The 276,200-nt window shown below is 42.0% G+C and overlaps 2 protein-coding genes across 9 annotated transcripts; both read left to right on the top strand.

Moving 5' to 3' along the window:
* The first annotated feature begins 11,879 nt into the window (after positions 1 to 11,879).
* Positions 11,880 to 62,775, top strand: XIAP (X-linked inhibitor of apoptosis). 5 transcript variants are annotated; one of them, XM_042851080.2, is made up of 8 exons: positions 11,920 to 12,012; positions 17,335 to 17,410; positions 40,643 to 41,556; positions 43,660 to 43,759; positions 47,364 to 47,442; positions 54,388 to 54,421; positions 55,917 to 56,120; positions 58,772 to 62,775. In XM_042851080.2, the coding sequence occupies exons 3-8, from the start codon at positions 40,674 to 40,676 to the stop codon at positions 58,963 to 58,965; spliced, it is 1,494 nt and encodes a 497-aa protein (XP_042707014.1). In that variant the 5' UTR covers positions 11,920 to 12,012; positions 17,335 to 17,410; positions 40,643 to 40,673; the 3' UTR covers positions 58,966 to 62,775. The 5 variants fall into 5 exon arrangements, with proteins under 5 accessions (XP_005307477.1, XP_042707014.1, XP_065412715.1 ...); XM_005307420.3 differs by lacking the exon at positions 17,335 to 17,410 and having other exon boundaries at positions 11,880 to 12,012; XM_065556643.1 differs by lacking the exons at positions 11,920 to 12,012; positions 17,335 to 17,410 and adding an exon at positions 12,787 to 12,807.
* A 34,695-nt stretch (positions 62,776 to 97,470) lies between these two features.
* On the top strand, positions 97,471 to 265,099 carry STAG2 (STAG2 cohesin complex component). 4 transcript variants are annotated; one of them, XM_065556625.1, is made up of 35 exons: positions 118,938 to 126,671; positions 127,874 to 127,949; positions 158,527 to 158,668; positions 168,211 to 168,289; positions 169,353 to 169,514; positions 170,588 to 170,684; positions 178,850 to 178,926; positions 189,398 to 189,602; positions 193,539 to 193,690; positions 195,389 to 195,462; positions 195,563 to 195,686; positions 199,855 to 199,953; positions 200,058 to 200,137; positions 201,178 to 201,285; positions 207,852 to 207,963; positions 209,948 to 210,065; positions 221,002 to 221,105; positions 221,326 to 221,418; positions 221,615 to 221,704; positions 222,740 to 222,943; positions 228,333 to 228,403; positions 228,749 to 228,836; positions 228,932 to 229,012; positions 231,556 to 231,648; positions 233,998 to 234,172; positions 236,161 to 236,300; positions 238,755 to 238,856; positions 241,369 to 241,517; positions 242,238 to 242,366; positions 245,450 to 245,655; positions 246,116 to 246,305; positions 246,392 to 246,505; positions 254,731 to 254,857; positions 259,783 to 259,860; positions 263,216 to 265,099. In XM_065556625.1, the coding sequence occupies exons 3-35, from the start codon at positions 158,625 to 158,627 to the stop codon at positions 263,237 to 263,239; spliced, it is 3,789 nt and encodes a 1,262-aa protein (XP_065412697.1). In that variant the 5' UTR covers positions 118,938 to 126,671; positions 127,874 to 127,949; positions 158,527 to 158,624; the 3' UTR covers positions 263,240 to 265,099. The 4 variants fall into 4 exon arrangements, with proteins under 4 accessions (XP_065412696.1, XP_065412699.1, XP_065412697.1 ...); XM_065556624.1 differs by lacking the exons at positions 118,938 to 126,671; positions 127,874 to 127,949 and adding an exon at positions 97,471 to 97,730; XM_065556627.1 differs by lacking the exons at positions 118,938 to 126,671; positions 127,874 to 127,949 and adding an exon at positions 98,464 to 98,599.
* The last annotated feature ends 11,101 nt before the right edge of the window (positions 265,100 to 276,200 follow it).

Below are 276,200 nucleotides of genomic sequence, written 5' to 3'. Positions count from 1 at the left end.
AGCTGCATCAGTACCGCTGTGCCACTGTGTGCTCTCTAGTGTAGATATAGCCAAAGTATCACGTCCTAGATGGTGTTTGGAATTCAGCCAGAGCTGGTGGAGGTGCCAATGTTATCTGGGTCCCTGTCTCTGGCCTGGGCTGGTCAGGACCAGGGCCAAATTAACTTTTTGTGGGCCCAGCACCAAACATATTTGTGGGCTCCCCTGGGGAATGAAGGGGCCAGGAGCAAGAGCACAGCGGGCAGGGTGGATTTGATTTAAATCATGATTTAAATCACTAGTCAGGAAGACTTAATGTAATCATGGTTTTCTACATAAAAGTGCGTTCTTGTTGGTTGTTATAACCTTAATACATATTCTTCACAACTCAGAGATATAGGTAGGTTTCATTTTTAGAAGGTACACACTATACATTTTTAAACAGTGATTTATTTTGAAAACTTTTCAGATGAGTTTTACAGCTATATCAGAAAATGAATGATTGTTTGGTTATTTAATTTACCAAAGATAATTGAAGCAGATATTTATGAAGTCATTGGGAGGTGAACTATCTCCAATTCAACAGGTTAATCATTAACATTTGGAGGATTTTCTTGCCAGGCTGTATAAGGAGGAGAACATCACCAGACAGACATTTAAATTGTTTTATTTAACTAAAACAGGGGTCGGCAACGTTTGGCACGCGGCTCGCCAGGGTAAGCACCCTAGCGGGCCGGGCCAGTTTATTTACCTGCTGATGCAGCAGGTTCGGCCGATCGCGGCTGCCACTGGCTGCGGTTCGCCGTCCCGGGCCAATGGGGGCGGCGGGAAGCCGCGGCCAGCACATCCCTCGCCCGCGCCACTTCCCGCCGCCTCCATTGGCCCGGGACGGCGAACTGCAGCCAGTGGCGGCCGCGATCGGCCGAACCTGCCGCATCAGCAGGTAAATAAACTGGCTTAGCCCGCTAGGGTGCTTACCCTGGCGAGCCGCGTGCCAAACATTGCCGACCCCTGAACTAAAACAACAACATTAAGTATTCTTGATTTTTTTCTTCAACAGAAAACATAATATTTTAACAAAAAAGCACATGTACCACGCTTCTGACATTTATCTCCAGACTTCTTCTCCTTGTCCAGATCTATTCCGCACCCAACAATCTTCTATTCATTGAACTTTTTGAAACTTTTCACTTTTAAAGAGAGGTAAGGGATTGACTCTGTGCACACAAATTTGCAGAGGGACAATAGAGTCGAGGTCTGTTATTTCTCACCTCTAAATATATATTTATTTAAAAATATTTTTGCTGTTAACAAGCATGTTACCTCTGGAGACACAAATCCACAGTTTGAAAACTGCCAAATGAAGCATCTCTTATGGTATCTTCTAGACTGAGTCCCATTGGGTAGATAGAAAGATTAACCTAAATAATCTATACAGAAGCCGGTGGAACCCCCTAAGATTGGGTCCCTACTCTGTGAACTATTAGAACTCATGCTTGAGACAAAGGATTTTGTTTTGTGTTTCTAATTCACTGAGATGTTTACAGCCTCAGTCGTAATCATTTGCAATGTTAACCCATTTAAGGCCAACTTCTGAGAGATGCTGATGTCAAAGGGAGTTGAGTGTTCAGCAGCTCTCAGAATCTGACTCTTGGACTTGCACCATTTATCCTTCCTTAGTGAAAGGATGTGAAACAAATGGCCTGAAAGGTGTATTTATGTGATCCACAGACTGTGTAGAATAGCAGCTTTCATTTAAAAAAATAATAATTTTAATTAGTTCTAGCCCTCATGGCTGCAGAGATGAGCCTTCCAAATGTGAATTGAGCATAATGATGCAAATGCTTTAGAGTTGATGTTTATAAGCTCTTTTTGCCTTTTGATCTGATATGGCTAATTTCTTCATATCTGGCCACTTTGGAGATAAAATTACTGTTAGGATTCTTTTCCAAAGTCAGATCTTCCCATCAGGAGTTGTGCTGTTGATCTGTAGCTGAGAAGACCAAGAAATGGATGTGCCAGATCTGGTGACCATGTTTGTGACAAATTGGATGGGGAAAAAGGATGGAGAATCCCAGCTATTGTAAAGAAAAATAATTAATTGCCCAGATCATATGTGACTGAGACCAACAGTGGAGTGTTCAACAGAAACTGTCAACATCTATAAGATGTTCATTAGAAAGAACAATCAATAGAGCAAACACTACAGGTGGTAGATGCAGACCAAGAAGAAGACTCAGATTCCAAATCAATCACAGCCAGTCATTGCAACTAATGGACAGCCAGATGACAAAGTTGTTATGCGTGCAGGTCATGTATTTAGAAAACCAGTGTGATTCAGAGTTGCTTAACAGACTGATCTGTATCGAACTTTAAAAATAATTTGATAGTGTAAATTTGGTAAATGGTAGGAATGTAAAACTTAAAGAGGAAGATGCAATGGAATGTTAAACTGTATTATAATGTTTAGCCACTAGCTAGCGCCATGTGTAACATACCTTTATCTGAGCTGAGAACAGCCATAGCTGGCAGCGTATTGAAGATATCTAAAGGCAACACATTGTCATGTATCTTCTGGGTGGAAGCTCTGTAACCAGTCCATATCTGGTACATGACACAAGGTTTTTTATTTTTGTTCGGAAGTCCCTTGAAATTAAATTTAAAAAAATGTGTATTTACATTTTTAAATTCCTATAATTAACTTGGTGAATGATGTGAGGAAATTTATTATTTCTATTATAGTAGCACCTGGAGGCTCCAACCAAGATTGGTACCCCATTATGCTAGGTGCTGTACAAACCCATAGGCTATGTCTACATTTGAGCTGGGAGGTGTGATTCCCAGCTTGTGTAGACATACCTGCACTAGCTCTAATGAGAGACAGTTCCCATGTTAAAGAGCTTTCAATGTAAGGCCCTGAGCCTGAAATACTTAGACATCTGTATAATTTTACATGTGAGTAGTCCTATAGACTTCCCCCAGATCCTGGTCCCAATCTCCCTGCACATCCAGAATCTTTGAGGAATTTAGCTTCAAAGCTCCAGCAAGTCTCTATTGAGCATGTGCAAACAGACTTTTCAGAGGCTTATAACTTGACCAAATTTGGGTGAATTTTCACCTGGATAGCAAAAGCAACATCCCCACAAAAAGCCAATTCCCCTGCCAAATTTCAAGTCTCTATTTCCAAGCATGAGAGCCCTCAAGCTTCCCAAACAAAAGTTGGTTACATTATTTTGCCATGTTAAAAAATTCTATTTTCCATAGCCTCATTCTCAGGAAATTCCTAAACTGTTTTGCCTGAAACTTTCCAGAATAATTCAGTTGAGACATACATCAAGCAGTAAAAATGTCAGCCCTAATGGTTAAAACTTGGCAAAGTTATAAGCAACTGAAAACAGCATAGGTGCTGGAACTAGGTATACTGCTGTACCCCCTGGCTTGAAGCAGTTTCCTATATACAGCATTTACAGTTTGGTTCAATGGCTCTCAGCTCCCCCATTATAAAAATTGTTCCACCACCACTGGAAAAGAGGATCTCATAATAGGAAATGTCAGGCAAACTTAATAATAGAGGGTGCTACCATCTGTGCCTATAATAATAACAGAATCCTGTATTAGAGATAAGGAAATTTGGTGTTAATACAGTCAAAACTACACTAAGAACCACCTCCAATAGACAACCTCATGTTTTCAGTGATCACTTAAGAGGTGTTTCCAGAATAATTTTATCTGAATTTTTATTAAAGACCATCTTCTACTAGCTCACTGACTTTTGCAGAACCCTTATGTGGCAATTTAAGACAGGTATATGAATTTCATAATAAATACATAACAACACTTTGCACTATTTTAACACCTTTCATTTGAGAATCTCAAGACATCAGTATATCAAAAAATGGTAACTAAGCATGTGTGCGTGTTGGTGGGCAGACAGCTGCTGTATTATCAACAGTTTTGATGTTATCGCTTAAATTGCGTAAGTGGGAACATTGGCTGTTCTGCCCTGGGGCCCAGAATTGCTGTGGTCCGGCCGGCCTGCCCCTCACAGCCAGAGCTGGATTAACTTTTTGTGGGCCTGGTGCCAAACATAGTTGTGGGCCCCCATTGGGGAAATAGGGCATGTGATAGGGGGCGGTCCGCAGAGCGAGGGGTCAGTTGGGGGCAATGAGGCGCAGTGCAGCGGGAGTGGCCCCACTCAGCCCAGCACAAGGGCACTGTTTACAAACCCACAACTGCTAGACGCACACTGGCTCGCCCAGCCCTGCATTGCCAGCGTGCCCCTTCCACACTGCCCCTCTGCCCAGTGACCTACCCTTATGCCCAGCACCCCCTCACCCAGAGACTTCCCCCACAGATCCCTATACCCAGTGCCCCATTTCCCAGAGACCTCCCCCACAGATTCCTATGCCCAATGCCCCCAGACCCGCTATACGCAGCACCCCCTGCGCAGAGACCCCTCCCGCTGACCTCCCACCACAATTGCACAGCACCATGCACACCATACACCCTGCCCAGCTCCCCCACCCACAGATCCCCTACTGTCCAGCACCCCCTTCACAGTCCCACCATCACTGCTGTACAGCACCCCATATTCCTGAGGGAATTCTGCATCAAATTCTGTGCATAATATTTTAAAATGCTGCATTTTTTTTTTTTTTTACAATAAATAAATGTGGAAGCTCCACCATGGCAGTGGGGAGCACAAGACACTGACACTGGGACAGGGACTTGGCAGTGAGGCCGAACCTGACCCTGACACAGCACAAGGGCCATGCCTGCCACAGAAACACCCTGGGACCCTGCCCCTTTTGCGCCAGGCACACCAGATGTGGGCAGGGAGGCTCAGTCTGGCAGCAGGATCCAAGTGCAGAGGGACTTAGTGTGGGGGGATCCAGATGGGGGTAAGAAAGTTCTGTGTGGGGCAGTCTGGGTGCAGGCAGCTCAGTGGGGGATCTGGATGCACAGGGAGGTTCCAGGTGCAGGGGCAATGGAAGTCTGCAGGGGGGATCAAGTGAAAGTGGTTGGCGCTTGGGTGCGGAGTGTAGGTGGTTGGGGCTCAGTGGGGAGGGTGTCTGGGGCGGCTCATCAGAGTGGTACAGATGCAGGGGAGGTGGGGCTTGTCAGGGTGAGGGTTTGATGGGCCTGCTTAACAGGGGAGCCCCAGCTGTTGATAAGGGGATCCACATGCTGGGCCCCCACTTCCCCTATCCCCTTCTCTTCCCCATCCCATCATAGGTGCTGACTTTTGGTTTTGCCAGTGGGTGCCCCATTCCGGTGTTGCTCCCTCGGGCCCTCTGTGCCGGCAACAGTTTTGGTGTCCCTGGGTGGGCTCGAGGCTGAAATTTAGCCTTGCCCGGACCCCTCTCGGAGGTCGATGGATTGCAGCGACGACCGACGCCCAGCACGCACCGGTGACTTCATTGGGGTTCTCGGCGAAGACGCGGTTTGGTCGACCCCAGAGGGCACAACGGTGCAACGCGCTTGTACAGTGGAAAAGCAGCTGCAGGCAACGGTGGGGAACCGGTCCCGTGGATAGGGCGACGGTGCGAAACCAGACCCTTGGATAAGGTAGGAACAGTCCAGTGGTGTGGACTTTTACCTGTTTTGACCTGGGAACGCCCAGTGTCTCCCTAGAGTATGGGACAGGAACAAAGTACTCCAGGCAGGGCAAGGTGTACGCCCTTAAAATGCATTCTGGTGAACTGAAAAGTGTTTGAATCGAATCCATTGACTAAAAGTAAACTGAAAAGGTTCTGTACTATAGATTGGCCTCAGTACCAACTAGAGGACCAGGAAAGGTGGCCACCGGAAGAATCACTTAATTATAACATGATCCTTCAATTACTCCTGTTTTGTCAGCGAACGGGTAAATGAAACGAACATATGTATGTACTGTTGTTTATGTTGTTAAAAATAGAACAAATATTTTGCAAAAGTGTAATTTGACTCACAGGTTCGGTAGTAGCTACTGTTAGTCCTCAGAAACCTCCTTCCCACTCCCCCACAGCTGTAATGGCAGGTCCGGTGTCCCCTTCGGCTATCACACCCCCACCATATAAAGAAAGGGTGTCTCGGGTTCCAGAAATCGCCCCCTCGGTGGGATCTTATCCGTTGATCAACAAGACCGTGGTGTCCAGACATGGCTCGGAAAGGAATCAGGCCACTACTATGCAAGTTTATACCCATGTGCCTTTTAACCCAGTCGACCTAGCAGCCTTTAAGGCACAGGCAGGGGAATTCTCCACGAAGCCAAGCAAGTTTATCTCAGTTTTTGAAGGGTGTCTGGCCAGCCACAAGCCTGACTGGGATGACTGTAATATCCTCATGAGAATCCTGCTGTTGAGGAGGAGGAAAAGAAGAAAAAGCCAAAAACTAAAAAGGTTAAAAAACTGTCTGGGATTGGGAGCTTATAAACGATATCAAGCCAATTTGGCAGAGACCATCTAAGAAGGTCAAAGAAAATGAAGTAACCCTTACCTTACCCCCCGAGAATGCCTGGATAATGACCCTTGCAATTGAGCCCTCAGCCATGCAAGCCCCAGAGTGGAGCCAGTGAAAGGACGAAAGGAGGGTTAAAAAGCAGCTTTGCTGGACAGTGTTGGCCCAGGAATTTAAAAATTCCCCCACCCTTTTTGGCCAGGCCCTGGCCAGAGATTTGGAGGAGTGGGACAATGAGGACAAGGTCCTCCTCCTGCAATATGTAAATGACTTGTTAATTGCCGCTGTAGGTCTAACCCCTTGCCTTAAAGCCACTGTGAGCCTCCTGAACTTTGTTGGACTCCAAGGATATCAAGTAGCACGGAGTAAGGCTCAAATTGCCCTCCCAGAAGTACAATACTTAAGGTTTCACATAAGGCAGGGGGAGCGTCAGCTTTCAAACAAAAGAAAGGAAGCTATCTGCCAAGTTCCTATCCCAAGCAATCGTAAACGGCTTAGGGTGTTTCTGGGTATGGCAGGCTTCTGCCGAATATGGATCCCAGAATTTGGACTGTGGGCTAAACCCTTGTACGAATGCGTTAAGGGAGCGGATCACAACCCCTTTCGCTGGTCCTCAGAAGCCGACAAGGCATTTAAGGTTTTAAAAAGAAAAGCTATTGGACACCAGAGGTTGAACCAAGTGAAATCCTCAAAAGTGGGTGTGCTCGTCCTGGTTTGTTGCTCCAAAGCTCTGTATAAAAGTTATTTTACTGGAAGGGTGTATAATGGCAATGTGTATGTGTTCATTGTTGGGAAAAGGTGTATGAGTAAAGAATAAAAGTTTCCTTTTTAGGTTAAAAGAAGCCAAAAAAAACAAAAAACAGAACAAGTTAACTGGAAAATATAGCTAGCAAGCTCAGTCCAAAGATAAGATGCTGGCCCCATCCAAGGACATTGTTTCACAGCTAAAACTTGGCTGACAACCAAGAAAAGGGGGGCCTGAATGTGCCCAAGCAACCATAAGATCTGCAAAACACTGCCAGGCATTAATAAAATGTGTTAGGTTTCTTTTCTCACAGATAAAAGAAGTGCTAACCAAAGACCCTAGCAGCCCTGCCATTCATTAAAACAAGAAGACTGAGTCTACGTCAAGTCCATCAACAAAAGACTGCTTTGGCTCCACACTGGAAAGGCCCTTTCCAAGTCCTGTTAACCACCAACACGGCTGTAAAGTGCCAAGAACTGCTTACCTGGACCCATGCGTCTCACTGTAAAAAGACCCTTCCACCTCAGGAGGACTCTCCGACTAATAATAAGCCTATTTCTCCTTCTAGCTCTGCTGTGCCTTCTGGACAGCAAAAAAAAAAAAAAAAAAAGACAAGGTAAAGTGCTAGTAACCTCTCCCTTGTCCGCTGACAGACTTACTGTACCTTTGGATTTTTCTAAGGCCTTGGCTACACTTACCCGCTAGTTCGGCGGCTGGCAATCGAACTTCTGGGTTCGACTTATCGCGTCTAGTCTGGACGCGATAAGTCGAACCCGGAAGTGCTCGCCGTCGACTGCGGTACTCCAGCTCGGCGAGAGGAGTACCGCGGAGTCGAAGGGGGAGCCTGCCTGCCGAGTGTGGACCAAGGTAAGTTCGAACTAAGGTACTTCGACTTCAGCTACGTTATTCACGTAGCTGAAGTTGCGTACCTTAGTTCGAATTAGGGGGGTAGTGTAGACCAAGCCTAAAAAAAGCAAAACCATTACAAAGTGATGTGCTAGTAACCTCTCCCCTGTATAATGCTAAACCACACTGTTTCAGGAAAAGAGAAGAAGGAACACTTACTTCATTAAAACCACAAAGTCCAGGAATTCCTAACTACAAAAAACATTAAAAACTAACCCTGGTAAAAAAACAAAGAATTATACGCTGGCAGGGAGGCTCTTACCCAGCTTATAAGGAAATATTTTCTAACCTCTGGACTTAGACTCATAGCATCCCAGGTACAGGCTGAATGTCTGCTCTGCCAAAAAAATAACCCTCGACCAGGACTGTCAGTGCCACCAGCCACTCTGGAACCTACCCCAGGCCCGGGATTGGTTTGGCAAATAAATTTTACTAAGTTCCCCTGGACCCAAAGGTTCAGATACCTCCTCGTCTTGGTGGATCGATTCAGCGAATGGCCTGAAGCCTTCCCATGCCGTAACAACACTGCCAAAACGGTGGCCCTCAAATTTGTCAAGGAAATCATTCCCCGCTTCGGGCTTTCCCACTGGATGGAATCTGACAACGGAACACACTTCACGTCACAAGTCGTTCAAAAAATATCGGATGCCCTACAGATCCCCTGGAAGCTCCACACGCCATGGCGACCGCAGGCCAGTGGGATAGTGGAGCGTACAAATCAGACTCTTAAGCGACACCTCTCAAAGGTCTGTCAGGAGGCTTCTCTTCGATGGCCTGATGCTTTGCCCCTCGTTTTGCTCCGCGTCCGCGCTCTCCCTAAGGGCAGATTAGGGCTCAGTCCCTTCAAGATTATGTTTGGAAGGGTATGGCCTCTGAACCGTACACCAGTTCTGGCAGGGGAGTAGGAAATGGGGTACGGTTTCTTATCTCAGTACATGTGCTCTGTGTCTGCTGTTCTTTCTTCTCTCCACAGGTACACCAAAAATTCACAGCCTCTTCCGCTGGATGCCCCGATCCACTCCTTGCAGCCAGGCGATTCCGTACTCGTTCGGACCTGGAAGGACAAGCCTCTCCAAGAGCGGTGGAAGGGACCCCACACCGTCCGGTTGGTTTCCCATACAGCAGCAAAGGTCGAAGGACACAAAAACTGGATTCATCACTCCCGTCTGAAGGCAGTGCCCGCTCCTGAACAGTGGACTGTCCAGCCTGCTGAAAAAACTTTCAGCGACGATCTGGGACTTAAACTGTTATTTAAGCGACAATAAGGTTTGCTGGAAATGCCTTGTGCTCCCTTTGAACAGTCGCAGCGCACTCTCCGCGAGAACTCTGAGCATTGGTTGTGTTTATTTTCACAGGGCTGGCCTAACCTATTGGCCTGGTCCCTTTTGTTTTTAGTCTGCCTGCTATTGGTAATTGTTATTTTGTGGGTATTTGGGGAATTGTAATTGTTAGACCCCAGGGTCACCTGCCCAAAATGGAATCAGGTCCAGGGTCTGCCACCGTGTTACTCTTTGCCATAGGGGCACTCCTCTCATTGACTCCCGTTTCCCCCCAGGCACATGCGGGATGGAAAGGAATCCCTATCAACTTAAAAACAAATACGTATAAGGCCCTGAAGGTTTGCTTTGCCCAAAAGTTTAACCTCTCTAACTGCTGGGTTTGTGCCCAGATCCCATATCACGCCACTAAGTTGCCCTGAAAAGTGGTTCCCCAAAAATCCCGACATACCTTCTCATTAATAACCCCAGCTCCATGGCACTCAATCGTATCTTGTCCACAGAATATGAGAAAACTCAGCCAAAGGCTTGTTGAGTATTCTCAAAGGAGGAAGTTGTTGGTGTCACTAGGCATCACCCTAGGTAACTCGGGGGTTTGGAAGACCACGAAAGTCGATAAAGCCCCCCCCACACTAGGCCAAAGTGAACCAAGCCCCTGCATGTTAACCTTTACTAACCTCACAGGCCAGCAGCTGGGAAGCGATAGTAATAAGGCCTGCATGCTTCTGGCTGAAAGGCAAAATAACAGATCAAAGGGAAAAGGACAAGATAACAGTTCAAAGAAGAGTTACTAACAAGCTAGACTTATAGCTGCCAAGATGACTTAACTGCTTAAATATAACTGCTGTAGGAGGAGGGAGGGGGAAAGGGAAGAGGGGGGGTAGGAAAGAAAGGGGGGGGAGAAAGTAAAGTATAAAAAAAAAACTGCTTATGTTGGTGCGCTTGATTTGAGAAACGCTGGTCTCCTAGTGCCTATTCAGAGCTCTTGAATAAACTTTGTCTGCTTCTCCACCCTGGTGTGTTCATTGGCGTGAAGCACACCGGGCAACGAACCCCACTGTTGCCCCCTCGGGCCCTCTGTGCCGGCAACACCGGCTCTGCCCTTCCCCTGAGGGCCTCCCACTCACTCCTTTCTGCCCCCTCCTGCCTTGAGGGCAAGGTGTGTGTGTGTTTGGGGGGGCATAGCTCCCCCCAACTGGCAATTTTCAGCATATTTATGCACTTTTCATATTCTACTTATTGAATGTTTGTCTATCATTGGTATCTTAACCTCCTCATTAAAATAGTAATGAACTACATAATTACATTATCTGAATTACAGTATATTAAAATCATTACACTCAGCTACAAGCTGTCTTCACTAACAGCCCAGTTTACAGACATTACGTTCACTCTGCTTCACACCTGCTTGGGGCCTCTTTGGGAGCTGCGGGCCACTGATGGCAGTGGAAAGGTGGCAGCTGCGAGGGACAAGCAGTGGGGAGTCTTTCCCCTCTCCCTGCCCCTTTCCCCCCTGTCTCGTTTTTTCTCTAAGTCCTTGCTCCCCTTCCTGATGTTTCCCCCTTCTTGCTTCCCACCCATGTCCCTTTCCCGATCTCTCTCTCTAGTCCCCCTCCGGGTGGCTCGGTCTAGTGCCTGGCCCACCCATACACTCAAAGCGCAGAGGAGGCTCCCCCTCCTTGGGGTAAGAAGGGTTGCCTAGTGGTTAAGGCACAGGCCTGGGGAGGAGGCAGGTGTTCTGGGTTTGGTTCTCTGCTCTGCCACAGACTCCCTGCTTAGCCCTGGGAAAGTCACTTCACCTCTGTAGGCTCTAGATCCCACCTGCCAAATGGGGCTAATACTGACCCTGCCTCCTAGGCTAAATCCATTCATGGCTATGTCATGATGGGGGAAATGAATATACCAAGGTTGGTAGATTTGAGCTGAATTTCTCCACAGCCTGAGAATGAGAGCCAGCTCCACATAGGGGGGAACGGGAGAGAGAGGGGCTCAGGCCAGCTCCCCCCCGGGAGGGGGGGTTGGGGGGGGAGGGGATTCAGCCCTGCAGCTTCTTCCACTAAGGCAGCTGGGGGGCTTCAGCGCCACAGCTCCTGCCAGGGTCGGGGCTTCTTCCCCGCCCCGCGCAGCTCCTGCTGGGGTTGGGGCTTCTTCTCCCCCTAAACCACCACTGGACCCACCAGCCCTAGGCTAGCTGGGCTCACTTGGGTCACCTATCCGAGGGGTAGCCGTGTTAGTCTGGATCTAACCGCTGATAGTCTCTAAGGTGTCACAGGTCTCTTTGTTGGGTCACCTGATGGCTGCTGTGGCCAGAGTGGAGTCTGAAACCCTACAGGGGGATGCCACGATGGCCACCAGCCCAAGAGGTGCGGAAGCAGGGGGGGGAAGAGGCAGAGTGGGGGCGGGGCCCCTTCTGACTCTCGGCCAGGCACTGACCCTGCGAGGCCCCCCGCTCTAGTGACCTGTGCGGCCAGGGCCAGGGCCAGGCTCTGCGCCTGCGCGTCCCCCCGCCGCCGCTAGATGTCGCCCCACGCCAACGGGCTCAAGGGCTCAGCCTCCGCCCCCGCCCCCCGGCAGAGAGGAGGTTACGAGCCGCCATCTTCTCGCAGGTTTCGTTAACCGAGCGGCGTGCGGGGCTGCCGGCGGCGGCGGGTTAGCGGAGTCCGTGCGGTAAGTTTTACCAGGGAAAGGGGCCGCTGCCGCCCGCTAGCCCCGACGGCAGGGGACGCGGCAGCCTGGCCGGGGCGGGGAGGGTCTCTGGGCTCCTACTACAGGGGGCGGGACACGACTCACCCCCCCCTTCGGGATAGTGCCTGGGGCGGGCAGGACTGTTCCCGCCCCTCCGGGGGTGTCCTGGGCGGGGGCTTTACTCTTCCCCCTCCCTGAGTCTCCCTCCCCCAGCCCCTCTGAGCAGGGCACGCCCGGGAGGGCGAGGCAGAGACTCTGATCCCCACCCCCCCTTCTCAGGGGGGGTCCCCCAGGAGGGGGGCAGGGACTCTCATTTCCCCTACTGCTAGTGCAGTATAAATTACATAGCACATTTCTGGGTGATTTTCAAGACCCACCCACACCTTGTAATACTTTGTAATATGGAAACAAACATGTCAAATTAAAGGACCCACAAATCTTAGGGCGTTACCTGATTTATGGACAGCCCCGAAGATCCAACTTGAGTCCGCCAGGGAGTTCTGGTACCTTGATAAACTGGACCCATCCTAAGGTTCATTCACTTCTAATTCCCCCATTTCCAACTGTGGCACACCGGTGTAGAGTCCTCTGAATTTATCTACATCCAAAATTGCAGTGCTGTGTTGGCACGTCTCACCTATGGCTTTGCTGCATTAACCTGTACATAATGCATTGCATGCCATTTGTCCACACGTCTGGAGTACAGCTGACTTTTCAACTTCATTTGTGCCTCGGGTTTATCTGTACTTGTGTCTCCCCCTGTTAGCTCATTTAAGGGTAAGGTCATTTAAAGAGTTGCTTTTCTTCCTGTTAATCTTCTGGACCTGAAAGGTTGAAGAGTTATAACAGTAATACTTCTGTATATGTAGCTGTTTATCAAATATTATGGATATTTATTAAATCACTAAAAATGTAGAGGATTAAAGCAGCAAGTAAAATAGTATGAAATCACAAGCAAACTGGTGTGTGTCATAAGCCAAAGTCTCTTTGAAATGAGGAAGTGTTTTCAAGATACTGCTATATCAAAGACTTAACCAAAAAAGTCAAAGTTCACTTTGAAAAGGTCTGCTTCTATAAAGTGTCAGAACTAATGTTTTATAGCTCACAAGAAAATAAAGTAGGGGATTGCTTTTTTGATATTTCTATAGCACAAGGACAGGACTACTTTTCTTGGTGAACCTGCCTTTCTAGAGGCTTTAGCAGTCTCAAATAGTGGCTTTACCAGTCTCAAATAGTAAGATCAGAGGAATGTTTTCGAAAGTGTTGGTCATTGGAAATTACAGAGCAACTGGCTCCTAAGTAATCATGCTATTTAATTTTTTGTCACATAATTTATTTTCATAGGGTAATAATAAAAATCTTTTGAATAAACTAAATTCCGATAAAGGTTTTCAGGTTTGAATAACTTTTTTTGTTTATTCATAAAAAAGGTGTTTCTATACAAAGAAAACCTCAAGCTGGGGATTGTTTTAACCATTTTCTTAACAAGCTGCAAAGTATCTGCAATTAGAGTGACCAGATGAGATGAAGAAAATATCAGGACACCGAGGAGGGGGGGGCCAAAAAAAAAAAAGAGTGCTGCCGGCCGAGCAAAACCAGAGATTGGTCGGGACACAGGACAAACAGCTAAAAATCGGGACGGTCCCGATTTTATCGGGACGTCTAGTCACCCTATCTGCAATGAAACCCTCAACTCCCATTAGAGTCAAGTGCACAACTTCACTTTTATTTAACATGGTAACTGAAACCTCAGGTTTTGCAAGTTTGTCTAAATGTAGCCCTCTGCCAATGGATAACCTAAAACTCATTCTGCTGACCTTCATGTGTAGTAGATTTTCTGTAAAAGAAGCTACAAACTGTTTACCAGTTAATGGGATCTCTGAGTGCATGGTCCCTTAGAAAACTTGGGATAGCATACAGGGGAAAAAATCAGTTTACAAATAAGGATAAAAAGGAGATGATTTTGAATAGATAAATATTACATTTCAGAAGACTGATATCTAAGGGCATGGCTACACTTGCAGATACAGAGCGCTTTGAGTTAAACCGGCCTTCGTAGAGCACAGTAGGGAAAGCGCTGCAATCTGTCCACACTGACAGCTGCAAGCACACTGGCGTGACCACTTTAGCAGCTCTTGCAACAGCCACAGAGAGCAGTGCCTTGTGGTAGCTATCCCAGCATGTAAGTGGCTGCAACATGCTTTTCAAATTAGGGGGGTGAGGTGGAGTGTGACAGGGAGTGTGTTGTGTATAGGTGGGGGGGGAGAGTGGGTTTTTGGGGGGCTGAGAGCATGTCAGCATGCAGTCTTGTAAGTTCAGACAGCAACAGACCCCCCCCCCCCCTCCTCATCTCCCTCGCCACTCTCTCTCACACAGCAGTCCACAGTAATGGTTGCTTTGTCTTGGAGCAGATAAGCATGCTGGCTGTCAGAACCGGAGCTTTCAAAGGGCATATCGGCATGCCTGCAGTGATTCCAAAACAATGACAAGAGTGGCCACTTGCCTTAAGGGGATTATGGGACGTTTCCGGAGGCTGATCAGAGCGCAGTAATGCAACACCTCGTTCACACTGACGCCTAGGCGTTTCAGCCAATGCGCACCAAGTGTTAATCTTCTCACTGAGGTGGAGTACCAGGAGCGCTCTAGCCCTGGAGTCAGAGCACTCTACGTGCCTTGCCAGTGTGGACGGGTAGTGAGCTAGGGCACCTAGGGCTGCTTCAATGCGCTGTAACTCGCAAGTGTAGCCAAGCCCTAATTTTCTGATGTCATTATAGGATTAATAACCAAAATGGAGGCTTTATTTTGTTAGATTACTAAATTATGTGCCATTAGAGCAGATTAAAAAAAAATCTAAGAAATCTTGTGGGACAGTATCAAAAGGAGAATCTCTTCTTCCCTCCCCTCCCCCATAGGGAAAGACCTTAAAGATTAATCACAATTTTTGTCTCCTTTTTTTAATCTGTTTGTTTACTTATTAAAATCTTGTCTGCCCTTCAAAATTCCTGCAAATAAGTGAAATCTTCTTGTGAAGGTGTTAGTATTTCATCTTTGAACGTCATTAATTTGGAATTGAAAACATGACAATGATTTCACAGTAAAAACAAAAAATCCCCAAAATTTCTAAAACACCTCTCAGATTGGCAGGGTCGAAAACTGCTCCTGCCATTCTTATAGGAATAAATCCCACTGTTAACATATCTGCTTTGTATGAACTTTATTGGGTCTTCTTAGAGAGCGGTGGAAACGTGGCCTTCCTTGTCCAAATTAAAATACATATATATTTCCCTAGCTTCTCTGCCGGCTCCCTGTGCGAAGAAAGTAATAATTGTTCGTTTTCTCTCCAGGTCTTCTGCAAGCTTAGTTCTTTGAGTCCTGATACAATATGACACAATATAGATCTTTGCAATTTGCAAATATACTTAAAACTTTCATTCAAACAATTCTTGAGTTCTTTGCACCTACGCCCACTTTCTCCTGCCTTAGTCTTTCTTCGTTTTGGCTCAGCTACCACTCTCCTGATTCCTACTAGTTCTGAGAGATGTTTGCCATTTACAAGATTCTTTGCGTAGTCAGGTTACGTATTTTAGCTGGTTCATTCTTTCTCTCTGATTTTCTCTAAATATTCTATACTTTTTTATTTCATGGGTTTGTCTGATGTTTAGATTTTTGTGCTGGATGTGCTATAAATGGGTTAAATAAATATTTAATTATTGCTTTTGACGCAGTTTTCCACAGTTTCCAACTGTCTGTGTAAAATTGTATTTCCTTTAGGAGTATTTAATTTTGTCCTTGAATATGGTTTTAGGGATGCATAGAACTGCATAAAATCTAGTTTATTACTAGCAATACTACATTGTTTTATCTCAAGATGGTTAAGGCCCTAGAAAACATTCATATGGGTTTTACTGTCTTTTTAATGTCAGTGTTTATTAATATGAGAGATTTCAGTTTAATAAAACAGACTATATATTCTTCCTCATCTCCTTTTAAAAAGATGCAGGCTGAGCACCTGTCCGTTGTCATGTTACTTTAAAATAACACTTTCCCAGGAAGTGTTATCATGTAGAGCATTGAACAGAACATGACTTCTATCCTAATATATAGGATGTTGTTTTGTTGGGCTTTTCATTTAAGGAACAAAAACTGTTGGAAACTCCAATTCTGCCAAGTTTAGACCATCTTGAAAAATACCAGAAACCCCTTACCAAGTCAAAATGTCAGATGGGTTATTCTTCCTGCTGCCTTATTAAAGGCATTGAAAAAATTATATTTATTTATAAACTGGGTTTTGGTTTACCTGTAGCATGTTGGCAGTCTCAGGGCCTGTTAGTTTCTCTTTAATATTGTGTTTGCAAACATAAAAGGCTGTTTTGTTTTTATGTAGTACAATTAGTAAACTAAGATTAATTTAGGATTTCTACTTGCTGCCTGTAGGTAGCTACATGCATGGCTTTTGTTTTTGTTTGATGTTACTCATGGAACACTAACTACTGTGACAGAAAACTGTTCATGCACATAGAATGTCAGCCAAACTGGTGAACAAGTTCTGCACTAGTTCCGGAACTCTGGTGTCTTTGCTCTGTGTTCTTAGAAGTAAAAGCAAGAAGTGTTTCTAATGATTGCTCCCACTGATATGAGAAAAACTTTTTAAAAAATATCTCTGTTATTGACAAACATTATCTGACTGGTTTGACTTCTAATATTTTGGTTGCTAGGCTTTATTTCAGGCTTCTTTGCACCTACAGAACCAATCCAAGACCTGTTTTCAGGCCAATTCAGTATGCAGTCCCATTAGAGTTCACTGGTAGCTGAACTAACATTAGACACTAAAGCACTAGTCACATTTTCTATCTGTTGATATCACACCTAGGGTAGGTGAGGGGGGTGACAAGGAAATGGGGTAAGAAGGGCATGAATGTCCAAAGAGGGGCAAGAGTTCAGACACCAGAGGGGGGAAAAAAAAGGGGGGGGGGAATGTATTCCTGTAGAAATGGTATCTTATCAGGTAGAAGTACTGACTCTGGAAAAATCCAATTCAGGGCATTGGTGGGAGGGAAACAGGAGGACTGAATCACCTGACCGAAGGCAACCAACCAAAAATCACTGGGGCATGACCCTTATGTTTTAGATCAGCACTTGACAAATCTACGTGTCCAATCACCAGTGAGAATAGGAAGCTTTACTTGGTATATTGGAGATTCATCCATTAGTTTTGTAGAATTTAATAGCACTTAAAAATAAGCTTCTAAAGTAGCTTTATGTAGAGAATAATTCCCACCTCCCACCTCTCTTTTATCTCTGTAGGTAGTGAGCTATCTGCAGCAGAGTCAGTAGAACCCACTAACCTTTCCCAGGGGAATCAATGTCTACTAAGAGAATGGTATGTCTCATGCATATACTGCCAGCCTGTTAGGAACTTCCAGGAGGATTCAAATACAGTAACTCCTCACTTAAAGTTGTAGTTATGTTCCTGAAAAATGCAACTTTAAGTGAAACAATGTTAAATGAATCTAATTGTCCCATAAAATTTAATGTAAATGCGGGGGGTTAGGTTCAAAGGAATTTTTTGGGGGGCAGACAAAAGGCATTATATACTGTACAGTGGTTGGGAAGTGCCCCAGGCTTACCTCACACAGGCACAGCCCCCTGCAGGCAAGGATGCTAGGAAGCAGCAGCAGCTTCCCCGCTCCTGCCTCTCCCTCCCAGAAAGTCGTAAGCGCGAAGTGTTGGGAGGGAAGGGGAGGAGCAGGGAAGCCCCGCATCTCCACTCCTCCCCCTCCCTCCCAGAAAATCCTAAAGGCTGCTAAACAGCTGTTTGGTGGCGCTTAGGACTTGCTGGGAGGGAGGGGGAGGAGTGGAGACGCAGCGCTTCTCTGCTCCTTCCCCTCCCTCCCAGAAAGTCCTAAGCGCCACCAAACGGGGGAAGCACTGGGAGGGAGGGGGAGGAGGCAGAGAAGTGGAACTTGTGCAATGCTCCCGTGTAAGGTTGCTGCTGTTCCACAGAATCTTACAAGCAGGCACCCAAATGACGTTATAAGGGAGCATTGCACAACTTTAAATGAGCATATTCCCTAATTGAGCAGGGATGTAACATTGAAACAACGTTAAGCGGGACGATGTTAAATGAGGAGTTACTGTATCCCAATCACATACTCCAAACTCTGCGTTCACTTTGACTATAGATGACAATTTTGTTTGTTAGCCTTTAATTTTAGTCATTGGTGGAGAAATCCACTAAATTTCTGAAGTGTATTCTACAGGAAAAGAAAGTTAAATGTATAACAGCTCTGTCTCTATATCTTTAGATGGCCATTTACTTGTTGCCACTTGTTGACTTGTGTCTTATGTTTTATGTAAAGCAAAAACACAATACTCTCGCTGCATGATCAACGTCTGGCAGAGCTTATAGCTTCTTAAACCCAAGGGGCTTAAGAAAGTGTGTCTCAAAAAAAGTAAACACATTTCAAGAAAAATGTTTTTTACTGTGAATAAAGTAAAATAAGAAATTATGTAAAATATTCAAAGAGCAGTTGTGTAAATTTGCACAGAGGCATGTAGTTAATGCACTTTAGGGCACTGAGCTGGCTAAATCGTTCTTAGTCTAGGTCAGCCTGCTGCTTTGGAAGGAAAACATTGACAATTTTTCATGAATTTGCACATGCCTTGAACTCAAGAAGACATAGTTGAGCTAAGATAATAGGTCCAAATGCAGGCTTGTACATTAAACTTTTCTATGCAGCATAAATATATAATTAAATAGCAATTGACTCAATACTTTTTTTGAGCTTGAAAATGAAATTGGGACATGATGATAAAGCTAAAACTTATGTGGCGACCAAAAGAAGAAATAAAATTGCATTAATTTATCATATTTGAAAACAACTTAGTGATGACTAATACAACTACTTAATCGACGTGCTGTTCAGTTGTTTTTTGCCATTACTCCCTGTACTACATTTCTTCTATGTGTGGTCGCTTCCTTCTTCGCATCTCCCCTATCTACTACTTAAACCATCTGTGTAGGTTTCCCCCCCCCCCCCTCTCCTTCCCTGGTATCTCACCCTCACAGATAAATTTCCCATATATGCTGCCTCCTTGTTACTTCTGGGGAAACTTGTCCAATTTTGGCCTTCTCCAAACTCCACCCTGCCTCTGCTTCTCTAGTCTTTACTTCATCAGTCCCCTTCTCATGCTTCATCTGGGATTCATAGATTTAAACAAAAAAAAAATTAATGCCAGAAAGCAACATTGTGATCATCTACTCTGACTTCCTGCATAACATCGGAATGCCTTTTCCCTCTCCAAAAATGTCACTGCTAGCTTAATTACTCACTTCGTCCATTTTCCTGCGTCAGAAACATGAACTCCTCTTTGAATCACATCGCCTGTACAGCAGTTCTCCCCAAAGGTGGCCTCTTCTCTCAAATATAGCTCACCCCAAATTGTCCCCAAATGACATAGTGGGGGGATTATCTTCTCCTGAAGTCTTCACCTGCTGTACAGCTTCTCTTTGAATATCCTCCTTCGAGCAACACTTCATGGGATTCCTGGCTACGTGGAAGGGAGATATCATCTAACATTCCACCATCTTCCTTCCTTTCAGAGTTTGACAGTTGGTTCTTCTCTTTCCTTTACCATAATCTTCCATCTTCATTCATGGCAGTTTCAGCTTCCGCACTGTCCTCGAGCCCCTGAGTTTCTGCCTTTTTGCTCTTATATTCTCGTTTGACATCTCCCATCACGGTGGTCTTCACTCATCAACCTTGTCTTCACTAAACACCAGCCTAATAGGTGCTTCACTAAGTACCTGTTATCTTTCCATCATTGAGCTCCCTCTTTCTGACGATCACCTCATGCAGCATTGTACACTGACTCATGTCTCCTTTTTATCTTGACCTTCTGCAATGTCCAATATGTCAGTGTTCATAGTGTCTCTGCCACTTTAGCTCTGTATTCTGCTCTCTCTCTGCCTGTGGTATCTCTGTGTCTGCCGCCTGCTGAATCTCTACTGCCGTGAACTCTTCTGTCTTTCTTTTCAAAGGGTTGACTCAGCATCTTGCAACTACACCTATCACTAGCTGACCCCCAATATCTGTTTCCTCTGTTCTCGTGCCTCCAAATGCCTCTGGTGAAAGTCCCATGGCTTTGCAGACTCTCCACTATAAATTTATCCTCTGTTAGCTCTGCCATCTTCCTGATCAACTAGCACTAGTCCTGCACTCATTGACTACCATGCTCACTGTCTCAGCTTGCTACTTTTCGTATTCTCCAGTGTTCCACTTGTGTACAGCTCTCCTCCATGTCAAATCTTCTTTCCATGCCTATCATGCTTATCCTGTTGTCTTATTGTGCTCCCTATCTCTCAGGTTCACAACCGTGTGGTCCTATATGACTTCTTTCTCTCCTGTGTGCACACATCCCCGCTTTGGCCATATCCTGCCATTCCTATATAATTTCAAAGATCTGGATTGGAATTTGGGAGACCCAAGTTCAGTTACTGGCTCTGCCAGAGGATTCCTCTGTGAATGTAGGCAAATCACCTATTTTTTGGGTTGTTTTCTTCTCTTTAAAATGGGGATAATACTTCCCGACTTTGTGTTTTGAGGAGAAATTCATCCTTCATGAGGTGAAGGGATATTACAATAATGGGGGCATAATCTATTTATTTATATTTGTTCGGACAGCACCTAGCATTGTGAGTAGTGCTATAGTGCAAATTAAAAATAAGTGGCTTTTACTTTATAAATATCCAGAAGTGCTTTGTTTAGTTGTACTATAATTTGCAGGTATGGAAGCCAACATATAGTGTTGGAATCCGTAGAATCTTGTTGAAACTGTCTTATGTTTGTGATTCATTGAGGAATGGAACAGATCTATTAGGCTCCTATTCTGTTTTCTGACAAAGTCCAGACATATAATTTCTGCGGAAATGTCTATCCTATGGAGAAAGACAGCACGCTCACTGGAAACTAGGAGTAGTTGTATCAAGGAAATATTTACTGTATTTACTATAGACTGGTGGGAAGTAGCCCATCTTGTATATGTCCCTTACATGTTTGTGGGTTTGGGGTTGCTATGGAATAAGTAAAGCCATGAATTTGAATAGACATTAAGTACTTAAACTGAGAGCAGTGTCCTAGGCATAATTAGTTCACTGTTATTTGGTTGATGTAAAACCTTTATATTACATTATAACAGACCCGTGACTTCAAGGCCAGCATTTTCAAAAAATGATTAGTGATTTTTGGATGCCGAAAAGGGCCTGATTTGCAGAATGTAAGTGTGACGCTAAGGGGTTCTGTCACTGCCTGCCTTGTAACCTGGGGGACCTTAATGCTGTGTAGGTACGGTTCAATTCTCTGACACCAGTAGCTAGTCCACAAGTGTAAGGTCTCACCAGCCCAGTTATTCTTTGCAGGTTGACATCAACAGCCTAGTCTTCTTAAATACAACCTCCCTAAGTTCTGAACTACCAAACACTTGCAGTTTTCCCCTCTGGTTCATAACTAAGGCTGCAAGTTTGTCACGGATTCCGTGACTTCTGCAGTGGCCAGTGCGCCTGGCTCGGGCAGCTCAGGCAGCCCCTGCTCCAGTCGCACCAGCCAGTGCTGGGGCAGTCTCGGGCCACCGTGTCCCCTCTCTCCTCCCCCCCCCCCCCGCAGCGGAGTTTGGGTGTGGTAGGGGGCATGGGGTTGGGGCATGGGATGGGGTGAGATGGGTTGTGGGTGGCATTTACTGGGGGGCTCCCCGGAAGTGGCGACATCCTCCTCGCTCCTCTGCTAGGCAGAGATGTGGCCAGGCAGCTCTGCATACTATCTCCGCCCCGCAGCTCCCATTGGCCAGGAACCGCGGTCAGTGGGAGCTGCGGGGGCAGCGCCTGCTGGCGGAAGCGCAGAGCCAAGTAGGGAGCCTGCTGGCCCTGTCAGCTCCCCCACCCAGCACCAGTGGGAGTCCCAGGCCGCATGCTGCAAACCTGCACCCTCCCAGCACCCGGGCTGCAGGCCACAAACCTACTCGCCCCTCTCCCCCCCCCCCCCCCCCCCCCCCCCCCCCCCCCCCCCCCAGTACCCGGACCTCCCTCTCCCAGACCCGCCTCCAAGTTTTAGTTAGGCGTATATAGTAAATGTCACGGACAGGTCCTGGGCCGTGAATTTTTGTTTACTGCCAGTGACCTGTCTATGACTTTTACTTAAAATACCCGTGACTAAAACATAGCCTTATTCATAACCCCTGAAGGGTGAAACCAACCCTCCTGATACCAGCTTACTTTGGCGCACATGCTGCACACCAGAGACCTGTTTGGATGAAAAAAATTAAAGTTGATTTAATAGGAAAAACACAGATTCAGTGATGAAATAGTAAGTGGAAGCAAACATACAAATTACACAGAAAATAAACATAAAAGGCAATCTCAGGTTTTGCACTTTCGTATTAGATAAAATCCCTTTCCTAATAAAGTTAACTATTGCTTTAAGACAGTTTCACAGCATACCCGTTAATTGTAGGAGTGATCCAGCATTCACAAACAGCCCTCTGTGTACAGACTGTCCCTCAGGTTCTGGATTGAAAATTTACAGTCCCAAGCCTGTTTTTAAAGTATTCCTCTCTGCTTCCCCCCCCGCTCCCCCCCTCCGCCACATGGGCTATGGTAGAAAATTAAGTCAGATTAACTACATTGCTTGGGGGTGTGAAAAATCCAGGGGTTTGAGTGGCATAGTTAAACTGGCTTAACCCTTGGTGTAGACAGTACTAGGTTGATGGAAGGATTTTTCCATAGATCTAGTTACTGCCTCTCAGGGAGGTGGATTACCTACCCTGATCAGAGAATCCCTCTGGTCAGTATATAGGTAGTGTCCACACTGAAGTGCTAAGTGTGCTAAATCCCTGGTGACTCATGGTTATTCAGCGTAGGGAAATTCACTCTTGGCTTGATAGCCAGGATGTCTTTCTGTTAACGCCTTTTTTCCTGGGTTGAACAATGGATGGTTACTTGAAGCTTGTTTTATGTAAATACCTGACTTGGGAGGTGCCCCTCCCTTCTTGACTGCTCACCATTCTACTATAGTTGTACAAATTATGACCAAAAACAACATCCGGTGGCACCTTAACGACTAACAGATTTATTTGGGCATAAGCTAGAAATAGGTTTTTAAATTGATTCAAGTACTCATTTTTGGTTTAAACCTTCTGTTCTGCCCTTGGTGTCTGGACCCTGATTGTCACAGTGAATATACACTTTCTGAAAACCAGATCCCTTTAATTAGCCTTAAATTGGACACCTAAAATTACAAGTAAGTTTTGAAAATCTTTGCTTTAATATTCAAAATTTAATGTGGAAACTATTATTAATTAGATCTCAATTGGTATTTTGGGGAGGGGAATAGAATGTACTTTGCTTCAGGTTTTTTGTCCAGTAGATGTGATCTGAAAAGGGTTGCTGATAGTAAATTAGTTCTGTAGCTCTGACCTCTTGAAGATAGATTGTAAAATTTCCTTTCCTTCCTCTATTTTTCTATCAATAAGAATTTAAAAATTGCAACCTGTTTTAGGGATTAGTAGAAGATAGTAGAAAAGACTAGAATTTGCCCTCAATTAACCTAATTGTGAATTTGATTATGGATAAGTGATTGGATGATGACAGGTAGAGCTCTGCAAATCTGCAGATATCCGCTATGTATCTGTGGACAATTTTTGCAGATCGCAGCCTTGATACAGATACAAATTTTGCATCTGCACAGGGCCCTAATGGTTGCAATGATTGGATGATGATCAGGGATTACATCATATAGGATGGGAAGTCACAGCAACAAGTCAAGTGAAAAATTCTCTAAGTTATATCTGTTCTTATCAGTTTATGATCTAGGATATTTCTATTCTCTCATCATTGCATAACTGTCCAATGGGATTTATTGTTAATTGCTGGTCAGCACCCAGCAGTGCATCCTCAGAGGGTGAGGAAGGTCATTAGCATTTTAGCTCTTTTTTTTTTTTCCCCCATTAAATGGGAATTTTGCAAATCCAAATTTGGGAGTAAATCTCTTTTAGAAGTGAAAATTGTGACACAGGGCAAGTACCACGCACATTAAACTGTTCTAAGAGAATCTGTGAGGCTCCAAGTTAGTTTTGGACTTGAAAACTATCCAACGTTTTCTTAACTGGAGCAAGAACATATATTTAAAAAAAATGTATTTAATGGGATCTAGATACTGAAGTCATAATTCCGTCTAGTGTTGATGGCATTGATGGATATGAGCTGAAGGTGCATATTTCTTGCCAGTTAATCATCTTTCTTCCACATGTCATTCTCTGGACAATTTTCTGTTAACCAGGAAAGCAAACTGCAGTTTGAGTACTTAACAGTTGCAGTTTTAGTATATAACTTCATGTACAATATCCTAATTAGGGTCAATCAGTCATTTGTAGAGGCTGATGGGTATGCTGTAATCTTTTAAAGTTTGCAATGGATATTGTGCTCTTAAATTATAACGAGTTCTATTTAAATATATTCATGACATAGCAATCTCTGTTTGTGATCCCTAGATACAGAGATGATTTTAAGGGTTAAATAAAATTGACCTTTTTTATCAAAGCTACTTTTGTCTGAATTGTACTTCTTTTAATAAAGCCGCCACACTTTGGTCAGTATTTAAATCCTACTCATATCTTTTTGCTTTGTGCTTATTCATGTAACCCTGTGCAGAATCGAGCCCTTTATGAAGCCAGTCTGTCTTGGGTTGCTCTAATTAAAAGCTGATTCACGGTCCATGGAAAAAATTGAAAATGAATCAGTCCCTTTCTCACTTAACTTGTTAACATGGCTCATTTGTTTCTGTTTGGCATAACTGGTTCCAGCTCAATATCCCATTCATTCATCTGTGATTTCTGAAGTTAAAACGTTCTGTGCATTTTATACAGAGCAGAAAGTTCCTGTGTCCCTCTACAATGTGTCTCAAATTCATAAAGCCTGTTCATCCATAGTACTACTGTTTAAATCAATTAGATTTAACATAGGCACGTCCTGGTGCACTGTAATTTCTTCTATCTATTTTGCAGTGTCTGGCAACCTGACTTAGTATGCAGCTACTGAAAAATATAATTCGTATTCATAACTTGCTATGAAACAATTAAACTAAATTTCTGCTAATTAAATTTTAGTATATAATGCAGGGGTTCTCAAACTGGAGGTCAGGACCTCTCAGGGGGTCGTGAGTTTATTATGTGGGGGGTCATGAGCTGTCAGCCTGTACCCCAAACCCCGCTTTGCATTCAGCATTTATAATAGTGTTAACTATATAAAAAAGTGTTTTTAATTTATAAGGGGGGGGTCACATTCAGAGGCTTGCTATGTGAAAGGGGTCACTAGTACAAAAGTTTGAGAACCACTGATATAATGGTAATGGGGGAGGGAGTTGTTGCTGGGTGGAGGCGGGGTGGCTGTCTGCCGAGTTTAATCAACCAGACACAAGGGCCATTACAAGAGCCCAATGTGGAACTATGTGGTTGTGGGGGAGGCTTTGAAAGCGTACTTTAACAGTCTCAGCCACATTAATGTACTGTGCTTAACTGTGCTCTGGCCCTGAAGGTTTGTGGGTTTTTAGGAACGGTGTAGTACTTGGTGTACATTTATACATTGTTGTATAGTGAACCTATGAATTATTGTATTTTGCTGTACATTTATAACTATTACATTATTTTAACTGAAACTATGAATTATGCAGTGTACATTTGCTTGTTGTACATTTACACATTATTGGGTGTTTTGAACCTCTGAGTTTTGTGGTGCTGGATGCTTTACAAGCACTGGGTGCTTTGAGTACCGCTGCATACTGCAGTATGTGTAGTAAACTAATCAAGATTATTTAAAAAAAAAAAAAAGTATTGACTGACAAAAGCAGTCGGGGGGGGGGAGACCCAATATGAAAATAAAAAAGGACAATATATTAACTGAACGGAAGTTTAAATTTAGAAAGGCAGCAAATGGTTCTGTCCCTTTCAATGCAGAAATGCAATCCATTTTGGCTACAAGTACATCAACTGTGACTCTCATAAGTTGGTGTATGTGGGGCTGTGGTTGACCTTGCTGTCCACCGGCCTACTGTGATAGAGGTAGGGATAGGGATGTAATCCATGATGCCAAGTGTATTGTGGAGAGTTGTAGCGAGCTACCCCCATGGAGTTCTCCAGGGACTGCAAGGGTGGCAAGTCGGACATGTGATTGTTGAACCTGTAGGTCAACTAGAATCTGCAGCATTTGTGTTTGTTGCCTGAGAAGTTCCATTATGTCCTGATGCATCTCCCACTCCCTCTTCTCATGGGATTCTTGGATCTTTATACATTTTCTCCTCTCCTTTCTATCCCTCTTCATGCTGTCTACCATGTTGGCCCACCAGGCCCTGAGTTCACAACAAACACAACATGGGCTAGCAGGATCTCATTGAATGCATCTTCCCTAGTCCTCTTCTTTCTCCTCTGCGTCCGGCTTCTACAGGTGTGGAGGGGGCACCCCACAAGGCTGCAACAGCAGCAGCTGCAGATAAAACACAGATGTATTCATTGTATTTACAATCACAACAGAAAGTGAAAGTAGTTTCAGAACTCCTTTCCCATAAAACTTTTTTTAATGACATGCTTATGGACACTTCAGCTGTGCAACACCTCTGCATAGCACCATTCTCCAGCCCCAGCCATGGGGAGTATTGCCTGTGAGTGGCGATGGGTGTGGGTTGGGGGCTGACATTAACATTTTCAGTTGCTTTAAACAATTGTCCATATTTTCATTTGTTCATATTTCCTCTCTTTCGTTGATATGGTTGTAGATTCTTGCCATGCTTTACTCTCCTCCATCTATGACCTTTGGTAAAGGGCCCATAGCAAAGTCTGCCCTGCCAACCTCGATGTGCTCCTATGTGCTATGGTAATAGACACAAATAATAATAATTAGTGTTAAGGTTGTTGTGTTGTGATGAAACACCTTAAACATAAGATACTTATTATGTGGGTCATGTAAGACCTATGACTATTAATTTTCTTGTTTTCTTGCATGCTTATGTCTTCTAAATGATGGGATAGATGACTCTGTCACTTAGCAACCATAACTACATTTGGAAACAAAGTTTTTTGTTTGTAAGATTCTAAGTAACTGAGTGAAATAAGAAGTATTATTGAAGTTATTCTCTACTAATTGTGCTAGGAACCATTTTGTAATCTGTTGTATAGTAAAGTTGGTAATGGTTCCACTTATTTTTGTTTCTAGACCCTTCATTAAGAGGGCAGAAGGAAACTCTGAAAACTGAATCCATAAAAAGACATATGCTTTCTTTAAGGAGAGAAATAAAATACTCCAAATGAAAATTATGTTCTGGGAATCCTTATGATGGTCCTCTTAGACTGAAGGCATCTGACTTTAGAGTTGAGGGTGAAAGAATAAAAATCCTTGTGACTAAAACCAAGCATAGAAGCCAGCAAGATCCTAATTTCTCTTAAGCAGTGTCTTTCTGTGACCTTGAGCAAGTCAGTTGATTTCCTTGTACCCCCAATAAATCCAGCCAGAAAATTAAGCAGGACCTGACTGAAAATCAGATGAATAAAGTTGAGTAGAGTTCAATTTTCCTGGTGAAATAAGTTACAGATAAGTCACAATACTGACTCCGCACCTACTCTTTATACAAAGACATCAAAGGACTTTGTTTAACCTATGTTGCCCTCTTTATAAAATAACACAAAGGAAACACTCCAGATAAAATACAGCTTTTTCAAATGGCCACTGACTGGGGACCGAGGGGTGGGGTGGGGTGGTGGGGGGGGGAGAGGTTTAAAAACTAGGTTTAAAAAAAAAATAATCCCATGCTTTGCCATTTTATTAAGCCTTTCAAGTACCATTTCAGTTAGTAAACAGTGTCCTGCTTGATCTAGCTGCAGCTTTGCAGGTGCAGAGTGAACTTCAGCAAAGTGACATGAGTGACACATGCACAATTTGTGTGTCAGCTGGCACAGTATGTTCTGTTTGTTGACTCACTACACACACTCACATTTCAAGATCGAGTGCATATTAAGCACCAACATTGCTCTTGTAGTTAATCTGTTGAGCACTCAGTTTAATACTCCCCTGTGTCAGAAGCATGAGGATATACAATTATCTGTCTGATACAAGTGATACATTTTTTCACCCTGGTGCTTGTCACATGGAAGTGGAAAAAGAAATAATCCTGGATATATGATTATTTCCATCCTTAATCTCAATAAAAATTACTTAGAACAAAAAGTGGGTTCCAGTCTTTGAATTCAGGCATCTCAAAGAAAAGTAGCAGTGCGATGGTGTCATTCCTGTTGAATTCAATCATATCTGTTGCTACTTTGACAGCAAATTGAAATCTTGTTTCATATGAAAAACCAGAGTTTATAGTCCTGCAGTTTAAATAATTTTGTTTTCTTCTTCTTTATATTTTCACATTTGCTGGCATCATGATCCTCTATTGAGTTCTTGTCTTCTGTCACCTGATATGAACAAAATGTTGTCAAGTTGGCTCTGCAAATTGCTAGATTAGTGTGAAAGGGGGAGGTAGCTTCAGATTAATACTTTAAAAATAGTTAAAATCAGGATTAATCATGACTGTGTGCTCCTGGAAATGCTTCATGCTAAAATAGACTTTGTTCAGTGCATAAAAATAAGATATTTTATGCTCAGAAGTTGTGAAAAACCCTTTAGATATCATATAGGTACAGGCTGATAAAAATTAAAAATCTTGATTACTATGACTTTTAATAAATATGTGATGAAATCTGGCAAAATTTAAAGTAAGTCTAGCTATCTTGTGCATATATACTCTACTCATTGAACTCAAGTTGGTTGCTGTTTATGTATTGCAAAGTGTTGCCATCTAACAGGTATGTCATATCTTTTGTCTGTTTTCTTTTTTTTTAATCTGAGTCTCAACAAAAACTTACTAATGTTTTAAATTGACTTTTCACTATTTGTGCTGCTTTTAATACTGTTACGGTATTGTAGCACAATATATTTCTCTATCTTGTTTAGTTTGACTAATACAGAATTATTTATTACATGTTAGAATGGATAGCTTTTATAGAAATTTTTTAACAATACAATTTTAATTTTCCATGTAAAAAGATGAATTTTTAAAGTAATTTGAATGACATGGTCTTATGGAATATAAAGTTCAGTGCATTCTATAAGTACCAGGGTCAAAGTGAGTGCTTTGTATATCTGGGAAACTACTATAATGACACTTGGTGTGTTTTGTAATTGAGGGAATTTGTGTTTAAGTTATGACTGTTTTCTCCGTTGGATAAAAATACAAAGAAAGATAAAAGGACAGTCCTGTTAAATAGGATGTCATATTGAGTGTTAAGTCATATTGGGATGGATTATAGTATAGTGTCTTTGAATGCCTCCATTGCTGTAGGATCTAGGTGGCAGTGATTGGTTTTGTTGGGGGTGGGGCAGTTGGAAGGTTGCAGATGGAAGACAGTCTTTCTCTGTGAAGGAAACCATCTCCCCTGTTCCTTTGAAACATTACTTAGGAAGGTGAGAAGCAACAGGCAGCTAGTGTAATTAACAATTACTATGTGATAAAGCATTCTGCTTATGTTGGTTGAAGTCTTGACCATTTTATCAGTAATAATAATTGTATAAAAACATCGAATAATATAAGAATATTATTTTGGCAATATGAGATCAAGATGGCACATTTCCAAGGAAAAGCTTGATGCTGCAGATATTGGTGATTAAATTAGTACACCTCTACCCTGATATAACGCGACCTGATATAACACACACTTGGATATAACGCGGTAAAGCAGTGCTCCGGGGGGCAGGGCTGCGCACTCCGGCGGATCAAAGCAAGTTCGATATAACGCGGTTTCACCTATATCGCGTTATATCAGGGTAGAGGTGTACTTTCCCTTGTCCAATCTACATTTTGAAAATGTGAGAAGTGACTGGGAGGAGAAGTGCAAGTCAGTTTTTGGATACTTGCAAGCCACTGCTAAAATTAAACCTGTGTGGTGTATAGTTTGGAAAGCATTTGAGGTCCTTGGAATGTGAAGTTCTATAGAAAGATTGTCAGTGAATTGTAACATATTATGCCAGTCATTTAAACCCTGCTTTCTCAATATTCTGAGTTTGTAAAAGGAAAAAATATGTTGTCAACTCTCATCCATATCTTTCAGAGTAGCAGCCGTGTTAGTCTGTATCCGCAAAAAGAACAGGAGTACTTGTGGCACCTTAGAGACTAACAAATATCTTGTATCCATATCTTGTTTTTGTGAAGACTAGATTTTCAGCAGAAGAATCCAGAAAGGTGCTAATGGAGCTAGGTTTTGATTCTGTAATGAGTGTACAGGCACAGGGGTCTACCTGCACAGAGCTCATTGGAGGGCCTAGACCTTTTTCTGGAACCCATGTTTCTTTGCCAAATTAGTTAGTGCCTTACTAATAATACCATATTTAGATTATTAGGACAAATTCAGACGTGGTGTACGCTAGTACATTGACATCAGTGAAGTTGCATTCGATAACACCAGCTTTGTATTTATCTCTTTGTGTCTGGTACTGATCAGCATATCATGAAGAAGACAATGCTGAGCTTGAAAAGATGCAGCTGACTGCAGTCATAGTGATAAAAGGTTTCCATGGTCTGATTAATAAATCAAGATTAGCTGGACGAGGCTTTTGTACTTCAGAACATCTATGGCTAGAGCTTTAAAAATGTTGCATTATGGGAATTGTATCCCTCAATCATTTTGCCTTCTATTTAAAATTGTATTTAGGACATTTTGTGAGGAGAGAGATTTTGGGAGGAAAGATATGTGAACCTATAGTGGTCACATAACAATGTTAGTATAATGGTACAGAAACATTGCTTACTTAAAAATAAAAAGTTTACTTTTATATTAAAACTATTTTTAGAAGTGGGATACCTTGGAATCAATTAACTTGCAATAAAACATCCCTTTACAAAAGTAGAATAGTTTTTAAGAGGACACCACTAGGTAGTTTAGTATTAACAGTCATATTCTGTTTTAAAAAAACTAGAGGCCCTAATACTTTTAAAGGATTTTTTTTAAATATATTTTTTTCATTTTGTTTGGATTTAAACATTCCCTTGTATTAGAAGCCCCCACACTGCAGTGTTGGGCTAGTGTGAGAATCAGAATATGAAATTGACTGGAAACTGAATGTAAATGAAAGTGAAACAAGCTGAGCTTAATGCAGACATTGAGTCACTGCTCAGTGTGTCATGTTTTCTTCCCTCTCCACCCCTGGCATCAGGAGGAGATTCTGTGCAAAACATCCTATAACTGTTTCTGCATTATGGAGCCCTTCATCAAAGGGCTCCACAGGCAACTGCTGACATGGGAGCACCTGGCAACATGGCCATATGCCCATCACTGCGGTATCTGAACACCTAATAGATGGACTGTGAGGCAAGGATCCACAAACCAGTGTAAAGGTCCTTTTGTGGATTAATGAGATCTGAGATTTGGGACCCAACCCCTACTACTTCCACTGGGGAGGGGGCAAAACCCACTTCCCTGACCAAAAAAGAAAAAGGAAAGGGAACTGCCAGAGCATTCTTCTCCCCACCCTAATAATCTCCCAAAAGTGTTTCCGTAGGAGGTGGTGATCCCCTCTCCAGTGTACTTAATAAATATAGTGGATTTGAACCATGTCCCTTCTAGTGCTGGCTCCTTCCCTCCAGTGGATCTTCGGAGTGTAAACAGGTTCTTGTTTCTTTTAATTTCCTGATCTGCTTGCTCATAGCAGAGTTGGAGCTTTCATTTTAGACCCACATATATAAAGCTAGCCCTTACTGGGGGAGGAGGAGGATTTTTCTTCCAGAGAGGAGAGATGGCTGTATAGGAAGTGGTATTACTTAAACCTATATACTTAAATGTGTTGGTTTATACTATAAAATAGTACATCAGTTTAATAGTAATAAGGTTAAAAAAGACCTGCTTTATGACCAGGCTGCTCAACTGGTGGATCGTGAAAGGCTGCCTGATGGATTGCAACCCACTGATTCAAAGCTATGATATCCTTCTACTGCTAAGATCCAGGGGGAGCCTGAGCAGGGATGAGAAGGAGATCCTGCTGCTACTGGGGCTGCTACTTCTCCTGCTCTCCTTTTAGTTCTAGAGCAGCTCCTTTCCATACACCTGCAACTCCTACCCCGGGTTGGGCTCCGGAGCAGAGGAAGCAGTAAGGTCTTAGAACTGGCTTTGCAGCACCTTGGAATGACAACAATTTCTCCACCCTGGTTCTGAGCCAATGCCAGAGATCGGGGAAACGGTAAATTAAGAAGAAGCCCTGCTCAACCCAACAGCAGCCCTACCCCTTTCTTGATCTGCTTCCCACAAAATGGCTGAAAAAAATCATCCTGTGCCCTAAACCCCTTGGTGATTGTGAGATGATCTTTCAGCCATTTTGTGTGAGGCAGTCCAGAAAAAGGATTTTAGAACCATTACTCTGATACCAAAGGAACTATATATGAAAGCTTTACAATTTGTCAGGAAGACACCAGTACCCTCTGAGTGATTACCTACCTTTAATTTACTGTATCCCATTTCACCTTCCATTTTAAATAAAACAAGAACCATTTATTTATAAATAATGTTGAAATCTTGAACATGTAGTCTCTAGATATGTATGTTTGCCAGCATCATGTGTTTTAAGGTCTAAATTTTTCAGTATTTCTGAGGTTTCCACCTTAAACTATACTCCCTTGGAAAGCCTTTTAGGAATAATATTTTTCTTGCCTGCATATATCTGAAGCTACTATAGTAAAAATAATGTGTTCTGTGACTGCATTCTAGTAGTAGTAATGATGATAAGCTCATATAGGGTTCTTCACAGAAACCATTCTCAAGCACTTGAAAATTCAAGTAGTACTTTAAAAAAAAAAAAAGGCAATCAACACAAATCTTTTCACATTTGATTATTTAAAAAAGGTGGGGGTTGGCTCCCTATCCCATAGGGAATGGATTCCACAGATGCTCTGCATAATTACTGAAGGCCCTTGCCTTTCAAACATCTAAACCATTATCTAGGTCAGATCTGTAAATCAGCTGATGTAGCTCTTTAAAGACAAATAGAAAGATAGCAACTCTGTAAGGTATAAAATATCCATATTATTAACCTTAGAGGTCATTACACTAGGTATAAAATTACCAGTGATTAAATCTAGGGTTTACAAGGTGTTTCTGTGACAGCTTGTAAACACAGAACTGGTCTCCCACTCCTTTTATTTTCTTAATGTGCTCATTGGGCACCTACCTGTGTCTTTTTAACAATGCAAACGGTAGTCTCTGGGTGCAAAAAATTTTTTTTTCCTCCTCTGAACTTTCTGAAAGATTCTTCCTCATCCTTTGATTAAGTACAATAGTCTATAACCAAGTGAAATGATAACATCTATTTTGTCCTTTAAAAATGTAATGAATATTAATACAGAAGGGGGGGGAAACAACAAAACTGACAGCTAAAGGCATATTTTTGTTAGATGTCTTTTGAGTTAGTTTTTAAAAGTTTTTCTCATCTTAGTCTCCAGAGTGAAAGCCGCTTCTTCAATGCATGCAGCAGATATAAAAGCTTGTGGGTTTTATGTAGCATTGAACCAAAATCTTTCATGCCAGTAACTGCTGACAGTATAGAGAAATGTTTTTTTTTTTAAAGTTTGAGCACAGTAAGTATTCACTATATATAATATCAGTTGCCATCCTTTTGTTTTGCATTATGTATCTTATTGGTATAGAACACATTGACAAAAGGGCAATGCCAGCTGGTAAATTGGTGTCCTAGGAAGAAGAGTTCTATACTTTTTCTCTGTCCAATTCAGACCGAACTAATTCACTTTGAGAGTTTTAAATACTTCATTGACATTTATAAAAACACACTAATAATTTAGTATTTATTCATTCACTTAAAGCATTTCTCTTTGCAATAGGGGCCAGATCCTGCAAAAGCTTATGTTAAGTGATGGTCTGAGGCTACGTCCTCACTACGGGAGGGGGTCGATTTAAGATAAGCAAATTCAGCTACGCGAATAGCGTAGCTGAATTTGACATATCGGAGCCGACTTACCCCTCTGTGAAGACGGCGGCAAATCGACCTCCGCGGCTCCCCCGTCGACGGCGCTTACTCCTACCTCCGCTGGTGGAGTAGAAGCGTCGATTCGGGGATCGATTGTCGCGTCCCGACGAGACGCGATAATTCAATCCCCGAGAGATCGATTTCTACCCGCCGATTCAGGCGGGTAGTGTAGACCTGCCCTGAGACTGTTTGAATAGTGACTTCTCTGGCAAGAGTTCTCAGGATTAGGCCCTAACTTTGTACCCAATCTTGGGTCATGCTGAGAACCCTCATCAGTAGGAGTTGAGAACTATCTACTCTTTCCAAAAACCAAATCAAAACAAAACAAAAAAAATCCTCTAACTACAGCGTCTAATCATTTGGTGATTCCTGCAGGGATTTAAAGGGCCAGGGGCTCCAGCCACTGCAGGGAGCCCCAGGCCCTTTAAATCGCCAGCCTGGGGAAGCCAGTCCAGTCCGGCACGGCATACTAGCTCGTGCCGGTACACCGTACTGGCTTACTTTCACCTCTGACAGTATCTTTATAAACACTAGAATCACATTGAGCGCGGCGAGATGCTCACACTATGAGAGGCACCTGGGAACTGAGACAGGCTGAGGGAACAGTAGATTCATGTCTCCCATCTCACGCTCGCTCCGGGGCATTGAGTGGAATGGTGGGCAGAATCATTTATTTATTTATTTATTTATTTATGTATTTATTGCCGAGCGCGTATAATTGAATTCGCGTAAGTTAAATGCGCCTATGATTCGACTCCACTGTAAGGTGCTAGAAAATATTTCAGTACACAACTGAAGTAAGAAACGAAGAATTAAAACTCATTGTCTAGCATTGTTGGTGCTTATGGCCATACTAATGATTAACTTTACTACTGTAATAAGCCCCATTGATTTTTAATGGGACTACTGAATATAATGAAGTTCTGCACACTCATAAGTATTTGCAGGTCTGGTCTTTCCATTACAAAATTCCAGGGATTAAAGCATAATTTGTGTATAATTTAACACAAGTGGCGAGAATCCACAGCTGGTGAACATTGGGGCTGTGTGGTGGGGTGAGTGCCCCTCCCCCCTGTGAAAGTGGGCTAAGACAGGCCAGAGAAGCTGCGCAAAGAGGCAGGCAATCAGGGAGGGCCTGTTGGAGAGACAATCAGGGCTGGGCAGGAGGTGGCCAGTCAGGGCCGGGCTCAGCCCTATATAAAGGCTGCCCACGAGAGGAGCAGTCAGTCTCTCCCAGACCTCCAACAGGGAAGGTCTGTCTCCTGAGCTAGGAGACCAGCACCTGGGACAGCGTAGTGCTGGGCAGGCTCGGGTGAGCCGAAGGGAACTCCAGCCCGCTACTTGCCAGGCTGCAGTCCCTGAGGGAAGGGCCTAAAGGGTCAGAGGGGAAGAGACCCAGGAAGAGCAGACAGCAAGCGAGGGGAGAGAAGGAGGGCAGGGAGGCTGCCGCTAGAGGATCCCTGGGTCAGGACCCAGAGTAGCAGGTGGGCCTGGGTCCTCCCCTTCCTCCTTATATTGCAACTGGCTGTGGGAAGTGGCCATATTGGACTGCACCATACCCCTGAAGGAAGGGGTTAGACTTTGGGAGCAGCTGCCCACTGTGGCAGGTGAAAGACTGCTGTTAGTGGCCTCCCCCCCCCCCCCCCGAAGGGGGTGAGAATGGACATGGGGCACTGCCAGAGGGCAGTGTCCTGAAGGGGACGCTGCAAGCAGAAGGGAGCAACGTGGGTCCAGGCATCAATGGAGGGCGAGAGGTGGAAGGGACACCACCAGGAGAGAGCGCTTCCCATGGACTGAGCTAATGCCCGGCACAACCAGCAGGAGGTGCCAGCGGTGGTGAGTCCCAACACTGTTGCAGGCTGGTTTGTGGGTTTAGAGGGCTTCTTTCTCCCTACCCTCCATACTTCTCTCAACTCCAGTGACAGTGCTGGTTGAAAAGATTCTGGATCTAGAAGTGTTACTCTTGAATCTTGATTTTACTCCATGCTTCCTTGAGCTAAATGCCAGTGGGGAAGGGAAAGAAACTGAAGAGGGCTACAGTGTTCCTTAGGGGCTCAGAATCTAAGATTGAAGTATGCATCCCAGTAGGCAACCTCTTGAGGAGTCCTGTTCTAGAATAAGTAGGGTAGCTACCGCCTGCCTCCCTTGAGGATTAAACCATTCAGAAGTGTATTAAATAGAAAAAGCTCAATTTATAATTTCTCCTCCCTGCCCCCCCCCAAAAAAAAATTCCAAAGCGGGGTAGGAAAGGATTGAGTTGTCGTTTTTTTTTCTCCTAAAGTCTTGATTCTTCTTTTGCTTTTCTGAGTGTCCTGGTCTACCTCACACCATTGAAATAACTTGCCCTACAAACAAGACTATTGAAAAGATAACACCTGGGGTTTTAGTTTTTATTTCTCTCCGCCCTCTCCCATTGGTCTTAAGATATGTCTACACTGGAACTTGAGGTGTAATTTCCAGCTCAAGTCCACATATCCTCACTAGCTCTGAGTGGGTCTGTCTACTCATGCCAGAAATTACCCCTTCTGACTCCTAAGTAGACATAGTTTTGGCCAGATGTACCTACCTACGTCGCTCAGAGCTGTGGAAAATTAATGACCTGTGTATCGTAGTTAGGTCTGCCTAACTCCCTGTGTAGATGCAGCTAGATTGAGAGAAGAATTCTTCCATCGACTTAGTTACGGTCTCTCAGAGAGGTGGATTACCTACATTGATGAAAAGGCCCTTCTGTCGATATAGGAAGTATCTACACTATGGCACTATAGCAGCACAGCTGTAGTGATATCCATAGTGATCTCCTCTGCAGATGCAGTCTGAGAGCCCACAAGCACTTGAGTGAGGGTGGTCTTCAGGCAAGGCCCCACCCCCACTTGCCTATGTGCTCTTATTTCTTGCTCATTGGGGTTGGTTACTCAGGGCTTCGCTATACTTACAGTGCTGCAGCGGCTACCTACGGCGATGGGAGACCTTCTCTCGTCGGTGTAGTTACTCCACCTCCCTCAAAGGTGGTAGCTGTGTTGACAGGAGCAGCCCTCCCATTGACATAGTGCTGTCTACGCTGGGAATTCGGTTTGTATAACTGTCCACGCCCCTGAGTGACATAGTTATACCTACATAAGTTTGTAGGGTATGCTAGGGCTCAATTGTGTCCACTACTCTTAAGCTTTTCTTTGTGTATGCACGGTAAGAGGAAAAACTAGTGGAAATTTAAACTTCATTTTTTTCAGTTTTTTTTTCAGCAAATCGATTAATGTTTTCGGTGAAATCCATAATGAAAGAAAATAATACTACAATAGTAGTAATAAAAATAAAAGTTAATGTTTTGTTCAGAACCTCTGAAAACCCTATACCTCTATAGTGGAACCCTTACCCATTTCTTCTGGCCACATTCTACTGTCATAGAATTATGTATGCAGTATTGCTGGATCTTGTTATTTCATCATGAATCGTGCAATATTTGGTGTCTTCCTTAAATTCCCAGCTTCTGGAGTCATGTAATTGTGAAGCGCTCTCCTTATTTTTAAGTGTAAGTTTCTAGTCTTCATGATTGCAGAGAATGGCTTAAAAATTACGAGAGACATTTTTTAAAAACCATTTGCCTACGGGGTTTTGAGTCTAGAGTTTGTTTTTAAGTCTGTCTCATGGCTTTTGAATATTCAGGATTGGCAATTCTGAATACTTGTGGATCTCCTTGCCAGGGGTAGTGTGAAGACCAAAACTATAATTGGGCTAAAAAAAGAATTAGATAAGTTCATGAATGATAGGTCCATCAATGGCTATTAGCCACGATGGTCAGGGATACAACCTCATGCTCTGGAGGTCCTAGCCTCTGACTGCTAGAAGCTGGGAGTGGACGACAGAGGATGGATCACTTGATAATTACCCTGTTCTGTTAATTCCCTGTGAAGCACCTGGCATTGGCCACTGTCAGAAGAGAGGATACTGGGCTAGATAGACCAGTGGTCTGACCCAGTATGGTTATTCTTACAAGTATGTATATAATATTATTAAAAGCAGTATCAGGAAAAGTTGGTTGCTAAGTTAAATATTTTGTTAGACTACTCCATTGTGTCCGTAGCTACAATATAATGGAAAGGGCAAATGTAGTTGAGAATTTTTCAAAAAACTTTCCCATACTCAAAATATCCCATCTTGTAACAAACTCTCCTATTTTTCTCTAAACTACCAGTTTAAAAAAAAAATTGTATCAAAGGTCTTGATTATTTGAGTACTGTTATACTGAAACAACATCTATAAATGTGTTTTTCACTCAGGAGTCTCTAGTGTTCAGGCTGGTTCATTGATGAATTAAAAAGGCTTGCAGTTTAAGGCATGACTAAGTATCAGCACAGCACCAATGCGGCAACATTCAGGCTATTGGCTGAACATGTGAAATGTTTGGGATATCTAGGAAACAAAACATAAGTTTATGTATAAACATTTTTCAAATGTATTTTGTTTTATATGGGTGTATTTTGAACTTTAGACACTGTACAGAGTAAAGTAAATATTAATTTTCAGGTGCTTGTCACAACAGTTGAAATCAGTTGGTTAACTCTGGCTTTTACAGTCCACTGATTTAATCATCTTGGAGGGGAGGAGGCAGGACATCTTCAGTTTGAGACCATTTAGTCTGGCTCTTGGGACTAGAATTGCCTTTTCTCATTGTTATGAAAGAACTTGGACTTGTTTATCCTTCAGTGAATAATGTAAAGTCTGTTTGCTCAGGCCTTTACCTGAAGGAAAATTGGGGTTTATTTCTTCACAGTTAAATTTCAAATCCCAGGGTATTGTTTTTATTTTGACATTTGCCAGTTTATTTTACATTTATTTATGGTATGCACTTAAGCGCTGGTGTGATGGGAACTTTTTTAATTAAAAAAGAAAGGTAAAGCTGCTTATACAAGAGTAACATAATAGGCTGATTTTGAACATAGATCCTTCCAAACTGGAGCAGTAAAATACATTGAGTGTAGCATGGGTTAATCTATGGAGGAAAGCAGTAATCATTGTACGGTAAGTACAAACATGATTTGAGGCCTTTTCTTAGATTTTCGTTCATATCTTTTGTGAGGCCCCTTGTATTCCTGTTATATTTTTTTTATCAGACCTAGTCTTGTAATGTTTGCCTTATTTAGGGTTACCATTTGTCCAGATTTTCCTGGACATGTCTGGCTTTTTGGGTTAAAAATAGCGTCTGGGGGGAATTTGTAAATAGCTACAAATGTCTGGGATTTCCCCCCCATGCAGAGCGCGGCAGGGCTGCAGGAAATTCAGCCGCTCGCATGGGACTCCGGCAGCCAGAGCCCTTCCCCCGCAGCTTCAGATCAGCTGCCAGAGTCCAGCCTGGCCAATGTAGAGCTACTCCCCTCCCCTCCCCTCCCTCCCTGCATTCTCAGATCTCCGGCCGGCCTGGGCCATTCACATCGGGCCTCTGCAGCTCCTCCTCCTCCCCCCCTTCTCCTCCTCCCCTACTGCCCAGCGCCCCGCTCCGGCAGCACTGTGCAGGGGCAGGCACCGGGTTGTGTGTTGCGCAGGGGAGCGCAGACACGTGTCGGGCTCCGTGCGGAGCCCGACATGCTGTTCTGAGCGGCAGGGTAAGAGGGCCAGGGGGCTGGAGAAGGGGCAGGAGGTTTCTGGAGGGGGCAGTCAAGGGACAGAGTAGGGGGGATTGGATGGGTCAGGGGTTCTGGGGGGGCTGTTGGGGTGGGGGGTATGGAGAGGAGTCGAGGCTGGCAGGGAGCAGAGGGGGTTGGATGGCGCGTAGGAGTCCCGGGGGTCTGTCTGGGGGTAGGGGTGTGAATATGGGGTGGGGGTGTGGATAAGGGTCAGGGCAGTCAGGGGACAGGTAGGGTCCTGGGGGGGGCAGTTAGGGTGGGGGGGTTCTCAGGAGGGGGCAGTCAGGGGACAAGAAGCAGGGAGGCTGATATAGGGGGTGGGGTCCTAGGGGGCAGTTAGTGGCAGGGGTCCTAGGAGGGGGCAATCGGGGGACAAGGAGGGGGGGTTGAGGGTTCTGAGGGGGGCAGTCAGGGGGTGGGAAGTGGGAGGGAGTGGATGGGAGTAGGGCTAGAGCGGGCTTGCCTCCCCCCCCCCTCTCTCTAGTGTCCTCTTTTTTGATTGTGGAAATATGGTAACCCTACCTTATTAATAAAAATAATCTTCTTCTTAGTCTATACACTTTTTTTTATTCACATGTGCTTTCCAGTTAACTTTTTACTGTTTGTTCAGATGACAATTAAGAGATATCCGTAACATGTGTTACTAGAAAACTTCGTATACGATAATAGTCCTTCTCTTTCTTCATATACTTTCTTTTGGAATGTTCCTGTGCTTGAAAATGTTATTAACAAAGAAAGAAAAAGAAGTCTTTCTTCCTTACTACGTAATTAATAGGATGAATCTTTTGATCCTACTAATTCCCACAGTTCGAATAGGGGTTGCATAAGGAGTATGTTTGATCTGTTGTTTTTTTGCTTTGTCTGAAATTACAAAACATTTGTTTTTTAGGAAATCTGAGAGCTCCACTCTTGAAGAAGAGATGACGTGTAACAGTCCAGATAACTCTGAAGCTTGTGCCACTCCAGATTGTGACCATGACCAAGAGATGGCTGAAGAGTACTCCAGACTGAGGACTTTTGCCAACTTTCCAAATTGTTGTCCTATTTCAGCATCAACACTAGCACGAGCTGGCTTCTTTTATACAGGAGAGGGAGACAAAGTGAAGTGCTTCAGCTGTCATGCAACTATTGAAGGGTGGGAGCATGGAGACTCAGCAGTTGGAAGACATAGAAAAATGTCCCCAAAATGCAAATTTATTGCTCGATTTAATTTTTTAAAAAAAGATATGCATCCTGTTCTCCAAAACTGTCAATGCAGAGTTGAAAATTGTTCCGGAAATTCAACACTCCAGTGCTCTTCTGACAGATCATCTGATCTCAGTCCAGATTACCTTTTGAGAACTGGGCAGGTTGTGGACATGTCAGATAGTATGTACCCCAGGAACCCTGCTATGTGCAGTGAAGAAGCTAGGTTAAAATCTTTTCACAACTGGCCAGCCTATGCTCCATTAACACCGAAGGAGTTAGCCAGTGCTGGGCTGTATTACTCAGGTGTTGATGATCAAGTGGAGTGCTTTTGTTGTGGTGGAAAGCTGAAAAACTGGGAACCTTTTGATCGAGCTTGGTCAGAACATAAGAGGCATTTTCCTAGGTGCTTTTTTGTCCTGGGCCATGATATTGGAAATGTTGGAAATGTCCCAAATGAATCTAATTTTGCTGAGGTTTGCAGGAGTGGCTTAAACAATGCAGATCACCCAAGAAATCCATCTATGGCAGAATATGAAGCACGGATCAAGACATTTGTGACTTGGAGATACTCAGTTGTTAAAGAGCAACTTGCTGAAGCTGGGTTCTATAGTATAGGTAAGCTAGATGAGGCTTTCACGTCTGTCTTTTTGTTGCAGCAGAATTTGTGCATGATGCGATTTTGAACAGAATCTCTATTAATTTAACACTGAATGACTTGCCAAAACAAATCTTTTATTTAAGGCTTTACGTTAGTTCAACATCTGAGTCTTCAAATGCTTTTTAATTCTACGTTCACTTGACTCAAATTAGTTGTTAAGACTAGCTAATACAGTATGTTCTCCTGGTTTATTATTATTATAAGATGGCATGCAAAATGTCAAGCATTCTTTATGAATGATCACATAATCTGAAATGTCACATCATTCTCCTTTCTAGTAGCAGAACGTTCAATAAAGGGAATATCTTAAGTAGTGACCTTTGTCTTTTAAGCCCATTTTAGGATGTATGCCAGTTCAGATTTTGGCTCTTAGACAATGATTGGTATCATTAAAAAGTTCTTATCATATTAGAAAGAATGGAACACTGCCCCGCAGCTATCCTGACCTGTCCTAAAAAGAGGAATTGTGGTCTTGTGGTTCATACACAGTGCTAGGAGCCAGGAAGTCTGGGTTCTATTCCTAGCTCTGCCATTACTTTTTATTTGTGTGTGAGTTGAAATTGTGGTAGCACCCAGAGGCTCGAGTCAGGATCAAGGGTCCGTTGTGCTAGCTGCTGTACAGACTCATGGAATATGTGGTCCATGCCCCCAAAAGCTTCCAGTCTTAAAAACTTAGTGTGACTTGGTCAAGCTGCTTAACCTCTCTGCATCATTTTACCCATCTGTATAATGGGACTAATTACATATTATGCTTAATTAGGTGACCAGACAGCAAATGTGAAAAATCGGGACGGGGGTTGGGGGTAATAGGAGCCTATATAAGAGAGAGACCCAAAAATTGGGACTGTCCGTCTAAAATCGGGACATCTGGTCACCCTAGGCTTAATTAATTAATGGAAAATCACTTTGAAATCCTTGGATGGAAGGTAAATGCAAAGTAGTACTACTGTTAGTTCAGGAAGAAAAGGGATTACCGAGGATAATTTCTAGCTTTCTCACCATATTTGATTCTCCTTTTTGTGCTCTTAGAGCACTGACTTTCTAATTTTGTTTTCTCTTGCTTCCTTCCCATCCCCTCTGGCCTCTGAATAAAACTTTTGGTATTTTCTTGTACATTCTTGCACAAAATGAATACATTCATAACTAGTGGTAACATCTTATTTATATCATCTGTGGGATCCCAAAAAAATCTAGCTGCTCAACAGCCAAATGGGATCTGTATTGGGAAGACATGCAAAATAGGTAGCTTATCCAACCAGCTGGTTAACTGTTAGAGTAAATTCCAAGAGCTTTGTCCTTCCTATTGGCTGAGAAGGGCTTAATTTCAGTGGGAGAAATCTATCCATATCTCCTCTCATTGCAATGCACTTAATATGTAAGCAGCTTCTGATGTAGTCATTGATTGTAATGTGAACTGTGCTGCTAGAGCTCAGACAATTCAATTTCCTTCCACATCCTCTTAGTCTCTGTCACTGCTGTTCAGAGCCCATTAGGCTTGACTGGTGAAACCAATGACCAAAAAGGCAAATAAGTAAATGTCCTTGTGAATTAGGTTTCTGTTAATTAATTCCATTCTTGTTTAAGGGGAACTGAGACTTAATACAGAGAAGACTGATCAAAAACATAGAAGAAATTGTGTCAAATGCTTTTGCCTTAGAAACTTTGTGGTAGTGGTTTTTATGGTCTACCTAACAGTTGAACACACAAGAAGTTACTAGACTTGTAAGCAAATATAGAGATCAGAAATGCTTCCAATGCCAAATAAAATTGAGTAAAGCAGCATTTGTGTAAGCTTGGTTTTGTAATTTTTTATTAAAGTGGAAATAGTCCAAGAAGCTACTTCATTTTTCTTACCATATGTTATCACAAATTACATTGACATCTAGTTTAAAATAATCCTTTTTATTCTTAGATGCTCATTATTAAATTGACACATTGTTGGTGCTTTTATCAGTAACAAGACTTGCTGAAGCTTTTTTTCTCAGTGGTAAGAACAAATATTTGCATATTCAGCCTTTTATTTGACAAGTATACAACATCACACTTATTTGTCCCCTTAGGTAATGGTGATCATGTTTTGTGCTTTCACTGTGGTGGAGGACTGCAAGAGTGGCAGCAGAATGAAGACCCTTGGGAGCAACATGCTAAATGGTTTCCAGGGTAAGGTACTCTTTACTGTATTGTTGCGCACACTTCCATTTACAGTATGTTGCATCTGCAACAAAGGGAGAATGTATCAACATGACCTCAAAAGGCTCAGTTTGGCTAAGCATTCAGTGGTTTGGATGCTTATCCAAATAATTTGAAATGGTTGAGATGCCCTTCTGACCATCACCTAGTAGTGAGGCCCATTTGCTCCCACTCCACTTGCAGCATATTCTTGTAGAGAAGAGTCTTTGCTTATGTTATAAGTATTATGTGCAGCCGTGATATTCTATTGAGAGTGAGCTATGTAGAAGTCTCAAGAGAAGACAGAAACTGCTGTTTATGCAGTACAATTACACTTAAAAATAAAGGCCTAAAGGCTTTTCAAAAGTGAGTAGAGATTTTGGGTGTTCCAATTTTTTGGTGGGCAACATGACACCTTAAAGGGACCTATTTTTTTCAAACAGCACATTATTTTTTCTTTCTGAAAATGAAGCCCTCTTAAGATGTCTTGAAGAATATAAAATATATTTCTCTCTCCAGTCGTCCCTGTCCATGTGCTTGGATATAATTTTTCCCTGATGGCAAATAGACCAATGTTCATTGAGACGTTGATGTGATCCCCCATTTGCTGGCTTCCAGAGTTCACTTGTTTTTATCTCCATTATGAGCATTCTGGCTGAGGAGAGACGCCTGACCAAACGAGAAAGCGGTATAGGCCTGAACAGACAGAACAGAGCAGCTGTAGGAGGATTTTTAGCTTCTGTAGCAGCATGTGAAACACTAACAGATTGTGGTCTCTCCGGCTATGTCTATGCTATGGGCCTTACAGTGGTGGAGCTGTACCGCTGCAGCTGCGCTGCTGTAAGGTCTCTCATGTAACTGTTGTATGCCGCCAGCATAATTAAACCACCCTCAATGAGCAGCGGTAGCTATGTCAGCAGGAGAGTGTCTCCTGCCGACATAGCGCTGTCTACACTGGTGCTTTTGTAGGTGACATTTATATCAGTCGGGTGTGTTTTTTCACACCCCTGACCGACAAAAGTTTTGCCAACAAAAGTGCTAGTGTAGCCAGAGCCTCAGTCCCAGGTACCAACACTCCAAACCTCGCAGTAATACGGCATGGCTGTGTCATTCATACATTCTAGGAAATATGCTCATGCCACCAGAATTTCACACTCCAAGCGGACTCCTTCAATGGGTTCCTCCTCAGCCTTCTCCTAGGGAATTAAAGGTTTGGGTGATTTAAAAAAAAAAAAAAGATAAGAGGGATCCAGATGTTACCTTGTCTAGTTTCGGTCCTGCCACTTGTGCGATGCTGCTGCTCTTCCCTGCAGCTCTTCTTATTTGGGCGTGCCAGGCCCTATTTGGCTGCTCCTTGCAGCCCCTTGCTTTCTGTGCAGCCTCCCTAGGGCTCCATTAACAATTTACACGCCAGTATGGGGCGGAGGCCTCATCACAGGGCTATAAACAATAGCCAGATTGTTCATCATTTGTGCCTAGAATTGACCAACATTTCCCTGGTACCCAGAACTGACAGATATCAACAGAAGAGCTGATCCACCTTCTAACAACAAGTGATCTGTCAACGCAGGACTTGATTTGTATTTAATTTTTTACAAACTTTGAAAATGCAGGTCTGTAGAAGAAATGTGTTTTGGGAAAGATCACAACTACAACATGCTCTTGCAGGTAGTCCAGATCCAGTTAGGATGCTAGGATTTGGGGGAACGTTTTCTCACTCTTTTGACAGATGACCCATGAGCTTAATGTTGATATACTGAAATTTCTTCAAAATGATCTGGACATGTTGCATTCATCAGCAGTATCAGCCTACTAAGTACACAGGGTTACCTCTTGGAGTTAATCCATGCACAATTAGATTTAGCAGGGTGGTCAACAAGCCAGACCACCCACACCATCTGGGAGACTGAATTACCCTTCTCCCACCTTATTAATTCCCGTGGCTGTCCACTCTCAGCGATAAGAACTGGAAGTATTTTAGACTTTTTTGGGAGGAAGGCATTCTCCTCAGCTATGCTTTGATTTTGACTAGCTAATTACCAAGCTCTGATGGCGAAATAAGACTACGTAACCAATTTGGAACTGAGCGATTTTTATTGAGCAGCTGCCTGAGTCACACCACAACCATTTTAAGGAGATGGAAAGGGGGAAAGTTAGTGGCCAAGACAACACTACAATCTGCCCTTGACACATCCAACTCAGTGGCAAGGTCCATATCCATGGCTGTGGTGATGCGACATGTGTCATGGCTCCATCTGTCGGGCTTCCTGAAGGAGATACAGTCAAACATTGATGACCTTCCCTTTGAAAGTTCTTCACGGAGAAGACTTGCCTCTCTTCACACCCTGAAGGATTCTAGGGCCACTCTCCATTTGCTGGGCATCTACATGCCAGGACAAAAGAGAAAATTCAGTCCACCACCCTAGCACAAACCACTCACATAACAATATCCGGCTCTACTGCGAGCCACAGAGAAAAAAAGAAATTTTCGAGGCATAAACCATCTGGGCCGCAATCTTCCTCATCCAAGCCGTTCATGTCCAAGTATCAATTTTGACGTGTTGGTTGAGGCGTCAATAGACCTCTCCCACCAACCGCTACAGCTGACCAACGCTATCTATCCATATGGCTACCAGCTGGCAGCATTCCCCAGCACCTGGGCGTATATAACATTGTAATGGGTACTCTATTCATTTTACTTCCCTGCCCCCTCCACAACACCCTTCTCCATCCTTCTTCAGGGACCCTTCTCATGAGAGTTTACTATGACAAGAGGTAGATCGTTTCCTCTGGTTAGGAGCCATAGAACCAGTACCTCAACATCTACGAGGCAAAGGTTCTACTCTTGCTGTTTTCTAATACCCAAGAGGAAGGGAGGTTGGAGACCCATACTAGACCTCAGCTCTCAACATGTTTGTCAAAGCTCAGAAATTCAAGGTGGTCAATCTCGCAATGATCATTCCAGCGTTGGAACAGGGAGACTGTTTTTTGGCCCTCGACCTTTAGGACGCCTATTTTCATATCTCAATCCTACCGACTCTCAGACTATTCCTCAGATTCACTCTGGGTTAAGACCACCACCAGTACAGGGTACTCTACTTCAGGCTATCATCGGCCCCGAGAGTCTTTTCCAAGTGCTTGGAGTGGCATAGAAGATATTGAAAAGAGGGATGGAACAGCTAAGGAAAATTGTCTGTTTATCCATGACTGTGGTTCATTGCTTACAAAGAAGTTAAGAGTTGATATTTAAAAGTTTTATATTGTATTTCTTTGTTTGCAAAGTTTTGTTTTTCTTTTATAAACCAGTGGTTGTGGCTGCCATGATCAGTGAATGTAAAGTTTTGTGATTCCAATTGTTGAGTCCGTGACAAATAAGCATTGTTGATGAAGCTCACTTCCTTTCACTATCAGAACGTTTTTAAAATGTTTAAATGACCTCTATGATTTCAGTTACATTTTCAGAGAAAACTTCAAGAGCAGAAATATTCTTTGAAATGCAGAATTACCCAAATTGTTTTGAAAATTGTGTATTCAGCTTTGTTTATTTTCCCATGTGTACAATGCTTTTTGTAATTAAAATCTTTTTTGACTATAGATGCAAATATCTGCTACAAGAGAAGGGACAAGAATTTGTAAACAGTGTTCAGTTAACGCCTTTATCGAGGGATTCCACAGTAAGTTGTCTTTTTTTCACCATTTACTATTTTGGTTTCCCTAGAGAAATAACTTTTAATTACAGATAACATTGTATAACTTCAAATTTTTTGTGAAATCAATTTATCATGTAAATACAAAATATATCTAGTGATTGTATATAGTTTTTTACACTGTTTTGATCAACAGGAAGTGGAGGGGATTCAGTTACAGTGTAGCAATATGATTAGGGCAGTTCCAAATTCATGGCTGTGAAAAATGCATCATAGACTGTGAAATCTGATCTCTCCCCGTGAAATCTGGCTATTGTAGGAAAGGGGCAGGGCTGGGGGCGCCCCAGCCGGGGCTTCCTACCATGTGCCAAGCTCCCGCTGCTAGGCCTTGCCCAAGTTGGGAAGGGACAGGACTTTTTTCCCCTGCAGAGGCTGCTCCCGGAGCCATGTCAGACCCACCTCTGGGAACCTTCCCTGGCTGCAAAAAGCCTGTGACCCGGAGCTGCGGGAAGCGGCCCGGGCCGCAGGGATGTCCAGGGAGACGTCAGCTTTATGCTTTATGTCCTTTATTCTATAAGGCCTTGTCTACACTACGAGAGTAGTTCGATTTTACTTGCATCGAATTTTTGTAATCGATATTGCAAAGTCGAACGTGTGTGTCCACACTAAGGACAGTAATTCGACTTTGTGCGTCCACACTAACGGAGAAAGCGTCGACATTCGAAGCGGTGCACTGTGGTCAGCTATCCCACAGTTCCCGCAGTCCCCTCTGCCCATTGGAATTCTGGGTGTAGCCGGCAATGCCTTCTGGGTAACAAAATGAGTCGAGGGTGCTTTTGGGAAACTGTCGTCATCCGTCCATCACTCCCGCCCTCCCTCCCTGAAAGCGCCGGCGGGAAAACAGTTCGCGCGCTTTTCCAGTCATTGACAGCGCGGACGCCACTGTACTCCGAGCATGGAGCCCGCTGCGACCATCGCTGCAGTTGTGGCCGCTCTCAACGTCTCGCAGCTTATCATAAAGGTTTCCCTGAGGCAGATGCAGAAAAGTCAGGCGAGGAGGCTACGGCACCGCGGTGATGTCCTGAAGTCTGAGAGTAGCACAGACCTGTCAGAAAGCAGGCGACCCAGCGCCGAGGACATCACAGTGGCAATGGGTCATGTTGATGCCGTGGAACGGCGATTCTGGGCACGGGAGACAAGCACTGAGTGGTGGGACCGCATAGTGCTGCAGGTCTGGGATGAATCCCAGTGGCTGCGAAACTTTCGCATGCGGAAGGGAACTTTCCTGGAACTTTGTGAGTTGCTGTCCCCTGCCCTGAAGCGCAGTGACACCCGGTTGCGAGCTGCACTGAGTGTACAGAAGCGAGTGGCCATAGCCCTCTGGAAGCTTGCAACGCCAGACAGCTACCGGTCAGTCGCGAACCAGTTTGGGGTGGGCAAATCTACCGTGGGGGTTGTTGTGATGCAAGTAGCGAAGGCAATCGTTGATGTACTGCTGCCAAAGGTAGTGACCCTGGGAAACGTGGAGGCGATCATAGATGGTTTCGCAGCGATGGGATTCCCAAACTGCGGTGGGGCCATAGATGGAACTCACATCCCTATCCTGGCACCGGACCACCAGGCCACCCAGTACATTAACCGAAAGGGCTACTTTTCCATGGTGCTGCAAGCACTGGTGGACCACAGGGGACGTTTTACCAACATCTACGTGGGATGGCCAGGCAAGGTTCATGACGCTCGTGTTTTCAGGAACTCTGGTCTGTTTAGACGGCTGCAACAAGGTATTTACTTCCCGGACCACAAAATAACTGTTGGGGATGTGGAGATGCCTATAGTCATCCTCGGGGACCCAGCCTACCCGCTAATGCCCTGGCTCATGAAGCCCTATACTGGCGCCCTGGACACTGAAAAAGAACTCTTCAACTACCGGCTGAGCAAGTGCAGAATGGTGGTGGAGTGTGCTTTTGGCCGTCTCAAGGGGAGATGGAGAAGCTTACTGACTCGCTGTGATCTCAGCGAAACCAATATCCCCATTGTTATAGCAGCTTGCTGTGTGCTCCACAATCTCTGTGAGAGCAAGGGGGAGACCTTTATGGCGGGGTGGGAGGTTGAGGAAAATAGCCTGGCTGGTGATTACTCACAGCCAGACAGCCGGGCGATTAGAAGAGACCAGCGGGAAGCGCTGTGCATCCGGGAGGCTTTGAAAGCAAAGTTCCTGAGTGAGCAGGGTAACCTGTGACTTTATAGTTTGTGTACTGAGAAGCTAAACCTGCCCCCGTTTCTTTACCCAGGTAATGTTGACTATCCTATCCAGTTACATACCCCCTTCACCCCCCCTCCAACACACATGTCGAAATAAAAATAGTTCTACTTTGTTAAAGCACACCGTTTTCTTTAATACTGTTTTCGCGGGAATGTTTTAAAACTGGGACGCAGACTGTGGTGCGGAGCGGGTGTAGTGTTGTGACGCGAATGCAGCTTCTAAACTCAAGGATTGACAGGCTCCGCTGCGGTGGGATGCTTGTTTCAACGGAGCCTGTCACCCCTCCTGATCGGGACTGTGTGTATGGGGGGTCTATTTGACTTTGTGGCAGGGGGAGGACGGTTACAGATCCCCTGCTGTGTGGCTCTGTGATCCTGCCTAAGGACCGGCGCTCAAGATCTGTAACTGCCCTCCCCCGCCACAAAGTCACAGAGCAACCCCCCCCCAACATAACATGAAAACAACCTCCCAGACTAACCGGGGTAACTAGTCACTGCATCACTGCACTGTGTATGTGCCCTGCTGCTGTGCCTGCCCCCGACTATGTACCCTGCCAAAGGAGACTGTCCTGTCCAATTACCAACCCCCTTTCCCCTCCTCCTCCAAAAGAACATGATTGAAACAGTAGTTAACAGAAACGAATTTTTTATTATCAACTACACATGGCATTGGGAGGTGAAACTTGGACGTGGGCTTCTGTCAGGCGGGAAGGAAAGAACTTTTCAAATTTTGGGAAATGAGAGCCTTCTGCTACTAGAGCTCTCTGCAGGGGTGGAGTGAGACTTAGCAGGGACTCTGCCGCCTCTCCTTCTTTGCACTTTGGGTGAGGTGGGTATGGGACTTGGTGGCGGGGGATGGCGGTTACAGATGGACTGCAGCGGGGCTCTGTCCTCCTGCCTCCGTTCCTGCAGAACATCCACAAGGCGCCGGAGTGTGTCCGTTTGCTCCCTCAGTAGTCCAAGCAGCGTTTGAGTCGCCTGCTGGTCTTCCTGCCGCCACCTCTCCTCCCGATCCATGTTGGCTTGGTGCATTTGGGTCAAGTTCTCCCGCCACTGGGTCTGCTGTGCTGCCTGGGCTTGGGAACAGGCCATAAGCTCAGAGAACATGTCCTCCCGTGTCCTCTTCTTCCTACGCCTAATCCGTGCTAGCCTCTGGGAGTGTGATTCCAGGCTAGGTTGTGAGACAGTCGCAGACGGGGCTGTGGAAATGGGAAAAAGGGAGTGAATTCCTAAGAAAGATAAATGTAGTTGTGAACAAAGAACATAGTCTTTCTCTGTGAACAAGACCATGCACAGAACCTTTCACATGCGCACTCAGCACAAGGTCGAATTCTCGGCCTTCGCATTCAGTGCCTGGGGTCTTGAACAGCACATTTGAGAAGCGAGGCAGCACAACGGAATTTCTGTTGCAGGCAGACATGGTAAGCCGTACACTTGTGGCAGTTTAAAACTTTTATATTACCACTGGCCTCATTTCACATTTAAATCAATGTCAGTCCCTGCTGCCAGCAATCCGGCAAGCGGGAACTCTGCCCCTGTCCCACCCCCTCGCGGCTGTCCCCGGGAACGATCCCTTTCGGCTGCCCCTCTCCCGCCTCCACCGCGTGGCTGCAAACCAGCGGTTACAGTTCTGTAAAGGAATGGGAAAGCAGTCCCAACACTAACATTCCCCTACCTAATTAAAAGCAGGTCACCATGGCCGACATCACCCTGATGAGGATCTCCGAGAGCGACAAAGAGAGAATGCTCCGGGAAAGCCTCCAAAGACCAGGGCCGTATGCCGCCCTGCTGTGCAGAGCAATGATCCCGGAGTACTTGATAATCTCGTGGCGCGGCAACGTGTCGTACTTCGGAGGACCCAATAAGGCCGCTCTCCCCAAGAACCTCATGCAACGGCTTTCAAGTTACCTCCAGGAGAGCTTCATCGAGATGTCCCAGGAGGATTACTGCTCTATCCCCGGACACATAGACCGCATTTTACTGTAGCTGCAGTAGCAGGGAATAAACAGTAGAGCGGCTTGTGCAGGACAATCACTGAAAACCGGACATTGCTAGATTTCTTTTCAAAACTTGCACTGCCCCTTACTAAACCGTTAAGCGCCTAGGGCACACTAATCATGAACAACCCATTCTTTTAATTGTTAATATTCCTGTTTTGTTTAAAATAAATGTTTAGATGTTTACAACACTTACTGGCTGATCCTTCACCAGATTCTGTGTCCGGGGTAACGGCTCGGGACGCTTCGTAGGGGATCTCTGTAAGGGTGATGAAGAGATCCTGGCTGTCGGGGAAATCAGCGTTGTGAGAGCTGCCGACTGCCTCGCCCTCCTCATCTCCTTCCTCATCTTCCCCGTCCCCTAACATGTCCGAGGAACCGGCCGTGGACAGTATCCCATCCTCAGAGTCCACGGTCACTGGTGGGGTAGTGGTGGCGGCCGCACCGAGGATGGAATGCAGTGCCTCGTAGAAACGGGATGTCTGGGGATGGGATCCGGAGCGTCCGTTTGCCTCTTTGGTCTTCTGGTAGCCTTGTCTCAGCTCCTTGATTTTCACGCGGCACTGCGTTGCATCCCGGCTGTATCCTCTCTCTGCCATGTCTTTAGAGATCTTCTCGTAGATCTTTGCATTCCTTCTTTTGGATCGCAGCTCAGAAAGCACGGACTCATCGCCCCACACAGCGATGAGATCCAAGACTTCACGATCAGTCCATGCTGGGGCTCTCTTTCTATTCCCAGACTGCACGGCCATCACTGCTGGAGAGCTCTGCATCGTTGCCAGTGCTGCTGTGCTCGCCACGATGTCCAGACAGGAAATGAGATTCAAACTGGCCAGACAGGAAAAGGAATTCCAATTCAAATTTTCCCGGGGCTTTTCCTGTGTGGCTGGTCAGAGCATCCGAGCTCGCACTGCTGTCCAGAGCGTCAACAGAGTGGTGCACTGTGGGATAGCTCCCGGAGCTATTAGCGTCGATTTCCATCCACACCTAGCCTAATTCGACATGGCCATGTCGAATTTAGCGCTACTCCCCTCGTCGGGGAGGAGTACAGAAGTCGAATTAAAGAGACCTCTATGTCGAACTAAATAGCATCGCAGTGTGGACGGGTGCAGGGTTAATTCGATGTAACGGCGCTAACTTCGACATAAACGCCTAGTGTAGACCAGGCCTAAGTGTTTTCCCACCACCAGTGTCCAACTATATACAGTCCTTACAGATTTCTCACCTACCGCAGGGTGGGTCAGTAACCATCTCCTTCTCTGCCTGCCTCCCTCCTTTTGGCTCCTTCCCAGCCTTTGTAGCTCTCGCCTATCAAGCTAGCAGGTGTTGCCAATTGCCAGCAGACAAGACTTTTCAGCCAGCCCCAATCTATCCCCCTTGATTGTGGCAGGGCGCTGCTGCAAACACACCTAAACACCCAAAGCATGGTGTTCCAGTCCTCACCATCTTGGCTAATAGCCATGGATGGACTTATTCTCCATGAACTTTCTAATCTTTTTTTTTTTTTTTTTTAAATCCAGTTATACTTTTGGTTTTCACAACATCACCTGGCAATGGGTTCTACAAGGATGATTGTTGTGTGAAGAAGTACTTTCTTTTCTTTGTATTAAACCTGCAGCCTATTAATTTTATTGTGTGACCCCTAGTTCTTGTGTTATGAGGAGGAGTAAATAACACTTCCTTATGCACGTCTGTCAAATCATGAGTGGTGTGAAAGACCTCTATCATATTCCCCCCTTGGTTGTCTCTTTTTCAAGCTGAATAGTCCCTTTCTTTTTTTATATCCTTAATCTTTTTAATTTTTTTTTTTTGCCCTTCTCTGTACCTTTTCCAATTCTAATATATCTTTTTTGAGACGGGGTGACAAGAACTGCATACAATGTTCAAAAGTGTGGTCATACCATGGATTTATGTAGTGGCATTATGATACTTACTGTCTTATTAGCTATCCCTTTCCTAATGGTTCCTAACATTCTGTTCGCGTTTTTGACTGCCGCTGCATATTGAGCAGATGTTTTCGGAGAACTAGCCACAATAACTCCACAATCTTTTTCTTGAGTGGTCACAGCTAATTTAGATCCCATCGTTCTGTATGTATAGTTGGGATTATATTTTCCAATATGCATTACTTCACATTTATCAACACTGATAAATGCCATTTTGTTGCACAATTTTGTGAGATCTTTGTAATGCCTAGAAGTCTGCTTTGGATTTAGCTATCTTGAGTAACTTTTGTAACATCTGCAAATTTTGCCAACTCACTGTTGACCCCTTTTTCAAGATCATTTCTGAATGTTGAAGTGATCATATACATATGGCTTATTACAGGATGCTTTGAGATTTGTGCATATTTATGACAGGATGGTTTGGTTCTGTCACCACTGGCTACTTAGGCAAATTACTTCCTCTCTCTGTGCCTCCGTTTCTTCATGTGTAAAATGGGGATTATGATAGTGACCTCCTTTATAAACTGCTCTGAGGTTGGTTGATGAAAAGTGCTGTATAAGAACTAGGTATTTATTTATGTACGTCCAATCCTGTTGAAGGAGATGAATAATAAAAGATGGGATTCCTATTGAATCTCATCTGAGTCATGGTCACACAGTCAGCCTGATGAATAGCAACAGCCTTTTTCTTACCCTTTCCTTACCACTGTTTAGACATTTTTCTTTGGTTGCAGGGGACCTAATCTACGTTTATATTTCTGTTCTAGATAGAATCTTCTGAGAAGACATCGCTACTTATAGGTATCAGTAAAACAGTTACATTTATGTGTTCTTAGTGTGCCTTCCTCACCAGGTTCTTCTGTTGTGGTTTATGTTTGTGGGGAGAATGAAAGAAATGGCTAACTTTGAAGGTGGCCCTGCTATGCTTTATAGAGAAAAAGGAAGCTAACTCATTAAATTATGGTCTTTTTTTTTTACGACCTTGCTTCCGAACAATTAAATAACAACCACAACACATGGATGAACTGCTGAACAGATAATGTAATTTGGGAGCCAGAGTGTAAATTTATCACTTCATTAATCTGAAGGTAAAAAAAATCAGTGAATAAATTCTAACCTTATTAGGGGGGAAAAAACTAGTGTTTTGCGAGTGGCCAAATACGGGGTGTGAGTGTGTGAAAGGGTGTAGACCACAGTAGAAGTAAATTTTAATGTCTAGTTACACCTCTATATCTTTATGGCCAGTAAGTACACTTTACAATTACTGAGTTGTTAAGACTATAGGAAGAATATCAGGGAATGCTGAAATTGTTTGGGTCTCTTCTTGAATGAAAACGTTGTCACAAAAATACTTAAATAAGAACCTAATTGTGTCTCATATCTGTATGAGGGGTTCCAGCACTCTTGCTTATAAACATACGACAAAAAGGTGAGAAAATAGTGATGAGTATAGCAGCAGGATTATTTTACAGCTACTTAAAAATATTTAGTTGGTAGGAAAAGATATCTACCATCGCTATGCAGTGATTCCACAACAACCTACATTTATAAAATATTCTGGGGGATAAGTGTCTGTAAGTATATTCACATATGAGAGAGCTCTAGTTTTGCCAAGGAAAAGAACTGAGTAACCCTTACATGTAGTCAAAATGAGTGGAAATAGCAGATGCCTTGCTAATAAACCTATGCAAAGAATTCCACTGGGAAGGAAAGGGGAGGAGTAATGGTAGAAAAATAATTTCCTGTTATGTGTGTATCTGATAAGACAGGGAGGCACACATTACAGTACTATTGATTGTACTGCATTTTGGTTTTGTAACCTTAATAAATTAGCAAGTTGCTTATAGCCTGGGTATGGGTGGGTTACATTTTTTATAAATTGAAAGAAAGTATATTAAACAAACATTACCTGTACTTAGGGATTTAAGGTAAATTATAAAGATAATTTGGATCCAAGTGTGGTAAGATCTATGATTACTGCTACGTGAGGAAACAGTCTGTGTAAAAAGTTATGGTGAAAATTTCCGTGAGTGATCTGAATGGATAAAATCTAGGAGTCTTTGTAATATAAGTAGGGTGGCCAGTGGAAGGGTTGGGAATATAGCAAATCTGGGAGGCGTCCTACTTGTTTGGTGATCTTGCACTGTGAAATATAAAACATCAGTCAGAGAAATGTAATTGTTTAACTTTTGGTTAAGTGTTATAAAGTTCTTTAAAAAATTACAGTGAACACTGTTGACTATTTCTAATTTGCTCTTGGTTAAACTGATTTTTTCCCCTTCAATGTTTGTTAAAGATGATGATCTCCTACAAAACCAGTTGGTACAGGATGCCATCCGTATGGGTTTCAGTTTGTCTGAGATTAAGAACATTATGGAGAAGAAACTGCAGACATATGGAGAAAACTATACATCTGTTGAGGTTCTAGTTTCAGATATAATACATGCTCAAAAAGAAAACGTACAGGAAGAAGTATCCAGTGAGAGCTCACTACCGAAAGGTGAATTTTTGTATAATTACAAGCCATAGATGCAAAAGATTATAACAGATTGTATTAAATATTTTATTGGTATATTTCTGTTGCCATCTTTGCATAACACAAAGATGTAATGTGTCATTTTTAGAGAATTCAATAGGGTAATCCTATACACAACAACTTCAAACAAAAAAAAAATTTACATTTTATTTAACCAGCAGCATTTAAGAATATTCTGCTTTGTTAGAAAAGAGCAGCCTACCACTGATGCTACAATAATGTATAGTATTAGAGACACTGTCTACCTGAAATCTAACCACTTTCAAAAAATGTATTAAAAGTAGTTTCAGATTCCATCCCTACTCCCAAATTCCTTTGCCGATATTTGTGCTTTTATCACCACTTTTTTTTGGTAATGTGTCAAGTCTTCATCCCCTCCCTCTTCTGCTGGGGTGAGTATTTCTCACAGTAGATGGGGAAACTGTACAGGAGAAACTATGAAATAGACTACAGATGTTCCCCAGGTTATGCAAGACCTGACTTATACAAATTCGCACTTACGGAAAAAGTTCCATAAGCCAGAAATAAGATTTTCGAGTTGCGGAAATTTTTACGTAACTTACGGGTATTCGTTTCTGACTTATGCAAAATTTGAGTTACGCAAGGCTTTCCGGAATGGAACGATTGCGTAAGTCGGGGGCGTCTGTATACACAAAGTGCTGTCAAATGTCCAGTATAAATAAATGGCAAAAAAATAGAGAACCTCTAGTTTCCTCTAATCTTTCAGTTATAAAACTCTGAAATGTTAATTAATATATCTTTACAAGTATTGTAGCCTATGAACCCTGGTCAAGGCCCAAGACCCCATTGTTTGTACAGCACCTGGCACAGAGAACAAAAATATGGTCTGTTCCAAAGACCTTACAATCTGAGTATAAGACAAGAGACGACAGATGGATTCAGGCAGATGGAGGAAACAATGAAACAATAGTGGTCAGGATGATAGGCTATTTTATTAGTGCATGAGTGGCCTAGATGCTGGCAGGTCTTTTTTGTTGTGATGGCTACAAAGAGTTTTTTAAGGAGCATTTTGCATTAAGGATAATGCATTAGTTTTGCAGACATTTATGGGGAGCTTCTCCCAAGCATGGGGACAGCATTCCAGACAAAAGCAGATTTTTTTCAAGTAGGGCATAATTTTATAATACAGAACTACAATAGCATGTATAGTCAGTCCTTGAGGCAGTACAACTTTTTTAATTAACTCTTAACTTTTTGTTATAGGCACTCTTTGGTGCCTATAACAAAATCAAATAAAAACAATTTTCTCTGCCTATCTTTAGTTGAATAAAAAATTTTACTTAGGAAATATTTTACACAACACATGACAACTTTTTTCCTATTTAACTTTGGGGGGGGGGCTGGGGAGATGTCAGTGTGATCTGTTAGCTTTATTCAAAACTCTGTATTGTCTCTCCTTTTGTGAATTGGAGTTCACAGCTCAGAATTTATCATCTCATGGCTGAATCTTCCAGTGTGAGCAATGGTAGGGCACACAGGACTTCCTCTCTCTGCCACAGTCTGAAGTTAGGTACTGCCCTTTTCTGTCCCCATCTCAATAGTATTTCCTTCCCACCTCCACCTACTTCAACACCCCTCCATTCCCAGCACCCACACATACTTTATGAAGCATGTTAAATGCAAAAACCAAACAAAAAAAGTTAATGAAAGTTAAGCATTCAGATTTGTAATGTGTATGTAACTTCAACATCTGGAAGCATCATTCTGGTCCCTATGCATAGCATTACAATGTAGTCTTACATAATATTTCTCAAATAACACAACAGAATATAATAATTTTTCTACAACTCTAGGCACATATTGTAAGGTCTGATACATGAATACATACACATACGCACCTACATTTAAAGACTTAGACATTTTAGGCTAGCTTGGTATCTGGGAGTAAGGAGAGCAACGGTGACTTTAAGGAGGCCTGATGGCTGCTCTGACTTAGGACTGGTGCCCAGGGCCGAAGCTGGGAATCAGTCAGGTAATAGCAGCATCACAACCATAGACTCTAATCGTCAGCCAGGAGCAGAGTGGTGTAGAAACCAAAATGCCAGTCCTGTGTCATGGAAAATTCACCCTATGCAGAGAATCTCCTTTGCTCTGATCCACTGAGTTTGTGCCAGTTCACCGCGACAAAGAGGTTATCAAATGGACACAATATGGCTAGGAATATGGCTCTTTTGTGTTATGATATGATGACCTACAGTTCATGGCAATTTATCCTGTCAGCAATGTTAATGGGCCCCCTCTACGTAACGAGTGTCTTTCTCTTTCCATCCCCTGACAAGTGTTTGGGGGCAGCTGCCAATGGGAAGCCCAGTTGAAAAGCTTCTGCAGATAGTTCTAGATCTGTATACAAAGAGGGTTAAACTCCCAGCTTGCTCCACTGTCGGGAGCATAATCTCTCTCCCACCATGTGGAATGACGAGAAGGAAAGTCCAGATTGCAGGGTTTGTGGTTTCTAACACGGATTTTTCTTGTTTAGGGGATGATTTATTCCTGACAAACTAGGTTTTCTTGGTATGCATGGGGAAGGTAGTTTGAGAGATTAGCTGCTTTTATTAAGTATGTTAACTTGTTCCGTGTGTTTCCCTTTTCCTCAGATCTGAGTACTGAAGAGAAGTTAAAACGTTTACAGGAGGAAAAGATGTGTAAAATCTGTATGGATAAAGACATCTCAGTTGTTTTTATTCCCTGTGGCCATCTGGTTGCTTGTAAAGAATGTGCTGAAGCAGTTGATAAATGCCCTGTGTGTTGCATGGTTATTACAAAAAGACAGAAAATATTTATGTATTAGTCGTATGTACAGTGCTGTTTGTGCAAATGTTTGCTGTTACATTGTTTAAAATCACTGTAATGCAATAACAAACAGTTGGGATGTTCAGCACTGTAGCACACAAATATATTTATTGAGCGTCTAAAGTTTTGAGATAATAAAAACAAAGCTTTAGTCAATGCCCTAAAAGCTCATGAACTGACAGTCAGAAGCTGCTAAACTTGTGCTTATAGCTCTCACATTTAACTGCAACCTCTTTATTCCTCTCCAGTTTGTCGCTTCACTTTAATTGAAGTGACAGATTAGAAATTCTTCACTATGACAGTCTCCTATTTTATATATATATCTGAGTATGCACACCTTTCTAATTTGTTGTAAAGTGCATAAATTAAGTATATTATTCACTCGTATACAATAGCATGGGCAAACTGAATGATCTGACTATAAGCTGTGCTGCTAATAACAATGTTGATTGGAATTTGTCATCTGATCTCACTCTTTACCTCTGCCAAGTTTTCAGAAAGGGTATGGGTAATAAACTATAAAATGGAGGTGACAAAACAAATCCAGCCATATTTTTGTTAAATCAAATTTTAGCAAGATTAATATTATTCAAAACTAGAATAGTAAGGGTTTGCATCTATGAAGAAGGCAGATGTTTGTGGGTTCAGGAATGGTGACATTTTAGTGAGAGAAATAAATAGCTAAAAGTTTATGTAGTTTTGTTTTTATGTTGACTATTTTAGTGCCCATCTAATCTCTTAAATGGGTTAAGCCCCTTTCTAACTCAGTAAAACATTAGTTATACAAATTACTTTTCTTATAGGGAAAATGGCATCTTTTAAAATCTCCTGACCTTTTCTAAACCACTAAAATGTACAAATTATTTAAAAATTATTCACGACAGAAAAATTACAAAAACATCATCCATATGTTTCTCTTCTTTCAAACAAGTTTCCCCTTCCAAGCATACATTAGTCTTCCCTAGTCCAGTACAGTATGTATTTTAAAAATTGACTAATTTCACTTCCACCTTTCATTTCAACTAATTATATTCTTGTCATTTACATATCATAGTTCCATTCCAGCAGCAATGTTTGTTACACTAAGTCCATTTATTTCTCCATCTCTGACTTCCTTAAGGCTGATCTTTTCTAGCCCAAAAACTAAAAGGATCCTTAAATTATCACAAAAGTATCCCCCAACCCACCCCATCTTGCAGGCTCACAGTTGTAACCTGTCCTTTCTATAACCCCCTCCCAAACAGGGATAAGCTTGGTCCTGTTTCAAAAAGCCAAAATAAATATAAACACTGCATAGCAAGAAAGCACTGTCGTCCAGAACTTTTTTGCTAGATTGACGCATAGGAAATTCCTTGAAAATGAATATAAACTCTAAACCATTTACATTGCCCTTTGAAGAATCATAGTCAACTTGCGTATAAGAGAGATTTTAAATAACATTGCTTATACATAGTATCGAATGACATGGTCTAAAGCAGTATTGTGATGATCTATTATACTGTAATAACTCTCTTGGCATTGTTTGAGCTCTCTCTCTACCAGGTTTTCCAGTAGAACTATAGACCTGGCCACAGAGTCCGATGAGAACTCTCAGCACCTTACAAGATCAAATAACTCACATTTATTATCAGAATAAATTGAGGATTCTCAGCATCTTGCATGATCACATTTTGGGGAGGGATTTATTGCAATTACAAATGTGAAAAATAAAGAGCAATTACAATTAATGCTCTTAACATATCTCCTAAGAGAACACACTATCTTATGCAGGACTTCCCCACTCTGCTGTGGGTGGTAATTTAAAATGCTCTAATGTAGTATGCTACCACTTAAGTGTTGGAAGATAAGGATTCAGCATCTGCTTCCAGTCTGCATAGGCTTTGCATAGGTTTTTTTGGAGAGAGAGAAATGTTCAAAGTATTACTCCTTTTCTTCCTGATTGGAGTTACTAGATAAATTTGCTTTTCAGGGTTTTACAAAATCATTTGTTTGAAAAACTATTGTATTTAATCTGGAGTTTTTCCCCAAGTCAGGAGAGTTTTGGATGAACTGCCAACAGTAGGAGAACTGATCAGATAGCTGGAGAATGAAACCTGCTGGCCCTAGGTGCCTCAGGACATTAAAGCCATTTGTACTTAAAATGTGTTCATTTCTGTTGTACTTTGATGAGAATTTGGCTTGTTTTAGGATCCTGTAGGTAACAAACTCTGGTTAGAGAATTATAGTTCAGGTATGACATTGTTTGGAATTCCTAGATAATCAAAACATTCATTTCCAAACCAATTTGTATCATCCCATTTGTACATACTCAAGATTTGATGTATTTCCCAGGATGTAATCAGATGATCTGTTGTCTCTCTGCTTTCAAAGTCAAATATATTTTAATTATTTAAAAATGTATTCTTCTAACAATCCAATTTTTGTATATAAACTGGTAAAAGAGGACAAGATATATCATGTATAATTTAAGACAATGGGTATGATGCAGCAAACTCTTATGCACATACAAAACTTTACTCATGTGAGTAGTTCCATTGACCTCATTGCTGAGTCCTTCCCTTCCAAAGCTTCGCTTCAATGGGACTCCTCGTGTAAGTAAAATTATGCACATGCAAAAGTGCTTGCAGGATTAGGCCCAATATAGTGCCTACTTGTAAATTTAGAAATGGCCCTATTTATTTACATATATAATATTAATATTCTGCTTTTGGTTTCACAAAGGCACTATGTATAATTGAAAATGGTATAATGCCCTTATTTTTGCAATTTAGGTTGCGACATAATTCAGGCAGAAGTCTTAGTTTATCAAATCAATGTCAATGCTGGATGTTCCTGTTTTACGTTTTTCTCTTTGCCCATTTCTTCTTTTGTTTTTAATGTGGAAAATCTGTCCAAGATTGTATGTTCCCTGTTTACTTCATGATTGTCAGTCTTAGAGATTCTATATTTAAATATGTTCCTCTTTTTTTCTTTTAAAAATTCACTGTATACATCAACAGACACTAATACACTTCATAAACTTTTTGTTTTCAGAACACTAACAGTGTTGCCTCATCCTAAAAATCAAACAGAAAAAAATATATTTTTTGTGGTTAGGGTTAAGATTTTTATCATGAGCATAATGGGATAGCATCAGCATAAAATTATCTTTTTCTTTAACAATTTACAGATCCTTCAGCTTTCATAATCAAGAAGTTTAAACTTGCATGTCTCCATGTATACAGCTTTATTTTATGTATTTCACTCAATTTGACAGTAAATCATTTTATACAATTTCGTGTTTGCTTCTAGTCAGTTTCCCTTTCTGGCTCTCAAGATATCTGTTTGAGCTCAGTTGATATTAAGTCTTGTTTTCCTCCCCTTTTTTCATATTTTAAAAATCTGAATTTTGGATTAAGTAAGATTTAGCTGATGCCTATCTCGAACAATGTAATCTCCAAATTTGTGAAAATGATTGGACTGAATGATGTATTTGACGTGGAACATTGATTAGTGATGCTTAATACTGAATATGATTTCTCATTTTGTTAAAACTTTCGTGAAACATAGTCCAATGGACTGAAATTTAACAGATTATTTTTTTAATTTGTTGTGATCGTGTAAAATATTCACAGAACTGTTTTGTGATTCTAGTCTGACTTTATAATATTTTAAATAGATTAAGTGAATTTAAATTGTTTATTGTGTTAGTCTTTGATTTTACATGCAAAGAGCGCCATAAAATGGCACTATTTGTAATTTCTTGGCTTTGTACATGTAATATAACAGGATGTTGCTAATTAATTTTAATAAACATGGTAAATATAAATTGACTAAGAAGACTATAATTGACCTGAAGAAGACTTCTTTGTAGCTCAAAAGCTTGTCTCTTTCACCAACAGACGTTGGTCGAATAAAAGATATTACCTCACCTATCTTGTCTCCCTATCATGGGACCAGCACAGTTACAACACTGCAAATAAGAAACACAGTATTCATTGTCCATATACAGTTAGATCCTACTTACCTTACTTATACTAGTCCTGTTGACGCTCATGAGACTTTTTCTGAGTGAGGAGAGGAGAGTTCGGCCCATTGAAGTAGATGACAACTTTTAAGGAATTCAGGGTCTAGTTTAATTACTAAACTGCTTCTGGAAAGCTGGATTTTGATATATTTTCCTCCTCCCCACACACATCTATTTAGGTTTTAATTTACCATTTTTATTGCCTATTTTTGCAGAAAGGTTGTTTAGTAATTTAAATGTTTATAGACAATTCTTTATCATGGGAGATGATCAGACGTGCAATGAGCAAGGTAGGTGCCCAACTCCTGTTTAAGTCACTGGGGGTTCAACACTAAACTCCCATTGGTGCCTTGGAAAAAAATTTCAATTATGTTTAAGTTGCAGTGAACGAAAAATAAGTTTGCAAATAGGCTGGTAGCTTCGGTTTAAAACAGCTCACTCATCAATAGGATCAACATGTAAAATGTGTTCTGCTGAAGCAGGTTGTTTGGCATAAGATGTAAGACATGCAGGAGGGGCTCTTTAGAGAGGGGATCAAACCTATGAATAGTACAGAAGGAAGAACCTTAAGACCAGCCAAGTCTCGGGAGTTGGTTTTTGCTGAATGTTATCAAAATTAAGTTTTTCTGTTAGTTTATCCAAATCCCAGCAAGGGGGCATATTTGGATTACACAGTATGTGAACTGTGTTTGAGAGCAGGTTGGGAATGACGGTGGCTTTTAATATTTATTGCCTTACAACTTTTAAAATCCTGAAATGTAAAGCAAGTGAATTACTGAAATATTATTCAGATACATTAAATGCAGAAGAATCTCATTTTAAACTCGTGCTAAGGCTAACTATTGAAAGGCACAGTGGGTCTCTAAGCTATTTCAGAACTTTTTAGTTTGAAGAATCATTAATTTTTGCAGTAAATGTTTCAAAATTTAATTTGTTGTCCGGGACAATAAAGGGTTAAAAACCTAAATTTGTTAGTAAGATTGCAAGAGAGCTGCTCTATAGGTGCAATTTTAAAAATTGTAATCAGTGCTGCATTTAAACTAAATGTGAGAATGTAATTAACAGCCATCAAATTGTGACTGATTGAATTAGGGAGATTATTTTTTTAAATTACTGTGATTTTCAGTGTCTCATTGAAATACGCAGCAAAATTTCTTGGAGACCAGTGCTAAGCATTTAGGGATATAACAGGAATGAAGGATGCAAGTAAGTCTGAAGGAGCACAGATATTTGGGGAAGGGCATTGGAGGGAGGACCATAGATGCTTTCTGGTCCCTAACTGCCAATAAATTAATTTACACAGCTGTTTACATTTAACCTATTTGAAATATTTAATATTCAAAGTCTGGTGCTTTCTCCATTCATTTCTGCAGAATGAGTCTCACTCTCATCCTAATTCCTGGGAATGGTAGCTTCCATTGAGTTAGGGCAGAACCATTCACTGCTATTATAGCAGGTATTTCACAAATATTTCTTAAGTAATTATGTATACTAGAATTTTAGATATTTAGAAATATTCAGAATATTTTACTAGAAAACACTGGAAATACATATTCAGGTTCAGAGTACCTTATCCACAGTCTCCTCTCCTTTCAGGTCTGACCCTACTCAGAGACATTACAACTCCAGAGAGAGAAAACTAGCCCACCTAGCCATAGTATTTGTCCGCCAGTACCAACAGTTGAACTGGACCCTACCTTCTCATCTGCCAAGTTAGAGGCTCCAGACGGAGCATCTCCTCAACACAGGGAGGCTAGCCCAGACAGTGGCTCCCGAAAGTCTGTGATCTGTCCTCAGCTTAGATATGACTAATTAAGGACTAATGGTACCCGATGCTATGGAGTCCCCCTCCACCATTTGACCCTTCATAGTGGGATTATCCCTATGCTAGAGTCTCTGGACCAGGGTGGGCAAAGTTTTTGGCCTGAGGGCCGCATGGAGTTTTGGAAATTGTATGGAGGGCCAGTTAAGGGGAGGGGGTCATGGCCTGGCCCCCACCTCCTAGCTGCCCCTCCCCCAGGATTCCTGTTCCATCCAACCTCCCCTGTTCCCTGATGCCCCCCCCAGGACCACTGCCCCATGCACACACCCCCGCTCCCTGTCCCCTGACTGCCCCTGAACCCCTGCCCCTGACTTCCCCCTGCTGCCCCATCCAACTCCTCCTCTCAGTCCTGATGCCCCCCCCCCCTCCCGGGACCCTGCCCTATCCAACCACCCCTTCTCCCTGTCCCCTGACCGTCCCCATTCTGCCTGTGCACAGATGTTTTCTCTGGTTTGTGGTCGACCATGAACACTAGCAGTTCATGGTCCTCCCATTTGGTCTGTCAACAACCCCCCGAGTATTCACCAAGTGCATGTTGGTCGTAGCAGCCTTCCTTCGGAGGAGGCAGGTACAGGCCTACCCGTACGTAGACAACTGGCTGCTCAGGGGGCATACCAGGGAGCAGGTGGAGTCTGTAGTCCGATTGGTCAGCTCCACTTTTGAGAGACTGGGACTCCTCCTCAACATAATGACAGGTTTCAGAGTAGCAGCCGTGTTAGTCTGTATCCGCAAAAAGAACAGGAGTACTTGTGGCACCTTAGAGACTAACAAATTTATTAGAGCATAAGCTTTCGTGGACTACAGCCCACTTCTTCGGATGCACATATATATATATATATATATATATGCATCCGAAGAAGTGGGCTGTAGTCCACGAAAGCTTATGCTCTAATAAATTTGTTAGTCTCTAAGGTGCCACAAGTACTCCTGTTCTTCTTTCTCCTCAACATGTACAAGTCAACCTTGTCACCAACCCAAAGAACAGAATTCATCGGCGTGGTGCTAGACTCGGTACAGGCAAGGGCATTCCTGACAGAGACCCGTTTCCAGGCCACAACAGACGTTATTCAAAGCCTCAGGCGATACCCAACCACCACCACAAAGGGATGCCTGAGTCTCCTTGGCCACATGGTAGCCTGCACTTACATGGTCCAGCATGCCAGAATGAGGCTTAGACCCCTTCAAGCGTGGATCACGCTGGTATACCGCCCGGGATGTGACAGCCTGGACTTGGTACTGACAGTGCCAGGACATGTAATTGAGTCTTTACATTGGTGGCTCAACCCTCAGGTGGTATGCGAAGGTGTTCCCTTCAACAGCCCACAGCCCTCCTTGTCCCTAGTCAGCTCTGGGTTGGGGGGCACATCTGGGAGAGCTCAGAACAAAGGGCCTGTAGTCATAGGACAAGCTCTCCCTCCATATCAATATCAGGGAGCTCAGAGCAGTGTGATTAGCATGTCACACTTTCCAGTCCTGGCTGCAAGGCCAAAGTGTGGCAGTGATGACGGACAACACCACTGCTATGTTTGACATCAACAACCAGGGTGGAGCCTGTTCTTCCCCCCTATGTCAAGAAGCCTTCCAGCTATGGGAGTTCTGCATAGCCCATTCCATTACCTGGAGGCGTCGTATCTCCCAGGGGCGCAGAGCGAACTAGCAGATCACCTCAGCAGATCATTCTGCAATCATGAATGGTCCATCGTCTGGATGTCCTTCATCCCATCTTCCAAAGGTGGGGGTTTCCCCAGGTCGATCTATTTGGCCTACTTACCTGGAGGTTCTTCGAGATGTGTGGTCCCTATTTGTATTCCATTACCTGCCCTTCTTCCCCTCTGCTGCAGATCATGACTGGATTTGTGGTAAGAAGGAACTGGAGAGGCGTCTGTCCACACCACCCCTTATATGCTTGGTTTGGAGCATGAGGCGAACAACTGCACAGTCCAAATGACACTACTTGCTAGAAATCTCCAATCTCAGGCCTATGGTGCTCAGGCATAGCTGCGTGTGGAATACAGATAGCAACTGCACAGCTAGAAGAACTTCCAGTTACAGGTAAGAAACCTCCATTTAGTTATCAGTCTGTAGTTCATGGGTTTACATATTTGTTTTAATTCCTACGTAATGCCTTCCAAATGAGGTTCAAAATGTGGTGTTCATTTATTCCAAATGATTCTGGAGGTTGGGAGAAAAGCTCACACTCAGTCTGACACATTTCTCTTAGTTATATGTGTAATGTATTCGTTTTGGGCCTGATCCAAAGCCCATTGGACACAATGGCAAGACTTCTATTGACCTCAGTGGTTTGAATAAGGCCCCTTTAAAAAAATACTTTAAAGACTTTCTTTGTGTTATACATTAGGTCTGACAGTAATGTAGGGCCAAAAGTAGTCAACAAAAATAAGTTCTGCAATCCTGCATTTTTGGACAAAGATCTTGCAGTTACTGCCAACATTCCCAGTATATTTCCATTATCCTTGCCTATTAGTTTTCAGAGAGGATACCAAACCATATAACTATTCATTTTTAAAATTGTTTTTATTTATACTGTAACCAGAAAAAGGGGAAATGTTTGCATGATCTGCTACAATTGAAATATAACTATAGGAGGTTAACACTAAAATGCGATTACTGTTTGCTAACAACATATGCTAAGCTTCAACCCAAAGGGAAATGATTTTGTCCTGACAGGAAACTTGAACTAAAGCAGTGAAATATATCACCATAATACTAGAGTAAAGACTATTCAAAAGAAAATATATGTTGCCTTTTGGGGCATGCAAACTCATGGTTGCCACACATGTGAACTATATATAAGGCCAGCCTATCCAACATGTGCAAGACTAAATCCTCCAAATCTCCAAACCCCCTTAGATTGTGTTGCTGCAAGGCTACCGGGTGTGTATGTGGAAACTCTACATGGCTGCAACTCATGATTCTAAGCCTGACTCTTCTACCCCACCTCTCCCATTGTGAACAGGAGTAACCCCTGTATCCAACCAGGGCTAGGTGCTGAACAGTTTTGTGTTTAAATACATCTTGCATTACTGTGGTGCAGGCTTTTCCACCCCCGATTATTGAAGAAAAAATAGTTGGGTGTCCATTTGTTCTTGTACCTGTTCAATGTGAAATGATTCCAATCTCCTTTTCTTCATTTACCATTTTTACTATTATTTTTGATGGCGGGGGTTGGGGTGGGTGGGAGTTGATCAAATGGGCCTAACCTCTTCTCCTTTTAGCAGAGTTCCATTGATGGAGCTGAAATATGGATAAGTGACTTTATTCCATGTATCTCCTTTACACATTTCCATGGGTAGCCTGAAAATCCGTCTAACAGAGAACAAACCTTGCCACCATTCCCCTACACTTCAGATTGAGAAAACCTCAGAATCCCTCCAAATCTTCTCCATGAACCTAGGTGCCATAATACATGTCACATTGTGTCCCTGGGAAGAGGACAGACCTCTGTGGTTCCATAAGGCCAAAATTAGCATTGTTTGGTTGCCTATGGTGAGGAAACACCCCCTTATAATAGAGAATATTCTCCACAGCCACACAGCAGAAAGATACAGTAGCATTCCTTGCAAGAGGGTGTGAATATTCCCAATTTAAACAATGATGGCATCAAAATTAAAGTAAGACGTATGATCAGTGCTATTGATACTACTGTGGGAATGTGATGTGTCAGCAACATTAGCTGTAAGGAGATAAGGAGAAAACTTGTTTTTAAATGCTTTGGACATGTCGCTTAAAAAGTAGTCTGTGAAAAAAATACAATAATAAGATGGTTGGGGGTACATTGGGAACATGTGATGTACCAAGAATGATAAGGTAAGTGAAAATCTTCTGCTTTCTGAGGGTAACAACACTGCTTTATACTGACCCAGCCTATAATAGGAGTGACGACAGAAACTGGAGGCATGGATAACTTGGCTAGTGACTGTTAAAACTACTGGAAATGTGTTGAGGAGGACTTGGACTGCTCTCAATTTAGTTAGTGAGGTCTACAAAATCAAAAGTGGAGATCAAAAACTTATGAAGAGCCCACTGAAAACACCATGGAAAACCTGGTTTACAAAATGAGGATTGTAATTACTGGAAATGCATACATGTACGTGTAAACATTTCACAATTAAAGGGGAGCGTCTTGAATGTATACAGATTTAGTCTGTATATTTAAGTTAAACCATGTCCTGCCACAAATTAACTAACAAACAAAAAACCCCACCTTCCCTCTTCACAAAAATGATTGATTGTGACTGAATCTAGAAGAGACCATTCAAAATGAGTGGTGTAACTTTTTATAGCAAACTTTAGTTTAAAAATGTTTCTTCATAGAAAATGTTACAAAGGACTCTAGTTCTTCTTAATATTGAATGGAGGTTCAAAGAACATTTTGGGCAGGAAATTGGACTAACTGTGAGCTGAAAATGAAAGTTCTTCTTCGAGTGATTGTTCATGTGCATTCCAAGCAGGTGTGTGCGCGCTGCGTGCACGCCAGCCGGAAGATTTTACCATAGCAGCGTCCGTAGGGTGGTACCGGCGCCCCCTGGAGTGGCGCCTTTATGGCACTGTATATAGGGGCCAGCCGACCCCCCACCGCCTCAGTTCTTTCTTACCGCCGGTGACGGCTGGCTGGAACTTCTCTTGCTCTTTAGCAATCGTGGCAGTGTTCTATAGATTTTGTACATAGTTTATTAGTTAGTGGTTAGTGTTAGTTAGTTAGGAATCAGTTGGGGGGTTTTTCCCCAACTTTTCGTCACCCCACTGGGGCATGCCCGGGTCCCCAGGGTTCAAACTCTGCCAGGACTGCGGGAAGTTTATGCCGAAAAGTGATCCGCACTCTTCGTGCTTACGGTGCCTCGGGGAGGCCCATCAAAGGGACAGGTGTCATATCTGCAGGGCTTTTCGCCCCAGGACTCTCAAGAATAGAGAGCAGAGACTTAAAGTGCTCCTAATGGAGGCGGCACTCCGGCCGCAATCAGATCCCGGACCTTCAGAGCCGGCATCCAGCACTTCATCCTCGGTGCGCAGTGCCCCGGCACTGGAGATAGGTCGTGAGGCCAAGGCCCTAAAACCCCGGCACCGGAGAGAGTCGGTGCATAAGAAATCGTCTTCGACAAGACGCCGCTCCCCTTCGCCGGTGCCAGCTAAAAAGAACAGGCCGCAGACTGAACAATCTCCCCACCGGGACTCTAAAGGTCGGGTGCAGCCCACGATTGTTACGGGGCAACCCGTGCCGCAGACCCATCCGGCCATCCCGTTGACTCCCGCCCTGGAGAGGGCAAGGTCGAGTCCAGAACGGCATAGATCCCCGGACTTGATGGAGGAGGTCCGTCTCCCATCAACGCCTGAGGCGTTCGAGGCCGCCTCAGACCTCTTGAACCTTCCGGTGCCGGTGTCGCCGCACCGGTGCAGAGAACCTCCGGCTGCCGCCGGGCCCCAGCATCACTCTAGGGGTAAACCGGCGATGCGCTCACCGCACTCTCCACGCAGCGCCACGGTAGCGGCACCGGCGCAAGCACCCCAGCCGGCGACTGTGGGTACGGCTCCTCCGATGTCCTCCTATTCAGACACTTCTGACTCGGAGGCGGACTCCTACCGTTCTAACAGATCGAGGAGCAGATCGTCCTTGCGTAGGAGTGCCCAACCGTACCCGCCACGGTGGCATCAGCAGCAGGAGTGGCAACCACCTCCTCAGTGGCCGTTCTGGACGCCCTGAGCCTACCATCAGTCGGTGGGTCAGGCGTACGGGCCCCGCTCACGAACCGCTTCCGTCTCCTCAGCGTCTGCGGCACCGCCGCTAATGCCACCGCCACCGGCACCGCCGTCCGACAGGAGTGTGCCACAAGGCATTACGGCACCCCCAGGTCAAACAACGGCACCAACAGGGGCTTTGCTTCCTTCAGCGCAGGCAACGCCCAGCACTCCTCGGTGTTCGGTGGCGATCCCGGTACCGGCTGCGGTGCCGCATCTGGAGCCCGCACCAGCCACGCAGCCGGAGTACCGTGTGCCGCAGGCCCTTACAGAGGGAGACGTGGTAGATGAAGGGCAGCTACTTGGGACATCTTCCTCTTCATCTCCGGATGAGGCAGTAGCGGGAACTTCGGCTGCTCCGGCTTTAGAGGATAATAGACTCCTCCAACAGCTCCTTACTCAAGCGGCCCAGAGCCTCTCGATACAGACGGAACAGATCGAGGTGGACACCGATCCCGTAATTGATATCCTGACCCCGTCAGGCCCATCTAGGGTAGCCCTACCCCTCATAAAAACCATTGCGGACACAGCCCGTACTTTGTGGCAAACTCCAGCCTCATTGGCCCCTACAGCCAAAAAGACTGAGAGGCGGTATTTTGTCCCAACCAAGGGCTATGAACATCTTTACACGCACCCCCCGCCGGACTCCCTAGTGGTGGATGCGGCCAACCAGAGGGAGCGACAAGGTTTTCAGGGATCCACTCCTAAAAATAGAAAGGCTAAAAAGTTGGACCTCTTTGGACGCAAGGTCTATTCAACGGGGGGCCTACAGTTGCGTATTGCCAATTAGCAGGCCATAGTGAGCTGGTATGGACACAACACATGCTCGGCTTTGTCTAGGTTTGTGGACCTCCTCCCGCAGGATTCACGAACCGAGTTCTCGGCCCTTGTCGAGGAGGGCAGATTAATTACTCGAGCTTCCCTTCAGGCAGCCTTGGACGCAGCCGATTCGGCCTCGTACACGCTGGCTACTAGTCTGGTCATGAGGCGCGGAGCCTGGCTTCAAGTTTCCGGCCTTCCTCATGAAGTTCAACAGACTATACAGGACTTACCCTTTGAAGGGCCCACGCTTTTCTCAGAAAAGACAGACAAACGGCTCCATAGCGTAAAGGACTTGCGGACCACCCTCCGTTCTTTAGGCCTACACACCCCTGTTACTCAGCGTAGGCAGTTTAGGCCACCGCAGGCCCCGCGTCCGTATCAACCTCAAAATCGAGGTGATGCCGTGCGCAGAAGACCGTGGACTGGCAGGAGGAGGCAACAACAGCAGCCCTTCGGCCAGTCTTCTACCCAACCAAGGCCTCCGCAGGGGCCTAGACCACCATTTTGAGGGTTCGGTCGAGGACGGCCTACCGGACAGATCTCTGGATCCTCCCAACCTTACCTTTTCATCACGTCTGTCCCCCTTCTATCGTGCGTGGGCCCGGATCACGTCAGACGCTTGGGTGCTTCGCACGGTAGAGGAGGGATATTCTATCCAGTTTTCCTCCCTCCCGCCCCACCAGCCCCGCTCCCCGTACCTCTTCAGGGACCCCTCTCACGAGCAACTTCTTGTTCAAGAAGTTCAGTCCCTCCTTACAGCAGGGGCAGTGGAGGAGGTGCCTCGAGAACTACGGGGCAAGGGCTTCTATTCTCGATATTTCCTAATACCAAAAGTGAAAAGGGGCCTCAGACCTATTCTGGACTTGTGGCGGCTCAACAAGTTTGTCAAGAAACTCAAGTTCCGCATGGTCTCCCTGTCCTCCATAATTCCTTCCCTGGATCCAGGAGACTGGTATGCCGCCCTCGACTTAAAGGATGCATACTTCCATATCGCGATAATCCCTCACCACAGGCATTATCTCAGGTTTCTCGTCGGCAACATGCATCTACAGTTCACGGTTCTACCCTTCGGTCTATCAGCAGCCCCAAGGGTCTTCAGGAAGTGCATGGCAGTCGTGGCAGCCTTCCTCCGCAGGCAAGGGATCCAGGTATTCCCTTACCTCGATGATTGGCTCATCAAGGGCAGGACCAAGGCTCTCGTGGAGGCTCAGGTGGTCTTCATCAGGCACACCTTCAGCTCCCTCGGCCTCTTACTCAACGAGGCCAAGTCCACTCTTTCTCCAACACAAAGAATCGAATTCATAGGAGCACTTCTGGACTCGACACAAGCCAGAGCATATCTCCCAGAGGCCAGATTCCAAACTTTGTCCAACATCATTCTCGGCCTCCAAGCTTACCCTACCACCACAGTAAGAAGCTGCCTCAAATTACTAGGGCACATGGCAGCATGTACCTATGTCATCAGACACACCAGACTCAGACTCCGCCCTCTCCAATCTTGGTTGGCAGGGGTTTATCGGCCAGTCAGGGACTCCCTAGACTCAGTGCTGACATTACCTCGTCCGGTGTTGGACTCCCTCCAATGGTGGCTTGACCCACGGGTGGTCTGCGCGGGGGTCCCTTTCCTCGAACCAGAGCCCTCCCTGACCCTGGTAACGGATGCGTCGGATCAGGGGTGGGGTGCACATCTGGGCCACCTCCGGACCCAAGGTCTTTGGTCGAGGGAGGATCTTTCATTGCACATCAATGTCAGGGAATTACGAGCGGTACGCCTCGCATGCATGGCATTCAAGTCACAGCTCGCGGGCAAGTGCGTTTCTGTCCTCACAGACGATATTCCAACGATGTTTTATATCAACAAACAGGGTGGTGCTCGCTCCTCTCCCCTTTGCCAGAAGGCCCAGGCATTATGGGACTTTTGCGTACAGAACGTAATTCACCTGATAACATCCTATCTCCCCGGCATGCACAATGCGCTCGCGGACACTCTCAGCCGCTCGTTCCAGGGTCACGAGTGGTCTATCCGCTGGGATGTAGTTCTCTCAATTTTCCGACTCTGGGGTCATCCCTAGGTAGACTTGTTTGCTTCCAACGAGAACAGGAAGTGTCGTCAATTCTGCTCCCTCATGGGACGCAGTCAGGGATCCCTATCAGATGCGTTTCTCCTCTCTTGGGCAGACGGGCTGCTTTACGCCTTCCCCCCGACTCCCTTGATTCACAAGGTGATCCTCAAGGCCCACAGAGATCACGCTCGACTCATCCTCATAGCTCCTGCGTGGCCGCGCCAGCATTGGTACGCGTCTCTCCTACACATGTCTACGAGGGTTCCACTCAGGTTGCCCCTACTACCGGACTTGATCACACAGGATTGCAGTCGCCTCCTTCACCCGAACCTGGAGTCGCTCCACCTTACAGCTTGGATGCTCCATGGCTAAACCCACTGGAGTTACAATGCTCCCATCAGGTCAGACAGATCCTGTTGGGCAGCAGGAAGCCCTCGACAAGGTCTACGTATTTGGCCAAGTGGAAACGCTTCTCCCTCTGGGTTACACAACGCAGTCAGTCCCCCTTGCTCGCCCCGATCCCTCTCATCTTGGACTATTTGCTACATCTGAGACACCTGGGACTAACTCTCTCATCGATAAAAACAACAAGGAGTCTGGTGGCACCTTAAAGACTAACAGATTTATTTGGGCATAAGCTTTCGTGAATAAAAACCTCACTTCTTCGGATGCATAGAGTTAAAGTCTTTAAGGTGCCACCAGACTCCTTGTTGTTTTTGTAGATACAGACTAACACGGCTACCCCCTGATACTTCTCTCATCGATCTGAGTACACCTTGCTGCAATATCCGCATTCCACCCTGGGGAGAGGGGGACCTCAGTGTTTGCAAACCCACTTGTGGGACGATTCCTTAAGGGTCTTGACAGATTGTTCCCGCATATCCGTCAACCTGTCCCTGCTTGGGACCTCAATTTGGTCCTGTCTGTCCTCACGGGGCCCCATTCGAGCCGCTGGCTTCATGCTCGCTGTTATACTTCTCATATAAGGTCGCGTTCTTGGTGGCTATCACCTCAGCACGGAGAGTATCGGAACTCAGAGCTCTGACATCCGAGCCTCCATACACCGTCTTCCACAAGGACAAGGTCCAACTCAGGCCGCACCCTGCGTTCCTACCTAAGGTGGTTTCCCCTTTTCACATGGGTCAAGACATTTTTCTCCCTGTGTTTTATCCCAAACCGCACTCCTCGGCAAAGAAGCGCAGACTGCATTCTCTGGATGTTCGCAGGGCTCTCGCGTTCTATATAGAAAGGACGAGACCCTTCAGGAAGTCGACCCAACTTTTCGTCGCTGTGGCCAACAGTAGGAAGGGGCTCCCGGTCACGTCACAGAGGATCTCGGCTTGGATCGGAACCTGCATCCAGGTGTGCTACAGTCGGGCCAATGTACCAGCCCCGCCTATCATGGCCCACTCCACAAGAGCGCAGGCCTCTTCAGCTGCGTTCCTGGCCCACATCCCAACACAGGAAATTTGTAGAGCGGCCACCTGGTCCTCGATCCACACCTTTACGGCTCATTACACCATTATGCACCACGCTAGGGAGGATGCTGCATTTGGCTGCACAGTCCTCCAGTCTGCAGTGACCTCCGACCCCACCACCTAGACTTGGGCTTGTGAGTCATCTGCTTGGAATGCACATGAGCAATCACTCAAAGAAGAAGAAACGGTTACTCACCTTCTCGTAACTGTTGTTCTTCGAGATGTGTTGTTCATGTCCATTCCAATACCCACCCTCCTACCCCTCTGTCGGAGTATCGACAAGAAGGAACTGAGGCGGTGGGGGGTCGGCTGGCCCCTATATACAGCGCCATAAAGGCGCTACTCCAGGGGGTGCCGGAGCCGACCCTACGGACGCTGCTATGGTAAAATCTTCCGGCTGGCGTGCACACGGCGCGCACGCACCTGCTTGGAATGGACATGAACAACACATCTCTGTTGTGAGATGCTACCGGTGTGGTGCTTCTGCTTTCTCCTGTTGATATCACTCGGCTGCGTGCGTGTGTTCCCTCTGTGTGCTGCCCCAGCTCTGCGCAGATAGCTGACACAGCAGACCTGACGAGAACCCCCAATGACCACAGAGTCTAGTAAGGTACAAAGACACCTCAGCCAGGTTTATTGCGATCTCGGACACAATTGCAGTTCCCTGTAGGTTTCTGAGCCTAATTCAGGGCATACTACGAGAAAAGTGCCTCTTGGCAAGGACCCGGCTCAGTGGCGGGACTTTCCACTGCCCCTGTGGCCGGACAAAGACACCACCCCAGGGATACATTTTTATACACAGGTACAAACAAGTTACACATCACTCCTGACGTATTGAGGTGCAACCCCTCTACGTAGTAAGGTACAACCCCTCTACGCAGTAAGGTGCCGCCTCGCACCTTGTACCTGTTGGTTCGATCAAAACAACTCTATCCATCATTTTACCCTTTTGCCCCTGTCATTGGGATGGGTCGGTCTGTTCCCTATTATCTGTGGAATGTTCCAGTATAGTGTATCTTGGTACCATGTTTATACTGTAACTATGCTAAATGAATATGTATTTCTGCAACATCAGCCCTTTCCTTGCCAACTTCTGTGAGCAGGGCCTGCCTCTGGCTCACAGCTTAACTTTGCTTTATGTTAGCAAAGTCTTGACCATTACTTTAGTTCAGGCTTCATACTGGGCCTTCATCAGGCCTTCACTTACTACATTGCCTTCACTTACTACAATCTCGAAGAACAACAGTTACGAGAAGGTGAGTAACCGTTTCTTTGTTCCCATAAGAACAACAATGCATTAATCAGGGCCCCATGTATTCCATGTACCCACAACTGTGGAATTAGCCAAATAATTCAGCCCTTACAGCAGAATGTGTTCCTGAATCCTTTCATTTAAAAAACATTGTTTCTAGCAAAGATAACTTTTAAAATGTGAATCTAATGTAAACGGATGTGGTGGCATCTTCATGAGCTTACAGACAGCCTGAAACAATAGTTCTGATATGTTAACTGCCCCATTTAACTCAGTCAGGCCCCTATGGACTCTATTCTGCAGCGATGGATTCTGGCATTTTTCCAAGATGCTACACAGTACAGCACTTTTGCTGCAGAATTTGCCATTTGCACCTGATGTTTTTGTTTTGTTCCCCTGTCCATCTGGGACCTGCTTATAGCTGCCTCTTGCTGTCCAGCTTTCCCCAGATGCAGGAGTTAATTGGTTTACAACGCATGCTTCCAGGACAGTTCCAGGGAGCCAATCAGCTGAAGATGGGAGAGCCAGAACTGTAGTCCTTCTTGCAGCTAGGGAATGGAGTGAATCAAAAGCATAGACTAGGCTGCCTGTAGAATACCGCCGTGGCCATGGCCAAGAGATCTACGGAGAAGAGACAGTGGAGGTGCCTCCAAGTCCCCCACTTCTCTGGTGCACGGTGGGTGCGGGGAAAGAATTTCTGAGCGGGTCTTACTGGACACTAGCTGTGCAGAACATAATGAAAATAAACATCCAAAACCTATAGTTTTTGTAAAGGTGGCAGAATGGGGAGAGAGGAATTGTACAGAGATTTGTCACAGCATGTAAATATTTGCTGCAGAATTTGGTCCATCCTATCACAGAAAACAGTCAGGCCCTGTCTATAATACTTGTATTGTATATAAAATATTTTGTTAGTGCTCCACATGAATTTTCCTACATCTGTTCTAACATGTTTTTAGTATATTATAATATTACAAGCTAATGTGGGTGTCTGTAATGCTGTAGTGTTTAAACATGTATGTGCATTTCAATACGTTGTGCACTAGGAACAACCTGTGATACATAAGCTGTTGCAGAAGGCAACAGAAGTGGTGTGAGGAAAACAGAAATATGTCTAATAAATGCAAGCAGAAAATTATTTTCAGTTTACTAAGGCTTTGTCTACATGGGGAGCTATTCCAGAATAGCTAACCTGGTCAATTTCCCCATGAAGACAAGTCCTAGATCTTATGTTTTTCTTCTTCAAATGGTAATGAATTGTGGTTAAAGGCAATGGCTCTTATGTTTCCCTCCATTTCTACCTGCAGCATGCATGCTCTTCTCACCTTCTCCAGGGAGCGAAGCCCTTCCACATTCAGACCACAGAATTTGGCCTATATGAAATAGTGGGTGGAAGGGTGGAAGCAGGATACAGCCACTTAGCGCTGCTGCTCCACACCAGGCCATTATGAATAGCTGAGCAGGAAGTAATGCTACTCCAAATTACTTCAGTCATAGCCAGAAGCAGCCAGTGACTTTTGGGAGTCATGCTGTGGCGTTGTGCCTGTGTCAGCTGAGGAGCAACATGGACACTGGACTCCGGAGCCTGGGTCCAGGGTTTCACAGAACTCTCTGGACTTTTTGTATTGAGGACCCTGTACAGTCCACTGAACCTATCCTTTCTGAGAGGACCATGCAAAAGGAAACTCCACCAGATGAACCTCATGGCATATCCTGGTCCCATTCTTGCCCTCCTGTGATGGAGAGGGCTTGATATGATTAACAGCCCTAATTTACCATATTAACACCTCACGGTGATGCTGTAAAAAAAATAATCTTGGCTTAGGGAAGAGGGAGCCTTTCAACACAAGCTTTCCAGTGTGGATCAGTCCCAGGTCAATAGGTGTATGAAATTAACTGATTAATTAACTGGTCAGTAGGTGTATGAATTAACTGATGTCAGTTTGGTGATCTTTATGTGAAATGAGTTGTTGGTCTTATTCCAGTTTCTTGTGGGCAAGTGGCTACAGTACTGGTCATACCCTAGCTGGCTGTGTTAGCAGAAAGGCCACGATAGACTGGGCCATAGGGATCGAACTATTGTCTTGCCATCAGAGGTTGTCAAGATGAAATCCTATTGGCAGGGCAAGGTGGGGAGATTTGCACCATACCTGTTCTATGAATAGTTGCCTGTTTGCTGAATGCATTTTGTGGCTGGGTAGGTCAGTTTCCCATTTGGAGCAGAAATCAGAGACTCCTTCAGTTTATTTTCTTTGTTTGTTCCTATATAAAATGTACATGAGTCCTGTTTCCTTGAAGGGGGTGGTCACAACAGCACCAAGTTGTTCCATGTTGCAGAAACCTCAGGTAAGGCCCCTCTGCCCATCTCTCAAGGCGTGGTCTTCGCACACAATTGCACTGGTTTCAATGAAGATGCAATATTGGACCAATTTAGTTAAACAAGTTCAATTTTGTGTGGACATACTTACATGGGTTTAGCTTGCCCCTTTACATAACTTCTGTATGTAGACAAACCCCAGGACTCACGCACAACTCAAACAAATCAACTGCTTAACTACAGTCTGTGCCCCTTTTCACGCTCCCTCCTTCCCGCCCCACAACCCCTGCACTTTGTCTTTGAAAACCCTAGTCCACAGTCCACTTCAGACTGAATGGTCTGGAAAAGTGGTCTGGCTATTAGTTCTCCCTTTGTACAGCTGCTCTGCAATATAAAGGAATCTCGTATAGGTCTAGCAGACAAAAAGAGTGCATTAACCCATGCAATACCCTTAACAGCTCTTTGAAGGTGGTTACTGTATTGCATCTTTAGCGCCTTCTATAGAGTTTTGTTCTGGATGCCTATACATCAGTGACTCCTAATGTACCAGCCATCACTACCTTTTGCCATAAAAGGGTGAATAAAAAATTTCAGTTTTCACTGCTGTCACTTTGATGTTTTTCAACAGCACTAAATTCACTTTTAAAATAGATAAAATACACCCTAGAAAATACTCTTTTTGGTCTTCCCTATTTTGAATATCCGTGCCAACAGACGATTCTTTGAAACCAACTTATCAATTGTATTGCTGTATCAGCCGCTATCTTTCATGCATTAACCTTTTTACACAAGGAGAGTCTATCACATCAAATGAAATTTCAAAAGATGAGCCTGGGAGCTTAAATTCATAACTCTGCTAGACACTAAAAATCATGGATTGAACAGAGACCGTGGATTCAAGGCTTATTACAACAATCTGTAACCCACTAACCCCCTCTTTTTGTTTTATGACTGCAGAGGTGTTTTTCTTCTTCAAATGGCAATGAATAGTGGTTAAAGGCAATGGCTCTTATGTTTCCCTCCATTTCTACCTGCAGCATGTTCTCCTCACCTCCTCCAGGGGAACCTGTAGAAGCCCCTCCACATTCAGACCACAAAATTTGGCCCATGTGAAATAATGGGCCACTCTACTTTGAATGATCCCTATGATGGCGCGTACCAGGCCCTGCTAGAGGCCTTGCAGTTACCACACCCTGCCCCAGAAAAGGAGCAGTGAAGGTGAGTCTTCCAGGCCTGCTTAGGCTGCAGGGAAGCAGCCAATCAGAGTGCAGCAGGATCAGTTAAAAGGATCTGCAAGGCCTGCGCAGATCAGTTCCTGGCTAGGACCCGAAGGGTGCTGGAGTCCTGGAAGATAGATTGGGAAGGGGAAGGGGGAGGGAAGAGAAAGCTCTGCTCTGCTCAAGTAGGGATAGGATAGAAAAACTCTCCAGGCAGGGAAGCTTGGGGAAGCCCTGTGCAAACAGGGAACAAGAAATAGAACCCAAGGACTGTAACCTAAGGTAATGGGTGAAGGTGATGGGACCAAGTGGGAAGTGGCCCAGGGAATAACAGCAGCAGCAACAACTAAGTAAAGGCAAGCAGTACAAGGTGGTTGTCTATGGGTTCCTGGGTTGGGAGCCAGAGTAGTTAGTGGGCCTGTGCCTCTGCCTCTCCCCCCACTGACCAAGCCACTAGAGAAGTGACCTAAGCCACAAGAAGGTGATAAGACTCCGTATTAAAAGCCTGAGAAAGGGTCTAGAGATTAAACAGGCCTAGATATGGGGCTGAAGATCCTGGAGACGGCCAACCATTCATTGAAATTTGTTACCCTGGAATGGGAATGAAGTTAAGATGTAACCTGGCTGGAGAGCTTGGACACCATAGAATTGCTAAAGTCGAAGAATCGTGAGGGAGAAGGCACTGGGGGGTATGTGGGGTTTCATGCGGAGCAGATAAAGCACACGACCACTGTGGTTGCAGGCTGAATCCGAATTCTGTTTATTGCAAGCTTTCTTTTATAGTTTTTTATTGTTCGAAGCATGTTGCAGGGTGGAAACATTGGATGAGTATGCCGGAGGCTTTGGAGCAAACGGGTTGGCGACATCCAGTGGCCGGTGCGTGGACACGTTATTTCGTCCAGTGCACCCAATTGCGCAGCCCCACAAACCACAACGAGGACAGGGGGTAGCTACATCATCCGCCGGAGGGATCTTATCCGGTGTTTTTTTCCTATATGTCCTTTTAAAGTTAGATAAGCCTGGCTCCGCCATTTTTTCCAACCTATTTTGCAACTGCTCACCCTGCCCCGGAAACTTCGCCCGGAACTTTGGGGTACAAACATCACTGGTGACAGGAAAGCCGGGCTGGTTCAGGGCTCGCAATGTGTGGGACTGCGGGGGATGGCTCTCACCGGCCAAATGGGACAACTGATTCAGCATGTCCTGTAGCTGAAGGCCCTGTTTGTACATTCCCGCGTTTCTGCCCCCATTTAAACAAACGGGACAACGCGTCAGAGGGAAGCTTTTCTCCCCGCTTTTTAGCGATGGGTAATAAAAAATTATGCACCGTCTCCTCCTCTGCAGACAAAGCAGAGCCCATTTTATTAAATGCAGCCGCTCACCTGTGAGCTTACGAACGTCTCTCTCGGACGACCAGGAGCCGGTATCCTCCAGTACCTCCTGCCGCAGCTGCCACCTCCGCCTTTTCTTACCGAACGCTTCAGTCGGCTGTGAGCTCACGAACGTCTCTCTCGGACGACCAGGAGCCGGTATCCTCCGGTACCTCCTGCCGCGGCTGCCACCTCCGCCTTTTCTCACCGAACGCTTCAGTTGGCTGTGAGCTCACGAACGTCTCTCTCGGACGACCAGGAGCCGGTATCCTCCGGTACCTCCTGCCGCGGCTGCCACCTCCGCCTTTTCTCACCGAACACTTCAGTCGGCTGTGAGCTCACGAACGTCTCTCTCGGACGACCAGGAGCCGGTATCCTCCGGTACCTCCTGCCGCGGCTACCACCTCCGCCTTTTCTCACCGAACGCTTCAGTCGGCTGTGAGCTCACGAACGTCTCTCTCGGACGACCAGGAGCCGGTATCCTCCGGTACCTCCTGCTGCGGCTGCCACCTCCGCCTTTTCTTCACCGAACGCTTCAGTTTTTGGTCGTGCTCCAGTTGACACTGAGCTTGGCAAACCATCTAAATCTTGGTAGCCTGCCCTCTTATTCCCACAGATTCCCTTTCTTTGATGATCTTTGTGAAGAAGGCCTGTTTCCACCTTAACAGAGCACAGCTGTTTGCGCTTTTTGGTAGAAGGAGTGCTGGAAGGAGAAGAGCCAGCACTGAGAGCCTCTTCAATATCTAAATTCAATTGTTCCAGTTTCTTCATGAGAGATGACATAGAATCTGACCACTCAGATCCTTTTTCTGGTTGGATCTGCTTTCTCTTTGCTCAGCTTCTGAGACAACACCTGTTGGGTCTACTGTCTGAGAACATTGATCCCTGCTCCACTGGCGGCTGTGTCTAGTATGATCTCTGCTAGCTCACTCTGGGCAAAGTCCTGGCTGCCTTGATGTCCAAGCCGAATCACGTCGGGGTCACCATTTGTGGGGTTTCATGCGGAGCAGATAAAGCACACGACCACTGTGGTTGCAGGCTGAATCCGAATTCTGTTTATTGCAAGCTTTCTTTTATAGTTTTTCTCAACATTACATAACACAATTAGGCTATAATCACACATCTACGGATTGGACAAGAAGGAGAATCATGTGTTTATCACATGTATAGCCCCACACCGATTGGTTCAACCGTTCCTTACATAAGGCCATGATTTATTACCTTGTTTACCTCATCTTATATAATTCCTAGACCACCAGGGGGCCTTACATAAGGCCATGATCATCTTATATAATCCCTAGACCACCAGGGGGGCCTTACATAAGGCCATGATTTATTACCTTGCAAGTGTCCCATCGTGACCCTTACCTCCTCATGGAACTTTCCATTAGGTTGGTGTAGGGATGATACATCCCCACAGGGGTAGTGCTCTATAGCATGTCTGGGTGAGACTTAAAGCTAGTCGAGAAGGGGCTGAGAATTGAGCCCAGTGGCCGGGCCACAGATACCAACAAGGGCACAGTGATAGTCCTTGTAATTTTCACTCCGTGCATCTGAAGAAGTGTTTTTTTTACCCACAAAACGTATGCCCAAATAAATCTGTTAGTCTTTAAGGTGCCACCGGACTCCTCGCTGTTCTTGTTAGACCTTTGTTACCCCAGAAAGAGTTAATCCATTTTAGACTATTTGTTACTTAGCTGGAGGGCTGAGCCACTGATGACCCTCCTGACAAGGGCAACAGCCAATGGGGTGGGCTGGGGTGGGGGAGTAGCGTGAGAGAAAGTGAGTGTGCAGGTTCACACCGAGACGATGGGATGCACTCACTAGAGGAGAGTGTGCCCCGTCACAGACCCTTACAATATGTGCTAACTACTTATGCTAAACAATCTGTTCCACCTTGCATTGTGTTGAGATGCTGGGATTACCTTTCCCAGAACTGAAGAAGAGCTCTGTGTGGCTTTAAAGCATCTCTCTCTTACCAATAGAAGTTGTCCAATAAAAAATATTACCTCACCCACCTTATCTCTCTAATTACAAAGCACTGACACACAAATCATTTTTCTCTGCTTACAAATTTGTAAAGTAACAAACATCCTTCTGTGACGTTCTGTACCTCGAGGGAACACCCAGCACCTCCATGTTCATCCTTATAATATGACCGTGTGGTATCTAATGCAAAGTTTGCCATGTTGGATGTCTTCGGAAGGCTCATGATGTATTGAGCATTGTTGTTATGGTAATGTTATAGTAATCATAGTTATAATAATGTTATAGGTTGTAATTCATGTATATAGTTATGAGGCTGAAAAGCAAGCCCAGGCAAAAACTCTCCAGAAGCAGAGGGGCAGTTCATACCTCATCAGGCCACGTATGTGACAAACCCAGCCCAGCCTCACAGGAACAAAGGACACTGATCTAGGCAACAACAAAGGATCTGTTGGACTCTCAAGTGAGTCACCCCCCTTCCTTTGGTCCATTTGGGACAGCGATGAGGTAATGCTAAGCTGACTCTGAAGGGGGGGCAAAGACAAGAGGGAAGAAAGGACACGATAAAAAGGAGAGATGTTTGCCATGCTCTCTCTCTCTCTCTCCCACCTTCATCTATAGACATCACCACTAAGTGACTGAAGCGCTGATCAAAGGGGAGAGCCTGGTTGAAGGGCAACCAGCCAGCCTGTGGTGAGAAGGATCTAAGTTTGTAAGGGCATTGAAACTGTTAAGATAGCTTAGAATGTGTTTTGCTTTTATTTCATTTGACCAAATCCGACTTGTTAATCACTTAAAAATCTATCTTTGTAGTTAATAAATCTGTTTGTTCTACCTGAAGCAGTGCGTTTGGTTTGAAGCGTGTCAGAGACTCCCCTTGGGATAACAAGCCTGGTACATATCAATTTCTTTGTTAAATTGATGAACTCATATAAGTTTGCAGCATCCAGCGGGCATAACTAGACACTGCAAGATGGAGGTTCCTAGAGTTGTGTCTGGGACTGGAGATATTGGCTAGTGTCATTTGGTTGCAAGTAACTGGGAGTAGCTTACATGCCAGAGGCTGTGCATGAACAGCCCAGGAGTGGGGTTCTCACAGCAGAGTAGGGTAAGGCTGGCTCCCAGAGTCAAGATTGAAGTGACCTAGCAGATCACCGGCCCAGATAACAACAGAGGGGAACATCACATCTTCCCACTCCCTGCATGCAGCCCAAAGAAAATTCAAGCAGCCAAATGAAAAGAGTGGTTCATGAATGATTTTTTTCTTCATCTGAAGTACTTTTGATGGACATCCTGCTTTCTTTGGCTGTACAGGCCATGTTATTCACAATTATAAGGCTCCATTTATTTTCTGTTACTCTTATAGAAAGTCACTTAAATTTGTCCACCTTGAAATTAGATTTAAAATTTAGGATACTTAGGTTTCAAAGCCTTCAGAATTGTAAACCTTTCTTCCTTCAGGAGCTCATTCATATATTCCCTTAAGTGTGACCTTTGTGATCTACTGATGACTGTTAAGCTTTTATTCCGAAGTAGTGTGTCCACATGGGGAGCATCTATTCTGGAATAACTATTGTGGAATATCTTATTCTGCAATAGTTATGCTAGTCAATTCCCCTATTTAGATCAGGCCTTGAAATGTCTAGACTCAGGTGCCTCCTCCTAGCCATGGTTTTCTGGGAGTTAAGAGTAAACAAAAATCTGTTATGGCAGTTTAACTGGCACTTCATAGACATTCCGTACCCACTGCTTCCACCTCTCCCCCTCCCACCCCCCACACACATGCTCACTGGTGTACACAAGTAGATTCATTTGCATAATATAATGTTGGCACAGGCTTTTTTGTATAGATGGGTGCTGGAGGGGCCAATGAACCTTGGAGAGGCTATGAGCATGTCTGCACTGCAGCTGGGAGCTAGGGATAGAGAAACTCAAGCTAACAGTGCTTGACCTAGATCACTAAAAATAGCTGTGTGGATTTTGCAGTTCCAACAGAGATTCAGGCTAGTCATCTAAGCTGAAGCCTACCCGAGCTTGGCTGACTAGTAGCCAGAGTCTTCACTGGTGCCACAATGTGCACAATGCTATTTTTAGTATGCTAACTCAAGCCCTGCTAGTGTGAGTCTGTTTACCTGTGCTGGGAGGCCCGCTCCCAGCTGCAGTGTAGACATGCTCTGTAAAAGGCCCAGGGTAAGGAGTGAAGTTATAAGGGAGTGAGGAGGAGGAAACCCATTGGATACAGTTGTATGGGCATGGGGTGTCCCACAATGCTCCTTGCGCATTCTCTGGCTTGCAGTCAGTCAGTGGGGGCAGCCTTGAGCCCAGGAGGGCTTCTGAGAAGCACTGTCTGAAAACAAACTTCAAGGAGATGGCTGCAGCCCAGACAAAGCCAGAGCAAGGCTATGGTGCCCAGAAGTCTTCTCAGAGAAAGCAGAAAGCAGAAGCCACAGGTAAGTTCTGGGGATGAAAACAAGAGCCATTCTGCCCCAGCAGGCCCTGACATGGCATGCAGGATTTTTGCTGAGGGACTCATCAGTTTCTCAGGAAATTTAAACATTATCTAAGTAACAAAAGAAAACAAACAAAAACCCATTCCAAAGCCCTTACGGTTTAGTTGTGAAGAAAACCTGAATGTGAACTGATTCAATGCCATCTGCCTGAAAATATAGCTGAGAGCTGCCCCATTCATTGGAATTGTGTATTATCTCTGAAGCCTAACCATGATAATTCAAATAGTGACATAACCGATTTTATTGCTAACAATTTTAGTAGAAACATCTATCTGCGGGCACAACTGTGGCTGTATATTCCCACATCCTCTGCCCCTAGCCTTAGACTCTGACTTGCCAGGTCTGGAAGTGGGGACAAAATCATGCCCTGGATTTGGAGAAGTTGGCCTGAGGGATAGCTTGTCCCTTCCATCTGAAGTAGTGCCTCAGATGGAGATGAGGCCTTTATCATGAATCTGGGATTAGTTTTTTTCAGACTAAAGCTTGTTTGGGCTTTACATTGTCTTGAAAATATAAGCTTTAAAACAGCTTTATGGACTCTTTATCTTGGAAGTCTAGCCTGAAGAGGTATAGACAAGAGACAGAAAGGACTCCGGGTGGGGTCCAGTGATCTGAATAAAACTCTCTGTCTGGGAGTTGGGGCACGTCTTCACTGGGAAAGCTACTTTAACATGGCTTGTGTAGTCGTGGCATAGCACTGGGAGAGAGCTCTCCCAGCACTCTAAAAAAAAACCCACCCCCACGAGTGGAATAGCTACCAGCACTGGGAGGGTGCACTGTCTACACTGGCACTTTACAGTGCTGAAACTTGCTGTGCTCAGGGACGTGTTTTTTCACACCCCTGAGCGAGAAAGTTGTAGTGCTGTGAAGTGCCAGTGTAGACAAGCCCTTAGTTAGCATACAAGTGGTGTCTGGTATATTGCAGGTGGCTGGCTGTTTGGCTTATTGCTTTTAGGGCCAAGGTGGGCTGCAACACTGCCTTCTCTCTCCAGTGAGGGATCAAGTTGGTTCTCTGTGATTCCAGGCAGTCTCTTTGACAGGACCATGGGAGCATGTTAGGCTGGAAATTATAGATCCAAAGGTGGTCAGGACTTTAGTCTGGGATCCTGTCATGGCGTAACAGAAAACAGGGGTGGAATATATAAAGACTCTGCCCACAGACCCGGGAGAGACTTCGAGTGAGCTAGGGGTGTGAAGTAGCTCTTCAGGAAATTATGAAAAAATACTCCATTGTTTTCTCTCATGTAATTGGGTTCATCTTTAAAAGGACTTGGAGGCAGACCCATCTGGTGAGGGTTGAGGACTTGGAAGCAAAGTATCTGGCAAGTGGAGGTGTTTTCATTCAGCTATATATATAATCCAGGGGTGTGGCTTTTATTTAGTTTGGCCTGTCACACACCTGTCCTTCCCTGGGGATGAATCCCTCAGCACACCAGCAAAGGTAAATCAAACTCTTTTGCTCATGTGAGTGAATTCTTATCTTTAAAGGAGTGATTATTTAGTTCTGGTCTTCTCTTACACATAAAAGGAAGAGGAAGCAGAGTTGCAGTGTGGGTTCCTGCTCCAGCACCATCAAAGAGGAGGCGGAAGTGGTATCAGCATGATTCTGATGATTGGAAGGAGGATTCATGGGTATTGAGTGTGCCCTTGGTGTCTATGGTGTAGATTCCAGGATTTTCTTCCTCTGATTGCCAGTTCAGATCTGTTAGTGCTGATGCCTTTGCCTTCTATAGTGTCTTCTGAAATGGCTGTATCTGATGAGGATTGGAGTTGAATCCAGTAGAACAAGAGTTCTGTGTTGCGGCATCTCAGTTCCAGAGGCTGTCTGAATTGGCCTCACCACCACAAAGAATGGACTTTGAAGCTCATCTGGGTAGCTCTTGGAATAGAGGAGCTACAACTCCAAAGGACTTAATTTCTCCCTGCAATTCCCATAGGACTTTACGTGCTAGGACACCACAGATACCTTGTGGGGAGGTGGGGATTTTACTAAGGTCTCTTTTCTCTGTCATCCTTGGATAATGTGACCTTTTTAGCATAGTTCCACTTGATCTCATTGGGAATGAGGACTCCTAAGAAGCAGGAGGCCGCATCAGGAACTTTAGATCATTCTTCAGCTTCTCTCAAGAAGCTAAAAGAACAATACAAGGTCCACTGCTTGCTCTCTGCCATCTGCCAACTAATCACTCTCTTGTCTCAGCCATTAGACACAAAAAATGATATGCTATCACTGGCAGTACACTTAACCTGGTTCCTCCTGCTCTGCCTACATGAAGTCCCAGGAGCACCAGTAAAATCAGTCAAAGGGAGAACACAAAGGGAAGAATTCCAAAGAGACTCGAGAAAAGAGAGTGAGTAGCTAAAAACTACCTAAAGTTTTCTCTCTTCAAGCCATTTACATAAAATATCTCAGCTATAAATTTAAGAGTAGGCTGCATTTGAACTTCACTGTTTTCTCAATAGACTAAATATGTGGAACTAATGTTAATATTTGGATTTTATGTACAGCTGAATCTGCTTCACTCTTGTGCTTTTATCAGCTTTTGCAATAGATCTGTACAATCTTCAAAGTTTATTATTTGAGCTTTCACCTGAGCAAGCCTATTATTTTCAGGCAAAATGACAGAGTACCACACACTCAAGGAACACCAGAAACTTTATTTTTGATGGCGTATAGCTTGTTTTAAAGTGAAGTGGGTATATCAAGACCAGTCAATTTATTTCAATTGTAGGGGGCAGACAGATGGACCTAGGTCCTTCCTGTCTTTTCTTTCTATTTCTCATTTAACATGCCTACATAACAAGCCCAGTTTTTAAATTTAGCTTTTAGTTTTTTGCACTTCATCCACAACTTCCAAACTGATATTTGCAGACTCATATTCAGGATCCGCAACAGCACCTTTGTTCCTATGTGTAAAACATGAAAATAACACTTTGAATGTAGTTCTGTGACTAGGCATTCAAGATATTATTTCAGGGTGTACCCAAAGTCTTACAATAGGACTTTTCCACCACACTTTTACCCCTATTCATTTGCTCTCATGAAAACCTTCTTACTCCTTTTAACCTTCTCCAAAAATATACCAGAACAAATCATAGATGCTGTAGTTTTTTAAATGTCCTCTGCTTTCAAGACAGTTTGTTTGCTTATCCTCATGATTCCCTCTAATTCTGGGAATTGGGGAAAGGGGAAAAGAACCTGTACTTTCATCGTAGCAAATTCTAGTTATAGCATATATTTTAATTTATGTTCATATGCCCTTCAAATACCTTTTTGAATGTACCAACTGGTTGATTACACATGGAATAACTAGACAGCACAAATGATTGCATCAGTCATTTATTTATTTTTAAATTCTCTTTAGCTGACTGCAAATTATATAGAAAATGCCTTACCCACCATTTGATCCATGAAGACTCACTCTAGTTACAAAAAGACCACAACTACTAATGGATGTTTTTCTCTCCAGGCACCCCACTGGCTTATGTTAACTGTCAAACTGGGAGGATGATCTAGTGGGGGGTAGGTCTGTCTTGGGTTTGGTACAATTCAATATTTTCATTAATGACTTGCACAATGGAGTGAAGAATATGCTTATAAAATGTGTGGAAAACATTGTGATGGGATCCCCAGGGTACAATCTGGAACCGTGGGACCATTGTACTCCCTTAACTCTTTAGCCTGGGTTATCTCTCACAAAGCTATGCTAGTGATAAGCAGTAACACCCCTTCAGGCACTGTGATCACTCAACCATCAGCATGTGGAGCCTCACACCCAGCTGTATTACATGAATGCTCCCTGAGCCACTCATGAATCATACAGAGAGAGGCACCAAACAATCACCCCAGTCGTGCACCCCAGAAATATACCATCTTACACTGCTCAAAACTCCCTTCGGCAGTGCAAGCTCATTAATTAGTTTGCTAATTCAAAGGAAAGTGGGCATCCACCCTTTGTAAACTGAGCTAGGAGTCCCCAAGCACTTCAACCAAAACCACACAGTTTTAGGTAAAATATAAAACAGATTTATTAATTACAGAAAGACAGATTTAAGTGATTATAAGTAGCAGGCACAGAGATCAAAATTGGCTACAGAAAAAATAAAAATAGAAACAGTCTAAATTCTAACTTTAACAGACTAAGCAAGATTTTAATCAAGCAGTTTCTCATGCTAACAGATGTTACAGGCAGCTCACAATTCCTCAACACACAGACTGGACTGGTCCCTTCCTGGAACCAATCTCCCTAGTTCCAACTCTTTGACTTCCAGATGATTTTCCAGGTGTTGAGATGGGGTGGGGGTGAGAGGTTGAGATAGGGTGACCAGATGTCCCAATTTTTGGGTCTTTTTCTTATATAGGCTCCTATTACCTCCCACCTCCTGTCCCGATTTTTCACACTTGCTGTCTGGTCATCCTAGGTAGAGAGGCCAAGTGATGATGTCACTTCCCCTCTTTTATACTTTCTTACAGCTGCTGGAAAGATCCTTGCTGTGATGTGGGGGTCAGGCAGCGCTCATTGTGTACATGCGTTCTCTAAGAAACCTCTGGGTTAGTGGATTCTTCTTAATGGGCCATAAGATGATTGCTCCTTTCTCCCTACTGAAAGGCCAGCTGTGGGCATCTCCCAATGTCACAACGTATTTCAGTAACACAGATAGCAATACTTCATAACTTCACATACAATGATAGTACATACAATTCAACAGGATATTAATGTTCAACAAATCAAGGCATACTTTGTAGAAAACACAGCGTAATCATATGACTGCAGATGGTGCATATGGGGGTTCCAGGGTGCTACTTTGGGATAGAGAGTGTCCCAGACACCAAGGAGTTGCAAGAACTTTGAAGGACAGGATTAGAATTCAAAAGGACCTTGATACGTTGGAGAATTGGTCTGAAATCAACAAGATGAAGTTCAATTCAATTCCTGCCCTTAGGAAGGAAAAATCAAATGCACAAATACAAAATGGAGAAAAACTGACTAGGCAGTAGTACTGCTGAAAAGGATCTGGGGATTAAAGTGGATCACAAATTGAAGATAAGCCAACAGAGTGATTCAGTTTTGCAAAAGGCTAATATAATTTGGGGATGTTTTAGCAGAAGCGTCATATGTAAGACATAGGAGGTAACTGTCCCTCTCTCCTTGGCATCGGCAAGGCCTCACCTCAGCTGGAGTACTCTCTGTCCAGTTCTGGGCTCCACACTTTAAGAAAGATGTGAACAAACTGGAAAGAGTCCACAGGACAGCAACAAAAATAACAAAAGGTTTATAATATCTGACCTACGAGGAAAGGTTAAAAAAGCTGGGTATATTTAATACTGAGAAAAAAGACTGAGTGGGCCCTTGATAACAGTCTTCATATATTAAGGGCTGTTGTAAAGTGGACAGTGATCAATTGTTCTCCATGTCCACTGACGATAGGACAAGAAGGAATCTGTTCAATCTACAGCGAGGGAAAAACTTTCTAACTATAAGTATAGTTAAGTACTGGAATAAGTTATCAAGGGAGGTTGTGGAATCCCCGTTGTTGGAGATTTTAAAAAACAGGTTAGACAAACACCTGTTGGGGATGGTCTAGATTTACTTGGCCTTCACTCAGTGTCGGGGGGAATGGACTAGATGACTTCTCAGTGTCCCTTCCAGCCTCTATGAGCTATTTACCCTTTGTGGAGAGGTGGATAGACTACTCAAGTTGGTGATACTGGTTCTACCATTCTATGAATGTTGTTCAGAAAGCGAAAATAAAGAGTGATGAAACTAGAGAGGAGGATGCTTAAGGAATGAAGAATCAGGCAAGAATGTGCTTGTGCCTAGTGATCCACCTAGATATATTCATGCAACAAGACTATTATTATTTTTCTAAGCACCTACAATGTGCTTGGCATTGTACAATACACAAAAGGAAAGGCCCTGAATTGAAGCACTTAAGAACTAACCCCCCCCCCCCCCCCGCCCCATATATAGAGAAATGAGGACACAACGAGACAACAAGGGATGGAGATAAATTAATGTTTTAAAAATGTGTATCTTCTCCCCATAACTGTACACTCACTTCTTGTGGGTCCTGTGGAAGAAGTGGGTTTTTAAGGGGGATTTGAATGAGTAGAGTGTGGTAAACTGGGTGAAGAGGTTATAGGGGGCAGTGAAAAAATACATAGATTGAAATAAAGGATGGAAACTTATGGCTTATCAAGACAGGCACCATGGGTGGAATAGAGGAGTCAAGGGTTACATGAGAAGCAATAATGTCAGATGTTTGCCGTGGCAGTTATGTAGGGCTCAAAGGCCAGAACAAGAAGTTCGTATTTGATGTGGTGTGCCTTAGAGGGATTTAAAAATGGGGATGAGGTAAATAGTTGGGAGAGTATGACAGCTGGTCAAAAATAGTAAAGATTTGTCATTAAACATTTTGAAATTTTCATTGTACAGTTTTCTATAGGAAATGGTTAATTCAGAATTTTTTGGTGAAAATTTTTATCAAATATTTGGTTTACAAAACTTTCATGTTTTTCCACCTCTTGCTCATCCTTTTCTCCCCTTATTCCCTTTTTCTTTTTTGCCACTGAAATAAGGATTGGGAGGCGAATAGGAAAAACAAAAAAACTGTAAAGGTTTGGGGATTTAATAGAAAAAATCATTTTAAAAAATGAAAATATTATGGTATTTAGGGGGAATTCATAGGTTTACAAGTCCTTGTCATGTAAATATCAGAATCAAAAGAATAATCATGACAACAGTGAACTTCTGTTTAAAGAGATGTTATGCAGAAATATAGTAGTCAAACCTCTCTACTTAATGCGGTGTTACCATACTACAGAGTATTATAACACCTATAATATGTTGTTTTTAGTCATTTTATTACATTGAATGAAATCTCTGATTACACATTTTTAACAGACCAGGCATGTTTTTCGAAAGTTAATATTAAAAAAAATTGGACAGGTGTCCTGATGTTTTTGAAGGTGAATATACTTTGAGTAGTGAATAGAAAGTAACCAATATCTAAGTATCTATTTGTCCTCTGTCTGTTTTTCTGGCTGTGTAATTGGTATGTTAATTTTTCCATAAAAACAACCTCCCATATTTTTTAACTAAAAATGAAATTACTTCTAAAATCTTTTATTTTTGAAAAAAGGGCAATTTTTTTTTCATTGAAAAAATGTTGACCAGCTGTAGCAAGTAAGAGAACTTTAGCAGCTGTGTTTTGGACAGACAGGAGAGGGCTATGGTGGCCATCAGGGAGGCTAGACATAAGGAGACTGAAGTAGTCAAGATGGAAGATTCTCAGGGCTTGGACAACTGTTTTAGCCAGTGGGACAGAGAGAAAAAAACATATGACCGTAGAATGTTGGTATGTCTGAATGTGAGAGAAGGAAAGTCTAGCGTGACACTTCAGGTTGTGAGCCTGGGCTCATATTAAAAAATACTAGTGTTTCTCTGGTATTTACTTTTTAAAGGTACAGAAGGTGAATTCCTGGTCCTGTTGAAATCAATGCGAATTTTTCCACTGACCTCAAATGGAGCCAGGATTTCCCAATAGTCTCCTCCATGTGCAACATTTGTTAATTCCTTGCAAGAAATATGTGCAAGTTACTGCTGTGACACGGATTGCTGGGCTATCTTGCAACTCTCCTTTGGCATCTTAATAGATATTGATTTATTCAGAGCAGACTATTTGTATGTTTCAGAATTTTGGGACAGATGCCCATCCCTTATATGCTGTGTATTTATCAGTAGATACAAGTGCCTATAGCATACCTCTCTTACATATGACACTAATTAACAAGTAGTAGCTGGGATAATGGTCACTCTGTATGTTTCATTTACTGTATTTGTTCTTTTAAGGTATGAATATACAAGTAATAGAATCTGAATATTCTGTATGTACCCTAAAATATTTATTTTATCATTTGAAAATACACTGTTTTTTCAATAGATGTTATTTAATGAGTTCCATCAGTGATCTTGGTGATGTACAAACCATACAGGAATACACTGTGCCTGCCCCAAGAGCCCCCAACACAAAATAATTCAGATATAGTTCACCAAAGTCATATTTCAAAGGTGAGTAGAATTATTTTCTTATGTTATTTTTAGGGCTGTCGATTAATCACAGTTAACTCACACGATGAACTCAAAAAATGTAATCACGATTAAAAAAGTTAATTTATTTTAGATAGTAACCATCTATGGATATATCCAGAATCTTTTTGATCTGTTATTTGAGAATTAATGTCTTATGTCACAACAGTGTTAACGTTAACATTTATTATTTTTCATATTGCTTAGAATGATGCATAGATTGAATTGTCTTAATCTCTTTGTCAATGCTGATTATAGATATTGCATTTTTAAAACATACAGTAGCATGATCCACTCGTCATACTTGTTTATCAAAATTAGACTTTTTAAAAAGTAGAAAAGATCAGACTAGCTTGGGTAATATTTAGGGCTGTCGATTAATCGCAGTTAACTCACGCAATTAACCCCCCAAAAATAATCACGATTAATCTCACTGTTAAACAATAGAATACCAATTGAAATGTATTAAATACTTGTGGATGTTTTTCTACATTTTCAAATATATTGATTTAAATTACAAACACAGAATACAAAGAGTACAGTGCTCACTTTATTTTTTATTACAAATATTTGCTCTGTAAAAATGATAAATAGTATTTTTAATTCACCTCAGACAAGTATTGTAGTGCAGTCTCTTTATCATGAAAGTGCAAGTTACAAATGTAAGTTTATTTGTTACAAAACTGCACTCAAAAAGAAAATAATGTAAAACTTTAGAGCCTACAAGTCCACTCAGTCCTATTTCTTGTTCAGCCAATCGCTAAGAGAAGCAAATTTGTTTACATTTACAAGAGATAATGTGGCCCATTTCTTAATTACAATGTCACCTGGGCTTTTAAACTTTTACAGGAGTGCCTGCAAGAAAGCTTTCAGAAGGGCTGTCTCCTTCAGAGCCTAAGAGTAACAACTAATTTCAACTGAAAACACTCTTGGCAATGAACAAAAAATAACAAAGACTGATCTTAAGCAGAAGAAATGTCACCATCATCATCAGACAAGTCCAGAGTTCTCCAGACAGGTCTAATGAGAGTGAAACTAACATACATGCACATTGTATGCAATTGTAAACATCTCTGCAAAATACAACAAAATATTTATTAAATATAATGAGAATCTTAGAACAGTTTTTAAAAAGTAATTTAAGATAACAGTTCTGCTTGTGGCTAGCCTAAAGAACAAGCTAACACTTGAGGGCATTAGAAAGGATGTAAATTGAAATGCAGTCCAATTAATGAAAAACAATGTGACATTTGTGTGTCAGTTAAAATATTTTTCTCACATTGAGCAGTAACTTAATTTTTGAATTACTCTACCTTTTGGGAAGTAACAGAGGAAATTAGATACTAGTGTTTATATACAAAATTTTGTGCTTTGGTGTTTTGTGATATTGGTATGATATACACTCTCAAGATTTCTTATTCCAGTCAATTTTGTCACTGTCACTTTGAATGAAATAAATTGCTGACCTTGTTACCAGTGTGCACAGCCCCGCTTGCATAGCACAGGACAGTGCTTATTAGGTCACTAACAATGCCTTACTGACATGGTTCTTACCTGAAAAAAATAATCATTAGGGGAGATTTGTTTGTTTTCAGACAAGTTTGTTTCCCTTCCAAAATGCTTTTCCTGGTTGATTACAGAACTGTCTGCCCCAAGGGAACAAATTCTCTGCCTAAAGCACTCAGCAGGGGAGCATGCTGAGGTTCTGTTGCCACCAGCTCACTGAGCAGTCTCTCCCTGCGCAGGGCGGAGTAGCAGTGTTTGACACAACTGCCTCACGCTGGGGGAGGTTTTCACCCCACATTCCTCACCCCACTTGTGTGAGGTCCTTCATGCAGGGCCAAATTAACCTTTTGTGGGCCCCCATGGGGAACAATTGTAAAAGACAGGAGATTGACACAGAAGTTGTCTTTGACATGGCCCACAGCCGCACAGGCTTTATTTACAAAATATACTAGTGTAAGTTGAAGATGGAGGTGGCTGTCACTAGGGTACTAGCAATGATAGCTCTAGGGCAAAAGGAATACACAAGTGTACATAAAATAAATTATAAAAGAAAAAATACAAAATAAAGCACAGTGAGTAAAAACAGCTAACAAAAGTCAAAGCTGGCCAAAACACCAGCCGTGTGCTGCACCCCTAAAAGGGAACCTTCACACTCTCTCACCCTTTCCATTTCTCATATGAATACCAGGGCTTGAATTAAATGTTTGTTTGAAACTGGGGCAGATTCAAAACATTTTAAAAATAAAAAATATGAAAAACATTAATACATTCTATTTACAGCATCATTCATACTAGCTTTGCTTGTCCTTCCCTGCAGACAGAGACTAGGATCAGAACCAGCTGTGCCACCAAATGCATGACCAACCCTCCAAATCGGATCAGACCAACATCCCTCCCAAGAATCATGTCCGAAACCAGATCCATATCCCTCCTCAGAATGACCCCCAGAACCAGACCAGACCCACATGCCTCCCCAGATTGAAGTGCACCAGACCCGCATTCCTCCCCAGACCAAAACCCCCAAACTGGACCAGATCTCCTTCCAGCCCGAACCGGATCAGACCTCTCTATGAACCGACTCCTCTCCACCCGAATCGCCTACCAGAACATGGCTCCTCTGGAACCTCTATTCCTCAACTGGACCCCTCCCCATCTTGATCCAGGGTAGGTGCTGCAGAGCCGGGTGGAGGGAGGCAGAGCTGCCGCAGTACCTCCAGAGGAAGGTGCTTGGAGTCGTGATCTGCATCCCACAGCCACAAAGTGGCGCCCAGTGGCTGAGGGAGCAGCGCCCTGGATAGCAGAACTCAGGCCCTGCAGAGCAGCGTCCCCAGGAGTTGGGGAACAGCTACCTGAGGCCAGGGAGTTCTGGTACAGTTACGTCCCCAGGGCCCTGCTCCTGGCTGCCCTAGGGCAGCTCTGGCTACTTCGCTGAGCCATATGCAGTGCTGGGGGGCAGCCTGTGTGGCAGCTGCAGGCGGCTCCATGTGCCTGCCCCACCCTGAGTGCTGGCCCCCCACCAGGCTCACCCTGTACATGGAAAGGGAGGATTTATAGCGTGGGACCCGGCACCACTGTAAAACCGGTATGGCCCCATGTGACCATGTGGTGCTGCTAGTATTGTCCTTTGGGTCCGAGCAGGGCTGGGGAACCTGAAGGGCCAGCCATGGCCATGCCCCGCACCTGCTGGGCTGTCCTCGCCCTGGCCTGCAGAGTAACATACGTTTGCTGAGCTGTGGGTGGGTTGAGCCAGGCCGTGCGCTGAGGGTGGCTGATGGGCAGGGGTGCTCAGACAAGGGGTGATGAGAGCCACTGAATCAAACTGCAAACTCTGTATATGATGGAAACCACTTCAAGCCAGGGGGTGTAGCGAGGCAGCACCAGCAGGTCCAGCCCCAATGCTACGTGAGGAAACAGACCCTTGCTGTGCCACGCGCTAAACTCAGGCAGTAACTTCTGCTCCCTTACCCGAGTTAGCGCCTCTGGCTGAACTGTCTCATCGCCTCCCACCCGGGGCTGGGCCCAGCTGTCTCCACCCTCCCTTCGCGCGCTCCGAGCCCAGGCTCCCCGCAGCCCGGGTGCGTGCCCACTCCCAGGCGCCGCGCGCACCGCTCCAGCGCCCCACAAGGCCGCGATGACCCACATCTCCCCGCGCTGAGCGCGTGCCCGGCCCCGCCCCGGGCTGGGGGACGGGGGTGGGGTGAGACAGGCAGGGCCGGGCATGCGCGCCACCTTGTTTACCCGCTCGGAGCCTGGCGGGGAGGGGAGTGCAGCGGCCTCCCCAGCCCGGCCGGCAGATGTCGCCCCACGCCCAGGATAGCCGGCCTTGCTCAGTGGCCGCCAGGTGGCGCCTGCGCCCTCCATTCGCTTGCGAGCCGCCGAGCAGCGAACACCCCAAACAATCCCCAGCGCCGCCGCCAAATTAAATAACCTGCCCGCTCCTAGCGCCGTTTCTAAACCCCTCCACCGCGGAGCTTCCGAGCCGGGCGCACGCACCCCGCAACCGGGCCGGGGGGGCAGGGACGGAGCCGCGGGTCCGGGCCTCCGAGCTGCCTGCGCCGACACTGGGCAAGGTAAGTTAGAAAATGGCGGCGAAGCTTCTGGAAGTTTGGAGGGGGGACTCGGGGGCCGTGTGTGGCGATGGGGCGAGGCCAGGCGGGGGCCCTGGGGGACAGAGCGGGGCGCCGGGCCGGTTGGCCACAGGACTTACAGTGCAGCCAAGATGGAGGACGCGGGGCCGAGCCGAGAAAACACTCCAGCCCCCCGCTTCCCCACCCCCTCTTCCCAGCGCTCCCCGGCGGGGAGGGGGAGAGAGAGGGCTCCGAAAGCGGCCTCGCTGCCCGCCCGCCCTAGAGGCGCCCCCCTTCCTTCTCCCCCTCCTCGGCCACAGGCGGCCCGGGCCCAGCGCTCCGCGAGCTAAAATGGAGAACCTCCTCTTCCTCCTCCCCCTTCTCTAGAGCCGAGCAGGGGCTGCTGGCAAGATGGAGGACTCGGGCATTGTGTGTGTGCGGGGAGAGCCGGGCCGGGCAGGTCCGCCCGAGGGGAGGGGAACGGAGCCGCCGCGGAGCGAGGGGGGGCCCTGCTCGATGGCCAGCTAGGGGACGGCAGCGCATCGAGGGGCGGCCCGGCGCGCACGAGAAAATGGTGGGGCGGCTACTTCTGCCCCGGGGTCGTGCGTCTCGGAGAGTGGCCGGGGCTAGGGGTTTCCGTGCCTGACAGCTCGTTTCTCCCCCCCCCCCCCGCCCAACGACTGGGGGGGCATGTCCCCCCCCCCCCAGCGACTGGTCCCCCCAACTGATTTCCCCCGCCCCCTCCCTGGCCGGCACTTTGGGGAGGAATGGAGGAAGCGCCTTTTCCCCTTTCGGACAGGAATGAAGCCGTGGGGTCTGACCTCCCCCTGCCCTGAAGGAGTTGAGGAGGGTAGCGAGCAGGGGCTGTGCGAGTGAGTCTCGGGGAGCGGGGCCCCCGCGCTCCCCTCCCACATCACTTGTTCAAGGGGCTTTCCCGCCCGCCCCCCGCCGGAGATCTGGGGGGCAGTTTCGGTTCGGTTTTGGAAAAGAAGGGCCATTGCAAACTTGTGTCGGGAGCCGCGTGTTGCTGGAGCCCTGCTGGGTCCTAGCCGGCTATGATGGGGGAGGGGAAGAGGAGGAGGAAGAAGGCTGATTACAGGGGGTTTTGGCGCCACTTTTGTTTTAGACAGCTTTGCCCAGAGGCCCCCCCCTCTCGATATGCACAGTGAACTGAGCTGAACCCTGCCCAGGTAGGAGGAAACAGCTTTCCCAGCTTTTTCCCTTTCTGGGCTCTGTGTACGCGTATGCACACGTCTTTAGGGACTCGTTGGAGCGGGCAGAGATGGATGTGTGTGTGTGTAAGTAAGGGCAGGGTATAGCGGCATCAAGTTAGTTCCGCTGAACTTGGAAGCGTGTTTTCATATTTTAGATCAACGTAAACACAACGCTTGCTTCTGCTGTGTGTGGTGATGCTGGTGCCCTCGCCGTCTGTATGGTCTGCTCCTTGGTGTCTTCTTCTCCAGCTAGTGGTGTAGGTGATACTTGCTGTCCCCGAAAATACCCGGGACGACTGGCTGGTTGATTTCCCCCCTCCCCCCGGGCCAGCAGTGGCAATTGAATGGCTGTTTTCCCCTTTTCAAACCAGTTACTTTGTTTTCCCAGAAGATTATGCATTTAGCTGTTACAAACTTTTCTGTAAGAGTTGCGGAAAGATTTAGTTCCCAGTTTTGAATAGCTTCCTGGCTGTTTGGTTTAAAACTCTAGTTCCTCTTCAGCTGTGTAAACACAGATGATGGCTTGTTCAGGGGTGTTGCCTCCCCTCGTGCTCCCTGCAGCCACACCCTATGTTTGTGTCTTTGGACCTGGTCTGATTAGCAGCTTGATCTGGTGACTCAGCCCTTCTCTCTCTCCCCTATCAGGTGTAGGGTTGAGACAAGGGGTTCCTTTGCCCTGTGAGGTTGTAAGGAGGGGTTCCTGGAGGTAGCCTGGAGCGGTTCAAAACCTTGCTTTTCTCTTACTGTCGTGTCGCCCTCCTTCAGGGGAGGAGGGGCTGTGTCAGCGCCGTGACTCTTAACAGGGTGGGGAGTCGGGTTACCGAAGTGCGTCACACGCCGCCCTAATGGGGCCTGCTGGAGAGCCGATTGTGTTTGTTCATGTCCTCGGAGCACTCACCCGCCTCTCCTTTCTCTTTCTTCCCATTGGTCATCCGCACACGGAGAAGGAGGTGGCCTGCTTGCTCTTCCCCTGGGGCGAGAACGCACTACAGCGGGTTTAGTGAACTTGGGCTCTAGGCTTCACTAACACAAGCTGATGCTCGGCACAGCAAAGCGTTCAGCTGTGTAGCTACATTAGAAAGTCTGGGCTCAGAGCTGGTGCTGTTTGCAATATGTCTGAAGTGTACACAGTCGAGAAATCCAGCAAAAATGTGCTTCGTTAAATAAAGTTATTGCTCATGCTTCGGATCCCTGGAAGGAACACAGTTGATATTATATACTACTAGAAATTAGAACTGGAAAACTCCTCCTCCGTCCACTCCGGGGGGCCAATGCTGGATTGTTCTTTACAGTACCTACTTGAGTGTTTTGTCCAGTCTTGTTTTAGAACATTGGTTACTGGGTCTTCCATCCCTTCCCTTAATAGAATATTCTACAATATAATAGACTCAATTGGTACAGAATATTAATAATCATCCTACATTTTCCATTGGTCAGTTTCATCCTACTGCTTCTAGTTTTAACCCTTTGCCCAGCAGAAAGTTGTTTCCTTAAAGTCCTCCTTAACCTGGATGCCTTTCATACTTTTTGGAATTCTTTCCCAGTCATATACCTCAATATCCGAAAAAATCTGGAACTGTGCATAGTTTTGTGTGTAGTCTCGGTGGCGTATACATAATATTTAGCATTGTGTTTTACAAACACTAACTGATTTTCATGCTAGTCCTGTGACATAGAGGTAGTTTGTGATTTGTACAGATAAAAACTGTCATGGTACTCTGTTGCGGCCTCATAATACCAATTAATACTTTTTTTTCCGGGGGAGGGTCTTATACTAATTATTGATGTCTATGTTATGGCATAACTATTTTGGAGTAGCAATGACGGCATAACCCTGTAGTATGTAGATGAAGCCTACACTGACGGATGAGGTTTTTCTGTGGGTGTAGGAACACTACTCTGAACAAAGTTTGCTCTGGTCAGTGTAGCTTTCTTTCGTCAACATAACTATGTCTACATTGGGGTTTAGTTCAGCATAGCATGTTAGTCAGAAATGTGTGGTTTTCACACCCTTGCCTGATGTAGCTATGTCAACCCAACATGTAAGTATAGATCAAGCCTCGGTAACAACATTCCTTGCTTCTCTTTCTTAGTATGAGAGTGACCATCTTAATAAAAATCAAAATGCAACTATTTGTGATATATCATCCAATAGGTTAGTAGTCAGATTTATCATGCGCCACTGCTCATAGCACACACAAGGTTTGGGCTGGTTGTGGTGGTTGAAGATTCATCGGGACTGTAGACATGTAACTGTTTTGAGGGATAAAACTAAGATGGACGCTTTAAAATTATGCCAAAGAGATGACTGGAAATAATTCCCTTTTCTTAATAGATAACTCGTGCTCCCTACCCCCTGTAGCTGTTGAGAGCACTCTTGTGGAAACGCCAGTGTTGTATGCTGCACACGGTTTAAGCATGATTTGGGGAGCCTATGAAGTTGATGCATGCTTTCTTTGTATTAAGTCCAGTTCTGTGAATGCTCTCTGTTCCGTTGCAGTAGGGATTAGGGTCTGGGGCTTATTGAGCTGTTTCTACGGAGGTCCATCATGAATCCCACTCCAGTATATTGGGTTTACAAGTAAAAGGATATTCCAGGCCCAAGTCTAGAGGAGAGTGGTTGAGATTTTTCACAAAACAGTTTGTTGGAAAATGCTGACTAATCAAAACTGAATTTTTTTGCGGGAGTCTTTGCATGAAACTCAAGCTTTTTTCAGGGAGTCTTCTCAGGATCAGGATGTAATTTTTGAGTGAAGCTATATCTATGCCACCGGTGCTACTGCTGCAGGGCTGTGGTGCCATAGGTGACTGATTTAGTGCTGTAGTGTAGATGCTTCCTACAGCAACAGAGGAGGTTTTTCTGTTGACTTAGCTGCATCTTCACCAGGGATTAGATCAGCTTAACTACAGCACTTGGGGTGTAAATTTTTTCAGCTTTGCGGCCTTAACTTTAAATGTAGATCAGGCCTGAGAGAGTGAGACCTCACCCATCCCCCAGAATAGCCAGTAGTCCAGTGATTAGGGTGCTCGCTGGGTGAGAGAGACAGGTTCAAGTTGCTGCTCTGCCCGATTCAAAGGAATCTGAACCTGGGTCTCCCAAATGAGTGCCCCTACTGTGGGTTATTGGCTACTTTGGGGCAGGTGTCTTAATTTTCCATGATCATTTTTGAAAGGTCTTGGTTTTCTCCCAATGTTGAATGAGAAAATATTTTGAAATCTCAAGGTTTTGTGGGACAGGAAATCTGTTTCCTTCCCAGCTCTAGTCTAGAGTAGTGACCAGGGGACCACTCTGCTACTGCTCAGGTTCCCATAGGAATTCCTGAATATGCAGACACCTGCTCACACTGTGCACTAGGGGCAGGGTTTGGGCTGTAGACAGTTGAAATCTGTTGTTTTGGGCTATCTACCGATTCAGGAAGACAACACTGCATACAGTGCCACAGGACCCTCTGTTGCTTTTTATTGCATACACTGTTCATGTTCAGAGGATTATATTGCAGCTATAAATGACAAAATTTCAATTCTACAGAAATTAGTGCTGTAAGCCCTTCTCCTTTAAACACCAGGTAAAGTTTGCTACTTGCTGTTTGCAATTGGAGAGTGGATTAATCAATTTTGTTTGCTAGGTGTATTCCAGTTGTTTTGCTCTAAGTAAGGACACAGTAATGCTTTAAAAGGAATGGTGATATATTTGGGAGCACTTACAGGAAAAAGGATGACTTTTATAATTTTATATTAAAAATATTGAATGTAACCTCTTGGCAGTGAAAAAGGAATATATTGATGTTCTGTAAAACCAAAAAGCATTCCCTTTTCCAAACATGAAAATTTAGCTAGTAAATCATTGGCTTAGCTCAACAAGCTCCACAGTGCTTTATCATAGTTAAATCATCTCAGTACAGCTGTGTTCTTATAAACTAAAATATCAAGCTTATTAAATGCAGAAATGCTTTTATGTTCAAAAGACATGTGAAACCATGTAACTCATTAAATGTCCTTTTATTTTCTAAGAGTTTCTGTAATACTTACAAACATTAGCTGAATCACTTTAAAACTAGTGTATATAGAATTTTAGACCGTTTTTATCTATTGGTTATTACATGGTAGCTCCATAGTCTCCTACAGAAAATAGCTGTAGGGTGTTACCCTTTTGAAGATAAGTACTCTTATTCATGGAAGAGACTATATTAAACTTGATCAGATTTCAAAATATTGGTTGTAATATTTTCTGATGTGTCAGAATACATTTTCATCTTTATGTGACTTCTCTTTTAGTCACTATGATTCAGGTGCAGTGTGACCTTAGGAAGAATCTTGACTGGCTTACCTGTAATCATGATGATACAGAAAATAACACTGAACTAATATTAAGCAAATTTCACAAAATAGTATAAAATTAGACTCTCTGGAAGTTACGCCTGTCCATGGAACCCATTTCTAGTTACACGAGTCATGAGAGCTTGTACAACACCCCAGCCTCTGATTTCCCACCCCCCAAATCTCACTTGAGGTTTGTTAAATGTTTTCTTGTCTGTTTTTATTTCTGCCTGTAACATGACGACTTGAATGCTGCACCTGATTTCTTCCAAAAGCTCAGGGAGTATTTTAGGCATCAATGCCCAGAACACTTTGACTTTGGTGAAAATTGTAAAAAATGAAAGGGGAAAATGGGGGACCACAGAGCCCCTGGCATCTGATTAGCAGAACCAGCAACTTCAGCCACTTCTGTAATTGTCTATAGATCAAAGAGACTCTTGATGGCAGCCAGTAATAAATTCTAGCATAATAACATACCTCATCTCAGCCCTGCTCATCCTCCTAATACAGTTTTAAATGTTGACAACCTGAAAAACTTCTGTCCCAGACAGAAAGAAAAAAAATTTGAGACGGGAAATGGGAGCATGCATAGAGCCCCTGGCGGGGATGGGGGCACACAATTGCTGGTGGGGGTGAAGAAAAGGGAACCCTAGCATGGCGGGGAGGAAGAACGGGGGACCATAGTAAGAGGGACAGGATACATGGGGAACACAGAGACCGTGATGTGATGGAGGGGGAAATGGGGTGTGTGCACATAGAGCCCCTGCCATGGTGGGGAAGGGGGGGAAAGAAGTAGCATGCAGAACCACAGAACTGGATAATGTGGCATGTTAGTATGGGGCGAAGGGAGCACACAGATCCCTGTCATAAGGGGATTGGGGGACAGTGATGTGGCAGAGGGGGAATGGACATTCAGAAACCCTGAAATGAGGGGTAGAGGGTAAGGAGAGGTCGCAGAGAATCCCTGAAAAAGAGGGGAATGTGAGGAATGTGAGGGTGACACACAGGGAGCTCCTTGGAGGCAATGGAGGAATGCAGGGAGTCCCTGGTGTGTGCGATATACTTGGTCTACAGAAGCAATAGAAAATGCAATCCTGTTGTTGATATTCCTGGAGCAAGACCTATAGTTATGGTTGCCTAAGTGCTTCTGTTTCAAAGGACTAATTGCAGTTGCTTATACCTTTATTAAACTTTCACTTTTTGGGTACAATTTTCAGAATCTAAGGCTATGTCTACACTACCACTTATGTCAGCAAAACGTATGTTGTTCAGGGGTGTGAATATACTCCCCCCCCCCCCCCCCCCCCCAGCCCAGCAACATAAGTTACACTGGCATAAGTGGTAGTGTGCACAGTGCGATGTTGGTGGGAGAGCGTCTTCCGGCGACATAACTGCTGCCTCTTGTTGGGGGTGGATTAATTAGGTCGACGGGAGAGCTCTCTCATGTCGGTATAGAGCAGCTACAGGAGAGATCTTACAGCGGCACAACTGCATTGGTACAGCTGCGCCACTGTAAGCTCTCTAGTGCAAACATAGCCTAAGGTCTCTCTTACAATCGTTTCTCTGCTTGGTGTGTATATAGTTTTTGTCTTTACAAAGTTTGAACAAAATAATGGTTCATTGAGTACAAAGAGTGAGAGGGGGAAAAATACCCTAGCCATTATCTCTAACTACAGTTTATCAGCTTTAACATCTTTCTAGTTTAGGGGACAGCTTTGAAGCTTGACATGATAGTAACAAGTTTGGACATTTGCCTTTTGGTGGTCTATTTTGATTCAGCAGAATTGAGAGTTTAAAACATACTTTTGCGCATGTATGTAATTGTTTTAATTAAGGACTTGGCTACACTACAAAATTGGGTTGACTTAAGTTAGATTGACCTACAGCCATCACAACAATTAAATTTGGTTGTTCGTGTCCACACTGCCCTCCTGCTGGTAGTGCGTGTCCTCACCATTAGCGCTTGCACCGACTGAAGTGGGGCACTGACAGCTGGAGTGTGGGGGCACTGGACAGCCATGTGGGGCTGACAGTTGGAGGCACCCCTGCCCCCGGGGCTGACAGCCTGGTAGGCTCCCTGCTGTGAAATTGAGGTGTTGGGGAAAGGGGGAGCTCCAGCTGTGAGCCGGGGAGGAGGGTTCAGCTGTGCCCAACATGTGGCTGACTACCAATTGGCAATGTAAGTACAGATTCCCCCCGATTTACACAATTGTTCCGGAAATCTTTGCATAACTCAAATTTTGCGTGAGCCGGAAACGTATACCTGTACGTTGCGCAAAAATTTCCGCTACTCGAAAATCCTATTTCTGGCTTATGGAACTTTTTCCGTAAGTGCAAATTTGCATAAATCAGGTCTTGCCTGACCCGGGGAGCGTCTGTAATGCAGTGTCTACACTAAGGGTACGTCTTCACTACCCGTTGTATCGGTGGGTAGCGATCAATTTATCCGGGATCGATATATCGTGTCTCGTTAAGACGCGGTATATCGATCCCCGAACGCGCTCACCGTCGACTCTGGAACTCCACCAGAGCGAGTGGTGGTAGCGCAGTCGACGGGGGAGCCACGGCCGTCGATCCCGCGCCGTGTGGACCCCAGGTAATTCGATCCAAGATACTTCGACTTCAGCTACACTATTCACGTAGCTGAAGTTGCGTATATTGGATCGATCCTCTGCCCCCCCCTCCCCCAGTGTAGACCAGCCCTGACTGTGTTGCCCTAACTAAGTGCTACTCCTCTCACAGAGGTGGAATTAATTCCAAGTTGATGTTGTGAGTGACTGCTGACATTGGTGGGAGCACCGCTGTAGACTCAGGGCCCTAAGGGCTGTACTAGTGGATCCATGATGTGGGCTCAGGACTAATATTCTTGGGGAGTCTTTTTTGTTGTTGTGACTTTTGGATCGGGAACTGTTACTGAGAGAGCAACTGAAATTGTGTTTCAGGAAGAGAGTGGGATAAAGGGTCCATGTTGTCTAGGGAACCTTAAATATGTTAGAAAAAAACCCATATATTACTCAAAAAACTTGATTGTTAAACAGGTGCGGTTAGTGCATACACAACTTGCCTGACACAAAACCCATAATAGCAAGGAAATGAAAACTTAAGCTACCCCTCAGTGCGTACCTTACCATTACCAAAATTGGCATACAACAGACCATGCACAACCATAACTTTGCTCAGTTTTCACCCTTTACTAGATTATTTTTTACAAAATGAGAAGTTATGGATGTTAGGCATGGTAGCTGGGTGTGTTGGAAAAGAGTACTTTATGAAAGGGTTTTGTGCAGAAGGATGGTTAAAGGAGGAGATGGGAAGGTTGGCAGTAAGAGGGCAGGTTGCGGTGTTTGGTTTGTGGTTTGCAGTAGTTGTGGTAATGATGTGCTTGTGGGTGGAGGAGTAGAGGGTATGTACCATTAGGTGGGCTAACTAGCTTTTCTTTTATGGGGTTGTTAGGTATATTCAATGGCATAGTGGCAGTAACTGCTTCACAGACTGTTTTTGTGTATTAATTTTCTATGGTGGTAGTATTTAGAAGCGCAGTGGGGGAATATTTTATTCAGCAGCAGCTGCTCAGGAGACCTTCTGTTGTATGATAAAATCTGAGAGAAATGTAGCTCTGCTTGGAAAAGGCTTTCTATGCAATTGTGCCCATCAACCAGATTTGTGTATGTTTGCCCACCCCATCAACCAATCAAGCTTGTATACACAGTGTGCAAACTTTCATTTATACGATAAATATTTCTAAAACTGTCCCTAAATCCAACATTTAGGGGGAAAAAAATCCTTTCGCTGTTGCACTAGGGCTCTTTGGGTTCAGCTCTAACAGGTCGTTTTATAGATCAATCAACAACGAGAGAATTACAGTCAGAGCTGAAATCCCCGGACTTTCTATTAAGAATTTATAAAGAGAAACCAAACAAACTAAATTGGAATCTCTAACCCTGAGTGAAATTTCAAATATATTGGACACCTACTTTAGGAACAAAGCAGGAATTTATGCCTCATTTAAGCCCATTTTTGGAATGCAACCCCTAAATATGGAGTCACTACAATAGTAACTCCTTATTTATGGTTCGGTTCATATTAAAGCAGGGATTCAACCTCTGTTTTGCATGAAGAATATTTTCCTCAGATTTACAGCACATAATCTGGGAATGAAGATGGAATTTACTGTGGATGTTCAAATGAATCTGTTTAATGAGCCTGTTTATAATTATAACAAAGTAATTAAGAGGTTTATTTACTGAATCTCATGATTTTTTGACTGTGTAAAAACTGGACTGTAGAAAGTATAAAAAAATAATTTAACACCATCAGATTTTTAGGTGTCTTTCTGGGAATATATACCTTTTTAATGAACAGAAAGCATGTAGAAAAATAATGGCATATTTGTATACAATGGCTAGCCAATGGATTGTCTTGCTTGCATGAATGTGGTTTCATAGAACAGAGCTAAAGGGAAAGAGTGTAGAAAGTCTGGCTTGTATATGGTGGAATATTGGGAAGAGGAATATTAATATTTTTGATATCAATCAAATCTCTAAGCAAGGGTATATAATTAAAAGTATAACAATCTAAGGATATACATATTTGTAGGTTAAAATAAACAAGTAACTTATTTTTTGGGTAACTGACCCATTAACAGAATCCTGTAGTATGGTCTTGTATATCATTTTGAGATCATTGTAAATTAATGTATCCTGGAATATAAAGTTTGGATTTTATTTGAGTCCTAGGCCCTAGTCATTCGTGACAAAAAGAGGTTACCGTCTGTATTGCTTGACAAACTTGAAATTGGCTGATTAAGGCCATGTCTACAGTAGTGGGCTTACAGTAGTACAGCTGAACCGATGCAGCTGGGCCACTGTAAGATCGCTTGTGTAGCCTCTCTGCTGATGGGAGTGAGCTCTCCCCTTGACATAAAACCATCTCAACGAGCAGTGGTAGCTAGAAGCTCTTCTGCCAACATAGTGCTGTGCACACCCCTACCATTTATGCCAGCGAAATTTGTCGCTCATAGGGTTTTTTTTTTTTCTTTCATACCCCTGAGCAACATAAGTTTTGCCAGCATAAGTGGTAGTGCAGACATGGTCTGAATTAGCTTGTTACTGAGTAATGAGGGGTGGACATCACAAAGCCACCTGTAATATTGTCACTTTTATTGGCAGTCACATCAGAGGCTGAGGATTGATTTAATAATGATACTGCTTGGGAGTTGAGGCTTTTTTAAAAGAGCTCTGAAAACCTACTATTAATAGAAATTAATTGAAAGCCATTTGTTTGAATTTAGATGACGTCTATGTTTGCAACCCAGGCATGGTGACCTTGTGCTTGTTCATGAAAACCAGAAAGTGAAATTGGCTGTCTGCTTTCCACTGTACAAACCAAATGAGGAGCATAGAGGAACCAGCACAAGTGATAAAAAATAAATTAGATATAGAAAAATGTTTTAATAATCTAGGGTATTAGCATAAATAAACATTTAAAATATTTTTTTAACATAATGTCTCTAGCTACTCCTTGGTTTGGTAGTGCGAGGTATCTTGCATTGTTACTACTTGTGCTATAACTTTTTCAATGGATAAGTAAAGCCTCTATCTTTAATACTGTTTATAGAACACCACTAACGTCCTAATCCTATACACACTTATGACTAATTTTACAGTTGTCATTATTCACCAATGAACTTGCAGGAATTATTCTTGTTACGTATATGTGTATTTGCAAGATTGGGTCCTAAATACTTACCCAAATACCTTTTTTATTATATGCACACCTGTGCTCCTGGTCTGAAGTAAAGCTTTGTTTTACACACCTGGTGTGTAAACAGGAGATACTTGTTGTGGTGTCTTTGAAATGACTTAAAACTCATCCCTTCTCCTCCACATCCCCCATTTCTAAAGATGACTCCGGTCTTGATTTTTTCAGTAGTGTTTGTTGAAAAAGCTTAATTTAGACACATTTAAAGGAAAAAAAGTTTGTTTTGGTAAGGATAAAGTGTTACTGAAACTATAGCTAAGTGCACTGAAAAATACCTGTTGTCCTGAGCACAGCAAGTGAATGACTTGGGTGAAAAAAGGCTTGCATTTATATTGGGGGATGCACCAGGCAGGGCTGTAGAAAGGATTTTCACAAAAGACTTTAAAATAAAAACATGTCCCTGGGTTTCTTGTTGCCACTGTCATTTATCTTCTTTTTCCCTTTTTGTGGCACTTACCTAGAATGCTACTGTTAATATGCTATAAATAAGATTCCTTTTTAAAACAAATAGTCTGCTTATCTATGCATCAGTGAGATATAAATCAAGTGTTCTTTCAATATTGCTTTTTAAATTAGTTTTTATGTGTAAATAATCAGATAGTATTCTCCTATTCCTTTTTTATAACTGCTTTTATTATTTCCAGAAATCTACAGTTCATTTGCAACTTTGGCAACCAGAAGCAAAGCTGCACTAGTATCTCTGCTGCATCTGTGTTATAGTTCTATTGCTACTTTTCTGATAAAGGATTGACCCCCCCCCCCCAATATTGAAACTGGCCTATGCATATTGATTTACCTACCAAGGAAATGCATTATTAAGGCAGTTTGCCTGTGAAAGGGGTGGGAGTGAGTTTTCTTTTTAGTAGCCCATTTTAAGCAACATTTCAGGCTTTCATTTTTATTTGTGTGTCTCATAAACACCCCATATCTTTCCATTTTATGAGTGGGTTACCTTTCATTTTATTTTGATAACCCTTGATATTCCAATCAGTGTTTGTACCCAACATGTATCTATTTTTAAAACACATTGCTCAAGTAAGTATGCACGTGTTCTGTATTATTGTACCATGTGACTATACTGAACAGAGTCGCGAAACTAAAGCACCTGAGGCTCAACACCTGAAAACTGTTTAAAAGTGTCGATGCTCTGGGTATTTCACTGTCATTTGCCATCTTGTTTTCTCCTCTTAGTTACATTGCTCAACTTCCATTCTATGCAGTGCAGTGGCAGTCGTATGAAATTTAATAATACCCTGAACACGGAAGTGAGCATGCTGGTGCCTCAAAGCAGTATCTTGTTAATGCAAAATACAATTTTAAACTAGTAAACACTACGTGGTAAGACAAATTATTATGCATCAGCAGTATTTAAAAATTATACACAAATTTTACAGAACAGAAATTATATTTTGAAAATCCCAAATCAGTAATACTGTGAATAGATAAATACATTTGAGAACAAAATGCATGAAAACCAAACTTTTCCTTCATTTACATGGAAAGATCAGACTTCAAGATTCCTTATTTCCCACTACAACAGGCATTGATGTTTCAGCCTCCTTGCTCAGATTAAGATGTCTGCTTATGTCTTCGATGGTGGTGGGGGAAATAAAGTACTTTGATCTCAGAACTTGTTAGGGGAGGGCTGGAAGTATTGTTAATTATTTTTTGGGATTTTAAATGTGGTGTTGACATTTCAACCCTAAAAATGTAGGGATTAGTCCTCCTGTCATGGAGGTTAATATGGGAAGATCCAGTTGATTAAGCAAATATAGGATTTGTGCCATATTCCGAGTAGTTTGGCAATTTACATATTTTTTTACCAAAGCTTTTTAGGTCTCCTGTAAGTAAACTTCAGTTGACCTACAGAATAAAGAACGCAGTGGAGCAGAGCATCTTACAAAATCAAATAAAGGATGGAGAAGGGAAATGAAATAACATTAAGGCCTTGGCTACACTTGCGAGTTACAGCGCTGTAAAGCCTCCCCCAGCGCTGTAACTCACTCCCCGTCCACACTGGCAGGGCACTTGCAGCGCTGTATCTCCCTGGGTACACCGCTGCAGGTACTCCACATCTCCGAGAGGAATAACAGCTGCAGCGGAGTGGCTAGGACTCACAGGTGTGAGTGTAAACGCTTGCAGCGCTGTACTAATCACCTTGTCAAGTGGCCAATCCTCTCCGTTGTTGTGACCGGTTGCAGGAATGCGGAAGTGCCGGTTTCAAAGCTCCTACCGCAGAGAAAAGCAAACAATTTGCAGCCTGCTTTGAGTGAGTAAATGAATGAGCAGGGGGCCGGGAGTTCGGAACTTGCAAAATAGAGAGCTGACATGCTCCAAAAAGCACGCTCTCTCCCCCCACACTCCCTGTCACAATCCACCCCGCCCCCCCCCCCCCCCCCCCGTTTTGAAAAGCACGTTGCAGCCACATGAATGCTGGGATAGCTGCCCATAATGCACCGCTCTCAACACAGCTGCAAATGTTACAAGTGTGGCCACACCACTGCGCTGGCAGCTGTCAGTGTGGACAGACTGCAGCGCTTTTCCCTACTCAGCTGTACGAAGACCGGTTTACCTCACAGCGCTGTACAGCTGCAAGTGTAGCCAAGGCCTAAGGAAGACAGGAAAGAAGGTGTGAGAAATACTAACAGAAGTAGATAAGTACCTGTGGATATGCAGTGCACAGTATTGCAGCACTTGCAACTGAGGCCTCTGTTGTGGAATACACTGGCAGTCATCAAAACTGTTAATGGTTGTACCAATGTGAAATGCACAAAGCTTTTGTATAAATTATGCTTGAAGCATCCTGAGATCATATGGGATGTGTAAGGTAGAAAGAGTTCAATAAACCTGATGTGAAGACATCAGGGTAGGGATTGAAAAGTGGTGGAGATAAGGCAGAAATTAAGGATGACCTTTTGGAGGGAGTAGGGGGCGAGAAGAAACAGGTTAGAAGCTGATGAAGATGGGTGAAGAAGGGTTTTAACAAGCATGGAAATGAGATGGTGGGAGAAGAGAATAACTTTTTTGTTCTTTCATGAGACTTCAGAATTGGATAAGTGAGCTGGCACGCAGTGGAGTCTGTGTTTTTGGTCTCTTTTCAAGTGCTTCCAGTATTGTGAGAAGAATCCTATACTAACTTCCACTCCAGTGCCATCTGCTGCTAGCTTGTACCTGGGCTTAGTCTCCAAAAACTTGGAACTGACATGATGCACAACAAAATTAATCCCATAATCTTTGTTGTAATCCTAATTTTATTTGCCTTACTATAGTGTGATTGCTACACTGAGTGTAATGGGATGTTCTAGAAGCCTGCAGGAAGGCTCAGGGTTATGTTGCTGACTCATGCTAGCTTGTACTGGCAGCAAGACCAGGTAGGTCTTGTCAACTTCAATCCAGCATGTGCCCCACTCTGAGTCGGGGGGATTAGGGAGTGAGAGGAGACGTTACAGGGAAAAACTCTAGGAGGGAGCTCAGGCTGGGATTTGTTTTAATTTGAAATTAAGAATAAAAGAATAGGAAGAGGGATGGTAGTGTGTGTGCTTGTGTGCTGTCCTGTGTTAGGAGGAGAATAGGGGTTCAGGCTGTTCATAATGTTTGTAACCTCATTGCAGCAGAGATTATTTTTAAAGTTCACATGCAAATGGCACTGGATAGCTGAGCATTTTTGGTGGGAGACTGTTCTGATATTGTAGGTGATCCTTAGTGGTACTGGTGTGGAACTGACTAAAATTACATGATCCAAATCAGTTTCTCTTTGCTGCTGTTAAATTGCTTTTGTGGGACTTTCCTGCTTGGAAGAATGCCAAAATGAATATGTGGGAAGCCTTAATACTTAACACTTATACAGTGCTTTTACATGTTCAAAGCCTTTTGCAAATATTAACTAATCTTTGGTTATTATTTCTGAACCCAGTTTCTGCTTTTGTAAATGAGGCATAATATGGATCTAATAATAATGGCCCACTTTTTTGGAATAACTGTTCACTTTGCCCTTGTGACTACTGTAGTTAGAGTAATCGTTTTGATCCTGTAAACATACATTGCATGTCATTTTGTTCTCCTGAAGTTTACTGTAGCATGGAAAATATTGTGTTGAGTACAACAATAATCTGCATATGATCTTTCTATTTTAGGATGAAGGCCAATGAAATTTAAATTGAAAGTTGAATACATTTCTTCCTCCCTTCCTCCCCTTTGCCTTATTGTGACAGAGTTGTTCATTCCAAACATAATTCTGAAACATTTATGAAATGTCATATTGATGAATTTAAAAATAATTCTTAAATTGAAAGTGAGTTTAATTTTTAATATATTTACAGCATGAGGTGTCTTATCTATATTTTTTTCTTCATGGTTTTAGTGGCATGTGATTTATTGTAGAGGGTAGTTTTCAGTTAAAGTTGCTCAAGGTAGGTTTAACTAGCATGATGATCAAAGCTCCAAAAGCCATTAGTCTTATTTACAGTAGGGCTCCTACCAGTGCTAACAACAGTGTTGATGATGGGATTTCTTCCCTTAAAGTTCCATAGACCATGTTGAAACTATGTCTTGGAATTAGTCTAGTTAAATCACTTCCTGATTTTTCTATCTTGCTTGTGCTGTTGATTGACTGTAAACTACTGTAATATTTTAAATAGTACTGGTCTGCAGCAGTATACTGCTGGTGACTTAAGTTTAAGACCATATTTAGTTGCTGGAAACACAAACAGGTTTGCACATCTCTTCATGAAAAGTGATGACATTCAGAATGTTTCTCTAGGACTTCTTGTTTAAAAAAAAAAAGCGCGTGTAGTCAGTAACCTTAACTTTGAATTTCCAGGCTTCCTAGCAAATGTTTTTTGAGAAAACTGCTATGTCTTTTTCTTCCTTCCTTCCTCCTCAAGTAATTGTTTAAATGGAATTACAGTTAAGGTTATAAAGATACCAGTCAGGGTGGATAAAAATTCATGATTTAAAAAAAAATATCAGATTTTTTAAATTTTAAAATGGATTTTTTTAAATTTAAATATAGCATTCTTTTAAAAATACATCTATTTAGAATTAAATTTTGAAATTAACAATCTGTGTTAAGGTTTAATTTTACTATAATCTATTAGAATAATTTACATTGACTAAAAATATATTAAGCAATACGTATTTGTTGCCATGTTTTAAAGAAAGTCAGATGGCTGAATTGGTGGAAGTCACTGCCTAAGCACCTGGAACCAGAGTTTGTTGAAGTTTTTTTACAGCAGTAGCTGCTTTTGTAAGTGCAAAGAGAATGTTTTCTTTATTTCAGTTCAGTTCCATGACTAGTTCATTTTGTTCATTCAAATAAACCAATTGGGAGGTAAGAGTGGGAATATTCTGTCTTTTGGAAAATAATACATTTCATAACATATATAGTCTCTCCTGTAATATATTCTGGGGCCAACATAAGTGTTTAATTTACCCTTGAATTAGAATTTTTAACATGTCCATTTATTTATTTATGGGTAGGGGAAAGACATTGTCTATAGAGGCGTCAACTAAAGTCAGAACCTGTGGCACCAAATCAGTCTGGCTGAGGTTTGTTTTTGCGACTTATCACTCTACCAAAGAGGAAGAGTAGTCCATCAATTTTAAATTGTTTTACGGATATCGAAATAATAGACAAGAATTTTCTTTCTGTGCTGCTGATCTGGTTATAAAGCAAGGTAACTTAATACTGAACAAAATTCTAGGTTGTTTTTTTTTTGTTTTTTGTTTTGTTTTTGTTTTTGCACTTCAATTATGTAATAGTGCAAAAACAAAAAACAAAATCTAAAATACCGGTAGAGAACTGAAAAAAAAAAATCTCAAAGGTGCAAACATTTAAATATTATCTACAACAGCCAAATTTAAATATGCTACTACTGTACAGGTTTTAAGCACTATTTTTCTTTAAACAGTATCGATCAAGCTGTATTTATATTCTGTTGCCATTTGACTGTATTAGTCAAAACAACTTGGATATAAATCTATGTGCAATTTTCAAGACTTTCATTGCTTTCTTTTATAATTGTCAAATGATGTTAAACAATAAATATGCCCACAAAGGAAAAACAGTATTTTCAACATTTCTAATGTAACTAGTTCTGTTTCTGTGGTCTTAAATATTTAACTGCTCAACGATGAGGGTGATCTGTAATTGAATAAAGCTAGTTCTTTGTGTTTTTTTATCTGAAATTATGGGAATTGTAGTGTGTTTGGTACTATTTTAAAAATATCCTTGTTTAACAGTAATCAGTTATAGAATTTAAACAAGACTGTGTTTTTTTAGATCTGCTTGGTAAAATGTACTAGTGTTCTGAAATAAGTCTCTTATTTGCAACAATGACTTGATCTGAATGTCATTGTATGTTTGTTGCTATAGTAGGTGGTATAGGGAATATCTTTCCTGAATCACTTGAGGAGTGTTCGCAGTAAGAAGTTAATTGTTGGTATTGTGGTAATACCCAGAGACCCCAGTTGTGATCAGGGTCTTGTTGGCTAGCTGCTGTTCAAACACATCCTGGTGGTCTAAACAGGTTTTTTTGTGCTGATTTAATTTATCAAAACTGTATGTGGACAAGCCCCTAGTGAAAGATTGCCTCTGAGGAGCAGAAAATAGAAACTATATTTAAATTAACAGTCTGTTGGGGTATTTTTATAAAAGCTCTCATATAATACCTATTGAAAGAACAATGAAATGTCTATATAGTGTTTTGCTAACTTTTTTTCTATTGTATAGCTAGTCTTCTGAAGACAAGATGTTACAGCCTGAGAAGGCCCAGAAAAGAGACAAAGACCCAAACTAAGGAGGGCAAGAAAAATAGTGAAGAAATCTTAAAATGATGTAGGATTAATTTACTTGAGAAGTAAAGTTTTCTATAACCCCATTTTTCATGTTTTATGTTTCTAGCTGTAAATTTTTAGTAATTAAACTTTAGTCTAAAATATTTTTTCATCGAGGGGCGTATAAATGTTTAAAACTCAACTAGTGATTTTGAAATAAGTATCAGATAAGTAGTTTTTATACAGTTAGCATACTAATAACTTTCGGGCTTTGACACGTAGCATTGCACCTTGGATGTCTAAATGACAAAAAAGAGAATAGTTTTGCAGGTGAAAAGAACAATTCACACCACAACAGACTAGTATATTGGACTGTTGTAGGATTGGGAAAGTGAAATCTAAAAAAGACCACTTTTATTAGGCAATCACCTGTATTAGGAGAATAGTTCAAATATTAAGTATAATTTTACTCTTTTTCATTAGAAGACCACCTAAATAAAGGAATTAATGCAGTTAATCCCTTAAGTAGACATATCAAACATTTCACTGTATAGTGTTCTAGTGCTACTGGAGAATAACAAGCTTGTCACTATCTGAGGTATAATGTAAATTTCCCTCTTATATCCTGGTTGCTCAGTGACAAGAAAGTAGAATACTCTAACTTTGTCACCAGCTTTCCAAACAATACAAAAGAATCAGACAGTATGTTGTCTGTTTGTACAAGTGCTTCAGAAATGTGCATGGGCTGTTATCTGAGTTTTCTGAGTTTGAAGGAAAATATTGAGCTATAACTTGCAGTTGCTATGCTTTGAAAATGAGTTGTTTTTATAGAGGACAGGTTACAATAGTAAGTACATCATTTCAGCTAATGGACAGTAAGCAAATTTATTACCATAGCTGTACAAAACCCCCTCTCATTCGAGGTACATTGCACAGATGGCTTCATGTTGGACTAGAATTTCCAGGCTTGGGAAGACAAAAGCTGAGGGTAAAGAGTGTGTGTGTGTGTGTGTGTGTGTGTGTGTAAAAGTGCTGAGGGAGGGGATATCACAGGCACATAAAACAAGATAATCAAGTTGAACATGAGAGAAATATAAGATTACAGAACTGCTGGAAATAGATTAGTAGAAAATGGTGAATCTCAATAAAAATATTCTCAGTGAATAGTTTCAATGAGAAAATGAGATATACAATTTATATGCATTTTCATATTTAAATACTAAAAGCAGTGCAGTGAGTTGGAGACCATATTAAACAGCTTTGTAGGAACAATTCATTTAAAAAAAGTATAACCTTTGATACATCTATAATAAAGAACATTGCTTAATTGAAGTAAAAACCTAGCTTAATATGTTGTGTGGCCTTGGTTATGTGAAAATAAGCAGGCAGACGTAAACCAAATATGACAGCAGTATTCCCAAGAATAATCAAATGCATAAATATTACCTTGCTAGTGTCTAGATGCCATTGAAGGCTGATTGGTTTTATTTTTGTTCTTATACGTTGACTTCTTAGCAGACTAATTGGATATCTCTCCCTCAGTGAGAGAATTTACCTCATCAAAAAATTTATAAAGTTTTTCCTTTTAAAAAAAATAAGGTAATGGCAAATGTAGTCCTGAAATGAAAAGGTAGTTTTTCTTTTGTATTTAATAAACATAACTTTCTCTAAAGACTATATATGTTCAGGGGGGATATGATGGAGGTCTATAAAATCAAGAATGGTGCGGGGAAAGTGAATAGGGAAGGGTTATTTACTCCTTCACATAATGCAATAATCAGGGGTCACCAAATGAAATTAATAAACAGCAGGTTTAATGCTAAGAAAAGGACAGCAAGTCAATGCCCAGTCAACTTGTGACTCATTACCTGGGGGTGCTGTGAAGGGCAAAACTGTAAAAGGATTAAAAAATAATTAGATAAGTTCACGAAGGAGAGGTCCATCAATGGCTATTAGCCAAGTTGATCAGGAATGCAACGCTATGCTCTTGGGATTGCAGAAGCTAGGTTTGGAGGATGGGGTGGATCACTTGATTGCCTGTTCTGTTCGTTCCCTCTGAAGCACCTGGCATTGGCTACTGGGCTATATGGACCATTGGTTTGACCCCGTATGGCCACTCACTGTCCTAGTAAAAGCAGGTAAGATGGGGCTCTCTTCTCTTTCAGGATTCTTGATGCAGGAACCAGAAACACGATTCCCAAGAGAATCAAACGGGCTTCTTCCAGTGATTTCCTCAGAAGTGAAAAAGGAATACCATTTTCCTTGTACTCTGAATTGGATTATTTGGGGCATCTGTTTCTTAACAAAGACTGTGAGGAAGGTGTAGGAAAAACACATTCACTTTCTCCATACGGGAATCTGTTGAGGAAAATTGACTCGAAAAGTGATCCAACCATCACAATAAAAAGTCCACTTATTTCAGGGTCTCTGAAATCAGACCAGAACCATTTGGATGAGACCAAAGAGTTCTTCGACCTGAAGATTGACTCCTCCTTCCTTTGCCTTAGAATAGTTCTTGGGCAAAAAATGATTTTGATCTCTCTCAGTGGGATACATTCTGTAAAGGATTTAGCTGCCTGGAATATTGAAAATCCCTATCAAAAGAGATACCGAATCATCTATTGCTTCATGTGCTGCCATAGCGTGCATGATATTGGACATTTTGAGGCAGCACTGTATTCCATACAGAGCAAAATGGGCAACTTTTATTTATTTATTTATTTTTTAAAATCTGGATTCTATCAAGAGATAACATTGACTTCCCTCTGTAATGCTCAGACATCTCTCCAGGAGCAACAATAGGAAAGCCACCATTTGGTATGCAGAATGGGGTAGAAGAGGATTTTGAGGGAGTGTACTGGATAACCAAAGTGAGCATTGGGGCCAAGATAGTGAACCTGTAGGGTGGAGGTGGGGAGCAGGGGTCAGGGAGGCAATGTGGAATCCTGTTCGTAACCCAGACCCAACTCCCTCCTGTTTACATACCACTTTTAAGCTTGACAGTTGAGTTCTAATCCTACTGAGTTTCTTAGGTCTGTTAGATCAGTGGTTCTCAGAGTATGGGGTGGGGCTCCCAAAGGAGGCATGGGAATGTGTCGGGGAGGCGTGAGCTATGGGCTCCGGGTATCAGTTCTGTGGTGGTGGGGCTCTGGGTATTGCCCTGGGGGCACAGCAGCAGCGCAGAAGTAAGGATATTAATGGGGTGCTAAATCTGCTGTGAACCCCTGCTCTTTTTTAGTCTTATAATTACAAGGATCTATAGAGGAAGCATGTACAAATGGAGAATAGAAACATAAGTATGCCAAACAAGTGATGTTTCGGGCCTCCTGTGGAGGCAGCTGCTCTCTAAAGCATCAGAAAACAGAAATAGCTGAAGAATCTGAGCAGTTCTATCAACATTCCTTGCTGAAAATAATGAATTAGGAGAATAAGTGTCTTGGTGGTCTTTCAGTGTAGAATATGAAATGTGGCCTATGTCTGCAAAGTTATTAAAGTGTGTGTGAGAAAAGTTGGATATTTGTAGGGAGGATGGTGGTTTAGAGGGAGGCAGAAAAAGTGAGATTTTCAAGCTTAAATTTCCTAAGGGGGTAATCTTGACAAATTTCTTCTGCAAAAGTTGGGATGGTGATGTTTTAAATGTGGAAAATTCAGTTTCTCTTTAAAGAGTTGTGTCAAATTTGGAGACTAAATTCAGCAATTAGATTTTAGGCTTGTTTTCACGGCAAATCTCAGCAGTGTATTAACAGTGGGTGATTGTTGCTTTCCACCACCCTTTGTAGAGGAGGCATCTAAATAATCTCTTAAGTGTGCATTAGACTGTTACATCAACTCAAGTAAAAATATGATAGATCCACTCATGAATAAATGTTCAATCAACAAGAGCAGTGAATCCGTTGACCTTGGGATTTGGTGCACTTTGGACCCAATGGTAGTTCAGACTCCTGAGGGCTGTAATACTTTGGTCTAATTCTAATTGTTGGTCTTGGCTGGGTGATGTTTAATTTAATGGCCAGTGGTCTACAGGAGGTCAGACTAGGTCAGTGGTTCTCAAACTTTTGTACTGGTGACCCCTTTCGCATAGCAAGCCTCTGAGTGTGACCTCCTTTATAAATTAAGAACACTTAATATATTTAACACCATTATAAGTGCTGGATGCAAAGCGGGGTTTGGGCTGGAGGCTGACAGCTCGTGACCCCCCATGTAATAACCTGACAACCCCCTGAGGGGTCCTGACCCCCAGTTTGAGAACCCCTGGACTAGGTGATCTGACGGACTTAAAAATTTATGACTCTCTTGTAGGCAGAAAGAACAGACAATTCTGCAGAAATGTGTGAAGTGGTGATTTGACCACCCTGTTACAACTTTTAATGTGATGACTTTTTTTTGGACTCTCAGTGGGTTATTTGAATGCAACCAAGTTATACTTTCACAAAAGATTGGTCTCTTTGGATACAAAGAATATTGCAAGAAATAGATATTCGATTCCCTGTCAAGACATTATCCTTATCTATTGTCTCTGTGGATTGCATTGTTGTTCCATACATATGTTTTGAAAAAGTTATAATTAACCATTATTGTAGTCACTTTGTTTCCAAATGTGTGTCTGTTTCAGTATCTTCTGCTCATGTGGGGGCTCTTAGTAACACTTGTGTTGTCTCTGACTTCATGCTTTTGAGCAAGACATAATCCTTCCGTGGTGGATTGCTGGACATCCATGTGACACAGGATAAGAAACTGATCTTTTGATTCTAGAAATCTCCAATGCCATAGAAACAGTTTTTAGAGCTGTCAGGGATGAGTAGTCATATCTTCGAGAAACTATCTTAACAGCCAGATCAATTTTTCTTTTAAAAAATAAATTGTATTGTTAATCTGATTTTTGGAGATATTCCAGTTTGGTCAGGTTCCTCCCCCACCCCCCAGTCATATTTAAAAAGGAAATTTTAGTTATAATTGTTAGTAAAGTTTGCTAATCACTTGAGAGGCGTACATTTGAAAGCTAATTTCACTTCATTAAAAGCCTAGTTGAAATAATGCCGAACAAATACTGCAGTAGTATTACTGTCACTTTATGAAGACCAAATTATTTTATTTCCCAGGTAAAACTAATGAATATGGATCTCTTGATTTATATTCAACATCAACTACATTGCACTGTTTTTCCTTCCGTGTTTATGAATGGCTTCTTCCTTTTTAAACTTTAATGTCAAACCCCCACAGCTTGAAGAGCACTCTGATTATGTCCTGGCGTGAGAGACTGGTGACAACCCTATTTTATTAGATTCAAAAAAGAAAATTATTTTCTTGTTAGTGTTTTCCCTAAGCCTTTACATGAGTTGGTTCCCTTTTTGTGCGATGAATTAGAGGTAGAAGAGCTGTCAAAGGAGGCACAGGCTGAAGGAACCACAGTAGTAAGGAGGAGAAGCTCAAACGAGCACTTGTAATGAAACTGTTAAAAACTGAAGAACTATCAGGTAGGACACTCCATTTTCAAACTCTCCAGTGTCCTACTTAAGGAACCATACTTTATCACTTGCAGCAGGCAGAGCAGATGGCTGGAGAGATGCAAGCAGGGATTTCCCCTATGGTTCTGACACCCACGCTTACTGACTCCTCCTTGCAGCACTAGGAGCCTATTTCTGCTCTGATAGTGTGCCCTCCACCCCCACCCTTCCCAGCCAGGGATTTTCCTTCCCACAAAAAGTGTGACATCCAGAAAGCAACATGATTTAAAAACAAACAAACAAAAAAGAACAAACCTAGAACATTGCTAATATCCAGACTCCTCAGAATCCTCATCTTGCTTTTTTATTGATAAAGGAGGATTTTCAGGGCTTAAGTATCCCAGAATAGAATTGCATATAGACAAGCCAAATCTTATATCAAATGAAGAGGAACCCAAGAAAGCAAGTATTTTCCTGTCCTGCAAAAAGAAGGAACCCAAGACTTTACCCCTCAGTTCAGCACTCTTTAGCATCATTCCTGCCATTTGTTATACCCCCCTATGCATCCTGAAGTTAGATTGTAAGATCTTTGTTGCAGGGAGTGCGCTCCTGTGCTTTGTACCTCATCTAGTACAATGGAGTGAGTGATCAGAGAAAAAGCATCAGTACCAGGAGAGAAGTGTGAAAGCCCAAGCGGAGAGAAACCGGCTTAGCAGAATTCAGTTTTTGTTTAATAATTAACAGGTAATATTGATGTTTGTTTTTGATGTTTTCTAAAAAAAAAAATAAATTTTAAAAAATTTCACAGTTGTGGGAAATTATGGGGATGGTTAGATAATGTGGGAGGGTTAGACAGTGATTATTTACTGACAGGAGACATTGAGATTAAAAATGTTAAAAAAGCTTTATAATAATTAAACACAGATTGCACCATTACATGTCAAAATATGCAAAGTGTAAATATTCTTAAATCAAAGTCTCAGGTTCTCAAGCAGCATTTTTCTTACTCGATCTGTAAATTTCTTTATGAATGGAAATCTTTTTTCGTCTGTGTGTTTACAGTGAAATTGATGTTTACTGACATTTACCAATAGAAATCTAATCCTTCTAAGCCTAACTATATTGAAGGCCACAGAGAAAATGTGTGTAGGAGTAGGTGTGTCAGCTTCAGTTGCATGCTTCCTCTTGGCCACTTATCAGACTGCTGTGAGGGATCTAGCCACTGAATCCACAAGTGTTTTATGTTGAGCATAGCCAGTTTCACGGTGAATGGCCAAAGGGCTGTTTACTTTTTTTTTTTTTCTTCAGAGACTGGAACACAAAAAGGTAAACTGCCCAGTGGCCATGTGCCAGGGAGTTGGCTGTGCCTCATAGCAGATTAACTTTGTGGCAGCCCATCCAGAGAACGGTTGGGACATGGTCTCACAAGTGCAGTAGGCTTAACCATATGAGTACAGACATAAGGTGTGTGTCGATAATGTGGAGGCATATGAATTTATACCCCAGTCCTCTGCATTCGTCGTGTTGTACCCTAGAGAGTTGAACCTGGACAGACAACTAGTGGAAATGGGAGGTGTGAATAAGTGGAAGGACCCTGGAGGGGTGATGAATCCTGTGTAGTGCACCTGTCAGGTGCTGGAAGGCAAACGTGGGTAAATGTCCCTGTGATGAATCCCATCATGTTTATAGCTAGTCGAAATGGATGCTAAAGAAGGTTCTGGGATGCTGACTGTAGCAATCTCAGATACAAACCTGCCAAAGCCAGACTTATTGGCCGCGGGGCCAAGTACTCTGCTTACCATTGGCAGAGAAATTAAGTCAGTGTGGACTATCAACGGTCAAAAATCCTGGTGGAAGTGAAACGGAGGTAAGACCAAAAGGTTCTGTGCCAGAACTCCATTGACAACAGGGAAGTGGAGGGTGGTAAATAATACTGTCAGACTTATGATACCAAGTAGAGGGTGGCGAAAGGCTCCAAAGTGGTGGGAGGCAACTATGTGAGGCAATTCAGGAGGAAAGTTCCCCTTAGTTAATGGCTTCAGAAGGGTCAGTCAAGATGTAATTGAACCTGAGATGGATAGCGGAGTAAGCACAATTCCCATCTCCTCCTGGAGGTGTGAAGTGGGCTACTAGGCTCAAGAAAAATGGGGAGATTCCACCTCTCATTGGGACCATTCATCTTGCTGAGGCACACCAGTGCCAAAGACCCACCTTGCAGGGTGCCAAGTCTAGCTACCCCAACCAATCAGGAGATTGGGGTTGACAGTAGCATATGGAGGCCCCACAAACTCTGTCCTTGTCTATCCCTTTCCTAAGATAACCAGGCATGACATGTATTTATACGCTGTAGATGGAAACTGACCAATAATGTTTTCATGTAACTGTATGATCATTAGAATTGTTTACTGTCTGAATATATGAAGTGTAACAGCAGATTCTCTGTCTAGAAGTTAAGTGCCAAAATAGCCCCAGGGTATTTGTCACACACCTTTGCTTTGTTCCTTTTTTTGAGGAGGGAGAAATGTGAAGATTTGGGGAGTGAGTCTGTACAACCTATGAATTGAAATGGCTGTCATTGAATGCCAGTGTCTCTGTATCTTTGTGTAGCCACCATTGTTGTCAGGACCTCTAGCAGATACACACCAGACTAAAATAGACTGCCACTGATCACAATGATTTTGAATGTTTAGGGAACAGTGTCCTAATAGATAAAGCTTAAGATGCGGTATTAGTTGGTGACCAGATCATACTAGGGAAGAGAATGGCTCTTTATGCATCCATCTATAATATGTAAAAAAAACTGCATGGTCATGGGGCACTTCAGTTTGAGTGATATATGCTGAAGGTCTCATGCTGCCAGTACTGAAATTTCTTTGGATTTCTAAATATTATAGATAACAATTTCCTAACTCAAAAAATGTTGCATCAACACACAGGAATTCATGTTAGACCTTGTCTTGACAGATAAAGAGGAACTGGTCACAGAACTAAAAATGAATGGTAGTTTAGGTAGAAGTGATTGTGACTTGATCACATTTATAATGTGCTAACAGAATAAAGTCCAAACCAGTTATTTAGATATCGATATAGATATCTACACATATACTTGGTGCTTGAAAAGGGCCAGTTTCACAAAGCTGAAAACAATTGGGAGCCAGGTCAGCTGAGAGGAAGAATTTAATCAGAAAAATGTGAATGATTGGGAATTATGTAAGGACTCTGTACTAGATATTGAAAAAAACCACAGTTGGGGGAAAAAGCTGTATTGGTTAAAAAACAGAACAAAACCCCCTCCAACAAAACTGCGGTTTACAGGGGAAGTGAAGGCAGCGATAAAATATATAAACAAATGGAAGAAAGGGGAGGTTGACAGTCTTGAATATAAATCAGAAGCTAGGAATTGTAGAACTGATAAGGGAAGCAGGGATACAAGTACAAATTGAGGGTCAGCAGAATTATGGGCAATAAGGAGTTCATGTATTCTAGGAACAAAAAGAATCCTAACAATAGTATTGGTCCATGACGAGATGAAAAAGATAAAATTATCAACAATGTAGAAAAGGCAGACACGTTCAATAAATATTTGTGTTTTGTATTTGGTGAAAAACAGATGATGCAGTCATATCCTATAACATTCTTTCCATTCCACTGGTGCCTCAGGAGGATGTTAAACAGCGGCTATTAAAAGTAGACATTTTTAAATCAGCAGGTCTGAATAACTTGCATCTAAGAGTTACAAACGAGCCGTCTGAAGAGCTTGCAGTACCATTAATGTTGTTTTTCAGTAAGTCTTGGAATACTGGGGAAGTTCCAGAAAACTGGAAGAAAGCTAATGTTTTTCCAATATTTAAAAAGATAAATGGGATGACTTGGGTAATTATAGGTCTGTTAGTCTGTTAATCCTGGGGAAGATAATGGAGTGGCTGATATGGAACTGAATTAATCAAGATTTAAAGGCGGGTAATAAAAATAATTCTAATCATCGGTTTGTAGAAAATAGTTTGACAGGAGCTATCTTAATATCTTTTTTGATGAGGTTACAAGTTTGGTTGATAAAGGTAATAACATTAATGTAATATACTTAGACTTGTACAGGCAGTTCTCGGACTTACAACGCAATTGGTTCCTGAAAATTGCATTGTAAGTCGAAATGTCGGAACTCAGAACCGCAATACAGGGAGTCCTCAGACTTAAGACTCCGACTTATATCGGACACCACTTACGACGCTTTTCAGTTGACTGCCTGTTTCGCTCCTACGACGCTTGTTTCACCCTTATGACTCTTGATTTACATAAAGTTTGCTTGAAATCACTTCCTGGATGTGTTATACTGGGATGGAGCTGGAAGGGGTCGCTTCTGATTGGCTTTGAGGCAGCAGGGTAGCTTGTTGCCAGGTAGGGTTGCTGCTTGTTTTTGATTGGCTCCCGGCCCCGGTCTTAGCCCATTAGAAAGCCTGAACAGTGATTTGCTGAGGCTCAGCATGTGTGCCATTCTCCTTGGCTTTCTGAGCCTGTGTTGCCGGCATTCTGAGCAGCATATGTGAGTTTGTTTGTTTGAATGCTGCTTACAAAATACAGTGTATGGTAAATACATTGATATTGCAACATTAGTTATCTATAATTCATTTAGTACAAAAGCCTGGGTTATTGTGATGAAAATAGTGTCTCAAGCCTTGGTTCAGGAACCAATCCCCCCTTCATACCATTGATTCCTATGGGAAAAGTGGTTTTGACTTACAACGCAATTCTGAGGAATGAATTGTGTCTTAAGTCCGAGGACTCCCTGTACACTGCATTGCAGGACCTAGCCTCGTAAAGTTGAAACCAATTGTTGTAAGTCGAATCAGGGTATCAAATCAGAAACGTCCTAAGTGCTGTTCATCAGAAGTCGAACATCGTAAAGTTGAGGACTGCCTGGATAAGGCATTTTAATTGGTACAGCATGATATTTTGGTTAAAAAAGCTAGAATGATATAAAATTAATATGGCACATATCAAATGGATTAAAAGCTGACTAAATAATAGGTCTTAAAATGTAATTGCAAATGGAGAATTGAGTGTGTGTATTTCTAGTGGGGTCCTGCAGGGACTGGTTCTTGGCCCTACACTATTTAACATTTTTGTTGTTTCTGGAAGAAAACATAAAATCCATTACTGATAACATTTGAGCCCTAACTGGTCAATTTATATTCTGAGGAGGTTGGCTGGATCTAGGAGATGCCATTTCCTTCAGTTTGTCTGTATGGTTCTGGAAGTTTGGAGGCTGGAAAGTTACTAGCAACAGAATAAAGACTCAGAGAGCCACACACAAAGTTCTGGCTAGAAGAGAAGGCTCCATGATTGAAGACATGCAGAACTGGATTGCCCCAGAGGACCCTGAGTCCAGCGCAAAGAATGTTCTGGAGTGGTGAAAAAACGGAGGCAGGGAAATGCATGTAAGGTTTTATTTTTGTATAAATGAAGTAAAGAACAATGATTTTAGAGTCCTGTGCAAAGTTTGTGTGTTATGTTGCACTACTTGTGCCCCTAGAAGAGGTGATCTGTGGGTCAAGAGCATCCACTAGGCAGGAATTCTGGGAGAGGGTGCATCTTGCCACAGTTCACCATGCCATTCCAGATTGTATTACTGCAATGCTCTGTACAGTACATGCACCTATCTTAGAATGCTATCCTAAAAGCTACAGTTCCCAAAGAATTTGGCTGGTTCCCTGCTTGACAACGCACAGTACACTAACTTTCTGAAGACCACAGTACCTTCCAGTTATAACTGAAGGTATTGGCTTTGATGCATAAAGCTATATGGTTTGAGTCCTTGCTAGTTGAGACCACTTTTCCTGAATTTGGGTATCTGGAGGATGGTAGTGGACTGTTCTCAGTTAGAGGGTCTTGTATTTTAAATTTGCACCCCTACATCTCTGACTTGACAGAGCTAGTGTCTCTTGACTCTCAGGGAAGAATAGAAGGCTTGCCATTCCTGAGCGGGTTGGATAACTTATATTAATAGCATATTTTTAGGGAATATATTTTCTTTGACACAGTCAGTGGTTGCTTCTGGGAAATAGACACGTGCCTGCTAATATTTTCTGATAGACAGCATTTTTGTAAACATAAAAATAGATACATAAAAACAGCTGTTAAAGGAGGCACATTCTTTTACTTTTAGCTTTAGCACTGTATCTGAGATGCACAGCAGCACCGTTTGTTTCATTTTTGTTTGTCAACCCTTGACAAATCATCCAGTTGGTCACTAGCCAGATTTTTCCTACTCACTGTCAGCACTTCAAGTGTGTGTAGGATTTGAGGTAGATGAGGGAAATTAATGACGCCTCCCAGAAATTCCACACAATTTAAGGGTAAACTAAGATGCAGAGAGGCTTCAGAATTAATACTTTGAAATGAACGGAGACTGTTCACATCCTACAGAGGACGGATATTGCCTGGTTTTGAGCAATTGAGGACCTCTTATAGTGTGTCGCTGAGGAAGGATTTTGGGAACTCGTGCTAGGAAGGCAAACAGCCTGTTAGCTGAAAAAAAAATGACTATGTGGGAGCTCTCTGGATATTGATGTTTAGTAAGGATTTGAATGCTGAGGATCTTCTGTAAGACAGATTTGCCATCCATTCTTTATCCCCACAGATGATGGGTGTGCAGGAGCACTGCAGCGGGAGTAGTGACAAAGCACCAAAGGGACTGCTACTGTAAAGTGCACTGGGTAAGGAAAATAGGCAATGTATTCTTCTCCATAGTTTTGGAGAACCACCCAGTGCAGATTGGCTGTTGGTTCTGTGGTTCTACCTATCTATGCATCTTCCAACAAATAGCTTGAAACCATAGACTTCGTTTACTTTCTGTACACCTTCAAAGGTTTATCTTTGTAACTATAAATGTTAGAAAATTTTGTGCAGAAACTGATTAAATGCCATATTCACCAAAGTGTCATATTTGCCAGAATTAATTTTGTTAATCCTCTTAACAAATTAAACCTTAATTGTTGGTTTCAGCATTCTTTCCATCATAATTAAAAGAAATAGTGATTAGTCTGGTTTTTGGTACTGGAGGTATGCTAATGTTAATATGATTTCTCTGTAAATAACGTACACAACTGAAAGGCAACATTTTAGGACTAAAATATTTGTTTTAATTTTAATCTCAAGTTGGATCTCTTATTTTCTTTTTCCAATATACCTTTCCAAAATACACATATGCATATCTTTTCAAAGATGGTCTTGGTGACTGAAATATTTTAAGGGGGGGGGTTACTTCTGAGTTTGTTTTGGCAATTATAAAATGTAGAATTTTCTGAAAATTGAAATGTCATATACAGTCTTCCTCACCCCATTTCCCTTTCACTCTCTGTCATATTCTGGAGTGCAATCCAGACTAGTAAAGTGGTTGTGTTACCACCTGCAACCTTGGGTGCCTCACAAACCTTTGCTGCTGTAGCTTACAACCTGGGTGCCTCACAAACAGCCAAACAAGAATGCCAGTCACACGCAGAGTGTCTGTGTATAGCTGCAACCTGTCCACCACATTCCAGCCAACGCTCTGGCTTCCATCAGCCTTGGTTACCTCTTGCAAGGTAACCCCAATACACTCCCTGTCTTGGATTTTCCCTGGAAACTGATATTCTGCACTATCCACTCGTCTCCTGGACAGTTCAGATAATAGAGGTCCATTGCCCCTGTAAAGGGTCAATATACTGTAGTTTGCTGCTTTAATTGAAGATACCAACCAGTTCAGATTAAACACAACACTGGATTAGTTTTGATTAAAGAATGAAATAGATTTGTTTAATGACAAAGAGAGATTTTTTAAGTGAGTACAAGTACAAGGTATTAAATTCAGAAATGTTTATAAGAGAAATAAAGATAAAACGCTTCCTAGTAGCTAAGATTTGATAATCTAGACTTAGTTCAAGGTAAAATCCTTACCACACATTCCCAGCAATATAAGTGACCAAATTCTCAAGTTGGCATCTGGCCCCAAAGTCCGAAGGGCTGGTTCCTTTGTCATCTTAGGTGAAAGAGCGAGTAAGAGAGATACAAAGAGAATACCTGGGGTGCTTTTGCCCCTCACTTTTATTGTCCAGTCACTCTTTCAAAGCATTTTCCAGAGGGTTACCCCTAGATCAGGGGTGTCCAACCTGTGACTCTGGAACAACACGCAGCTCTTCAGAAGTTAATATGCAGCTCCTTGTATACGCCAACTTTCCAATGTGCTGGGGGTGCTCACTGCTCAACCCCTGGCTCTGCCACAGTCCGTGCCCCCGCTCCTCCCCCCAGAGCCTCCTGCATGCCAGGAAACAGCTGATTCGGACGTGCAGGCGAGAGGGGGAGGTGCTGATTGGCGGGGCTGCCAGTGGGTGGGAGGCGCTGGGAGGGGGGAGCTGATAGGGGGCTGCTGATGTATTACTGTGGCTCTTTGGCAATGTATGTTGGTAAATTTTGGCTCCTTCTCAGGCTCAAGTTGGCCACCCCTGCCCTAGATAAAGTTCCTTCCAGCTGTGAGGCTGGAGACATGGCAGTCTCACTGTGAAAGAGATTCCATGTCGTTTGCAAAATGGAGATCAGTCTGCTTCTGCCTCCCTTCCCTGATGAAGAATGGCCACTTGACTGGTGATTGCCAATCAACTTTCACACCTGGCTAGAGGCGTCAGCTTGCCCTTTGTCTGGTAAACTCATTTCAGTCATAATTTTAGTTTTCAAATGATACTTCACAAGGCATATTTTGTACAAAGATTATTTCAGTGGTGTGTAGGGTGTAAATACAGGGAGGCATTTGGTGACACTCTCCCAAAGGCTATGCATAGTGGTGATCCTCTCACTGCCTGTGCTTAATGGTGTAATCTGCCTTAAGTAGTTGCTAAAGAACAACTTGAAGGCACCTCCTTTCCCCAGGGACTTAATGCATTTCTCCTACAGCACTCCTTGTCCCTTCTATTTATGGGATATAGTTCTCAAAAATGAGTAAAGAACACTTAATCAGAGCCACGTAGCCACTGTACCACTGGAGTCATCATCATCTTTGCCTCTACCTCATCCATCTGTTTTTTATCAGAGGGGTAGCTGTGTTAGTCTGTATCCACAAAAACAACGAGGAGTCCGGTGGCACTTTAAAGACTAACAGATTTATTTGGGCATAAACTTTTGTGGATAAAAAACCCACTTTTTCAGATGGGTTTTTTACCCACGAAAGTTTATGCCCAAATAAATCTGTTAATCTTTAAGGTGCCACCGGACTCCTCGTTGTTCATCTGCTTTTTGTGTCTGTTCAGGTTCCCCCTCTTAAGTATATTTATTTCCTGTTTGGTTCTTTCCTGGGATCATGCCTGTGTTCCTTGTTTCTACATACAGCTCTTTCTGCTTGGTACTGGTAAAGCTGGTGAAACTCCTGATACATTTTTTGATATATTTACATACAAATCATTGTTTTTCTTTCATTATGCCCTACAGGAGAATATGCAAATGAAGAAAAAGTTTCTACTTTTAGTAGTATTTCATCTCTTAAGTTCACTGGCCACTTTGATATGTCATTCAGAAACCTTTTTTGTTTTGTATGCATATTTTTAGGAAATTCAGGTTCATGTGAAAAAATATTTTCTTTTATATTATGCAACATCTAAGATTATTGGCATTAAATAATTTAATTTCAAGGCACACAAGAGGAACAGTAGCACATACTGTGAAACTTTCTACTCTTTTCCCTCCCATATTCAATAAAACACAAACTCTTTTATCTCCTTGCATCCTTTCGTGTTTCTAGTTTGTCACTCTTTCCCGTATGCAGATCTTGACACAGTCACTTGTTTAAGTTGACTTTTTGGAGATCAATACACATTTAACCATTGCTACTTGAATGTAACAGGACGGTAATGATAACAATTTAGTTGCCTCATTAGCCAGTCATAGATTTGAATTTAATTTTATCCGACCTTTAATATATACAAGGTGAAAATATGCTATCACGTTTATTTTCAATCATTTAAGTTCTGGGGAGTAGTAGGTATCACAGTTGAGTTCAGTCTACTCCCTGGATGATAGGATATAGTCATGTGTAGTAATGTATAAAAAAATTAGAAGGTCCAGGATATAAAATGTAGCTATTTAGACTGTAAGCTCGTTGGGGCAGGGACTTCCCCGCTCCCCCCCCATTTGTAGAATCTAGCACAATATGGTCCTGGTCCATGTTTGTTGCTCCTATATATTATTTGTATTACCATGACTTACAAAGAAAAATATCCTTCTACTACATGTATTATCCTCCAGTGTGAACAAGGAAGTGTTTACTGGTAATAAAAGCCATTTATGGCAACTCTATATACACATGAGATCGAGGAGCGTGCTCTACGCCAGCATGTATTGGGAATCCAGTGGAGTCAGCTCGAAACCTTTGAGGTAGGAATGGCTTCATGTTGCTCTGAGTGGTTTTCAACCTTTTTTTCTGGCGACCCAGTTGAAGAAAATTGTTGATGCCCGTGACCCAATGGAGCCAGAGGGTTGGGGCACGGGTTGAGGGCTGTGGAGTGGGGCCGGGAATGAGGGATTCAGGGTGTGGGTGGGGGTTCAGGCTGTGGGGTGGGGCTGGGGATGAGGGTGCAGGAAAAGAATCCGAGATGTGCAGGGGCTCAGGGCTGGGGTAGGGGACTGGGGCGCAGGCTTACCTCGGGCAGCGGCACAGTGGGGGTGCTAAGGCAGACTTCCTGCCTGTCCTGACACCGCAGATCGTGCTGTGCCCCAGAAGCGGCCAACAACAGGTCAAGCTCCTAGGCGGAGGTATGCAAGCAGCTCCGCGCAGCTCTCGCCCCGCTGGCACTGCCCCCCCCCCCCCCAGCTCCCATTGGCCGGTTCCCGGAGCCGGTGCTTGGGCTGGGGGTGGGTGCAGCGTGTAGAGACCCGTGGCCCCCCTGCCTAGGAGCTGGACCTGCTGCTGGCTGCTTCCAGGGCACAGCGTGGTGTCAGAACAGGTAGGAATGATCCTGCCTTAGCCAGGCAGCACTGCTGACGGGCCTTTTAATGGCCCGGTCGGCGGTGCTGAGCAGAGCTGCCGCAACCCAGTACCTTACGTTCCGTGACCCAGTACTGGGTCGCAACCTGCAGTTTGAAAACCACTGCTCTAACTGTTCACTGTGTATCCAGAAGGCTGATTAATTTGGACTCCTGCTTGTCTTTTTGTTAGTATTAGGAGAGGAAATCAAAGTAAACGCTGGAAGTTCTCTAAAACCATGTGAGAACTGTAGGTTATTAATCTTACTCTATAACCAAAAATAATGAAATTACCGGTAAGGTTGCTATATGTAATGCAAGAGAAGATATACTGTTAAACACATCCATAAACAATTCTGACATTGACCTTAACACTCAATTCACACACAGACCGTTAAACAGAAACCTTCTTAATAACTAGCACCCAGAAAACCTTAACTCTGCCCCTGAATTTGTTGATGTTTTGAGACCTGAGCTTACTACCATTGTAATTGAAAATGGAGTGTTACCTGTTACGCAGTATCGATTTAGATTTACATTAATACACCTCTACCTCAATATAACGCTGTCCTTGGGAGCCAAAAAATCTTACTGTGTTATAGGTGAAACTGCGTTATATCGAACTTGCTTTGATCCGCTGGAGTTTTATATTTTTTTTTTTTGAGAGAGAGCTGTATGAATAATTTATACTTAGTAGTCCTTGTTACTGTCTTGTTACAGGAGCAGTTATAGTTGCTTAGGGGCTAGTCATTGGGTATTTAAACTGTTTTTATAAATTGGGATTGAGCTTGATATCAGATTTGTTACTCTTAGCTTGTTTTTGTAGTTTTCAACATAGGTTATTTTTGCAGATAATGGGTAATGGCATATCCATATCTTGAAATGATTTGACTTGTAAGGTTTTTTAGTTTTGGAATTTCCTTTATTTATTTGTTTTTAAACCTGATTTGATATTATGCCAGACTCTTCCTTCTTATTGTGTAAAGCACTAGGCACTATAAGGTGATGGTTTGATTGTCCATTAAAGATTTCTTTGGTGGGTGTCCTCTGGTATCTCCTGTTGTGTTGTTGGTATTCTCGCCTGACTAGCCTCCCAACTGTTCAGTCTCATTTCTGGATTTACAGTCTAGTCCTGGCTCCCCAATTTCAGACCCCAGCCAGTCATTCCCAAGGTGCAGCCCCATTCGATGGTCTAACACCAGTCCTAGCGTTCCTGCTTCTGGCTTGCCAGTCTCTTTGATTCCTTCTGTGCCCCATCCCACTCTGCTCTCCCCCCTGGTTGGTTGGAACTTAGCAAGTGTAACAGCTGCCAAAGGTGCTTGCACACCATTCTGTTTCTCTGACTGATGTTTCCCATGTGATATAATAAGCTTGCAAGTTTCCTGGCAGTTCTAGAACACAGTTACATGTTTGGCATGTGAAGTTTTAATTACATAGTAATTAAAGCTTAAATCACTTTAATGACTTTTTGGTAGAGATCCATTCCATAATAATGAAGAATCATTGATATCTAGAAAAATGTCCTTTTTGTGAAAACTACTGTATGTTGAGTGTTTACAGATTTATATACATATGTGAAATTTGGCATTCTTAAACGTTTCCCGTAACAAGAAAAAATGGCCAAAAAAGCACAAGTCCTTGTAAAAATAGATGTAATAAATATAGTTTGGATTAAGTAAAGTTGAAAGGTAAAGTTTATTTTTTTGTTTCTACATTTTTTAAGGAAAAATTCTTCTCCTAACCTCTTGGTTGAGTGTATGTGACCTTTTTCTAATTAAAATTGGACAATATTAAGAAAATAGGGTTCTAATGGTAGTCAGGGCGTGGCTTTAATGGTAGAGTCACTACTTTTGTGAACTCAAAAGTATTTAACAGAAATAAAAAAACACTCTTCTATGAAAAAAGATGTTGCAGGCTCGTCCCATTACAGAACCAAATTGATGGCATTTAATTATCAAGAATTTTCATACCCTATAGAGCAGGGGTTGGCAACCGTTCAGAAGTGGTGTGCTGAGTCTTCATTTATTCACTCTAATTTAAGGTTTCGTGTGCCAGTAATACATTTTAACGTTTTTAGAAGGTATCTTTCTATAAGTCTATAATATATAACTAAACTATTGTTGTATGTGAAGTAAATAACGTTTTTAAAATGTTTAAGAAGCTTCATTTAAAATTAAATTAAAATGCAGAGCCCCCCGGACCGGTGGCGAGGACCTGGGCAGTGTGAGTGCAACTGAAAATGAGCTTGCGTGTCGCCTTTGGCACGCATGCCAAAGGTTGCCTACCCTTGCTATAGAGGAAATGTTTTAAGTAGAAATGAGGTTGAATAACTGCCAGACCTCATTTACACTCAGACAGAAGTTTTCTTGTCATGTAATTAAGTTGGGTACTAATGTCTCCTTGAGTCGTCTTCTCTAAAACTTGATATTTCTTCGTTTTGGGTTTAAGGATGAAGATGAATTATCTTCATGCTCTGATGCCAAATAAATATCCTTGGAATGAAGTTATTAGTCGTACTCTTCACATTTATGAAATTGCAAGGGATGAGATATCAATATTTATGATCCACAGCATCCTTGTTCAGCAGGGTATTAAGAAACTTAATCTAAGCACAATCCATACCATAAAACAGTGTGGAATCTCTGACACGCATCAGTCAGTGACATTGGAATCTTTATATATAATTTTGTTAAAACCCTCACAACTTTAGCATTCATATTTATTGTCCAAAAAAGCTATAGTTTTCTTTTCAGAATTTACATATCGTAATTGCTAAAGATGGAGGACATAAATAGTGTCAGGGTGGATAAATATTGATTTTTCTTTTCATTTAAATTATAAAGTTTTCTTTTTAAAAATCTGTTTAAAATAATCTGGATTTAATACAAAATATGCTAAAGGCCTAAACTACTTATAACCTATTAAAACATATACATAAAAAGTAAAGATGCTAAATCATGAGCCTCTATCAAAAATTTTCAGTTAAAGGCGGCTTTTCAGTAGAAAGATATCTCCCCTCCCTCCCCCCCCCCCCCCCCAGTCTGACTTCTGAGGTCAAGCTTTATAAATATGGCATAATAGTAGTAAATAAGCAATGTATAAGTCATAATTTTCTTAATTCTAAAATGTACACTTAATAAGAATCTGAAAATATTAAACTATATAGTTGCTTAAATAAAAGCATATAATTATATTGTACCCTCCTAGGAGTCAAAAAGATGCAACAAATCTAGTGTAAAGGCTTTAGTTGTAAATCAATGTGTTTTTAATGATCGTATCAACAAAGGAGAATACACCTTTTTCAGAAAGTAATTGAGGTACAAATGGAAAAGTTGATTAAAATCAGTGATCAGTTTAAAACAAAACTTTGTACTGGGTGGTTTATATTGCTGTGACTTAAACCAGTAAGTGTTTAACCAGGGTTATTAAAATTACTCTTTCAAAACAAAGAATTGTTTATAAAAATGGTTTTTAGGGCTGTCGATTAATCAGTTAACTCACACAATTAACTAAAAAAAAATCACGATTAATTTAACTGTGATTAATTGCACTCTTAAACAATAGAATACCAATTGAAATTTATTAAATATTTTTGGATGTTTCTACATTTTCAAATATATCGATTTCAATTACAATACAGAATACAAAGTGTAGATTGCTCACTTTATATTATTTTTTATTACAAATATTTGCACTGTAAAAATGATAAACAGAATAAATAGTGTTTTTTTCAAATCACATTATACAAGTACTCTATTGCAATCTCTTTATCATGAAAGTGCAACTTACAAATGTAGGTTTTTTGTTACATAACTGCACTCAAACAAAACAATGTAAACCTTTAGAGCCTACAAGTCCAATCAGTCCTACTTCTTATTCAGCCAATCGCCCTAACAAGTTTGTTTACATTTGCAGAAGATAATGCTGCCCACTTCTTGTTGACAATGTCACCTGAAAGTGAGAACAGGCATTTTGCACGGCACTGTTGTAGCTGGCGTCGCAAGATATTTACGTGCCAGATGCGCTAAAGATTCATATGCCTCTTCATGCTTCGGCCATTGTTCCAGAGGACATGCTTCCATGCTGGTGACGCTCGTTTAAAAAAAATGCATTAATTAAATTTGTGACTGAATTCCTTGGGGGAGAATTGTATGTCTCCTGCTCTGTTTTACCTACGTTCTGCCATATATTTCATGTTATAGCAGTCTCAGATGATGACCCAGCACACATTCATTTAAGAACACTTTCACTGCAAATTTGACACAATGCAAAGAAGATACCAATGTGAAATTTTTAAAGATAGCTACAGCACTCGACCCAAGATTTAAGAAGCTGAAGTGCCTTCCAAAATTTGAGAGGGATGAGGTGTGGAGCATGCTTTCAGAAGCCTTAAAAAAGGAACACTCCGCTGCGGAAACTACAGAACCCAAACCATCAAAAAAGAAAATCAACCTTCTGCTGGTGGCATCTGACTTAGATGACGAAAATGAACTTGCGTCGCTCCGTACTGCTTTGGATTGTTATCGAGCAGAACCTGCTGTCAGCATGGACGCATGTCCACTGGAATGGTGATTGAAGCATGAAGGGACATATGACTCTTTAGCGCATCTGGCATGTAAATATCTTGCAACGCCGGTTACAACAGTGCCATGCAAATGCCTGTTCTCACTTTCAGGTGACATTGTCAACAAGAAGTGGGCAGCACTATCTTCTGCAAATGTAAACAAACTTTTTACATCTTATCCTAACAATATATAGTCAGATTGTGACCAGATTCTGTTATATCTAAATGTCTTTTAACAGGTCCATCATGATAAAAAAAATTATGAAATCACCACCACATAATTGCTACTACTGGCTACATGTAACGTTTGTCATGTGATCTACTTAATGTAGAGTCTGTCAGAAAACTTCATTTAAATTCTGGAAATTTTCAAATGCAGACCATTTTGAAATAAGTTAAATTGTATTCTTAATCTTACTTGTCTAGACAACAGCATTTGACTTTTCTGTTGCCTATTGAGATAAACAGCAATTCCCAACAGTAACAGCCCTTTTGAATATGCATAGGGTTACCATTCGTCCAGATTCCCCTGGACATGTCCAGCTTTTTGAGCTAAAAATAGCGTCCGGGGCGAATTTGTAAATGTCCGGATTTCCCCTCTCCCCTCCCCCCCCCCATGCAGAGCACGCGCGGCTAACAGGGCAGCCGGCTGGATGCTGCCATTTACATGGGGCTCCAACAGCCAGAGAGAGCCCCTCCTCCGCTTCCCCTGCAGCAGAGATCACTCCCTCCCTCCCTGCATTCGCAGTTCGCCTCCGGCAGTCTGGAGCTCCTCTCCCGCTCCTCCTTCACTGCTGCCCAGCGTGCCGGGACAAGCATGCTGGGACGAACGGCTCAGGCTGGTAGGATCCTAGGGGGCCAGTTAGGATGGGAGGAGGGTCTCAGGAGGGGGCAGTCAGGGGACAAGAGGCAGGGAGGCTTAGATAGGGGGTGGAGTCCTGAGGGGCAGTTAGGGGCAGGGGTCCCAGGAGGGGGCAGTCAGGGGACAAGGAGCGGGGAGGTGGGTTGGATGTTCTGTGGGGGGCGGGAAGTGGGCGGGTTAGGGGCGGGGCTAGGGCGGGGATCCTCCCGTCCTCTTTTTTTGCTTGCTGAAATATGGTAACCCTAAATATGCAGTACACAAGATTGACATGCTATATTCACAATCTAAAGAGATTAGCGTGACACAAGGTAATTCAGTGCCAATCCATCATTCTTATTAAAAGATCAGTACTTGGGGGATTTGAAGCACATATTTTGAAAAATTCACTAGTTAACATTATCCCATAAAATGCTAAGTTATTAAATAAAAAATTAACCTATCTCCGTTTTGAATTTCTAAACCAAATTGTTTCCTAAGCTGTTCTTTTGCCCCATGCATCTGCATGCCAGCATTCATGAGCAACCCCACAATAACAAGTTAATGTGGAACTGAAAAAATATTTTTGAAAAAGTAGACTTCAGTTTCAAATATCAAGAGGGTTACTATAAATAACAGTAAAAGTGTTTGAATTATGAAAAAAATGGTCTTTTTAACTTTAAAAATACCTCTTTGAACAGGCTGTAAACTTAACAAGATGATGCTAGAATTATGAGAGAAATGATCACAAGCTATTGGTAAAATCCTTAACAAGAAGCACATCTGCTAGCAATAAGTCACAGCAGAATCTTGGGCAGTCACCACTTTTCTTGATTCAGAGTGTGCTGAATATTAATTCTGTAATTGGTGGCTAACTACCTCATTAGAATGAAGAAACACTGACATTGAATAAATAGTTATAAAAAAGTTAATGCCTTAAAATTGAAAATTTGAGCACTGTTACTGGTGAACATCATGGAATACAGTTTTTAGAGAAATATATTCTTTAGCGCAAACGTAGTATTCAAGTAAAACATCATTAATGGTGTATTGCCTCAGAAAAGGAAAGACTAGAAGGAATATAGCAGTTTAAAAGTGATACTGTGAACTTTAATCACTCTTCTGTCTGAATTTTTTGCCAGCTATCGTTGCAAGTAATACCTAAGATTAGTATAACTCAGGGGTAGGCAACCTATGGCATGCGTACCAAAGGCAGCACGCGAGCTGATTTTCAGTGGCACTAACACTGCCTGGGTCCTGGCCACTGGTCCGGGGGGCTCTGCATTTTAATTTAATTTTAAATGAAGCTTCTTAAACATTTTAAAACCCTTATTTACTTTACATACAACAATAGTTTAGTTATATATTATAGACTAGTGGTCTCCAAAGTAGGGTGCGCAAGAGGATCCTTGGGGGTGCGCGGCAGGAGGAGCAGTTTTTTATTTTTGCTTCAGCAGTTTGGGCGGGAGTCCGAGCGGCTTGCTCTTTTTTTTTTCTTTTTTTTTTTGCTTTGGCAAAAATGGTAGAGCCAGCGCGGCAGGGGGTGCGTACTCAATTTTTTTTACTGATAGGGGTGCGTAATCAAAAAAGTTTGGAGACCACTGTTATAGACTTATAGAAAGAGACCTTAAATTAGAGTGAATAAATGAAGACTCGGCACATCACTTCTGAAAGGTTGCCGACCCCTGATATAACTGAAAGAAATTAGAGAAACCAGTAGGAATTTTTCTTTTTCAGTTTGTTTCCTTTGTGTACTTGACAGCCCTTTGTGTTTTGACAGTTTCATTGCTGCTCTTGTATAGTTAATTAATTTCTCCTGTTTTTGTGGGTCTTTCACATAGAAACAGTGAAAAGAAACAGTAAAATAATTGTGAAGCCACAAAAATTAGCAGGGAAACTCAGTAGCTGGTGTAGTACCTGATATCTAATAAATTAAAAAAAAAAGTAGTTGTTGATGTCATATCAAGCATCAACAGAAATGGTAAAACACAGGATTATACAAGTCCAAATATTGGGTTAAAAATTCAAACTGGGTGGCTGGAGCAGTTTTCCATACTGGTAGAAGCAGATTATTTGAGATACATTCCTCACCTTAACCCAGAGATGAGTCAGATTTGATTTGCTATATTAAAAAATTCACTGATTACAAATATTAAACTAATATGGAAACTAAAATTTCACAGTAAAATGTCATCTTATTTCCAATAACTAGTGTTAATTGCAATAAAAATCTGTAAAAATGGACAACTTATTAGAAGAGAGTGACCCCAATAGTAGTCTATTAGTATGTCTTGTATAAGAGAAGCAATAGCAAAAGGATGTTGAATATGTAGTGCGTATTTTTGTCACAGCCTTCAGAGAAGCCTGTTCTCCCCCCCCCCCAAATACTTATTTACCTTTGAGAATTTTCATGTGTGTAGGTGAAAGTGACAATAAATAGCTGAAGTAGTTTCATTGATACCTTTTGAGCCCTATGCACTTAGCATGATCTTCATGGTATGCTGAGTGTGAAGGAATTCTCATAACTTAGTGAGCTGGGATAGTAGGGAGTATTTCTCTTCTGTGTGTGTGTGTGTGTGTGTGTGTGTGTGAGAGAGAGAGAAATTCATAGCATATGTAACTTGTTTGAGACATCTGTCTGGCACTGCTGCTTCTACTACTTTTGCAAAAGATAAAAGCAGGAGAACAGCACTGAAGAGAAGGTGACAGCAACTGCTCAGTCTTTCTTTCTTTCTTGAACATCATCTGGGGGGCTGAAGTAATAGATACCATGGTAGTTGTTTTAGATGATTTTAAACTCTTCACTTAATATTAACTACTTGATAATTTTTTATTGCAAAATAAAAGATACATATAAGAAGTGGAACCAGTGAATTTTGGGAATTTTTTTCCATCATGCACTTGACATTTTGTGTCCGGAGAATGACTGTTCATTCTTATCTTGGTGAGACACTATCCTTTATTATTTCTTGACCCCCCCCCCCCCCCCCCCAAGAAGATGGATTACGGATTGAATTATTTGAGGGCAAATTTTGTTGCAGTTTAAACATTTTGATACCATGGCAACCCTTCAGTTCAGTTTGAATTTTGGTTGATTAGCATTAATAAGCTTAATGCATAGTATCTTTAAGGCTTTATGGGAAGACTTTTCAAAAGCACCTAAGATATTTAGGAACACAAGTCCCATTGACAATCAATGGGACATTTTTTGCTTTTAAATTTTAGGTACTTTTGATAATCCCCCATATTGAATTTACGTAAAGACAAATTGAAAGCAGTTGTCTATTTGTTACCTTTTTAAAACAAATAATTGGATTTTCTTCCTGAGTTTTGTAAAAGCAGCAAGATATACAGCTCTTTCAGTAACCACAATTCTTAACCTGCCAGAAGTAGTCCTTTCCAGAATTGAAAGGACTGCTGGACTTGAATAATGCCCAACTTTTATGGTAGTTTTTAGGATATTAAAAAAAAGTATCCAGTGAAAACTAAATTGAGACTATTACAATATGTTTCACTTGAAACCTGACTAACTTAATTCTAGGTCTCAATATGTTACTTTGCCACATTAACTCATTCTGTCACATAATCTTCCTCTCTTCCCCAGCAAGTAAGAAGGGTTTTTTTTTTAAACAATTGTTTATAGTGACTTTTGTATGTGATGATAACGTCTTGTTATAATAGTTGTAGAACTGGTTGGTTGGTAACTGTGTCACGTGTAAGGTCAATTAGCCTGTAAGTTGCATGAAAGTCGTGCAATACACTGCTGCTGTCTCACTTAAAAAGAGTAGTATTTGATGCCACATATTGCTGGACAAATAATGTGGACGTTAGTACAAGTCTTTGAGCGAGTGGATATTAAATAAGCTTTAAGTTATGACTTTTGTATATGGCACCGATGTAAGAAGGGGTGAAATTACAAGGATAACTTTTTAATGTGAAGATAGTATGTTCTTTATCTAGATTTCATGTGTATCAATATCATGTGTCAAAGCTTTTATGGAAATAGCAAAATGTTAGTTTAAAAAGCAAAATTAAAAACCCAAGATCTATTTAGTTTTTAGTTTTTACAAGCCTTTCAAACTATAAGGTTTTGATGAAACACAACGTTTGGGCCGCGCTTTTTAAATTCCCGTTCAGATTCCGATGGCATAGATTAGCTTGTAGCATTCAGTCCTCTTCTGCACCAGCAGGTAAATCGTTTAGGAACTGATATTGATTAACTACCTCTTGCTTGTATAACAGCAATATCAGGAGCATCAGTATGAATAGAGTGCTCTGCTGTTGTTCTCATAATTATTATGCTAATAAGTGTACTACGCACTAATGAAGACTTTTCCTGTGCAAAGCTTCCATTCTGCATAAGACAGGTGGGGAAATATATCTGCGTAGAGTCAAAGTTCTCGCACAAATAGGCAGCCATTCAAACTCAGCCAGTATAATGCCTTTTTCCTTTTAGAGTCAGGCCTACAGAGGCCAATGAAGTAGAATATTGCTGTAGTTGGAGCCGTTTGTCATTGTTGTAGTAGTAATTTACTATTTGTATTACAGTAGCATGTTGGGGAAACCCATTGTAATAGGCATTGTACAAATACATATTAAGAACACAGGAATGGCCATACTCGTTCTGACCAATGATCCATCTAGCCCAGAATCCTGTCTTCTGATAGGAACCTATTGCCAGATGCTTCAGAGCAGTGGTTCTCAACCATGAGTCCCAGGGCCCCCTGAGGCCCGTGAGCAGGTTTCAGGGAGTCCGCCAAGCATGGCCAGCATTAGACTTGGTAGAGCTTGAGGCAGAAAGCCAAAGCCTGCCACATGAGACTGCAGCTTGGGGCACCATGTCCCCACCCGGGGCTGAAGCCAAAACCTGGGCAACTTAGCTTTGCGGTGCCCCTTTTGGTGTGGGACCTGGGCAGTTGCCCTGCTTGCTACCCCCTAACGCTGACCCTGCCTTTTATATACAGAAACAGTTGTTGTGGCACAGGTGGGCCGTGGAGTTTTTATAGCATGTTGAGGGAGAGAGGGCTCAGAAAGAAAAAGGTTGAGCACCCCTGCTTCTGAGGGAATGAACAGGGCAAATGTCAAGTGATCCATCCCCTGTCATCCAGCTCTAGGAATGAGAGCCTCAGGGATACCCAGAATATGGGTTTGCGTCCCTGACCATCTTGGCTAATAGCCTTTGATGGACCTATCTTTCATGAATTTATTTTCTCTCTCTTTTTTTTTTTTAACCCAGTTTTACTTTTGGCTTTCACAGCATCCCCTGGCAATGAATTCCATAGGTTGACTGCATTGTGTGAAGAAGTACACCTCTACCTTGATATAACACTGTCCTCGGGAGCCAAAAAATCTTACCACGTTATAGGTGAAACCGCGTTATATTGAACTTGCTTTGATCCACCGGAGTGCGCAGCCCCGCCCCCCCGGAGCTTTACCGAGTTATATCCGAATTCGTGTTATATCGGGTCGCGTTATATCGGGGTAGTGGTGTACTTCCTTCTGTTTGTTTTAAGCCTGCTGCCTATTAATTTCTCTAGGTGACTCCTAGTTCTTGTGTTATATGAAGGGGTAAATAACACTTTCAGTTTCTCCGCACCATTCATGATTTTTATAGATCTCTTGTCTTATCCCCGTTAGTTGTCTCTTTTCTAAACCGAACAGTGTTTTTAATCTCTCCCTGGAAACTGTTCCCCTATCCCTAATAATTTTTGTTGCCTTTTTCCCAGTTCTAATGTCTTTTCTGAGGTGGGGCAACCAAAACTGCATGCAGTATTCAAGGTGTGGGTGTACCATTGATTTATATAGTGACATTATATTTTCTGTCTTATTGCGATCCTTTATTAAGACAGTCCCCTATCACAGAGCGTACAGTGTAGGCTGGGATATTCAGATGTCTAAGGGAGATAAGTGTGCAACTCCCTGTGATGCGGCACCCTCTGCTCCAGTCATCTTTATTCACTCACAGACCATTCAGAGACCTTCCTTTTGTAGATAACACTGGGTAGTTTATTTACAGTGCTTCACCTCAGCACCTTTTAGATACGCATACTGCCATATTATTTACAGAGTTATTGAGCTTACCTAGAAGGGGTGGGAAATGTCTCTCTGCACAGAGAACTCCCTTTATCAGCCCCAGCTAGCCTTTTCTCTTTTGCTTTCCCTCTTGCAGTTCCCTCCTGCACTCTTTTATCCAGCCTGCTTGTTAATTGGCTAATTAGCTCATTAGCTACCCAAACCTGATCTGGTAATCAGGTACTTCTCGCCTTATGCAGGACCTGTGTCAGAGCCTGACTGGCTAAACAGTGACCACAGAATGATGGTTCATTTGCTGAGTCCCAGCACACTCTGTCATACTCCCTTCAGCCCCTTTTGAGAGGTGAGAGGAGAAACAGGGGTAGAAGAGGTGAAATCGCATATGCTGGGTCAAGTAGCGACTTCATGGAAGAAGAAAGTATAGCACTCTCCTGAGTTCCAGTCCAGTGCCCTATCTGCTGGATCATACTAAAACTCTAATTGAAGCTGTTGCAAATTTGTAGACACCAGTGATAAAATTAAAGGTTATTCAGTCTTGGCAACTAGCTACATAATAAAACTGTCCTACTGTGTATGATATATCCATGTCTTCTGCAGTAACCAGGCTTTTGAGGAGGGAGGGGAACAATAAGAACACTCTGCTGCGTACATGGGGCATATTGATCTGGTTGGAAATTTCCAAGAAGCATGACGGAATTAAATGCTCAAATCCCATAGATTTGAATGTAATTTAGGTACCTAACTCTTTTAGGCTCTTGAAAATCCCAGCCAACTAATCCTTAATTGTTTTTTTTAGTTCTGGGGCAAGTAGCAGGTGAGAAATTTACTTATCTGTAATTCTGTTTCTCTAAAGATACCTCTCAGGAACCTTGCATACTCCAATTTACTTTCCTTCAGAGTTTGGAGGTTTCACTTTTTTGAGGCATTTCTCTTGAACCTTGGTATTCATTTTTCAATAAGGCCTATTTTGATTGTAGGTTGGCCATCCTGAATTGGCTTTTATTTTATTTATTCCCTGGGAGCTTCATCTTCCATGCAGTCCAAAGAACTGACTGTAACATCTGGAGGATGTCATTTCTTTACCAAAGTGTGGTGCATGACAAACATTAGGGAACTTAGCTCTTACTCTATCTCACTACCGATCTTCTCAATGGTTAAAAATATATATACGTATTTATATTTAGATCTAGGAGTTTTGCAAATATTGTGATTAAAAAAAAAAAAAAAAATGTCAGTCAGGTCCAGGGGTGAGAATCCTGTTAAGATGCACTCTTCTGAGAAGCAGACTATAGGTAAGTAATCTTCTTTTATTAGAAGATAATAGAATCAGATTTCTTATTCAGTTATTTCATATACTGCAATACAAATATAAAAACACCCTGTTGCTAAACAATGTAATATAGTTTAAAAACATGCTTGCAAGGCATGCTTAAACTCACAACAGTACATATATGAAACAGCCTCATTTATTCCTATTAGAAAAAGTTTTTTTCTCCTATTTATAAAAATAATTCTATTGATCAAACTGAGTAACCTTATAACTCTGACCTGTAATAATTACATACCTGTAATAAATATTTTGTAACGTATAATAAATAACATCAGTAACTATAGATCCAACAATACATTTCATTACAGAACAAAACAAATGGGAGTTTTACCAGTAATTTAATGGTGGTAGAGTTAGGCCAATGATGAGTGCTTTTCAAAATCTCTCCCTTAATTTGAGGTTTGAACTAGACATTTTTGAAACACATTTTAAACCGTTTCTCTTTTTAACAATTTTTTAAAATTCTTGAATTATTAATTTGTTTTGAAGCTATAAGGACAGGAAAGTACACCAGCCTAATTAAGACTGAAGAATGCAAACAAACTAAAGTCATTTGTATCCTGATTGAAAGAGATACCTTGAGGCCTTAGTGCTACTGTAAGATGGTCATAGTTATAAATTGGTAAATGTAAATACATCAAAACAATTAAAATTTTTTTTGTATTTCTGATCAAATATCAAACATATCTGTCAAGCCAGGAGGCTAAGATAGGGATGCCCAGGAATCTGTGCTGAGATCAGAGTTGTTGATCTAGAAAATGGTGGGAATAGTGAGACCGAAACACTTATACAAACTACTCATGTTTATGGGTACTAAATTTACTGCAAATAACCACTTGTGGATGGATTTTTTTGAGAGGGAGGTCATGGAACGAACTAGATCTTACTGTAGAAAGCTCAGCGAGTACACTTGCTCAGTGTGCAGAAGTTCAAAAAAGTAAATGGTGTTCAATTTTGCTAAAAGGGATGGAGAATAACAGCCTTGTTATATAATGGCATAACGATATTAGTGGTATATCATAACATTGTTAGTTTTTGGATTTGGTAACCCTATCTTATAAAGGATAAGGAAGAAATAAAAAGTGTGGAGAAAGGCAACAAAAATTACTAGAGGCATGAAGATCCTTCCACATGAGTAGAGATTTAAAAGATTAGAACTACATCAGAGGTGGCATGGCCGAGCTATAAAAAACAAGGAATAGATCAGGGGTCGGCAAACTTTCAAAAGTGGTGTGCTGAGTCTTCATTTTTACACTCTAATTTAAGGTTTCGTGTGTCAGTAATACATTTTAACGTTTTTAGAAGGGCTCTTTCTATAAGTCTATAATATATAACTAAACTATGGTTGTATGTAAAGTAAATAATGTTTTTAAAATGTTTAAGAAGTTTCATTTAAAATTAAATTAAAATGCAGAGCCGCCAGGACCTGGGCAGTGTGAGTGCCACTGAAAATCACGTGCCAAAGGTTGCCTACCCCTGGAATAGATGGTGTATGTAAGGTCAGTCAGAATACTTCTGTTTGCCTTTTATATGTCTGTCCAGCATCTTGACAGGGGTGCTTAGTGATGAGTATGGGAAAGAGCCTCATGTGCAAGAGGCATACTTCCCATAATAGCTACAGGTCCACTTGCCAGATGGAAGTTGAAGCATACTCTTGCTCCCTGACTTGCCTATGGACCTTAGCCTGGGCTCTCCGATGGAGCTGTGCAGTGACTGCACCAGTCTTAACCTGGCTTCTGCAAACTAAATGATTGTGGGAAGGATTTTCCCAGTTATCAGTGGGAATGCTGAATTTCTTGAGGCCTTGCTTGACCTCACTGCTCTATTGGAGCTTTGGTCTCCTTCTGTGTTGCGGGGAGTTCTTAAGTTGGCAATAGAGCACAGCCTTTTGCAGTCAATCTTGAGGCATGCTTTCTACGTGTCCCAACCAGCGAATCCTGCAAAGGGCCAGCATATTCTGCTTAGACTTTAGGCTGGTTTTCTCAAGGATCTTGTTATTGGTGATCCATTGGTACCAAATAACTCCAAGGATTTTTCTAAGATAATGGAGGTGGAAAATGTTCAGTCTCTGCTCCTGCTTTTGAAGTACATAACCCTGGTGACAGCTCCCAGCCATCCCTTTCCTGCTGGCTGGGAGACACAGGGAGAGGGGAGGGGTAAGAACAGGCTGTGGTGCCAAATCCCACAAACTTTCTCACTAGTCTAGTAAAATGCAAAGTCCTTCAGAAAGGGCCAGTGCCTGGAGCCACAGTATTAGAGGAGAAGCTCAGCTTCTGTGCGTGACCCTGACACTGTTTTTCCACAAGAGTGATGAAAGCAAATTGTTTGCCTTTTATTGGCTGGTATGTGGGTAATGGACCATTGTTATGATAAAAAGACAATGCTGAATTTCTTAAGCATGAAAGAAGTTAGATATTGTCTATTTTTAAAATATTCCTGTAAAATATTTTAATCCCTTCCATATTAAATATACAGCACTGGAAAAATGCAACAAGGCACTCATCTAATGGTTCTAGTCACATTGCAATACACTAGCAATTCACTGTAATGTGATCAGCTCAATCTAGAGCAGTGGTTCCCAAACTGGGGTTCATGAAATGTTACAGGGGGTTCTCAGGGAAAAATTTCCTAATGGCGGACAGAACTGTGCCTAGGGACCCCGGGCAGCATGGAGCCAGCAGCCCAGAACCCCAGGACTTCCAAGAGCTAAGCAAATCAAAGTAAGCATATCTATCACACTGAGGAGATTTAAACTTCAAGACTCCTTGTAAGAAATGGAAAGGGAGGTGGATATTTTTTGCTGTTTTTAAAATTAAATAGGCAGCTAGTATTGTTTTTAAAATTATTATGAAGAACAGGTTTAAGCTTTCTTGTAATGTGCGTTGTTTGCCTGGACTGCTCAAGCCCTGAATGCTTGTGTAGGAGGAATTCTTTGAGTTGGCTTCTTAAATATCTTCATGCTGTTTCAGTCTGATATTCCTTGATGAAACATAGGAGCCTTGACTTATAACAGGCTTATTCAAAGTGATACAAGCTACGAAGGTGAGATCCTGGAAGAATGTTGCCATTTTCATAATGTAATAAAATACTGTAATGATAAATAATAATGTGTAATAAGCATGTCATAAAAACAAATGTTATATTTCCAAGATCACTGCTTTTGTAATTTATACTCGGGTAAAGAAGAAAATACCTAGAAATATTCATCTTTAGGAGGGGGTTTACGAGACTTGACATTTTATTGAAAGGGGTTCACAGGTTGTTAAAGTTTGGGAACCACTGATCTAGAGCATATGAAATGTCCAATAGTCACTTCAAGCATTATTCTATGTTGTGCTGTTATATGTATTTATTGGTTTTGAGTGATTCTGTAATTTGAGTAAAAACAACGGAGTCCGGTGGCATATTTGTTTGGGCATAAGCTTTCGTGGGTAAAAACCCCACTTCTTCAGATGTCACTCGATGCAGATGAGGAACTGAGGCACAACGTAGACTGTGACTTTCCTAAGGTCAAATAGGAATTTGTGGCTCAATGAGAAATTGAATCCCAGTGTATGGAATCATGAACTGTCCATAAGAACATCATTCTATTCTTTGCATTGCTTCCTGATGAGTTTATCCTGAATGTTAAGTGTGAAAGTCTCCTTAAGAATTGTGAGCTTTGTTTTTAAAAAAGGAAAGAAAAGAGAGCTGATATAAAACTGTTCCTAATTTCTTTCTAAGTCTCTGTAAGTGTAAATTCAGATCAGATAATTTGCTTTTCTCTGTCTGGATTGCCATTTATAACAAATTCTGAATTAAACCCTACCCTTTGGCACTGTATGTGGGATTACATTTTACTGGGTTGTTTGGTCAGTGCTAACTTTTATATTACAGGTATCTGCTGCTACATTTAAGGAAAGTTTGACTAAAGATATGTTTTAACTTCTTAACACTGAAGTGATCTACATTTCAGTCTCTTCTCTCAACTTAGTTTAGCTCAAGTGAGAACGGCCACATTGCAAAATAGCACTCAAGTTGGTGTATCCACTCCTCGCACTGTACTCACTTGTGTGTGATGCCAAGACTTCTGGAGGCACATCCCATGGTCCTTAGCGCTGTAGTAAAATTAACCTTTCTAAATTATTTCCCAAGTAAATTGTGGGCGAACTTTTGTCTTTTTTTTGGGCACATGGAGAGGGAAGGCATTGGAGCTCTATTGGCAGTTGAGTAGTGCTAGCCTGTGGTTGTGTTAACTAACATCTGATGAGTTGTACATTCTCAAGGTTTAGCTTATGCCTTGTCACAGGCCAGCCAATTTGAGTTAAAAGTAGTGCTACCCTCAGTTTCTTTCGTGTAAGGGACTGGAGTTAGTGGCAAGTTATAATTTGAGTTACTGTATATACTCGCTCATAAGTCGAATATTTCTGGTAAAAAAAGTGAAGCTTCAAAGAGCAAGGGTCAGCTTATAAACGGGTCTACACCAAAATTTGATGATTTTAAGCTCTATGAAATTATTGAATTGAATAGCTAATACATTGTTGTTTTGTTTACCTGGAGCGTCCGCAGGCATTGAGCCCCTCAGCTCCTAGTGGCCGCGGTTCGCCGTTCCCAGCCGATGGGAGCTGTGGGAAGTGGCAGCCAGCACGTCCCTCGGCCCGCACTGCTTCCTGCAGTTCCCGTTGGTTGGGAACGGCAAACCGTGACCACTGGGAGCTGAGGGACTCCATGCCTGCGGATGCCCCAGGTAAACAAAACGTCCCGACCCGCCAGCGGCTTAACCCGACTTGCCGGGAGCCAAAGTTTGCTGACCCATTTATTGATGTTAATACAGCAGCCTTTTAAAGTTGCGAAGGCTTTGTTTAGTGCACTAGATTGGTTTGTAATGAATACTAAAAGAGCAATGCTGCAGATCTGCATGACATTTAACCCATGCCTTTCACAAAATGCTACACCTTATAAGCCAGACAGAAAAATACAATGAATGATAGTACTATAGCACTGGTGTCAGTCCGCTACTGTGTAATTTGATCTCTTCATGCATTTCTACCAATGGACCTCGTAAGTCTCAAGCCAATATGAAAATATAACGTGCAGAATCGTTGGAATCTCTAATAAAATTTAAATAGCCTGTTATCGCCACAAACATGCCAAAGAACAATAATTTGACAGCGATAAAGCTGGTGACATTCCTGTATAAAGTCCGACAAAATCTATAACTATAATAATCTATTTTCATACTAGTAATTAAAATGAACAATGGTGAAATCAAAATAAAACAGTCTGCTTATCATGCATCGTTCAAACTTTGTTGAATATGCAGAAGCAAACAATAATTGCACCGCTGCTCGTGAATTCTGTATCAATGAGAAGCAAGTAAGAGAACGGCGAAAAAATAAAACACTAAAAGACATGCCAAGAAGCAAGAAAAAATGTCCAACGAGGTGTGCTTCATTTCCTGAGCTGGAGAAAGATCTCAATAACTGGGTTGTTGAATGTTGACAAAATGGGTACAATGTCACTAGAATTAGAATTCGTCTGCGTGCTCTGCAAACGTCGAGTCAGTAAAGCCGTCAACGGTCGCATCAGCGGGTTTGTACTTGCTTCATGAACCATCATGGTCTCTGTCTTCGTCAGCAAACAAAGATAGTGCAAAAGCTGTCGAGAGATCTGGAAGAAAAAATCTAATCTTTCCAAAGGTTTATTATAAAATATCGAAAGGAATATGCACTTGAGCTGTCACAAATAAGAAATATGGACAAAACACCAATGACATTCGATCTCCCGAGCAACAGAACGGTAACCGGTGTTGGTGAAAAAAACAGTCTTAATTAAAACCGCTGGCCGTGGAAAAAATCCATTTTACAGTGTTTTTATAATGTTTGGCAAATGGATCAAAGCTCCCTCCTTGTTGTTCTTTTTTTAAAAGAAAAAACCTTGCCTAAAAACAAGAAATTTCATGCTGGTGTCATCCTATGTGCAATCGAAAAGGGATGGATGGATGAAAGTGTGACTATTGAATGGCTGGAGAAAGTGTGGAATAAGAGACCAGGAGCACTTTTCAAGAAACCTGCTGTGCTTGTTTAGGACATATTCAGGGCACACAAGACAGATGAGGTGAAAAATGTGGCCAAAAAAATGAAAACTACTTTGGCTGTAATACCTGCAGGCTTAACTTCAGTTCTACAACTGCTTGATGTCTGCCTGAACAAACTCTTTAAAGACAGGCTACGCAAAATGTGGTTTGTATGGATGTGGTCAGGCATGGCGAAGTTGACAAAAGGCGGGAATCTTATGAAGCCCGAAATCAATCTGGTTGCCCAATGGATCAAGGATGCGTGGGTGTCCATTCCCTCGGAAATTATAGAAAAATCATTTCGGAAATGCTGTATAAGCAATGCACTCGACAGGTCAGAAGATGATGCCATATTTGATGATGACACAACAGAGGCTGATGATAAGGAATCAGTCTGAAGACAACACTGCCGACATCTACAATGACATTGCAGGTGCAGCTGTGACTGAAGCAGAGTTTAATGAACTGTTTTTGGTGGATCAGAGACTGATTAGGACTTTGAAGGATTTAAAGACTTTTTAAAGTCTTGTATTGTTCTGAAGTACTTGTTTTAAATATCCATTTACTGATTTTAAATATTGACTAATTTTGAAGGTGAATACATATTTGTTATAAAAATAGGTTTTTTGTTAGATTACATTAAAATAATTCTAGTAAAACTTTTGAGTGTTTCTTGTGACGCCAACTTTTAAAATATAGCAGGGGTCGTAAAACTTTGGCTCCTGGCCCATTAGGGTAAGCCGCTGGTGGGTCGGAACATTTTGTTTACTTGGAGCATCTGCAGGCACAGAACTCCTCCCCTCCCAGTGGCCGCGGTTTGCCGTTCCCAACCAGTGGGAAGTGGTGCCACTTCTCGCCGCTCCTGTTGGTTGGGAACGGCAAACCGTGGCCCCCGGGAGCTGAGGGGCTCCGTGCCTGCGAACGCTCCAGGTAAGCAAAACGTCCAGGCCCGCTAGCGGCTTACCCTAACGGGCCAGGAGCCAAAGTTTGACGATCTCTGAAATATAGGGTCAGCTTATGAAAGGGTCATGCAGTTTTTGCTATTTTTACCTATCCGTCTTGGGGGGTCGGCTTATAAACGAATGTGCTAATGAACGAGTATATACGGTAACTTTGAATTGAAGTAGAGCTCCAATTGTGGATAGAGTTAGAAGCTTAATTTAGTCCTTGCTTTTGTACCATCTCAGGTGTTTGTGATCCTCAGCTGATGCATTGTAAATTACTGATATAATTAAATGACTGACTAATGTCACTGGAGACCTCTTCTCCCCCCCAGCCCCACCCCACTTTAATGAATCATAATGGTACTACACTTCTTGTTTGTTAAATCTTTAATGGTAGGTTATAGTCAAAGTCCTTCACTTTCAGCTTTTACTGATTTTTTTTTTCCTTTTTTTTTTAAATTATTTACCAGAAATTTTCCAGGTTTTACAAAACCTATTAATTTTTTTTTACCATTTTTTGACGACTCCAATCAGAATACTGATTAAGAAAATCCAATATATTAGGTAGGTGTGTTTATGTTAATAATAAAGTAGTCTAAGGGTATGTCTACTCTGCCCGCCGGATCAGCAGGCAGCGATCGATCCAGTAGGGATCGATTTATTGCGTCTAGTCTAGATGCGATAAATCAACCCCAAGCCCTCTCCCATTGACTCCTGTACTCCAGCACCGCGAGAGGCGCAGGCAGAGTCGACGCGGGAGTGGCAGCAGTTGACTCACTGCAGTGAAGACACCACGGTAAGTCGATCTAAGTACGTCGACTTCAGCTACGTTATTGACGTAGCTGAAGTTGTGTAACGTAGATCGATTCTTTCCCCCTCTCCCCACCCCCCCTGTGTAGACCAGGGCTCGGTGTAAATGCAAGGCTGCCTGTTAAAAGAAGGCAATGTAGTGGAAGATACAAACACACACGTATATACATATGTGTATGTCAGTGCTCAAGTCCTAAAAAGAAACGTTCCGGAACTCCACAGATCTATCTCCCCACTCTGGAAGGAAAGATGGCAGCTTGGTGACCTGGGCTGCTCAAGTCACCAAGTTGCCATCTTTCCTTCCAGAGTGGAAAGCCAGATCAGAAGTACTTTTTATTGCTTTATTTTCTGTCCTCCCATCCCCTAATATTTACCCAGAACACTGACGTAAATTTTTTGCACTGATTTTCACCCATTTTTAAAATTTTTGTAATAAACACTGATAAGTTTCCAGGAAATTATAAACAAAATAGAAACTGAAAACAAAGAGCTTTGGTTACAGTATGGCGATACATCACTGTGGGAGATGCTATAGCTGTAAAAAATTGTAATTTAAATCTTTTTGCAGTTATTTTTGGAACTGCCTACCAAGTTTAGCAAGGTCATGATATAGTTGCCCTTGACATTTTTGTATCCAAGGAGAGTCCAGAGTGATTCCAAATAAATGTGTTTTTTAATTTCACACAAGATGCAGGAACTTTTTTGGTGTATTTGAACTGTTTGTATAGAGTTTTGGCACATGTAAGCAAAATATGCTACAGTATGTTTTTAACAATGTATTATAAAGTTTATTGTAAAGAAATAACTAGGTCAACCTCTGGATGACCTGTCTTCTAGAGTTTCTTTAGTTAGCTTTAGGCTAGAGCTCCACCTTGTGATCTTCCAGCATGATACATTTTCTTTTAAAAGTTAATAAGTTAATTATGTTTCAGTAAAAATCATGGTCTTCCGAAATTCATGGATAAACTCATAAGTCAACTTAATTTGCCAACAAACGCTGAAAGCTGTATGAAATATATAAATAGAGAAAATTAAAATGCTTAAGTACTAAACATATGAAATATAGTTACAGTTTCATGATAATTAGAAATATATTTTGACCTTAGCAGATGCATATACCAGTACCAGGTGCCAAAGGTCTGGCTTTAAATCGGTGCTTACTGTGTATAATTCAATTTTTTGCTGGTTGGAATGGCATCTGCAAAATAGACTCTTTTTGCTGCCTTCTCTGAATTGACTACATCAGAGTATAATATTTTTGTGTTTAAAAAGTAAATTAAAAAGGACCTAATAAGATACTTATATAACAAAAGCATATGTCTGCCCTTTTACTATTTATGGTCCTAATCCTTCTCATAACCTCAGCACCCCTTTGCTGGGATTAATGTTGTAAACTCCTGTGTCATCCTACTGATATGTAGAGCATTTTGCATACTGATGGTACTATGTAAATAATTTATTGATATCTCATATGCTGAGAAAGTTGCTGCCCAATTGCTAGACCCTCTTCTCTTCTGTTTTTCTCCCCTCCCAAAAACATAATCTCAAAACACTTCTATTTTTGTAACACAGACTCTTGATCTCCAGGAGACAGGTTCATATCCCTCTTTTGTTCTATAATTAGAAGGTAGAAATTCAACACTTCGGGAAAAATCATCTGGTTTTCTTTCTTGTTGTCTGTGCTAGGAATTGAAACTTACAGAGAGTGTCGCAAAACTCCAGATATCTAGTTTTAATAGATGGTCTTTAATTTCAGAATGAGAGATGCACCAAATATATAATTTAAATTCTGTGTTGAGATTATTTTTGAATAATTTATACATTCCTTTACTCAGTTTGTGATAATTATATTCTTTAAAAGTTTTTGTGGTTGCCGACCCTTGTGCTAGAGGATGATACAAATATTTTTCCCAGTAGGGGTTTCATACATGTTCGCTTAACAGCAGACTAATGTTGAGACTTTGGCACCTTGGGCTGTTTTATAAATTCTGGATAGGACTGTACTGTGGTGATTTCAGATTAGGACTGAGCATTTGACTGTTGCAAAAATAATTGATCAATTGATGGGTCAAATATTATAAAATGTAAAAATGGTCAAATATTTTGAAGCAGGAGTCCCTGGCCATCTTGGTTAATAATGATTGATGGATCTATTCTTCGTAATTTATCTCATTCTTTTTTAATCCCAGTGATACTTTTGGCCTTCACAACCTCCCCTGGCAATGAATTCCATAGGCTGACTATGCGTTGTTTGAAGAAGTACTTCTGTTTTAAATCTGTTGCCTGTTAATTTCATTGGGTGGCCTCTAGTTGTGTTACGTGAAGGGGTGAATAACACTTCCTTATTCACTTTCTCCACACCATTTATAATTTTGTAGACCTCTGTCATATCCACCCTTTAGTCATTTCTTTTGTAAACTGAATAGTCCGTCTTTTTGATCTCTCCTCATATGGAAGCTGTTCCATACCCCTAATCATTTTTGTTGCTCTTCTTTGTATTTTTTCCAAATCTAATATATCTTTTGTAAGATAGGGCGACCAGAACTGCATGAGCATACCATACATTTATATAGTGTTATTACAATATTTTCGGTCTCATTATCTATCACTTTCCTGATGGTTCCTAATGTTAGCATTTTTTTGACTGCCGCTGCACATTGAGCAGATGTTTTCAGATCTCTAAGGTGCCACAAGTACTCCTGTTCTTTTTGCGGATACACACTAACACGGCTGCTACTCTGAAACCTGTCTTGAGTGTTAACAGCTAAATTAGACCCCATTATTTTTTTTGTGTATAGTTGGGATTGTTTTCCAATATGCATTATTATTTGGCGACAAGCGAGCTGATTTTCAGTGGCAGTCACGCTGCCTGGATCCTGGCCACTGGTCCCGGGAGCTCTGCATTTTAATATAATTTTAAATGAAGCTTCTTAAACATTTTAAAAACGCAACAGAGGGTCCTGTGGCACATTTGAGACTAACAGAAGTATTGGGAGCATAAGCTTTCGTGGGTAAGAACCTCACTTCTTCAGATGCAAGTAATGGAAATCTCCAGAGGCAGGTATAAATCAATGTGGAGATAACGAGGTTAGTTCAATCAGGGAGGGTGAGATGCTCTGCTAGCAGTTGAGGTGTGAACACCAAGGGAGGAGAAACTGCTTCTGTAGTTGGATAGCCATTCACAGTCTTCGTTTAATCCTGATCTGATGGTGTCAAATTTGCAAATGAACTGGAGCTCAGCAGTTTCTCTTTGGAGTCTGGTCCTGAATTTTTTTTGCTGTAAGATGGCTACCTTTACATCTGCTATTGTGTGGCCAGGGAGGTTGAAGTGTTCTCCTACAGGTATTTGTATATTGCCATTCCTGATATCTGACTTGTGTCCATTTATCCTCTTGCGTACGCAGAATTGCCTCTACCCTTGTAGTTCCAGGACTAGCTGCTCCAAGAAGCAATCATTAATGATTTCTAGACATTTTACTTCTGCATCCTGTCTTGAGGTGACATTTATCTCCTATCCTGAGGAAAAAATTCATTGTATTTTTAAACAGCAATATATTGGGCTGGGTGGTGATGCTCAGTGGTGTACTGGAATAAGTAAAATGCTAGCTGTGGAATTATTACCATTAAGTTAATGACACCTTCATTGTGAATATTGCTCCATCCCTCAGATACTAGACCAGGGGTGGGCAAACTTTTTGGCCTGAGGGCCACATCGCGGTATGAAAATTGTATGGCAGGCCATGAATGCTCACGAAATTGGGGGTGGGGGTGAGGGTTCTGGAGTGGGGCCAGAAATGAGGAGTTCAGGGTGCGGGAGGGGGCTCCGGGTTGGGGTATGGGGTGGGGTGAGGACTCTGAGGTGAGGGGTTTTGGGTGCAGGAGGGGGCTCCAGGCTGGGACCGAGGGGGTTGGAGGGTGGGAGGGGGATTAGGAATGGGGCAGGCTGTTGGGGTACAAGAGGGGGTGAGGCTCTGGGGTGGGGCTGGGAATGGGGGCCTTGGGGCACAAGGGGGGGCTCTGGGCTGGGATTGAGAGTTCGGAGGGCAGGAGGGGGATCAGGGCTATGGCAGGGGATTGGGTGGGGGGCTCAGGGGTGCAGGCTCCGGGCGGCGCTTATTGTAAGCAGCTCCCAGAAGCATGTCCCTCCTCTGGCTCCAAGGCACAGCCAGGTGGCTCTGTACGCTGCCCCGTCCCTAGGCGCCGTCCTTGCAGCTCCCTTGGCCAGGAACTGCCTGCGGATGGGGCGACGTGCAGAGCTGCCTGGCCACGCCTCCGTGTACTACGTAGGCGCCGCAGAGGGGTCATGCCAGCTGCTTTCCAGGAGCTGCGCGGAGCGGGGCAAGCCCCCGATCCTGTTCTCTGGTTGGAGCACTGGCAAACCCTGACCCCGCTACCCGGCGGGAGCTGAGGGACTGATTAAATTGTCTGACGGGTCAGATATGGCCTGCGGGCCATCGTTTGCCTGCCCCTATACTAGACACATGAGGAGCTTCTGCAATAAGGACACCAACTGTCTTTTTCACATTGTCTGCTTTAGAATTCAGAAGACTACCTGGAAGCCATGAAAATTTCAGCCTGAACAGTTGAAGTTTAGCTAAATTTTAAGCATATAAGATCTTATAATGGGAAGTAACTATAGGTGGTGTTTCCAGCTCTGTCCATAATAGTTCACAGTTGCACTAGATGGCAGTACTTTTTATTTTTTTGTCCAGTATGAGTTTTCTTGCTAGCATTCTAGATGGACCAATAAACTGCTGTAGCAATTCTTATGCTTCTGTTTGTAACGAGGATAATATCTATATTGAGGAGCTGTTGAGAATTAATCGGATACAGCTTGTTAAAATGCTTTCAGTATAAAAATTGATGTTAATTTGGCATATTAAACACACTGAAGAGTAGACAAGCAGAAAAGCCAATATCTCTTAGACCCCCTTCTTGTGTATTTTTAACATGTACTATGTGTGGCATGTAGTATACACATGCTGCATGCCCCACTAGCACTGGTATAAATAAATACCGTGCAGACAGGCACTGCTTGGACGAATAGTGTAAAGACACATCAGAAGTTTAGGGTATGCACCCCAAACGGTTCACAGTGCCTTTTATGTCTACACTTCTGTTTTTAGCAGTTAAGTGTCCCACTGCCTCCCTCCTGCCAAAGCTTTTCCCCTTTCGTGAAAGACTCTGGCAGTGGGGAAAGGCTCTGGCAGAAGGGAGGCAGTGGAGAAAGGGTTTTGGAAGCTCCCTTCTGTCAGAGCTTTTCCCCGCTGCCTCCTCCTTGCCAGAGCCTTTCACTGCATTGTGGACACTGCCTGCTTTTTTCACTGTGGTATGTAGCTACTGCCAATGTAGACAAGGCCTTAGTTCAAAGAAGAAATTGAGGTTTTGTTCTTTAGATTAGTCTTCTAAAATGATCTAGACTAATAAGGAATGCATGCATATTCTCCTTGACGCTTCACCTTCTAAAATGAGATTTTTCTATATATTATTTACCATGTTTTGCTGTATGTTTTTTTTAATATTGTGATGCTGTTGCAGGAGTTTGGGGAGAGATTTTGGCGGGGAAACAGCACTTATAAAATTGGTAATTTAAAAGGAGAAAAATAAACTTCTGATCTTCTGAAATATATGTCAAAAGGCTGATATATACAGTACAAGACATTAACGACAGTAACATTTTTGCGCTTTTCATTAAGAGTAAAGATTGACCTGGTTGTTGTTTTTTTTTAATAGGAATTGTCTTTTGTGAAAGGAAGAAAACGTGCTTGCCCACCGTAAACTGTTTTTGAACATATTTCCAGTACAGTGGTGGTCCAGAAGATGATAAAGAAATGATAGCAGCTCCAGAAATACCAACTGATTTTACTCTCCTTCAGTAAGTAACAGTGCTTAATGCAGCCATAAGAAGGTTATTCTGTCAAGTAGTTAGTGATTTAAATCTAAAGCATTGCTTGAATGGTGTCCTGTGTTTCCAGGGGAGTTAAAATAGCAATCGTATAACTGGTTTAACTTTATTTTTTACTATAGATTTTTAGAATCTTTAATGAGCGTTTTGCTAGTAGGAGAAGCTATTGTCATGGTCACAGAATAGTTTCCATTATAAAAACATTTTTCTGATGCTTATAACTTTCTGAAAAACTTTTCTTTTGGATTAGAAATTTTCTGGACAGAAATATGAGTAATGTCAAGTCGACGTCTTTCTGTTTTTGGAGACAGATGTTGATTGAGGTCTTTTTTGAAGGGCTAGGGTTGCTTAATCCTTAACCGAGAGTTGCTTTTTTGCCAAATGTTTGTTCGTTATATATATGTATATGTGTGTGTTTTTGATAAACTTTAAATGATATCACTTCTCAGATACCTGTGATATCTTCCTACTGGTTTTCCAGTCATCCATAATCTTCCAGGATAGACAAAATCTGGGTTCCTAATGTGGGTTGTTTTTGTTTTTTAAATAGTGGAGGAAAAGCAAAATGTATCTCATAGGTACAGACAGAAACCTTTTAGGCCTTCTTTATACATAATCAATTTTTTCCTTTGTAATTCACTTTTAAGAAATTCTAAAAACCCTTCTTTGAGTCATGACTTCAGCTGAAAAGTACCTAAAATTTGATCTCTACTTGTAATTATTAATGAAGAGTACCAACTTTCTTCGGGTTGGTTGGGAACATTAAAAAAGGACTGGGGGTGGGAGGAGAGATGATGTGATTGGAAAAAATAGATTTAGAGCATAATCAGTAGTATCTAAGACTTTTTAAAATATATTTATTAGCAGAGTCTAATAGATTTCTAAGGTTAACTTTCTGTTAAATCTGTTACTAAGCATAGTCACTTAACCCTATTACTCCCTACCCTTCTCTTTTCCTGTCTTCACTCTCCAAGAAAATTAAATACACACAACTGTTAAATCAAGAAACAATTTCTCCAAATTGTGTGCGTGTCCACAAATTGGATTTGGATTTGTGAGATTTATTTGCTGCTTCACAATGTATTTTCTGAAAGGTTTTTAAATTAAAACTTGTGTGTGATGTGTTGCGTTTATGTAAGACGTAGGTTTTGTCTATTGTTTTTCCTGAAAAGACTGTAGGGACTTCTGGAGAACTAGTGAGATCATGACAACAGAAGTACTAAGGATGTAAAACTTAACAGTTGAAAAAGGAGGAATTCTTAGGCCTTATTTACAAGAAATAGTTGCACCAGTTTAAGTTAAGATGGTTTCATCTGGGGCAAAAATCTGTATGGGCATCTTTTATTTTAAGAGTATCTTATTTTGGTTTAGTTTAAATTGATTCCTAATCAGCTTATAGCAAATTGAAATAAATGTGGTTTAACCAAAATAGATTTGTATACAATGCCTTTTTCATTAGTTTAATTAAATCTGTTTAAAGACATACCTTAAGTTAAACTGGTACAGCTTGCTTGTGTAGACCAGCCTTTAGTCGTATGTTTAGAATTTGGGTTTTCACACCTATTAAACTCTCACATGCCAAGTTTTGGGCTGAAAGGTTTTTTATTAAAGACTTACCAGCCTGTTCTCTTTAATGGTTGGGGACAATTCCAATCCATATCTGAGTCCTCCTCTACAAAACAGGAACAACAAAATGTTGACATACCTGATCATTCTAAAGTTTAAAAAATAAACAACCAAGCTTGAAAATGTGTTTTGCAACTGTAGGGGCTCTCAACTTTCTGGCATCCTTAATATATTACAAAGAAGGAAGTACAGACACTTTTTCCCTCTGCGGATCACATTTAAGGTTGCATAGTTTAAAAGCATGTCAGCAAATGCAAATGTTATAGGTTCTATGGCAACTGTCATTTGCATACAATGCATAGTCTGTATAATTTAGGATATACATGTAATAATGTTTAATAACAAAATTTAACAAGAAATGCAAAAATACTAATTTTATGTTGGTGAAATTTAGCCAAGTTAATATTGCTGTAGGAACAGGTGGCCTTTTTGTTTCCTCACTCTTATATTTATATTAGGGCTGTCGATTAATCGCAGTTAACTCACACAATTAACTCAAAAAATTAACTGTGATTAAAAAAATTAATCACGATTATTCGCACTGTTAAACAATAGAATACCAATTGAAATTTATCAAATATTTTTGGATGTTTTTCTATATTTTCAAATATATTGATTTCTATTACTGCACGGAATACAAAGTGTACAGTGCTCACTTTATATTATTTTTTATTATAAATACTTGCACTGTAAAAATGATAAAAGAAATAGTATTTTTCAATTCCTCATACAAGTACTGTAGTGCAATCTCTTGTGAAAGTGTAATTTACAAATGTATATATTTTTTGTTACATAACTGCACTCAAAAACAAAACAACGTAAAACAATGTAGAGCTTACAAGTCCACTCAGTCCTACTTCTTGTTCAGCCAATCGCAAAGACAAACAAGTTTGTTTCCATTTACGGGAGATACTGCTGCCTGCTTCTTATTTACAACGTCACCTGAAAGTGAAAACACCGATCACATGGCACTTTTGTAGCCAACATTGCAAGGTATTTACGTGACAGATATGCTAAACATTCAGATGCTCCTTCATGCTTCAACCACCATTCTTGAGGACATGCTTCCATGCTGATGATGATCATTAAAAAAAATAGTGTGCTAATTAAATTTGTGACTGAACTCCTTGGGGGAGAATTGTATGTCTCCTGTTCTGTTTTATCCGCATTCTGCCATATATTTCATGTTATAGCAGTCTCGGAAGATGACCCAGCACGTGTTCATTTTAAGAATACTTTTACAGCAGATTTGAAAAAACACAAAGAAGGTATCAATGTGAGATTTCTAAAAATAGCTACAGCACTCAACTCCAGGTTTAAGAATCTGGAGTGCCTTCCAAAATCTGAGAGGGACAAGGTGTGGAGCATGCTTCTGAAGTCTAAAAAGAGCATTCCGATGTGGAAACTACAGAACCCAAACCACCAAAAAAGAGAGCCAACCGTTTGCTGGTGGCATCTGACTCAGATTATGAAAATGAACATGTGTTGGTCTGCTCTACTTTGGATCATTATTGAGCAGAACGCATCATCAGCATGGACACACGTTCTCTGGAATGGTGATTGAAGCATGAAGGGACATATGAATCTTGAAGTGATTGAAGCATGAAGGGACATGATTAATCATGATTAATTTTTTTAATCAGTTGACAGCCCTAATTTATATTATAGCATTTTATAAAAGTATGGTATGTTAAAGTAAAAGTGTAGTTAGGAATACAAAAATTGCTACACTTGCCAACATTTTCAAAAATTTTGTAGAAAACATGAGTTTTGAACCATAGTAGATATATTCTCTGTCCCTATTCTCTTAATAGATGTGTAACTCCCATTGATGTTTATGTATATTTTCTAATAGCTTACCAGCTTTGGCAGGGAGGAAAGCCTTCAGTTTTGCAGTAGGGTGGCAGATGTTAAGAAAAGGTAGTGAAGTGCAGCATACGGGTCTCACTGAAACATACATGTGACATAGTCTCATGCATATTCATAGTCTGGAAGAAGCTAATAAGCTCCAATTTTATTCGTTGTTTTACCCATTTTTGTCTCCCTTTGCCTCAAGGTGTTATGAATTTTCTTTATATAAGGGGGGGAAAAACACCCTTTGTTCTGTTAAGATGCCTAATTTAATATTTAATTTAATATGAAAATTCTTAAAGTAGTGACACTTTCTTCATCTTAGACATGCTTATAGTATTTCAAAAAGACCAATGTTGAGCTAATTTACCCTTGTAAAACACTTCTAGTTAATTGCAAATATTCTGCAGCATTATGTTCCATTGTATTTCTTTAGGTGTCTAAAAATGAATGGTTCTTCTAAGAGTAGTGTCCCTCTGGGTGCTCCACTTCAGGTGCGCGTGTGCCCCATGTGCCTTTGATCAGAGATTTTCATTATCCGTGTCTGTTCGGCCTCTGCGTACTCTGCTGATATCATTGTACCCATCACTGAGGGTCTATCAGGCTGCATGGCTGAATAGCCTTCAGTTCCTTCTCAACTATCTCAGCCTGTGATGAAGCTCAGCGTATCTGCATTGTGTGTGCCTACGCTACCTGCTGATTTCAGTCTAGCTAGTTATTGGGAAGTTTTTTATTTCTTCCAGGGAGGTCCTTCCTGAGTGGCATACCTGGTTAACGAGGGTTTAAACGCTGCCTCACATGTAGAGAGGCTATTGTGGTCAACGGCAGACACTCTTAAGTATGTTCATTGCCTACAGGAGTTGCACATCCCACAGAATGTAACTTCTGTGTTGCCCTCAAATCCAGGGCAAGGAAGAATTGGGAAATCAAGCTGTAATTATTAATTATGGCACTTTCCCTTCACCCCGCTTTGGAAACAGGTCACAAGAAACCCCCCTGTACACCAGTCTCCAGAGATCTCTAGTACCCCTTCCATCTTGGTGTAACAGTCTCGCAGAATGGGAAAAGCCTTAGAGACTTCAAGAAGAGGTTCCAAGAAGAGGCGCTCCAACTCCAGTCTAGGAATCCACTTTGAAAAGCCCTCACTCTCTGAACAGGTAACAGCCTCAGAATCTAGTCTCAAGGCTCAATCTTGCAGAGGCAGTGGGCTCCTCCGGTACTGTAGCTCTTCTGAAAGTAAGTGAGGCTCTGAGAAAGTGCTGGTACCATCTAGCAGAGATGGTCTGAACAAATAGGTCTCTTCTGGTACCTCTGTTGGGTTCTTCAGTACTGTGTAAGATTAAGCCTCCAACTATGTCAGCACCTTCTGTGAAGTGCTCAAAACCCTTGGTACTGTCCTCCAGGGACAAGCCTACAATACAATCAGTGCATATCACAACCTCACTCGGTGCTGCAATTCCACTCTGCTTGATTTGCAAGACTTTAGGTGCCTAAAGGATTTATTGGTGACTGCTGAACTAGAGTCTCCATTGCTTGCATCTCTTGGTACCGAGAACCACTTGCTGTCTGGATCCTTATACATCTCTTGTACCATCTAATTCACCTCCCTTTTTGGTTAGGGGAAGAAGAGGATGATGATGGAGACCTCCCTTTAGCATCATCAGTCTTTGACCAGGGTTCTCCTAAATACCCACATAGGAAACCCCTTTCATAGAGAGGGAGAACGTCTGGCGACATGGTTCTTGGTGGGATCATCCCTGTATGCTACCCCTTCTCCTCTGTGCTTCTCAGAGGCCATATTGGGATCTTTGGTCAGCTTATCACCAACAGTTCTCCAAGGTTCAGATCCTCTCTCACTGAGATGACAGGGAGACTGAAGCTTCTCCTCCCCAGCACACCACTCAACAGGAGGAAAGGTTTGAGGATCAGGAGGCTAGGACAGAAAGAGAGCCTACCCCTCAGATTGCCATCTCATCCTCATCACCAGATGAGGCAATAATACCTTCTCCTCCATCTATGGCCGATGATTTTTCGACAGTTTCAAGACCTCATTAAACACAGGGCAGATTCCCTCCAGATAACTGCTTGAGAAGGTTAAAGAATCTCAACTCAAGGTGTTGGATGTTTTTCGCTCAGCTGCATCATCCGGAGTTGCCCATCCTATCAAAAAGGCTCTGCAGGAACCTGCAAAAACCGTTTGGCAAACCCTGGCCACAGTAATGATGAATTCAAATTGTAACAGGTGCAGAGAAGAGCTACTAGGATGATACAAGGAATGGAAAATCTACATTATGAGAGGAGACTCAAAGAGCCTAACCAAAAGAAGGCTGAGGGGAGGTATGATTGCTTTCTGTAACTACATCAGAGGGATAAATACACGGATGGGAGAGGAGTTATTTAAGTTAAGCGCCACTGTGGACACAAGAACAAATGGCTATAAACTGGCCATCAACAAATTTAGGCTCAAATTAAATGAAGGTTTCTAACCTTCGGAGGAGTGAAGTTCTGGAACAGCCTTCCAAGGGGAGCAGTGGGGGAAAAATAACCTAATTGGCTCCAAGACTGAGCTTGATATATCATCCCCCCCATGAATTTGATGGAATTGCCTACAATGGCATGTGGCCCATCAGTGATTGCCAGTAGCAAAAATTCCCAACTGCTGGACATGGGGCACTAGCTGGGAGGGCTCTACACAGAATTCTTTCCCAGCTATCTGCTTGGGGGATCTTGTGCACATTCTCAGGGTCTAACTGATCACCATATTTGGGGTCAGGAAGGAATTTTCCCCTGGGTCAGATTGGCTGAGATGCTGGGGTTTTTTTGTCTTCCTCTGCAGCATGGGGCACAGGTCACTTGCAGGTTGAAACTAATGTAAATGGTGAATTCTCTGTAACTTGAAGTCTCCAAAAAATGATTTGAGGACTTCAGTAACTCATCCAGACGTTAGGGGTCTTTTTAAGGAGTTGATGAAGTTAAGTGGCCTGCAACGTGCAGGAGGTCAGATTAGATTATCACAATGGTTCCGTCTAACCTTAAAGTCAGTAGTGACAGACTACCTCCATCATCAGGCAATCATAGTATACCTGTACCTTGATGATTGTCTGCTTGAGGATCAGTCATACTAAGAGGTGTTGACTGTCATGGAAAGGGGACTTTCTCTGTTCTTGGACTTGGGTCTTCAGTTGAATGTTGGAAAATGCACACTGACTCCCATATAGAACATACAATTTATAGGGGCATTCCTGGATTCCTTGGCATCAAGGGCCTTCCTTTCTGTGAACAGGTTCATGATGCATATCAGAACTATTCAAGGGAGCTCTCAGACTTCAGTCAGAAACTGTCATCGACTTCTAGGTCACTTGTAGGCTTGCACTTTCATGACAGAACATGCGAGATTGCACCTCTGCAGTTTCTAGGGCTGTCTCAGGTCAGTATACTTGCCATACAGACACAGCCTAGACAAACAAATGTCAGTTCCTCAATAGGTGAAGCACACGCTAGATCAGTGGAAGGTTCATCACTACATAGGCAAAGGAGATTACTTCCTTCAATCGACGCCATGGTAACCATAACCATGCATGCATCTCTGTTAGGATGGAGGGCCCACCTCAGTGCTCCCATGGTACAGGGTAGATGGTCACCCCAAGAAATCACCAGGGGGTATGAAAGTTCATGGGATTAAAGTCGACCTGTACTGCAGAGGTACAACAGATATTACTGAATAGTAGGAAAATACTTTAACAGTAGAGAATATTTAGTCACTGGTGTGAACTCCAGAAAATTGTTGCTGAATTTGCCTCACTTCTGCTTGTTCTGGATTACCTGCTGCAACTAAAGAAAACAGGACCGTCAGTGCTCTCAAGATTCGTTTGGCCATCTTAACTTTTCATACCACAATTGAGGGGTTTTCACTGTTTGCTCACCCTACAACCATAGGCTTCATGAATGGTCAGGGAAATCCTTTCCCACAGGTAAAAGTCCCCTGGTTGGGGCCATAATTTATTTCTTAAAGCTCACGAAACCTCCTTTTGAACTGATGGCAACCTGCTCCTTACTGAATTTGTCTATGGAGACAGCCTTCTTCGCGGCTATTGCATCAGTCTGCAGAGTAGGAGCAATTGGGGTCTTAATGGCAGATCCTCCGTTCACAGTATTATACAAGGATAAGGTTTCCTTAGTCACACCCCAATTTCTTTTCTCAAGTATCTTCTGAGTTTCATCTGAATCAGATCATTTACCTAACAATTTCTTGCCAAAGCCATGTAATTCCAATCTGGGAACTGCTTTTCATACTCTAGATGTCAGGAGGTTTCTGACTAGATAGTCTAAGAAATTTCCAAAATGATTTAGTGCTGTTTTTTTCATTTGCAAACAGATCTAAAGGTTCTGCTATTTCTACCCAAAGACCAGCAAATTGGATTTCTGCTGTGTAATTTGCTTGTTATATTACAGCCAACATTCCACCTTCTTCTTGTGTGCTGGCTCACTCTATGAGGTCAGAGTCTACATCTATAGCTCTACTTAATAGTGTCTCAGTATCAGAGATCTGCAGAGCTGCTACATTGTATTTGGTACATACCTTCTTTAGATGCTATGCCCTAGTCAGTGCCTGTAGTTCTGATACGGTAATTCTTATCTCCGTTCTGGACTCGATTCCAAAGCTCATTTCTCGTTACGGGGATACTGCTTGGCAGTCATGTGAAGTGGAATGCTCATAGGGACATTACTCAAAGAGAGGGAGAGAGGTTACTCACCCTGTGCAATAACTGTAATTTTCAAGATGTGTTCTACAGGTGTTACACTACCTTCCTTCCTTCTGAGTTTTTTTTCTGAGACTTGGTGGTGGGTGGAGAAGGAACTTGGGGTGGTTCACCCATGCAGCCTACTATAGTCTCGTATTGCATGGGCTTGAGCAGTCACTGGCAACTATAATCTCTGATAGAAGGTGTGTGGGGCACATGTGCACCTGAAGGGAAGCACCCATAGCTAAACACATCTTGAAGAACTAGATACTGCACAGGGTGAATAATCTCTCTCTCTCTCTTCTGAATAATCTTGCCATTTCACAAAACATCAATTTAAGCAAATTTTGCGCAGTTAACAGTCTGAACTTCATACTCTTTAGGCCCTGACTCAGGAAAGCATCACTATTCAGGACAACACTTAAATATGTGCTTATCTTGGTGCCTTGTGTGCAGGCACCTAAGTGCTGTTCTGAATAGGACTGAACTGAATAAGTACCTTCCTATATCAAACCTAAATTAAGAACAAAACAGGGATCAAGAATATTTGAATATTGTGAATATGACATCAATTGTTACTAATATGGCAGAAATGGTTTTATTAGCATCTAGTCTCTGCAGTGGCTTATCGTACAATTAAATTAAAATATATTTGTAGGAATAAGACTATTTTAAAAGCATCTTGTAAACATGTTTTGAGCAAACAGCATGTCAACATTTTCAGTAAAATTAAACACGTTATGTTTTTCTTGGCTGTCCAATTTACATTTTACAAAATTTGAGTTTTGATAAAATACAAAGCTACTTCAAGTATGTTTAATTTTTTTTCAAAGCGGGAGTTAGGTAAAGATAACTAAGTGGTGTGCATAAAGATGTTAGAGCAGGATTCTTACTATCTCTTTATCTATTGTCTAACACAGCTGGTTGAAAAAGCCAGAATATTTTTTGTGAATTTTTTTTGTTGAAAATTCAAAAATTTTCAACCAGCTTCAATGTTCAATAGTTGGATTTCTGTACGGTTTTTTTTAAAAAAAAGAAAAGAAAATTCCGTAGTCATTTGATTTCACAGAAGACACCTTCCTGTGATGTCAGCAGAAGGAACCTTTTATTTACGGTTCTCTAGCATGTTAATTAGTTGTTAAGTCAAAATGGATTTAAAAGGAAAAGCCTAGATTTAAATATTTGTTCATAGTGAGTTGACATAGTCTTATTGAAGATGTATATAATATTGCTACAATTATTTTGACAGTAAGGTTTCTGATGTAGTATGTAAACATTTGTTTGTCATTACAGGGAGTCTGAAACACACTTTTCTTCTGATACAGACTTTGAAGATATTGAAGGAAAAAATCAAAAACAAGGAAAAGGAAAAGTATGTTCGGTTTATCAGGGATATTGAAACACTTGAAATTTTGTGCAGACTGATAAGTGCAAGAATGGTTTTAATGCTGGTTAGGTGCCTGTACCATTGTGGGGAAAACACTGAACTAGGAATATCTAAAATTTCTTTTTCTTTTAAAAAATGCAAAGTAATGAATGTTGGAAAACATAATCCCAACTATACATATACAATGATGGAGTCTAAATTAGCTGTTACCACTCAAGAAAGAGATATTGGGGTCATTGTGGATAGTTCTCTGAAAACATCTACTCAATGTACAGCAGCAGTCAAAAAAGCTAACAGTGTTGGGAATTATTAGGAAAGGGATAGATAATAAGACAGAAAATATCCTATTTTCTCTATATAAATCCATGATACACCAGCATCTTGAATGCTGTGTGCAGATGTGGTCACCCCATCTCAGAAAAGATCTAATGGAATTGGATTAGGTACAGAAAAGGGCATCAAAAATGATTAAGGGGTATGGAATAGCTTCCATATGAGGAGAGATTAAAAAGAGTGGGACTTTTCAGCTTGGAAAAGAGACGATTCGGGGATATGATCAAGGTCTATAAAATCACGAATGGTGTGGAGAAAGTAAGGAAGGAAGGATTATTTACTCCCTCTCATAACATAAAAACTAGGGGTCACCAAATGAAATTAATAAGCAGCAGTTTTAAAACAAACAAAAGGAAGTTTTTATTCACACAACACAGAGTCAACCTGTGGAACTCTTTGCCAGAGGATGCTGTGAAGGCCAGGACTATAACAGGGTTCAGAAAAGAGCTAGATAAGTTCCTGGAGGATAGGTCCATCAGTGGCCAGGATGGGCAGGGATGGTGTTCCTTGCCTTTATTTGCCAGAAGCTGGGAATGGGTGACTGGGGATGGATGACTTGATTACTTGTTCTGTTCATTCTCTGAAGCATCTGACATTGGCCACTTGTCGAAAGACAGGGTACTGGGCTAGATGTACCTTTTGGTCTGACCCATATGGCTGTTCTTATGTTCTTACATTTGAAGTGATTTGAAAGTTGCTCTTGATTTGATTGCAGACCTGTAAAAAAGGGAAAAAAGGCCCAGGAGAAAAGGGGAAAGGTGGAAACGGAGGAGGGAAACCTGCTGGTCCAAACCGGATGAATGGACATCACCAACAGAATGGTGTGGAAAACATGATGCTGTTTGAGGTTGTTAAAATGGGAAAGAGTGCTATGCAGGTAAGATTTGAGTCTCTTTAGGCTTAAAGGGATGCTCAATTTTAAATTTGGCTGCAAATTTAGTAAAAAAATTTTTTTATAAATATTAAACCCACTACAGGTTTTTCCCCAATTTTTAAACAATTTTGTTTAAAGCTCTTTAAACAAATATTCCCCTACAGTGTTTGAAATCCAGATTTTGCATCACTAAGAACCTAAATATGAAATTGACTGACTGAGTTGGTTTTCATTGAGAGAGGAAAACGTAATGTGTAAATCCTGACAAAATAGAAAGACTTTTAATAATATATACTACGCTTGGGCCACAGCTCATAGAGCCGAGAAGCAGTTTCTCAAATATAGGATGTTTTCATTTGTTTACATATGATTTTTAACTTATCCCTTTAAGTAGCTTGAATGACTAAATAACTATAAATATGATCTATATCTATCAGGGGCACATAATAACAATAAAGCTGCAATATAAAGTATGTGGGAGTTACCAGTGCTTGATAAAAAGCTAAAGTAGGGAGGATTAAAACTAAGGGTAACATGGGAATTCTTAAAATGGGCAAGGATAAAATTCCTGGTATTATGTAAAGTTGCTACCGCTAAAGGTCTATCTATTTCTGCCACAAATTAGTGTAGCTTAAATTATCTATTGCAAATCTATATCACATGAGCAGGAGCTGGATTGGATTCTCGCCAGGAAATTTGAGGCTGATTAATACATTTCTTGATCAGGCACTTCTCCACTCCCTTTACTAATAGGATTGCAGAGCCTTTGCACTAAATTCTGTCATTTGGAGGAAGCACAATATTTATATGCTTTTGGTCAGCTGCACACACTTAATGGTCAGTTTTGTGCTTGTATATATTTACATGGTAAAGCAGGCATCCATTTCTTGAAGGAAAGTATTGTAATAGTAAAGGGTGATTCAAAACTTTTACTCGGTGTCAGTAAATTTCAAGGGTTCCATTTGTGTGTTCCTGAGAAGCAGTTGAGAAATACTGTTCACTTTCTCATCAATTTGTTAAAAGCTAATAGAGTTTTTGTTTTTTCTTTCTACCTCTTCCCCCGCCCCATGACACAGTCTGTAGTGGATGACTGGATAGAGTCATACAAACATGACAGAGATATAGCGCTTCTTGACCTCATCAACTTCTTTATTCAGTGTTCAGGCTGCAAAGGTAAGATGTATACTTTTGGAAGCATGTTAAGTTAAAATACTTTCCTAGCTATTCTACATCCCCTTTGTTTAGATAATTGCCTGCCAAATCTCTCTTTAGTAGTCTTCCCTATTATGCTGATGCTGTAGTGAGTACCTTCTCACAATTAGTTAGTCTATACTAGGCAGTAGATCTGCATTCGTTATACTGGTATAGTTAAAATTGTAGAATCCTCCTAGACTGGGTGCAGTTATGCCAGTATAAAAGTGCTTTGTATTAATATAGCTCTTCCGTACAGAAAAGGGAGTAACTACACTGATATAGCTCATTTTATAGCATAATAACTTCATCCACATTAGGGATTTTACCTGTGTAACTATTTTAGTTAGGGGGATGACAATTTTTAACAAAAATAGAAATGCGGGTGAAACTTTTAAGTTCAAATCAGACTTTAGCCAGCCCACGTGGAAAAGACTGTGATTTTATCTTTTTTTTGCCCCTTCATGAATTTCACTATAGTTGAACATTCCAGAAAGACTTTCAGCAATTTTGTTGAAAATGGATTTGAGTTGGACATTACTAAATAGTTTTATCTGTTGCAAACATTTTAACTTTGAAGTCTAATACAGCTTTTTCTTACTTTTTTTGCTTTGAAAGATCTTTGAGTAGTTTCGAGATAGGTGGCCTAGAGAGGCTCCTATGTTATTCCTGTGGGGTGTTTGTGGTGGTTGTTTTTTTGAGCCTTGTGATTCCCCTCCCATCAATCTCGCTCATTGTCTCTATTTTTCTCTTAATTTCTCCCTTTTCAGAAGAAGAGACTCTAGATGGCTCACTCTAGAGTCACTGGGGTAATATTCTAGATGGGGGGGGGGGTGTAAAGTGATGTTCATCAAGCATTTCCTCATCCCTTGAACATGCACATTACCTCCAATACCCCTCTAGTGCAGAGGTTCTCAACCTTTTTCTTTCTGAGCACCCCCCACCCCACATACTCTTAAAAAAAAAAAAAAAACCAAACAAAAAAAAACCCCAAAACCCTCCAGGGCCCAATTAGTGGGGGTGGAGGGGGGAGCCCTTGGGCATAGATGTAGTTTTACTTCTATTGAGGGGGAGGGGAAGGGTCCGGCGGGGCTTGGGCCCAGTTCCTCATGGTGGGACCTGGGGACGGAGCACCATCTCAATCCCCTGACTCACCTCAGCAGGCCACCCAGCCTGTCTGAGTTGTGGGGGGGAGGGGTGCAACCAAAAATTATAACTCAAAGTGGGGACTCAACTCAAAAAGTTGAGAACCGCTGTTCTTCTTCGAGTGATTGTTCACGTCCATTACACATTAGGTGTGCGCGCGCCGCGTGCACGGACGTCGGAAACTTTTTCCCTTAGCGGCTCCCGTCGGGCCAGCAGGGCCCCCCCCTCCCGCCAGAGCGGCGCCCCGCTCTAGGGTATATATATCCCTGCAGGCCCGATCCCCTCAGTTCCTTCTTACCGTCCGTGGCGGCGTTGGAACAACTCTGTCTCTCGTCTGAGAGTGTCCCTTAGCATAGTCATTAGTGTTATCTTCACAGTTATCAGTTCTTTAGTTGTTAGTGTTAAGCTTAGTAGTTAACACTTCTTTAGAAGTACTTAAGTTCTTGTAGTAGGTGTTTGGTCGGCACCGGCCCTGGGTGGCGGGGCATGCCACACGCCCAAGGCTTCAAGGCTTGTGCCACGTGCCGTAAGCCTACGCCATTGAGCGACCCTCACGACTCATGTCTCCGTGGCCTGGGGGAAACGCACCAAAAAGAGCACTGCAAGATCTGTAAGGCCTTTAAGCCCAGGACTAAAAAAGAAAGAGACTTTCGCCTTAAGCAGCTGCTCATGGAGACAGCGTTACAGTCCTCCACTTCGATGGCACCGTCTGCCGCGGTCCGGGACCTGGCGCCGGCGGGATACCCGAAGCCCACGGCACTGATTCAGCGAGGACACTTACGGCACCAGTCGTCTTCGCCGCCCAAATCGAAGGGCCAACCCAAGGCCCAAGGACGCTCCCCGCATAAGGGGGTAGCGCCAGCGAAGACCTCAAGTGCGCCTAAGGCCATTACGGCCCCGGCACAGGTCCCGGTGTCAGTGGCTCCGGCGCCGAAAGGCCCGTCAAGCCCCGGGATAGGCGCGTCGAGTGAGGAGGAAGGGCTGGAGGAGCTCTTGGAACAGCCTTCCACTCCGGACACATTTGAGGCAGCAAAGGACCTCATTGAATTGTCTATTGAGGGCCCTCCACAAACTAAGGACGCTCCGCCGAGACTGCCATCCAGAGGCAAGTCAGCGATGGTGCGCCCATCACGGTCGCCTTCACAGCACCGGTCCCGGTCCAGTTCCGCCTCGGTGGACTCCTGGCTGCCCTCCGTGCAGAAAGCGCCACAGCCGTCGGGCCTCAATAAGCGGACGGCACCGACCCAGCAGCCATACTCGAGTCGGCACCGGGACGCGTCGGTTACACGATCCCCGAGACCGACCACCCTTAGTCGTTCCCGGTCCCTTGGTCACCGGTATCGATCCAGGTCCAGATCGGCGAGACGCTACTCCAGGTCCTGGTTGCGGAGACACTGCTCTCCAACCCCGGACCGGCACCGTCCCACGGCACCGCCGTGGCCTTCAAGATCACCGTCCGTGGTGTCGGAGACTGACTCGGGCTGGTACGGCGGGTATGCCCACAGGACACAGGCCAGTAGAGACTACGAAGCCTCTTGTCATCCTCAATGGGGCCAGCCATTCTGGACACCCTGGGCCTACCACCAGCAAGGCCCCCCATCCAGGGCCTCGAGATCTGGGCCATCACGGTACCGGTCCTGCTCTCCGCAGTACCGCCCGCCCTCTCGCAAGGAGGCAACGATCTCCAGACTGCAGGAGCATGAAGGAGTGGACTCTGCACCGAGCACGATACCGTCTCAGTCCCACAGCGTGGGACAGGCCCCAGAGGAGCAATCAATCGATGACGGGTTGCAGGAAGGCGAAGATGGGCAAAAGGCCCCAACCTCTTCCTCCTCGCCGGACGAAGCCGTGGCGGGCACAACAGTGTCTGGCCCTCCCCTGATTGATCATCGGGCGCACCAGGACCTGCTCCGCCGTGTAGCCCTCAATCTGGGCTGGCAGGCAGAGGAGACCGTAGAGCAGGAGGACCCCATGGTCGACATCCTGAGCCCAGAGGGCCCCACCAGAATTGCTCTCCTGATTATAAGGACGGTCCAGTCTAATTACAAGACGGTATGGCAAACACCGGCCTCCAGCGCACCAACTGCAAGGGGCGTGGAGAGGAAATACGTCGCCCCATCTAGAGGGTTTGACTTCCTCTTTTCGCACCCGTCTCCTTGTTCGCTGGTAGTCTCTGCGGTCAACGAACGAGAGTGTCATGGCCAGCAAGCCCCTGCGCCCAAGGCCAAGGAGGTGAAACTCTTGGACTTGTTTGGGAGGAAGGTCTACTCGTCTGGGGGCCTCCAGCTGAGGATCGCTAATCAGCAGGCGATTCTGAACAGACACAACTTTAATTCTTGGGCATCAGTCTCCAAGTTTAAAGAATCCCTGCCTCCGGACCCACAACCAGAGTTCACGGCCCTAGTGGACGAAGGGATGGCGGTGGCCAAAACTTCGTTGCAGGCCTCCCTTGACTCCGCTGACGCAGCTGCTAGGACAATCGCGTCGGGGTAGTGATGAGGTGCTCGGCATGGTTACAGGCTTCAGGCCTTCCGCCAGAGGTGCAGACCACCCTGCAGGACCTTCCGTTTGAAGGGTCAGGCTTGTTTTCGGACCAAACGGATGCTAGGCTACATAGCCTCAAGGACTCGCGAACGACCCTAAAGTCGTTGGGAATGCATACCCCCGCAACACAGTGGAAACCCCTTAAGCCCCAGCCACCACAGAGGCAGTACCACCCTCGTCCTCGGCAAGAACTGTACCGCCGTCGTGGCAGGGATAACAGGCGGAGACGTAACAATACGCCTAACCAAGGCCAAGGTCATGGCCAAGGCAAGCCGCAGCCAGGAAGTAAACCAGGCTTTTGAAGCTACGCTCGAGGACTAGCAACGGCACCACGAGTGTTCATGAAATGCATGTCCGTGGTAGCAGCCTTTCTTCGGAAGAGAAGGATGCGCGTGTACCCGTACTTGGACGACTGGCTCCTCGCGGGCAGGTCGGAGGCCGAGGTCCGCTCCCACGTGATGCTGGCCTTACAGGTGTTCGGCAGGCTCGGCCTACTGGTTAACGTGCCCAAGTCCACACTAATTCCCATGCGGAGACTGGACTTCATAGGTGCAGTCCTGGACTTGGTGACGGCGCAAGCAAGTCTTCCAGAGTCGCGGTTCTTGGCCATTCAAGGGGTCGTAAGCTCCGTCCAGCAATTTCTCACGACTACAGCAAGGAGCTGCATGCAGCTCCTGGGGCACATGGCAGCCTGCACACACGTAGTCAGACATGCTTGCCTAAGGCTCAGGCCATTGCAGTTGTGGCTAGCCCAGACTTATCGTCCCTACAGAGACCCTTTGGACCTGATGGTGACGATCCCGGCTCGGGGGTTAAGCTCCCTCCGCTGGTGGCTCGATCAACAGCAGGTTTGCGAAGGGATCCCCTTCGCTGCCCCACAACCCACTCTGACGTTAGTAACAGATGCATCTGACCTGGATTGGGGGGCGCACCTGGGGGAACTGCGGACCCAGGGGTTGTGGTCCAGGGAAGACAGGTTGCTTCACATCAATCTGAAGGAGCTGAGGGCGGTTCGCCTCGCCTGTCAGACCTTCCACGCCACCATAGAAGGTCACAGCGTGTCAGTTCTGATGAACAACACTACCGCCATGTTCTACATAAACAAGCAGGGCGGGTCCCGGTCCTCTCCCCTCTGTCAGGAGGCACTCTGCCTATGGGACTTCTGTATAGCCCATTCGGTCCATCTAATCACAACGTATCTCCCAGGGGTCCAAAACAGGTTAGCAGACCGCCTCAGCTGATCCTACCACATGCACGAATGGGCTTTGAGGCGGGACGTCCTGCATTCAATCTTCCAGAGGTGGGGGTTTCCCCGGGTGGATCTATTCGCCACCAAGGACAACAGACAATGCCCTCAGTTTTGCTCTTTCCAGAACCTCAGCCCGGGGTCGTTGGCAGATGCCTTCGCGATTCTGTGGGGACGAAGCCTGAGGTTTGCCTTCCCTCCATTCCCACTCATCCTCATCGCCTCCTCAAGACCCGCAGGGACAAGGCGACAATCATCCTCATCGCCCCGGCGTGGCCACGACAGCATTGGTTCACGACCCTGCTGGAATTGTCCATAACCGACCCGATTACCCTCCCCCTCCATTGCGACCTCGTCACACAGGATAGGGGTCACCTGCTCCACCCGAACCTACCGTCGCTACATCTCACGGCGTGGTATCTCTCTGGCTGAACGATGCGGAACACAGGTGCTCCCACCAGGTCCAGCAAATTCTCCTTGGTAGTAGGAAGCCCTCCACAAGAGCGACCTACCTGGCCGAATGGAAGAGGTTCTCCCACTGGTGTGAGCCTCAGCACATACAGCCTCTGCACGCCTCAGTCCCATCGATTCTGGACTACTTACTGCACCTCAAGCATCAAGGGCTCGCCCCCGCCTCAATTAAAGTGCATCTGGCTGCCATATCGGCGTTCCATCCGGAGGAGTTGGGAGTGTCCGTTTTCTCCAACCCCACAGTAGCCCGATTCCTCAAGCGACTGGAGAGGGTGTTTCCCTATTCGCGCCCACCGGTCCCTGCGTGGAATCTGAACTTGGTCCTAACTAAGCTCATGGGGGCCCCCCTTTGAACCCATAGCCGCTTGCTCCCTCATGCACCTTTCGTGGAAGGTGGCGTTTCTCGTGGCCATCACATCGGCCAGGAGGGTATCGGAATTGAGAGCCCTCACTTCGGAACGCCCTTATACAGTTTTTCATAAGGATAAGGTGCAACTAAGGCCGCATCCTAAATTCTTTCCAAAAGTGGTCTTGCAGTTTCACATGGGGCAAGACATTTGTGTACCAGTGTTCTTCCCTAAGCCCCATGCGGACCCTAGCCACCGCAGCCTGCATACCCTCGATGTTCGGAGGGCCTTGGCGTTTTATCTGGAGCGGACCAGGTCGTTCCGCAGAACACCTCAGCTGTTTATTGCCGTTGCGGAACGTATGAGAGGCTTACCTATCTCGACACAACGCTTGTCAGCATGGATTGTGCATTGCATACGCACGTGCTATGAGCTCGCCAACGTACCAGCCCCAGAGATCCGGGCTCACTCGACTAGGGCCCAAGCGTCCTCGGCGGGTTTCTTGGCGCAGGTTCCGATCCAGGAAATCTGTAAAGCGGCCACCTGGTCGTCCGTGCATACGTTCACAGCCCACTACGCGATCCATCATCAGACCAGAGAGGACGCAGTGGTTGGCAGGGCTGTGCTACAATCAGTTGTACCTTGACTCCTACCCGCCTCCAATGGTAAGCTTGTGAGTCACCTAATGTGTAATGGACGTGAACAATCACTCGAAGAAGAAAAAACGGTTACTTACCTTCTGTAACTGTTGTTCTTCGAGATGTGTTGTTCACGTCCATTACACTTCCCACCCTCCTTCCCCTCTGTCGGAGTCACCGGCAAGAAGGAACCGAGGGGGTCGGGCCTGCAGGGATATATATATCCTAGAGCGGGGCGCCGCTCTGGCGGGAGGAGGGGGCCCTGCTGGCCCGACGGGAGCCGCTAAGGGAAAAAGTTTCCGACGTCCGTGCACGCGGCGCGCACACCTAATGTGTAATGGACGTGAACAACACATCTCGAAGAACAACAGTTACAGAAGGTAACCGTTTTTTCTAGAGCTCCCTACACTTCCAAGAGCAGGACTGAGTTCAGTAGTGCATCTTTTTGATATTGGCACCGAAGTTCCAGAGTCCTTTATTTTTTACCATGATCCATGTCATGAAGCAGTGAGTATAGTTGAAATAGGAACCAAGAGGTCTTTTTTATGCCCTCGTATCACTTTTTAAAATCCACCTGTTAATGTTCGTAATGTCTGTAGCTGAAAACTTCTTCTAAAACATTTTATAGTACCAGTAAGTGTGGAAAATGATTATATGATTCTATTTAACACCTTAGATACTGTAAGGTTAGTTCACATGAATGCAATCTCTCATCCAGTGTTGTGGTCAGGTGCAAATGCCATTCATTCTCAGAAGTGAGATATTCCACGTTATCTACAAAAGCAGGTGTGGTACTTGGGATCTAATATTTTGCAATGATTGTAGTTCAATCTTGAGTAGGAGAGGTCTTCTAGGAGCCCCCACTTCCCAAAACATACCCTTTGTCATCAAAGGCATCACACCACATCAGACCTCTGGGTGAGGATTGTGGAGATTGGTTCACTCTTGACTTCATTGCTGTGCCTTAGTTGGCTGGAGAGGATCCTAAAGATGCAGTGGTTCCTCTCATTTGGAACTCTGAGCAACCTATCTCTACAGTAGTTCTAATCCTTCCTGCCTTAAAATTTGAATGTTCAATTTTCAGCCTTGAAAGTTTGATTTTTTTTTGGGGGGGGGGGGTTATTTTTGCCTTTGGGTTTTTTGAGGGAGGGAGCACTGATGAAAAGAAAGCTATAAGATGTCATGTTATATTCCGCATTCAAATACTCCTTATTTCATTTTGAGTTGAGCTTGTCACCTTAAAATATCTTGTCCTTAGTGATTATCTCACGATTGCATTATTTTGCAAGGAATTATGTAACTTTGTAAAATGATTGTATTCAAATATATCAAACTAAATTTCTCATAAATAATTGCGTCTGTACTTGTAGAAATGGGAGCCAGCCAATCCATGTTTTTAGACTGAAAAATTGATGTACTTCTAAAATTTTTTACAATTTGAAGGAGAATATATGAATCTTATCAATTAAATTTGTATATATAATGTTTCCCAAAATATATGCGGGTGCTTCTTCTGTTTAACATCAATAGTTACATTAATAGTGCTCTAAAGAATTTGTTAGTGTACAGACAATGAATATGTTTGACTAAATCATATATTTTTTCGTCTTTCTGTATAATTTTATTTTATATGAAAAACTTCAGATGTTTAAAGTCCTATAAATTGACAGTTGTCTGAACTTTTTTCAGATGCTAGCTAATATGTGATGCCTCTTTTATATCTACAGTATTAATAATCTAATGTCTGTATTGTAGGTGTTGTTACAGCGGAGATGTTTCGACATATGCAGAATTCTGAAATAATCCGAAAAATGACTGAAGAATTTGATGAGGTAACTGTTTTAACACACACAGGTTCTGAGAATCTCTTTCAATCTAATGATTTTGAAATTCACTTATCAGGTTGCTGGATGATAATGCTCCCAGTAATAAATTTCTAAACTAGGGGCAACTATAAAATATATTAATAACATGGGGAAAAAGTTGATATTAGGAAAAATTACCATATTTGGCACAACTTTATAACCAGTTAATAACTCATCATAACTGAAAATCTCAAATAATGCATCATTTCATCATGAAATCAAATGGAGTGTTTTATTGTATACAGTGTTGTGGATTTTTAAGTCACATTTGAACTCAGTCTGAGTATGAGAAATTAAAAATAAGTTTTGTGTTTTTTTAAAGAAAGCAGCAGGATATTTGATTAAAATATTCTGTTTTTTTAAAATAAGAATTGCAAAGTTTAAAATCTCAGCATAAGAAGAGAGTTATTGAAAGGAGTGGCTGAGCCTGATGACATCATTTTAAAAAACAAAGTTTTTTCAATAGCATCAGCAGTTTTTAAAGGAAAGGCCCAACTTCATCTGCTTCCAGGTTCCTTTTTAAATTAATTTTCATTTAAAAAAATACAAAAAAGGTAAATGATTTACAGCTTGTGTATATCACCAAATACTGCACATTTCACAGGCTATCCAATAAAATTACGTAATTACGCAACATGTCAGAACTGCAAAATCAGACAGTATGACATAGCTATAATATTAGAGAGACAAGGTGGATGAGGTCATGTCTTTTATTGGACCAACTTCTGTGCCAACTACTTATGCTAAACAATCTGGTCCACTTTGTGTTTTGCTGTAATGCTAGGTGTACCTTTCCCAGACCTCAAGAAGAGCTCTGTGTGGCTCAAAAGCTTGTCTCTCTCACCAACAGAAGTTGGTCCAAGGAAAGATACTACCTTCACCCACCTTGTTTCTCTAATAACCAACATGGCTACAACCGCACTGCATAGATATAACACATTAGGGTAGGGGTAACAGTAAACAAAAAAACCCACACACGTAGGCAGAAAAGGGGATGTGGGAGGGGCGGGAAGAGGGAGGACAAAAAGAGAGGTCAGATGGAATGGAAGTCTGGCATTATTGGGCTATCTTAGCATTCTTTATCCAAACGTATCAAGAAACAGAATCCAAATTTCTTTGCATTTGTATAATTGCTCTCTACATCTTTCTTTTGCTGCTGTCTCAGACAGGTCCAAATACTGCTGCTCTATTCTGGACATAAACAATACATTTTTGTAAAGCCATGTGCTTGGTAATTATTTTGGCCATTCTGGCATAGTTAAACCCAATGTAATAAGTTCATAATTTGGGATATACAGATTACTTGAAATGTTCTATTCTTTTAATTCTTTTAAAGGGTAAACTAGGAACTTAAAAGCTACTCCCAGTTTTCATTTCAGCATGATTATAAGTTCTGTTAGAAAGAAGGTTGGTTTTTAACACACACAAATGATATGTGACTATTTAACTATTTGGTAAACTTCCAATACCTATAATGTTCATGCACAGAAGCTTCACTTAAATAGTATTTAGGTTGTAACTGAATCAAGGAAATTCATAATGAAAGCAGTAATACCTGACGTGACTGGATGACATTTTGTTGGTTTGTTGCGGCCTTGAGGGAACTGCAAAGCAAAAACTGAAAACCCGTTTGTGATAAATAATACGCCTCAAATTAATACAGTTAGTTTTTATTCAATATGTACAAAACTAGTAACTTCCAGTTTTAAAAATCTTGTTTAGTTCCCATTGCATCCTGTTACCTTCCTCGGTTCAGCATTATTCTGTGATGACATAGTTATGAGAGCAGTCTACTGGAATGGGGAATTAGTTCTTAAGGTCTCTGTCTTTCTCGTGTGTGTGTGTGTGTGTGTGTGTGTGTGTTTCAAAAAAAATTATTTTCATTTTTATCATCTTGGACCTATTTCTCTTTGCAACATCCACACACATGACTTACTTGAGCTTTGTAGGTTGGGTACATGTTCGAGCAGACTTGTTAGTTGTTGCATCATAGAATGATACCTTTTGCAATATCAGAATGGAATGGAGTTCATCAGTAGGACTTCCTAAGATCTAAAGCAGTGTTTCTCAAACTGGGGTCACTATTTCTGTAGGGAAAGCCCCTGGCGGGCCGGGCCGGTTTGTTTACCTGCCCTGTCCGCAGGTCCAGCCGATCGCGGCTCCCACTGGCTGCGGTTCGCCGCTGCAGGCCAATGGGAGCTGCTGGAAGCGGCGGCCAGTACGTCCCTCGGCCCGTGCCGCTTCCAGCAGCTCTCTTTGGCCCGGAGCAGTGAACCGCGGCCAGTGGGAGCTGCGATCGGCTGGACTTGCGGACGGGGCAGGTAAACAAACCGGCCCGGCCCGCCAGGGGCTTTCCCTACACAAGCGGTGACCCCAGTTTGAGAAACACTTTAAAAAATTCCTTTAGATCAGTAAGTTTAAATGCCATTCAGTCATTCAACAAGTATTGGTAAAATGATTTTGCCTTCCTCTTTTTGTATAATTTTAAGAGGAAAAAGTGTGGTATTGGTCTGAGACGTTCATTGCTAAGAAATCAAAATAAGTAATCACTGACTCGATTGATTAGATTGTAACTTTGAGAAACAACTGTTTTAGGAGGGCTAAAAATCTTTCAAACCACCACCCATTAACCCAGCTAAACCGCATTCTTTGTGATGTTGGTTCTATATAGCCAGGCTATGGGGATACCACACCTGGCAGTGTGACTGTTGAAACAGTTGGGGACACGTATGTATGTCCCTTGAGCAAGCCCTACGTTCTATTTACCGAGAGTACAAATACTACATTACCTCTAATAGTCATGGTTCACCTCTCTCTGCCAGCTGCTAATATCCTAAGGTTTTTGATGGAGAGATAACAGATGATTCCATTCAGTTTTCTGTGACAAGCCCATCATGAGGTCAGCTCCATAGTTTTCTCCAGAGCCTTCATTCCCTTGATTACATGCAGATATATTACTGGTGCTTGGATGTCTCTGTTGCATAACAAGTTAGTGGTGGTGTTGATTCTGGGAGATTCTTGGATCCATCTGGAGTATTTGCTCAGTTTCATGGGTTTCTTGGATCTGAGGAAACCAATTTCCACCCTATTCAGTTGCTGTTCCTTCTGGAAAGTCCAACACTAATATAGGATTGTGCCCTCCACACCCTCTCTGTCTCCCTGATCAGGTCCTGATTATATAAGGCTTATATGGATTAGTTGACACCCTTTGTGTGTTTTACCCGCTTGGGGGTTTTGGCCTTACGATCCTCCCTTTCTCAACAAATTACATGATCAGCAACTGGCGGGAGAGGGGGATCATGATATCTAGATCCTATTGCTGCCTCCAAAAAAAGTATTAAACTGTGGTGACATTTCTTCTACTCCCCTGAGTGCCATCAGGGCTTTTCACAGCTTGTGTGTTCTAAAGGTATATCTGTTGGATTTCCTATGAAAAACTAGGAAAGGGATGTCCAACAAACTTTTTTGTATCCTTGAGCTTTAGGAGTAAGACAAGATGGCTCTCTCCCTTTTAATTAGAACCTACCAGCGTGGTTTTTAACTACCCTGTATCAACTGCCTAGTGGCAAGGAACTTCATTTTTACCGAATTCTAAGGGAAAGGCTTTAGAAGCTCTCTTTAAGACTACATCCACGCTACGGGTGCCAAGTTTATTGACCTTATTTTGACGGTGCTGATCTATTTCAGTTGAAAGACTTTTGAGGGCTATAATAAAGATGAAGACCGCCAAATCACTGGCAAGGTGCTTAGATCAGCCTGCCTTCCAAATGAAATCCTTCAGATTTCCAAGAAAACCGTTCTTAGTCCTTCCCAAAGGCAGATTATTAACACTGAGCCGGGGTAACCTTGGAAACCTCAATAGAGGAGATAGATTTTCCTTCTTAATCTTTGCTACTTCAGAAGTAGGGAATGTTGTTTCTAGGCAACAATCCCAAGAGGGCCTCAAACTAATCCTGTGCCCAGTTTTTTTCCTTCTGTCCCACCTTTTGGAGGCTATCTGGCATGGAAGGCAAATCCTTTAGAAATATTGGTCTTGGAGGCTGAATAAGAGTATTTCCTCTAGTTCAAGACCATACCAAAGCCTAACCCTCCTTCCCCTTCCCTTTTTAGGGAACAGTCTCCTAGAAAATAGTTACAAGAGGAGATGTTGGCCTTACTGCAAATGGGAGCCATAGAAGACATGCCATAGTCATCTTAGGAGGGTGTTCAGAAAGAAAATCAAGGATGTTCACTGGAAGAGTTCAGGTCCATTTGGTTCCTTTAACAGCATGAGATGTCTTCAGGCCCCAATGTATTTCTTTCCCATTCGTAGAATCATAGAATATCCGGTTTGGAAGGGACCTCAGGAGGTCATCTAGTCCAACCCCCTGCTCAAAGCAGGACCAATCCCCAACTAAATCATCCCAGCCAGGGCTTTCTCAAGCCTGACCTTAAAAACCTCTAAGGAAGGAGATTCCACCACCTCCCTAGGTAACCCATTCCAGTGCTTCACCACCCTCCTAGTGAAAAAGTTTTTCCTAATATCCAAACTAAATCTCCCCACTGCAACTTGAGATCATTACTCCTTGTTCTGTCATCTGGTACCATTGAGAACAGTCTAGGTCTATCCTCTTTGGAATATAGTTGAAAGCAGCTATCAAATCCCCCCTCATTCTTCTCTTCTGCAGACTAAACAATCCCAGTTCCCTCAGCCTCTCCTCATAAGTCATGTGCTCCAGCCCCCTAATCATGTGCTCCTATTCTTAATTAATGTTGCTTTGTTCTAAATGTTAAATGGAGTCTCTTGTAATATATTAAGATATGCTATTTGTTCAGAACGCTGTCAGTTTTGTTACGAACAGACTCAGCCAGGCTGCAAGGTATGCAGTGTACTTTATTTTAATTTGGAGTAGTTCATCTGTTGGAATTATGAATTCAGAATGGGCTAATCACTTTCTTTAGCAGAGTGAAAAATATCCCTAGCCATACCAGTCTCAAGGGCCAAAATCAGCAGAATTTTTTTTCTCTAGAGACTTCCATAGCCCCTCTCTGTTTTCCTTCAGTGACACACATCTAGAGTGTTTTTTTTTGTAATAAAGCATTAAATATCAAGTGCAAGAGATTTTACTTTATGCCATACAAGGATATGGATATAAACTTTGAATAGGGAGCTGCCACCTTGTGCTGAAGGAAAGGGGTTCTTGATGCCTTTGCTCAGTTTCTCCTTCTCCTGAAGATACTGGGGAAAAGTATAAGGACTGGATTTGGCTAATATTGTTTGCCTCATCTTAGATTATACACTTGTGGTACTCCAGTCTGTTAGCTCTGCAATGGAGCCTTCCTTTGTTAAACGGAAAGCTGACTCTTCCATCTGCATAGAGTCCCTTTACCTAGCAGTTTCAATAATCAGGTCCTAGTTTTCTTTGAAGAGTTTAGAGGTCTTGTTGGAATCAAGGTTCCATAAGTAAGTAAAGTGCATTGAAATTTGAAAGTTTATTCTATTCTCTTAATTATTTTGCTGTCTCTTACTGTGTGTTTACAGTGCCTAGCACAGAGGGACGACAATCTCAATTAATGAGGGATTATTAGAATACAAATAATAAAATAACCGCTTAAAGAAAATTAGATTCCCTGGATATTGGATTATATTATTTCTGAAGAATCTTAGCTTTTCCTTATCTTCACTGATTGTCCATGTCAGCCTAGTGTGTGTGTGTGTGTGTGTGTGTGTGTGTGTGTGTAAGGGGACTTTAATTTTGTCCTTATTCATCAGTTAAAGTGTTTTTTTTTTTAAATAACTGCTAAACTTACTTCCATCAGTTGATGAACCCATAAGTCCCCAGGACTTAAATTTGGGTCTTACCTAATTGATGGTTTTATCCTTTGACCCTTCATGGGAATGTTCTTTATGCTATTTCCTTGTAAATTGCCTTCTTATTGGCTGTTGCATTGAGCATTAGGGTGAATGAGATGCAGGGTCTTATGGCTGATCTTTCTTGCTCTGTATTTAAAAAAAAAAAAAAAAAAAAAATGAATACTTTTGCCTAAGATGGTAACAGATTTTCTCAGAAATCAGTTTATAATTCTCTACATTTTATCATAGGTCTCAGGATCTGCCAGGCGAGATGAGATTGCACAGACTAAATGTATAAAAAGACATTTTTGTCACAATTTGGAAATAACTCAAAATATTTTGATTGTTTATACCCTATGGCATTAAGGCCAAAATGTAAAATCTTCTTTCTTAATTTTAGATGTTGTTCTTTGATTAGTGTCCCTATGGGTGCTCCACTGTAGGTGTGATAGCGTCTCTGCGCCTGGGATTGGAGATCTTCGGTAGCCACACCCATTGAGCACATGTGCTCCTCCCTGTATCGCATCATGAGTTGAATCTATATAGCTCTGGGCAGTCCACCCACCCTCAGTTCCTTCTCAATGGCCTTGGCCTGCGATGGAATCCTTAGCAGAGTCCTGCATACGTCTTTACTGCCCTTAGTAATACTAGTGCTTTCGTAACTATTTCTGAGTTTGTAGCTATTTCCTTTCATTTTTTTTCTTTCCTTTACCCCCCTCTTTTTTTTTTCCTTTGGCTTTTTCCTCCCCGTTACTTTTAGATTAACATAGGTTTCCCTTTCTCTGCCTTTCCCTACTGGGGCTTTAGCCAGATTTCCAGCGTGCCTCTCTTGTTGTGGTGCCTCTCCTGTCATGAGGCCATCCCAGTGAGTGATGGCCAATCATGGTGCATACCGTGTGTGAGGGGCACATATCACAATAGTGCACCCACTGCCTCAAATTGAAGGCTCTGTCCTGAAAGGACTGTGAATTGAGGCTAAAACTTTTGCTAATGGAGAGCTCACTGCAACCAACCTCAGACCCGGGCCCCGATACCTCTCCTCTGTGGCCAGTCCCCACTCGCTGCTCACCACAAAAGAAAATCTTCACTGTTCTGCCAAGACCAGAAGAAATGGGTCCCCAGCTCATCCACCAAGGAGCCACCTAGGAAAAGACGTCACTTTTGAGGTCAGACGCTCAACATCTTTGGGGCAAGACCCGGCTCTTGTGACCATCCGGACACCTCTAGTACTGGGATTGTTGAGACGTTCAAAGACCCTAAAACAGCAGGACCACAAATAGGCACACCATTACTCAGAACCGGGACTGAGACAGACAGAGAGGAAAAAAAAAATCTCAGTTGGCACCGATCCCCTCAACGACTTCAAGTGCATCAGCGCTCATGAAGCCCCTGGCACTGACGACTCTCTCGGCACCATCTACTGGTTGTTCGAAGGAAAGCACTTTAACAGCGACACTGTCGTTATCCACTATGTCTGCTTCGATACATACGCAACCATTGATAGCGATGATGCTTTTGCTGGTACCGCAAGAGTTCTGCCACCTGATGGACCTGATCATCTCTGACACTCCAGAGTCGCCGCTCCTCCATACAGAGCTCCCAACAGTCCATGCTTATTCCCTGGAAACACATTTTGTCACATACTGCTCTCCTTCACTACCAGCCCACATCTTCTTATCCTACCCTGAAGAGGCCATCATGCCACCACCTCCAACATCGGCAGATAATTTTAAACAGTTCCAAGAACAGGTCCGCAGGATTGCAGATTCTCTCCAGATCCCCCTAGAGGATGTTAGAGAGCAACAGCACAACTGGCTTGATATCTTGCCACCCTCTGCACCTGGGGGGAATTCTGAGCCACTGCACGTGCGCAGAACACATGTCCCTCTGCAGATTCTCTTTGCTTTCCTTCAGAAAAATGGTTTCTGTGGGGAAGCAAAGAGAAGCTGCACTGGTGCTTGCTCACCCTTCCCTGTCAGCGCGGGCTTGTCCCCAGATGCCAGGGGAGAGGTAAGACACTGCGAGGGGGAAGAGGGCCTCTGGGGATGCCCCCGGCCCCCCCAAGGACATCAGTCCCAACTGGGAGGGGAAGGAGGTTTAGGACGACAGAGACAGAGTATCCACGAGTTGATGTACCCCTGGAAGATCTCTGCATACCCGCAGGGGTATGTGCATCCCTTGTTGAGAATCACTGCTTTATAGCATCCAGTTGGGCCCCCAATAAATTCCTGATGCTATCCTGGCCTCAGTATCGATTTCTGTACGTTTATCTGGAGGCCGAGGTCTGAGAAAAAGTCCATCATTTTCCTTATTGCTTCAAATGCATTGACTGTGGACGGAGCATTGAGGAGGCAGAGTTCCCCCTCTCCTGCACAGAGCAGCCGGGGCTGGGTCAGATCAACCCCCAGAAACCTCCCCCAGCTGCAGGAAGCTCTGCAGCGTGGATTGTATTTGGATGGGGGGTTGGGGCTTGGTGCGGGGTCCGGGTGCAGGGGGTCCAAATGTGTGGGTGGATGGGGGAAGCAGCTCCCCGTACACTGACCACTCACCCCACTTCCTGGCCCAGTTGCTCCTCAACCTCAGGGGAAGTGGGAGCTGCTCTCCCTGTCCACCCAACCTCCATGCATCTGGACCCCCTCCACTGAGTCCTTCACCACCTGCATCAGGAGCCCCCAACCAGCTGCACACGGACCCCCCACTGAGCCCCACACAACCAGACCCCCTGCTGAGCCACAACCAGCTGCACCCTGACCCCCACTCCACCAAGCCCCACTCCCTTAGCACCCAGATCTCCCACCAGGCCCCCCACACTCAGACACCCCCATCCTCCAGTTGAGCCCTAACCATCTTCACCTGGATGCCCCTGCAGAGTCCCATTCTCCCTGTTCCTAGAACCCCCCAGCGAGCTCCTGTGCATCCAGCTTCCCTCCTCCCCCACTGAGCTGCCTGCACCCAGAATCCGCCACACAGAACTCTGGTACTCTTGCTCTACAGTGATCTACAGTGGAGCACCTCTAGGAACACTACTCGAAGAAGGAGAAGGCTACTCACCCTATATGGTAACTGAGGTTCTTGGAGATGTCTCCTTATGGGTGCTCCACTACCCACCCTCCTCCCCTCTGCTTCAGAGTTCATATATTGACTCTGCAGTAGAGAAGGACCTGAGGGCAGTTGGACCACACAGCACTATATAGACATTGCTCAAGGTGCAAGATGGGCGAGTATTGCACGTGCAGCCCAACGGGCACTGCTACCAAAGATCTCCAATCCCAGGCACAGGGACACTACTCCACCTACTGCTAAGCATGCATAGGGACACGCATCTCTAAGAACCTCAGTTACTGCACTGGGTGAGTAACCTTTTCTAATTGGATTATACATTGTGTCCAAGTCTGTGACCAGTTTGGAGTTACATTATCATAAAGCAGGGGTCGGCAACCTTTCAGAAGTGGTGTTCCAACTCTTCATTTATTCACTCTAATTTAAGGTTTCGCGTGCCAGTAATACATTTTAACATTTTTAGAAGGTCTCTTTCTATAAGTCTATAATATATAACTAAACTATTGTTACATGTAAAGTAAATAAGGGTTTTAAAATGTTTAAGACGCTTAATTTAAAATTAAATTAAAATGCAGAGTCCCCTGGATCGGTGGCCAGGACCCAGGCAGTGTGAGTGCCACTGAAAATCAGCTCAGGTACCGCCTTCGGCACACGTGCCATAGGTTGCCTGCCCCTGCCATAAAGATTGGGAATATATCTTAGATAATCATTAGCTACTGTTTAAGGAGCATCTCTTCATAACATCTATCAAACTGACACTTGGAGTTATACAGTCACAAAGCGTTGTTCTCTGTTGCTTGGAGTTAGGTCTGGAAGTTGTTTCAGGACAGTGGTTTAATCATTTTTTAATTAAGTACACTTTAACTTTCCTTGGGAAATATGCTGTTGCTAGTTAGTCTCTTGAAATGGGGGTCTGCAGCAGCAATTAATAAAGGAAAATGTAAATCACTTACCAGTTTTACTTGTTTTATCTTTACATATGCACACTGGTTTCTCCCTCCTCCCTTAACTTTTAGATTTTTTTTTTTTTTTTTGAGGCAGAAAGGAAGTAGATACTAGTTATTTTTGTGGGGTAATAGTTTAGCTTTTTACGGTTTCTGGTTCTGTAATATTCTTATAGTTCCTTGGCTCATGAGCTTGGTGTATAACTCTGATTACATGGCCCTTCTGTTAATTTAGCTCTGGTTATACTAAATATTTTTGTTGTTTTTCTGGGGCGTTATTTTATTTGTTAGCATGTTATGAAAAAAACGGTCAGTGGAACATTAGCTCAGTAAATTTTTGTGCAAGGAATGTCAATGAATTCCACTAGTTGAATGCTTGCTCTGTGCATAGCAAAATTAAATTGACAAGTAAATATAAGTTTTTGGGCCAGATAGTGAGCTGTGCCCATTTACGCCAGCAGAGAACTGGGCTCTGTCTGGTTGAACAAACCTTTTTTTAATCCTTCAACTTATCTGTATTCTGTACTGTTATATTCTAACAATATGTAATTTTTTATAGTTATATGCTGGCTAATGTTTGAATATATTTTTGTGTTTGTAGGATAGTGGAGATTATCCACTTACCATGGCTGGTCCTCAATGGAAGAAGTTCAAATCCAGTTTTTGTGAGTTCATTGGAGTATTGGTCCGACAGTGTCAGTATAGTATCATATATGACGAATATATGATGGATACAGTCATTTCACTGCTTACAGGACTATCGGACTCACAAGTCAGAGCATTTCGACACACTAGCACACTGGCAGGTCAGCATTTTTTTATTTATTCAGCTTCTATATAAATTTTCTTTTCAGTTTTCAGCGTTATCAGAGAAGACTGTTTTTGTAAAACTTTCTGAATATTCGGTATTTGGCTCTTTCATATTTTGTTGCATTGGGTTTAGTCATTTCATTTTCATTTAATTATTCAGTTTTGTATTCTGGATCAGTTTTTTTTTTTAGTTCTAGTTTTTATAATTTTTAAAGTAATTTTTAGTATTAAAATGTTCCCTGGAAAGAATTCTCTTGCTGCTCTGATTATCTATGTTACTTACAGCATTTGTTGCTTTATATCAATGGATAAACAGAACTAATAAATAAAAATGAACTATGTTAAAGTTAACCTATAGATTTTCTATCTTTTAAAATGCTGACAATGTTCTCCTTTATTCTTTGCAAGTAGAACTGTTTTGTTATGACCCTAAACACCTACCACTATCAGAATATAGTTTTTAAAATTGAGTATAATTGTCTTCTCACTATTTTTACTTGCAGAAAAAGTTACTGTGCTTTAATTGAAGTCCTGTCATAACATCAGTCTATGAATGCATTGTTTTCATTTAAAAGTTTTAAAGAATTTTTAACCATGAATCAGCCACTGATAAAACATTTTTTAATATTCTTGTGAAATAATCCATACTTCCTTTGGCATGTTTTTTTTTAATATATTTATTAAATTAAAATTTGTCCCTTGTGAAGACAGTGTAACAGGCTGTTAGTGTTTGAATAAAACAACCTAATACTTTTGAGAAAGGGTTAATTGAGTTCTGGTAGCTTAAATGCAGGTGGCTTCTTACACCATGCAGATCGCAGGCAAGTGGGAGAAGCTGTCTAAAAAAAGGGCAGCTAGAAGTGGCCAAATCTGAGGAGGTTTAAAATGAATTTTGTATTGTGATGGTGGTAATTTCAATCTCGTTAAAACCAAATCCCAGGAACGAGTTTGGACTGTATTTTTGACCAAGTTGGTGATGGCAACTTTTAGAAGTTACTAACTAGTTCTTATTTGGAGGTAAATTTCACAATCTACTGTATTCTGGTTATTTAGTCACTTGTATATTCAAGGCATATGGTCGGTGGAATAGAACACCATGACATAGCCCATTGGCTCCTGCTGTCAGATTGTTGCTGAGACACTGTCAAAGCATTTATGATAAAGAAGCAAAAACGTAAACCGGCGTTACTGTCCAGAGAAGACATTGGTTCTGTCACATCCTTTTGCAGTTACCTTACTTGTACACCTCTACCCCGATATAACGCTGTCCTCGGGAGCCAAAAAAATCTTACCGCGTTGTAGGTGAAACTGCGTTATATCGAACTTGCTTTGATCCACTGAAGTGTGCAGCCTCTCTTCCCCCCCCCCCCCCCCCCCCCCGGAGCACTGCTTTACCGCGTTATAGCTGAATTCCTGTTATATCAGGTCGTGTTATATTGGGGTAGAGGTGTATTATACCATATCATTGATGTAAATTCAGTTAGTAGGAGTCTAACGTTGCAGTCTTTAACTAAGTAATACTCCCACTGAAGTAAATAGGAGTTGAGTCTGAGTAAAGGCTGCAGGAATTATCCCATTTGTACATTAATTTACATCAGTGGTTTTCAACGTTTTTTTTTCATTTTCGGAGCCCTAAACATTTTTGAGTGGGGGTGTGGACTCCTTTGGAAATCTTAGACGTAGTCTGCAGACCTCAGGTTGAAAACCACTGTTCTATGGTAACAGCAGACTTTCAGAGACCCTTTAGACATAGTTTGTGAACCCCCAGGAGTCCACGGACCACAGGTTGAAAGCCACTGATTGAAATCCAGTAAAGTGATCATTTTAAATTATGGCCCTGATTCTGTAGTCCTGACTCCACATCAGTAGCTGCATACATGTCAGTGGAACTACTTTTGTAAAGTAAGTAGTGTGATCTGTATTATTGATACATGCAGTCTGTTTAAAGTAGGATTAGCCAACAGTCATGGTTTAGTTGGTCTGAAGTGATTCTAACGTCTGAAAATAGCTACAACCTCATGGGGGTTTCTCCATTCCTTAAAGGTCACAGAATGCCACATTATTCAGACCTCAAAGTTCTTCCGCACCTCTTTGTGCTAAAGTTCCTCAACCTATTGCCCTCTGTAGCAGGGTGTTGCAGGACCTTCTTCCCCTGATGTGCTGACAAAGTCACTCAGAGACCCTGGAGTTCAGTAGCCACTGGTGCCATTTATTTACAGGTTATGCTCCCACCACCTTTTCACCATACACAGCTTGGGTTCTAGGGTCTGCACCCAGGAGGGAAGAGATATCGCTCTGCTTCCACTTACTCACTTCCTCTTTCCTGGCTTCCTTCCTCTCAGCCTTTCATATAGCCCCAGGCTATGGATGTCTCCCGTTCACCAATTAGGCGCAGGTTTCCTCTAGCCAGATCCAATTTACTTCCCTTAATGGGAGCTGGTGTGACAGAGGGCTGAGTCAGCAATTCTTGCTCAGCACCCTGTCACACCCTCCTACAGTGATATCTACTCAAACATTCTTTACTCCCCTTCCTGCAGTGTCTACTCGTAGTATACCATTTCATCCCCGAACTTTGTGTGTTTTGGCCCTGACATTATTACAAAAGTTATAGTGGGGCTAAATATATTGGTGATTGTCTCTGGTTTAGTGACTAGACATACTTGGTTATTTTCTGCTAAATGGAGAATAGCTTACCAAAAACAAATTTTGTTTTTAAATTATATACTGCATTTTGGTCAGGTGTTTGGTTTCTGATTGGCTAATGCTGTTATGCTATTTCTGTAAATAAAATACAAGAATCCTAAAAAAAAACCCTTTATTTTGTAAAGACTGTGATTGAGGAGATGAGAAAAACCCAATACGGTAACGACTATGATTTTGGCACAGAAATTTTTAATAAATTTCACTGCAGACGTGGGGCGGGGGAGAGGATAAATCACAGAAGGGTCACCAAATAATGTAGTTCTTGCTACCTCAACATATACGAGCGTATAATGGGGTGAGGCCCAGGAGCCAGGGTTTGGAGAGGGAGCCCTCCCCTCATGCTCCCTGCAGGGGTCTGAGCCCTGCTTCGGGTGTTGTGACCTGGTGCACAGGGTTGGAGCACCACTGAGTTTTGGCCCATCCATCCTTCTGACTCAAACCATGGAGGTGCGGATGGTCCAAACCTGAGTGACGTTGTGACCTAGTGCATGGGGTCACAACACCACTCAGTTTGGGGCCTAATCCATTGTGTTTTTACAGCCATTTCCAAGATTGCACAGATTATATTCATATTAATGATTTCTGTGACCTCTATGAGAAAATCATAGTCCTAACGTTCTGTGACCTCCATTTGATGAGAGAGAAATTCTGACTTGGTTTTTGGAGGTTGAGTGATTGAGCAGTGGACTGTATTACTTAATTTAATGGTGGAGTCCTCTTAATTTAATGTTTCCATGGCAACACATTTTAACATTTATATATGATCAGCTAAATGAAGGCTCTGTTACATAAATGTATATTTTGCAGTTCAGAGATCACAATGATGGTCGTATGAAAAAGTAAATAGAATAAAATAAAATAGCTAATTATTGAGTAAAATGTTAGGGCATTTTCCCCACAAGTTTGTCTTATCTGTGCTTTTTATGCATTACTTGTATTGCTAACCAATTTGAATAAATAATACAGTTTGAGTAATTTTTTATTTTTCTACATTAGTAGTTATCAGCAAAATTATGCTCTTATTTAAATAAAAGTCTGTAATTTTTATGGGTATCTTAAAGTTTAAAACAGATTTATTGAAGATATTCACAACACTTTAATATATGTAGCAATGTATTTACAAGTGGTACTGGAGTATTTTACTTGAATATTTAATATAACTCATTTGTTTTCATCTTCGTTACAAAGGTAACTTTTAAAATTAATTCTCACTTTTTACTTTTTTGTAGCTATGAAGCTGATGACTGCTTTAGTGAATGTGGCATTAAATCTTAGCATTAACATGGACAATACACAACGGCAATATGAAGCAGAGCGAAATAAAATAATTGGAAAACGAGCTAATGATAGGCTGGAACTTTTGCTACAGAAGAGGAAGGAGGTTAGAGCAATTGTTAATATTTCTAGTTGCTGCGCGTGATTGGATGAAGGAGAGAAAATGTTGACGAAATGACAACAATTAATCTTGTTTGAACTATGAATTAGTTTTTGCAAAGGAAATTTTTTTGACTTTTTGTTTCATCTTTAAATTGCACATAACTGTCAAATATTATTTTGCTAAACACTTAAACATGCTTGTGTTATAAAAGCTAGAAGGTCAGATCTTTTGGTTCAAATTGAGCTCAGCTAGGTAATGAACAAAATTCACCATCCTTTGACTACTCTTTTTGGTCGAGGGTAAAGAAGTAGGTTATCTCAATGTAATAAACAGATTCCCTTGTCACAAAAAATAATCTCAGCAGAAAGTCTTTTGAACTATTTTCTTGTCCATAGAAGTTGTCCTGTCTGAGGTCAAAGTTGAGGTAAAGCTGTTAACTTAAGCTGTCTCTAGTTCCTTTCTGAACATAGGAAACTCTGCAAATTTACTGCGGTAGCACTTTTCATGAGCCCTAATTCATTTTAAACATTAAAAATAGCAAGTACTTTTATTTTTAAAAGATAAAAAATTAATAAATTAAAAACAATATTCTCCCCAATATGTTAAAAATATTCTAGGTGATTAAAACAGAAAAATGTTTTAATTTTTCTTTTCACCCTTTATGCAATTATTTTCTAATTTTAGTTATTTTAGATTAAACAATGGAAATATTGTATTAGATATTACTAGTAAGATGGTCTCATGTTTTGTCTTCCAAAGAGCTTCCATTTATGGCCCTGATCCTTTGAAGATTACACATGTATAGTCCTGTTTAATTCAGTGGGACTACTCATGTTTACAAGATTAGGTCTTGAATAGACAGCACACAGGTTCCGAAAGGGAAAGGGTGTAAGAATTGAGACTGCCCTGTCTTGTTTTGCGTATGTTTCGTTTTTAGACTTTCGCTGTCAGCCCTTTATAGCTTTGGTTAATTCATCTATTTGCCTTCTGATTGTATGTTTGTAGCTTCTGCATTAAATTTAAGCTCCTGGTCCTTGCCTTTATAGCTCTGCACGTTTCTTCTCTTTTGTGCACCCAAACTCCACAGCTAACTGGATCCTTCATTTGTGTCTCGCTGTTTTGTCTGTGCTTTCTTCCACTTTCTCTCTCTATGTGGAAGCTGGACTGTTTTGCCTCCGTCATTTCTATTTTCCCACTCTTCCTTGAAATTAATTTCTTCACAAGTCCCTTATTCAATTTCCCTTTTTTCCTCCAGTGAAGCAATAGGGAGAGGGTTAAAACAGTGAACGCCAGATGTGGAAACACGATACGTTTAATTTAAATTACTGTTTTCTCCAAACAAAATTATTAGACAAAAGTAATTTACTAAAGGTTAGAATGCCTTTTAATAGGGGAGGAAAACATTTGGCCTCTTTTCTAGTTGTCAACATTATAGTTATCGACATGCTATAATATTTAAAGTGTCTTAAAAATTGGGGCATTATGCTGAAAACTGGCACTTACAAATATTCACTGCAGAGTAGATTGAACTGTCAAAACAATTTTGAATCAATTTTCATTTTAGTAGAATCTGTCGTGTAAGACTCAAATAAAATAAACTATAAAAATATGCATGTGATGCACTCCATCTAGTACCAAAATCATTCATAAGTACTCACATTTTACAATCATTCAGTGATTATATATTCTTTTTGTTTTCAGCTTCAAGAAAATCAGGATGAAATAGAAAACATGATGAATGCAATATTTAAAGGTGTTTTTGTGCATAGATATCGGTAAGTTTACTTGTTCTGTAATTTGTAGCTTTGTAAACTTTTTGGGGTTTGTTGTAAATACTTTACCTTTCACCATTACCTTTTTGTTTCCCCCTTGCAGAGATGCAATAGCTGAAATAAGAGCGATCTGTATTGAAGAGATTGGCATATGGATGAAAATGTATAGTGATGCCTTTCTTAATGACAGCTATTTAAAATATGTAGGTTGGACTATGCATGATAAGGTAAGCTGTATGTTTGAACAGTGCTGTTTGCACCCACAAGTTATTTTCTGGGGGAAAATCAGCTTCCCTATTTTCAAATTGCTAGATCTAGAATTAGCATTTGAGCAGAGAGAACCAAAACCAATTAAAAAAATTCATGTATTCAGTCAGTGATCCTATTTATACTGAAACTAGTGGCTAAACTATTGAGGTCGAGTAGTGCAATATATATTCAACTCATCCAATTGTGTATGAAAAATATAGCACCGTATCCGCCAACATTTTCACAATTTCCATAAAATTAAGCACATTCACCTACATTTTCAAAAGTGAGCAGTGATTGTGGATGCTAAAATCTAAGTGACATCTTTTGACATCTCTAAAAGGGGCTTATTTTCAGAGGGTCGGTTCCACACACTTTATAAAAATCAGGTCACTTTAAGGCATCTCAAGATGGACAACTTAAAATTGCTAGTCACTTTTGGAAACTAGGTCTCAATTTATGTGACTAAATATGGATTCAAGTAGCGTAATTTTTCAGAGGTGTTGAACACCCTCAACTCCTATTGAAGTCTGGGAATGGTAGGTACTTTGTACCTCAGATGTGGGTGTAGGTGCCTAACTTAGGTACCCACGTTTTAAAATTTTGATCATGGTATATGGAATTTATATACTGATAGTCTTATTGTAAAATAGGGAATGTTGATGTGAGTGTTAGTTTCAACATTTTCTTGGGTTTTGGTTTATAGTATAAATACTTCATCAGTGCAGTTTAGTTTTTAAATAATTCATTTTGTTGTTTTTAAAAGAAAAAACTTTCCTGTCATATAAGAACTAATTGAGTTCATAATACCTCTGAATCTATTACTTTATTTCACAACATGGATTAAAGTTGTACAAATACATTTCTTACAAATTTATTTTTTAAAGTTTGATCGGATAAATAATAGAGATTTTATTGGAGTCATTCTCATCACATACGCTTTTTAAAAAGTAGATCATACATATTTTAGATAGAAGTTTAGATATCAAACATATTAAAGGAAATATCAACCATAAGAAAATACTTAATCTTTTAAAATGCCTGTTTAGTCAGTATCTTCAACACTGACTTTCTTTCTGTAATTTTTCAGCTTCTTTATTTATATTATTTTTCACATTAACTATGACATTGGATTATGCCAACTGTTTCAGTTTCTCTGGCTGATGCTACTTGCTTGCTGTGGCAATTGAACAGTTTTGCTAGTTGCAAAAGTCTTAATCTGCTTTCTACATCAGAGTAAAATTTAAATTTCAGGAGGGTTTGTCTGAGCGCCTGCTTTTGGCTTTCTGCTGTGGAAAAACTTGGTACTTATTTTTAAGTTGCTAGTTTGGATTGAGGTGCAAAAGCACTGTGTGGAATACTACACTGAAATGAACGTCTTAAGCACTAAAATTCTTCAAGTGATTGCACATGTGCATTCCACTTTTGGTGTGCACATGCTCCATGCACAGTTGCCGAAAATTTTTCCCTCAGCGGTACCTGTCGGGGTGGCACAAGCTGCTGTGTACCCTTGGCGCCAGTAAAGCGTACAATTAAGTAGCTAGTTTTTGGTGTTTATCGGTTTTTCATCTGATTCTTGGTGCTGAGAGATGACTCAGTCAATGGGCTTCAAGCCCTGTCTCCCCTGCAACAAGGCTATGTCCCTGAGTGACCCACACTGAGGCTGCCTGAAGTGCCTGAGGGAAGATTATATTGGGGATCACTGCCAAATCTGCAAGGATTTTAAGGTTTGCACAAAGAAGGTTTGGGAGGTCAGGCTAAAGTTTCTGCTCATGGAGGTCACACTGAGACCTCCATCTGAGCCAGGCTGGTTTGACTCAGCACTGAGTGCCTCAGCGTAAGGAAGAAATGCTCCTCCTACCTTACCAGAGTCCCGGCACTGATCATTATTCCCAGTGCCTAGAAAAAGGCATGAGAAACAGGCTGCCAGAAGTGGGCAATCATGGACACCGAAGACTGCCAGGCATTGGGGATCAGAGTAGAGTGCGGTCTAAATCCCAGAGAACAGATTTGTTTGGAGTGAGTTCGCCAGGTCTTACTTATTAGTAAAATCCCCTCCACCAGAGCTGCCTACCTGTCAAAATGGAAGTGGTTCTCCATCTGGGCTTCCTAAGCCAGAGTCTCGCCAATGCAGTCATCCATTCAAAATATACTCGACTGTTTGTTACACCTAAATGGCAAGTCTTAGCAGTTACCTCTGTCAAGGTTCACCTGGCAGCAAGATAAGCTTTCTACCCTCGGGTGGATAACTGTTCTGTTTTTTCCAATGACTTGACAGTCATATTTCCCAAAGGCCTAGAAAGGTTGTACTCTCAAGTAAGGGACCCTGTTCCCCCTTGTCTTGTCAAAACATATGGAACCCCCATTTGAGCTTTTAGCAACGTACTCCTTGCCATCGTCCAGGAAAAGCGTAGTTTTTCTAATTCCCATCATTACTTCCAGAAGAGTCTCTGAACTCTGTGACCTCACATCAGAACCATATACAGTCTTCTTTAAAGATAAGATGTACTTATGTCCTCACCCCAGTTTCTTCCCAAAAATAGTTTAGCAATTTCATAGCAATCAATTTACCTACCTGTTTTTTACCCAAAACCTCATGCAAATAAGAATAAACAACAAATTCACTCTTTGGATGTTAGACAGGCTCTAGCATTCTACATAGAAAAGACTAAACTGTTTCGGCAGTCCTCCCAACTGTTCGTGGCTGTAGCAGACAGAATGAGAGGTCTCCCAATCTCATCATAAAGAATTTTGTCCTGGATAATTTTGTTTATTCTCACTCGTTACGATCAGGCAGATGTTTCACCACCAAGTAACTTGACTGCTCATTCCACAAGATCATAAGCATCCTCAGCAGCATTCTTAGCGCAGATCCCTATTAATGACATTTGTAAAGCAGGAACCTGGTCATCGGTGCACATATTCTCCTCCCATTACATCATGACCCAAGACTCTAGGGATAATGTCAAGTTTCGTTGGGCTGTGTTATAATCTGTGAACTCTGATCCTATATCACTGCTTGGGAGTCACCAAGAGTGACATGCACATGTGCAATCACTTGAAGAAAAAAGAGTTACTAAACTTTCATAACTGTTGTTCTTTGAGTTGTGTTGCACATGTCCATTCCATGATCCGCTCTCCTACATTTCTAAATCTGAGTTTTTGGAAAGAAGGAACTCACAGGGTGCAGGGTCAGCTGGGCGCTTTATACTGGTGCTTATAGCGCATGGCAGCAGAGGGTACTCGAGCCACCCTGATGGGTACCACTGAGGGAAAAATTTCCAGTGACTGTGCGAAGGGTGCATGCATACCAAGAGTGGAATGAACATGTGTAGGGCCCTACCAAATTCACAGCTATGAAAAATGCATCACGGACCATGAAATCTGGTCTTTTTTGTGTACTTTTACCCTATACTATACAGATTTCACGGGGGAGACAATCATTTCTCAAACTGGGGGTCCCAACCTAAAAGGGGTCTGTGGGAGGGGTGTTGCAAGGTTAATGTAGGGAGGTTGTGATATTGCCACCCTTACCTCTGCACTGCCTTCAGAGTTGCGTGGCCAGAGTGACGACTGCTGGCCACGCACCCAGTTCTGAAGGCAGTGCCCCACCAGCAGCAGAACAGAAGGGTGGCAATACCACAACCTGTCTACAATAACCTTGCAACCCCCTTTTGAGTTAGGACCCCTACAGATACAATGCCGTGAAATTTCATATTTAAGTATCTGAAATCATTAAATTTACGATTTTAAAAATCCAATGACCATGAAATTGACCAAAATGGACTGTGAATTTGGTAGGGCCCTAGACATGTGCAACACATCTCAAAGAACAACAGTTACAAAGTTTGTAAATGTTTTTTACACCCTGAAAGTAATAAGTAATAATCATAAAATAAGTATGCGGTGATGATACAAATGCAATTATGACATCAATATAATGATGATAATCTTTGGTAGTTTGTTGCTCAAGAGAAGAGCTGCTGATAATTATGCCAGTGATGTGGGAAAACAAGATAATGCGAGCCACAGGAACTTAATTTTATTTAGACAAATTCAGATTTTAGAGTGGAAAATTATATATGCTTTGAAGATGAAATACACTTCAAATACTTGGTTTTAATCCGGTTCTTAATTTGATTTTAGCAAGGGGAGGTAAGGCTCAAATGTCTTACTGCTTTGCAAGGACTTTACTATAATAAAGAGCTTAATTCCAAATTGGAACTCTTCACCAGTCGATTCAAGGTACGTATAGTTTGATATTTTCAAGAAAACAGACTTTAAGCTTTTTAAAAATTGTTCTATTTTACTTTGTGCTGCGTTGAAAATAGTTTCCTTTTTGTTCTTAGGATAGAATTGTGTCTATGACTCTTGACAAAGAATATGATGTTGCAGTCCAAGCAATAAAATTACTTACTCTTGTTTTACAGTAAGTATATATCTATTTCTGATCAATATGAAGTATAAGAACTTTAAAAATATCTCTGTGTGTAAGTGTAAGTCAGACGCCTCCATACAGAGTCTGAGAGAAGTTTGTCCATCTTACACTACTAGCACAATGATGTATTCTAGAAATAGTCAGCAATGATATTTCCAGCGAGGATGTCATCCCAACCTTTACCCAACTTACACATTTAAATGCTAGAAATATTATGACACTCATTTCAATTTGAAGTTTTTCATAGTGGAGCTGAACTAAAAAAATATACTGCAGATGGGATGTGTCTGATAGGAGGCAATAATTGAACTAAGCTGACTTTTAGGTCACAGCATACTGTGTCTTGGATATGTTTTAGAAAATGTAGTGTAACTTTGTGGAATGCTGTTTTAAAAACAGAACATTTTATATCTTGAGAACCTTTCTGACAATCAGTAGACAGTTTATTTCAAAGATATTCTCTGGTTAGCACTAGTATAATTTCAGATTAAGGTCTTTTTCTAAACCAGATGCTATAGGTGAAATGGATACATGACACTAAAATCTTCTGGTGAGGTTAACCATTACTATAGGCCATTTAGAAAAAATCTTGATTAATTTTATTGGAAGATAGGAGTCCCCTAGAATGAGTTGAAAATCTTAACCCTAGTAGCTAACCTTTCTTATCCATAACAAGATGAGATGACATGAAGCAGAAGAACTAGCTTGCTATAGAGTATGTAACTGGACACAGGCTTGGCTTGATTTTGTTTGTGAAGTAAGTTTCAGTACCCTGTTGATTTAAAAGCATGGGGCATGTAGGCAAAGCAAAGGGTTGCCCAACAAATTAGACTAATATTTTAGCAGTGCTGTATCCTCCATGTAGATGACTGTTCACTTGGGTTGTGTGGTTTTTTTTTTTTTTTTTTTTTTTTTTTTTAAGGATTGAGGACATTTTAAAGACAAGGCTTTCTTTTGACTCTTCCCTTTTCTCCTGTCTAATGATAGAATTAAATTTTTTGTCTGTGTATTTTTTTCCTTTCTCTTCCTAGGAGTAGTGAAGAAGTTCTGACTGCCGAAGACTGTGAAAATGTCTATCATCTGGTTTACTCAGCTCACCGGCCAGTAGCAGTAGCTGCAGGGGAGTTTCTTTATAAAAAGTGAGGAGCAATATACTTAATGTTAATTGATTACCTTATTATTGTATGGACTATCTGAAAAAAACATTAATATGGATATTTACCTTCTAGCTAGGAAAAGGGAAATCTGAGTAAGGAAGTAGGCTTTAAATTACTTTTGTTTTAAAATGTGGGACCACTGTAGATCACAGTTCAGACTGTAAATGACAAAGGCATGGATAATTTGTAGTGAGATCTACATTTAAAAAAAAAAAAGTCACAACCCAGGCTCAGATAGAAGCATTAGTCCTGGTGCTGGCTGTTTGGGAATCCGGAAACTGCAGGTAATCTGGCAAGACCCTACAAGTTGTAAACCTGTCTCGTGAAATGATTTAGAGAATTTTTAAAATACCTTTTCTGTGTAATGTAGTATTTACATAAAATATACACTTGTCTAAGTAGCTCATAGTTTTCTTGCTTAATATGTGGCCGTCCCAGCTAAATTATGCAAAGAATACACACTGTTCTCATGAATGCCATGTAAAATGTTGCATATATTACACTTAGAAGTGGTGATGTTTTAAGGAACGGACTAGGATGTGTATTGGTATTACTTTCTCTTACATGACTGATCCAGATTGTTTTGGATTGTCTGCTGTCTTGGTACATCTGACAGCCATTTTGGTTTAACTCGGTCCTGTAAGCTTCCATTTTTCTCATCATCTTTCAGTAAGAGTTCATGAAGAGTCTGTTAAATCTGTATCCACCAATTGGTAAATCTACAAGTCGATGGGATTTGAATTTGGCCCATACCCAAGCTTTTGTCCTTACCAAGTTTACCCTTTTCCGATAATGCTGTTTCTCTGTAATGTGTATTTTTACTGGCCGTTGCTTCAGCTAATCTTCTGACGATGGCAGATTGCATAAGCTGGATATAAAAGGGCTCTCAGTCCTTTTACTTATCAAACTATTACTGTGTAACTATTACATAGTTACTGAGATTGTAAGCTCTTTGCGGTAGGAACTCTCTTTTTGTACAGTTTTTGTACAGCTCCTAGCACAATGGGGTCATGATCCATGATTGGGGCTCTCAGGCAGTATGATATTACAAATAATAAATAATTACTTGGAATAGTGCGAAGTCCTTTTGTAAGACACCTACATTCTTTGAGAAATTTAGACCATTTATAAGAGATTATAAAAATGGATCATTTTGTTATGCAGACCTGCTATAATCTATGTGGAGTATCAGTGTCATTAAGACTTCAGCCTCAGTCCTGTAGACTTATGCACTTGCTCAACTTTAAACACTCGATTAGTCCCACTGAAATGAATGTTCAAAGTTGGAGAACTCAAATGCTTAGTTAAGCACTTGTTTAAGTTTTTCTGGGATTTAAGGCCTAAATCCTGCATGCCTCTAATGGAAGGGCAGCTCTATCAATTCCTGAAACTTACAAAACTGCCTCTTGGAGGTCGAATCATAGAACTGGAAGGGACCTCAAGAGGTCATCTCGTCCAGTCCCTTGCACTGATGGCAGGACTAAGTATTATCTAGACCGAGGTTGGCAACCTGCGGCACGTGTGCCAATTTTTACTGGCACGCTGCTGCCAGCCGGGTTTCCAGCCACCGGGCCCGCTCAGCCCACTGTCAGCCTGGGTGAATGGAACCCCCCGCTGGCAGCAGGCTGAGCGGGGCCAGTGGCCAGGACCCCAGCTGGCAGGAGCCGGTGGACGAACCCCAGACCGGCAATGGAGGAGCCGGCGGATGGAACCCCAGACCGGCAGTTGGTGAGCCGCTGCCGGTCTGGGTTTCTGTCCGCCACCCCGCTCAGCCCACTGATGGTCTGGGGTTCTGGCCACTGGCCCCTTGCCAGCTGGGGTCTCGGCCATCAGCCCCGCTCAGCCTGCTGCCAGCCTGGGATACCAGCCGCTGACCCCACTCACCTCGCTGCTGGTCTGGGGTTCCAGCTGCCCGGCACCCTGCCAGCTGGGGTCCGGGCCTCCAGCCCTGCTCAGCCCGCTGCCGGCCTGAGGTACCGGCAGCCAGCCCAGGGCTCTGCTCCTGGCCTGGGCCCAGCGCTCTGTAGCCACCCCCGGCTTCTAAAAAAATCTCGCATATCTTGCACCCTCAGAAAGGGCGTCTCGCACCCCCGGGGGGTGCGTGCATCCCAGGTTAAGAACCACTGCACTAAACTGATAAGATCTGCATTTTAATTTAATTTTAAATGAAGCTTCTTAAACATTTTAAAAACCTTGCTTACTTTACATACAACAATACTTTAGTTATATAATATAGACTTAGAGAGAGAGACCTTCTAAAAACGTTAAAATGTATTACTGGCACGCAAAACCTTAAATTAGAGTGAATAAATCTAGACTTGGCACACCAGTTCTGAAAGGTTGTCGACCCCTGATCTAGACCATCTCTGACAGGTGTTTGTCTAACCTCTTAAAAATCTCCAATGATGGAGATTCCACAACCTTCCTAGGCAATTTATTCCACTGCTTAACCACCCTGAGTGGAAGTTTTTCTTAATGTCCATCCTAAACCGCCCATGCTGCAATTTAAGCCCATTGCTTCTTGTCTTATCCTCGGAAGTTAAGAACAACAATTTTTCTTCCTCCACCTTGTATCAACCTTTCATGTACTTGAAAACTGTTATCATGCCCCTCTCAGTCTTCTCTTTTCCAGACTAAACAACCACAGTTTTTTCAATCTTCCCTCATAGGTCATGTGTTCTAGACCTTTAATTATTTTTGTTGCTCTTCTCTGGACTTTATCCAATTTGTCCAATCTTTCCTGAAATGTGGTGCCCAGAACTGGACACAATAGTCCAGTTGAGGCCTAATCAGCATGGAATAGAGTAGAAGAATTACTTCTCATGTCTTTCTTACTAGACTCCTGCTAATACATCCCAGAATGATGTTCGCTTTTTTTGAAACTGTGTTACTGTTGACTCATATTTAGCTTATAGTCCACTATGACCCTCAGATCCCTTTCCACAGTACTCCTTCCTACGCAGTCATTTCCCATTTTGTGTGCAGCTGATTTTTCCTTCCTAAATGGAGTACTTTGCATTTGTCCTTGTTGAATTTCATCCTATTTACTTCAGACCATTTCTCCAGTTTGTCCAGATCATTTTGAATTTTAATCCTACCCTCCAAAGCACTTGCAACCCCTCCTAGCTTGGTATCATCCGCAAACTTTATAAGTGTACTCTCTATACCAGGGTGGCCAACCTGTGGCTCCGGAGCCGCATGCGGCTCTTCAGAGGTTAATATGCAACTCCTTGTATTAGGCGCTGACTCCGAGGTTGGAGCTACAGATGCTATGGGGTGCTCACTGCTCAATCCCCTGCTCTGCCCTATGTCCTGCCACCACTCCACCCCTTCCCCCTAGGCCCTTGCCCCTTCCCCCTAGGCCCTTGCCCCTTCCCCCAAGCCTGCCATGCCCTCGCTCCTCCTCCCCTCCCCTCCAGCCTCCTGTGCACTTCGAAACAGCTGATTGCAGTGGGCGGGAGGTAGGGGGGGAGGCACTGATGGGGAAGGGGCTGCCAGTGGGCAGGAGGCGCTGGGGGCTGGAGTGGGGGTAGCAGATGTGGGGCTGCTGACATATTACTGTGGCTGTTTGGCAATGTTCATTGGTAAATTCTGGCTCCTTCTTAGGCTCAGTTTAGCCACCCCTGCGCTATAGTATTATTTAAATAATTGATGAAGATATTGAACAGAACGGGACCCAGAACTGATCCCTGCGGGACCCCACTCGTTATGTCCTTCCAGCATGACTGTGAACCACTGATAACTACTCTCTGGGAACGGTTTTCCAACCAGTTATGTACCCACCTTATAGTAGCTCCATCTAGGTTGTATTTCCCTAGTTTTGTTATGAGAAGGTCATGCGAGACCATATTAAAAGGTTTACTAAAGTCAAGATACACCACGTCTACCTCTTGCCCCTTATCCACAAGACTTGTTATCCTGTCAAAGAAAGCTATTGGGTTGATTTGGCATGAGTTGTTCTTGACATCCATGCTGACTGTTACTTATCACCTTATCTTCTAGATGTTTGCAGGTTATTTGCTCGATTATCTTTCTGGGCACAGAAGTTAAGTTGACTGTTCTGTAATTTCCTGGGTTGTCCTTATTTCCCTTTTTATAGATTGGCACTATATTTGCCCTTTTCCAGTCTTCTGGAATCTCTCCCATCTTCCCTGACTTTTCAAAGATAATCGCTAATGGATCAGATATCTCCTCAGTGAGCTCCTTGAGTATTCTAGGATACATTTCATCAGGTCCTGGTGACTTGAAGAAATCTAACTTGTCTAAGTAATTTTTAACTTGTTCTTTTCCTATTTTAGCCTCTGATCCTACCTCATTTTCACTGACATTCACTGTGTTAGATGTCCAATCACCACCAACCTTCTTGGTGAAAAACGAAACAAAGAAGTCATAAGTGCACTTCTGACATTTCCACATTTTCTGTCTCGCCCCGCCCCCCCGCCCAATTGAGTAACGGGCCTACCCTGTCCTTTGTCTTCCTCTTGCTTCTAATGTATTTGTAGAATGTTTTCTTGTTACCCTTTATGTCTCTAAAAAAAGAACAGGAGTACTTGTGGCACCTTAAAGACTAACAAATTTATTTGAGCATAAGCTTTTGTGAGCTACAGCCCACTTCATCGGATGCATTGCACGAAAGCTTATGCTCAAATAAATTTGTTAGTCTCTAAGGTGCCACAAGTTCTTCTGGTTTTTTTTGCAGATACAGACTAACACGACCGCTACTCTGAAACCTGTCTTTATGTCTCTAGCTAGTTTGATCTCGTTTTGTGCCTTAGTCTTTCTAATTTTGTCCCTACGCACTTGAGTTGTTTGTTTATATTCATCCTTTATAATTTAACCTAGTTTCCACTTTTTGTAGGACTTTTTTTTAATTTTTAGATCATTTAAGATCTCCTGGGTAAGCCAGGGTGGTCTCTTGCCATACTTCCTATCTTCCCTACATAGTGGGATAGTTTGCTCTTGTGCCCTTAATAATGTCTCTTTAAAAGAATTGCCAACTGTTTTCAATTGTTTTCCCCCTTATACTTGCTTCCCATGGAATCTTACTTACCAACTCCGAGTTTGCTAAAGTCTGCCTTCTTGAAATCCATTGTCTTTATTTTGCCGTTCTCCCTCCTACCATTCCTTAGAATCGTGAACTCTATCATTTCATGATCACTTTCACCCAAACTGCCTTCCACTTTCAAATTCTCAACTAGTTCCTCCCTGTTTGTAAAAATCAAATTTAGAACAGCCTCTCTCCTAGTAGTTTTCTCCACCTTCTGAAATAAAAAAATGTCTCCAATACATTCCAAGAATTTATTGGATAATCTGTGCCTTTCTGTGTTATTTTCCCAACAGATGTCTGAGTTGTTGAAGTCCCCCATCACCACCAAGTCCTGTGCTTTGGATGGTTTTGCTAGTTGATTCACCCTCTTTCTCTCCCCCCCCCCGTTCTGTTTTGTCTCTCCTTTATCCCTGCTATAACAGCCCATGCTCCCCCCCCCACATTCCGACCCTTCTCCCACGTCTCCATGTTTTTGACTTACCTGTGGGCTTTCCCCAAGCATGCTCAGAGGCTAGATCAGATATGTTTCAAAAAAGCATGCTTTTGCAAAGCGCTGTTATTTTGATCAGAAGTTGATCAGATGCCTGTTTCAGAAAAGTAAAGAGCAATGCTTCACTCTCCAATTAGTAAAACTTTTCTTCCTTTTTCCTGATACTGTTTTCATTGCTTCCTAGTCTTCTGAATAGGGGTCCGGGGTCTGTAGAGGCAATTTCATAAAGGACTAAGGAATTCTAGTTACCAGTAATTGGAGTTCATGGAGTTCTGGAGGTCCACACTGATCCTTCCATTCCTCTTAGAAGCTTTTGTGATTGCTATAGCATCCATCTGAAGCACACCGTGAAATCAAAAGGCAGCACCTATAAAACTGATTGAAAGGCAGCTTTTCCAATCAACCCATCTCCCTTCAAAATAATCTAGATCAACAAGTAAAACATGCACATTATACAATAGTCTGCATCAGTCTTGTAGTATCATCAGTGTCTTGATATAAACTGATTATGACAATATTAAATTTTACATTGTAGTATTGCTTACAGCAGTTCATTTGTATCCTAAACTGTGACAGTATTGTTCAGTGTAATTGCATTTTCCCTTTCCACATTAACAAAAGGAACTGATAAAAAGATACAGTGCTTAACATAGAACTTGGACATTCACTGCTGCAGGATAATTAGTTAAATAGCTTGGTTAAGTTTTTAAAAAATATATATTTTATATGAATAAGAGCATCTGAGCTTCAGTTATTTAGGATAAAATTAAGAATGATTGTTCCTTGTGCTTCAGAGATAAATGATCACCTGCTGGTGTCAAGAAATGTGCAATCCTGTACTCCGGAAGCACAGATAGGTGCATTAATAGGGGTTTACATCTTCCTTTGAAATATTCAGCATTGGTTACTGTTGGAAACAGGATACTAATACCGTTAGTCTATTGCAGTATAGCATTTCTTATTTCCTTCGAGGAGAAAATATTTTATGTTAAAAATATTTTATTTTCTTAGGCTTTTCAGTCGCAGAGAGCCTGAAGATGATGGACTGCTTAAAAGGAGGGGGAGACAAGGTCCAAATGCTAATCTTGTGAAGACTTTGGTGTTTTTCTTTTTGGAAAGCGAAGTAAGTTGAGTTTCACATTATCCATTTTGTCACTGTGGCTAAGGTCTTGTCTACACTTGCGGGGCAGAGAATCAATCTAAGTTACGCAACTTCAGCTATGTGAATAACGTAGCTGAAGTCGACTTACTTAGACCTACTCACCGCGGTGTCTTCACTGCAGTGAGTCAACTACTGCCGCTCCCCCGTCGACTCTGCCTGCGCCTCTCGCGGCGGTGGAGTACAGGAGTCGACGGGAGAGCACTCGAAGATTCGGTGGGTAGCGTAGACATACCCTAAGAGAGAATTCTATTCTTTCCTGCTCTCATGTACTACATGTCCATACTGGTTTCCTGTTCTAAAACGTTACTCTGGGAAACTAGACTTTATTCTTTATAGTGTAGTATATCATTGAAGATCTGCAGAGTACAGGAACCCATTTAATGGAATAGACAGCCAGTCACTGAAAACCGTATGATTGAGGTTTATTTATTTATTTATTTATTACTCCTGAGGGCATTCTGTGCCAAAAAATTAAAATTCTGCAAATGTTATTTGTCAAATAAATGTGGAGGCTCCAGCATGGCATTGGGGAGCACAGGCCACTGAGATCAATGTGCAGCTCTCCCCGCCCCCCAGGACAGTGGTGAGGCCGCATCCAACTCTGACTTAGCTCGAGGACATGGCCAGCCTCAGAAACACCCCATGTCCCTGCTCCGCTGTGTGGGCAGCAGGCTCTGCAAGGCAGGATCCAAGTGTCGGGGGGGATCCAGGTGTGGGTTGAGAAGATTCTGTGTGGGGCAGGCTGGGTGCGGGGGGTGAGGGAGGATCTGGATGCACAAGGGCTTTTTGCGGATTCTGGGTTCTACAGTAACGGAACTCTGCAGGGGAATACAGGTGAAGATGGTTGGGGCTCAGTGGTGATGTGTGTGGGGGAATTAAACTTGGCAGGGGGGTCTCTGTGGGGGGGTCCAGATGCTGGGGGAGTGGGGATCCAGGTGCAACTGGTTGGGGCTTGAGGGGTGAGGATCCAAGTGCCAGTGGCTCGTTGGGGTGGTCCAGGTGCAGGGGCAATGGGGCTCATCGGGGGGGGGGGGGCGGGGTTCTGAATGTGGGGGCTGAGGCTCAGCAGGAGAGTCTGGGTATGAGCCTGGATGCATGGGGGTTGGGCAGATGGGGGAACAGCTCCCTGTACAGGAATCTCTCCCTCTGCAGCTGAGGAGCGATAGGTGCAGGAAAGGGGGCAAGGGGTGGTTTGTGGAGCTTCCTGCAGCTGGGAGATAAATCTCGGGTTGGGTCTGACCCAGCCCCAGATGCCGTGCAGGGGAAGAGGAAGTCCCGTCCTCCCCAGCCCAGCTGGGACTAGCAGCTGAGCCTGGCGCAGAGTAGGAGCCACCAGCTGGGTCTTCCCCCGTCCCGCCTCCTTCCCCACAGTCATTTACCTCTCTGCCAGCTGCCCAGGGCACCCCAAACATACTGCTGGAGAGGGTCACATGACTGCTCTTGTAGCTTCCCTGTCAGAAAGTCATTTTTCTGTTGGAAAGCAAAGAAATCTGCAGGGGATGTAAATTCTGCACATGTGCAGTGGCGCAGAATTCCCCCAGGAGTAAAAGAGCAATAAGAAAATGGACGACAAAGAAGTTTGGGTCTTGTTAGGTGTTGAATGTCTCCTGTATGAATGGGAGATAAGAGTGCTCAGTGTCTTGCAGCATTAGACCTGTTGGGAAAATTAGGCACAGTCTTCTCACATAATAGGTCTTTCATTCAGACAACTCACAAAGTTTGCTTTCTGCTGCTTCAAATTCTGTCCAAATAACTGTTAGTAACTCAGCAAATTGAAAATGTTAAAATATAAACCAAAGAGGAAGTTGGTAAGAATGTTTGTACTTTAAAAGTCACCATTTCATATTTGCTGTAACAGTGTCGAGATCTCTGGATTAATGTGCCACAAAGATAAAAACCATCTTTTTCATTGCCTGGGGAATATAACTAATGTATTTTTTTTTAGTTACATGAGCATGCTGCTTATCTTGTGGACAGCATGTGGGACTGTGCAACAGAACTCTTGAAGGACTGGGAATGTATGAATAGTCTTCTGTTGGAGGAGCCGCTCAATGGAGAGGAGCGTAAGAGATTTCATTATATCTTGCTGTCCAAATTGATACATTGTTCATTTTTCAGCATTTGATATAGTTGAGATACTGAAACTAACTCACACAAATTTTTGGAATAATTTAAGCAGAATGTAAATAACATCAGATTGATATGGACTGCCCAGACTAGATCACTAATGATTATACTAATTGTAGTCACAGTGGAGTTAGACTGTAATTTTAACCATCATGTACTATGTGAAAAGCTTTTATTCATATGATAACTTTTAAGTAGGGCTGTCAGGCGCTTAAAAACTTAATCACGCTGTTAAACAATAATGGAATGCAATTTATTTAAATATTTTTGGATGTTTTCTACATTTTCAAATACATTGATTTCAATTACAATACAGCATACAAAGTATACAGTGCTCACTTTACATTTATTTTTTCTTACAAATATTAACCCTGTAAAAAAAAAATAGTATTTTTCAATTCACCTAATACAAGTACTGCAGTGCAATCTCTTTATCATGAAAGTTGAACTTACAAATGTAGAATTATGTATTAAAAAAACCCCTGCATTCAAAAACAAAACAATGTAAAACTTTAGAGCTTACAAGTCCACTCAGTCCTCCTCCTTGTTCAGCCAATAGCGAAGAGAAACAAGTTTGTTTACATTTACGGGAGATAATGCTGCTCACTTCTTAATTTTACATCACCTGAAAGTGAGAACAGGCATTCGCATGGCACTGTTGTAGCTGGTGTCGCAAGATATTTACGTGCCAGATGCGCTAAAGATTCATATGCCTCTTCATGCTTTGGCCATAGTTCCAGAGGACTGTGGGTCGAGTGCTGTAGCTATCTTTAGAAAATTCATATTGATATATTTGCAGTGAAAGTGTTCTTAAAACGAACATGTGCTGTGTCATCATCCAAGACTGCTGTAACATGAAATATATGGCAGAATGTGGGTAAAACAGAGCAGGAGACGCAATTCTCCCCCAAGGAATTCAGTCACTAATTTAATTAACGCATTATTTTTTTTAACGAGCATCATCAGCATGGAAGCATGTCCTCTGGAATGATGGTGCAGTTATATAACAAAAAAAACTACATTTGTAAGTTGCACTTCCATGATAGAGATTGCTCTACAGTACTTGTATGAGATGAATTGAAAAATACTATTTGTTTTGTTTATAATTTTTTTACAATGCAAATATTTGTAATAAAAAAAAGCGAGCACTGTTCACTTTGTATTCTGTGTTGTAATTGAAATCGATATATTTGAAAATGTAGAAAAACATCCAAAATATTTAATAAATTTCAATTGATATTGTTTAGCAGTGCGATTAATTTTTTTGAGTTATCTCATGAGTTAACTGCGATTAATCGACAGTCCTACTTTTAATCTTTTGACGCTTGAAAGTCTACTGTGCCCATTGACGATGTCCTTTTGCGGTAAGAAATTCTGACACCACCACTGCCAGAGATTAAATTCTCTTAAAGGAATCGTAAACTTTCCCACTAAAGATTGAAAGCCAGTTAAATTAGTGTGCTGGACAGGCATTTGTGTGTATACATTTATATTTTCAAATGCAGAGATCTGAACTTTGCCTTCAGGTGCATACACAACTTCCTCACACAAAAACAGTGTAATGTTAAGTCATAGATATTTCCAAAGGGGTTGGGTTGTTAAATGAATTTAACTAGAAGTTTAAAACTGCCATTCTGGTGCCTGCTGCTTGTCCCCCAGAAGCAGTGCTCCAAAGTGGAAGGAAAAGGATGTTTTCTTAATTCACCCTCTGTAAAAGAAGTAGGAGGATCAGTGTGGTGTAGATTCTTATTTAAACCAGCTCTGAGTGTTTCCAAAAACCAGAAATCGCAGAATTTGTATCACACTTATGATCAACAGAAGCTCTATTTAGGAGAGTTGTTGCTTTGAGCTTTCCAGAAAGCTCAGATTCTTGGAGTGGCCTCTGCACATTCACACTCTTGGGATGCGCTGGAAGTGTATCTTGGACCAGTGGAACCTATCAATAGTAATGCCTGTTAGAATGCTCTTGTGACCCCGTCTCTCTCCTTTCTCCTTTGAACGTTCAGATGGTAGGAGTAAAATAGGCAGTGTAGTGTGTTCACTGCCTCAGTTCCTTCTAACCACAGCCACCAGGAGCTTCACAAAGTCCTTGGACACGGATTCATCAAAATGAATCATTCTCAGTACTGCCACCTTCATACTTTAGTCGGATGTTAGTTCTTTATTTTTCATAATTCCTTTTATTGTGTTTTGAGTAAAAATGGTATAGGTCCTTGATTTCTAATATGTGAGAACCAAAGACAATGAAGCTAGGTTTCAAGAGGTAAACTTCTTGCCTTGCTGTTTTTTCTGCTTTGAGTGCACATATGCGTTGTTTGACTAGACAGCAGGAGAGATCCCGTGCTGTTTTATTGCTCCATATGCAGCAGCTTCACAAGGGCCAAAAAGGAACATCAAAAATGCTTCCAAGCAGTGCTATTATAGGAAGCATAAGCAGCTAAACCTTCCATTTCCAAAATGCAGGGAAATTTAGGTGCTGGGAAAGCAGCCTCAGCTCTGAGACTGAAGGGGTTGAAAAGACCAGCTAAGTCCCGGCACAGATGTCAGCCCATGACTAGAGCCTAACCTAACCTAAATTGCTGTTCACTGTGAATATGCAAAGGCTGGATCTGACTCAGCATAAACACCTGGCCTTATAGGTATCTGCCTCTGCAAAAAGAGCCAAGAGCATGTGACTAAGGATCTGGGACTTCCAGTTCCACACACTGAAGTGCAAAAGTGGTACCTATATGGCCCACTCGATGGCTTCTGCGATCACCATGCGCAGGGCGTTGTGGGTCTTGTTGTCCGGGCTGTCGACGGAGGCACAATGGCTGATGCAGGACCTCCCGTTCGATGGCAAGGCGCTCTTCGCGGACCAGATGGACGTCAGGCTGCATAGGATGAAGGATTCCCTCAGCACCTTGCAGACCTTGGGCCTCTGTGTCCCCCCGGCTAAGGACAAGGCCAAATCGCTTCCGGTGGCTCAACCTGCGAGGAGCAGATAGGAGCCCCTGTACAAAAGGCCCAGAGACCAGAAGCGTCAGTCTCAGAGGCAGTCCCGCTCTGCCACACAGCCCAGTCCCTCTAAGGGCAAAAGGCAAGGGAAGAGGCGGTTTTGACTATCTGCAGGGGGGCACCGGGCCTGTTGCCAGGGAGACCCCCCGATTAATAAAGTTTGTGTTCGGCAACCAATTGTTTGCCTTCCTCCGGGCGTGGTCCTGCATTACTTCGGACCAATGGGTCCTCAGTACTATCGCCAAGGGCTACGTGTTGCAGTTCACCTCACCCCCGCCAAATCACCCGCCATCCACGATTGCCCTGGGGGACCCGGAACATGTCCGCCTCCTGGGTCAGGAGGTGGACCGGTTGCTCCACCTAGGGGCGATGGAGAGGGTACCAGTTCAGTTCCAGGGCAAAGGGTTCTGCTCCCGGTACTTCCTGATGCCGAAGGCGAAAGGGGGCCTCAGGCCAATTCTGGACCTGCGCGACCTGAACAGGTTTCTAACCTGTTCCAAGTTCCGCATGGTGTCCCTGGACCCGGGGGACTGGTACATGGCCCTGGATCTCCAGGATGCGTACTTTCATGTCCGTATTTTCGAGGGACACAGACACTTTCTCCGATTCATGGTGGGGATGGATCATTACCAATTCTCGGTCCTCCCCTTTTGCCTATCCACGGCTCCCAGGGTTTTCACGAAATGTATGTCGGTGGTAGCGGCCTGCCTCAGGCGGGAGGGTGTACAAATCTTCCCTTACCTGGACGACTGGCTTCTCAAGGGGGAGTCTCGTTTCAAGGTGGAATCCCATGTAGAGCTGCTCCTCTCGACATGCACCGATCTAGGCCTGGTCATGAACAAGACCAAATCGACATTAGCGCCCGTTCAGCGCATAGCGTTTATTGGAGCCCTGCTGGACTCCTCCAGGGCCACAGCCTCTCTTCCCTCTGGACAGGTTAGAGACCCTAAGAGGTCTCATCGCCTCGGTCATGGCCTTCCCAGTGACCACGGCGAGGGCGTGTCTTTGGATTCTGGGACACATGGCGGCATGCACTTATGTGGTCCGCCGTGCCAGACTCCGTATGAGGCCCCTCCAATTATGGCTGGCCTCCTAGTTCTCCCAAGCTCGGGACGGTGTGGACAAGGTTCTCACAATCCTGGCCCCGAAACTCACTTTCCTCCTATGGTGGTCCTGCCCGAGCAATATGTTGCAAGGGATTCCCTTCAGGGAGGCCAACCTGTCCATAGACTTGATGTCCGACGCTTTGGACCTGGGCTGGGGAGCCCACACCGGGGACGTGCAAACCCAGGGAACGTGGTCAGCCCCGGACTTGCCCCTTCACATAAACGTCAAGGAGCTCAGGGCGGTTCGGTTGGCATGCGTGGCGTTTCTCACGCACTTCCATGGCAAGGTGGTCAGAGTCCTCACGGACAACACCGCCGCCATGTACTATATCAATAGGCAAGGCAAGGCTCCCTCGCCCTCTGCCGGGAAGCCCTAAACCTATGGGAGTTTTGTATAGCCCACGATATCTCCCTAAGGGAGGCTCACCTCCTGGGCATCCGCAATACACAAGCGGACCGCCTCAGCAGGTTCTTCTCCCCCCAGTACGAGTGGTTGCTCCACTCGGAGGTCACTCACCGGCTCTTCCAAGAGCGGGGAGCTCCCCAGATCGACCTATTTGCAAATCATCAGAACCGGCATTGCCCTTGGTTCTGCTCCAGGGGAGGGGTGGGGGAAGGCGCGATCTCCGACGCGTTCCTCCTGAGCTGGTCGGGCCAGTTCCTCTATTCCTTTCTCCCGTTCCCCCCTCATCGCCAAGGTCCTTCAGAAGGTGAAAGCGGACAGGGCGAGAGTCATTCTCATAGCCCCAGCGTGGGCCCGCCAGCACTGGGACGGGCCCCTCCTACGCCTCTTAGCGGCCACTCCGCCCGGATCTCCTCTCCCAGGATGGGAGGAGAGGGGGGGCGCCTCCTCCATTTCAATCTGGCCGCGCTTCACCTGACAGCATAGCTGCTCCGTGGCTGAATGAGGAGGAGAATCGGTGTTTGGAGCAGGTAAGGCGAGTCTTCCTGGAAAGCAGGAAGCCGTCCACGCTTCGGACATACGTGGCAAAGTGGTCCAGGTTCTCCAGGTGGGCGGATGAGCGGGGAGTGCCCCCTTCCGCCGCACCTCTCCAGTTTATCCTGGACTATCTCTTATCCCTTAGGGCCCAGGGCTGGCGCCTGCCTCGGTCAGCCATATCAGCCTTCTCCCACTCGATGACCTCCCATTTCCTGAAGGGCCTTGACCGTTTGTTCCCGTATGTTAGGCCCCCCATGCCGCAATGGGACTTCAACCTGGTCTTGTCCCGGCTCACGGGACTCCCCCCCCTTTGAACCACTGGCCACATGTTCCTGGTCGCACCTCTTGTGGAAGGTGGCCTTCTTAGTGGCGATCACATCAGCCCGACATGTCTCGGACCTCAGGGCCTTAACCTCAGAACCCCCCTCTACGGTTTTCCATAGGGATAAAGTCCAGCTTCGCCCATACCCGACGTTCCTCCCTAAGGTGGTCTCCGCCTTCCATATAGAGCAGAGCATCATCTTCCCCGTGCTCTGTCCCGAGCCCCACTCTTCTAGTGAGGAACGCCACCTCCACACGTCCAATGTGCGTAGGGCGTTGGCTTTTTATCTGGATCGGACTAAGCAGTTCCGGAAATCCTCTCAACTCTTTATTGCCTCAGCCGAAGGGGCAACCCATCTCCACCCAATGGCTTTCCCGCTGGATCACCTCGTGCATACACATGTGTTATGATTTGGCAGGGATTCCCCTGTCACCGATTGTAAGGGCACACTCTACGAGGGCTCGGGCGATGTAGGCAGCTGATGAGGCCTATGTCCCCATCCAGGTCATTTGTAGGGCGGCCACGTGGGCCTCAGTTAACACATTTACTTCACAATACGCGATCGTCTCCCAGTCTAGGGATGACGCCGGGTTCGGCAGGGCGGTACTTCATCCCGAACCATCATGAACTCCTACCCACCTCCAACAGATATTGCTTGGAATCACCTACTGTGGAATACACAGGAGCAATCACTCGAAGAAGAAAGGACAGTTACCTGTTCCGTAACTGGCGTTCTTCGAGATGTTACTCCTGTCTATTCCACACCCCGCCCTCCTTCCCCTCTGTCGGAGTTGTCCGGCAAGAAGGAACCGAGGGTCGGGGGAGCCCGTAGCTCCCCTTACAGTGCGATATACAGGCGCCAGTCCAGGGGTCACAGTGGTGCTCCCCCAGTATGGGTACTGCTAAGGGAAAAATTTCCGGCACTGGTGCATGTGACGAGCACGCACACCTACTGTGGAATAGACAGGAGCAACACATCTCAAAGAACGCCAGTCACGGAACAGGTAACTGTCCTTTTCTTCTGCGTAATTCTTGTTCTCCCAGACTCAGTCAGGTCCAAATTCGTTTATAGTGGAGGCTGCTGTCCAAAGAGCTAAAAGAGGTCAAGTCTTCTCTGTCTTTTCAAATAGACGGTAAGAAGCAAGATGCTGTGGGTAGAAGGATGTTCTCCTTTGCCACACTAGGAATTAGAATTGTCAACTAACAGATAGTAATGTCCAGATGTCAGTGTTATTTGGGAGAGAATGTTTGTGCACTCACTGCCAGGAGGCTTATTATTGAAAGGCAGTTGCTAAGTACATCTTGAGAGTATTCTTTGATGCTTTGGGTACTGTGTGTAGAGCAGTGGCATCTACACGTAACTGCAAGTGGTGACTCGACATATGTTCATTTGTACTTCGCCTGGAAACAAGAACTAGAGTGGAAAACGTCTCATTTGTTGGTGAAGGGCTAAACAGATGAGGTTTAGAGAAAGTGAAAGACATCAGGTCTACTGCAGGATCTCTGGGAATTTCTCAATCCTCTAGGAAAAGATTTGGGATACCAGTGTTCCTTTCCAAAAATAACCATATCCATTCTCTTCTACTTCATTTTGAAGGAAGCGATAGCACCCTATTCAGCCTCAGCAGAGACCCAAACCTTATAAACCATGAGCTAAAGAAAGATCTGTTGCATCATCTTTCTCTTCACCATCCACTCAGCCTCAGGTTTAAGGTGACACACGAAAAATCAAGACTAGTTTTAAGCCTACTAGCTACCTCCTATTCTCTCTCTCTCTCCTCCCCCCCCCCCCCTTTTTTTTTTTTAAAGATACTTGGATAGATGGATCTTGGAGGTTGTCCAGCCGGGGTTACTCCATTCTGTTCAACACTGTCTCTCTTCCCAAACCTTCCCTCTCTCTTTAGGGATCCTTCTCATGAGAAGTTCACTACTAGAGTGAAATTCCCATAGAGGAAATCCCCAAAGGGAATTTATTCGAGGTATTTTCTGATCCCAAAGAAAGCTGAAGGTAGCTGGTCTTTTCTCAACCTCAACGTTTTCATCAGAAAGTTCAAAATACACATGCTTCACCTAGTCTCAATTATGCAGCCTCTTTATCCAGCCAAGATTGAATTGAGGCTCTTAATTTATAGGATATTTTCACATCTCAATCTGACCTTTGCATTAAAAATACACATGGTTTGTTGTGGGAGGAAATCATTACCAATACAAGGTTCTTCTGTTTTGCCTGTCTGTAGCACCTTGAGTATTCACAAAATGCTTTTCAGCAGTAGTAGTGCATTTAAGACATCAGAATTTCCATGTCTACTCTTATTTGAATGATTGGCTCATCAGGGTATCCTCACAGGAGGTTGTAGCAAAAGCTCTGTCACAAATATGCACTAGGGTTCAAGATAAACCGGAAGAAATTACACACACCACCAGATCAGACCTTTTATTGGGGCAATCTGGATTCTCAAACAAGCAGAGATTTTCTTCCAGAAGAAAAGCATTTTAAAAATTGGGTTGCAGCAATAAAATTATTGTAGGAGGACTCATGTCAAATAGTAACATTCTTCAAGATGGGCTTTGGCCACGTATGTGGCTCTGTTTGCCTATCTAGAGATGAGGCTTCTGCAGCCCTGGCTATCAAAACATTGTATGCCAAATACAGACATCATGATTATGAAATTGACACTACCTAGGGTTGTGTTCCTGACTCTCTTAAGTGGACTTAAACTTCAATGTGTCCTCAAAGGAGTTGTATTCAGTTCCTAAACTCTCCACTTGCAGGCAAGGAGAATATACTAGCAGATTAGTATGAATGGTCATTCTGGAGTGAATGACTTCTCCCTGTGGGGATGTCAGGACATAGACTTATTCGCAACAAGAGACAGCTCTAAATGTCAGAGGTTTTGCTCCAGATCAGGAGCAGACCATCAGTCTCTGATGCATTTCTTCTAGATGGGGGGAGTAGGTCTCCTATGTTCTCTTCCTCACCCCCATTTCCCCTAATTCAAAGAGTTCTAGGTAAAAATTGAACAATATAAAGCCGACGTTAACCTGATTGTTCCAGCTTGGGCAAAACAGTGGTTCTTAAAACTCCTTGTGATAGTTGAAATAGTTCTATCTGTCTGTCTCTGCAATTCCATTCCTATTGACCGAGCCAAAAGGTCAATTCAGACTCTATCCCCTTAACAGTAAAAGCCACAGGAACCTCACAGATCTGGTATTGTACTGTTAAGAAAAGGTACAGTAGATTCAGTTGAACTCCAAGAACCAGACAACTCACTTGTGTTATCATAAGTAAAAAAAGATTCTCTTTGTGGGAAACAAACAATATCATAAACTCAGCTTCAACTCCTGACCAGTCCATACTGGGATACTTCATTTGAAATTCTTGGGACTCACTGATTGGTAAAAGTATTTATCACAGCCATCTCAACTCATCATAGTTTAGTCAAGCAAAAGATTGTATTTAGCCATCAGAGTTGGTAAGACAACTCCCACCTGTTCATGCTCTCTGTATGTGTGTATATATATCTCCTCAATATATGTTTCACTCTATATGCATCCGAAGAAGTGGGCTGTAGTCCACAAAAGCTTATGCTCTAATAAATTTGTTAGTCTCTAAGGTGCCACAAGTACTCCTGTTCTTTTTGCGGATACAGACTAACACTGCTGCTACTCTGAAATCTGTCATTCTTGAAGTTGTTGATGAATGTTTACCTTTCATTTAGAGTATTCACACCTACATGGCACCTCAATCTAGTAGTTACTCAGCTCATGAAACTTCCCTTCAGACAGCCTTTATTGTAACTATTAATTTGCTAGGAAGTGAGTAAGCGACAGGCTTTCATAACTGACACACCCTCCCATGTTGTTTTGCAATGGTGGTGTAGCCATGTTGCTCCTAGGAAATCAGAGACACAAAGTGGATGAGGTAATATCTTTTATTGAATCAGCTTTTGTGGGTGAAAGAGAGAAGCTTTTGAGCTACACAGAGTTCTCTTTCAGGACTGTTTCAGATCTGAAGACGACCTGTGTGTATCTTGAAAGCTTGTCTCTTCCACCCACAGAAGCTGGTCCAATGAAAGATAATACCTCATCCACCTTGTCTCTCTGATACCCTCCTATGCCCTCTTATGGTATTTCACAAAGATAAAGTGATCCTACTTCCACACCCAAATTTTTTCCTGGTGGTAACAGAATTTCATCTTAACCAGTTTGTAAACTTACTAGTATTTTTTCCTAGACCTCACTCTCATTCAGGAGAAGTAAGCTACATGCCTGGGATGTTATGATAGCATTAGCTTTCTATTTGAGTAGATCTCAGGAATACAGGAAATCACCTAAACTGTCTCTCTCTTATGGAGAAAAAGAGTGATGGTCAGGTTGTTGTATATTAATGTATTTCTAAATGGTTTTAGACTCTGTATTGAGGAATGTTATAAACGCACATCTGTTACTCTTCCATAAGGGCTTAGAGCACACTTGATTAGAGTAAAGGCCAGTTCCATGTCCAGCCTTAGATATATTCCAGATTAAAAACCTGTTGAGCTGCTATTTGGAGGCCTATTCATACTTTCACAAAACATTATTTCTTAGAACTGGTATCTATATCAGATGCACAGTTTGGTGAAGCAGAATTACAATCTGTTTAACTAGGCCTCCTTTCACACTATCTGGAGGGAGGAGTACTGTTTGCCAGACTGCCAAGAATGCAAATGTGCAGAGGTCACTTGAAGAAGAAATGAAAAATACTCACCTGTAATCATAGGTTCTCATCATGGACTCTGCACATTCACACTGCCTACCTACCTTCCCCTCTTCCTTGGAATCCTAATTTCAACTTTGAACCTGAGAATGCAGTAGAAAGAACTGAGACAACCAGTACACCTTGTCACCTTTTATAGCCCTACTCTCTGAACATTTGGAGCTGCAAGGGAAGGAGAGGCAGGGAGTGTGAGGGTGCCCCAATGACTGCTGCTGTCAGAATGTTCCACAGGTCCAAGCTGCACTGCCAGCTCATCCCAAGACTCCTAACGCGAAGAGGTCATCTTGTAGAATTCCAGTTATAGGTGAATAACTCTAAAGTTCTGTTTACTGTCACATCTACATACCCACATGCAAAAATAATTAAATGCCAAAAATAATAGATTTTTGGGGAGAGGGGAAATAGGAAAATTACAAAATCTGCCACTCCTGTGACACAAGTGTAGCCTTATTTATACTAGAAAAACAAAAACAGCATTCCAAATTTACAGCACAGATCACATGACTCTGTTGCATCATTCCCCCAACTTTATATATTTTCGGTCTGATTCTGTGAGGTGCTGATCATCTTCAGTTTCTCTTCATATCAGTAAGAGTTGAGGGGTCTCTGCACCTCACAGAGTCATAAGCCCTTGGCTTACAAACTTTGAAGTAAAACCTTGTTGCTTGATGTCTAAGGAATCCTGTGCTATGGAACTAATATATATGAAAAAGTGACAAGTTGCAATGATCTGTTTTCTTTTTAATTTCAGCTTTAACTGATAGACAGGAAAGTGCACTGATTGAAATAATGCTGTGTACAATTCGACAAGCAGCAGAATGCCATCCACCTGTGGGAAGAGGAACAGGGAAAAGGGTATGACCTATAACTTTGAAACAAGATACATTGTTCAGCGAGAAATTCTGTTAAATTCTGCCTTTTTATTGTTTTTTCTGTTCTAGTATTCAGGTCTTTTATAGCCCTGATTTTTTGACTGTACTGGATAAGAGGAGTGTAAAATAGTTTAGTCCCAAAACCTGTTTAAAAAACAAAGTCAGTTTTTAGTTATAAAAACTTCCTTACATCAATAATTTAGGTGCTGACAGCAAAAGAGAAGAAAACACAGCTGGATGACAGGACAAGAATTACAGAGCTTTTTGCGGTGGCACTTCCTCAGTTATTAGCAAAAGTAAGTTTAATTCCATTTGGAGGTAGTGGTTGTGTGTTGTCAAAATGTTAGGCACTTGTATATTAGATATTTGTTTAGCTTTTTGTTTTGATCATGTGTTAGTAATAAATAGCTAGGTCTTGTAGCTAAGATTATTATTGTAATAACTTCAAAACAAAAATCTTGTAGGACTTAATTATTTTTGTTTATTTGACAGTATTCTGTAGATGCAGAAAAAGTGACCAACTTGTTGCAGCTGCCACAGTACTTTGACTTGGAAATCTATACAACAGGACGATTAGAAAAGGTAAGATAACATAAAATGAAATTAAAGAGGGGGAAAAATGAACTGAGACCTTGTCCTCACTGAGATTTCAGACTATGCTGCTACGCTGGCGAAAACCGCTTGTGTAAATGCTGTTTGCTCTGGTGCATCTACACTAGTGAAGAAAAGGCCTGAGCTTCATGGTCTCCACTGGTTATTTGTCTTAGAATGTGTCAGAGCCTAAGTTTGCTTTTGAAAGATTTCTTGGCCAAAGTCAGTAGAGGAGAGTCTTTCTACACAGGTGATCGTCATGTCAGAGCATCCCAGTTCTGGACTATCAAGGTTATTACATTTCAGAACAGATACACCGTTTGGGGAGAGATGCTTGTGCTAATCTTAGTTGTAGCTAGTATAATTAGGTTTTAACTTTCGTAAGTACTAAAACTAGTAAAACATAAAACTTGCATTTGAGAAGTGTCAATTGAGCTACATAGTTGTAAACTTGTTATTATTAGTAAAATTGTTTATGGTATTACAATTTGAGAGGTGATATATTGACATTTTCTCCCTGCGGTGGTAAAGAGAAAATATACTTGATGTGTGTTTATAAATACAGGGGTTGCTCTTAAAAGCTTTTCCATTTTGCTTTTGATGACTAGATATTACCACAATATTGCCTGTATATCATACATTTAATCACAACACAACTAAAAAGTTTTTCTGGTGACCATTATGTACAAATACAAGTATGTGAGAGTGGGAACTAAATGTTGTTAGATACACTGTGCAACCACCACCATTAATTCAACTACTATCTAAAATGTTTCTTTTATGTTTTGTATTTAAAAATGTTAATTTTGGTATGTGTTTTAAATTTGTAGTCTTCACTGACCCCCAATTTATTTTTTATTTTGTATTTTACTGTATTGCTACTATCGCTTTCTCTGGAGAATTGGCAATTTTCTAAAATAGTATTGTTATGTTCAATATGACTCAGTCATGAAAGTAACAAAACAATCTAAAAATCTTTGCTTTAATAACTAAAATATAATTGGAACTTTGTTTTTACTTTTGTAGCATTTGGATGCCTTATTGCGACAGATCCGGGATATTGTAGAGAAGCACACGGATACGGATGTTTTAGAAGCATGTTCTAAAACATACCATGCACTCTGTAATGAAGAATTCACAATCTTTAACAGAGTTGACATTGCAAGAAGTCAGTTAATAGATGAGCTGGCAGACAAGTTTAACCGACTTCTGGAAGATTTTCTGCAAGAGGTATATCATGTGCATGATTATCTTTTTTCATATCTTACCATTTTCATTATATCTTGTTGGCTTAATATCTCCAAAGCATACTAAATCCACTCTAATTTACAAAACTTTTAATATAGTAGTCATAGTAATATACCATTTATATATAATAATGTTTATATATAATATAATATATATCATTATAATAATATACCATTTCAAGTCTGGTGAATCCAAGTCTGTTTTGTTCTGATACTAAGTTGGTGGTGATTCTGTTTCCTACCCTTTCAACGTGATGTGGTTCAAAATCTGTTGGTGATTTTTTAAACATAACTTCATAGTTTGTCTCTTTATGCTATTAAATTCACTTGGACCTTCAATTTTTAAGCAATCAAGTTGCAAAATTTATATGTGGTGATTAGAGTTACTTAGCTTGTAGATTTTGCTAGTAACACTTTTAATTGGCATCCATACTTTCTATTATGTGGAATTTCGTCTTTTTTTACTTGTTTGTTTTTTTATTGAGTTCAGTTATTTATTATTGTATATGTAATCATCAAAGGCACTTGTTGCAGCATTAGGAAGTATTTTTTTGTTTAAACAATCCTATCCCATTGTTGTTCAAATATTAGTATGAGGTAAACACCAAGGATGAAGATGAATTATGTAGAATGTAAAAAGGACTATCCTGGGACTAGTGGCAGGAAAAACGTAATGACATTGACACATCAGGTACTGGAATTGTTTCCCAAGAGAAATGGCAAAGGAACTTCCACATGTGACATCTAAAATGAAAAAGGACAAAGGGTAAAATTTTCAAAACTGCCTGAGTGCCTTTGCTTTAGGAGTCTAAGACTCATTGAAAATCAGTAGGACTTAGATTCCTCTGTCACTTAGGCACCTTTGAAAATTTTACCCAAAATATTAGGGAACAATCCTACATTGCTACAATAATGGACAAGATGGTCTTGTTTATATCTTTACCATCTGTAAGTTCTGTGAATAGGTTCAGCTCTATGAGTGACTTTAAGCTTTTATGCTCTTATGATATTACGAAGATTGATATGGTGTTTGGAATGCTGCATTGAGTCTTTACGTTGTATACTGGCTTTTCTAGACATATAGCAATTGTTTCAGGTTTATATAAGATAGAGTAAAAATATATATTATATTATATGACTCCATTGTGAATGGTACTTTTAATCAAAACATCGTAATGCAGACTCTTAAGTGAGGTGAGGAGATAGAAGAGAGAGATAAATTAAGGTGAATCAGTCAAGCTCCACTTATACCAGCTTTCAGGAAGAAGACATCTAAGAACAATGAGCTCTGTGGGGCAGGGACCATGTCTTACGCTGTGTTGAAGCATCTACCATAATGGGGCCCTCAATCCAGATGTCTTTTGGGTGCTACCACAATCTAAATTAATAATACTCCGTCTAGTGACTTGATTCAGCACAAAAATGGAACTTTTTTCTCTTAACTTTTTGGTGTCAGAAGCTGGAAGATTTTGCTGATGAATAATTTTTAAAGGAGCTTTGTTTTCTGTATCATTGTTGCTTATTTATGTAATTCCTCTATGGCAGATAAGTGTTAGGCACTCTATAAATCCCAGTGTGCATAAGTACCCTTTATTCTTGATATATTTCAGTAGAAACTGAAAGGAACCCTAACTGAAATCTGTCCTGTTAAAGACAGTGTAAGCCATCTTAGTAGTAGTAGTATCTAAACAAAAAAGAAACCACAAAAGGTGATTTTTCCAGAACATCATGAAAGATCTGAAAACTTCTTTGCAAATTTCACAAACCAGTTTTATGACTTCCATATCCCACTGACTGTGAATTACCAAGAGGATATTTTCCTCCGCTATCCCACAGTGAATGAGAGCATTAATGCTATAGTTAAACCAAATTTTTCTCAAACGGGTTTTTTTGCATAATAGAGCTGTTAGTCTTGCCAAGACCCTGCATAGACCTCTGCGTGAAAATAAATTCTGCTACAATATTAATTTATTTTATCTGCGTGAAATAACTTCATTCCTACCTCCACACACACAGTCATGGCTCATAGTTGGAAATACTCGTTGATGTTGAACATAAATGAATTTCTCAATTATTATTTTGGAGGACGGAATTTTCTGCAACTTGGCTCTGCTCCCTGGGCTTCTGTTTCTGTGATGATCATAAAATATCAGGGTTGGAAGGGACCTCAGGAGGTCATCTAGTCCAACCCCCTGCTCAAAGCAGGACCAATCCCCAGACAGATTTTTGCCCCAGATCCCTAAATCACCCCCTCGTAACCCTGAGATTAGCAGGCCAGTGCTCAAACCACCGAGCTATCCCTCCCCCTGATGTTATGCTGTTCAGATTCTCTTTCCCAATGTGTGACAAAGAAGGGAAGAGCTTTAGTTGCTCATCTCCCTTGCTCCCTTAGTTCTTAGCTACTGCACCATACTACAACCTGCCTTACTCACCAGCTATGCTTCTGGCTCCTCCTGCTCCTTGGCTGGAAGTTGGATTCCACCTCAGAATCCCAAACAGCAGTGTCTGCCTCATTGAAACAATGCACAGAACAGGCAGTGAAAACCCAGTTACTGCCTCCTTTGAGAGGGACGATAGAAAGCAAGAGGTGGATCCTGGCACGGCAGGGAGATAAGTCAATATCACTCACAAATGGCAAACTCAGAAAGAAATGCTGAAATCCCAATGGCGTCTTGGAAAAATAAGTATTGTGGAATCCATTGTGTCCTGATTGAAATGAGTGGAGCATCTACCTCTTAGATATATTGTTTCAGATTGTCTGTGGACTCAGATAGGACATCCTGTGGAAAATCTGTGACCCAGATACTTTTGGGGGTTTGTGGCCCTTCTTCCTCCTGCAAATGCAAGATTATAAAGGTCCAGGGAAGACTAGAGTCCAGGCTCCAGCCTGAGCACAGAAGTCTACACAGCAATGAAACAGCCCCGCAGCCCAAGCCCTGTGAGTCCGAGTTGTCACAAGGAACGGATTTTTCTTGGCTGTGTAGACATACCCGAAGAAAGCAAAGCCCGTCTCTTCCTCAAAGAATGACAAGCTCTCCACCCTCTAAGTAATTGAAGGAAGAATTGGACTTCAGTGGGGAAGATAGTTTGTTTTATTATTATTATTCCTGGACTCTTATCCAAATTGGTATATACTGTCCTTTACAGTCTTAGAAATAAAGATTTTTTTCTTTTGCAGCATGTGTAGCTCCATGTAGATGCTCCCTAATCTGGCTACAAACACAGTGCAAATTGCAGACCAAAATGTGCAGACCAAAACAGAAATGATTAAAGGTCTCTAGACCTCTGTCCTCCTCTTTGTGATGCTGCTCTTGACATAACTCTGTTCACATTGTATTGTTAGTTGTTGGTAGAAGGATTTTGTGGGTCTGGGCTTCAGAAACAGAAGATATATCTATATCCTGCTTGGTGCAGGCCCTCTCTGATGGCATCAAGTTGTATGAGGAAGACCTAGGATGTTGCCATGAAGGAATCCTCAGATCTTTGTAAGTTTGAGTTTCTTCAGGATAGGAGGGAGAAACACCATCCCCCATGGTCGTTTCATAATAGTTTTAGGTATTCTGTTCTGGGCCCTCTTTCCAGAAGCACCCTCCCTTCTCCCAGCAAGCAGAAATGAAGAATTGCTGGCTCAACCCCACCAATCATAGGAGACTGAAAATCTGGTCTAGACTAGTACACTCATGACTGGCTTTTAAGTATTGTTAACAAGGACTTGTGCCATTGCATTTGTCTCTTTCTCTTCTTTACTACATGTACTCTTACAGTGCTAGGGATCACCCTCAGGGATCCCTACAGAAATAGAAATTGGCAGTTGAGGTGGTAATGATAATATTTAGCATTTATAGAACCTTCCATCTGATGATCTCAAATCACTTTACAAGACATGGTAGGGTGAATTTCTATACATCTAAATTAAGCAATTACTTCAAATCTGTTTAGCAAAATAGAAAAAAATTGTTGTCCATTCTAAAATGATTGCAACACCTCTGCAAGGTCAGTAAGTATTGTAACCATAGTTCAAAAGATGAAACAAGTGCATTGTTAAATGACCTGACCAAGGCTATAAAGGAAGCGCTAGGAATCAAGTCTCCAAGTTTGTTGCTTTAGCCAGAAGATCTTTCATCTTTATGGTCTCCTATGTACAAACTCTCCTCAGAAATAGCCTGGTTGACTGCTACCACAAAAAAATAATAAACAGCATGACACTTGGGAATTTCCAAAAATAATCTAAGACACTTAGCAAGATTCTGCCATGTGACTCAGCTAGCTGAATTGAAACTGAACCTAGATTACGTTATAGGAGTTTATTCGAATAACAAAGAACCAATTCTGTAACTTAAAGTGTGTGTTGAAGTCCTTTGATTTGTTGTCACTTAGTTTGGATAGTATTTTTAGTAGGTTCATACTCGATCCCTAACTTGTAAGGTTGTCTCCCTTGTTTATGGAACTAATTGGTTATAATTTAGCTTTTAAATATCTAAAGGAGATTTCTTCTAGTGAAAAATTTAAACATTTATATATATCATCTTCATAGGTGAATCAGATTGCCAGAATAGTCTTTCCCCAGATAAGCATAGTGATGAGCATATATTGCCTGCTGGTCAGCCATTTTATTCAAGAAACTTCAATTGCTGTCTTCCCCAGGCCCTCTTTTTGAAATATTCTGACAGCAGTAGGAGCAACCTAATTGTTAAAATTAAGTTGATAGTGAAATGTACTCCAGTGACTGACTAATAGTAATTAACGTCTTAAGTACACATAGCCACATGGGCTATCTGTTATGTTTGAGTTGTCAGGGTACTCTTGGGGAGACAGGAGAGAAGTAGGGGGGCAGGGAGAAGTTTGGATGTAAGGTGCAAATCAGGGAAAGAATATCTGTAAGGTTTCCTACCTATCTCTTTTGTTTTGGTTTAGAGTTGAGCCTAAACATGTTCCTGAGGGGTTTACTAGGCTACGTTGAAGGTTTCCATATTTCTTTGGCTAGGTGGAAAAATAATTGTTTTATGACTGAGGTACTTGCCATAACAGTACTGACCAATGGTCCATCTAGTCCAGTATCTGTTGTGTGACAGTGGCCTCTGCTGGATTCTATGGAGAAACTTGAATCACCTTCAGAATACACCTGCCTGATAGTGCTATGCGATGTATGCCATATAGAAAATTTCTACCTGATCTTAGGTCTGGTGAGCAATTTATCTGAAATGTGAGGATAGATAGTTCTCATGACTTACTCTCGCTAGTGTTTTGTATCTTGTTGTAATGCCACTTTTCCTAACCGATATGAATTACTCCAAAATGTGTTGATGCCTTCATACTAGTTCATTTAACACACTTTTTACTGCAACTCTTACAACAAAATAATTGTGTAATAGGGTGAGGAACCTGATGAAGATGATGCGTATCAAGTCTTGTCTACGTTAAAGAGAATCACTGCTTTTCACAAGTAAGTAGAATCTCAGCCTGAATATCTTGATTTTCATATTTGCAACCTACTATAGTTTCTTATATTATTAAATTGACCATGTTAAACGTTGTGAGAAACTTATTTTTTGTTCAGTTTAAATTCAGAACTGTGCATGACTTTGGCAAATCCTGACTAGAAGACTATTGTAAATACAAAAACATTTATACAAAAATATACTTATGATTTAAGCTGAACTCTCTCTGGTTTCTTTACTAGGACAGTTAAAAGCATAGAGTAGTTATTAAATACCAAATTCCAGAATTAGTGTAAAAAAATATAGCCATTTGATGTGTTACAACACTGTTTCATTTCTGCTTTCTCCAGTGCTCATGACTTGTCAAGGTGGGACTTGTTTGGTTGCAACTACAAATTATTGAAAACTGGTATTGAAAATGGAGACATGCCAGAACAGGTATTTAAAATATGCATTTATAGGTATAACAGTGAATGTACTTTGTTACTGTTTATATTGGGATTTTTTCATCTAACTTTTTTTCTTAATCACAGATTGTAATTCATGCACTGCAGTGTACTCATTATGTAATCCTTTGGCAATTAGCAAAAATTACTGAAAGCAGCTCCACAAAGGTATGTCATGCTCAAGTGGTAAGTCCAATTGAATGTATAATCTTTATAGAATTGTGAGAGTCTGTTAATTTCCTACTGTAATCTGTATCATCTCTAGGATCACCCCCATCTACCCTCAATTTTTTGGGCTGGTTGAAACTTTTGAAATTACGATGAAAAATGACTTTTTTTACACATTTTTATACATTTTTTTTACACATCTGAATTCCTTCCGCCTTCACATTTGCCTTCCCACTATTCAAAATATGACATTGGGTCTGTGTAAATAAACAAGCTGTAGAACTTTAAAGATCTAATTTAAGGTAACAGTAGCAAAGCAACTCAGATGCAAATTAGCTACTCTGTCACTGTGATACATATCAGAATAAAATTCTTAATACAGAGTAGTGAACCAAGTGTACAAAATATAGTATAATCAAGGCTCTTCAGGAACTGGATCTAAATTATGCACAAGCCCTGAGGTATCTGTGGTAATTCATTTAAATGAAGAGGTTTTTATGTATTAAATTTCATAAAACAATCTTCAGTATCCTGCAATTTTTCTGTATTGCTAAATACTAAACATTATAAAAGTTAGTAAACGATGAACAAAACACAAGCTATAATGAAAAAATGCATAGAAACGATATTAAGGTTGCAGTGGCAAGCATATAAAAGGTAGGGCATATTGCTTGAGCTCAAGAACAAGTTAAACCTGAGCTGGCACCAGTAACAAGTTATTTTTTGTGGGCTACCCATTCAGATGGGGCATGTAACGCACTGAATGCGTGGGTTTTACATATTTCTCTGTTATAGGGAGCCACCTTTCAATTGTCCAAGGTCTACTAGAGTTTAGTCACCTGTTTAGGCTCCACCGTTTGGGCCTCGTATCAGGTTTTTGTTCACTGGTGACAGCAGCACAGACCTCCTTACCACTTGGGTTAAAGGAATAACTACTTTAGCCTACAGCAATAGTAATCTGTTATCCTCTATAGACCAGCCACCAGAGGGAAGTATATATATAAAACTGAAACAGCAGATTTACATATGCATTTATAGACTGTGTACTAAGGGCATGGATCTGGCAGATTCTTTTTGAAAGGCAGAATAATTGAGTGGATGAGATTTAAGTCTGCCATATTAGAGGCCTGAGTTTTCTTCCCGGTTCTATCAGAAGTGTCCTGTACAACCTCTCAGGGCTGGTCCACACTAAGCCCCCAGTACGCAACTTCAGCTACGTGAATAACGTAGCTGAAGTCGAAGTATCTTAGTTCGAACTTAAAGGTACTTACCGCGGGTACACACGCGGCAGGCAGGCTCCCCCGTTGACTCCGCCTACTCCTCTCGCGGAGCAGGATTACCGGCGTCGACGGCGAGCACTTCTGGGATCGATTTATCGCGTCTAGACAAGACGTGATAAATCGATCCCAGAAGATCGATTGCTTGCCGCCGAACCAGCCGGTAAGTATAGACGTACCCTCAGTTACTCTTTCTCTGAAATAATGCTGCTGCTTGTCTCTCTCCTAGGCTAGAGACGTTTAGCCTTATTGATAATTCTATGCACTTCATAACCTTTGACTGACCACCTGAGAGTTTGAGGTGAGACTAGAACTTGTGGTCTCCAGCTCCTAGCCCAATTAACCTTCCTATAGCCCAAAGGATAGTAGTAGGAGGATTAATTTTACGTGTGTCCTGTCAGAAGGTTCATTTTTGTGGCGGTCTCTCCCCTAGATGACTGGAGAGATATTAATTGGCCACTTCACTTTAAATGGTCCTGTGAAATATGTGTAAACTGCTTATAGTAGGCTGTTCCACCTTGTATTTAGCTGTGACATTCTGAATACATTTCCTTGACCTGAAGATCTCTATGTAAGCTTGAAAGCTTCTCTCTCACCAACAGAAGCTGGTCCAGTAAAAGACCTCACTCACCTTGTCTCTCTAACTTCAGAATTATTTTCTCTACCATGGTGACTATTTTTTTTTTAAAAGAAATATCTGTTCAAAGGAACATAGGTGTTGGGAGGATAAATTAGTGAGTTGATGATGCAGCCATATGCACAAAATTCATTCAGTTTTAGCTAGGCTTACCTAATTTTCTGGAGTGCTTTCACAATTGGAAGTCCGTGAACCTGAACACAACCCCTCCCTCATAGATTTAAAAAACGAAAAGCGGCAGGGAAGTTTTGCTTGCATTTTTCAAATACTGTCAGGGGGAAGGGAAAGGAGAGCTCCCATTCATCCACTCATAGGAGCTCTTTAACCAAAACATAAAGAGGATAGAAATCACAGCTTCCATCTTCAAACTTGAGAGCTTTTCTCTGCTCCTTGAGCATATCTTAAACTCAGTCCCCTAAATATGTTTCCTCCAAGTATATCGGGGTGATGACGTATTCAGTCTACTACAACATGCCTCTGTCAAGTTCATATGGTCTGGAATTTTCAAAGGCACCTGAGAGTTAAAGACCTAGCTCCTATTTCAATCTATAGAATATTCATTCTTCAATATAAATTTAAAAAGTGTTAAACTGTATTTAATTTCTATTTAAAATGTTTTATTTTTAAAGGAGGACCTTCTACGTTTAAAGAAACAGATGAGGGTATTCTGTCAAATCTGTCAGCACTACCTGACCAACGTAAACACTGCTGTTAAAGAGCAGGTTAGTGACTATTCTGAGCCTTACTCTTTTATAACAGTGATTTGATGCTTTTAAACGAGAAGTAATTATTTTAGCAGTGCCTGCATGGGTATGTGATATGTGCAGCTTGCTGGATGCTCAAGTTCAGTGAATAGCAGTGTCCAGTAGTGCTGCGCATGTATTCTGCCTCATTCCCCCTTGGACTGTATAAAAGAGGTTTGTAAGCCCAACTACAGCTCATTTCCTTCAGACAGCCATAGGCAGCAAGTAAGAACTTTCAGGAAATACGATTACGTCATAGATATAATATAGTTCTTTGTTTATTTTTAGGAATAGCAGTTATTAGATTGTAATTGAAATAAAATGCCCAGTAGGGTTAAAAATTCTGTGTTGTCAGCTGTGGACATAGTTACAGTTGAAGCAGAGTCTGTTGGTTTCTGGGTGTGTCCCATCTTGTGATAATCCAATGTCTGTTTCTGACATACATACTTAGGACCTTTTCCGTCAAGGATTGTGGGACATATTCTTAATTTTTGCTCTTTGTGCTAATCAGTCACCAACTATCTATGTAGAGACCAGAAAGGTCCATTAGAAAGAAACACCTCTTATAGATGGATATAAAGACATTATTTTCTGGCACTTATTTGCTTGAGGAGTCTGTACTGAGATCCTAATCTCGTTCTGTTGATTCAGGATCTGGTAGTTTGTGAGGCTTAGGTGCTAGATCAGCTAATGTGTTTGGATCTGATGCCAGGGCGCCTTTAAGGAGTTGGATTCAGTTGCCTTGATGCTTTCTGTTCTGTTGACTTTGGCATTGGTCACTGGTCGAGTTCCTCCAGAATAATCTTTCTGTACTTACTTGGAATTTGGTTTTGTCATCTCCTATCTTGGAACCTTCACCAATGGGGCATGAGAGTGTTTCCACAAATAACAGATGACACCACCTTCATCCTCAGAAGACTGGAAGGATGAAGATGCCACTGATACTCCTGTCCCAGAAGGTTGTCATTTCTCCTCATCTTCACCAGACAATCCTGTGGCCCTCTTGACAGCACAGAGGAGAGAGTCTTCCTGTTCCCAGTTCTGGTTCCCTGTGCCACAGTGATCCCTGCCAACTGAGGTTGGATGAAGTTCTGGGGGGAAAGAGGGAGGACAGAGACTGGAAGGGATTGGACTGAGATTGTATTGACCTCATTGTGCTAGGCGCTGTACAAACACAGAACAGAAAAACAGTCCCTGTCCTGAGGAACAGATGGCTTTTTCTCCCCTGTTTGTGTAAAGATCCAGGCAAACAGAGAAAGTAACCAAAGCATGTCTCTTTTGTGACTATTAAGGGAAAATAGTGAAATTGTGTATAGAAAAATGCTGTGAAATGGACAATAAACAAACTAAAGGACAAAGGAAAAATATGTAGAGAAAATAGTTCACCTGTAGCGAGAGCTGTGTGGAAATCTTTTTATTTACAATATTTCAGGTGGTGTGTGGGGTTTTTTTTGTTTTGTTTTGTAATTTTGTTTTATCCCTCCTGGCAGCGAAAGGAGGGTTGAGTCCTGTCCCTGAGGAGTGGGGACAGTCAGGTCCTGCCCTCTGTGTTGAGAGGCCCTGGAGTGTTTAAACCAGGTTCTGCCAGAGTTGTAGGTAGCTCTGTAGGGGAGGAGAAGGTCATAATGACAGAGGGGCAGTTGGACCAAACCCACACAGCACTGTGACCCTTTCAGCAGGTTGCAATGCCTGGAGCAGGAAGCCACCATGAAGGGGTGAATGTGTTCTGTCTCATTTCATTTCATTAGTTGCTTTTTTTTTTTTATTCTTTGTTTTCATTTTATTTTGTGTTGTTTTCCGTTTGCAAAAAATGCGGGGCTCTATCTCGAGCATTCTTTATTGTATGAACGTTAAGTATGAAATTTTCAGACTTTACAGTGGTGTTTTATTTTTGAGTGGAGGACCCTTTATATTTTCCCAGTTATCTTGCTTCTTTTAAAAAATACTCCATGATACCTTTCAGACAGAACTTGAGACATCAGAATTTCACATGTTAAATCCCATAAATATTTCAATTTGTAATAGACTTCATCTTGAGTGTGCCCTTATTTAAGGGTCAGATCCCAATTCAGCAAGCACACACATGAGAGTTTATTCACATGGGTAGTCTCATTGCATCCAGTTGGACTACTCCATGTGAGTAAAGTTACTAATGTTTCTTTAGGATCATGCTTTGAATGTAAAATATTTTCTGCATTGGGACTGTAAGTACCTTTTTTGTTGATGTTTAACTTCTAGTTTATTTAAAATACAGTTTCTGATGAAAGAGCAGAAGTATAAGAAATTCAATATAAGAAGTCTTTTTTTTTATTTTATTTTTTAATATAGGCTTTCACTATTCTGTGTGATGTCTTGATGATCTTCAGCCATCAGATTATGTCAGGAGGACGTGACATGTTAGAGCCACTTGTTTACACTCCTGATTCTTCATTACAGTCTGAACTGCTCAGCTTTATTCTAGATCATGTCTTCATTGACCAGGATGATGACAGCAATAGTGCAGGTAGGTGTGTGTGTGTGTGTGTGTGTGTGTGTGTGTGTGTGTATATAAATAAATAAATAAAGTCAGGTGTTTTCACTGTGTTCACTTTGCCTTCTAGCTTGTGCACTTGCGTGTGCTCGCTGTCCTGTGTCCATGCTCTTATGCACTCTTGCGTATATGCAAACACAAAAGTATACATGAACCTAGAGGCAGCCATTTGAAGCTATTCATGATTTTGGGTTGTTGGAAGTAGTCCTGGGGGAGACAGATTTGGATTGGTAGACAGAAGATGGGGGAAATGACCAAAGAAACATGATAGAAATATATCCATGTGATAAATTATTTAACGTGCATGTATGTGCTTAGTAAATAAAAGCAACTTAAGTCAACATATTGTAATTGTTTAGGAAGCATCTTGGTTTTGTTTGATAACTTAAGTTATCATAAGTATTTGAAGAGTAATGCTGTGTATAGAGAGAGATTGTTTAGGGTGATACAAAAATATTTTCACTCTAATATAAGAATGGAAACATTTAGACTGAATGTTTGTGGAGGAGTGGGGGAGATTCAGGCAGACTTATTAGGCTGTAGAGTAGTCTCCCAGGGAAATAGTAGAAGTTCCATCACTAGGGATGTTTAAAAATAGACTAGAAACACTAGAAAACGTACTGTGGGGAACAATCCAGAATTGGCAAGCAGAGCCATGAGGTTTCTTCCAACTCTTACTTTTTAAAACACACATATATATAAAAGTAAGAAAAAAATCCTGTAAAATAAATCTATCTTTTTGTCCAAATAAAGGGCTTCAACTTGCTGCTGTTGAAGTCAGTAGTAAAATTCCCACTGACTTTGGTGCAGGGTTAAGCCAAAAATTATTTATAAATCTTAAAATATTAATATACAGCTCTCTCTCTCTCCCCCCCCCCCCCCCCAAATAAACCAAAAATCCACAACACAAACACCTTGTGTGTGAGCTGTTTTACTTACTTAGGAGTCTGAAAGGTTTGCTGGTTAGAGCAAAAAGTCTAGAAACCAGAGTATTTTAGATTCTAATCTTACTCTTGCAAGCTTACTCTGTGACCTTGGGTAGCAAGTTAGTTAACTTCTTTACAGTTTTGCTTGTGAGTTTCTATTTTTGCTTTTCTTGGCTGCACTCGAAGTAAATACTACTTAGTCAATATTTCACAAAGCCAATGATTAGTTAATAAGGGTGTAAAGTGAAATGGGGCTTGATAACAGCATGCGATAACAAGGGTGTAGGGCATTTCACATTTACATCTGGTTCAGATTAGTCCCAGCAAGAGAGAGACTTAAAAATAAGTTACAATAAAATGGTGGTGTAGAGATTACAAAAAAAGTGTCAGTCACACAAATCTTTACTAGAATTGGCATCTTTGTTGATTGCCTCTAAAAAGACATAGGATTTGCGTGTGTCTAGGGAATGTTCACTTAGAGGCGTTTCTCCCATGACAGGGTTGGTGTATTATAAGATTTGGTCAGAATGTAACTGTTTATGTAAATATCAAAAAGAGACACTTTCTCATTACCAAAAAGTAGAAAATAAATTGTAGTAATAAGGCTGCTTTTAGCAAACATTAAAAATGTATTAGTTTAGCCAAATATTGCCACACAACATTGAAATTAATAGTTTATCACAGTAATCTGGCTGCTTTATTGTTCGGAAATACACTTATAGTAAAGTAACACCTTCCATTCAGTGATCTCAAAGTACTTTAGAAGCCTTATTTAAACCTTATAACATTCCTTTGGAATAGGTACTAGTCCCATTTTTCAGACGGGTGAAGTCATTTGTCTCAAGGTAACAGTGAGTTACTGGGAAAGCTAACAGAATTCTTGAGCCTTGACTCCTGGTGCTTTGCTATAACACGTCTTCATATAGAAGTAGAAGGCTAAAATGTAAAGTGTTCAGCCACTTGAGTAAGTAAATGACCTGAATAATAAAAAACAACAAAAGTCCTAAGTAGTTTAATGCTTTGTATACCTTCCAGATGGACAGCAGGATGATGAAGCTAGCAAGATTGAAGCATTGCACAAAAGAAGAAATTTGCTTGCAGCTTTTTGTAAACTTATTGTATATACTGTGGTTGAAATGAATACTGCTGCAGATATTTTCAAGCAATATATGAAGGTAAATTTGAAGATTTTGTATAATAATGAAACATTAAAAATACTGCAGTATAACAAAAATTGTATTTGTAATTAAACCTTGTGGGGGCCTGTTTCTTTGATTATGTGAAAGATATATTTTAAATCCAATATAAACAGGTAGTTGTTCCCCATGTTTCCATATGGAAAATTGCAAAGACAACATTATTGTGTCAGAGTAACACATTGTTTTATTGTGTAAAATTATTCCCAGAGCTGATCTTTAACACTTTTAATAGATTTATTTTCCCATCCTTGATATATGGTACTTTTGATTTCTTGTTTGAGTATGGGAAGGTAGCTGGCTTTTTTTAACCTCGTTACTGTACATGAATAAAAATCAGTTGAATGATGGCTAATTCCAAATAAAATTGAAATTCTTTTTAATGCACAAGATCTTTTAGAGTTTTGTAGGAGGGAAAAATCATCCAGGGAACAGAGATTCCCAACAAATAGAAATTTTACTCATTACACATAGATTACTGCTTTAGTTCAATAAATAATACCCTCTGTTCCTGGGATCCAGAGCCATACCTGCTAATCCTGAGCCTTCTGTCTGTGAACATAAAACGTCTTTGCTCCTTAGCTGTACAAAAAATGCATTAACTATTCCATCCTGTTCCCCCATCTGACCTATGGCTACACTACAGAGCTTACAGCTGTAGCACAGCTAGTGCAGATGCCCTAAACCAGAGACTCTTAACCTTTGCAGACTACTCTACCCCCTTCAGGAGCCTGATTTGTATAAACAAGTCAGTGGTTCTCAACCAGGGCTACATGTATCGTGGGGGGTACACAGAGGTCGTCCAGGGACTACATCAACTCATCTAGATATTTGCCTAGTTTTACAACAGGCTAACAAAAAAAGCACTAGCAAAGTCAGTACAAACGAAAATTTCATACTGACAATGACTTGTTTATACTGCTCTATATACTATACCGTGAAATGTAAGTACAATACTTATATTCCAATTTATTTACTTTATAATTATATGGAAAAAATGAGAAAGTAATCAATTTTTCAGTAATAGTGTGCTGTGACACTTCTGAATTTTTATGTCTGATTTTGTAAGTTAGTGGTTTTTAAGTGAGGTATAATGTACGGAAGACCTATCAGACTCCTGAAAGGGGTACAGTAGTCTGGAAAGGTTGAAAGCCTCTGATCTAGATAAGTTGATGTACCCTCTGGAAGACCTCTGCGTAACCTCAAAGGTACATATACCCCTGATTGAGAACCACTGCTCTCCTCCCAAGAAAGGCAGTGCTACTAATCCTTGTGTATTTATTAAGTATGGCTGCCTGTCAACCATGAAGCTAAATACAGTAACTCCTCACTTAACCTTGTAGTTATGTTCCAGAAAAATGCGACATTAAGTGAAACGATATTAAGTGAATCAAATTTCCCCATAAGAATGAATGTAAATAGGGGGGTTAGGTTCCAGGAATTTTTTTTTTTTTTTGCCATAGAGTACAGTACTATAGTTGGGAGGTGCCCCCGCCTTACCCCACACAGGCACAGCCCACTGGCACTGGAGACAGTGAGGCAGGCAAGGAGGTTGAAGGTGCTGTAGGCTAGGAGAAGCACATTGCGCAGCAGTGACAGCTTCCCCTACTCTGCAAGCACCAGGGGTGGGGGGGCTCAACCCTCGGCCCTTCCACTCCACACTTCCCCCAAACCCCCACCCTTAACCCACTTCTTCTCCCCCCCCTCTCCCCTTTTACTCTGCAGGCCGTGTCCTTGCTCCTCTCCCCTCCCTCCTGCCCGCAGCAATCAGCTGGCTTGCGGTGTTCAGGAGGGAGGTGCGAGGACACGGCGTGCAAGCGCCTCTGAACGCCGCAAGCCAGCTGATTGCCGCGGGAAGGAGGTGGGGGGGGGGAAGGCGCTGATCCGCAGGGTCTGCCAGTTGGTGTGGGGGGGGGGGGAGGCGCTGATCCGCAGGGTCTGCCAGTCGGTGGGGAGGGGGGGCGTAGGGGAGCTGATAGGGGGGCTGCCAGCTATGGACAAAGCAGGCAACCAAACAACGTTATAGTGAAGCATTGCACAACTTTAAATGGAGCATGTTCTATCGTTGAGCAGGGATGTAAGTTCGAAACAAAGTTAAGTGAGAGGATGTTAAGTGGGGAGTTACTATAGGTCATTCTGCCTCAAAACAAACACTCTTGTTCATTTAGCAGGGTATGAAAGGCAATGGAAAACTTCTGTTGAACTTTTTAAAAATTTCAGATTTTTAGAGTATAATTTTATAGTGGTGAAAAATGTGTTAACATTGTAAAGCTATTTCATCATTTCCTTCTTATTAGGTACTAAACATGTTTCTAGCAAAGTACATGGTAAATAAAGTACATAATGCATCATTCTTTTCTGAAGGTCTCAGTAGTAAAATGTAATTTTTCTATAAATCTAAAGCTTCAGCTGTTTTGTATGGATTTTTTCTAGTATTACAATGACTATGGAGATATTATCAAAGAAACAATGAGTAAAACAAGACAGATAGACAAAATTCAGTGTGCGAAGACGCTTATTCTTAGTTTACAGCAGGTAAGAATTATTCATTTTAAATGTTCATATATAAATGCAGAATAATAAAATATTCCTAGTTGGTTGTGGGTAACTTTTCATAGGAAATTTTGTGGAGGGGAGGGTTAGAAGGAGATATTTAACTGAAAGTAAGGCTCTACAATTATTTTTAAGGTGATTTAAAGAAAAAGCTGCTTATTCTGCATTTGTCTTCAAGTATTATGTTAATGAAAGGTGAGGAAAAGATTGTAAAAATCTAATGAAGAGGGACTCTATCATAATATCTTCCAGTTCTAGAATAGTGAGTGGAGCCACATGTTCATTTTAATAATATGATAAATGCATTACAAACTTCCTTAATTACATGTTCTTGAGCAGATCAACAAGGAAAAATAGCTCCCACTTTTCCCCCCACTGTTTTCATTCTATCTAGTAATGAAAAAGACTTCAATGCTTGGCAAAGGCTTCATCCATCTCAGAAATTAAAATATATTTCAAAGCCCTAATTCAGCAAAGACATAATTCAGGTGGACCCACATTGACGTTAGTGGGGTGCTGTGTGTTTGCAGGGGACCACCCACATGGATCTCATTTTAGGATTGTAGGCCTAGAACAGTGATTCTCAAACTTTTGTACTGATGACCCCTTTCACATAGCAAGCCTCTGAGTGCGACCCCTCCTCCCCCCCATATAAATTAAAAACACTTTTAAATATATTTAATACCATTATAAATGCTGGATACAAAGCAGGGTTTGGGGTGGAGGCTGACAGCACGCAACCCCCCCATGTAATAACCTTGCAACCCTCTGAGGGGTCCCGACCCCCAGTTTGAGAACCCCTGGCCTAGAAAAAAAAATGTTCAAGTAAGTGCTAATTTCTCTTTATACAGTTTTTGATTCTATCCAACAGGCTTAAGTTAGTAATTTTTTGTGAAACCATAAAATGCTGCCATCTCATCAGCCTTCTCTACATGTATCCTATAGACAATCTAATGATTTTAAAAAGGTATTAAACAGTATACTAATAACGGTCACATAATGCCAACTTGACAGGAGTTCTAAATACCAGTGTGGTTGGAAAAAAAAATACAAAGGGACCCAGAGAATGTAAAAAATATATTAAACTTGGAAAAATGCTTACTAATGCATCTAGGAAACGACATTAGAGGGGAGAACCCTTGGAAGCAGAGGAGCTGAAAAGAGACCATAGGACTGATCGGGTATGTTGACACAGGGATAAAAGACCTGCAGCCAGGATGTGTTTGGCCCATGTCATCTGACTCAGGCTCAGGCTGCAAGGCTAAACGTCACTGTGTAGAGGTTCAGGCTGGAGCCGGAGCTCTGGGACCTTCTAGCCTTGCAGGGCCCAAGCCCGAACAGCTGCCAGTGATTCTTCAGATCCTGAGCCCAAGTCAGCTGACCTGAATCAGCTGCAGGTTTTTTATCCCTGTGTAGACATACCCATAGTGTACAAGAAATAAGACATTTTGCAGTGTAATATAACTGCAAAAAAGGCAATGAACTGCATAAATAGACACTTCATGGAACAAGCTGCTAGCAATCATTTTGTTCATGAATGCATGTAAATTGTATTTTGCTCCAGTACCTTGTTACAAAAAGATACTGACAAATGGAAAGAAGTTTAGTGAATAGCACCAAAGTGGGAAGCTAGAAGTATTGATTTAAGAGGAAAGATTAAAAGAGCTCAGTGTGTTCAGTTTTGCCAAATATTGGCGTAGGTCTACCAATAAATGAAGGATATATAAGGGTGGGGGGTGAGATCTAGGCCCCATTGAAGTCAGTGAGAATTTTGCCATTGACATCAGTGGAGCCAGAATTTCACCGAAGAGGTGGAGAGGAGGAACTTTCATTTAGGGTGGTATTGATTTAAGAGGAAAGATTAAAAGAGCTCAGTGTGTTCAGTTTTGCCAAATATTGGCGTAGGTCTACCAATAAATGAAGGATATATAAGGGTGGGGGGTGAGATCTAGGCCCCATTGAAGTCAGTGAGAATTTTGCCATTGACATCAGTGGAGCCAGAATTTCACCGAAGAGGTGGAGAGGAGGAACTTTCATTTAGGGTGGTACAAGGGGTGAACTAGAAATTAATGGGTTGAGTAGGCACTCCACACTACAGTGATAGGAGTCACATGAGAACCTGTGTGGATACCTAAATAGAAAATATTTAGGATGGGAATCTGGGGAATTGCCCTGAGAACAAGGTGTACTAAACTGTGCAGTTGTCTCATTCAGAATGTGCTGAAAGCCTCATATCCCGAGATATCTAAATCTAGACTAAACATATTAGAGAATATACTTTAAGGAATAATCCTGACTTGACAGGGAGATGTATTTGTAGACCTAGGTTTTCATAAATCACCAGTTTTCATTATTTTGTCATGAAACGTTGCCTAATTATGCAAAATTTATTTTCTTACAATCACAAAAGTGAGAAATCTGGTTCTCAGTCTAAAATATACCAAATATTGTATAAAACTAATCAGTAAATGTCTTTCTTCCTCATTTCATGCAGCTTTTCAATGAGATGATACAAGAAAATGGTTATAATTTTGACAGATCATCACCGACATTTAGTGGTATTAAGGAACTTGCTCGACGTTTTGCTTTAACATTTGGACTTGATCAACTGAAAACAAGAGAAGCTATTGCCATGTTACACAAGTAATTATCTGATACATTTATTTTTTTTTACTTCATTTCTGCAGACAAGAAATTGTCTCTAACATGACAAATATTTTGTTTTGGGAATTTACCAAAGTGATGTATTAATACAAAATGTTTTAGTGCTAATTGAGGATCTTTTATTTTGCCAGTCAGGTAGAGGTGAAAAAAGTGATTTGCTATCGTAGTTTCACTTCATTCTAAGAACCATGTTTTCCATAGCTTTAAGTGGAGCCTGACTGTACTACACCAAAATAAAAACTAAAGCACTGAATAACTTTACTGTTCAGCCTCATTCTGGTTCCTCTTACACTACATGACATGCTAGCAAGTATCATGAAGAAGTGTTTTCAACCTCTTTATGTTGATAAAGAAGGCTGACCCAGTTGACTACCGGTAGTACTCTTCCTTGTCATGTTGGAGAACCAAATTCATTCCATGCACTAGAGAGGATCAAGAAAGATTATGGAGACAGCAATTCCACCAGTTCACATAGGAGTAACACGGACAACTTTCAAGGGTGTCCTATCCAATACCTCTGGAAGAATGGTGGTTTTGACCTTGATCTTGTTCTTCATGGATTTAATGCAGGGGGAAAGGAGTGAAATGACAGATTAGAACTCTCTCAGTGATTAGATACTTTGGTCATGTGGGTGGTGCTATAGAAAACTGTAAAATAGGTAATTCTTCTGAATCTTAATTTTTAACTTTTATTTTCAGAGATGGCATAGAGTTTGCTTTTAAAGAGCCTAATCCACAAGGTGAGAGCCATCCTCCTTTAAATTTGGCATTTCTTGATATTCTGAGTGAGTTCTCCTCCAAACTTCTCAGACAAGACAAAAGAACAGTGTAAGTATTCTCTGAAAGTTCTTAATATTATGAAATGTTAAATGATGAAAACATCATAGTTAAATCACTAATGTTGAAGTAAACTTCCGTAACATTTAGAATTAATAGAAAAGCAAGGGAAAGGCAAGCTATTAAAGCAGAGTCCCTGGTTTTTTGTAATAAGTATATAGTAATATTAGTTAAAAACTAAGGAAGTATTAGCTGTTCTGTAATTGTTAATAGATTACTTGGTGTCTCCTGTTCTGCTTTCAGCTATTGAAATCATAGCTTTTCATGGAAAGAATAAACAGCATTAACAGTTTGAAAAGCTTGCACTTCTTCAAGTGGCTGTATATATTCCTAGTTATATAGGTAATAGGCTGCACTGGTTGGCTCATCTATGGAATCTTTCTGATCAGTGCTTGTTAGAACACAGGTGCACCTCCTCATGTTCCTTCAGAGTTCATGAACATTCTGAGAGTGGGGCTATATAAGGGGGCGCTGTGCCCTCTACCACCACAATTCCTTCCAACTGCTAGTGCTAGATGGAAGTGAACTGTTCCGGTCCTTTGGATCCAATTTTTATTCCTACTGTAGTATCTTGGATAGCCTGGTGGTGGTTGTGGTTTTTTGGTTTGTTTTTTGGTTGTTAGTATAGTTAGTGTGTTAGTAATTTTTAGTTTTAGTTTTTAGGTTTGGTTCTGTAGGTTGGCAGATCCAAAGAAGAAGCCAGGTTCCAGGAGATGTGCTCTCTGTTCAGTCAATTTTCCGGCATTGGGATGATCAAGTGAGATGTATTAAGTGCCTCAGTGAGAGTAATTCTCCCTCTGGGTGTTCCATCTGTTGGGCCTTCACACCCAGAATGTGTAATGAGAGGTAAAACAGGCTGCTAGGTGCTCCTGCTTAAGAAAACTTACTGCTAGACCTTTGGGTTTTGAGAGATCTTCAGATCCAAATGCTAAGAGGTCTCTGTCAGCTCCAACTGCATTAAGGTAGTGTGCCTAAGAAGTCCCAGGGATGTCTTTATTAGTTCTAGCTGACGTGCCTAGTTAGTAAGATCCTCCTATTAAAGCTGAGAGAATGTCAAAGGCACTATGTGTTCAGACTGAAGTTAAGGAAGTATGCTGTCCGTTCCAAAGAAAAAGGTGAAGGAGAAGACAGCCGCTGTCAGATAGGCAGTTGTCTTTATCAAACCTAGTATCAATGACTGATCCGAAGAGGACTGTTACAGTAGTAGTAGAAGTATATTTGGCATCTGATTGGTCATTGGATATGAGTGAGAGATCATTTGAGGATAGGAAAAGGAAGACTTTGTCAGTTCCAAGGTCTAAATCCCCTACTGATGATAAGAGAGGAAGGATGGAAGATGCTCTTTCTCTGGACCATCTCTGCCGCCTCCTCCTAAATCTCCTACAGGATCACCAGACAGACCTTTCTCACAGTTCATGTTTCTTCATCCTCTGGGCTGTTTTCTCCAGTGAGATCCATAGTACATCCGAGGACAGATCCACAATTAAAGAGGATCAAGAAAGAGTCAAAAGATCTGAGCCCTCCACGTTTATGCTCCCAACTCTTGGTTTTCCCAGCCCTTCATTTTGTACCTCTATTTTGGATAGTCTCTTTCTTGCAACCTACTAAAGCAATTTGTGTTACCCATGCTTCCTGTCAGCCCATTTCTAAGAAGTCAGATGAACTGTATCAAATCCCATGTGAGGAGTTTTTGTGTTTTTCATATTTTTCCCTTGCCACATTGTTTGGTGGCTGCAGTAGCGAGTAATATATTTGGGTCTGGTCAAGCTCATTCAACCCCCACAGATAAAGAGGGAAGAAGTTGGATGCCCTGAAAAGAATTTTTTTCTTAATCTCTAGGTATTAAAGTATCTAATTACCTAGTAGCAATGTCCCACTATATAAATATAAATCTGTAGGAGAAAATGGCTATCTTTGTGCAAGCGTTATCAGATGAACACAGAAGATTGGCCAGTGCTATCTTGGGAGAGGGACATAATGTGACAAAGCATGTTCTCAGGGCTTCTTTTGATATTGTTGATTCTTCGGCCAAAGTCTTAGTATCTGCTGTTACTTTGAGAAGACATCCCTGGTCTGTTGATGACCCTGGACGCTAGGTTTAAGATTTGGGATCTCACCTTTGAGAGTGATACTCTTTTCAGTAACAAGGAGGACGAGCTTTTGGAAAAGTTAAGACTAAATCTACTGCTCATTTGCTTGGTTTGTTTTCCACTGCTAGAAGGAGCCCACCTACCCCTTTTTGTTACTAGATACAATTTTATCCTCAATCTTCATTGTATCTTTCAAGTCAAAGACAGCAACAACACCAGCAAACAGCTTCTTCCTTGCAGTTTCAACAAAAGAGGAAGTAATTCAGGTCCAAGTCTTCGTCAGAGTAAAATAGAATACCAAAGATTCCATTTTGCAGATTATATAAACAGTTAAAACCTGAATAAATGAAGTATTCTTACTTGTAACTTGAGTTCTTTGAGGTGACTCTGTATATTCACACTTCCCACCCACCATCCCCTCCTTCTCAGAGTCCTATCTTTGTTTCTTTGGGTCATCACTAGAAGGAATTGAGATGGTAGAAGGCGCAGCACCCACTTACATAGCCTCTCACCCTCAGAATGTTTGTGAACATGGATGGGAGGGGTAATAGAGCACACATGAACCCGCTAATAGGCACTGCTTAGAGATTAAGTTGCACCGGTTGGCACATTATCCATAAGTGTGAATATGCCAAGTTACAAGTAACCTTTATTTGTTCATGTACTAAATGTGTATATAATCTCTAAAATGGAATTTTTGATATGCCATGAGTAACTAGACTGGAGCAAACAGTATGATCACAACAAGGCAAACTATTTGTTTCAGTTGTTTTCACGCTAAGGTGGATGAACAAGTCTAGACATCTTGTTGAGTTTGCTGTTGGCAAGACTTTTTTGTTAATTAGATTATAAAAGTATTTGAAATTAGGAATGAAGATGACATTATGATGCAAGTTTTTGAGTAATCAAATAAATTTACATTTCTTAAAATATAGGAATGTCTTAATATATTCTGCACATTTATAATCATTATTTCTTTTAAAGGTATGTTTACTTGGAGAAGTTCATGACCTTTCAGATGTCTCTACGAAGAGAAGATGTGTGGCTTCCTCTCATGTCTTATAGGAACTCCTTACTAGCTGGAGGTGATGATGATACTATGTCAGTCATTAGCGGAATCAGCAGTCGAGGTTCTACAGTAAGGAATAAGAAAACAAAACCAGCCACAGGGAAGCGGAAAATACCTGAAGGTGTGAACTTTTTCTTACTACGAAATATATTGACATTTTCAGAAGTTAATGAAACCAACCTCATTTGCACAAGCTGGGGATCTGACCTTGAGTTTTCATATTTGTCAGATTGATAAGAGTATCTCTGTCCTTTAATGTATATTTACAACCTAATTTTCTGTATATATATTTCTTGCAATGCTACCCTGAATAGGAAGTCTGAATGATAAGACATGGGCACACAGATCAAGTGAAGGAAAAAACAATGTGCTTTTAGTGGTAAGGTATTTAAAATAATGTATGCAATGGTCAGTTGTGCCAAGGCATTCTTGAGTACATTTTACTCTGCAGATTCTTTAAAGTTATTATTGATCCCTAATGGACACCTTGAAAGATATATCACTCTATATTTGTCATATTTAAATAATTTGATTTTAAATTGTTGTGAAAAGTATATGCTGATATTGTTCTTCACTTTCAGCTGAAGAAAGCAGTAGTAGTGACAGCATGTGGTTGAACAGGGAGCAGACAATGCACACACCAGTCATGATGCAAACGCCACAACTCACTTCCACAATCATGAGGGAGCCTAAGCGGTTGCGACCTGAAGAAAGTTACATGGGTGTATATCCAATGCAGCCTGAACACCATCAAGCTCCACTTGATTACAAGTATGTAGAAACAACTAACACATACATTGTATTACTGTTCAAATATGAAACCAGTTCACATTTAAAGGAGAATAATTTTTTTTAAGCACGCAAGTAACGTGGATGTTGGCTCAAAGACAACAAGAAGAAGCAGCTAGGCAACAGCAAGAGAGGGCAGCGATGAACTATGTCAAACTGAGAACTAACTTGCAGCATGCCATGTGAGTAAGACTGAGTAAAAAGATTATAATTTTTTTCAATTTTCTTGTGCGTGGCTTCATAGACTATATATACTTGTATAGTCCCGTTACACTTTTTGAATTTTACTATTTTTGAGTTGCCTTGATATCTTGGCAATTGGCATCTTAGAAATGCCTAGAGATGGAAGCAATGGCAAAATAGAAATGAAGCTAAAATAAAATTAACTTAGCTTATATGACTAAGCAGTTTAAGCTTTCATTTCTTACTATTTTTATTTTTTCATATAGATTCCAAAGATTTAAAGTAATACCATGTCTTTTAGCATGACATGAGTTTGATACAAATATGAACTTGAATCTGATGCTAAATTAACTGTTATCTGTGGCAAATTTTGGTAAACTGTATTGAATTGTACTGGAGAATACACTTCGAATGCAATATCTTTTTGAGTAAAAAGATTATTAAAACAAGAGCTTTATATGTGTAGAAGAAAAAGTCTTGATTCCAAGATCATGTTTAATTTTTGTGACTGTTGAAAAACAAACACTTGAAGTTCAGAGAAGTTGTTTAGTCCAAGAAGTCGAGTGGTATGTACTTATGATTATCCAAACTTACTTACACAGATCTAAAAAAGTAGAACTGTAAAACATTGCCTAGTTGCTCCAAATGACAAAACAATGGAATTTAACACATTATAAATTAATAAACAGTGTCTCCCACGTTAGGCATGCCCACAACCAATCATCTGGTTGTCACTCAGTGAGTTTACTGAGTGACATATAGTTTTTAATTTTTTTAAACTAAGACTGTTAAAAATTAATCTCATTTTTGTTAGGCAGGGAGGGAAAACACACAATACCCCACACTCATATAGGCTGTTGTCAGTGATGTTGTCAGAATGTCCGCATCATTCTGCGGCGCCAATGCTGCTTTCTTGGGCCGATGATTAGTAATGGATTGGGAGAGTGGGCAGTAGTTTTTGTGAGGGTAGGTTCAAGAATTGCCTGTAGAGATCCATGGTTTTGGGAAGCACCTTCACATACGTATTGTTACCAGAACATGCTAGAAAGCTTTGGCCTTTGGGACCATGCTCTCTCATGGCTCTGAACATTTAGACCCAAGCATATAAAAGGATCCATGGCTTTGACCCACCTCTCAGTTCCTTCCAGCTACCAGGCTGTCTAGTTGAACCAAGAGTGATTCCTTCGTTGAGTGATGTCCCTATGGGTACTCCACTGTAGGTGCAGCAGCGCTCCCTGCTCCTGGGATCAGTGATCTTCATTAGCAGTGCTCGTTGGACCACACATGCACACCTCCCTGTCTTGCATGGCGCGTGTAGCATGTGTGTATATATATCTCTGTGCAGTCCATCTACCTCTCAGTTCCTTCTCAAGTGCCTTTGGTATGGGATGGAATCCAGAGCACAGCCTTTCCATCCTTGGAGCTGTTAGATAGTGCCTTACCTGTTAGTTTAGTGTAGTTCAGTAGTTATTTCTTTTCTTTATCGTTTTTCCTTCCTCTTACCCTTCCTGTTAATTTGTAATTTAGGATTTCATTTTCCCGATTCCCGCCAGGGAAGCTTTCTTCCTCATCCTTATACCTGGATCTCCTAGATTTAAGAGGTATGTTTCCTGCTGTCAGGCATTCCCGGTAAGCAACAGTCACCCACAGTACATCCACTGCTTGGGTGAGGGACATATCCCACAGAAGAGTACCCATTGCCACAGCCTGACTGTCAGGGCCAGAAAAGACCAAGACATTTGGCTATGACTTCTCATAGAGAGATCATTACGTCCAACATCAGACCATGGTCTGGACACTTCCCTCATGTGGCTCTCTCACGCTGCTAGGTCATCCACCAACCCTCATTCGCCACATCCTTCTAAGAAGAAATCTTTTCTTCTTCGAGTGCTTGCTCATGTCCATTCCATGTTGGGTATGTGCTTACTACGTGTACTGTTGCCGGAGATTTTTCTCTTAGCGGTATCCGTTGGGTCAGCTCTAGCACCCTCTGGAGCCATGCGTGTGTGTATTGGTATAAGGGGTGCTGACAGCCCCGCACTCTCTCAATTCCTTCTTGCCTCCTTGCTTTGGCTAGTCTCTTCCTAGTGGTTTTGGACTTTTTCTCCGTTTGTAGTGTTAATAGTTCAGCGTATATAGTTTTTGAAAGTGATAGTTATATATTTAGTGTATGTAGGTCTTATCATCAAAGGATTTTTTGTCCCAGGGTCTGGGCATGCCCCAGATTTCAAGTCTTGTGCCTCTCGTGGCAAACCTATGCCCGTGAGTGACCTGCACTCGAGTTGCTTAAAATGCTTGGGGGAAACTCACATTAAGAACAAGTGTAAAATCTGTTGAGACTTCAGACCCCACACTAAGAAGGACCGGGACATCAAACTAAAGGCTATCCTCATAGAGGCCACCCTCAAGCCTGTCTCAGAGCCGAGCGAGTCCGATTTGGCACTGAGTATTTCGGCGTTGGTGCAAAGTGCTCCCTCGGCACCAAGCGCTTCCCAATACTGTTCTTCATCCCTGGTACCATGGAAGAAGCACAAAAAGCAGCGCACTGAGAGAGGGCGCTCGCTGGTGCAGAAGAGGAACAAGCAGGGAGACGGAGTGAGACCTGCACTGGGCCGCTCTTCTACCCCTGGACATGCGTTGGCACCATCGACTCCATCAAGAGAGTTGAGTCTGGTGTGGGACCCTCCACTGATACCAGAGAGCCACCACGATACCCGCTGGGGAACCTACTATCTGTTGCTTCCAGAACCAGAAGGGAACAGGGTTCGTCAGGCACCTTTCCGACACCAGGTCCTCCGGCACCACCTAGGGGCAAGCCCTACCTGATCCTGGCATTCCAGCAGCCATGTTTTATATCAACAAGCAAGGAGGGGCCAATCATCCACTTTGGGTCAGGAGGCCGTCACTCTATGGGACTTTTGTGCAAGACACTCCATCTCGAGTCGTCTCACGCCCCAGGAGCCCAGACCGTATTGGCAGATCACCACAAGTGGTCCCTTCACCTGGAAGTCATCTGTGTTATCTTCCAGAGGTGGGATCCTCCTCAGGAGTACCTATTCATCACCAATCAGAACAGGAAATGCCATCAGTTCTATTCACTGTGTGGGCACAGCACAGGCTTCCTCTCCGATGCCTTTGTGTTCTCATGGGAAAACCACCCGCTGTATCCCTTTCCACTGATCCCCTTGCTGTTCACAATGTTCTCTAAAAATCAAATGGGATAAGGCAAGGGTTATCCTAATAGCACCAGCGTGGCCATGCCAGCATTAGTTCAGCACATTCTGGACCTCTCGGTGGCAGCTCCACTCTCGCTTCCACTCCACCCGGACTTAATTTCACAAGACCATGGCTGGCTTCTTCACCCGAAACTCACCTCTCTGCACCTAAATGCATGGATGAATCCTGAAGAACAGGCCTGCTCAGCATAGGTTCAACAGGTCTTGCTAAATAGCCCTGGTATGAGGCTTTCTACTATCTACTTGACCAAATTGAAATGTTTCCCTTGTTGGGGGCTCTGAACGGGATCTCTCTGCATCTAGAATTTATCTTCTGTCTATCCTGGACTACCTGCTCCACCCAAAGCAGCAAGGTCTGGCACTCTTGTCTATTAAGGTTCATCTGGCAGCCATCTCAGCCTTCCACTCCCAGTGAATGGCAGAATAGTGTTCTCATAATATGATAGTCTCGTTTCTCAAGGGGTTGGAAAGACTCTATCCTCAGGTTCGCAAACCGAACCCCCGCTTCCCATGGGACTTAAACCTGGTTCTGTCCAGGCTTATGGGCCCCCTCTTCGAGCTGTTAGCATCATGCTCCTACTACTTCCCTCCTGGAAGGTCACCTTCCTGATGGTGATCACCTTGGCCAGAAGGGTCTCTGAGATCAGGGCCCTTACATCAGAAGCTCCTTACAGGTGTTCTTCAAGGACAAGATCCAACCGCACCCCCATCCAGCCTTCCTGCTGTTGTCACAATTCCACAACAACCAGATAATTTTTCTACTAAAATCTGAACAAAAGCTCAGAGGAATGATGGCTTCATACTGTGGACGTTAGGCAGGCCCTCACCTTTTATATTGAGAGGACTAAGCCCTTCCGCAAATCCATGCGACTCTTTGTGGCAGTAGCAGAAAGGATGAGAGGGTTCCCAGTATCAACCCAAAGAATCTCATCCTGGATAACTGCCTGTATTTGGCTTGCTATGGACAGGCAAACGTTCCCCCTCCAGCCATTGCGCCCACAAAAGCCCAGGCTTTGTCAGCAGCATTCCTCACGCAGGTACCAATCCAGGACATCTGCAGAGCCAAACCTGGTCATCAGTTCATACCTTCGCATTTTACTAATGCCATCCCCCAACAAGCCCAAGATGATGCTAGTTTTGGGAGAGCATTGTTACAATCAGCATGTCCATGAACTCCAAGCCCACCTCCTAGGGTACTGCTTGTGAATCACCTAGCATGGGATGGACATGAGCAAGCACTCGAAGAAGAAAAAATGGTTATTAACCTTTCATAACTATTGTTCTTCGAGATGTTACACTCATGTCCATTCCATGACCCACCCACCAATCCCTTAGTCAGAGTTAACCATCACAAAGGAACTGAGAGGGTGTGGTGCCAGTGGTGCCCACCCCACCCCTTATACTAGCACATACCTGTGCATGGCTCCAGAGGGTGCTAGAACCAGCTCAAAATATAACCAGGGAAATATCTCCAGCAACCGTGCGTGCAACACACACATACCCAGCATGGAATGGACATGAGCAACACATGTTGAAGAACAAAGGTTAGTAACTGTTTTTTTCCCATGCTGACCAGAGGAAACTAACTACCTCATCACCCTCTTGACAAACCGCCCACCAGAGCACCATCCCCTACAAAGTCAGTAGCTTTGACATCTTTGGGGATGAGACATAGCTCCAGGAACCATCTGAGTACCTCTGGTACCACAGCTAAAGAGCCAAAACGGGCAGATCTGCATTCGACAGCACCATCTCTGGGTACTGAGGACCCTGGCACGAGATCTTCAAAAACGGACACCCCAACCAAATCAACTTCAGGCTCCATGGCACCGATGAAACCACCAGCAACTCTGTTGGTGTCAACAGTCCATTCAGCACCGACCAAGCTCTGCCACCTGTGTGCTCTCTGGCACCAATGACATCTCAGCACCATGCAAGACCTCGACTCCATCTGCCGGCTGCTCAAGCGAATGCACCTCTCCCTCTGCACTGATGTATCCGCCGGTGCCAATGGTGCTCTTTCCTCCTCCCCAGGAGTTCAGATACCCTAAGGACCTGCTCATACCTGACCTGCCTGAGTTGCCATTACTTAGACATGAGCTCCTTCTGCCTCCATCCTTTTCTCCGGAGTCACAGCACTACTTCTTTTCTCCTCTGAGGATGGTACGGCTCTTCCCTGACGAGGAAGAGGAGAACTACCCCTTACCCTTACATTCAGGACAGGCACAAAACTCATTAACTACACATCCTTATTATCTGCGACTTCCAACCAAACCAGGGTCCTGGTATGGAATGCCATGGATGCAACCCCACATGCCATTCCCTACACATTGGCCACACTATGATCCGTGGGCCATGTACAGATCACAGTTTGAGAATCCTCCCGTAGAGTAAAGCTGGAGGCATACACATTCACTATCACCACCCGTCTCTCGACCACCAGAGACCAAGACACTCCCAACAGCAGACGTGGAAGAAAAACAGGAGGAGGAGGGTACACTACCACTCCTTTTCTTCCCCCGATGAGGCTATCATACTTCCCACCCCCTATATCAACAGATGACTTTAAACGCTTTCAGGAGCTGTTTTGCAAGATAGCAGACTCCCTCCAGTTTCCTTTGGAGGAAGTGAAAGAACAGCAGCACAAACTGCTCGACATCCTGCATGAATCTTCATCGTCCAAAATAGCCCTACCTGTCAATGAGGCTCTTCTCGATCTGGCCAAGGTTATCTGGCAGACCCCAGCATTCATGCCACCAACCTACAAGCGGGCAAACAAGAAATATTATGTCCCCAATAAAGACATGGAATTCCTTTTTTCTCACGCCACTCTAAATAACCTAATTGTCAATGCTGTGCGCGAAAAGGGACACACATACCAATTTAAATCCACCCCTTATGACTGGGATTGGAAGCGACTGTACTAGGGCTGTTGATTTAATCGCAGTTAACTCACGCGATTAGCAAAAAAAAATATTAATCGTGATCAATCGCAGTTTTAATCGCACTGTTAATAGAATATCAATTGAAATTTATTAAATATTTTAGGATCTTTTTCTACATTTTCAAATATATTGATTTCAATTACAACACAGTATACCAAGTAGACAGTGCTCACTTTATATTGTTACTTTTTATTACAAATATTTGCACTATAAAAATGGCAAACCAAAGTAAGGTGGTTTTTTGTTTTGTTTTTGTTCTTTTTTCAGTTCACCTCATACAAGTTCTGTAATGCAATCTCTTTATGGTGAAAGTGCAACTTAAAAATGTAGATTTTTTTTTTTTTGTTACATAACTGCACTCAAAACAAAACAATGGAAAACTTTTGAGCCTATGGCAAACAAGTTTTTTTACATTTACAGGAGATAATGCTGTCCGCTTCTTATTTACAATGGCACCTGAAAGTGAAAACAGGTGATCATATGTCACTTTTGTAGCCGGCATTGTAAGGTATTTACGTGCCATATATGCTAAACATTTGTATGTCCCTTCATGCTTCGGCTAGAGGACATGATTCCATGCTGATGATGTTACTTAAAAAAATGTGTTAATTAAATTTGTGGCTGAACTCCTTGGGGAAGAATTGTACGTCTCCTGCTCTGTTTTACCTGCATTATACCATATATTTCATGTTATAGCGGTCTTGGATGACGACCCAGCGGATGCTGTTCTTTTAAGAACACTTTCACTGCAAATTTGACAAAATGCAAAGAAGATACCAATGTGAGGTTTAAGAATCTGAAGTGCCTTCCAAAATCTGGGAGGGACAAGGTGCAGAAATGCTTTCAGAAGTCTTATAAGAGCAACACTATGATGCGTAAACTACAGAAGGGGGGAGGGATAGCTCAGTGGTTTGAGCATTGGCCTGCTAAACCCAGGGTTGTGAGTTCAATCCTTGAGGCGGCCATTTGGGGATTTAGTTGGGGATTGTTCCTGCTTTGAGCAGGGGGTTGAACTAGATGACCTCCTGAGGTCCCTTTCAACCCTGATATTCTATTATTAAAAAAAAAAAAAAAAAACTTGAATCACCAATGGCATCTGACTCAGATGATGAAAATGAACATGCATCAGTCGGCACTGCTTTGGATGGTTATCAAACATGGACACATCCTTTGGAATGATGGTTGAAGCATGAAGGGACATATGAATCTTTAGTGCATCTGGTACATAAATATTTTTTGCTCTCTGGCTACAACAGTACCACATGAACACCTGTTCTCACTTTCCGGTGATATTGTAAACGAGAAGTGGGCAGCGTTATCTCCTGCAAATGTAAACAAACTTGTTTGTCTGAGCAATTGGCTGAACAAGAAGTAGGACTGAGTGGACTTGTAGGCTCTAAAGTTTTCCATTGTTTTATTTTTGAATGCAGGGTTTTCTTGTACATAATTCTACATTTGTAAGTTCAACTTTGATGATAAAGAGATTGCACTACAGTATTTGTATTAGGTGAATTGAAAAATACTATTACATTTGTTTTTTACAGTGCATCTCAAGTAGACTTGCCCTTGGAGAAGGTGGTTCTGTTCCTTTATCTGGTAAAGTAAAACAAGTCAGGTTTCATTAAGATCTCAGATCCAAATGAAAAAGTCCAGTCAATTTAAGCACCTCAGACTGTGAAAAGAGTAACAAAAATAATTCTTTTGAGTCACATAAATTGGCCATGAGTCTGATATTTTCTGAGATCTGTTATGTCCGCACACCAATAGTGCTGAGGAAGATGATGGTGTACAGCAAACCTTGTAGTTCTTCCGAGTGTCCTCTCTTCATATGAAATAAAAGGAGAGCTTTTTTCATGGGCTGAGCCTGGTTTTATGTCATTCAGGTTCAGCGATAGATAACCAAACTCTCACTTCCTTTCTTTAGTTCCATCACTCTTCATTACAATTGTAATTCATATCCAGGATTTTCTAATATGTTTTTATTTTTTATTTTGAGTAGCTCAGGTCACTGCTAAATAAATCTTTTTCTTCTAATTTCTTCAGTCGGCGTGGTACAAGCCTGATGGAAGATGATGAGGAGCCGATTGTTGAAGATGTGATGATGTCATCAGAAGGGCGAATCGAAGACCTAAATGAAGGCATGGATTTTGATACCATGGACATAGACTTGGTAAGAAAATTTAATGATTTTTTTTTAATTTAAGCCTGCTATTATTTCAGTATTAGCTAAAGCCAGTGATTCTTCTTAAATAAACTTATTTTCTTTGCATCACTTAACAATTAGCGGTCATGTTTTTTAAAAAAAACCTGAAGGTGGTTTTAACAGTTTTGGCAGGTTTTTTTTAATGTAAAGATATTGGCAGCACAGTTCCTTTTTTTATTATTCAAAGTTCCTCTTCACTTTGCGGTTCCTGTGGGTAGTCAGTATGGCATGCACATACATTCGTAGTGGCCGGGATCAGAAACTCTTCAATGGCAGTGTCTGTTGGTCTGCCCCTACACCTTTTCATGCTCTCAACTGAGGGCATTAAGGGGAAAATAGTCTGATTGCCTCTCCAGTTACAGTCTGGGACAGAATTTTCCAGTGTCTGTTTCTCCTCTTTAGTGTTCTGCTTCATCATACCTGTAAATATAAATAGTGGTTAAACTTTTGGATATTGAGTTGGGGATAATGTGGGTCCCCTTCACCCCCCACCCCCGCAGTTCCTTCACTGTTTCAGGCACCTATTATGTCCAAAGTTCCAGGCTTCAAGCCTTTAGTGGAATGTCCCTGGATTATCCAGTTGAGTAACCTGCACAAGACCATCAGTATTGCCTTGGAGAAGCAAACATTCCTTCGAAATGTGGCATCTGCTGTGCTTTCCTTCCATATACCAGACAATCTCATGAGTTCAAGTTCTGGAGGTACCTTATAGAGATCTCCATGAGGCCCTGCCTGAGCCCTCCCTCCCCACATCAACCCATCTGGAGCCTCTGGGCAGCCCTCCGCACCCGCTCTCAATGGATTGGAGTCCTTCAGCAAGCATAAGGACTCCATGCAGTGGAAGCATGAGGAAGATAAGGGCAAAATCCCTGCAAGAAGAGGTACATATTTCTTACTTCCTCTAAAAAGAAATCTTCCTTGACTCTTCCTCCCGCACCATCCACCCGAACCAGAGGCTCCACTGGAACAGTAGCTGGAGGAGGAATAGCTACTAGCATCAGCTCCACCAGCAGTGCTTTCTTTGTCCTCTCCAGATGAGGCAGTATTGCTAGAGTCTCTATCACCAATGGACAACTTTAAGTGGTACCAGGACCATCTCAGGAGAATCAGACTCTTGTCAGGTTCTGCTTGAGGAGGTCCAAGATCTGACCCAGGAGTTCCTAGACATTCTCCAGGCTGTGACTCTCTCCAGAGTGGGTTGGCACACACCTGCCAGATGTGACCCAACCCCAAAGAGGGTTGAGAAACAATTTTGTTTGTTTTCCCACAAGGCAGCAGAATATTTGTTTTCTCAGCTTAATCCAAACTCCTTGGTGGTTCAGGCTGTCACAGAGAAAAGCCGGCTACACCAGCCCAATCCACTCCACTGGACAAAGATGCAAAGCAGCTGGATCTCTTCAGAAGGAAGATTTTTCTCATTGGACAGTTTAGCATTCCAAATAGCAAATTACCACATGTTCATGTCTAGATATGACTTCTTGAATTAAAACAAGCTATTTGAATTTGCGAACAAACTGCCTCCGGAATGCAGGCCTCACTTCCAGGCCATCCTGGATGATGGAGTCCCTTGATACACTGGACACAGCATCACATTCCTTTGCTATTTTAGTAGTCATGAGAAGGGGTTCATGGCTTCAGGGTTACCAGAGCAGTCCATACTACCACTGAGGACCTTCCCTTTGAGGTTAGCACTCTCTTTAGCCATATATAACAACATTTTCAGTACACAGTGCTCCCCGTTGGCCTCTCAGGAGCCCCGAGGGTCTTTACAAAATGCTTGCAGTGGTGGCCACTTACCTTCACAGGCAAGGCAGACCAATATTTTCCTAGCTGAATGATTGGCTGTTCATAGTCAGCCATGCCAGGAATTACTCAGCAACCGCCGCTGCACTTCAAATTGTTCCTTAGGACTCCAAGTAAATTTAATATCCACACAAACCATACAGTTCATCAGGGCAGACCTGAACTCAGTCACAGGGAGCACCTATTTACTTCAGGACTGATTCCTTGCCAGGAGGAATCTCGTCATCTGCCTCATCTCAGCCCTCAGATTATAGTCTTATTCTGCTTAGTCCTGTTAGGCCACAAGGCAGCGGGCGCCTGTGTCATCCCATGCAAATGGCTGCACTTATGACACCTTCAAATCTGGCTACAGACAGTCTATGCCCAGAACAGTGATCCTTTGGACAAGAAAGTTTCTTTTCCACAGGACATGTTGACATTGCTCACTTGGTGGGAAAACTGTGTGTGTGTCTGTGTGTGTGTGTCTTGTGTTCCCACACAATCTACAAAGACGCTCATCGTGGATGCTTCCCTACTGGGATAGGGAATGCATCTCGACAATCATAGACTGCCCAATTTTCCTGGTCCCCATACAAATCCAGGCTACGAATCAACCTATTTGCACTTTGGGCCGTTCACAAAATATGCAAGACATTTCTAGCCATTATTTGGATCTCATGCATGCAGGTCAAGAATAGACAATAGCATCACCATCTACTATATAAAGAAGCAGGGAGGAGTGAGACCTACCCCACTCCGCAGAGAAGCAGTCTAGCTCTGGAATTGGTGCATCAGGTGTCAGGTCACACTCTTGGTAGCACATTCCAGGGGTAATGAATTCCCTGTCAGACTGAGTGGCTTGAGCATTGGCCTGCTAAACCCAGGGTTGTGAGTTCAGTCCTTGAGGGGGCCACTTAGGGGATCTGGGGCAAAATCAATACTTGGTCCTGCTAGTGAAGGCAGGGGGCTGGACTCGATGACCTTTCAGGGTCCCTTCCAGTTCTAGGAGATAGGATATCTCCATATATTATTATTATTTATTTATTTATTATTAGATTCACGAATGGGAACTCTACCCATTTATAGTGTAGCACATCTTTCAGTAGTAGGGCAGGAGGAGAAGGGGGTCTCATCTTGGGATCTTCTTTGCAACCTAACAGAACAAGGAGTGCCCAGCACACTGCTCCCAGACTGCCCAAGACCTCAACTCCAGATGGGCCACCTTCCTGGTGCAATGGTCAGATCCACTGAGGTTTGCCTTCACTCCCATTCCCCTATTGCCGCCCATACTCAGGAACATTGAGCTCAGCTGGGCAAGTGATCCTGATAACTTGCTGGTGGCCAAGGCATTTCTGCTTCACCACCATCCTACAGCTATCTTCCCATCTGTGCATCCACCTACAACCATTCCTGAACCTGCTGTCCCAGGACAGGGCCAGGATGAATCACCCCAACTCAGCTTCCCTGCATCTGGCATGTTTTTCGATGGACAGTGAAAACAGAGGGCATGCTCTGAGGAGACCCTTTGTGGGGAAATGCTGTTCCGCTAAATGGCAATGATTCTCTCTTTGGTGCCAGCAGCTCCACTTATTTCCGGTGGCATCGGGAATCCTCCTCATACTGGAATATCTTCTTTCATTGCGATGTCTTGTCTATTAGCTTCCAAATGTACCTATATGGAGCCATCAATGTTTTCCCTCCCCTGGAGGACTGCTTGGTCTTTACCCATCCCACTACTGCAAAGTTTCTGAAGGGCATCATAGGGACATTCCCTCCAGTTTCAAAACTGGATCCTACCTGGGATCTGAACCTTGTCCTTTTTGCTCTTATGAGACCACTGTTTGAACCCTTAGCCTCCTGTTTCCTCCTGTACTTTCCTCCTGTACTCCTCCTTGATGGCAGTTATCTCTGGTAGAAGGGTTGGGGAGCTTGGGGCCCTTGTGGCAGAGCCACCTTACACAGTTTTTCACAAGGGCAGGGTTTCTTTGCAACTACATCCAAAGTTCATATCTAAAGTGCCTTCTGGGTTTCCCCTTAACCAGACTTCTCACATTCTGGTATTTTACCCCATATCTTACAACAGTTTGGAGAAGACAAGACTCCCTTCCCCAGATGTGTGCAGGGCTATAGTCTTCTGCTTGCACAGAACTGGCACCCTTTCAGAAGTCTACAAGGTTGTTCACTGCTGTTGCAGAAGAATGAAGGGGGTCCCAAAAGCTCTGTGGATTTCTTATGGATTTCCATAGCATGCCCTTTGCTATGATCTTATAAAAACCCCATCTCCTCAAACGGTCAGGGCCCCTTTTACGAGAGCCCAGTCAGCATTGGTAGCCTTCTTACAGGGAATATCCCCCTCAGAGATGTATAGAGCAGCTACTTGTGGCTTCATACACACCTTCACCAGGCATACTATGGTTCACGTTTCACCTGGAGACCCCTCCTTTGGTACAGCGTATTTCCTCACACCTTCCCCTTCAACGAGCACTGCTTGGGAGTCACCTGTAGTGAAGGGACCAGCACACGAAGAAGAAAGGAAAGTTACTTTATAGTAACTGGAGTTGTCCCAGATGTGTGGTTTCTGTGGTTAGTCACAACCCACCCTACTTCCCTTCTGCTTGGGTCATCTTGTGATTCATGATAGTTCAGAACTAGTGAAGTGGTTGTTCCATGCCACCCATTATGCCTTCCGTTGGGAGCATGAGGAAGTGCAGGCTTGAACCAACAGATGCTGCTGTTGAAGACTTCCCAATCTTGGGCATACAGAGTGCATGCACACCCAAGAGTCATGACCCATAGGGACCATGCATCTCAAAGAATTCCAGTTCAAGAAATAAAGGAAGGTTACTTTAAGTTTATTTTGTTGAATTTGCATATGTTTTAAAATAATTTTTGGCACTTAATATACTACTTGTTCAAACTGTCATACAAAAAGTAAAAAAGAAACAGTTATGCAGGAATAAAAATTAGTTTTTGCCTAAGAATACATTTTTACCCTTTTAAAGTATGAATATCATCTGTGCTCCAAAGTAAGTGGTTCTTTTTTCCTATACCTTTAATGTAACTTACTATTAACATATTTGGTGACAGTTTGTTTGCTTGCTTTTTTTTAGCCACCATCAAAGAACAGGAGAGAGAGAACGGAGCTAAAACCAGATTTCTTTGACCCTGCTTCAATCATGGATGAATCAGTAGGTTTAGTCAAAAGAGGGGGGAACTAAAAAGAATTTTAATTGTAAGATTAAATATATAATACAACTGGGTGTGTAGTTGGAAAGGAATACCCAAGATTGTGGCAACGTAATCAAATATTAAGGACTACTTTGTGATTATTTTGACAACTGGTATATAGCTTATGAAACTGTCTTCTGCTGTAATTCTGTTTTGTAAAATTTTCAGAATTTGACTATGTAATAGAAGATACTTCATATGATATCAGTAGTGGCTTTTTTCATGACAGGAAAAGTAATTAATGTAAACAATATTTTTGAATTTCTAAGTAGGTATAACTGAAATACCACACACTGTTGATATTAAGGTATTTCCAAGTTTCTGATTTTCCATGTTCTGAGTGTAATTCCCTGTGGTTAGGTCAAAAGCAAAATGAAAAGACGACAGTACTACTAATGTGGAAAGACATTTCTGTAGGAGCAGTTAATAGTATATATTATATACTATGTGGGTACGTCTTCACTATCAGCCAGATCGGCGGGTAGTAATGGATCTATTGGGGTTTGATTTATCGCGTCTCATCTAGACGAGATACGTCTACTTCAGCTACGCTATTCTCGTAGCTGAAGTTGCGTATCTTAGATCGATCCTCCCTCCCCCCTAGTGTAGACCACTTCTGTGACTGGACTCTAAGCAAAGATCCCTGTTCTGGCTGAATGAGCCATTCAGGTAATTTCACAGCCAGTTGTCAGCAATGATTGGCTAGGGTCTCCTCACCAATCAAAGTATGTATCACTTACATCCTTTGTGCTACATAGGTTACAGAATTTAAATAGGGGAGAAATGTTTAAATATGTTTCCCCTATTATCTGTAGTGGGCAGAGGCATTTTTTTTTTCTTATTGAAAGCGTTAGCTGCACGGGCCACTAAAGCCTGTGATTCCGACTTGAACAGCTATTTTTCCCTTCCCTCACCCACCTTCCTTGCTGTCTCCAGCCTCCATATAAACTTGTCATCATAGGTCAACAAGCTGAACCAGGAACCTTTAATCCAGCTCCTTTCATCAGTCACCTCCAGTTAAAAGTAGCCTAGTTATTAATTCTGAAAGCAAACAGCTATAAACATCCTTTTCCCTTCCCTCTCAGAACCAGCTGTCATTTTTAGCCATTTTCAGCATTCTCTTAGTATTACAAAATTACATTGAGAATAACAAGCTGCAGCACCCAAACAGCCAGGCTCTGGTAGGAAAGGGAAACAGGAGATGTTCTGTGGGTCCAGGAAACCTTCATGGGGGCATGAGGAAGAAAAATGGAATTAGGAAAAAAATCTGACCTACATACAGTCAAAATTATAAAGGGGCGGGGTTTATTTAGTGGAAGGATATGTACTCCATATTAGCAGGCATCTTCTGATAGCAGGAAGTCATTCCAGGATTTGCACTAGTATGGCTTTTTTAATAGGATTTTGGTGCTCTCCTCAGATAGCACCTGTGGGGAACACCAGCTACACACTAAGCTTTATTTCAAATGTAAAATATAATGCCTTTCCATTAATTGTAGGTAGTGGAACTGTTGTAAACATCTTTTTCATCTTACTAAAATGTTAATGTTGTTCAGCCTGGTCGCCAATTTCATCTGACACAGGGTTCGTTCCTCTGAATCCGGGGCCATTATACATTTCCAGTCGGATGGTTCTGACCTCAAAACTTAAATCATAGCTTATATCTTTACCACAGGCTCACTTCTGTTCCTTTGCTGCCACCTACTCCATCCTTTTACCCCATTCCTACTAAAACACTCTCACAGAGCATATACTTTTGCTGGGATTTTCACCTTAAATAGAGCTTAAATTTAAACATGCATCTGTACTTGCAGTTTATCAGCATTACCACATGATGGCAGCAGATGATAAATTACAGTACTGCAAGTGCATGCATCCAGAGCATATTCTGAGTCAAGTGAATGTGCAAGACAAAATGAATTAATCTGCTTAAATTTAAAGAAGAAAAATCTGTCTTGAGCTACTCATTTCAAAGATTTCAATGATTAATCCATATAAAAACATCATTCAAGAATTGTATCACTCAGTATTTAAAAATAAGCCAATTATGCTGTCTAATTTTATAAACACACATTCCTCCTGGGTAGGGTTATTATAGGTTTCTTCATGGAATTGCTTGTACAGATCCCTCACTCTTGGAGTTTGTGCCCTTTGGTATAGACGCTGGACACATTAAAAAGCAATTAGGTTATGATGGTTCTGTGCACCATATGGATCCAAAATTTAGTTTATAAAGAAGTCATGATAGTTCTCTGCAATCTCACTTGTTTTGTGGCGCACACACAGTGTCATTGGCACCTAGGACTACTGGTTTCTCATCACAATGTATTTTTATATGCCTTTTATAGTTTACTTCAGTTGCATGTTAATTGTTAGTGCCAAGGTCAACATTAAGAGTTGGTTTGATGCCAGAGAGAGGAGCAGGTGCACATCAGTATTGTATAAATTCTTGCTACAACAGGGAATGAAATTTCTTTTACATAGTTGCACTGCACTATATTTTGATCCTCAAAGTCCTATACAAAGCAAAGGAGGAAAATGAACACATCTGGATATTTTTGGTTTGGGGTCGTCAGTCCTGGAACCTGTTTTTGATAGTTCAGGAAGCAGCTTGCTCTCCTTGGTGTCAGATAAGCCTGAGCAGATTCTTCACCCAGATCCAGCTTTCTTTCACTTAATCATGTGGTCTCTCAAGTGAGACTTCGGTTTTATTAGATTACTTACTAGTTGTATTTTTCTGAATACGTTGCCTTCATCAGTACCCACTGTTTAGTCTCTGTATCTGGACAGCAACTGAAAGGCAAGATGTCTTCTTTACAGACAGTCTCTGCACCAGACCATACATGCATATAGGCCACTCCATCCAAGACTAACTGCTTTTTAACAGGTCTGAAGACTCAACTTCTGTTTTGGACCTGAGAAATTGACATCTTCAAAGAATTCCAGATAGTTAACTCATGGAAAAACTAGCTAATTTTTACTTTATCTAAATTCATAGAAATATGATGAAGAGTTGTGCTGTTTTTTTGATAGACATATATTTCAATTCTTTTGAGGATCCGCTAATAAATAGATATGAGGTATATTGCTTCCATACTACAGACTTGGTAATTTCCTCTTCATTTTTGCTAATTTTGGATTGAGGAGAGGATAGAAAATTTTAAATATATTGGAACATTTGTATGTGTCTTGGTGTGATGTAATCTAAGTAGTACATTCTGTGTCTTATTCTTTACATTTAAGTTAGAATTTGTAGAAAATATAAATTGACTAGCAGGCCACTTTTAATATGTAAAATTTTTCTCTTTGTTTTAGGTTCTTGGAGTGTCAATGTTTTAATACCAGATCAGCAAATAAATCCATGAAGAAGTCATTTTCTAAGTGGAAGAGGAAGTTTTTAAATACAAAATTGTGGTAGATACAGTGAAATTCTGAACAGATTTTTCTCTAAGGAGAATGACATGCTTTCAAGATCAAGTGCATTGAAGGGGCAGTTTTGTTTGCCTGAAAAATGAAATGTAAAGGACAAGTAAACAGTTTGAGGATAAGCTACAGTTTTTGTTGAAAAACCAATATTTTATGTGTTAGTTTATTTCCGAATCATAAGTATTCCACATTTGTTTTAATCTAACATTCTGAGAGGTGCTTGGTACAGATTTGAGCTCCTCTTTTTATACATTTATTGGGTGTACTAAATAATCATGAGCTCTGCTGGGTTTGTTTACATACATGAACTGAAATGACAGATGGATTGATTTTCTAGAATTGTAAAACCAGCAGAGTTTTGGCATTTTAAATTAAATGCTTAATCTGCATCAAGAGAAGCTTTGTTTTAATTAAGATAATCATGGAGAAAAGTAAGCTTAAATGCAGAATGTTATCAATTTTTTCATCTAAAATGTTTTTCAAATCCAAAAGTTTCATTCTAGCCTTCTCAGAACTGCCAGAAAGTAACATAATTCAGTCATGCTCACCCCATTATCAACCCTGAAAGTTTGCTTGTCCTTTAAGAAAAATGTAATGTTGTGAAATTCCTTCCAGTAGTGCCACTGTATTTTGTCTCCAAATAAAAGAAGCTTATTGTAGTATGTTTGCAGAAAAATTCTAAACAAAAATTATACAGCTTATTAGAGTGTGGGAATAGGGATCTAAATTTTAAATAAAATTATATATATATATAAATTGGTGCTGATTTTATAATTGCGCAGTTTGTTTAGTTTTTTCTTACTTTTAAATTCCAACTTAAAATTATGAGGTTTCAGAAATATATTGAAAGTTTAACAATGTTTAAAAATAGAAAAGCATGAGAATTCATGCTTTAAAAATGATTTTTAAATTTGTATTTTATATTGTTTTATCTATCTGTCTTTGCAAGCAGTCTTCAGGTTAAAGATACTTCTAACAGGTTACAGTACATTTCCTCTGTATGTAAATTAGATTGGATAATAGAAATTCATAAACCACCCCATAATATTCTTTGAAAGCTAAGCTTTAAACTTCATTTTTTGTCCTTTCACAAATAAATTAAATCAGTTTAAAACAGAAAGTGGATCTATGCCATTTTGACATCAACTTATTTTGCAAGGCTTAGGCAGCTAGACATCATTTTAAAGGAAATATTAACTTATATTACATATGTATATTTTTTGTCAGTTGTCTCTCAGTTCTTGAGGTATATTATTTTAATCATTCCATGCCTTAATACGCTTGCAATACAAGAATTTCCCCAAATGGGTGAACACGAAAAGGCTTCCTGTTTTTTAGATTCAGAAATTAAACATTGGGCTGTGGTAGCCAAAAACCATAGATTATCTAAAGGATCATGATAAAATGTAATTATTTTACTAAGTCATGGGATAACCGTATACTCAAAACCAGATCTGCCTAACTCATTTTACATAAATAAATATTCTCATTTCTAAAAGTACTGCCTATATTGTTTTTCACACCACTGCATTTAATAGAACTGCTGAGAGGACTGTATATATGATTTTAAACTTAAATTGATTTTTTCTTACTCTTGAACGAGTGTTTCTTTGTGAAAGCAGTTCTTACAGCTTTATGTTTTCAACCAGCTAAAATGTTTTATATATTTACCTTAACCTGTTGTCCTCCACATTCTATTGTCCTAATTGTACTGTTTTCTGATTTGTATTTATGTCTTGAGACAGTAACTTTTTGAATAAAAATAAACCTACAGTATGTTGTATGTTTGATCTTTTTAAATCAGGGGGTAGGGAAGGACATTGAAAATAAGGATGTGAGTGATGCAAATGTTATGTTTATAGAAATTAAATCTTTTTTCCATGTCTTTTAAGTGTTTGTCTCAGAGTTGAGATAATGTATGGAAAACTGCACTGTTTTATATTTGTAATAAATTGTACAAGTTTTTAAAATGTGAATAAAGCACTAATTGGGTTAATAATTTAAAGTAGAAAAGTTATGCAATCATGATTGTTTTAAATATTATTTAATTTGGGATAAACTTGTTATACAAATCTTTAGCAGTGTAAATACAAAGTAATCTTTTAAAGAGGGTAGTACCTGAAAATAAAATTTAAGATTTGTACAATACTCTTGTATGCCAGGAAATCAATGGCTAATTGGTTTTAAAAAAAAATCAAGTATGACAGTAGCTGCTCTGTAGCATTTCTGTTCTTAAGGGCATGTCAGAGTCTTTTCTTCTACTAACTGACCTTGTCTAACATTTATAACTGCTGTTTTAATTCAGATACTGGAAGTGGGTGAAAATGGATCAAATTGAGCAGTAATTTACACAAGTTGGCATGTCATTAAAGGTGATGATTCTTTTTATTGTGATCAATAGCTCAGTGTTCAGCACTCTCCATTTGTTGCACACGAACATCCTGACTCCTGGTACGTTAAGTTAAACAATTCAAGCTTAATTGTTAAGAGAAAGAAACAGCAAGGAAAGTTAAAATGTACTAAAAATGAACGTCAGAAAACACACACACACACACACACACACACACACACACACACACAGTTTTTTCTATCTTTTTTAAAAGATCTGGTTTGGCAAGGCCTCCCTCCTTCTCTACTTGTCCTGTCATTGCAAATAAATGGTTGTTTAAAATGTTGATACATTACTAAGAATTAGAAGTATATAACTCTAAATGTTCCCATTATCCTTATAAGTGTTCTGACCTTTTCTAAATCCTGTTAAACATTTGGCCTAAATAATGCCTTGTGACATTTGTGCATTTTGTAGAAGGTATTTTCATTCATTGTCAACTTCTTGTACTGTGGAAGGGGGTAAATAACATACCCTTTCCCGTTTTTGCCCCATTCATTATTTTGTATACCTTTATCATGTCTTCTCAAAACTGAAGAGTCCCAATCTTTTCAGTCCCTTTACTTACGGAAGTCCTTTTAAATTCTCTAATAATGCAGCACAAGTTTTCATAGTGCTGCCAACAGTGATTGCCAATGTTTCCCTCCCCCCCGCCCTGGAGTTTTGAGTTAATCTAGAGCCTGGTAAAGTGTGTAAATTCAAATTACTCCTATCAATATTCATTATCCCATCTGCCATCATGTTACTTATTCACGTAGCTTGCTAGGTCCCTCTGAAGTTTCTCATGGTAGTCTTTGGTCATGATTTATCTAACTTTATGTCCTTTGCAGATTTTGCCACTGCACTGTTCTTCTCCCTTTACCAGATCAGTAACAAAATGCATCTGTCCTAACACATAACCTCAGGACAACCCAGTGTTAACTTTTACCCATGATGAAAATATAAACCACCTGTTTGATGTCTCTGAGACAGTTTCTGGCTTATGACAGTAGTTTGTCTCTCACTACTACTTAGTTTCCTTAATAGCCTATTGTGAGGGACCTTGTCAAATGCTTTTTGAAAGTCCATATCACTGGCAGCTTGTTCTCCTTTTATCTTTTATTTTGTTGATGTGTCCAAAGAATTCTGATGGTGAAACTCAATTTTCTTTTGCAGAAGCTATGCTGTTTAGTTCCTACTATATTGTGATTGTGTAGGTCTTAAAATTTTATGTAATATTTAGTTTTCACAAATTTATGTGGTACTGAAGTAAAGGCTTCCTGACATAATTCCCCAGATCACTCCTATCCCCATTTTTGGTACTGTAAACATGGCCTAGGATTATATATTTCTGGTTCTGCAGTGATATCAGCTACATATACTTGTGTATATGTTCAAAAACCATATATGTACAAGAAGATAAGATAAGAAAATATCTGCCATATAATAGTGATTTATACAAAAAGAACAAAGGCGCAATGCACGCTAACTTGTCAGCTCATCTTTTTTTTCCTCACCTCTCTTCTCTTCCTCCAGTTCCCACCTTGTTGAGCCTTACATGTGTCTTGTTTCTTTGATTACTTAAATTCCTGAGTTTTCCCTGACTGAAAAATCCTGGCACGCCTTTTTTTTAGAGCTGATCTTTTTGAAACTAAAACTTTGTATGCGTTTACCTTCCTATTTTAAAACAGGTTTAATTGCGTATTCTGTTTTTCATAAGTACTATACACTTCTGAAAATCAGGCAATTTTTTAAAGTCTTTAAATACAGATATAGTTTCTTATACCAAGAGACTGATTATTATGATAGGATTATTTTCATTTAATTGAATGGGTTTTGGATTAGGCATTATGTTTGAAAATTTTGGCCATTGTTTTTAAGTAAGCCCATGTCTGCATTTCTTTCAGGGTATGATTACGGATCTCCCAAAACTAACTCTGAAAGTATAATCAGAGTTTGATTTTAATAATTTCACTTTACAATAGAGCTGCTTTTTGACAGAAGAACAATGAAGGGGGAAAATCAACAATTTGTTTATATCACTAGCTTTATAAAGATTGAAAAATGAAATCCCAGTATTGGATAAGCAGCAGTCAGAATTCTGTAGTTAACCCACAACCCTCAAAAAATCCACCCTTTAAAGAAAAGTTGTATTAAAAGACTGTCAAAATGGGAGTTAAGTCAATTAAAAAATAGAACTGGAAATAATTCTATATCAAGGGTACGTGGCATGTAAAATTCAAAATGACATAGAGCCTCAATGCTCCAGTTATTCTTCAGCTGAGAAGAGGAACTAAGAATTGAAATGCAGTCACCACTGCATGAAAAACAAATACAAATTGAAGATATAAAATAAAATGATTGGGAGAAACTGAATCACTAACTTGTTATGCTGCCAAAAGCAGAATTTCTGGTGACCTGAAATGGAGGATCGTGCTTAGTCCTTAAGTTTCCAGCAACACAAATGGAGTTTTTTGAATTCTGTAGGTAAGAGTAGCAGCCCAGGTAAGAAATTTTCCGTTCACCTATCCTAAGTAATGTCATTAGCTGAGAAACTTCAGTCGACATTAGCAATGTTATAATTGAGCTAGCAAAATTAAAGGAGATAGTTGTGAGTGGGGGAGATGATTGTTTTTCTTTAATCTGGCTTCCCATTACAATTTGGGATGCTGCTCAATCTACTGGGACTCAGCCCTGGTATAAATTTAGTACATCTGTCAGAGGTACAGTAGGGTAGAGGTTTCTTTAAAATTGATATGAATGCTCTGCTATAGTTTCATCAATAGATGTTTCTCTTTGGTTGACTCAGAGCTTTGGAGTGACTCGGCATCATCTCAGTTAACTGGTCTGTCTGTCCATTGACCTGGATGTTCTAGAGAGTACTTTAACATGTTGGAAACTTAGCAGTTCCATACGAAAGTTCTTGCTATTTGCCACACCATATGATCATTCCAGGAAGCCATGTGTTTTGCTTTTTCTTTTAAGCAGCAGTTAAACCACAGTTCTTGAGTGACACGTAGACAGATCTTTTTTATTATCACATTGCTTTCACAGCTTTACTTTCTGTTTTTCTAACATTTGAACTTCACAATAAGCAAAAAAGCAAACCACATCCACTTGTTTTTCATATTATGCATGAAGGAGCTTACTGATAACCAGATGTGATTAACTTTGTTTAGACTTGCTTTAACATCTTGCTCTTTGTATCTTTTTATATGTAGATTTTCACTTTTCAAAATACTATATTGCATTATACAATTTTTTCTTGTATGTACCAATTGATGACCGATATCAACTCATCCCTTCTCGTCAGGTTGAAATTGTTTGCCTTTCTAAAAAGCTGGTGGTTTGCCAGTTTCAATTACTAACGTTTTCCATTACATCCATGAGTTGAAATGCTTTAAAGTGTGTGTAATGCTGATTCTAAAGCTCCAGCAATGCAGTTTTGCCGATTAAATTGTATATATTTTTTGTTTCTACACTATTTTAAGGTGTCTTGGTTTACAATTTTCAAATCTATATTGTGTTTGTAATTGTTGGAGAGTATGAATTTGTATTTTTGCTGTGACAACTCTTTAAAGGAAACTATTACTAGAAAATTGAAAGATGGAGTCTTTCAGCATAAGAAACAAAATGTTTCCTATTACTTTCAATAGCTATTACTTGGCAGAAAGAGGTTTGCCGGAAGGTATGATCTAAAACGGAAAGGTGACATATTCTATTTTTAAATGACTTTCCTTACAATGTCTACTCCGTCATTTCTTGCGACACTGTAGAATAAAAGTAAAATATCTTCTTGATCTCCCCTTGTGTCTGATGGGCAAATGATATGCAGGACAGACAGACAGCTGACTTTGTATGTCTGACAGAAAGCAGGCGGCACACTGTGTGAAACATTTTGTAGTCAGACTCCAGAATAGCCTGGGGCTGCGGAGTTTCAGGTGCTTGGCTTTTCCTTTTTCTGGGATTCATTCGTAACGGACCAAGTAGAATATCTGGTTAATTATAGGTTTTTATTATGCTATGGTAGCTTCAGATTTTATGGATCTGGACTAACAGTCTAGAAGCAATTTCCAATCACAACTTCTTCCCTTTTTCAGTCTCAGGCATTTGTGTTTGGGTCACTCTATCCATCTGCAGAATTCGAAGGACATCGTGTCATTCAGAGTTCGTTGGGTCCCTGCTGACAAACCATCAGCTCTTTCTACTCCAAAGAGCCTTAGGTTTCCTTCTTAATGTTTTCAGATTATTTTTATTGCTTTTTCTCTTTTTGATGGGTAGCAGAAATGGATTATGATTGGAGAAACCCATTTAAAACCTGAAATAACTAACTTTTCTTTTTAACTTGTCAGGAAAAAAAGTTATGGATCAAGTCAAAGTCTTGGCCAAGAAGCAAGCTGTTTGACTAACATTTTCTGTAAATGGAACAAAAGGTGTATCTTAAATCCATGCTGAACATAGAAAAGAAAGGTACCAGTGACATTTTACCTATGAAGTCTCTTCAGAAAAGATTTTATAGAGACAAAAAGTAAAGCAAATCTTAACTGACTTTGCTATTTCTTTTATAGATTTCTGAAGAAGGCTTCATGGTTGAAATGTCACTGCTTAACTTTATTTTCCGTTTTCAATGTGAATTTAAGATGGCCTTTTAGTTCCAATCTCTCATCCGGTATTTAACTAGTCAGAAGAACAATCAAGCTAGATTCCATCAAATCTTTCTCCTCAAACAGTATTGTAGATAACCATGGGGGTAGGGGAAATGTTCATCCTAAGGAATTTAAATGAGAAGAAAGTGAATTCTGAAGAATCTCTATCAAGATGACATCTGCAGCCCTTCAATCTGTGTAACATGAACAAAGCTGTATGCTTCTGTTCCTTTCTGAGTTTAAGAAAGGTGAATCTGGAGAGATTTGTTCTAAAGGAAGAAGCTTTTCTATTAAGATATCAGGAAGGACCAAAGAGTGTTTTTTATATGATTGCGGTGAGGGTAATCTGGGGGGAAAGACTAAGTGTATAATTCTTAAGCTTGGGAATGGACATGTTTCATTAAGTAAACTAAGTATATTATGTGTTATGACACATGATTACTAAATAAACTGTAAAATGGCAGTACTAATGAAATTGTGTCCTAAATGCTCAAATTAGTAGTAACAGTAATATTCAATACCAGACATACAACTCAATTCAGCACAAAGGCGTCTTCGAATTAGTAATTTGTAATCACTCCAAGAATAGGTCAGTAAAAGTCTTATTCCCACTGCATTTCATCGCCATATATTTTAGTCTGATTAATCTCATCCACTTCTCACTATACCAGCAGCAGAGCCAGGCAAATAATTTAATTGATTTTGGCCTCTCTTTCTGTTTTGATTGTCCAGACAGATCAGGAATTTCTCAAACATACTTACTAAAAATTATCAGGCAAATTGCTCTATAGCATGTTCATAAACAGTTCTTAGTGAGTATTCCGTTCTCAGTTTCTTATATTTTGGTTCGGCACATAAGACAAATGTCTAGTTTTGCTCCTTGATTGAGAATACTTTCTTTAGACTCATGATTATGGATTCAGAATTCACTTTCCATTAATATTCTTTAATATCTGCTTTTAAATGGCTGTTTGAGTGAGTATTCCTCTTTTTACTGGCATCTGCTAGAATATTTTAAGGAAGGAAATACAAAAGGATTGTGACTATAGTCAAAGCAAATCTGTTTAAAATTTTGAAAGAATATTCTTGGCAGGCTTCCACCTATCCACTCCCCCCCAATTTTCTCCTAGCTCTGACCAACCTCAAACACTTAGGGTATGTGGAGACTAGAAGAAGTTGAGACTAACTAACATATTGTAGCTAATCTCTACCTTTTTCTCAGTCCAATTGCAAGATAAACATCTCGATTTAGCTGGTCAAGGTTGACCCTAGGGAAATTGGCTAATTTGAGGTAAAAAGGAGTTTATCCAGCATCTAGACTAGGAAAAGGGTCAAGGTTAGCTACATGTTAACTAGACAACTTTTCCTAGCCTAGATGTACCCTTAAAGTGCAACACTCAACCTGAGCAGAAATTATTTTGGAAAGCTGCAGTGCTGCTCCCTAACCCTAGGGAGCGCAAACTTGCATGGTGTACTTTTCACCATATGCTGTCATATACAGCCGGTCTGAAGAGTGCTATGTATTTAGACACAAGTTGGCACATTGAATTACTTATTCTTTTTCTTTTAAATTTCATTTTAATTGTAATATGCTTATCTACACAAATACCCCAAAGCAAAATACTTTATGGTAATTACAAGTAAAATATGACTGTTTAGAAGATGGTGTTCTTCAGTGGGCACATGTAGGATATTACCTTGTGAAGGGTATAATCTCTGGCCACATCTGGAAAGATAGATGGGAAAGGTCAGCGGAAGTGAAGAAGCCTCTAACCTTGAGGAACTGTCTTATTGGGAGAATAAATCAGAGATTTACGTTAGTGCTTACCTCAAATGAGAATTTCCTAACTAGATTTTTATAGCTATATTATTTAAGGGCTAATATGTTCTCAGTCTCAATGTTACCTCAACAAAGTTTTTGGCTTTGGAGAATTTCCTTGCTCTTGTAGAAGGATGTCTCTTTTAGGTATCAGAGGGGTAGCCATGTTAGTCTGGATCTGTAAAAAGCAACAGAGAGTCCTGTGGCATCTTTAAGACTAACAGATGTATTGGAGCATAAGCTTTAGCGTCTGATGAAGTGGGTATTCACCCACGAAAGCTTATGCTCCAATACATCTGTTAGTCTTAAAGGTGCCACAGGGGAGACTGTCTCTTTTAGGGTGTACAGTAAGTTTCAAATATCTTGATTACACGGATATTCCTTAAAAGTCTCTTCTAAAAACCAAAACACAATTCCTACCCAGCCTCCCTTTAAAAGAAATTGACATTTGTGGCTGCTTTATTGTTCATCTTCTTGGTTTCTTTCCCAGACTTTTCTTCAGCTTGTCTTGTGTTAACTTATCCTTGTTTTCTTATCCCATGAAGAAATTCCACATGACTTTAAGAACGCCAATATTGTTACAATATTCAAGAAATGGGACAAATCATTGTGCGGGAGCTACAGAGAGATTGCCCTCCTCTCCGTCGCAGGGAAGATCCTTGCCCGGATCATAGTAAACTGCTTTCTCGCCATTGCCGAGAAACTCCTCCCCAAATCACAGTGTGGCTTCAGGCCACCCCAAGGCACAACTGACATGATCTTCGTGGCATGACAGATTAAGGAGAAGTGCAGAGAACACCACCAGGAACTGTTCATGGCATTCATCAATTTAACCAAGGCCTTTGACTCTATCAGTAGTGATGCTCTATGGAAGATGCTGTGTAGGTTTGGCTGTCCACAGAAATTCATTTCCATCATCAGACTGTTCCCTGATGGGATGTCTGTCACCATTCTTTGCAACGGCTCAGAGACCGAACCATTCATCATTTGCACTGATGTCAAGCAGGGCTGTGTCATTGCTCCAACACTCTTCTCCATTTACCATGCTGTGATCCTGATTCTTATCCGTGACCACCTTCCTGATGGAATTGGGATTGAGTATTGTATGGATGGTCAACTCCACAATCTCAGACATCTCCAAACAAAATCTAAGATCATGAGAATTTGGCATCATTGACCTTCAGTATTCAGATGACTGCATCATTCTCGCACACACAGAGGCCAACTTGCAAAGTACCCTAAATTTTTTTGCAGATGCTTATCACAGCCTGAGTCTCTCTCAACGTCAGGAAAACCAAGGTATTCTATCAGCCCTCACCTGCACAAATTACTCTTCGTACTCTACAAATAACCATCAGCGGCGAACCCCTGGAAAATGTGGACCATTTTCCATACCTTGGCAGCCACCTCTTCTAAACAGCCAATGCTGACATAGAAATTGAATATGGGATCTGCTGTGCCAGCACATCCTTTGGAAGACTACTCAAACGAGTCTTCAATGATGGGGATCTGCAAACAGGCACCAAGATCTTGGTTTACAAGGCAGTTGTTATCCCCACTTTTCTCTATGGGTGTGAGACCTGGGTAACCTATAGACGACATCTCAAACGGTTGGAATGGTTCCAACAGCCCTGCCTCAGAAGGATTCTCAGGATCAGCTGGGCAGATCGTCCCGAAATGCCGCCACGGTTGCCGCCCCCCAAATTGTAGTGCCCTAAGCGACCACCTAGGTCACCTAATGGGTTGCGCCGGCCATGGTTCTCTCTGCAGCCAACATCAGCAGTATAGAAGCACAGGCCATGAAACACTAACTCCGCTGGGCTGGCCACTGCGTACACATGCCTGACACTCGCCTCCCAAAGCAAGTACTCTTCTCTCAGTTAAGTCAGGGAAGAAGGGCTTATGGAAGGCAGCAGAAGTGCTTCAAAGACATACTGAAAGTACACCTTTAAAAAGGGAGGCATCAACCCAACAAACTGGGAGGACTCAGTGCTGAACAGAACACAGTGACGCCACACCATATACCAAGTCACAGCTCACTTTGAGGAGAACAGACGTGCTCATGAGACAGAGAAGTGACAAAGGAGAAAAGAGAGGGCACAGCAGTCCAGGCAACAACTACGTCTCCTCCAAGATTTCACCTGTCGCTTCTGTGGGAAAATATGCAGGGCACGAATTGGGGCTCTTCAGCCACTTAAAAACCCACCAATGAACCCTCTTGGCAGACATCATCCTCGCATCGAGGGATAGCCGAAGATCCTTGTTTCCTATAAATGTATACGCCCATGCTAGCAAGTTATGTTTATAAACTTGATACTAAAGTAAGACAGCAGTTTAATTTCTGTCACCAGACAGCTGTGTAATGTTGCTGTTGATTCTGATACCAATGGAGTTTGGTGGCATCTGAACGTAGGTAATTAACACTGACATACAAGTCTGTGTTATGAGACAATTTACAGCAAAGGGCAATGGTCATTCTCTCTACTTGCCTCAATACCAGATAGGACAAAGGCTCCAATAGGGTACTGTAAGTACTTCCCAAATAACTTGAGCATTTTACAAGGTAGTTCATCAAATGAAGATAGTTTAACTGGATGTTGGAAAATACTAGGGGCCCATCCTTGGCTGGTGTAAATTGTCATAGCTCTATTGAGGATCTGCCTCTTTTTAACTACAGGCAGAAAAAAAAAATGACCTTTGTCATCTACTATAAAACTCAGTGCACGGAGTGATGTGTATGTATAACTCTTTCAGCCTTTCTTCCATTTCTATCACATTGCACCTGCAGGTCTTCGCACATAATTAGCCACATCACAAGAGCAAGATACAGAGTAAGCACAAAGAGAAAGTATATTTTTTTTTTGCATAAAGTAATATTTTCTTTTAAAGGCATTGCTTTTTTTTCCCCCACAGAAAATCATCAAAGGGTCATGATCAGCCATTTACGGAAAAAGATAAAATTAGTTAAGATTACTAGTGTTCATCCAGAAGAATAATATAAGTGAAGAAAATGTATTGATTAAAGCAGGTTCCAGAGCTCTGTTGTGTACAGTAGGAGCATCTCTGAGGCTCTTTCATTGTGTATTGTACAGACAGTGAATGTAATTTTTTTTCATTTTTACTTTAGCCTGGATAGTTCTGATGGTGGCTTACAAGCAGAGACGTTTTCAGGGCTGAGAAAGAGAAGGGTGCATTTGCAAGTTTCTCCCTCTATCCATAGGCACATTTGGCCGCAAACTGTTCAGTCAGTGCTGTTTCTTTTCTTTCTCTGTATAAGCAGTGTTTAATGGGAAGTATTGCAAAGCTATAATTCTAAACCCTTTTGGCCTTTCAGCTAACAGAATGTTACCTTTGGTGAATGAACAAAAAAGGCAATCCCCATTACCTTTAGAAAAGTAATCAATTGATAGGTTAAAATACACCAACTTCTAGGTGTCTTCATTAAAACGTTGCCACCTTCAGGAAGGGGTCTAGAGGAAGGTATAGTGCAGAAAGATTTTTCACTTGGGGAAGGGGAAATGCCGGGAGGTGTTTACTTGATTTTAACTGAGATTGAGGAGGGTGAGAGAGAGTACGCAAGTTCACTGTGGCTGGGCTGGTATTTGGAATATCACAGTTTTGACATAAGATGGGCAAATCTGCTTTGGTGAGGATCTGGGAGGTAGGTTGGGGTGCCTGGTTGTCATTTTTGCTTGTGCTTTTGCCATGGGAAGGAATGTCAATCTCAGAAGTGGATAATACGGTTTTGACTGGACTGAGGTCAGAAATCCATTGAGACTATGAAAGAGTGCCTCACGCATGGCAATGAATGCAAAGGGTGGCTGTTGCCCAGATTTTGACTTAGCCTGAGGTGCATCTGGGTTTGGGGAAGGAGGATTTCATAGTTGTCACTTGATCAGGGATTTGAGCAGGAGAGTCCAGACATGTTTTGACAGTGGTGGAAAGAATCAAACCATATAATAAGACCAAACTTAATCCAATAAATAAAATGATTCCACACACAACAAAAATTAAGAGCCCCATAACCAACACACCAGAAGC

This window comes from Chrysemys picta, chromosome 9, assembly GCF_011386835.1.
Source record: "Chrysemys picta bellii isolate R12L10 chromosome 9, ASM1138683v2, whole genome shotgun sequence".
In the NCBI taxonomy this organism is placed as follows: domain Eukaryota; kingdom Metazoa; phylum Chordata; order Testudines; family Emydidae; genus Chrysemys; species Chrysemys picta.
Note: the sequence above shows the minus strand (reverse complement) of the source record. Positions and strands in the feature narration are given on the sequence as shown.

Coding starts and splice junctions, on each gene's coding strand:
- XIAP (XM_005307420.3), top strand. CDS start 40,674: ATGACGTGTAACAGTCCAGATAACTCTGAAGCTTGTGCCACTCCAGAT. Junction 43,760..47,363: donor CATGCTAAATGGTTTCCAGG/GTAAGGTACTCT, acceptor TTTTGACTATAG/ATGCAAATATCTGCTACAAG. Junction 47,443..54,387: donor CTTTATCGAGGGATTCCACA/GTAAGTTGTCTT, acceptor TTTCTGTTCTAG/ATAGAATCTTCTGAGAAGAC.
- STAG2 (XM_065556624.1), top strand. CDS start 158,625: ATGATAGCAGCTCCAGAAATACCAACTGATTTTACTCTCCTTCA. Junction 195,463..195,562: donor GTTTTTGTGCATAGATATCG/GTAAGTTTACTT, acceptor TCCCCCTTGCAG/AGATGCAATAGCTGAAATAA. Junction 221,419..221,614: donor TTCCTCAGTTATTAGCAAAA/GTAAGTTTAATT, acceptor TTTATTTGACAG/TATTCTGTAGATGCAGAAAA.